Source organism: Dreissena polymorpha, chromosome 3 (genome assembly GCF_020536995.1).
Source record: "Dreissena polymorpha isolate Duluth1 chromosome 3, UMN_Dpol_1.0, whole genome shotgun sequence".
In the NCBI taxonomy this organism is placed as follows: Eukaryota; Metazoa; Mollusca; class Bivalvia; order Myida; family Dreissenidae; genus Dreissena; species Dreissena polymorpha.
In genome coordinates this window covers 7,957,621-8,245,978 of record NC_068357.1, presented here as the reverse complement: position 1 = coordinate 8,245,978, position 288,358 = coordinate 7,957,621, and the positions used below count along the sequence as shown (strand labels likewise).

Sequence of the window (288,358 nt, the reverse complement as noted above, 5' to 3'; positions counted from 1 at the left end):
CCATGGCAACATCGGGTCGATTTATTTGAAGACCACTCGTGGATGAACGTGGACTGCTGGGCGTTATCTTGCTGGTGTCGTTGAACTCCTTTCTCTTGTTAGTGTATGTTGCGAGCTCATTTTTGTACGAGTCTGACGTAATTTCTCGTCCTCCTGGCTTTGGTTTGTGCGTCCGTGGTTTTGTATAGTTGCACGAAGGGCATTTCATTTCGCGGTGGCAAATGCTGCATTTCTTTGATGACGCTATGTCGTTTTCTGTTTTTTAATTAAGAAATGCGAGCACCGCATCTTTTCCGCCCTTCAGTGCCGCTACTTTGCGAACATGACTTGTTTCGCGGAATCCCTCACAAGTTATCAGCTTTTCTGCAGATATTGCGTTGCTTGACAGGGGATGTATTCCGGTTTTCCTGAATGCCGACTGGATATTGAGCGGCGTCATGGACTTCAGGTATGCCTTACATGCAAACTTTGCCGTGTCAAAGCGAGTTATTTTCTGCCCCATGTGAGCATTCATGAAAGACGCGCATTCATTGTAGTAGTATAATTTAAAAGGCCCAAAACATACCAACATCCAAGGGTTGAAGCACATGAGATGTGTGGGGTGGTAGCACAAACAAAACAACCTGATTTTTGCTTGCCCAATCAATCAACTCTTGGTTGACGTGAGATGCGTGGCCGTCGTAGATGACAAGAACTGACTGTTGCGGTCCACGGGCAGGGACGTGTTCAGGGAAGTGCGTCTTCAGGTACTCCAGAAATACGTCACCGTTAGACCATCCGAAGTCTGACATGACCACCTGGCCCCCGGAGACGTACCTTGCGTTAACTCCGGATTAAACATTTTGCCTTTGAAAATAAAATAGGGTGGGAGTGAGTTTACTGAGGCATTAGCGCACGCGATAACGGTTGTTGTTGTGGATTTGGGAGATGTTATTGCCTGTTGTTTGCTGCCGATGTGAGCGTTAACATTTGACGGTCTGTTTTCAGGCTGAATTCCGGTTTCGACAATCTTAAATATAAGATGTGGCTTGTCAAGGAGTGTGTGCTTCTGAAGGGAAATTTCTAAATTATTGAAATACTGGTCTAACGCTTCTGGAGTTGTTGACTTTGCGCGGTTGGTGTCTAATGCTCTCGACTTTAATGATACTATTCTGTCGTCCAACCTTCTTCTAAATCCGTATAGCCAGGTGTTGCTAATTGGTGTGTTATCCGGTTTTCTTCCAAGTTCGTGAAGCAATTCGCCGGCCAGCTGTTTAAGTTTGGCATTCGTCATACCATACCCTTACTGGGACAACGTTGTGATTCGCTCAATTAGGGTTTCTTCTTCTTCTTGGGTCATAGCTCCCCATCGTTCATTCGGATTCTCTGTGTTTACAAGACCCTTAACGCGATCGCTCAATGTCTGAGTCGGAACTCCGAAATTGCGCGCAAATTGTAGACCCTTTTCTTTAACTGCCTTGTAAGCAAGAAGCAGGCTTTCTGGATTGTATTTTCGTTTTCCAGCATTGTACTTTTTGGGGACGGGCTGAAGGCAAGATTAATGCTACCTTAATTCTTAAATGTGTTTCATGTGAAGCTCGTATGGTGCATGCTGAACTTACGTTCAATAGCTTCAATGTTCGATCCACTATAAATGAGATTAAAATATATGCTCATAAACTGAACAATCTGGTTCGCTGAATGGCACGGACTCAACATTATTTTGTCTAGCACACAATTCAGTTGAAATAATGTGAAACTATTTTACTTAAATTGCCATTCGTGGCTCAGACATAAAACATTTTTTTCCATAGATCTACATTATGTGCCGGTATTACCCGGAAATAATTTGACAACACATCATGAAGGAAACGGATTTCAGGGATATTGCAGTGCAACCAATATTTAATAAAATGTTTAAATGTTTAAATTGGATTTTAATTGATTTTTATGCACATAAGTGAACATCGTTAAGCGTTGCCTTCTTGACATTACCTATAATTTTAAGCGCCTACAAATACTGACCTGCTTTGTGAGTTACTTCCCTTCTGTGTAAACAAACGACAACATAATTCTAATAGGATTTTTCAGTAAAGTTGGGTCAAATGGTATTGATTTACATATTGTTTGTTATAATTTAGCATAAATATTATTATTTTCAGCAATATAACTGCTTATGACGCATCTTTTCTTCTGTATTTTCTTAGAAATACGAGGTCCAACACTAATAGCGTAGTTTGCGGACAATGAAAATTTCGCACGCGCTGTTATTCTTGTAATATATATGACGTAACGGTATCGAGAGAATAACGGTATCGAGAGAATAAGGGATATAATGTATATTTTCTGTCCGTCACTTTAAATAATGACCATAAAGTAATACTTGACGTTCAAACTTCTGAAGTTGTTATATAGTATACGTATGTCAATTTGATTTAAAGGTTCAAATTCTTGATCATTCACATCTCAGTTGCTTCTGCAAATCAAACTTGAGAATATATAAATAATTATCCGAAAGTCGTCCCCATTTTCGCCATCCAACTCGAGGGTGTAAGCATCCACTTCACACCCTGGACATGGTTGCCAGGCAATAGTTACACTGTTGTTTTCTGCACTGCACTCCTCAGGTAGGATTGCAGGCTGACCCGGAGCTGAAGGTCACAATAAGTTGGTCAAGAAACATTTTAAAACTTAGTTTAATAGTATCCAAAAGAAAAGAAAACATCAAAAAGTGTTAGCATAAACTATTTTCAATTAAATTTTAAGTAAATTTAATAAAATAAAAAAAATATATTTAGCAAAATATCATGCTTATAAAAGGTTTAAGTTCCTAAGCAAGACATATACATTAGAAGAATCTTACAAGTGTCTTACATGAAAATAATTGGAAGACAAATGGGCAACAGGTACTACACATATCCTGTTACTAAATATCTATAAGACATGTTCTTCTTATCAATATCTAAATAAAATACCACAGCCAGTCACAATAAATCACTTCCAGTGATGAAATACGTATGCCATTCACATATGTTGTATATCTGAATTTAACAAGATGCCCTCCTCAGCAATTTATGTTCTGGTATTGGGAACCAATTCATGCAGATTGTCCAGGTATTAAAACCTAAAGCAGCTCTAAAAGTCATTTTACCACTTACTTTAAAGCCATTATTCTGCCATGTTTGAAACAGTGTGGGATGCCTATACTAGACAGAAAATGTGAGTGAAGTGTAGCCAAAACGATTTTTAATAAATAAATTCCCAATTAGAGATTACAGAAAAAGCTAGGTATGTTCATATCTCCGTGTCTTTTTCTGCGACAAAACCATGTAAATCAAATCAAAGTTGACAAACAAACTTAAAGTACATTCTGACCTTGGATTTGTATACTGGTGTTTATAATAAAAAATCTTTCAACCATTTTATTCCCCAATAACTAAATACTTACTACCTAACGCAAAAACAAGCAATAAATAAGTGGACATGTCATGTAGCTATTGGCAAACAAGAACTTTGCATCACATTTCAACTTTCATCTGCCATGCACCAAAAAGTTATAATCACTTTTAAACATTCATCTTCCATGCACATACCTAAACAATATGTGAATAAACAGACCACAAACAGAAAACTGTTACAATCCAATAAAAGAGCACCAAACTTTCCGTTAAACAAAGAAGGTGGCCATAGGGTTACTTACTAATAACACCATCTGTATATGTGAAGCGTAGAAAGAAGGAAGTATTGAAGTAAGACAATATTGTGGTTAAGCTTAATTACAGAATGGAATCATAGGCAATGCAACTTCATCGCAAATGAAGACAACTTAGTCTCTTTAAAATAATGTTTCACAAATGCTGGATTACTGGGGTTTAACTTTAAGTAAATATAGTGTAAAGTCAATGTTCATATAATACAGGTATCAGTTCTTAAAAGCATTCTAAATGTATCCTTGTGTAAAATACTGATATTGCAAAGTTAAATGACATAATTGTAAATCAATGCCTGTATCTACAACAAGAAACATTCTACTGGCAATCGTTACAAAATTAAATATGAATTGAACAAATATTGGTGTAAACATATAAATTTATTTTGCTTTGAATGTGCGTAAATTATGCGTGAGCAGAGGAACACTTTCATTATATTGTGTTTAAGGTTTCAAAGAGGAAATTTTAACATAAATTCATGTTGTTGTTGTTTTTTCTTGACAAAACTAAGAAACAACTGACATTGATCGCCCGAACTTCACCCTACAAGAATAGATTGAAAAGTCATATAAAAGTAATCAAACACGTCAGATTAAATTTCTCTACAACCATTAGGGTCAGTTATGTGTTAAACAAAATTCATTTTCACGGAAAGCAAATAAAAATTCCACAGCATTTTGTGAATGATAACATCGAGAAGTAAAGTATTTCCTTATGGTTTCATAAATTGGTAAGATATTCGACCCCCTAGTAATCAAACATCCTGTATTTGAACCTGAATCCTGTTGCATTGACAATTTGATGACATGTGGTATATTAAAATATACAATGGAGAAAGACCTATTTCAAAACAAAGCCTCCTTAATAAATTTAATTAAAAGTATCACTTGCAGCCCTACTCCCCATGGTGATTTCCCCGGGTTTGGTTACCTTTCATTTGAAAGAAGTTCATGGCCTGTATGGCATGCAGGACAGAGGAGTTGTCAAGGGTGAGTTCAAACTCTGGGGACACCCGTGGTATCAGGCCATTTTCCTTGAAGAAGTGCTGATCCACCAATGATACCCGATTCAACAGCGAACTTGAAATCTAAAATACAATTAAGGTTTATTATTGTAATATACGTGTTCGCATTGTCATGTAATCGCAGTTTATTTTTTGATTGGATACTCCACGCTATAGGAACTTGTGCCATCAATGCACTGATCCCTTGGGCTGCAAATACAAGTTGACGTATTGTTATTATAGATTTAAGTGCTTGTTCATTCAAACAGTATTCGCAAAATGAATACATTGATGGCTCCAAACTTACAATATTTTTTCTTATTAATTCATTACAAACAAGAGGTCACAAACTTTTATTTGTGCAGCAGCATAAGTATACATTCTTATTTAATGTTTGGTTGCCATTCTGAAGATGATAACTTGTGGTAAAAATGGTTAAACAATTTAACAAGTAAGTTGCTCAATTGTTATTATGTTATGAACGTAATATAATAATAATAATAATAACAACACCAAAAAGAAAACTGAAATGCAGATATTGCTTTAGAATATTTACATATGTCTTACTTAACCTACCTTATGGTACTTTTACCAATAAACTTTTGGCATTATATCACAAACCGATCAACTACAAAGGAAAATCAAATATTTATAATAGCATTATAACTAATATTATTATCTTCTTATCATCAAGATAAATTTTCTTTTACACATATCTATAAAATTACTGGACATTTAGGTCCATTCATCCATGTGTTTGATATCCACATATCCATCACTCCTCTTTTCAATTACTGCCATTAAAAGCTGCTACGTTTTATTTGTTTCCCATCAAGTTCTGTTACTGAGCATTGAAAAGTCCTTTTCACAAACAATAAAAAGCAAGTTGATAGTCTTTACTTTAATCTTTACTTTAATCTACTTGAACCAACACAGTTTTGATATAAATGATTAATTTACAAAAGTTAGGTTCCTTTCAATATTAATGACATTGCATGCTTATACAAAATGGGTTTGAAAACAGATTCTTAAATGGCTATCTAACTGCCATCAGGAATGGAAAACATATCAGAAAAGAAATAGAACATACATACCTTTTAATGTATGAATCATCTTTAACAAACAAAAATCCATAGATATTAAAACAAGAAAACATTACCCTAGCGAAAGTTTCAAGGACTTTTTAATAACTTTTCATGAACATAATGAACTGTTTATGAACTCACGACCGTCAGGATGTCTCGTTCAAAAACTGTTCATAAACTTGAGTTCGTGAATTCAAGTGCATGAAACCTTAGTTCCTGGCCTGAAATTCATGAATGAGTTCATGAACTTGATTTCAAGAACTATGAAGTTAACGAACAAAACTAAACATTCAGAACCATCAGAGTAAAAATAATAGGTCGCCTTAAAACATGAAACTGAAAGAATATTGCAATTTATTATTTACTATTATAATTCATTTAATAAAAAGAGAAAACATTGTGACAAAAGATTTTTATTGGATCTATAAGAAAATAAAATTGCAAATAACAGATTGCTTTTTATTCACCGGTAGCTTTAAGTGCTATAATTTACCTGCACATTAAGTTTTTTTAACTCTTCACCAAATGAACAATTTTGATTGTCACGAATTGAAAGAGGATGCAGCTGCCGTTGAAAATGTATACACATATTAAGAACTTGATGTGATTTTGTACAAAACATTGTGGGGTTAAGGAGAAATTGTTCATTTTGCGCAAGTTTTACTTTTCTATAATATCATCTGTGACACAATTGTAAAATCTTGCAAAATTCCCATTTTGTAAACAAAATCTGCTGCTTGGCCACCAAATATATCTTGCATCCGTCGAAGTGTCAACTTAATGTATTATTTCAGGATCAAAATAATGAAACTTCAGAGGGACGTTTCCAGTTTGAAAGACATGGTTAGAAGCATGAAGAAAAAGATGGCTGCCACAGTAGATCCTAGTAACTCCAATAGTTACTGAACAGTGCACATAAACGATGGAAAATACTTCTCAGAGTCCAATAAGTGTTGATGTCACCCATGGTGAATTGAAGATTTTCATATACTTGACCTAACAAATATTAAATGTTGAGGAACTTATAACATGCTCCAGGACAGGGAAGAGAACAACCGAAACAATTGGCAAGACTGTTCGCCTTTCACTGGAAGAAAACAACCAAAACAATTGGCAAGACTGTTCGCCTTTCACTGGAAAGTTCGAAGATATTGCATCTGTATTGTCTTGAACAAGAACACCTCCCCACGAGTTACGACACGGAAAAGGCCAACAACAAAATTGCAAAACCTCCAAAAGGTGCTTTTGAGACAATAACATAATCACATACCTTAAACTCACACGTTTTATTTCTGATGAACAGGACTGAACTAATATTATTTTAGCTCACCATGGTGAGCTTTTTTTATCCTATTGTTTTCGTTTGTTTGAAAAAACAATAGAAACAATAGCTGTGTTTGTGAACACAATGCCCCCTAATGCGCCGCTTTGAAGCCATATATTTGACCTTTGACCTTGATGGATGACCTTGACCTTTCACCACTCAAAAAGTGCATCTCCATGAGATACACTTGCATGCTTAATATCAAGTTGCTATCTTCAATATTACAAAAGTGATTACCAAGTTTAAAATTTTGTGACAGACACACAGACAGACACATACACGGACAGACAGACAGACAGACAGGCCAAAAACAATATACCCCCGATGATTCGATCCGGGGGAATAAAAAATACTTGGTCTCGAGGTGGAATTAAAGAAAAAACGTGTTAACATTCAAAAATATGTTCATGAAAACATTCAGGAATTACATTTTGTCGTTCAAGACTGAACTCAATAACTGTTCATGACCTATATCCAAGAACTGGTCAAGAACAACATATAAGACTTCATTAACACTGCAATTCTTGAACTAGGTCTTGAAAAAGTATTGAACTAGTTCTTGAACTAATTCATGAACAGTCCTTGAACTAATTCGTGAAAAACTTTCAACAAATTCAAGAACTGCAATACGTTCATGAAGTCAAATTTGTTGTTCAATAGCAGTTCTTGAACATAGTTCTTCAAGTCCTTCGCAGGGGTAACATTATGTTTGATAATTTTGAAATCACAAAAATGTAAACTTTGAAACACAATAGTTGACAATATGTTTAAAAGACACGTTTCATGTTGCTTGCAATATCAATTAAGGCTGTTTAATCCTCAAAGCAGTGTGTATGGATATTAACGTGCAAGGTATGTTAACACGAACATAAAACCTTCTGAGGAATTGCATGCTGTAGGAGATTATTGAACATTTTGCTGCGACTTGTGGAATACTATGAATAATTCAAATTTTCGTCAGAGTCAGACAGTAATTAAAGTGGAAAATGAAAAATCCTCACAACATGGCTTTATTTTAGCAGTCTGCTTATCCAGAACCATATTTTTAAGTAAATGTAATATGTAAGTTTTCCCTTAAAATATTTTCTTTCATTATACCATTTAGCTATTATATGAATTAAGGCCACCACACCTGAGCAGTAAATGTATTTAGACAACAGACCATTTATTTAATGATGCACTGCAACATATTACATTTTATCTGTCTTCTAAATATTTATAATATAAAATGATGCATCTATTTATGCGCAACTTCTGTCAATTTCTGACAATGATTCCTTCTCATCTTGATTATTGACAAAATGTCAATGGCAATAAAACAATCTCATTATTGTTCTATTTCTTAGTTATCATTAGAGTAAAACAAATCAAGGAAAACTCTAAGATACTTGTTAATCAAAGGCCAAAAAAGCATGTGCCATGTTTATGAGTCTTTGTTTACCAGTCATATTAAACATAAATTGTCCTAGCCCCACCCTCTGTTTTCCCAAGGGCCCCATTATTCTAATTAAACCCCATTATCACTTAATGGTCAAATGATTTTCTGGACAAATCAGCTAATCGGATGGGGGAAAATGGTACATTCCCCTGTGTCAACTGAACCAAACATGTTAAATACACAATCTTTGCCATTGGAACAAAAATTCAAACGGGATTACTTAGATCAAAAGAATATAACACCTACTTAGATCAAAAGAATATAACACCAGCTGATTACATTTTGCTTTATTTTCACTGTTAGTGGCTTTCAGTGAAATGCGAACAAGCTCTGGTTGTTCTGCTAGAAAAACAATAATCTGCACCCAAATGACTGGCAATCTAATGCTTCTTTGTAAAAATAGAATTTCTTCTTGATTTCCGAATGGTTAATTGAAACCAGTATATATAAATTTATCGTGCAATATTTCAAGTAGACATTGCTAATTAAAATAAGCACAAACTGCACCAAAACTGAAATTCTATCACAATATAACGATATAATTAATTGCAGTAAGAAAAACAAAACGTAATGAAAGACATAATGGCAAGTTATAGTAGCTCAATAAAATGCAATATTCACAAAAAGATCATGAATGTTCTTAAAATAGTAAAGATAACAAGAGAGCCTGAAAGGGTCATGGGCACCTCACCTGAAACTCAAATATACTGTACAGCTTTATTATGTTTAAAAAAAAAGCAGCCAATATATAATTTACAAACAACAGTTATCTGATGTGATCTTATAATACATGAAGTGACAATTCAGAAGCCGACATTCAAAAATGCAGAACTATAATGGCCAATATTATTTAAAATATCTTTATTCCTGATATTTTGGTTGTACATAATTTTCTAGAGTGATCTTTTCGTTAACTTTACATGCCACAAGTGTGGAGGAGCATAATATTCAAAAGATGTAGCAATATGATGTCAATGAAAGTGGTTACAATTACAAAAATCAATCAAAATATAATGGCTACAATCTGATATGAGGAATCATGGATATGGGTGGCATTAATGATGTTATCAGGGCACGCTACAATCATTGGGGAATAAAAAGAGGCTCGGATTTCAGACTGAGTCCCTGATAACTTAACTTCCTGTCAATCAATGATTTTGGATAAAACATGTGTAGTTTGTGTATTTTGAAGTATATTATATCCTTCCTGGCTGCATTAAGTTTGCACCCAGAGTGTGTCCAAGAACTCTAACCTTATTAACGTACTAGACTCATGGAAAGCCCGAGGACACTGAAGAACCCCCACCTGTCCGGTACCCAAACAAACTCACATGCTTCCAGGAACGTGAGTACCAACCACTATGTTATCCGGACAGCTTGAAAAATATGGCTTGTTGGTCATAATAAATAAGGTAAGTATGTGATGTCTCATTTCAAATAGTTGAAAATTCCACAATTTTAAAACTTGTATCTTACATTGTTTAAACCATAAAGAGAATAACAAGCTGGTGCAGGGTGCATATTTAAATTAAATGCACATGTCCAATTTTATAATTGAATAAACTTTCACATTTTCATGATATTTTGAAACCTGAGCCACAGAAGATGTCATTTGATATTGAGAAATGCATTCTCAACAGCCCTCAGGAATGGCATCATCAATAGCAGGAGCCTACTTGTCATGTGGACTTAAACTTATATCTGTCCTATCTAATTAAATGTCATACTGATAAGAAACAGAGAGGTTTAAACCCTCTTTGGTAATGTGTGTGTGTGACTGATATATATATATATATATATATATATATATATATATATATATATATATATATAATTATGTCTAAAACCTGCTAACAATTATCAGCCTTAACACAATTATTGACGGATGTTTTTCTGTATTTCTGTGAAATCGAATTTAATCACCTCGTTTTTTTAAACAAGAGGGCCAAGATGGCCCTATTTCTTTTATCTGAGAGGAGTCGGTTCATTCAATCTTTACCTAATGTCAAACTTGACCTAGATATTGTCTAGACAAACATCCTGGTCAAGTTTCATCATTATTTCATCTGCGAGTCATGATCCATGTACCTATGATGTTTCATGATCCTAGGCGTAAGTATTCTTGAGTTATCATCCGGAAACCATTTTTCTAAGTTGAGTCACCGTGACCTTGACAGCTATTGTGTGAATGCGTTTTTCGGAACTGTGACCTTGACCTTTGACTAAGTTAACTGATAAGCAATAGGGGTCATCTGCGAGTCATGATCAATATACCTATGAAGTTTCATGAACCTAGGCATAAGCGTTCTTGAGTTATCATCCAGAAACCATTTTACTATTTCAGGTCACCGTGACCTTGACCTTTGACCTAGTGACCTGAAAATCAATAGGGGTCATCTGCGAGTCATGATCGTTGTACCTATGAAGTTTCATGCTCCTATGCATAAGCGTTCTTGAGTTATCATCCAGACACCATTTTACTATTTCAGGTCACCGTGATCTTGACCTGTGACCTAGTGACCTGAGAATCAATAGGGGTCATCTTCGAGTCATGATCAATGTACCTATGAAGTTTCATGGTCCTAGGCATAAGCGTTCTTGAGTTAGCATCTGAAACCATTTTACTATTTCGGGTCAACGTGACCTTGACCCTTGACCTAGTTACCTGAAAATGAATAGGGGTCATCTGCGAGTCATGATCAATGTATTTATGAAGTTTCATGATCCTAGGCATAAGCGTTCTTGAGTTATCATCCGGAAACCATTTTACTGCTTTGGGTCATCGTGACCTTGACCTTTGACCTAGTGACCTGAAAATCAATAGAGGTCATCTGCGAGTCATGAACAATGTACCTATAGAGTTTCATGATCCTTGGCATAAGCGCTCTTGAGTTATCCTCCGGAAACCATCTGGTGGCCGGACGGACCGACATGAGCAAAACAATATACCCCCACTTCTTCAAAAGGGGGGGGGGGCGGGCATAATGAGAAAACTGCCCCCCTCCCAGTAGCCATGTTATTCAACTGACGGAACCATTTTTGAACTCAACTCTCGTATCAAGGAAACAAATGTTCTGAGCAAATTTCATGAAAATTGGGCCAAAATGTTCACATGTTTTCACTATATATATATACAGAAAAATGCCCCGCCCAATGGATCCCGACCATTTTCAAACTCCTCCGAGATATCAATAAAACCAATGTTTTGACCAACTTTCATGATGATTGGGCAAAATTGTGACTTCTAGAGTGTTTACAATGTTTCTCTATAGCCAAATAGGGAAAATTGCCAATATATACATATCAAGAAAAATGCCTGCCCACTGGCGGCAATGTTTTTTCACCGATCTCGACCATTTTAGAACTCGTCCGAGACATCAATTAACCAATGTTTTGGTCAATTTTCATGATGATTGGGCAAATATTGTGACTTCTAGAGTGTTAACAAGGTTTCTCTATAGCCAAATAAGGAAAACTGCCCCGCCCACTAGCGGCCATTTTTTTCAACGGATCGGAACCACTTGTTCAACTCAACCAAGATATCATTAAGACAAACATTTTGACAAAGTTACATGAAGATTGGGCATGAAGTGTGACTTCTACAGTGTTTACAAGTTTTTTCTTTTTTTTGACCTACTGACCTTATTTTTGACCCGGCACAACCCAGTTTCGAACTCGGCCGAGATTTTTTGGGACAAAGCTTCTGACCAAGTTTCATGAAGATGGGACAAGAAATGTGGCCTCTAGAGTGTTTACGAGCAAATGTTAACGGACGGACGGACATACGACGGACAAAGACCAGTCACAAAAGCTCACCTGAGCAATCAGGTGAGCTAAAAAAGTCTTAATATGTTTTCTTAAAAAAAATAATCATGAAAGCAATAACTATCGTGCTAAATTATTTCAATGACAAAAAACGCCTGTACATGCCAACAGATAGCAGATAGGTAGTTCAAAATAAACAACACACATATATTTTAAATCCATTATTCATCACCATTTATTGTGCTATCTTACGCAAAACTATGTAATGTCAAATTGAATTGTCAGAAAGTCAGAAAAAAGTGCGCTGTAAGCATTTAATAATGTGTCACAATGGCTTCCATAATTGTTGACTGTAAAATGCATGACACATGTAATTTGATATATATAACATATAGTGTTAAACACTGATTCAACTAATTCAACAAATTGCAACATCAAATGACACAAACAGCTCGAGAATCAAAGTGCACATAGCAGATGACAATATATGTAATACCTGTCCCCACAAATAAATTCTGAGACTGGCCTGCAATTGGTCCGTCATTTAATCAGCTGTCATTGCCCTGAAAAGAACTCAATAGTGAATGGAGATATAAACATTATTATGTAAGTCCAGACAATATCCGAAGGGGGATGCCTTTACACCATTGAACAAATGATTGATAGAATGTATGTCATGATTGCAGAGCATATTTACCCTATCTATATGGTAAACTACAGACACAACCAGTCTATAGATTTCTCCAGAGAGAGCTGTAACAAGGCTTACTTTTCTTAAATTCATACAAGGCAGAAAAAAGTGTCGATACCAAATGAAAATGCTTTTGTTTGGTATGAACCTTTTATAAGTTCAGTGTAACTGAGAGGCAAAAAGTATGTATCAGAAAAAAAACATTCATTTATTCGTTTTAGCCCAGTTTAATAGCAACAAAGTGACAAAACTGTGGTATTGCCGTGTTATCTTTGAACTTTGATTCAATCAAATGTTAATGGAATAATGTTATTGTATTTTAAGAGATAACAATCTGCCTTGATGCAGGACTTTTTAATGACATATCATCCTTTTTACTTACCAGATTAATTGCAACTATAAATTATTTGTTACTTTACTCTTACTTGTTTCCTGTATACAGTCTTGTATTCCTGGCTTTCAATACAGGAAATTTGAAAACTTTGCAAAGGAAATGTAACTAGTTATGCTTCAAATAAGTCAACTAATAATGCTCAATTTCAATATTATCAGAAAGATATGGTGTCATAAACAGATAGCTAATGAACATTAGTTATCAATAAATGTACACATTTGCAGTTATAATAAGATGTCGCCAACAAAGTGAACACATATTAGGAAACATAATAATATGTTGAATATAAAATATGTTTCATTATATTTCACCATAGGAAACTAATTATTTATTTTAAAAAAGAACAATGAAGTATATACAAGAGAAACACAATAATCATGCATGATTGTAATGAAATATGTGTTTTAGAAATTTTTTTATCTCAGTGTAATTATTGTTATTTAACATCTAAAGCTAACGCTGTATTTACATATTGTGTACGTATATAACATGCTTTCGTAAAATTCATACAATTACTTTACTATGATGTATTTAGCTGCCTCTGTCTGCATGTATGGGTATAGATGTTCTCCGCAGTATACCAGCTTTTATTGTCAAACCAAATACTGTTACGTTGGTGCAACCATAATCAACAAAATTTAACTTTTTAAATTACGAAAGTAGTCTATGGTATCTATTCACAAATAAACAATTTCATTATACATGCATATTTATCATACGGTTACCCTTTCTGAGCCAACATTTAAACTAAACTGCTATAGAGCACATTTAGTAAGAATCAGCAAACAGGGCACTCTATTCTGATGCATGTTTAGAATTGCATTATATGATATTGCAACAATGTCCCGTTGTACTTGCGCTAAAATGTTTAATGTATTATTTCACGAAACATTTTCCATTTAAATATATAAAATAAACAAATAACGAGTCATGAAAACAAACAAAGTATTCTGCATAGAGCATTAGATATAACAAATATGCTACATTTGAGGAAACATTCCAATCAACTGATTCAAAAATTCTAAAATCAATGAGCCATACAATTTACTGAGCACAGCTGAGAGAAAACTCCTTTTATATAAATATGCTAATGCAAAATTGTTGTCAAGTTATCACCTCCACAAATTGGCGTCACATCTAATTACCTGGATCCTGCTCGGCTAATCGCCACGCTTACTTCCTGGCACGTTTCTTGTGTTCCCATAATAGTTAAAATGTACATCAGTGCTTAACTTAACACTATTCCCCACCCATTATCCTATAATAGCCAAAACTGGTGAATCTGACTTTGATTTAATGATTTTTATTAATATGATGGCGTTGGTCATGTCAGGAAAATATGCTTGTGTTTGTTCTTTGAATGTCTTGAGACAAATCACATTTGCTTACAAGCTTGGCAAGATCTAAATATTTTATTATGTATAGGTCATCAGTCATTTTTGGGTGTTGCTATTAAGGAAACTTCATGCTGGAGTATTAACTGATAAATTATCAAATCATATGCATAAGCAGCGCACTTTTAAACAAAATTATGTGTTACCCATAAGAATACGTGTATGTGCAGTAAATATTTCAAAACCATACCAAACTCCATATTCCAAAATTCTTCAAACAAACACAATATTTAAATGAAAACAATATAGTTGTAAACGTTTATGCTAAACCAGTCAAAACTTTGATAAAGCATATGGATTTGGCAGCATCAACTTGCTTCACAAATCTTGAGAGGTAGCATGTTCAGGTCACACACATTCAGCTATTGAAATCTCTGCTAAGATAGCTGGCGTCAGATTTAAAAAAACATATATCACTACCATCATATGCAAATTGTTCACTAATCAGGCAACAAAAGCCCCTATGTAGACCTAAAATATGCAAAACCATGAACCTCGGTGACCCTGCATAGATGAAATCCCCACATGCAAATTAGGAAACACTTCTACCTTCATACAATGTCTTCTCAATTTTCTGCTTAAAGAGACAGCTTTATGCCCCGAAATATTATGGGTTTTGGGAATAAATCTGCTATTGTTGTGAGCATAAAACGGTATCTTCATCAGATACCAGGCTGAAAGCAGTACACCACAAAAAAAATGGTCACACCATTGTTAAATATCATTTTTGCCACAGAAATAAAGATTAACGTTATGATTAAAGCTTTTAATATTTATATATTGGTACACATTTAATAAGATGTGGCACATTGTTCGGTAATAATCGTCATAAGAAGAACACATTTGAAAGTGTATATCAATAAACACAAGAGTATTCTTTTACAGACAATAATTGACTGTCCAAGAAGCCATATAATTAAATTTTATCACGAGTGAAATGGATCACTTAAACACAGTATATTTTCTTATTTTAAAAAGCCAATGCGCAAATGAGTATAATAAGTTGTTAAAAGAATCAATTACAGATCAAAAAATTATAATACGTGTTTTAATCGTACCTGTCAATATTCAAATAGCAGCAACATATTAACAATGAACAAATGGAACTGGTTCGTTTACATTTGATATCTGATAAAATTCAATTGTTAACAATCAGTTATCTGTGCTACAAACAAATGTATCAGTTCACTCTGTCAAGAAATGCCCAGAAAAAGGATTAATCATATTCTTGCGTGAATTTCTTATTGATGCATTGAAATGAATTGCAGCATTTAAATTAAGTCCTCAACAATAAACAAAGAAAGTTATAAAATGAGAGATGCTAAAATTTGAAAAAAAAATCCGAGGGAGGCTCCGGACCCCCACCAACGGGAGGGGCTACCCTCTCGCATACCCAGCCCCTCCGCCGCCCCAATGTCAATTTGCTTCCGACGCCCCTGTCATAAAATAATAAACGTTTTACGACTACAATGAACAATGAACCGGAACACCCCATTCCTTGACCACTAATTTTCAGATATGCCCCACCCTCACAGACTTGTTGGCACCATGTGAGACACATCTCATTTCCAAGGGGCAGATTAATTAACTCAACGTCTACATACCCACTGCTAGCACAGATAATGTATTGATATCCTAAGGGTACCTCATCACTTTCCTAGACCGCATTGTACAGGTAAATGTTTTAACTATGATCAATCGTTCATCGTTTTAAAGCATTTTTGCATCCACACATATAATAATTAATAAATGAAATAGGATTATAGTGTTTAAGCATGTATCAAAGCTCAGACCACAACGCTTCTGGTAGTCTTTGACAGCGCTGTTATCGGTAAAGCATGAGAGCATGACACCAATGTATCTTACTAACAAGCATATAAACATTATTCATCGCAGATGGATGGGGCGATACCCACCTTTGCTATGCGAATGAGTAGATCCAACCGTTATTTATAAACCAATGGGAACCTGATCCACAGGCCATCAGTTCAACCCAGCAAAAGAGGTCTCAATAGCAAGGGGCTCTCTCTAATACATGGGGTGTATGAATTCTCTGCAACCATGTTTGCTATTTTCTATTATGTTTTTATATCGAATGTTTTCATAAAAATGAAATATATACAACTTTATTTTTTATTTTGTCACAAATATAAAAGATATATATATATATATATATATATATATATATATATATATATATATATATATATATATATATATATATAAATTAATATAAACATAACAACTGTCTTTGATATTAGAGCCTAGTTTATTGTGACCGATTTCCAGAGAGTTGAAGTTGTAAGCCTGATCCACAATTATCAAGGCCATTTAAGAAGGCATCATTAAATGCTAGTGTGCGGCAACAATAAAAACACAGGTATACATGAATTTGATAGAGAGTAGGGTAAGTTAATTAAAAGTCATTTCAAATTTATATGAACCATTAATTGTTGTTTCATTCGTTTTACCAATATATGAATTTCTGCAAAAATATACAGTTTAATCTGAAATAATTGTGATATTTTAAAAATCATTAAAGGTCATCCTTTGTCAAGACTTACCAGATATTGGTTTATATGATCTTAAGAATTTCCTAAATATTATGCAAACAATGGGATACAAGCTCCTGTGTCCTTGGCCTTGGACCTTTTCAATAGGTGTCGTGCTTTCACCCAAGTGACCACTATACCAAATTTGAATCTAGGTTAAATCTATCTAACTTTAGCATGTGTTAACTAATATCCTCACAAAAGCTTTTGTGTCAGTTACCCTTACTTCGAAACCTATTTATGACATTATTTACTCCCAAGTAACAAGCTTAACATTTCCCATGAAGGAAGGTTTAAGCATTCTCTAGATATCATGAAGAAACCAATTACTTGACACAAACCATCATCCCAATCCGCACGATTGTATGTCATAGCTTTCTCTACAGATTGCGTGGAAACGAAAGTTCCACAGTTCGACAGACCAACCAACAGACATACAAATTGACAAATGCAAAGCAGTATATACATGCGCATCCCACTTTTGTTAAGGTATGCATCATTATATAACTTATATGTGAAATCAGGGATGCATGTTAACTATGGTATTAAAACACATTACACTGGTGCATTGTGTAACTTATTGTAATTGCTCAATATGTTAAGATGATCCCTTTCAAAACCTCTGCCAACTTACAGAGAAACAATGCATTCGCGATAACATAAAACCCCATTCTTGACGAAGCATTGAAATCAGTTTATAATGCTGCATTAATTGCAAATCTATCATATTTCCAGGCAAACATGCAGATTTATCTCTATTTAACCATTATGTCACCCTGTGTCAGTTTTGTTTACAGAATGTCAATATTGTTAATGTATCATGATTAACCCTATCAGAGATCTACACATTTCAATTAAAGTGTATCAGTTGATAATCCAGGCGCCATTTGTTTACTTGCAAGAGATTGATCAATAGCAATTAAACAATTACCACACATCCCGTGGTTTTTGTTAATGCACTCATTACACTACAAAGTGTTCAGTTCAGACAATCATCAAGTGAAAAGCAATAATTGCACAGTCAAACAGTTTACAGCATATTTACTATTTTCTTCCACGCATCTTCAGCATATTGGGTCCACATTATATTATTACCCTGATACGAAATTCTGAACGTAATCTGGGTTTCAATGTGGTTGATTGTATATGTATAATTTTGGCAATGGCACTTTTAGTGATTGGAAATTAAAGCTTCACTTATAAATGTCCTCTTCAATAAAGTAGTTTTTGGTAAATACTTTCTAAAATGCATTGTTTAAGCATTCGCACAATTTGCGCTTTAACCTTAGAACTGACTAAGCGAATTGGATACCGCATCAATTTTTTTAAAGATTTGAATTGTCATTTCTTTCATGAAGCTTTGTGAGTTTCCATCTGATACAAAAAAAATTAAAACTAATCGATGCGGCTTTTATCTGATTCAACAGTTATAACTTACTTCAGAAAAATTTTTATAACTTAAAATGATCTTTCACAGTGTCGAAAGAGTTTTTTCCCAAATGCTTATCGACTGAATATTATTGTTATGTAACTTTATGTCAATGTCTAATTCCAAATTCAAGAGAAAGTACAAGGGCATATTTTAAGGGTTGTGCGAAAAAGAGGTTGGAGTTGAGTTTTATTTATATAGTGTAGAAAAATGACAATACCTTTTTACTAACATAATGCGGGTGATTCTCACCTTTTTTAAAGTAAAATGTGTGTTTGCCGATGATTAATAATCTAAAGCGACGAAGTAAACAGATGCGACTTCCAAAAGAAACAATCCAGATAGGCTATAAAGATGCAATACATTCTTTGAAGAAAAGATGAAAAAATGTTAAATGAATTGACACGTCAGCTGCATGTATATAAATAAGATTATCATATAGTTAGCAACATTAACATCCTATCTGCACGACTACATTACAAAAAAAGAAGTATAATAAAAAACAAAACGCCATTTAACTGCATTTTTAATCTCTGTATTTAAAGTAGTCATGTCAATTTTTAATATATTTTTTTCAGATTTACAGACACAAACATTTATACAGACAAGAAGCAAACATGAAAGCATCGATATTGCTATTAAAGAAACAAACCCCGCTATATTATAGCCAAAAGATCAATCAATGACCGGCACATCTGATAAGAACTGCATCAGTGTATATGCCATGCACAATAAGATCATATCAATTCCCAGTGCAGTTGAAGAACATACTTGATAAGTCCCACATAGTCTCCCACAGCTTACATGTAAATAAACAGGACAGTATAATGTGCTTCGCGGAATCCCATTCATTGAACTTGCATTTTTAAGACATATGATAAAATTTCTTTCCAAGCTGAGATTTGGGTTTCTTTACCAATATTTTTTTCACAGCAACTATAGGTTTTACAATGTGTTCTAGTCCTAAAGTATGCATGGGCAAATGTATCAGATAACATGGGTGGTCTTGCCAAGATCAGTTATCTTTTAATCAAATGTTTTCAAATGTGAAGGCTTTATTTTAAAATCACCAGCATTTAATGCATTTTACGCGTAAAATGATGTTAATTTTAGGTCTGAAGAGATATGGAAATGACAGATAAAAGTAAATAATTAAAGTAGGATGTTACACAGTAAAGGCAAATCAAGATGATTCATTGAATGGATTATATACAATAGGCTTTAATGATTTTGATTTTTGTTCAAAAATTTAGATTTAAGTGTCATTGTTTCGTCTTCAAAAATGAACTTTGCACTGTTTATCATGTCGTAAGTCATGTTATTAAAGTATAATAATGGCAGGAACTGTCTCAAAAGAGCAAAATATTGAATAAATACACTTGAAATAATTTTAATCAGGCGAATTGTTAATAAAGTTCATGCTTAATTGTTACGATATAACAATTTAATATTATTGATATTGGTTTGTTTTTATTGATTTGAAGCCCATTTTCGTAAAATTAAATATTTCAAAAATACACTACCATTAAAGAATTGTTGTCGATAAGTGGGAAAAGTATATGTGATCTACTTCAATAGTTAATGGATAATACTTCAAAATCTCTTAACTCTGTATAAGTGCTCGTTTACCTGATTTGACCCGCTGAACCCTGATCTGATAATGACATTTTTTAGCTGCTTTAAGCTATACCTAACCAGATATTAATCCAATTAGCAGGCACTTCCTGTGTGGGGCATTGGGAAGATGAACAAGATGAACACAAGAGATTTACAGGTGTTCATGATAATCTGGTGTTGTCAATGGTAACTGGTACCAAACACAATCAAGTGATTTGCAAGATTAGAGCTAACAACAGTTGAAATACCAAATGCAGAGTTATTTAATATGCCATTTGTATAAATAGTAACAATGAATGCATACAAGTTCAACAATAAGCCAACGGACACTATTTGTGCCCACACGCATACATTTGGGCCAACATAAACATTTTTTAATAAACCAACTTATACAATTTTAGCCTGAAGGTACAGTTTTAGCCTGCCTGCATGCATTAATACCTTTTATATTCATTATGAAAACCGAATACATTATGTTTAAATAAGAGATAATGTGTGTCATTGTAATAGTTTTATTTAATGAAAAAATAAAAATGCATTTCAACTACAAATACTGACAAAATACACCAATTGAAATCCAATTCATTAATTATTCTACTGTTGCACTTATATTTAACGACCGATTGTTCTATCCAACAGGATCAATCGTTAAATGCTATCGCAAAGCCTGGTCCCTATTGTTTACTGATTGGCTTCCATACATTCTCCCTGCTATACATTTACGGTAGACAAAATGTCTTTAACAGTCTTAAATATCGTATTAATTATCAGACATTTCACTCAGCTTTCCTTTCTTTATTGTGCTCAGTTTTCTAACTTTGAAGAACATTTAATTTACTAGCTAACATTTTTTGATTTCATACAGAAATAATTCGATCATTTTGCACTACATCGAAAACAGACTGCCCTGTTAGTTTTTTCAAACCTCTTTAATCCCATGTCCTGTTATCTTGTTATCTTGTTATCCTGTTTTATGCGCCTGAAGGTAAAGTGTCAAGGCGGTTTAGCACAGCGTTTTTTTTTCTTGCTTTTGTCGTATTGCATTGTTCAAAACCATTTCAACTGTGTTAAAAAAATAAACAGAAACTTTCGTTTGTTGCAGTAGTGCGTAATTAAAGTTATAACTACAATTAAATGAAGTCAAATGTATTTTTTGATTTTTGATTACCCATGCCCAAGTAAAAAATTTCCACTATATTTTCTCAACGGCAATTATAACATAACAGCATGACAATTTGATATTTTCACGACCAATTGATTATTGTATATATAGTATATACGAAATACTTTATGTACCTGCTATGAAGTGTTCTTAGTTTGTGCGCATCACATCATAATTAGTGCCTCTGACTAGGAAATCTGACATTTCTAATTGTGTTGATCAGGACTACTAATCAATCATCGCTGTCAGTGAGTGCAATAAATAACAGTGAAAGTGTCCAGTACGTTGCCAGTGATCCAGATATCTTCCACCCTGCTACCAAGCGATTCAAGCAGCGTGCCTTTGGGTACGACCGTAGTTGGAACCAAAATTGTTCATGGGTTATATGAGTTGAAGGAGGTAAAAATGTTTGTGATGACACTGCACATGATGTATGACATGATTACCACATTTATCTGAACTATCAAAAGGCCATGCAGGTATTCTAATTCAATCTTAAGTAAATTTCATGGTGTCAGTGTGTTTATTTTGCTTCAGTGACATATTATGCATAAGCCTGTGTTTATGTTTAGTTGTGTGTGTTTCAAACAAAAGATGCAATCTACAGTTGCGCAAATCCTCTGGTCCGTGAAACTATGGCAGAGCTTCAGTGCTTCTTAAATACACTTTCAGGCAGCTCCCGATAGTGTCCCGTCTCCATGCCGATGGTGTTGGTATTGCTGTGCCCACTGCAAAAGAAATTCCAGCAGTTCACGGGCAAGATGTGTTTATGCTAGCCTAAGAATTAATGAAGCTGCATTAATCTTACTAAATACAGAATAAGAAATAACACAAAGAAGAATATTTAATTATATATTTCTTTGAAACAAAATGGATCAAACTCATCAATGTGTAAAAAATCAAAGACTTGCTATCACTAGGAATACATATAACCATATCTCAATAATTATCCAACTCATTTCCATTGTACTGGCCTTTTGTGCAGCTATAGATGTAAGGTACTTGACTAGGCTGTCAAGAACTGTCAAGAACAAGAATAATAGACGAACTATGCTTTGTTAGCAAAACAATCGGATATTTTAGTAGATAACTGACTGAATGACCCAATAAATACATTACCAACTATAATTCATGTAATAACTAAATTGTCAATGCTTAAAGTTAACAATATAATATTTATTTTATATTATAAACCTCCTTGGTTAAGGCCTTTTAATAGCTTTAGAATTATTTATAAAATATTACAGAACACCATAACGTTTTTATCATCACAAAGTTAATTGCAATTAATTGTACAAAACAAAATAATAATAAAGCATTTCTAGCACAATAACACATCGATTCTCGTTTAGAACCTGAAGCTTCTTCAACTGAATAACATTAGGTATCATTTTCAATATGTCACGCTTTAACATACAGAAAGCTATTTAAGTACATAAAACATGCAAAGCACATAAACAAACCCACATCAATGTCTATAATACTAAGAAGTTTGCATTTATATCATTGAATCAATGATATAAATGCAACTATCTTAGAATTATATTTGCGTGTAGATTCCCTTCCTTATAAATTAATTAATAATATTTTTTCATACATTTTGTATTTTGATTAAGTTTGTCTGTATTTAAATAAAATACTAGGAATGGGGCCGAATATCCGAATATTCAAAAATCGGCCCAATATTCGAATCCAAAATTCATATTCGAATATTCTGTTTTTATGCAAAGATACTTCCAAAAAAGTTATAAGTACAAAGTCGCAATTTTGGTTTCCATTATATTTGATAACAGCTTACATCAATGAACGACATGATAGTTGGCAGACGGGATGGTATAAGGAGAGGGACCAAGCGTCGATTTACTATCAATTCATAGTTATGCAATATGTACAGACTTTTTTCCGAAAATCAGTCAAAAATGAATGTAAATTTATTGATACACATTAAAAAGTTTGTTTTGACAGGGTTTTTAACCTCAGCGGTCAATTGTATAAACAGTGGTTAATATTAACGTAAGTAACTTGATTAACGCAGTTATTTACATGGTTATGTTACCGCAAGATAATTGTTTTTGTATAAACGATGGTTACTTCGTTGTAACCTAACCATTGAAATTTGTTAACTTGTCATAGTAAAATTACAAACAATGCAATCATGAAAATGACGTCGTTTTCGCGCAATTTGTCAGACGAACATTGTCGAATATGGTCTCTGACTTTGTCACAAAGGAAATAAGCGAAAAACGGGCTAAACCCTTTAGTGACCGAGAGGTGGACGTTTTTAAGAAAACAAATCTTCATAAACTCAAAGCAAACCAAAGCGGCCACTCGCTACCTAATAGGTAATGGACACCATGCTCGTTGTAGTCAGAAACTTAGTACAAGACATTATTTAAAGCCCCATTAACACTCAAAATCAACGAATATTTCGTAATATATTTCATAAAATTAAAATAACCTTTACAAAATCATTGTTCCTTAAATCAATAGTCATAATGTGAACGCAAGGTGTGGTCTGGTAACATAGATTTAACAAGATACATTGTTACCAGACCACATCTACCGTTGAAATTATGGCTACTATATATGGAACACTGATTGTGTATGGGTTAACTTTATTTTACGAAATAATTAACGAAATATTCATTGATTTTGAGTGTTAATGTGGCTTTAAAAGGATCTGTCTGGTTATGATGTGTACGCATTGATCGGGATGATATAACTATTGTGGTTGATCTACATTAGCGACGCGGTAATTCACATGGACCGAAGTAGGGTGCAACGAAGCAGTTCAACGAAACGAACACATAATTTTATAAATATGTTGTCACAATATTTATAAGCGAATCCCGGGTGAATACAGTTTCATGCTTTTGTACATAATTTCACGAAATTTATGATCGAATCCCGATTGTATAAAGTTTGAAGCAAAAAAAGTGTGCGTTTTGCAACACTGCGTTTTGCAAGATAGAATCTATATTTGAAATATGAATTGAGTAAAAGAGACGTAAAATAATTCTTTGGAACGAAATCACTTGCATTGAGTATCAAATTAATTGAGGTTTGTATTTAAATAGCTAAAATGAATTTAATTTTCATGCCATTAAGCATTAAATACTTGGGACTTAAAATGATAACTTCATTCGTTTCAAGTTACTGAATTAATATACGTGTAACATCACTAAAATTATGTTTCAATTAAGCTTTATTTAATTTAATTCTTACATAGTTGATAAGTCTACTTATTGCTTTGTTCACTTAGCTTACTTTACCATATATATATATATATTGTAGAGTACAGAAAACAGAATAATTTTTAAGCTTTGAAAAAGCTGATTTTCTTCTCGCGATTGGTTAACCTTAAATCTTAAATGAAGTCTAACAAAGCTGTCTGCGTCTAACATACCGGTAATATTGCACTCGAGAAGTAGAAGTTGGTTGTCAATAGGGGACAATAAAGGAATTAGTAATGGTAACTTTTAGCCAGACAGAGCTTGAATAGCGAATTTTATTGTGAATTTATAGAACGTATTAACGAATATCTGAAAATATTGTCTCATATCGGAACGCCGGAACAATCATCAAAGTGGAGGGACTGTCCCGTCGAGATCTGGCATGTATGTTTTAATTCCGTTATCCATATATCAAATCAATGATTATCTAATCAGAATTTAGTTTCTCAAATCTTAACCAATTAAATCGTTCTTAAATGGTTCTTTATTCCAGAAAAAAGCGAAACCAAAGCATAAATATTATCGATGGAAATTAATCCAGATCAATTATAAGTATTGAAATAAATAGAATTACGGTAATGTGTTTTCCTACAATATCTTACATCTAATGAAACTAATCAGTATTTATTTAAAAAAGAGCATAATAATCAATGATCTTTGAAAAAATATTACTCTATCCTGCTTTTCAAAGCCGCACATAAGATACGATTTATAGTGGCATTTGTGGCAATCAGGAATAGTAATTTGCTCCGGACGATCATAAATTCGGACATTTTATTATAAGGTTTAAAAATCGAATATTCGAATATATTCAAATAATAACAATCGAATATTCGAATATCGTTTCCAGTATTCGTTCCTATCCCTATAAAATACAAATAAGCGAGATGTTCTTGTAACTGTTCAGTTCCAAAAAGATTTTCTGGATACATCAGACTGCCTACAAATAACCCAGCACCTTTCTACAAGCTTTCATCTCGCCCGAAGCACTAATGCAAAAGAACCAGCAAGAATATTAACACAGTCCAAGCCTTAAACTTTGTTATCAACGATATAATTAATATGAAAATGCCTGATATTCCATCTCATAATGTTTGGAAGGATCTAAGAATTAGTTTATGCCTGCATTTTGATAAGTGCTAATCAAAATACTTTCCTTGAAAATAAAATTGACAAGCAATACCACTTTATTGTTATCGATTAGAGTATTGTGACCCATCCAGAATTTCTTGAATGGCAAAAACAGCTGTCAGTCAATGAAATACTTAGGAAAATATATAGAAAAAAGCTATGTGTAATTATGTAATATTTATGTCATAACAAAATGAAGTGCAATTCATTCTAGATATGAAAATATGAAGTTCGACATAAAGCACCAACGAGGTCACAAAAATTCCAAGCAAATAAACAGTTCTAATGTAATCATATTCAGAGAATTTTTATATATCACCTTCATGATTTATAATTACCAGCGGATAAGACTTCAACTGCAATACACAATATATATATATGTGTGTGTGTGTGTGTGTGTAGAATTCGGATGCATTTCGCTCACCAATGTGACATCAACAATACCTTGTTATGACGGTATACCCCCTCATCAGATGGAACTAGTGCTTCATGTCTTGGATCTTGACATCATGTTATGGGGGGAGTATAAGCAAATAAAAGGGACAATAACAACCAAGCTACTTTTTTGTTAATAAGGTGTGTTTTCTTTTAAGTATTTTTTATTTTAAGCCCCCGCATGTACTTATAGGCCTTTTATTGTTTAGACTTAGTAGTCTACATGTGGGCCTAAGTTATGTTAATGTCAAGTTTTCATTCAAAATAATCCTGACCAAAAAACATCAATGCAAAATGCGCTTTCAGAAGAATTTTTTTAAGTGACATGCATACAAAAGTCGATTCTAAAGAGAGATAGAAACTATGGTGATACCGGTGCTGGTAAAAGTGGTACAAGTGTGTTATCGTGGACATCTAATGAGAATGATAGTATGACCGGATTGCTGACAGAACCTCAAGTGGGGATGTTTACAGCGTTGTCTGGTAGCTATTAAGTACCTTATTAGAAAATCTGGAATATTGTATTTGCTAGCTTAATATTAGGGCAATAAAATATTAATGATATCTAAGATTATGATTATAATCTTTATCAAAGAAAATTACTACATGATTGGTACTTGATGTTATTGCATGGAAGTACTTTGCTCAGCTTACTAATTATATGGCATGCGTCATGCAAAAATGGGTCGTATACACTATCCGATCAGGGCAGCTCTATAACAGCCTGCCCGTATGCTTTTGATATTGTGTATGTTCACATCATATTTTCGACGTTTAAACTGTAGAGCTTGATAACTACACTCAAAGTTCTACAAATAAGGTGAAAAACAAAAACTGTTCTTTTTTATTTCTTCACAGACTCACAATAGGCTAATTTTCCATAATTTGTAAAGGTGTTTGATAATCCGAACGTTTATCCGTAGCTTTATAACGAGCAATAGAAGATGAACTATTCAGTAATATTGGTCACTTATAACTTATACCATGGTTTTTATAGCACCAATTAGAAACAGTTATTTTAATAATAAAGAACAAAGATGAAGAATCAATTGCAAATATGTGGTTGGGTGAGTGCAAAACATTTCATACAATAGAGAACTTATTATCTCAAACATTGGAGAGAAGGGCCTGGTATAATTATAATAACCACGATGTTAGGGGCTTGACCCTCTTAAATATTGAATTTAACGTCTGTGATTTTGCTAATTTTAGCTGTTTGAGCATACTTATATACTAAACCCACAGGTAATACAAGTTGAACTAATGTGAGTGAAAAACAGACCAGTGTGTCAAAAAGCAGGTAATGTACCTCCAACTAAAGCTTGACTGTGTAATCTGCCATTTTAATCATGATCAATCATTGTGTGTGTGATATGGTTTAAGGGATACTGACACTTCAACACATTCCAGTTCAGATAAAATTGGTCTAAGGAAGTCTTAACTGTGTTACCAAATTTGGATATCACAATGTAATATTCAAAATATTTGAGCTATTAATACAACTTCGGTTCATGAGATTCCTGTGTTAAAAAATTAAAAAATCAAACATGAATTGTGCTTTAATATTGTTACATTTTAGCAATATATAAACCACATGACTTTGTTTTTCTCTATTTCCCTATATTGGCTTTTCCTCTTATGACAAATTCCACGTTGTTTCGAGAAATAGATATTAACATGTTAACAAGTAAACAATTTAAGCACAAAATAACGGTCAGGAAATGCAAGCCTTATGACATTTGTTTAAACAATAGTAAAACATAAGGGAGCACAAGGGAAACCTCGATATGCACTGACAGAAACCATAACAAAATTTGTTGTTTACTACTCGCAAATCAGTGCAGGAAACATTCATGCAGTGCTAGAAATCTCATACGATCATCAATATTGCATAATTGACAGTCGCTATCATAATTGTTTCCAACACTAATTGCCCGTTGAGTTTGAAGACTATCGAAGCAGAGTAGACACTAATGAAAGCAAAACATCTTGCTGTGATTCACGTGTCATTAAAGCTTCTGTGCGACAATGATTACAACCATTTCACCGAGAGGAATTAAATCTAGCATTCAAATTGTTGATTTGAGGTCAGAAAGGTAATAGTTATTAAATATATGCTAATTGTTAAATTCAAAACATAGTTCAAATATAGAATAAAATACGAAATTGCTTCTATTCTGGCATATAACTATAATGGATGTGTTTTATTTGTTTATCAATTTGCTTGTTAAATACATTAACGGCTCACATTACTCTAAGCGGTACAAATGCATTGTAAGTTAAATTGCACAGCAGCTGCTAAATTTTGTCATTGCTAAACAGCAAAATCCTTCACAACTAAAACATGTCCGACAATCATTTTGTTGTGCACGTCAGAGACATGTTTTTTTTTATCTAGAAATAAGTTGTTTTGTGCATGTTAACAAAGGCCTATAAACTGCAAATGAGGTTTCTAAGATTATATTTCCAATTCCATAAACTGTTAATTTGCATACAAATTAATTTTCTAGGACAAAAATTGCAGATTCTGATGTTGTTTTCATGATCGGATCTTAACAAGATATCCCATAGAAACATCAAACCTCTAGCTATAAGATTTCTGTATGTTAAACTGTACAAAAAATCCCCGCTCTCTGTCTAATCGTTCTCTTTTGTCACTATGATGCACACTATTATGAATTACAAGTAATGACACTTAGATAAGATGCTAAGCAAAAGGAGCCTCTAAGAGCATTTCTGCAGACATCAGGCTCCAATTTTGAAAACTAAATGAGTTTCCAAAGCATCTAAAAGTCATAGCAAAAATAATTCACTGTATGTGTTTTAACACATATACTCATAAACAAGGTTGTGCGGGAATCTAATTCAATAAACAATTCAGCCCTCAGATCATTCTTTTTTCTGATGTTACGCTCTGATATGGGGAAGACGGGCATTTTTCCATTAGATGGAGGCATTTTGAAATTGCAAATATGCAACGTATGTGTTGTTTTATTAACAGAGGAGGGAAAATGTAAATTTCTCATATTTTAAAGAATGATTTTTATTCCTTTTGACCATATGTCCTCATTGCAACAATTATATTTGATAGGAGATAATTATTTGTTATAGCATTTTGATAATGCATGAAAATAATAAAAATCTCGGACAACATATTAAGGTTAAATTCTTTTTTGTAAGTCTTGCAGCACAAGATGAACATATTACTAGTACAAAATGTCAGTTACTATAAATATAACATTTATCAGCGCATTATTACTTTTATTGTTTTCATTTTCGTGTTTTTTTGGCTTAGAAAAGTGTCGATAGAAAATTATTTCTGGAAAGTTTCATCTTTGGAAATTATTCAGGGATACAGGGACGAGCAAGTTAATTTCATAAGTTCTCGTGTTCAACCGAGTGTGTAACCAAAGCAAGCAATAAGTGCATAAGTCATTTGTCATATTTTCAGCTTCTTTATCTCATGCCTGCTTCTCTTGTTAAAAAGAAGATGAGCTCCAGTGTTATCCCTCTTTCCCCCAAGATTCTCTTATCTATACTTGTTGTGTGACCAAATAACATATTCAGACACTGGCAATCGTCTGGAACCTAATCCGCGACCACTTCACCAATCGATATAGATAAATAGAAGCAGAAAAAAAGTCGGCTGGAAAATTGTATTATTTAGAGGCCTTTTGCATACTGGACAAAATACTGTCACCTATAAAAGATGAGTTTTTAAGCCGATCTAAGGTGTTCAGAAAGACACCCCCTTGTGCTTTAACAATACAAGTTTTAAAAGTATATATGATATATATGCGATTAATAAGACAATAACAAATGGCAGAGCTGAGGCGGACGGCTATAATCGACACGCTGCCGACATAACGCAATGGACAGGGCCGATTATAGTCATCCGGGCCAGCTCGGTCTTGTGTTATCGTTTATGTTTAATATCATACTATTTTGTTCCTTCACTAAAATGTATTACCAAACCAGTTTCCGTACTTTTATTTTCATTAAATTTATTACGCAATTAATTACATGGCGTAATTTGTGTGACGAAACAAACTAGTTTTAGCCAGACTCTCTTGATTTTAGGGATAACACTTCTGATGTTGAGGGGATTTATTTAACAGTTAAGAAAATTAAGCATCGAACGAATCTTAAACGTATTTCGGAGTGTGTGTTTGTCATGCATAATTGGAACTTTGAAAGCTTCAATAGGAATACAAGTATTGTAATCGCTCCTGCATGTCATTTGATTTGTAAATTTTGTTTTTGGTAACAGCGTAGATACAATCGTTTAAAAAAAGTGTGATTACAGATCTATGGCTACATTGTTCTATGTACCTTGTGAAAGTAAGTGGGGAAATTGTGTCTGCAAGCTCACTATTTATACTGCAATAATATTATATCAATGATTGTATATGTATTCCTCAATACACACCAAGTTCTGGTTCTAGTTCCTGGAAATGTATTAGAGAGCGTTTCAAATAAGCCTTAGGCTTTCGATGCAGCCGAGATAAAATAAATATATTTAAACTAACTAGCAATAACAGATGCACTAGTGATCGAGATTTGAAACGTACATATATATTTCGTTTATCATGGAAAGTTTAATTCTATTTAGCAATCTATACAAAAGTGTAGACAATTATATTAGTTCATCAGAACAAAATAATCTAGTGCAAAAAATACACCGAAGAACATAATTATTTCTATAGCACAGCATAAACCTTAACATTCATCTTATATTCGCATGCAGTAACATAAAAACACGCGTTATTCACGACTCACATGTCCGTGTCGAAAACATGCACACATGGCTGGATATCTCATTTGGTCATTTATATATCTTCATTGAGATGGTATCAGCAAGCATAATTGATTCCAACAATAATTGTTTTTAAGTTTTGAGGAGTTAATTCGTCGTTACGCCAATACGTAAAACAGCGGACCAAAACAATCATGAAAGCAAAACGTCGTCTTGTGATACTCGTTTCACCGATGGGTGAGGATGACAAAAATTGCACACATATCATTCCGGGGAATAAAATCTGTTATGGAAATTAATTATTTAAGGTTATTAAAGTAAAGTTTATGAAAAAATAGAATTTTCTACATTTTCGGCACTATCGAACATGTCAAATAATCATGTATTAAGCTTCGCAAAATCAACATGTGGTCAAAAATTGGTACTGTATATATCGTTTAAATCAAAATTAAATAGTTATTCCAAACCCTTTATAATGATCGGTTTTTTGTTCAGTTACTTGTAAGGTATTTTGAATAATTATTGAACAAAGTTATTGAGAATGGATGAACAGTGCTTTTTCCTAGTATGTTAAATTGCAAATACATACATCTCCTTGTGTTTTTGACGCATATTTATAATGTTAAAAACAGACAGGAAAAGTTTCTGGCCTTTGGTTCTGGATCCGCAACGATCTGCGTTCCGAATCGGATTTGAAATTAGGCGCTATATACCAAAACAATACTCGGCTAGTACTCTGCGTTTGTATAATATATCGTGCTTCAGAAAGGTACACCTCTGGTTCTCTGGTTTGAGCCAACAATTGAGTAGCCAAATCATAATTCAATCCAAATGTTTTGTCTTTTATTACTATATAATGTGATTATTTACAGTAAAAAGTGTGTTAATACAGCTAGACCAATTCTGCGATTTGAAGCTCCTAAAAACCAATTAACAACCCCACTCCCAAAAGATTTCAATTGATCACCCCAAGGCGTTGGCGCCAGTTGTAGTCGTTGGTGCGTTTGTAATGTATTTGTTAGAACTTTTGTGTGTTTAACAAATTGGCGATTGGTCCCGAGCCAAATATCATGACCGCATATTAAATCAGCTTTCTCTCCTGGATACTCAAAATGAAATTAAAAATTTGATGAACATTCAACAATTATTTAACTGCATTTCTTAGCTCGATATTTGAAGACACAAATTAAATTATCATACATACATTTTAGATGGAAAACGCATTAAGTTTTCAGGTTTCAGTGGTTACGTAAACGTATCCCAAGGAAAAGACCCAATCCGCGCGCTGCAATATATAATTTGACTCGGGAGAGTGTTCAATTATTTATTATACGACTTAGAAAAAAATCCCATTAGTTTCTCGGCTCTTCTATATCCAGACTAAACAACTAATTCTACCTCATAAATAAAAAACACACAAACACATTTGATGCAATTGCTCGATTTTGTTTAAATAATAAATTTGAAGTCAACGGTTGATTCGTGGAAAATTGGTGATAGTTGTTCAAGCATGCTTCCAGACAATCTCCAGAGGGGCAATACATCTTCCGGAATATGGCAATATAATGCAATTGAAACAAAAACAAGAACAAACACAAAATAGGGCACTAAAGTGTTCTCAACAAATGTGATATGGAATTTGCATGAAATTATGACTCATTAGTCGCAACGATTAGTTGAATTCCTTGGTCGACATCTTGTGTCATCTTTTTCATTAAATCCGTCCGAGCTTAAAATCAACAATCAGCCAAGTGAGTGGTCTTCTTGGAGATTTATTTCCACGAGAAAGACTAAGCAACATTACGTGATTATAAGGTAAAAAACTCATCCTGTTATTGCATATCCGCAAGAAAAACTCTTCCGATTTATATCTAATTCACATGCAGTGTTAGTTGATTATTGCACACACACACAAACAAAATAATAACCAAAATTCTAAAAAAAAATATATCTTATTCCATAAAAATAATACAATAAATTACTTGTTATCCAAACAGTAGATATTAAATGTATTAAATAAATAGGTGTAATACTATATTTACTTGATAACGGTTTAGCATTACACCACTTGAAACACTCTCTGTACGCAAGACCTCAAGAGTCTGTTGTATGTATTAAGCTACAGTATTTTGTCTCTTTTTTATTATAAATTTGAAGTCTCCTAAAATTACCACAGACGATCCCTCAATACATCCTCTTCTAACGCCATCTTAATTGAAGACCTTAACAAAATATCACGGATGTCGTCCATAGTAAGCCTTTCAAACACGATGGTGACGCAAATTTTGGTAACTACGCTTACTCGCTACCGAGGGTTCATCTACGATCGACAAAACCGGGAAAACGGAAGATTTAGATATTAAAGAGTCCTAAAGGCGATTCAGAAGAACCTACGCTTACGTCCTGGCTCGCTACAGGGGGTTCATCTACTATGGACAAAACCGGGGAAATGGAAGACTTAGATCTTAAAGAGTCCTAAAGACGATTCATAAGGATCTGAATAACCGTGGTATAGCCATGACGATCCCTTGAAGTTACCTCAAGCACAAGACTGCACTGAGAGGATTTTCTCCCATTTTCTGAATGAGAGATTTTCTCATTTCCATCTTTTCAATGCTGGTCTGAGAATCAAATAGCTCACCTTAAAATCGTATGGGAACATGCCAAGTGCGATGACTTTCTATGTTTATCTATTTAATCATGAAGAATGCATGCGAGACTTTTGACAAGCGCATACTATACGATAAGTCCTTTATATAGTCTTAGATTATGGAGCTTTATAAATTATTCTTTTTTTGTTTTTCGATAAAATTAGAGATGTTATAAGAATTATCTGGACTGAGAATTTGATACAAAAAAAATAATGGTTGGATTTTTTCAGTCATGATCTTTGATGGTTTAGTTATTACTATTGAGATAATCAAATAAATGTAGATAATTACAAATACATCTTTGGATATATCATTTGGTTTGGATTGTAAAGGAAATAAGTGTTCAACAGTAGACTTTTGGGCATACATATTTATTCCTGAAAATAAAGTATTTGTAGAACTGTTTGTTCATATTTGATTACAGATTTTTTTCTGTATAATCATGCAATATAATAAAGTGGTCTTGTTTGTTATTCATGCCAATGCATTTTCAAAGGCAATTAGTGCATTAAAGAGGTTGTCTATGGAAATGCGTTTACAAAGTCGCCTAGGAAAGCACTGATAGTATAAAACCAAGCAACAAAACTAATGTAATGTATGAAGTATCAAAACGCTCATTTAAGCATGAAAACAGTGTCACCAACATTTACTAATTATCAAATCACTCATTCACACAAGGTTGTATTTTTGTCAAGTCCTATTGATATTTTATAAGTTTTATAATGTAATGTGATATCGTGAAAACAAATAAAAATACTATACATTATCTCCATAGTTTCCAACATTCTAATAAATGCTTTAAATAGAGAGGCCGGAAAAGAAGCAAGACATCTGTTTCGTGATTTTGTTTTTATTTTTTATCATCAAAATTCTTTACCGCTTACAAATACATTAAATGTTACAAAATGAATAAATGGGGCATGTGTAATGTATATGAACATATCTATTTGATACAGTGCAAGTGGACTGATATTCTATAAATCTCAATATACTGCTAAACAACCAACATGCATTAGAATATTAAATGAGGAATTATTTAACTAAATATACAAAAGTATATGAAAACGTAACTTTGTAAATTTCAATGTTCAAGTTGCGTACCAAGTGTTTATAGAATGCATTAAAATGAAAATTCATTAATGCTAGAGAATTAATAATGCTAAATTGAATATTAGATTATATTAAAATATATATATGAAATAATGTAAAAGCTTTAATTATACTAAAAAAATGTTATTATTATTATTATTATTATTATTATTATTATTATCATTATTATTATTATTATTATTATTATTATTATTATTATTATTATTATACTTTCGCTTTGGTACTAAGATTTATCACTTTAAAAGTGTAAAGATGATACAAGCAGCCCTAGCTGACACATTCTATTTACATGGATACACAACATACTCAAAAAGTTATTGATAAGAATAAACATTATACATTGATGTGCACCTGAAAAGAAGAGAACATAGCATCCAAAATAAATTGTGCTCTGAGAAATTATTAAATCATCATAATGTAGAAAACAATGAAAATATATTTAGATTTTTTTCAATTCATTCAAGTAAAGCATATACATTTTTGGTATTTTTTGTAGCAGAACAAATGCAGGACTATAAACTAACATTGACTAAAACAATATAATCTGTTATCAACATCAATTCATTACTGTACCTGCTTCAAAAGATTTAATAAATATAAAATATGTCTTAACATTATAGTTATTGTAAACTTAATTAATATCTATTATAAAAATTTGTTGCACATAAAACAAAAATTAAAACAAAAAGTGTCGAGTTTTTATAATGAATCAAGTGCATACAAATTTATTAAATGAAAATAATCCAATCTTTTATACACAGCTTAAAACAACATATCCATTCTTATTTACAATGCAAGAATACATATATACTCTAAAACACTATCATGTTATCATAAAGTATATCACATTTATCAAAATATACATATCGATGAAATATATGAATATGAAACCAGCACATTTTATGAAAATGAATGTGTTAAAACATGTCTCAAAAAGATAATTTGATTGCTTTGCAAAAATGAAATAACAACAATAAATGTGCAATAAATGTGCAAAATAATTGTGTTTTACAAATCGTAAGAATTGTGCATAATGTTTTAATTCATTCTGACCCTTAGAGTAAAAAATTGTTGAAAAGAACTGAATGAAACATGATGAACTTATATAACTGAACAATCGCTATCGTGATTATTGGCTGCTACTACTAGTACAGCTTTTCTTATCAAATACATTCTTGATCAAATTTATACACTGACACTAGCTTAATCTGTCAGACGATCATTGACAAGATTATAAGTTTATATAAGAATATTTTTAATAATGGTTACCGGCATTTCAAGTTTCAGTATGTAACATCTTTATTGATGATTATATTCAATCTATTGTTTATGACACTTTCACTAAAGTGAACTCAGTAATTCATACTTAAAACGTTTAGCACTTTTAACTTTCCTAGCATTAAATTTAGCGTATGTGCATAAGAAATGACAAGATTAATAATGTTATACATTGACTTGAAACTAAATCTTACAAGCAACATGTTTTTAAACTCAATATAAAATTTTAAACTGCTGATTCATCGCTATCAGATGTTTCGATGGGTGGTGTAAGTCCAGTGTGTAGTGTGACCTGAATGTTCCGGTTAATACTGACTGCTGGGAAATAAACACCACACAGATTTGAAAACGCAATCGGCCCTTGTGATTCCCCATTCACGAAATAGCTAAGCGTTCTGTGATGTAGATCAAGCAACACACCGATGACACTTGACACCTGAATCCCACCGTCTGTGCGGTCGGTGTGCTTGTCATTGTGCAAAAACCAACTCCGCTTGTAGTCGATATACATGGACCAACCTTTGTCATCTTTGCCTAACAAATAGACAAAATGAAACATGGTATCATGCATGTTATCTAAAATGGGTACATTCAAATCTCAACACATTCACAGAAAGGATATTAAAAAACATTGTGAACAAGAGATGTGTTTGTCAGAAACACAATGCCCCTTACTGCCCCACTTTAAAGCCATATGTTTTACCTTTACCTTGAAGGATGCGATTGACTTTTCACCACTCAAAATATGCAGCTTGATTAGATACACATGCATGCCAAATATCAAGTTGCTATAAAAGTTATGGGCAATGTTCAAGTTTTCGTATGGATGGACAGACTGACTTACAGACAGAGGGATGGATTGACGGACAGTTCAACTGCTATATGCCACCCTAACGGGAGCATAAAAACTGTGTCTAAGCACTAAAGCTGTCAAGTGACAATTACTACAAAACTGGATGTTAAATTGGATTTGTTTTTTAATCTTCAAACTAAAAATGTGTCCATAAATGCATGAAAACCGATTTCAAATGCAGTTAAAATTGCTTATTTATAATGTTAAAATAATAGACAGAATATTACAAAAATACGTTCAGAACATGAAGTGAAAAGCTTTCTTTTAGAAAATTACCCAAATCATGTCCATTACACGTTTGATGTCCAATTCCAAATTCACATTATAAAGTGAATACTTATTTATTGCAAAGCATGTGGAAAAAACAAACCATGAAGTGCAGTCCTTTGTAAAAGATATGTTTTAATTAATTTATATATATCTTCATTGTCCCACATATTATACATCTAGGCCTCTTAAACTTTTCCACCATATAATGTCCAAACTGAAATGCGACCTTGTTGACGTTATTTTTGTCTTGAAAGTCAACAAACTCAACAGATAACAATAATATTTACATAGCTGAAACACTATATTGCTATTTAGTATTTACAGCGTTGAAAACTTGAGGACAAGGTCAATCAATGTCTTTTGAAACCATGCAAGAATCTGAAACACACAATCTTATTTCTGATGCTGAATCTGTCTCCCTAGTGTTGATTTTAACTGACAGCCGACACAGAGGTATGCATGACCTTACAAACAAGCAACATGCGTTTACCACGTAATATTTATGTTATTAATTAAATGTTGTTGCCCAGTCGTATTCACTTGATAAAGAAGATCAGCAAGTTTATGCCACTCAGGCATGACAACATGTTTGTCCTTATTTAACCCATGTAAGCCTAGTGGACTCTCCCATCATTCTAAATTGGATGAATTTATTTCCAAAATTAGGGATGTCTAGTATATTTATTTCTATATTTAGAATATTTCTTACAGAAATTCCCTTAAGCAAACAGCGCAGACCCAGATGAGACGCCGCATCAAGGCCTTTTTTCTAGACACTAAGCATAAATGGGTTAATGCATTAAGAAGTGGAAAAAACTAAATTAAGATACAATATATTGATTTGGAAATGACCACATTTACAAACCACATATTAATATAAATATCTACTTTGACAAACATTGCCTCTAGCTTGCCTGATACAGAAGGCTAGGTGAAGATAGATGAACAACTAGAGAAAAAACATGTTTGTCAATATTTATACTTCAATACAGCTCTTTATTCCATTGTGATGTTAGTTTATATATGAAAGAAGATATGACAGGTTTGTGATGGCAGACATGAAGGTACAAGTCCAATGCCCTTAAATGTTTCTGTGTTTTGAAAACCATACACACTAATATCACACATCTGACATAAGATCAATTAATAACCATTATGTGGTCTATTAAGATTAAATGGATACATCTCAGAAGTATGCGGAAAACTGCTCATGTAAATATATCATACATATTAACATTTTTCGTAAAAGCAGACAAAGTCTTTCAACGCATTATATTAAAAAGCACAAATTATACAAAAATCTGTCTCCTGAGAAATCGTCTAGTTGGCATTGTTAAGGCAATTTTTTAGATGGTCGCTTAGCGACCGTCTATGGTGGTTAGTCTAAAATTCAGGTCGATACGCGTTAGCTACTCGGAGCCAAATACCCGCTGACTACGCGTATCCGCGCGAGAAAGAGTTGTATAATTTATGCAAGAGGTTTGAGTTCTCCAATTATATTCATTCACAAATGGAAACATGATATTAATATCGTGTAAAATGCAATAGTTTCGAACGGTGCTTTTATACATAAGAATCAATAAATAATGATCGTATTGTACGTGTCGCGGATTGTTTATGAGTGAATAAAATAGTCCACTTTCTGCAGCGTCTTCATGACGTAGTATTTTTGCTCAGTCCATTCATAATATGAGGCTATTTCTAGATGCGCCTGTCGATAAACAAAGGAAAGTCCACGGGCGATAAGAACGCAAAAGTTTACGCTCTCATATACACCTCAATGACGTAGTACAGGTCATTCGTAAATTGAGGCTATTAATAGATTCGAGAAAAAATTAACGCTTATTTATATTCTCAATTTATAAAACGTTGAACATAATTTCAACAATAAATTCAGCGATACGATAGACAAAAACAAACAAATCTTTCATAATCGCTAAACCCGAATGTAAAAAACAAGTTATAATTATAATACAAATGAACTGTTTCGTAACCTCGTTCATGCTACTACAGCGGGTATTTCTGGAAAACGTTCTTTGGTTCTCAACAGATAGCGGCGATCTTTTGTATTTACGGGTGCTAGCAATGCAATAGTAGAAGGTTAGTAGAAGGTTTAGCTTGTTTATATTCACAGTTCTCAATGCATAGACAGTTGGATATGAGTTCATCAATTACTACAGGCATACTATGGGCAACCTCGAAAATGCTTTATAATCGCTAAAACCGAAAACAACTAAATATATTATATTAAATATATATATATTATATTAAATATATTTATTACAATAAATATCTTTTTAAAATGTAGTCGGCGTATACGCTGACTTTGAAATAAAGTTTGCAATTTACTTTTCTAAAAAATAAATACAATTAAACAAAAGTTAAACTTTTGTGTTGTGTTTTTCACTTGTAATTTGCATATTTACCGCATGAAATGTGTGTTAGCATTGTCAAACCACACATTAGTGTGAGTAGATAAAAAATATCCTACGGGAGAGCACTTCATATGTGTCCTCATATGCCTTGTTATGACTATCTTTCTTCACTATCGAAATATATCGTATGTTGATATTTGATTTAAACGCAGTTTTCTTTCGACACATTTAAATAACACGTCAATAGCGCCGTCATGCGAAAATGGGTCTTATGCGTTTCGGCAAGCGTTTGTTAAACCCAAGATGTTCTTTTGCGCAGTCAGGCCATAGGCGATGCTGTTCGCTATAAAATCACTCAATATGTTATGTTTCTCCTTACCATAAGGAGAGATAGCTGAGTGGGCTATTTATATGATGGGCGCATATGGAATAAGACCCATTTTCGCATGACGAGGGTCATTACAAATCTCATTGCGAATTGAAAATGCCACATTTAAGAACAATGCTTTTGGATACAAAATTGAATTCAAAATAGCAAACTTGTTAATAATAGCAGCCTATCCACACATTAAGGAATGATTTCCAGACGTGCTGACCAAGTACGGCAAACATTGTGGTATGATAATTATACGATTTTCTCTTATCGTGACACTATACTATTTCGCTAATGATTGTTTTCTCATCTTGGAGGCGAAAGCGAAATTCTGCGAGATGGATTGTAACGCGTAATTGTAACAGGGCCACAATTTGTGTCGTTTGAGCATACAGAGAGTAGTCCGGAATTCATTACACTGAACACTACTTCATCCTTTGAATTGAGCACATACGCAGTGATGAAGCAAAAATTCATAGGTTGTATCCCGAATCAGCTTATTAAATATTCGAAAATATTCATGCTTGTCTGTTGGCGTTATGTGAAAGTCACTAAGATGAAAACTGAGTAAAACAGCTACGACTAAAAGCGCATTAGTGCTCTATACCTATGTTTATGTCAGCGTTGTTGACACCGTGTGAACTGCTCGGGTAACAAGTAAAGCATAAACAGCAATGTTTATATACTTTTATTCCTCCATATACAAGATACGAAGATTATTGTATGTTTTGAATTTGTATATGGTATCAAAAGTCAAAAAGTTTGTACACGGAACTTTCATTATGAATTTATATTCTTGGTGAGATAGTTATTTGATATTAGAAAAAATAGTCCTTTAATATGATGGTTACTGCAAAAAAAAATTATATTAAGTTCTCATTACCATTTTCATTATAATTTCTATGCTTTCAGAACGTCCAAAAAGCATGCTGTTTTTATTTTGTCTAAGTTATTTCTATGAAATAATACGGATTATAAAAAGTGCACACAAAACTCGACCCGTGCGCTATGACACATACTTAATAAAGTTGAATGGCGTGAGTTCATTTCAAACTTGCGATTGATTTTGAAAAATGAATTGCGTGTTAAATTATGCACAAGCGAACATCTTCAGTGCCTTCAGCGCTGTGATATAATATAGTATTTACATTTCATTTAACAACTCTAATTATAAAACAATGAGGAAATTTTCTAAGAATTTAGAAATCGAGTTTTTCTTGGTATCCACATGTAGAAGACATTGTCAGATAATAAGAAAAATAAAGTGTGCTTCTCTCATGTATACCTAGCATGGTGTCCTTGGTCACATCAAAGCGTGCAATGCCAATTACTATATCTGCGTTGTTCTCATATCTGCTGACGGTCACTTCCCAGTAGTGGACCCCGCGTGAGAGTCCTGTGCTGCCAAGTATAACGCGATGTTCAAAGCTGTTACATGTTGCCGTAAGATTGTCGTTGGAGGTGATGATGTCGGGGTGAGCAGTGGCTGAATCAAGGCTAAACCACGCAACTGAAACAGAGATGGGAAACCTTGCTTAGTGTATTTATTTTACCATCTGGTAATATTAACATAACATAATTTAATTTAGCATTGTCTAACTGTAGCCTGTATTGTTTTATAGATTCCAGTATTTCAAATGCCAACTAGCATATTTGAATTAGTTGTATAATAAATGTAAATGAAGTAAATTAATATAAATTGTTATTTCACTTCTGTGGTATAAGATACTAAATATGGTAGTTTTCAATCATTAGAGTTGTTGTTCAGAGTATAAATAGTTAATTATTCAACCATAAGATAAAGTATATGACTTTTATTTATTGACCTCAAAATAACATGTTTTAAAATGAAACATTTCTGGCTTATCTTAATAAGACATTTTAATGATCAAATTGTTACGAACTTATCTTAGAAGCCTTACTACACAAATTGACTGATTTGCAATGCCTTTTAATATGCTTATTTATCATTTTATTATATATTTTATTTAAATTGTATTAAATTATTTAAATATTATTTAGTCAACTTTGTTGTTTTTTTTCAATTTAACCCTTAAATATGAACACCTGAATATTTAAAAATGAACTAAGGAACCAAATAATACAAGAGGTAGAGGACAAAATTAGCACTTCGACATAAGCAATTGATAAAAATACATAAATTCTAAGGATGGGACCAAAGTAATGTTGGAAATAGCAATAATTCTACATAGCTTCACAGAAAAATTTAATATTGTAAATGGTAAATAGACAACAGGTATTACAATCCTCTTTTTTAGTAAAATACAAATACTGGAAGGCCTCAAGATGTGAAATTAAAACAACAACAATATTAATACCAAAAGACATAAAAACACCAACCATCTTGAACTAACCAGATTTAAAGACCTGATAATAGCTACTAGAAATTGCACAACAAGATAAACAAGAGCGTGTGTCATGATTTGAACATCTGCAACTTGATTGTCATTTGAAATGGTGAAAGGTTATCTATGTTGACGTTCAGTGAATTGTACTACACATGTTAACTATTTAAAATAGATTAAGTCATGATAATGGAAAAAAAATGAATAGTTAATGTAAAACAATTGTAAAGGCAGAATAATACAGTAACTGGTCTTTAGTCCCTTAAAGGTGTCCTAATTATTAAAATGAAAATCGTTTTGCCAGCAGCTGCAGTAGAAGTCACCAATATCCATTTCGAAAATTCTCCTTATACATTAGATAATAACAATAGATCAAACAAGTTTCCTGTTTCAAGGGTTGAAAGGCGATGTTCTGATGTAACAATTGCACGTTTCAGATGAATTATCATAAAATACAATAAGAGAAGTCGTGTGACATGATTATGCCATACGAATTTAATCAACAGATGGCTCTTTGATTACTAATTCAAGATGCATGCAATACGTATCCATGGTAGCAAACATATCTGCTAAACTTAAAATCCATGGCACAAGCTAGCACATGCTTGTCTTTTAATATTTATGCAATAAACAAAGCCAAAGCTCACTAAGTTCATTTATAATAATGTAAAAATAATAAAAAAATATTATTAATTTTCAATATGCAATAATTGAGTGTTAAAATATCAATAAATAACAAAAGAATTTTTACAAAGATATCATTAAAAAATAGTCAACTGTAAATTTTAATACAAAAATTCATAATCATGAAGCGTGAGAAGCAGAAATCATGGTAAACTAAATCAAGCAACTATTCAACATGTAGGCAATCTGATGATAACATTATTTTGTGTTTACATTTTTTACAATCAAATTTTATGTGTTGAACAAAGAACCACTACTAACTTTCCATACTATAACATTACTTTAAAGCTTGTCATTTTTTTATCTTTTTTATGATCACCTTCACTTCCATATTGTAAACAAAAACTTTAAGAATAAAGTTCCCTCAGGCAAAACTTCGAAAAATTAACAGTGCTAAGCAACATAAATAAAGAAGGATCATATAATAATGAACTAGTGCTTTTCATGACAATGAAAAGAGGTGCCAGAATGATCACAACACAAATATGGGAGCACTAAAAGTCAAGTGTTCAAAGCTTATAATTAATTATTACAGGTACAGGACTAAAAGATAGACAAAATGCATCATATGACCCTTGCAGTAAATGACACTTCATGAGATAAGGCTAGTCTAAAATGTAAATCTTCCCTAATGAATATTTTTATCGTATTATCAATACAAATAACTTTTTAAAGAGAGCCATGCTCTTGGTGCTAAAACTGGGCGCAATGCATGTTCCTAAAGTGTAATCCCGAAAAATGCCAGAGCAGTCACTCACAGTCAGCCAGGGCTAGTAAGAAATGATACTTTCAGCCTACACTGGATATTTCGTGTAAAACTTCCTTTAAACGTTAAATTCCATACAAGTGGAAAGCATCGATCATGAATAGCCAATGGAGCCTGCAGATGCTATGTAGGACGACACTTAACGCAAATGCATTGCGGCCCATCTTACCTGAGGGTGGCTCATAGATTTTACATACATTCACTTGTTATAACATACCCATTCAATTCACAAATTTCTTAAGTTTATTTTAGTGTGTTATATGATGTTCCCCAATAATCACCAAAGTATAACTTTGTATTCCTTAGATTCTTAACAACTTTGTATTCCTAAGGTTCTAAGCAACTTTGTATTCCTAAGATTCTAAACATGAAAGCATGTCAATAATGCATAGACATGTAACTTGTAAGTTTTTGTTTACCACATGGTCATTTGACACCACATTCGATGTCATAATATGTCAATCTTTTAAGATGCAGTTGTTCTTAACAGATAACCTTGAAGAGAAACCATTTTTTCATGAAATACTTGTACTCTCTCAAATGAAATAGTTCCCGTCTTAAACCATATGTTGCAACAAAAAGTGCAAAAAATAAATCAGATGCAAAGCAAAACTATATTAGTGGGGGATGACATAAGTTGTTTACCTGGATAGTAATGTTAATTTCTTCAGATGTCTGTGGATATATAAATGGCCATTATCATAAACATACATACATGCTCATAAATCTTGATTACTTAAAGAATTAAATAGAATGTGCGTGCGTTATTAATCGATTAGGCATAATTTTCCACACATTTCATACACTTACAAGTTGCAGAGAAATGATATTCAATTCTAATATTTATAAAGGATGCAAGTGCCACTATTTAAAACTGCCAGGGCCACAACAGAATTTAATTTGCTGGAGCAAGAATCTTGATTCATGTTTGGTTTCATCTTCATCTAATTCACAACATTAATGTTTGTGCATATATACTATAACGTCATTTCCCTACTGACAAATGATAAGCAACATTGTTCACAATAGGCAATACAATGACATCATTTATTGATATTGATGAAAAAGTAAAACTATCATAAATAGTTATGGGTCAAATGGAACACGTAGTGGAATCGTTGAGAAATGAAACACATGTTAAGTGAGTTTATTTTTCAATCAAAATGCAGCGTTCATTTGAAAATGTTGTAGTTATTTTATGGTACATAATTTCAATATTAATGTTACATTTTATTTAAATATAATTTCGCAACCATGAAAACATTTGTTTGATTATTTCATGGATATGTATATTTATAGTTTTTATTAATTTATTAACATCAACCACTTGTAACAAAAATATATTTTATTGAATAATAACATGCATAGCAGTTATTAAATTACATATGAACATATGTGGTCAGTATTTGTAAAAACATATCTCAAAATAAGTAACAGAACTTGTTTTCTGAATAATATTCCTGAAGTTTACCATATTGCAAAATTTACAACAATTACACTAGTCTACACTGATTCCATACGTTGTACTAAGCGCAATCAATCGTTAGGGCAAGGAACAAATTTAATCAAGATTTTGATAAAAATCTGAAATAAATAACAAAAACAACATTTACCTTCTCTTTTTTGATTAGGAACTCATATCAATCAATGGATTAGCACAGAGGTTTTGGATTCACAAAAATGCTGACAAAGCTATAGAGATACCAATAGAGCCAAAAATAGAAACCGTAAATATTTAATGACCATTTTACTGGTAGATATGGGTTTATTTTGCATAGAGACTGTAATTCACTTTGTTGGATATATACTTAATGAGTAAATAAAATTACCGATGCCATAATTCTTCAATATAATGATACTAAAATGGCCAAAATGCATTTGCTATGTCGCGGTGCCTATATCACGTGACTTTCTAAGATCTGTGTTGGAAAAATAAAGCTTGACCTAGTGCAACCACGCGTTTGTAATATGAAGTCCCCGCACAGATCCGACATTTTTCTAACCGTTCAAATGCGCGGTTGCACTTTACTGAAAAAAAATACTTATTTGTTTAAAAAGATCATGATACCTATAGAAAACTCTTACGAATTGGCGGGCTCTCCACTTTATCCCATTAAAATGGTAAAATATTTTAAAGACATCTTTAAAAATGTTAACTGTGTCGCGCTTTATTCTCCAAACACAGATCCGAAAAAGTCACGTGGTATAGGCACTGTGTATGTGAAACCCTGATTTCATATTGTCCATTATAAAATAATTGTGATATAAATATAATTTCGAAGGTTTTCATTTTTATGATGGGTTAATACATGTGAAATGTTCAAATACAAAAAGCATTGAACATGTTTGCACTTAAGCCTTAACTATATGATATAAATCAATGTATTTGCATTATCTTAATCAATTACCAAAATGAGTTACATCATAAACAACTTAACAAAACTACTCATGCAAAACATCATGCTCAAATACTGAAGCCATTAATATATAAATAATTGCACAAATGAAAAACCTTAGCTTGGACATTTTTTTGTTTCATGCAACTGTAGGAAATATATATTAATTTAGTTGTTATAATCTCAAATGATTCTTCACAGATCCGACAGTGCACCCTGACACTGCCAATGTTCATTACCTAACACTCAATTACATGTATCAAATTAGCCAATGCTTTTAAAGGTTAAGTAAAAATTGATTTCTATGAATTTCTATAAAATTGTTCCAAAGATGTTAGAATAATCATTCACAAGTAGTGAAGACCATATACTTGAATAATGTTTTTCCAATATATTGCATTAAAATTAAAATAAAGCATCCAAAACATGCATAAAACAAGAGCTGTCACCATCGGATGACATATGCCTCCTATAAACGCTTTGATAGAAGTTATAGCATTTTTCGAAACCTAAATGCAAATTTCCAAAGCTAAACGCGGACCCTAAGTTCAAGGTCAAGGTCACAGGGGTCAAAATTGTTGTGCGCATGGAAAGGCCTTGTCCTAATAAACATGCACACCAAATATGAAGATTATATCTCAAGGGATTAATAGAAGTTATGAGCATTTTTCGAAACCTAAACGAAGATTTTGAAACCTAAACGCAGACCCTAAGTTCAAGGTCAAGGTGAAGGGGTTCAAAATGTGTGTGCGTATGGAAAGGCCTTGTCCATATACGCATGCAAACCAAATATGAAGGCTTAACCTCAAGGGACATAGAAGTTATGAGCATTTTTCGAAACCTAAACGCAGATTTCAAAACCTTAACGCGGACCCTAAGTTTAAGGTCAAGGTCACAGTGGTAAAAAAATATGTGCGTATGGAAAGGCCTTGTCCATATACACATGCATACAAAATATGAAGGTTATATCTCAAGGGAAATAGAAGTTATGAGCATTTTTCGAAACATAAATGCAAAGTGTGACGGAAAAACGGACAGACAGACGGACAGTCCGATCACTATATGACCCCTTTTCTTCAAAAGAGGGCATAAAAAGCATACACAAGTATGTTCATGAAACTAGTCCTATCAACAAATATTTGCACACTAGTTAAGCATCATACATTTTAACCAAAATGATAAGTCCATTTACCATTATGATTTGCATGCCATGTTATGTAAACAATGAAGAAGAGAGGTGACAATCACACAAAACCACAAACGATTAACTTAGCTATGCCAATGACAACAACAACAACATCAGAAAACAGTGGTAGCATGTCTAGGCAACAAAAGGGTACAACAGGTTTACATGCACTTTTTGGACTGAACATTTTCGTCACACATACCGTAAATGTTCTAAATGTTCTAATAGCCTTCGAGTGTCGGACAGAAGATGGTTTTCCAGCATACACTGTGAAAACAAACCCGCTGCAACACAAAACTAGTGTTTTAAGAAAATTATTTTCTTCTCTGTCCAGTTTTATTAATCCTTCTCAGAACATAAAAGAATATATAACTAATACACTGAAAATGAATATTCTTGCATGCTTTATAAGTGAATTACAATACACTCGTATCCACAATGAAACAGGTACCATAAAAAAAGACAACAATTTAACTGGTGCTAATTAATTAGGTTGATAAACCCATAAAAGGATAAACATTCATCCATATCAAGCACTGAATAATAATAATCACCAATCCGGCGTCAACATGTCTTTAAAACTCATTCATAAAATAAATGTTAAAATATTCCTTTCAAAAGGTTTGGCCGATAAGGCTTTATACTACAATACTTAGACAGGTGCATACATCAATACATTAATGGCCAACGGTTAAAGAACAGGGTCAATAAAAGTGTTAATACAACAAATATTTTAAAACATAAGTTAATATATTATTATTTGTTGACATAATTGATTTCATTTAAAAGTGGACTTATGACAATCAATAAGATAAATAAATAAATATGGTTGTGTGGACATTCAAACAGAGACCCGACTGTTATCTGAAGATTAACTAATTCTAATATTTCTCAAACAAAATGGTCAGCTATTTGTGACATCAGCTATCAAGAATATTGTTTATTCAGATTATTTTTGTATATCCAGGCATTAATACAGATCAGCAACCCAACAGTGTATTTCAATAACCATTTCTACTCCGTCCTGGTCCGATCAATTCAATCAATCACAAATTGTGATTAAGCTATTGATTATCAAACTAAATTGCAGACCATATCCACATACGTTCTGCTAAACCCTCTATAAATTACAGTTAAACATTATATTTCACAATGTTTACTGTTTATCTTAATGTTTGGGAACAGACAATTTAGGAATACAATTGCATTTGTAAGTAATACTTATACAGACACATTTTAAATTCATTTTTGTTAGCATGCAAAATAAGCCACAGCAAACAAGCTTTACTAATTTCAATGAAGGCCTTTTCCAATTATTAAGGTCCACATACTTTTTAAAAATTCTGAATTTCTCCAAGGTCAATAGCCAACAGAATTCTGGTAATACATAAATACAATAAAGGAGCATCATTAAAGACAATAGCTCTCCAAGATACTCCAGAACAATACAGCAAGGTGCCAGTTGGGTTACAATACAAAAGATGGTGGCAATAAAAGTCAAGTGTTCGAAGCTAAATATGATTTATCACAGGTACCAGAATATGTTCAAAGACAGGCAAAGTGTGCCTTACCACCTGTGTAGAATGGGTCAGATGAAACATGTGCTAAGATAATCACGGAACTCTTTGATAAAAGTGAAAACAGGCTCATATGGGAATTGGAGGCAGGTATTTCAATATAACATAAGATCTACAAAAATATCATCATATATGGTGATCATTGAATACTTTTTAATGACTTTTATGGGAAAAAATCATCAGATATGGTGATCATTGAATACGTTTTAATGACTTTTAGGGGAAAAAATGCAGAAAATTATTGCTTACAACGCATATCAAGATCAGATGGAAATAGCAATGAAGTTTATTGAAGATAAATGAGAGTAATTAAAAAATCATCTAGAGCTTAGATTTTTTACAGTTACACAAAAATTGTTGATAGACTTTCAATATTCAATTGCATTGATTTCAAATTAAATATTTAAATCTTATAACATGTGCATGCTACACCTTAAATTCCATTTTCATTGGCAGAATATGAATACAACAAAATGGTTTATTCTAATAATCTACACCTTGTTTGATACAAAAATGAAGGCTCACAACAAAACTGTTAAATTGTAAAAATGATCAAACACTGTTTAAAATCATTGCAGAAAAAGTTCCTACTGTAAGGAACAACACAGAGTTTCCACATTTTTGTGAAATTTGCCAGCTTTAAATTCTACTACATAAGTTGCAAGATAATTGACACGTTCATATACTGAAAGTTAAAAACAAACAATGCCAAGACTGTGTTCATTGTGAGTAGAGAAAAACTCATATTACTGCAATATACCTGCTAATAAACGCAGATGCTGCTACAAATGAAATTAAAATTAATAAGTGGACAAAACAAACAATATTTTATTATTCATGTCCATTTTTGGAATATTTATAATAATTATGGACTTTATTTCTTATATACTATTTATCAAGACGTCCTTAAGTTTTGTTAATTTATAAAGGATGAGCTAGTGCATTCTGCCTTTATCAACAATAAAATGAACTTAACGTGTCTGACTTAATAATTGCCACTCAAGCCTGATTCAATCAAGTATACTTAAGCAATAAACTTGATACATCAAGACTGAATATAAATGATGGCATAGTTAGACTACAGATTAATTAAATCACAACAAAAGAAGTTTGTAGAGGAATAAATAATGAAACGTAATATTTACTAGTACTAGCAAACAGTACTTGACTATGCTATGCTAATGAATGAAACTTCTAAATTCACTATTAATGAACAGCAGCACATCACTGTTTTTCCTTTTTTAAAGTCAGATCATTTAGTATCATGGAAGAATATTAATGTTCAATTGTTGTAATTTTCTTTTTGGTCATTTAGTTACTTTTAATTTGTTTTCCTCCAAGGACAAGTGCAAATACATGAATGGAACTCTCCAGGTCAAAGGTCACAGGAACAATCAGTTTCTTGTATGTCACTACAGATCAGTGATTTCTTATCTCAGATAGTTACAATGGAAAGTCACATTGTAACAGTATATATTTAATGCATATTTCAGCATAAATGCATATAAAAACAGCTACAAATATGGAATGAGTGATGTATTGGACGTCATCATTGATGACGTTCAATCGAACGAATGATAAAGGGGGCTAAAATTCGTTAAGCTCCAGCGTATAGCAGCGATTTGGGAGTCTTGAAAACTGGCCCAACACTTGTGCTGAAATTTGACATGTATATGGACCAGAACTCGATCTACACGATGGCGTATTCGTCATATCTGGGAAAAGTCCAGTTTTTGATAAATTTACGAAAAAGTGGTGTTTTTTATTGCGCAATCGCTATAAAATGAGTTCTCGCCGGAAGCGTTAATAGCGTTAATAGCAACCCAAACACAATTCAACCCAAGGAGGCAATTCACGCGATAGACACTTCAAATTTGATTTTAATTAATACATATTGCGATTTTATTCCCAAATTAATAAATAAGTTCATATTGTGTTTAACATACATAGCTGAACCCGTTTAGAAAATATTAACAAAACAAACAAAAACAAACAACTGTTAAATTTCATTGATGTAAATATGGTAACCTGATTACATATCCACTAGCGTACACATGAAAAATAGTTCGCAAGTAAACAACAAACAATCAAATTTAAACGCAAATAAGCGAACAAAATATATAAAATAAATCCGAGAAATCGATACTTAAAACTACAATTTCTGCACTTAAAACATTTTTGAGAGTCATTAAAACACATAATTTCGGAAGTATACAACCAACATTCAAAATGGCTGCCAATGCGTTCGAAAAGAACGCGAGAAAGTATTTACAAAATAACATCATCAAAATAATTAAAGTGAACGCTACTTCGCCGTTTTTTAGATAAGTATACGATCTATTGAAAAACACTAGCATTTGACATAAACACACCCGTGGATATGGAAATAGACATCACGCGGCTTCCGCATTTTGCGCTGTGTACGGTTGTTCAGAAAACTTGGTAAGTGTCATTGTGTTCTTGAATTTGTCCGATGAGTTGAATTTTATATACCATTACCATACAAGAAAGTTTTCAAACACATTTATTTCTTACGAAACTTAACTTGAAAAATAAACAACACAAATATAAGTGGCACGAACTGATAGTGGAACGAAACGGCAATCAACCGTTAAAGTTCAAGGGCATAATTTGAATGGAAATACATGTGTTGAATATTGGATAAATTAATTGTTTTGCCGTTAAAAGGGTAAGTTTTTTTGGTTTTCTTTGCTTATTTTTTTTATCAAAACACAAGTTTTATAGTTTGATTTCTGTACAACAGTTCAGTTAACGTTACATCTTGAATTTATAAATATCGAAATAGATGTCGGAGTTTGCACATTTCGGACGTTGCTATGCAAGTTAGTTCTCGATAGAATATACTGTTTTACCTTTTCGCATACAGTTGTGCAGCTGTTTTCCATGTAATGATGCAATGTTTTACGTCTGGAATGCCCCCCTCGATGATTATAAATCATTAACTTCTCAAATTATAAGCATCGTCAACTTGACAAGGTGTCCCGTAATCGTTCATAGTTCATAGACGACACATAGTTACTAACAATGTTCATTACTCTAAAATTACCGGTATGTAGCCTATCATTCGATATCTCGTCATGCGCGAATTGCCAAGATGACGAGATTTGCATTAACTACCATTTTCTCGTGTCACGCATGGGACAAGTCGGCCCCTCTCTATTATATCGGTTTCTCTGCATAATATAGGATAAAATATTCAACAACACCATGTATCAGTTTCTAGTCCAATTTAATGTCTAACATACTTAATATTTTCGGTTATACAAATACAGTCTGATAGCTACATGATCATATCTTTCTCGATCCGTACACCTCCAAGTCTAAACGCTAACTCAACCGCAGAGTGCCGCTCTCCTTCCAAACATCCCCATTTTGTCCCCAAATTAATTTGCATATTTTTCTTTTAAACTTTTGATTGGTCCTCAGCTAGTATGGTTATTATTCATTGGTTGATTCGTCAGAATATTCTAGAAGGAACACTTTTTCATGTATTCACTTGCTTGGCGGATATACTAAAATTTAATCAATATATATTGGTACTAATCAATTTTTATTGATATAGAGTAATTCTGTTACTTTCGTCAGTACTATAACTTTTGTACCCCAGACAATAGGTGACCTTTTCATCTGTGCTGTTTATTGACCATGAGTGTTACTTATAATCTCGTATCTATATGCCAACTCTGGACTCAATGTGTTCTTATTTGGATTTAATCAGGTCTGACTTTCCATGTTATTGATTCAAATTATACCCCACCCTGAGTGTGTTTGCTTTCTTACTTTAAATAAATCTTAACCAGGTCTTAGTTTTGTAAATACCTCCCATTATTAATTGTTCAGACTTTATCTTAACATTGCATATATACATTATTTGAATATACATATTATCCTTTTTAATTTCTATCGTAAGAATAAAGTCATAAGAATAAACGATAAACGATATGTTTGCATACTCGCTACTGATATACTTGTCAATATTTCGTACATAAAGAAAACCCAAATATTTCACCCAATTTCTCATCATTATTTGACACAACTTATCCTCTCAATTTGATTTTTATGTATTTTATGATACAGAAAAATCTGTAAGAATGTAAGTATGGAAGTAAACGAAAACATATTAATACATACGATGTAGAAAATCAAACACGCAAACATGAAAACATCAGTGACTAAAACATATATATGATGAAAATCTGCAAATTATTAATGAAATTTTTATCGAATGTTTCTGCTGAAATAATAAAACGTCGGAATATTTAAATAGTCAATGTCAATCACAATGAAGTGGAATGTGTCACTGGTTTGGAAAATCCAATACGAATAGTGTCCATTTTTGACATCTTCGCTGGAGGCGATGTGGCGTCTAGGTGAAGAGATGAGACATCTGGTTGTAGATGGTAACATGCAGTCGATTGAAGACGTCGGCTTCCGAATGAAGACGATGATGGTCGGTCGGAGAAGCTGTTGGTCCTCGGCTGTTGCACGATTTAGAATACTTCAAACGTTTATTATATATAGTTCTGGAGAATGTCTGCATTCATGACTGTAGTATTATAATTAGTGTTTATGTACATGAAATAAAGGTAACACACATATATATATTAGTTCATAGACGATAAAATGTTCACCTAATATATGTACAAAGTACGCGCGATTTTTCATCATCAAGTCCATTCATATCATCGTATCTTTAAAAATCATTTTCGACGACGCGTGAAATGTCCATTAACAGTCCACTCGTTGTATGGTACTGATGCTGGTTCACAATTTGGATCCATGTCGACAATGTTGGATCCTAATTGAAGTCGTCTGTTACGTCATCTGATTCTCGACGGATACGTCGTCGTCGAAGATATCTGCATGTCGATGACATATTCGTCTTCTGTGTCGGGGTGTTAAGATCTGATCACGATCTCAAATGCGTTATGAACGCATGTTGCTGCAGGCAAACCACGCCAACGATGTCAGGAGCGCTGCTTTTCTCCTTAACTTGTATCGCATTGGCAAATCTTATAGGGTCAATTACATGAAATGATAAACGGGCCTTTTATTTACATATTAATGGAATTTGCTATATAAGCACTCAGATTACTATTCACACCTATTATAAGATATACCCAAATAAAATTAATGTGCTAAAGGAACGCGATTCTCATGACGCAAATTTATTATGTTTTATTTAAACTATACGCGTTTGTCTATTCGATGAAATGTATTGTGCTTTATTATGTTTTATTTACTTTGAGAACAAAAATTTACAAACAAAATCCCTTGTCTTAATGTACTTATTCTTATAAAGAAAGGAAAAAACTATATATACGATCAGTATCAAAAATTTAATGAATCATAGCAATATAGTTGTATCTTTTGTATTATACTAATAAAAGGTTTAGTGCGTTTTGTAAGGATATTTATAAACTGTATTAAAATGTTATCTATGCTTAAAATGGTGTTTACTTGAGCGCTGTAGGGCATAAGCAAACGTTGGTTAATGTCGTTGTCAAGTGCGTTATCATAAGCTGGTCTGATACGATACTAAAGCGTCATTCAATATGATTAGGTCGATATACGAGTTGGGTATTTACCGTCCGTTGCGACAGGTGTGGTCTTTTTGTCATGTTTGTACCCGATTGAGATATATACACAATTATCACTTTGGGAACAGGAAACCTCGTTTCATTCGTGTTCATACTTGAAATAAATCGCAAATCGGGTGTTAGTTTATGTAAATATCTCCCAAAAGTTTTATTACGTTTCAGAGCTGGTTGCTATTGCGCACGGATAAGTGGTATTTCACCCGTATACTAAAGTATGACATTTTCATTTCATTCTAAACCCGTATATCCATGCTAATGACGATACATTATCAAAATCGGACGATACCGTCCTCTATAATCCTGTTTTTACATATATACTACATATACATTCAAAACATATTTCTCTATATACAAAATTTTGGGGGTCTTTAAGTCTCGACATCTATCTCGCTTTATTTTGTAGTCCATCCATTTACATGTGTTCAGCCATTGTCTGAAGGCACGTGAAAATTGCCTTCTTCATTGCGTTATTTGAACGTGAAGTCTTTTTTGTCAATTTTCGTTTTTTGTGTTTTAACGCTACCGCGTCAATTTGCATCTGATCATCTGAAGAATCATTTTCAAACCTACGTACAGGTGAGTTTTGTGTATTACCGTTATTGTAATGCATCGTATCTGATTCACTGGAGCTTGACTGTATATCCGCGAATTGTTTGTTTCTCAAATGTTTTTGCAATTCAGCGAGCGGTATGTTTTCCTCGTCATCCGTGTTATCTCTAATCTGTCGGGTCTGTTGCGTAATTACAGGTAACCCATGTACTGACGTATTTGAATCGCTATCAGAAGATAATGTGTCGTCCGCAAAGGCTAAATTTGCTTTTCTAATCGGGCGCGCTAGTGGTTTATCTATCATTGGCCATTCATCGATATTTGCGTGCCTTATTTGATCAGCGTGAACTTTAATAGTTGAGTTGTCTAACTGATTCTTTATTACGTATGTTAACGGCGACTTTTGTTCAATTATACGATAATATGGCCTCCATTTACTGTCTAATTTATTCGTACGTTGAAAGTTTTTGTAGTAAACGGGGTCATTGATTTCGAACTTAATATCTTTCGTATTTTTATTCGCATAACCAGCTTGTCTACGTTTCGATTTTTGAATTTGGGCACATACCTTTTTAAATGATTTGTGTTGTTCTTCTAATATTATTTTATGATAATCTTCACCGTGATATTTACGTCTAGGCTTTAACAAGTTGTCTATTGGAAGAATAGGGTCTCTATTAAAAAGTAAGAAGAACGGTGTGTGCTTCGAAGTCTCGGATGTACAAAATCTCATTGCCGCTAAAGACATGTTTAAATGTACGTCCCATTGTTGTACATTTTCTTGAACCCGTTTTGATAGTATATTGTTCATAGTCCCATGTGAACGCTCGTTCATGCCATTAGACGCGGGATGATATATTGTCGTCTTTACGTGGTCAATGTTCATTGATTTTAATGTTTCCGTGAAAGCTGTGCTTGTGAATTCTTTTCCGTTATCAGTTATAATTCTTATAGGACAACTATGACGGCAATAAATCTCGTTCATTAACAGGTGTATTACGCTATCAGACGACTTATCAGGCGAAGCGAAAGCTTCTATGTATCCTGAGAATTGATCTACGAAACATATTATATATCTATTTCCGGAAAGCGTTTTCGGATATGGACCGCATATATCTATGGAAACAACTGAAAACGGAAAGGGCGGTATTGAGGTATCCGACGATATGGGAGCTTTGATTGCTTTTAAGTTTCTACTTTGACATATAATGCACTTAGATACATAATCATTCAATTCTTTGAACATTTTAGGCCAGTAATATTTCTCTTTTAGCGTCTGGAAAAGCCTTTGAGACCCAGGATGTCCGTTTTCATCATGGTATTGCTTGACAACTGAATCAGTCAGGTGTTTAGGTACAAAAAGCCTGAGAGTAGGTTCCTCATCTACGTTTGATATGTAGTACAGTATGTCATCAACCGTTAAATATCTATCATCTTCACTCTTGTTCTGTTTCCCTAATCTTAATCTCGCTTTAATCTCAGATATATGAGGGTCTTTTTCTTGTTCTATTTGCATATTAAGCCCTGATATATTATTGTTCGGCGCTGTGTCGTCGACTGGGATTGGCTGCGGGGTAATAATATTATCAATTATTTGCTTGTGGTCAATGTTTGTAGAGTCGATTACGTTAATTTCGCTTGTTTGGTCTTGTTTATTTATTTGCGAATTGATCGTAAAATGTTTATCGTTAATATCTAATTCTAGTTCTGTTTGATCGCATTGATTATTCTTTATTTTGGTTTTTGGAGGTCGGCTTAGAAAGTCAGCAATAATATTCTTTTTTCCCGGTATATATTCAATTTTGCAGTTGTAACCCGCTATACTTAAGGCCCATAATTGTATTTTCTTGTTCTGCATCGGACTTTCCAATAAATACTTAAGCGGCTTGTGATCACTCTTTATAACAAATTCAGCATTGTGTAAATAATGGTGCAATTTACTTAGACTGTAAAATATGCTGTAACATTCTTTTTCAATGGTACTATATTTGCATTGTGTGGGGCTTAATCTGTGCGATATGAAAAATATCGGCTTTTCGCCCACATAATCCCCAGTCTCGTTACTGTCGCATTTTTGAGTCAAACAGGCTCCGACGCATTTATCAGATGCATCCGTATACAGAATATAACCTTTTTTTGGATCAGGGTATGAAAGATAAGGGATTTGCGTAAACGAGTCTTTTAATTGTAGGAAACTATCTTCGCATTGTTTTGACCATTTAAATGGGACATTCTTTCTCGTGAGATTAATAAGTGGCTCGACTACTTCTGAATACGACGGACAGAATCTCCTATAAAATCCTGCAGCACCTAAGATGGATCGTACATCGCGCACGCACTTTGGCCTGGGGAATTGTCGGATCGCTTCTACTTTTAACGGATCCGGCCTTATACCATTTTGATCTATGATGAAGCCTAGGTATCTAGTCTCTCTTTGTAAGAATTGACATTTTGATAGTTTTAGCTTTAGGTTATGTTTACTGAGACTCTGTAGTACTGTATCTACGTGTGATAAATGAGATTGCAAGTCAGGTGAAAATATTAAAATATCGTCTAGATACGCCACAGCGAAGCTCTCACAACCTTTGAGTACTTTATTAGCCAATTCTTGAAATATAGCACCGGCGGAGGAGGCACCGAAGGGCATAACATTAAATTGAAATAAACCCCTGAATCCCGAAGCGAAAGCCGTTTTTTCTCTGTCTTCTTCCTTTATAGGTATTTGCCAATATCCCGATATCAAATCTAAACTGGTGAAATATTTACTTTTACCTAATAACGCCAATATATCATCTATTAATGGTAATGGATAGGCAATTGGTTTTGTAATTTTGTTTAATTGTCTAAAATCAACACAAAACCTTTTCTCGTCTTTATTATCTTTGTTTGAGTCATGGTTATTTTTCTTTTTATCTACTAAAACAATAGGGAAGCTCCACGGACTTCTTGACGGACTTATTATGTTTGCGTCTAGCATTTCGTCGATGGCTTTATCTATGAATACCTTATTGTTTAATGGTGTTCGATACGGCCTTAATTTAATGGGTGGATGATCCCCTGTGTCTATGGTAAATTCTATTGCTGAAGTTTGTGTTAATTCTAAATTATTTCTTGCGAAGAGAGTTCTGTGTTTTAAGAGTATCGGTAGAATATTTTCTTTTTGATTTTCATCTACACGTAAATCTGATAAGATTTCATCTTTAGATAAACCTGATTTCGGCTGATTATTTTTAATAACTTCTTGTACTGAGCATATTTCATTATCATTTACCGATTTTATTCGCCCTATGGCACAGTGTCGTCTAAGCCTTATTGTTTTGTGCGTATTGTTTATAATTAAAATGGGAAATTGTCTATCACGCGTTGTCTTGACGACTGAATTAACAATTGTTAAACCGGGTTCATTATCAAAGAAAGAATTGCTTATTCCATTGAATTCATAATTCGTATTTGAACGTATGCAGTTTCTTTTAGCTTGAGCAAAGAGTCTATATGCAGTTTGTGGTTTTAACACAGTATGTCTAGTTAATCTCGCTATCGTTGAAAGATGTACATCTTCTTCTAGAGGTACATAACAGTTATCAATCCTCAAACATCCTAAATCAAAGTATAAACGGACACCATTATCTTGTAAAAAGTCTCTTCCTAAAATAACATTTCTATTAACGTTACTTACTACAAAAAACATGTGCTCTTTATATATGCTCCCTATTTTGAATCTCAATTTTACACTTCCGTGGACATGTAATGAATTTCCATTTACCGACTTTAGATTTACTTTTTGAAATATCAGTGCGGGTTTTTGTTTTAACATATCATAAGTACGTTTACTCACGATGCTGACTTGAGCGCCCGAGTCTATCAAGCTCCTAAATTGATAACCACCTGTTGAAATAACACAAGAATTTGGACTACCACACAAAGCGATATTATATGTCTCGACTTTTTCATTCTTACCATAGACCCCTTTTTGGTAAGAATTTCCTAGTTTTTTCGATTAATGTACGTTTTTCTTTGAGTACATTCTCTACTAAAGTGTCCTAATTTACCACAATTCCAACAATCAATTTTATCTTTCCAATTTTTGTCATATTCGTTCTTGCGCCTGTTATCGTTTTGATTTATCGTATGACCGTTCCGCCCTACCGTATATGCACTTATCTCTCGTTGCCTACGGCGACAGATTTCAATAGAATGACCGTGTTTCTTGCAATATGTGCAAACAATAGATGACCTAATATAATCGATATCTGTCTGAATATTATCGGTCGTAATGTTATCAAGTCCATTTATTTGTGATCGTAACTCAAACCTAGCTCTGACACTTTGCTCATGTATAGCGCTTTTTAAAGCATTTGATAACGTTGCATGATTTTCGCGCATTAATTTAAGTCTCAAATAATCGTTTGATAATCCGTCGATAAAAATTTCTACTAACTGTTTTTCTTTATAGTCTAAATTTCCTTCAATATTTTCGTATGCGTCAGTCGCAAGAGATAAAAGTCGCTCAGCGTATATTTGAACATTTTCGTCGGTCTTTTGTTTAGTCGTCTTTAATAATGAGAAAGCGTATTGTGGGTCTTGAATTTCTGCAAATCTTAATTTAAGCTGTTCCTTTAAATCTGTCCACGTCCCTGTCGGATCATCAGTCAAAAAACGATGTATGTAATCACTAACAAGCCCTTTACTAGATTGGTAAGCAACAAATTTTAATTTATTCTCATCTAAATCGGTAAGTGTTCCATATTTTTCTACATTTTTAATCCAATTTTTAAATTCTTTTGAATTTCCATCAAATGATTGTACAACCTGTGAAATAGTCTGAGTGCTTATGGCCGTTTTAACATCTTTAATTTGTTCATTTAAATTTTGAAATAATTCAGGGATTATTTGATTTGCCATTTTGATACAAGCGTTAGGAAATAAAACAGTCACTCACCGGAAGTTGCAGAATGTGTGCGGTCTGATGTCGTTGTTCCCGGCTCACGGTTGTTGTTACTGGTTACAGAAGTTGCCGAAACGGAGTTTCTTCGCGTTGTTTTCCATGGCTTCGTAATTGTAAGTGGTAGTATTTCTTTGTTCGAATCCTGGTCACGGCACCATTTAACGTCCTGTGTCCCGTAATCGTTCATAGTTCATAGACGACACATAGTTACTAACAATGTTCATTACTCTAAAATTACCGGTATGTAGCCTATCATTCGATATCTCGTCATGCGCGAATTGCCAAGATGACGAGATTTGCATTAACTACCATTTTCTCGTGTCACGCATGGGACAAGTCGGCCCCTCTCTATTATATCGGTTTCTCTGCATAATATAGGATAAAATATTCAACAACACCATGTATCAGTTTCTAGTCCAATTTAATGTCTAACATACTTAATATTTTCGGTTATACAAATACAGTCTGATAGCTACATGATCATATCTTTCTCGATCCGTACACCTCCAAGTCTAAACGCTAACTCAACCGCAGAGTGCCGCTCTCCTTCCAAACATCCCCATTTTGTCCCCAAATTAATTTGCATATTTTTCTTTTAAACTTTTGATTGGTCCTCAGCTAGTATGGTTATTATTCATTGGTTGATTCGTCAGAATATTCTAGAAGGAACACTTTTTCATGTATTCACTTGCTTGGCGGATATACTAAAATTTAATCAATATATATTGGTACTAATCAATTTTTATTGATATAGAGTAATTCTGTTACTTTCGTCAGTACTATAACTTTTGTACCCCAGACAATAGGTGACCTTTTCATCTGTGCTGTTTATTGACCATGAGTGTTACTTATAATCTCGTATCTATATGCCAACTCTGGACTCAATGTGTTCTTATTTGGATTTAATCAGGTCTGACTTTCCATGTTATTGATTCAAATTATACCCCACCCTGAGTGTGTTTGCTTTCTTACTTTAAATAAATCTTAACCAGGTCTTAGTTTTGTAAATACCTCCCATTATTAATTGTTCAGACTTTATCTTAACATTGCATATATACATTATTTGAATATACATATTATCCTTTTTAATTTCTATCGTAAGAATAAAGTCATAAGAATAAACGATAAACGATATGTTTGCATACTCGCTACTGATATACTTGTCAATATTTCGTACATAAAGAAAACCCAAATATTTCACCCAATTTCTCATCATTATTTGACACAGGTTCTGTCAAGATTTAATTTTTTTATTTAATTAATAATTAGTAGAATATGTAAAGCTGAGTAACATTAATTCAGACTGATTTCTGATTAGGGCAGTGGTTCACCTGATTCTCTCATAGGTTGACCACACCACAATATATAGCAGTACAAAAACAAATAGCTTGTAATTATAATTGATAAATGTGAATGTTTAATTTATTTGTTTGCAACAATTTGGAACCTTTTGGTTTGAGCATTGTAAGCCTAGTGTATAATTGCCCCTTTGTTCAGCACACATGAATTGATATGAAATACAGCTATATCTCGTGTGGCGTATTTTCATTTAAACTCTGGATTTTAATGACTACAAGTCAGTCGTGCAGTTAAATATGTTTTAAAGCATAGAAAGAATCCAAAATTATTTTGGATTTTGTGTTTGCCATGCATAATTTAAATTTTCATAGGAATAAAATAACTTACAGCGACAGGATTACGGCTTTGTTATGTTAAGCATCGTATACAAATGTAATTAAGAATTAGTGTGGTTGTAAATAAATTTTGAGAAATGGAACGCAAAAAAATCACAGAAAATGGAAGTGCGTGCATGTTACTGTATCTTGCAACTTTATTGTTTTTAGAATTGGATTAAAGTTTAAATTTAGGTAAGCGTGTTGCTTATACTAAATTTAGTTCTTTATGTCTCCTTTGCTCTAATATGGTATGAAATGCGTATCTTGTGTAACATAATTTCATTAAAACTCTGGATTTTAATGACGACAAATCAGACGTGTTATTTTATTTAACAGTAAAATATTTTTTAAAGCATCAAAAGATTGTAAAATATTTCCGATTGTATTTTTGTCATGCATAGTTTAATCTTCCATAAGAATAAATAACTCGCTGCGTAAAGATTTCGGTTTCCTTAATCATGTTTTAGGTAAGAATGGTTAGCATTTGATACACAAATTTAAAAAAAAATAGTGTGGTTTTTAATAAATTTTGAGAAAGAGAAGGATGACCAAAATTGGAGGTTCATATCTTTGTAACTTTATTGTTTTGAGCAAAGGATTAAAGTTAAAATTGATGTACATGTAAGCGTGTTGTTAATACACTACGAGACCCGTGATTGTTGCCTAATTTGCGGAGTCAAGGCGGACAGTTTGCTTTTTGAGTTGAAAATCACCGCGATTTCATGTGATTCGTCACATTTATATCGGTAAATATGTCTGAGAATTTCATTAACAGAACCATATGACTACGCCATTTTTCAGAAGTGTAAAGAGTACAGTGCATAATGCGGGACGAGCGTATTTAAAAAGCTTATATCATATTTCTCGTAAATTACCAAATTATTAGTTTTGTCTAAATCAAATACCATGTATAGAGAAACAAGGTATTTATAACCGACCAATGACGAAACACTATGCAACTTTCAATTTAGACAGTGCTACATGTATATGGCAACAATATGGAATTTGAAAAGTGGTAGTGTATTTGGGCCTGGAATATATTTAAATAATGTTTACATGTTATGTTCAATAATTATTGCATGATCATTCTGCGCTGTTATATTAATTTCAGGGGTTTTTCTGCCTATTTTGGGAAAAGGAGTCTGACCAAATTGGGAATTTTTTATCGACAAAATTGGCCATTTTGGGAATTTTGGCTTCGATGAAACGGCTCATTTGGGAAAAAATTGTGAATTTATCATGCTTAAATAGTTCAGCGGTTTAACAAATAAATGTGTTTTTATTTGTTATTTTGTCTTCTTTATATACACAGATGCAATATTGGGCATGTTCAACTTTTATTCAAGTACTGCCGTTTTGTTTTTCAGTTACAGTTACTCTCTGAGATAAGAACTGTACAGTCAAAACCTTATAGCAGATATTTTTGACCAAAACAAACACTGGTTAGTCACACATGTTATAAGACCCTTCATTTTTTATTTTATTTTGGGAAATTGGGATTTTTTTTATAATTTTGGTTTGGGATCGGGCCCGTTTGCTTTGGGAGTGCCTCCGTTTTCCGGAGGCGCAGACAGTGCTGAAAAACCCCTGAATTTGGAGCCGTTAAAGCTTCCGACATTACTTCATCAAATTCATGTCGGAACGGGAGTATTTTAGCTAATACGCCCATTGTATACAACAACAACAAAAGCTTTATTATTGCAATGTATAATGTAAGTGTGTACATAATATATGTTACATGTACATGCGGTGATGCGAGAATCGCGGAAAAAATAACGGGTCGCGTAGTGTAGTATGAAATACATATCTCGTGTAACATAATTTCATGTAAACTCTGGACTTTAATGACGACAAGTTGGATGTACGGTTTCCTATATTGTGTTTAAGGTCAGAATGGTTAGCATTTTATACTTTTATAATTAAAAAATAGTGTGGTTTTAAATAAAATTTGAGAAAGGGAAGGAAGAACAGAAAATGGAAGTTCATATCATTGTAACTTTATTGTTTAAAGCATTGGGTTTAAGTTAAAATTGAGGTAATTGGTTGTTAATAATAAATTAAGTTTTTTTATGACTCCTTCGCTCTTAATTGTTAAGTATGAAATACGTATCTCGTGTATCGTAAATTCTTTTAAACTCTGGATTTTGTGATCGCCTTTTGTGTGTCGTCTGTTGTTAGTCGTAACATTTACCTTGTTAACACTTAAGAATGTAATGTATTGCAGATTCAGAGATGTCTGTTCTGTTTTGAAGGTCATGTGAAAAATAAACTTATGGGATGTTTGCATATTTTAATAACATATAAATATTGTTCAAATCTATTTGTTGATAGATTTAAAATAGCTAACTTTCCTCTTACATGCCCTTGTATTTCAAGATAGAATACTTTCCTTCACAGAGGAAAGAGGTCTGAGTTTGAATCTCAGTGGGGGCTTCAGAGGATGATTTATTTGTAGAAAAATGATTATATATGCTAAACTTTGTAAATGACTTAAAGCCACACACCTAAAAATTAACTGCATGGCATAGTAAATTTATGTATAAATAATAAACATATTTTTATCTTTGCCATTTAGAATATATCTGGTGATTACAAGGTAGAAATCAGTCTTTTTTGCGCTTTAAAACTTAAAAATAATTGCATTTGTCGAAATAGACATATATGTCTACAAATCCTACTTTCGGTTTAAAAGCGGTACGATTTAAACAATAATATATTATTTTCTAACTAGGCTATAGATTTAATTTTATCTATGCCAATTAGAATATACACATGTAAGGCTATAGATTTAATGACAATTTTGCACACTTTCAAATTGCATCTTTATGTATTGATTAACATGTATTTCATTTCAAAGTGTGTGGCTTTAGTCTAAGCTATGCTTAGCGCGCATGTCAGGTTTTAGTCTGGTCAATACAGCCTAAACTTACAACGGCCTCGATAAATGACAACCGGCCTGTTTCACGCATGGACATTGATAGCCAAGATAATAACGGTTTGAATGACAATGATCATTATTATACATTACTATTGCTATTAAAACCACACAAATTGATTAAATTGTAATAATCAGATTTATGATTATCTTGTCAAGCGACTAGGCCGTCATGGATTTGGACCGTCCTGACCCGCATTTTAAGATGCACATAAATAGACCAATCAGGTGCCCTCGGAAAATTCCGTCAGCACAAAGAGCGTTGGTACGGAAAAGCACGTGTATAAAGACGCTATTGCTATTTTTGCACCTCAGAAAACATTCAGAGCCATAAACAAACCTATACAAACCTATGAATTTGTTTTTGTTTTTTTTACCGGACAATCAGTCCTGTAAATTTGACAGACAGGCCGTCGGTCCGGCCATGTTTGGCCAAGACTGTATACTGTCTAACTCCCCTTTCGGGTATTATTGACAGGTAATAGATATGACAGATTACTCTGTAAGTATAATTGTGCACTCGAATTTTTTATGACAAGTTGAATTATTAGTATTGTATATACCATTTCCATGCGATAAATTTTAGAAACCCATTTATTTCTCACAAACTGGGGTTGAAAAGTAAACAACAACGGGGTTTGATTTTACATTCATGAGTTTTTTGGGGTGTTTAATACATGTATAGTCATTCAAATTACTAATGTTTGATAAGGTTTTATTAATTCTGGGTATAGTTAAAAATGTTCTGTCGGTTTAAAACCATGGCCGTTGAGGGCATAGCAGTTTTCTTTATATGGGCCAGTGGCTATAGTAAAATCTTGTTACCACTCTAGAAATCACATTTACTGTGCATCCTTCAAGAAACTTGGTCAGGTCATTTGTTCTAATGATGTCTTGGCTGAATTTGAAAAACTGTTTCGCTTTCTTAAATTTATGCGCAAATCTTAATGAAGTTTGGTCAGAAGATTTGTATAAATTAAATCTCAGCCAAGTTTGACACTGGGTCATTTGAGCTAACAAAATTGGTTAATATATTAAACAAACAAAAAGCATGTTTATACCACAGAAGTCACACTGTTAGTCTAATCTTCATCAACATCGGTATGCATATTTAACTTCAAAACAAATATTGGACCAGCGATTTCAATAGAAGCAGAATCCTGCGATTTGACGCGAGCAAATTAAAAATGACTCATTTTTGACGCAACCCTTTTTTCTGCCGTGCGTCATTTTGACGCATCAAAAATTTAACCCGAGGGTCAGTCAGTTAACATCTCCAGTTCCATGGTAATATATCCGCCAGTGCTCCTTATCAAAATTAATGTTTCAGTATTTGAAACTCGGTCTATAATCGAGGGAATAGAGGTCTACCCCGGGCGTTGTTTTTTATACTCTCAAGTCATAATACTACACATAAACATTAAGAAAACACATTTTCTCAATTAGATATAAATTATCCGAGTAGAATTAAATTGCTACGTCTTGACCTTTGACATTGTAATTGGCGGACGTATTGTAAATTAACATTAAACCCGCGTTCAATTAAAAAATGGCGATTCAAACAACAACAACAATTCAAATTACAAGTAATGGTGATTCAATGATGGAGATAGCATTAATTGGATTTAACGAACATTAAATAAGGTTTCTTAAACCAGATAACAACAAGGAAATTTTGGATTATTAAAGTTAAACTACTACTGGTAAGGCATTCTTAAGTGTATATATTTCCGACATGTATAGTATTCGGATAAACAGCAATAGATATACATGCATTTAGATTGTGTTTTTGTACAAAAGCTATCATAGGGATGATGATAATATAACAAGGATAAATATGTGATGAAAAGGTGCTACAGGTACATATCTTAAATTACTTAAATGTGTTATGATGAAGTAGATTTTAATGAGCATTTATTGTTTTAACAAATAAACATAGTATAGTGATAGAAATAATAAAAGTTGTAAAATGAACATGGTTTGTTTTTGAAAAACTTAAAGTCGATATTGTTCGCACAAATTATTGATATTTTGTCCTTATCTTTGCGTACCAATTCATTAAAATATGCTGTGTTATGTATCATGGTATTTTTATTTAATAACGCAGTATAACTTTTTTAGATACATTTGTATTGTGTAACTCTTGGAGCATGTTTTTATCTAAAAAAATTGAATAATACAGACAAAAACACAATTAACGCACTTCAAAATTGACCCCAGAATTTTTCAATTTGACTCCTCAAAATTTCAGTCCAGGGGTCATTGACTCCTGGTTTTTATGGAATGAGTGCTATATTGACGTCATCATTTGATTTTAAATAGAAACAAATTCGTACCCATATTTCGTAACCATATTTTTTTCGTACCTATTTTTTTTTACCCATTTTTTCGTCCTTAATTTTTTTTCGTACCCACATTTTTTTTTCGTACCCATTTTGTTCGTACCCAAATGTTTTTTGTACCCTAATTTGTTCGTACACAATTCTTTTTTTGTCCCCTTTTTTTTCGAACCCAAATGTTTTTCGTACCCATTTTTTTTTCATACCCAATTTTTTTTTTTTACCCAAATTTTTTTGGTACCCAATTTTTTTTCGTACCCATTTTTTTTATACCCAAATGTTTTTCGTACCCAAATTTGTTCGTACCCAAAGTTTTTTTCGTACCCATTTTTTTCGTACCCAAATTTTTTTCGTACCCATTTTTTCGTACCAAATGTGTCCGTTCCCAATTTTTGTCTTACTCAATTTTTTTTTCGTACCCATTTTTTTGGTTCCCAAATGGTTTTCGTACCCACATTTGTTCGTACCCAAAAAATTGTTCGTACCCATCTTTTTCGTACCCAAATGTTTTTTGTACCCAAATTTTTTCGTACCCAAATTTTGTTTCGTACTCATTTTTTTCGTAGCCAAATTTGTTTCGTACCAAAACTTTTATTCGTACCCATTTCTTTTGTACCCAAATAGTTTTTTCGTACCCTAATTTTTTTCGTTCCCTATATTTTTCGTATTCTAATTTGTTTTCGTAACCAAATAGTTTTTTTTTCCTACCCACATTTTTTTCATACCCATTTTTTTTTCGTATGGAATGAGTGATGTATTGGACGTCATCATTGATGACGTTCATTCGAACGAATGATAAAGGGGGCTAAGTTTCATTAAGTTGAGGCATATAGTCGCGATTTGAGCGCCTTGAAAACTGGTCGGTAACTTTTGCTGAAATTTGACATGAATATGGACAAGAATGCGATCTACCTGTTGGCGTAGGCGTTATACCTGGGAAAAATCTAGTTTTTTTATTAAATCACGAAAAAGTTTCGCAAGTTTGACAAAACCGGAATTACAAAATGCGCTATGTGGATATACCGAATTCCTACCGAAATCCCCGAAATCAAACTTTGATATAAAACAATATTTCATTAGTGATTTCAGTGTATTTCGCAACAATCTATATTAAAATACGCAGTTTTTCGATAAATAAACAATATTAATGGGGATTTCGTGGGATCTCGGGGATTCCTGGGGATTTTGGTAATTGCGGGAATGTCGGTATTTTTTCACACCCGTCAAAATGGCCGACTTCTACAGAAAGAACGCTTTAAAAGTATTTACAAAATAACATTATCACAAACGATGTAAAGTGAACGCTACTTATCCGTTTTGTAGATAAGTATACGATCCATTGGAAAACACTAACATTTGACATAAAAAAACGCCAGTGGATATGGAAATCTTCAGCTTTCGAAATAGCAGACGGCGTCGACCAATGGCTGCGAAAAGAACGCGAGAAAGTATTAACACAATAACATAATTCAAAATGATGTAAAGTGAACGCTAATTCGCTGTTTTGTAGATAAATATACGATCTATTGAAAAACCATAACATTTGACATAAAAACACCCGTGGATATGGAAATCTTCTGCGTAACGAAATAGCAGACATCACACGGCGTCTCATCTGACTGAGTCTACGCTGTTTGCCAAGGCCGATAGTATAATGAATGGAAATGCACAAACTCCAGAGTTTTCCCTAAGAACCCGCCGCCGGCCAAATTGACCGGTTCAATCGATTTTCTGGCCGGTTCAAATGCTGGTAACAAAAAAAAATAATGAGAGGTTTTGCAACTTTGATCGATGTAATTGTTAAAGTTAAGAAAAGACGAAATTAAACAAGCGAAAACATCGATTTAACATCGTTTTGTTTATGTTCTTTATACTTCCGTGTGTACGTTTTACCGAACAAGTATAATTTATAACGGCGCTTCTCATTGGCTGATTATTTTGAGTACGCAAATAACTACAAAACGGCGCTTCTCATTGGCTGATTATTTTGAGTACGCAAATAACTACAAAAATCGTAACCACATGGTTTTCTCAAAATGAAACGAACCCTGAGAGATTTTTTCAGTGTGACAGCGCCTTCAAAACGTCAGAAAGGTTTGTATTGATGAAAATCTCGATGAAAATGCATGAAAGAAATTACAGATGTTTTTCAATGATATGGTTCTTTATCAACAGTTCATTCCACCAAGCTTTGTCAAAGAACTCATGAACTGGCTTTGGCATAACCAGTAGCTTAGTTATTGACTTGTTTCAAAATTCATCGCACACTATGCACAGTATAATTATTTGGCACTCCCCTCACAAATTTTTTAAAAAATTAGAAAAATTCCATAAGTGATACACAAAAAAACAAGTAATTTTCATCTCTAAAATTTCTGTCCAAACCCCCCCCAAAATGCACCATTTTGCGTCTAGATTTTCAAAATTTTTTGGGGGGGCATGCCCCCGGACCCCCCTAGCAGGAGTGCCTTGCTTGGCCGGTTCAAATTTTTATTTGGCCTGTTCAAATAAAAGGAAGGGAAAACCCTGAACTCAGTAACTGGCAAGCATATACATGTATGCATAAGTAGGTTGTTTCGTGATTATTTACAAACGACTACATAATTCTTTTGGTTCAGCCAGTGCAACTTAACAGAAATAAGTATAAAAAGTTTCTACACCTGACAACAATATGCCAACTTAATACAAGGTAAGTTGTTTACATTATTTAAAATATTGCAAGCTTACAGTATAGAACAATAAACAGCTGGTACAATGTAATGTCATCGTTTTAATTTTAATAAGCCCGTGGTTAATTACCCTTTTTAATCTTATGGATCAATGCATCTCTTAACACCTTCAATTGACTTGCTTATGAAAAATATACACCCTCAGTGCATGTTATCCCATACACCATCACTCACTTACTAAGGCTCGATTGGTACTAAGGCTCGATTGGTCATTCTCGGCTCAGGTACTTCTTACAGGTACATGTACCCCGGGTACTCTTAACTTTACTTACATGTACCCCGGGTACGGTAAATAAACTTAAACATACCCGCAAATATTAGATTGTATCCGAGTTGTATATCCGCCAAAAATCCGATGTTAAACATGCTACAGATTAACGTAAAACAATATTGTTTACCTTAAACAACCTTTTTTTTTTAAATCTGCATCAACATGCTTTTTAGTATGAGTGTTGAGAGGACGCCGTAGGAATAAGCAAGTAATCAAGAATACGTCTCTGTTTCTGCTTTTATTTCCTTCATGTATAATGATGATAAGGATTGACGACTAACATTGACGACAATGATCACAAACATTTACGACTAACACTGACAACAAGCATTGGCGACTAGATGTAACATTGACGATTCTCTACAATAAATGAAATTAACAATAAAAAATGAATAATAAGATTATAGTACAACAGATATGCTTTTCAAAGTATAATATAATAGCATACACTCATTAGAATAAGAGGTTTCATAAATAACAATTTGGAACATTTTCAATCAATATCGAAATATCTTATACAATATTTATTACACAGCATGAATTAATTGTTAAAACATAATATAACTACCGAATATGGTGTTCCCCATTTAACGGACCTCGCAAACCAAATAATGTTTCTTTAAAAAAATCTATGGCGTTAAAAAGTGAACGTGCAACGTCGCGGAAAATATTATACTTGACGACGTCATACAATGATGCGACTTTAAACAATTTAAGATTTAAAATTAAATCACATTAATGATTTTAACAATTAGTTTTGATAATATAAATGCCATTTAACAGAAAATTGACATAAATGTGAACATAATTAATTTTTACAACATAGCCGACAACAACCGATTTAGTGTTAAAATTCCCCGGTATGTTTTAGTAAATTTACCGTACCCAGGGTTTGGGCCTTACTAACTGTATTATTATTATATCTCACCGACTACCTTTACCTTGTTGTGTTTATGAACCTGAAATTTATGTAAATTCCGGCTTTCTTTACTTTTATTTTTCATTCATTTGATTACACAATTGTTGACGTATCTCGTGGAAAATTATTTGAATCTTTGGATTTTAATGACGACAAGCTGGAAGTGTCAATTTATTTTAAAAACGAATCTAAGATGTATGTACATGTAAGTATTGTGTGTTTGTCATGCATAATTAAGTGTTTTCCAGAAAAAATTGAGTAGCCAGTTATATGGCCGGCAACTATGCAGTAAAACGAAAGCATTTGTGACATTTACTTGATATATTTGGGAAAAGTAGCCGGCATCAAGAGTAAATGTAACCGGCAAAATCACTGGCTGCCGGTATTTAAGTTAAGAGAACACTGATAATAGTAAACTAAATCTCTACGACAGGATTACAGCTTTGTAAAATTGTTTTTTGGGTGATAATGGTTAGCAATTCATACAAATGTTATTAAAAAATATTGTGGTTTAAAATTCATTTTGAGAATGGGATGGAAGAACAGAAAATGAAAGGGTATACAGGGATGAAAATTAGTGGTTTCCCGTGAGCCCGGGGCAAGTAGTTTTGGCCTGGACAACTCAATTTCCAAAGTTGATAGTCCGGCCGGGCAACTTTTTTTTTTTTTAAAGCTTAAAACAATTCAGTGCAATAAAAATTGAATAACAATTGACCACCATGGATCAATACTAGTTAAATAACATTCATTATTAAGGAATAGAAAATGATTAAATTCAGACTCATAATAAAACATCATTCATTGAGAAGTGCAATGTCAGCAAATTTATTTAATTATCTATTATTTTATTAAAAGAAAGTATAATATACACATGTACATAATTCTGGGCTGGTTATTCCTTATCTGGGCAACCAACATACTAAAGATGGTTGTCAGTGCGGGCAACCAATAGTAATAAGTTAGTTTTAATCAATGAAATATCTTTGTAACTTTATTGTTATAAGCATTGCATTAAAGTTGTGATTTAGGTAAGCTTGTTGTTTATAGTAAATTTACTTTTAAGCTCGACTATTATATATGAAATATATATAGAGGAACTATCCTACTCAACCCGGCATCGGCATAAGCGTGCAAATGTTATAGTTTGCGTACCATCACAAATATTTCCTATGTCCCTTGACATATTGCTTCCATATTTTGCATACGTGTTAACCAACATGACCCCAACCTAAAAACAAGAGCAGACAACTGTATCACTTGCATTTTGTAAGAATTATGACCCTTTTTCCACGTAGAATATGCATATTATTTATAAATCTACAGTGTTCGAAATTTGCACTAGCCCGGGGCTAGTTGATCTCGTTTTGGGCTACTGAATTTCCATGGGTACTAGCCCGATTGGGCTATTGATTTTTCAAACTTTTGAAATAAAAAATGCTCAAAAATATTATTTTCATCCATCGCTTGAACCATATCTTGCGTTTATTTAGCGTCGTATCGCGTTTCCTCACCCTTCCGATTATGTTGACATGACGAGAGTTTGAATGACAAATTTTTTTTTGATACTGTGCGAATAAAATGCGGATCTACCCAGGTTGTTCAATTTGCTGTACTTTCAGCAAACCATACAAGTCTACAAATGTTTTTAATGTCCCCCATCTTGGATTTGTAATGATCTATTGACAAATCAACGCATTGAACTATCATATTTTAATAGAATATGTCAACCAAATTATATATTGATTGCGTAGTTGCTTGGTTACTTTTTACTGGTTTTCAGTTTAGGCAGTTTAACGATATGCATATTTTATTTCACGTGCAAAGACTTATATTGATATGTTTTTGGACAGTTGTTTCCGGATACGGTATTATCTGTCGATTTTAATTTATTTTCGACTTTCTTGATAAAAAAATATCTAGAATGATGAATACACATGCGATTTTACGGATGGTCTGGTTGATATTTTTTTACATTGTACTCACCAGAATTGGACCTAGAAAGACTATAAAAAAGAACAATAAGCTAGGGGGAGGAGACACTGCCCTCTATTCGCTTTATCATACGGCCTCAGACTTTAGGCTTAATGTTTCGGATTTCTAATTTAGGACAATTGACATCTAAAATTATTTACAGATTGGATAACAAAACCTTTGCTTCTTGACTGCATGTTAGGTATTGATTGATGAATATCGTCATACATAAATATTATAATCGTATTGTGTCATTGAAATATTATAATAACATTTCCTGCTAATTGGGATCAACTGTTAGTTGCAATCCTCATCATTACACCCTACCTGCAATAAAAACTATCCAGAACCGTCAAAAATATAAACTTATTTTAAAAACTTGTGATAAACAGTTCGGGCTAGTAAACTTTGGTTCGGGATAGTGAAAAAATCCATCTGGTAGCCCGAACGGGCTAGTGGTTTAAAAAGTGAAGTTCGCACACTGACTTTATGTTAAATTGTGCGTAACACCCCAAATATTTCCTATATCCCTTGATATATTGCTTTCATATCTTGAATAATGTTAACGTGCATATTTTTATTAACGTCTTGTTATTGTAGTGTACATATTTTTCGGATTTCGGACAGTTCATTCATCGAGTATTATTGTTGTGGTTTTGTGAGTACTCTTCATGTAAAATACTGCTGTTTAGATGTTCAGTTTTAGTCGTATATCAGGATTCAATACCTATACCTTAGTGAAAATGGCATCGGAAGAACATTTGTTCATTGCATTAGATAGAATTAAACATTATTATTATCTATCTATCTTATTGTTTATTGCAGTTTCAGTAATATTCTGTCTATAAATGATTTCAACATGATATAATTATAAATCATGGCAGGCTAGGAAATGTGTATATATGAAGCAAAAATTAAAAATAGACAGTTCATTTTTTTCCCATTTACATGTATGTATATTTATCTATGTAGACATCTTTTGTGGTAAACAGTTATGCAACATGTCGGAAAACGCCCAGGACAAATATATCGACATAATGATTTTTTCACTTATGTGGGTGTATGTTGGCTCCACTTCACACGATACAGTCATTGTAGTTTAATTGAAAAATGCATCTTACAATGTGAGATGAGTTCTGGGTTCAAGCCCCAGCAGTGGCCTATCAAGTGTGAAATACGGAGCCATTATCATTAAATATACACAGTTCTTTCTTTAAACAATACAATTAAATATAAGGAATAATGTTAAAGGGGCATTGCTGCTTAGCTATTTTTGACATTGAATAACAGGGTTTATATACACCTCAAGGATAAATGCTTCTAAATTTGTAAAAAAACAAACCAGTCGAAGAGTGCAGAATATCAAACATTTGCAACTTTCTGATGTCTAAAATGTCTTAAATGCCACTTTAAGTTTGTTTTTTTTTGTACAAAATGACCCATTTTGTGCTGTCCATTATCGGTTAATGTTTTACGCTGTCAGGTCCAGAAGCGCTCATTCTGTAGCTTGTTTGGACCATAATCTATAATGCGACCAAGTTTCAGCAGATTCGGCCCAGTGGTTCTGATTTTATACCCTGTGCCTATTGAGTATAAGTACTATTACTCACTGATTTATGCATTATGAGCTCGGCTGTTTTCGGAAAAAACCTCAGGTTTTGTCATAGCCAGCTCATTGTGTCATGTCGTGTCTTTTCGCCATCCGGCGTCTGCCATGCTAAAACCTTAACATTGTACCCACAATTTTTTTTCGTACCCATTTGTTTGTACCCAAATATTTTTCGTACCCAAATGTTTTTCGTACCCAAATGTTTTTTGTACCCATTTTTTTCGTACCCAATTTTCTTTTTTCGTACCCCAATTTTTTTTCGTACCCAATTTTTATTTATCGTACCCAAATTGTTTTCGTACCCACATGTTTTCGTACCCAATTTTTTTTTTGTACCCACTTTTTTCGTAACCACTTTTTTTGTACCCAAATTTTTTTGTACCCAATTTTTTTCCGTACCCAAAATTTTTTCGTACCCATTTTTTTTCTACCCAATTTTTTTTCGTACCCAAATTTTTTCGTACCCAATCTTTTTATTGCCATTTTTCTTCGTACCCATTTATTTTTTTCGTACCAAATTTTTTTTGTCGAAATAATCGGCTTTCAATTTGATTTGATCTCCCCACTCATTCCATCCCGCGAAACCCTTAATTGAACGAATGATAAAGGGGGCTAAGTTTCGTTAAGATGAGGCATATAGTCGCGATTTGGGTCTCTTGAAAACTGGTCGGTAACTTTTGCTGAAATTTGACATGTATATGGAGAAGAATGCGATCTATCTGTTGGCGTAGGCGTTATACCTGGGAAAAATCTATTTTGTTGATTAAATCACGAAAAAGTTTCGCAAGTTTGACAAAACCGGAATTACAAAATGCGGTATGTGGATATACCGAAATCCCTACCGAAATCTCCGAAATCAAACTTTGATTAAAACAATGTTTCATTAGTGAAATCAGTGTATTTCGCAACAATCTATATTAAAATACGCAGTTTTTCGATAAATAATCAATATTAATTGGGGATTTCGTGGGATCTCGGGGATTCCTGGGGATTTTGGTAATTACGGGAATTTCGGTATTTCTTCTCACCCGTCAAAATGGTTGATTTCGCCAGAATGAACGCTAAGAAAAGTATTTACAAAATAACATCATCACAAACGATGTAAAGTGAACGCTACTTATCTGTTTTGTATATAAGTATACGATCCATTGGAAAACACTTAACATTTGACATAAAAAACGCCAGTGGATATGGAAATCTTCAGCATTCGAAATAGCAGACGGCGTCGACCAATGGCTGTCAATACAGCTTCGAAAAGAACGCGAGAAAGTATTAACAAAATAACATAGATGATGTAAAGTGAACGCTAATTCGCTGTTTTGTAGATAAGTATACGATCTATTGAAAAGCCATAACATTTGACACAAAAACACCCGTGGATATGGAAATCTTCAGCGTAACGAAATAGCAGACATCACACGGCGTCTCATCTGGGTCTACGCTGTTTGCCAAGGCCGATAATATAATGAATGGAAATGCACAAACTCAGTAACTGGCAAGCGTATATGCATTAGTAGGTTGTTTCGTGATTATTCAGAAACGACTACATAATTCTTTTGGTTCAGCCAGTGCAACTTAACAGAAATAAGTAAACAAAGTTTCTACACCTGACAACAATGTGCCAACTTAATACAAGGTAAGTTGTTTACATTATTTAAAATATTGCAAGCTTACAGTACTCAACAATAAACAGCTGGTACAATGTAATATCATCGTTTTAATTTTAATAAGCCCTTGGTTAATTACCCTTTTTAATGTTATGGATCAATGCATCTCTAACACCTTCAATTGACTTGTTCGTGAAAAATATACACCCTCAGTGCATGTTATCCCATACACCATCAATCACTTACTAAGGCTCGATTGGTCATTCTCGGCTCGGGTACTACTTACCGGTACATGTACCCCGGGTACTCTTAACTTTACTTACATGTTCCCCGGGTACGGTAAATAAACTTAAACATACTCGCAAATATTAGATTGTATCCGAGTTGTATATCCGCCAAAAATCCGATGTCGTTAAACATGCTACCGTTAACGTAAAACAATATTGTTAACCTTAAACAACCTTCTCTTTTAAAAAATCTGCATCAACATGCTTTTTAGTTTGAGTGTTGAGAGGACGCCGTAGGAATAAGCAAGTAATCAAGAATACGTCTCTGTTTCTGCTTTTATTTCCTTCATGTATAATGACGATAAGGATTGACGACTAACATTGACGACAATGATCACAAGCATTTACGACTAACACTGACGACAAGCATTGTTAAATTAACGATTTAATTTGAATAATAAGATTATAGTACAACAGATATGCTTTTCAAAGTATAATATAATAGCATACACTCATTAGAATAAGAGGTTTCATAAATAACAATTTGAAACATTTTCAATCAATATCGAAATATCTTATTCAATATTTATTACACAGCATGAATTAATTGTTAAAACATAATATAAATACCGAATATGGTGTTCCCCATTTAACGGACCTTGCAAACCAAATTATGTTTCTTTAAAAAAATCTATGACGGTAAAAAGTGAGCGTGCGATGTCGCGGAAAATATTATACTTGACGACGTCATACAATGACGTGACTTTAAACAATTTAAGATTTAAAATTAAATCACATCATTGATTTTAACAATGAGTTTTGATAATATAAATGCCATTGAACAGAAAATTGACATAAATGTAAACATAATTAATTTTTACAAAATACCCGACAACAACCGATTTAGTGTTAAAATTCCCGGGTACGTTTTAGTATATTTACCGTACCCAGGGTACGAGCCTTACTAACTGTATTATTATTATATCTCACCGACTACAAGGTACCTTTACCTTGTTGTGTTTATCAACCTGGAATTTATGTAAAATCCGGCTTTCTTTACTTTTATTTTTCATTCATTTGATTACGCAATTGTTGACGTACCTCGTGGAAAATTATTTGAATCTTTGGATTTTAATGGCGACAAGCTGGAAGTGTCAATTTATTTTAAAAACGAATCTAAGATTTTAAGTATTGTGTGTTTTTCATGCATAATTCAGTGTTTTCCAGAAAATTGAGTACCAGTTACATGGCCGGCAACTATGCAGTAAAACAAAAGCATTTATGACATTTACTTGATATATTTGGGAAAAGAAGCCGTCATGTAAATGTAAGAGTAAATGTAACCGGCAGAATCGCTGGCTGCCGGTATTTAAAGAGAACACTGATAATAGTAAACTAAATCTCTACGACACGATTACAGCGTTGTAAAATTGTGTTTTGGGTGATAATGGTTAGTAATTCATACAAATGTTATTAAAAAATATTGTGCTTTAAAATTAATTTTGAGAATGGGATGGAAGAACAGAAAATGAAGAGCATACAGGGATGGAAATAAGTGGTTTCCCATGAGCCCGGGACAAGTAGATTTTGGCCTGGGCAACTCAATTTCAAAAGTTGGTAAACTTGTTTTTTTTTTAAATCTTAAAACAATTCAGTGTAATAAAAATTGAAAAACAATTGATCACCATGGATCAATACTAGTTAAATAACATTCATTATATAGGAATAGGACATGATTCAATTCAGGCTCATAATAATACATCATGCATTGAACATGTGTATTGTCAGCAAATGTATATAATTATCTATTATTTTATTAAAAAAATGTATAATAATATTCACATGTTCATATTTCTGGGCTCGTTATTCTTTATCTGGGCAACCAAAATACTAAAGATGGTTGCCCACAATAGTAAAAAGTTAGTTTCAATCCCTGGCATATCATTGTAACTTTATTGTTTAACTGCTTTGCATTAAAATTGTGATTGAGATAAGCTTGTTGTTTATAGTATATTTACTTTTTAGCTCGACTATTATATATGAAATATATATAGTGTAGCTATCCTACTCACCCCGGCGTAGGTGCGCGCATTGGAATGTTTGCGTACCACCTCGAATATATTTCCTATGTCCATTGACATATTGCTTTCATGTATTTTGCTTCTTAACCAACATGACCCCAATGTATAAACAAAAGCAGATAACTGTATCAAGCATTTTGTAACAATTATGGCCTTTTTTCACTAAGAATAAGCATATAATTGATAAATCTATTTTAAAGTTTGCGTACCACCTTTAAATTGCCACAACTTTTTTATTATGCTCTCCCCAAATTTTTTAAGGGGGGAGCATATAGTCGCCGCTTCGTCTGTCCGTCCGTGCACAATTTTTGTCCGGGCTATTTCTCAGCAACTAATGACTGGAATTCAATTTAACTTAATGGGAAGCTTCACTACCAAGAGGAGACATGCATATTATCAGCCGGTTCTGGTCAGATGATTTTTCACAGAGTTACAATGTATGGCCCTATGAAATTTTCCATTAACTGTACATATAACGCGATCTACCTGTTGGCGTATTCGTTATTACTGGGAAAAATCTAGTTTTTGATTAAATCACGAAAAAGTAGTGTTTTTTATTGCGCAATCGCTATAAACACGTGGCTTGGCCTGAAGTACATGTAGCCTTAATAGCAACCCCAAGACAATTCACCCCCAGGAGACAATTCACGGGCTAGACAATTCAAATTAGATTTTTCATACCCCAATTTTTCGATTTTCGTAATCATTTTTGTCGTACCCAAATGTTTTTCGTACCCAAATTTGTTCGTACCTAAAAAAAATTCGTACCCATTATTTTCATACCCAAATGTTTTTCGTACCCAAATTTTTCGTACCCAATTTTTTTCGTACCCCTTTTTTTTCGTGCCCAATTTTTTTCGTACCCATTTTTGTTCGTACGAAATTTTTGTTCGTACGAAATTTTTTCGTAACAATTTTTTTTTTCGTACCCATTTTTTTCGTACCCAAATGTTTTTTGTTCCCAATTGTTTTCGTACCCAATTTTTTTTTCGTACCCACTTTTTTCGTACCCAAATTTGTTCGTACCCATTTTTTTTTTCGTACCAATCTTTTTCGTACCCAAATTTGTTCGTACCCAATTTTTTTTCATACCCATTTTTTTCGTACCCAAATAAAAAAATTGTACCCATTTTTTTAGTACCCAAATATGTTTCGTACCCAAATTTTTATTTGTACACATTTTTTTCGTACCCAAATAGTTTTCGTACCCTAATTTTTTTTGTTTCCTTTATTTTTTCGTACTCTAATTTGTTTTCGTAACCAAATTAGTTTTTTTTCCTGCCCATATTATGTTCGTACCCATTATTTCTTCGTACACAAATTTTTTCGTACCCAAATTTTTTCGTACCCATATGTCGTACTCAATTTTTTTTCGTACACAAATTTGTTCGTACCTAATTTTTTATTCGTACCCATTTTTTTCGTACCCAAACAGTTTTTCGTACCTTTATTTTGTTCGTACCCTTTTTTTTTTCGTACTCAAATTTGTTTTCGTACCCAAATTATTATTTTTTTCGTACCCACTGCCCACATATTTTTTCGTACCAATTTTTTATTTTGAAATAATCGATTTTCCATTTGATTTGAACTCTCCACTCATTCCATCCCGCGAAACCCTTAAGGTGTCGCAACTCTAGTTATGTCCATGGTCTATACATTTGCTGATGACATGAACATGCTCCCATCTCATTCTATCATAACATTTTAGATTTCCAGAAATGTAACGACAACCACACATAAGACACATATTCAACTTGAATTATACAAATGTTGGTCCATAAAGCAATTTTCCCTCAGTCAACATAAAATGTCACAAGGGATATAATTATGTAATTCTAAAGATAGAAAGTTGTTTTGCACAAAAAACATTTCTGTTTGCAAATTAATTTAAAAAGAACAATACAAATATAGATTGATGCCCTATTTTGAGGTTGTATGAAACTCTCAGAAATACATAAATATAATGGGAGATCATAAAATGGAGGTCATACCCACATTTCTATATTTTATTTCCAAATTTGTATAATTGCGTGTATAAATATTAGCAATCTTTAAGTGGTAAACATATCATTTGTTTATGTTTGTAGTGGTAAATAAAAGCACATGGCTACATAATCCTATTAATTCTCACCTTTTTAGGATTAAATCTAACAGGCTTAGAGGGACAGATCTGCCTACTGTTTAAGTACTATATACTAAAGCTAGAAAGGCAGCACAGAGCGCCAAAGAAATGTCATACACAGTATTGAACAAGATGATAATTATTTACATTTACCTTCCGCTGTTGGCAGACTGACTAGATTACTGTAATCGCTCTCTTCCGCGTGATTCTGACACTTGACTCATGCATTGTAGATGCTGTTAAAATGTAGGACATCCACTGTGCACATCATTTCTGGACAAATATATACCACCTGAAAAACATAAATCAAGGATATCATGAATTGCTTACACTTATGAACAACTAACACAGCAAATCCTATTTCATAACAAACATTAGACAAAATTACATATCAGATGCTATATTTATTGCTATATATATTTATAAGCAACATACCCAAAAGTATGAGAAATGTGAATAGTACATTTAATTTAATAATGAACTTTTATACATTTAATTCAACAAATATAACCACTGCAAATTTTCTTTTGGACTCAGATAATAAAGATGTCCTGGCATATCAAAGGTGTCCTGGCAGAAGAAGTGTAGGTCATCATCATATGCCTCATATAATTTCCTAATGGATTTATATCATCTAGTTTGACACATATTGAATACTTAATTGTATCTAATATTCCATCTTTACATAGCTTATTTGATGAATATTACCACTGTCAATTTTCTTAAGACTCATATCTCTGTCCTGGCATATTCAAGATGTCCATGTACAATCTACTCACATATGTTCAACACATATAGTTCCAGTCATGATTATGTGATGGTATGGCATTGTTTAATTTAAGTAAGTAAATAATTAATAAGAGTATGTGTATTTTTAAAAAGGTTTCTAGTTTCTGGCAAAATATTTTTCCATCCTATATATTATTACCGCAGAAACACTAACATCTATAAAGCAATACAATGCAGGTTAAAGCTTTAAACTAAGAAAATAAGAATTTTTAAAGATCTAAAAATTCAATAACTTTGCATAATAGAATTTTACTTGTTGAAGCAATTGTGTAAGATATATTCAGATACTGTTTCATAACAATTCATTTAATGGTATGGCACCCATAGAGCAATTGTTTGCCATACACCATTGGGAACAAAACATTAAATCTTCAAAATCAAAGACAATGGGTCGCCAAGGACCATAAAACTTCCATGAAAAGGTAATGAAGGCCATGTGGGTTAATATTCCTCATTTTCTTACAAGGAGTTTAGTTGCATTCGAAAATCTTCCTAATATTCCCACTGGGCACTTCAACAAAACAAGGCTGGTTCCTGGTAACCAGTGTTCCGATATACAGTCTAGGCATTCAACAAAAGATTCATGTTTTATTGGATACTATTCACTTTCATTCAGCAATTGTATACTCAATCCACACTATGGACATAAAAAGACCTTATTAATTTGTAACTCAAATCAGATTTGAACGGATGCATCTAGATTGGGCATAATATTTATTAAGATTTGTGGAAACATTTACATGGACATCAAAGACCGCCCCAAATGACTATGACACCAATATTGTCATAATTTGTTGGCCACTATTATTGTGGACCAGCTCAACCAAGAATTCAAATGTTCAGTAAACAATTACCAAGTATTTTAAGACATAGTTAAAAAATCCACACATTTACCATTCAATGAAATATCATGTAAACAAAATAAAATGAATCAACAGTAGCATTTACATAATCAATAACAATAGCGGTTGTTCTTTGAACTTTTGCTGCAATGGTAAGTCCAGATTCTGAGAATTTCTTAAATCCTGTGAAAATTCCATGAAGGAATACAGAAGTTCTAATACAGAAGCAGGGAGTGGATATTAACCACTGGTTGATTCCTTCAGATGCTGTCAATATCTGTCAAAGCCCCTATCCTTAGGGATCTCAGGGCTGACTCATACCCTATTACTGGGGACAAGCATCCCTTTATAAATGCAAATCCAATATTAATTGAAACCCAAACATGGTTACTGATTGTCTGTGACGTGAAATCCGTAATGAACTTCTTCTAGTCAAAAACAAAACAATGTATCTGGAGGAATTTGAATTCACAGTTACACAAGTGTGCCTTTCAAGCTAATATAATGGAAATATATTGTAACATAATAAGGATATTAGTTCCATACTGCATTATCTGAAGACACGTTCTGAACCAAACAATGGTCTTTTCTGACAAAAAATGGGCAAAAATGATCGCACATCAGTGTCAGTTCACATAACGCCTTGACTAATATCATTAATTTGCTAAAATTGACCTAGCTTTGTCATTTGACAAATTATATTTTGTGGTGCAACAATCCAAGACGGGGTGACTAACACGCAATAAGAGAAAAAAAATCTAGCAATGAAGATGGTGACAAATTTGTAACTGTCCAAGAAGAAAATTAGACCTTTATATGACACTTGCTGAAAGTTACGATAATTTTCGGATGAGCAATTGTTTAACAGAAACAAAGCATGCTTCAAATGAGAGGAAAACAATGTATTAACTGACTGGCTTATATTTAAATATTATTTAAACAAAGCTGACAGTCAAGATAAAATATGTGTATATTACTATTTTTTAACAAATTAATACACAGCATTAAAACAAGAGTGATCCAGTTTGGCTGCCTTTTACATCAATTTAAAATTCCAATGCTTTCCATTGACTGTTGCCTATAACATGACTATTATAATCCCGTTTAATGTTTCGTGTTTCATGTGCGTAATGTGCAAATAAAATGCATCAATTGCCTCAAAAAAGTATCTGCAGACGTTCAAAGAAAAAATCGCTCAATTTTTATTAACTATAGTATATGTTTTATCAACAAAATTTTGTTACTTATTCTTTCCAATTAAAGTTTGTAACAAAAGCTGTTTAAAAAGTAAAGCGTTTTACTATTTTTCAGCTTTGATAGTATAAAGTATATTTTAAGTCCGTCACTTAAAATAATGACCATAAAGAAATACTTGACGCTCAAATTTCTGACATAGTTATATACCGGTAGTATAGGTAAAAGTACAGGATGGAAATTAATAAATGAATACAAGAAATGTGACCATTCCAAGAAATTAGATCAACACATCTGATTGAATTAACTTTGCAAGCAAAGGCATATAATCTACCTACCCAGAACATTACAGCACAATACCTCCTTCCAGAGTTGGGTTATTGAACGGCAATCCCGCCTTAAGCTACTTAGACACAGTGTTTTGGAATTTTAATAAACTTAAACAAAAGCTTTAATCGGCAATGACAACGCTCAATTTTGGGTGATTAGTCGAGATTTCTTAGAGCTAACAAAATTGCGTAAGATTAATGTCCATCATTCCCAACAAAAGTATTGAAAACTATCACTTTGATTTTAAGGTTTATGTGCTCGATCATTCACATCTCAGTTTCTTCTACAAATTGAACATGAGAATACATAAATAATTACCCGAAAGTCGCTCTCATTCCCGTCATCTAACTCAAGGGTGTACGCATCCACTACGCTTCCTGGATATGGTTGCCAGGCAAAAGTTACACTGTTGTTCTCTGCACTGTACTCCTCAGGTAGGATTGCAGGTTGACCTGGAGCTAAAGGTCACAATAAGTTGGTCAAGGTCAGTGGAAAGTTTAAATAATAGAAGATATTTTAAATATTATGAGAAAAGACAACATGATTGATAAGGGAATTTTTACAAACCTAAAAATACAAAAGCTTTAAAAGCCAGAAACATTAGCAACTTAGTTTAATAGTATCCAAAAGAAAATAATACATAAAAAATGGTTAGCATAAACATTTTTGAAATTCAAAATAAAGTAAATTTAATTAAATATAACAAATTGTTGAGAAATATTTAATATGCATAAAAAATTAAGTTCCTTAGCAAGACATATACATTAGAATCTTACAATCAAGTGGCATACATGAACATAAGTGGAAGACAAATGGGCAAAAGGTACAACACATATCCTGTTACTATATATCTATAAGAAATGTTCTTCTTATCAATATCTAAAAAATACCACAGCCAGTCAAAATAAATCACTTGCAGGAATAACATCTGTATGCCATTCACATGTGTTGTATATCTAAATTTAACAAGATGCCCTCCTCAGCAACTCATTTTCTGGTATTGGGAACCAATAAATGCAGATTTTCCAGGTATTAAAACCTAAAGAAGCTATAAAGGTAATTTTACCACATACTTTACACCATTATTCTGCCATGTTTGAAACAGTGTAAGGTGCCTTAAATAGACAGAACATGTGAGTGGAGTGTAGCCAACACAATTCTTAATAAATAAATACCCAATCAGAGATTTTAGAAAAAGCTAGGTATGTTAATATCTGCGTGTCTTTTTCTGCAATAAAAACCCTGTCAACTACTGTAAACAAAAATCGAAATAAACACACAAACCTAAAGTATATTCTGACCTCGGATTTGTATACTGATTTTTATAATATAAAATCTTTCCACCATTTTAATTCCCAATAACTAAAATCTTACTACTTAAACCAAAAACAAGCAATAAATAAGTGGACATGTACATCTATGTAACATTAATTGACATCAGTAAACAAACCTAGAAAATGAAGGACCTTTAAAGCACATAATTGGTCATGTAGTTTATGTGTAAGCTTTTTCATATCTGAGAAATCAACATGCATCATACGACACTATGGATAATTTGAAGCAAGTTGATGTAATCCTCACATCTACCTATAGAAATGTGCTAATGATCGTTGCATGTCATGTAGCTATAGGCAAACAAGAAGTTTTCATCGCATTCTAACTTCTAACGTTCATCTTCCATGCACCAAAAAATTATTATCACCTTTTAACTTTCATTTTTCCATGCACATACTTAAACATTATGTGCATAAAAAGAAAACAAACAGAAATTGCTAATTGTTAAGCTGACAATCCAATAAAAAGAGCAACATAATTTCTTTTAAACATAGAAAGCAGATTTACCATAGGGTGACTTACCAATAACACCATCTGTATACGTGCAGCATAGAAAGAAGGAAATATTGAAGTAAGAAAATATTGTGGTTAAGCTAAATCACAGAATGGAATCATAGGCAATGCAACTTAATCGTCAATGGAGAAACACCGAATCTCTTTATAATAATGTTTCACAAATGCTGGTGTATTACTTATAGTAAGACTACAATACAATTTCAAATTTCATAAAATACAGGTCTCAGTTCTTAAAAGCATTTTCAGTGTATCCTTTTGTAAAATACTGATATTACAAAATGAAATGACATAATTGTAAATCAAGGCCTGTATCTACAATTCAAAAATTTACAGACAATCTTTTAAAAAAAAACAATCAAATTCGTTAAATTGATATCCCCCGCCAATATGCTTCTGGGCACAAAAGTGTTATATTTGACACTCAAAAAAGCATTTTTTCAAGTTACAAAGGGCCATAACTCCGTTGTAAACAGATGGTAGACAGTGCAATTGGGCGTGCATCATCCTCTTGTCCATATATATATATATATACTCATACCAAGTTTCAATGAAAATCGCCAAAGCACTTCCAAGGTATGGCTCCGGACTTAGGACAACGCCAAAATAATATCCCTCCGCCGATGTCGGGTGATAATACATATGCAATTGACCCAATATTGGTGTTCATTTATTTCTTTGTTTTGCTTTGAATATGCATCAATTATGCATAGGCAGATGAACACTTTTTATATAATGTATTTTAAGTCTCAAAGAGGAAATTTTAGCATAAATTCCTGCTGTTGTTTTTTCATGAAAAAACTAAGAAACAACAAGCATTTATTACCTGAACTTAACCTTGTTACAAAAGATTGAAAAGTCATAGAAAGTACAAATGCCACTCAACAAAATTTATCAAACAAGTCTGATTAAATTTCCCTAGAACCAATAGGGTAATGTGTGGTGATGTGTGGACCAATATTCATTTTCACAGAACGCAAATAAACATTCCATAGCATTTTGTGATTTATAACATGGGTAAGTAAAGTATTTCCTTGTGGTTTCAGTAATAATTCCCTGGTACATTTATGACATGAACCAAACATCAACTAACAATACATGGCCTGCTTGCTTGATAAATAAATATCAAGTTATGATTACCAGATCATTGTTAGTGGTACTTGACCTCCCTTGTCAAACCGGTTACTCTTTTCTTATACAAAAAAATATTCAAACAAGTGGGATCGTAATCCAACACATGGCCCAACATGTTTAATTGTTATTATTCAAGCCTTTTGCATAAACATATAAATTGCCATCCACTAGGGCTGACCATTGGAACACTGCTGTTTTATGGGTACGGAACTAGATGGATTGTAAGTGATTGTAAATAATGAGATTTCTTCCTAAGAATTGGTATGACTGCAGAATGACTCTCTTCCATATTCAGGAAGTCACACTGAGACCAGAAAACAATAGATCAAATTGATCAACATTTTAGGTAAAACAACAGAAATTGTGAATGACTTCAGGATGACAATATATTTTAGGCCATTTGGAATTTGATCTAGTAATTGCGTGTTTGTAAGACGTGTCCTCTAAACAAATTTAGTTAACTGACAATTGTTGCAAGGTAGTCTTGGAAATAAATCCCATAGGAGGATTAAGTGATGGGCACATAAGAAGAAATCTATCCTCATCAATCTAAAATGTTTTAATTTTTTCAATAACTTGAAGACAAAAAAGATTAGGTTAAAAAACACACATGAAATGACAAAACAAAAATGTCTGTGCTTAGGTAAAACTCTCTTGCTTTTTAGAAAAAAAGAAGGAAATTATAAGATTTTGTTGTGTGACTTACACAAAACAAAGTAATCTGTTTATCATACAAACGTACACATTAATAAACTGTGTGTCTGTGCCAATAATATCATTACTAATACACATATCCCGCAGTTTGGTGTGTTTTTTAAAAGTTTTTTATGGAAGATATTCTACCCTCTAGTAATCAAACATTCTGTATTTGAACCTGACTCATGTTGTATAATATTATGCCAAATTTAAGACAGATGTTATATTTCAATATACCACTGTGAAAGCCGTATTTCAAAACAAAGCCTCATCAATACACAAATTAAAAATATCCCTTGCAGCCCAACTGTCCATGGTAATTTCCCCAGGTTTGGTTTCCTTACATTTAAAAGAAGTTCATGGTCTGTATGACATGAAGGACAGAGGAGTTGTCAAGGGTGAGTTCGAACTCTGGGGACACTCGTGGTATCAGGCCTATTTCCTTGAAGAAGTGCACCAATGATACCCGATTCAACAGCGAACTTGAGATCTGAAATACAATTAAGGATGCTTATTTTTATATCATCATACCTGTTTGTATTTTCAGGTAAATGCAGTGAATACGTTTGATTGGATACTCCACCGAATGGGGACTTGTGCCCTCAATTCACTGATCCCTTTGGCTGCAAATGCAAGTTGACTTATTGTTATTATTGATTTAAGTACTTGTTCATTCAATAAGTATTCGAAAAATGAATTCATTGATGGCTTCACACTTATACAATATTTTCCTTTATTCATTCATTAAATAACAAGAGGTCACAAACTTTCATTTGTGAAGCTGCATACTTAAATATTCTAATTGAATGTTTAGTTGCCATTCTAAACATGATGACATGGGGTAGAAATGGTTAAAGCAATTTTACATGAAAGTCTTATCAATGAGCTACTTTAAAATTGTTATTTATGTTATTAACACAATAATACAACAACACCAAAGACAAAATGCGATGCAGATAATGCTATAAAAGATTTACATATGTCTTACTTAACCTGCTTATGGTACTTTTACCAATAAACTTTTCGCATTGTATCACAAAACCATAAACAACAAAGGGAAGTCAAATATTTATTATAATATCATTATAACTATGAAGATCATTAACTCGTTATCATCAAGTATTTTTTTTTCTTTTAAATGGATCTTTCAAATTACTGGACATTTAGGTCCATTCATCCATGTGTTAGATATCCACATATCCATCACTCTCTTTTCAATTACTGCCAATGAATACTGCTCCTTTTCAGTGTTTCCTATCAACTTCTGTTACTGAGCATTAATAATTCCATTTCACAAACAATAAAGAAAAAATTATTAGCTAGTCTTTATTTGCATCTACTTGAACCAACACATGATGTCGGTAATTCATGTATTAACAAGTTAGGAACTTCGACTATTAATGACAATCTAGTTTTATATAACAACGCTAAATGCAAGGGTTTGAAAATAGATAAACAAATGTCCATGTAAGCCAACTGACATCAAGAATTAAAATATATAAAAAAGGACATAGAACATGCATACCAAATTTCTTTAACAAAAGAAATCCATTGATATTAAAGCCAGAAAACATGAACATAAGTTTAGACAAATATTATTTATAATCACAAAAAATGTCAATATCGCAATCTTTGACAAAGTTAAACAAGAGATGTGTTTATAAAAAATACAATGCCCCCTTCCTTTTGCGCCGCTTTGAAGCCATATATTTGACCTTTGACCTTGAAGGATGACCTTGGGCTTGACATTTCACAACGCCAAATGTGCAGCTCCATGAGATACACATGCATACCAAATATCAAGTAGCTATCTTCAATATTATTATTATTATTATTATTATTATTATTTAAAGTTATGACCAAGGTTAAAATTTAGTCACAGACACACAGACACACATAATGACAGACAGACAGGCCAAAAACAATATACCCTCGACCAGTCGATCCGGGGACATAAAAAGACATGTTGCATGTTACTTGCAATATCAATTAAGGTTGTTTAATCCTCAAAGCAGTGCGTTTGGATATAAACATGCAAGGTGTGTTAACACGAACATAAAACCTTCAGAGAAATTGCATGTTGCAGGAGAATATTGAACATTTTGCTGAAACAATCAATACTTCAATTTTCTTCAGAGTCATACAGTAATTAAAGTGAAAAATGAAAAATCCTCACAACAGGGCTTAATTTTTGCAATCTGCTTTTCATGAACCATATTCACCGTCTATCATAACCACCGGAAATAGATGACCAGCGGAGCGAGAATAAACAAAACAACAATGGAAACAGTGAGTATTTACCTAAAATATCTAATAATTACTCGCTCCTGGATAACCAGTGCGTGTTAGGCTTCTTACAGACGAATTAATATGTTTAAAAAATGTGTATATATATTGCAATTCGTATTGATGAAGCGTTATTTACACAAATTTATGACTGCTTGGTGCTGGTTTGAAATTGGTACTTCTCGAAGAAACAGCTTTTCTTTTATGATAACATGGTTTGTCATCGGGTATGGAGTTGATTTCCTACTCTTATACGCAATATATACCATCTGAATTCTATTTCTGGTCTTGGTTTAATTATTGTTCGTGGAAATATATTTAAATAAGATACATGTTGTGTACGGCGAATAGTTGTTTATGGCAAAAGTCGTGTACGGCGAATAGTTAAAGTCGTGTGCGTCGAATAGTTGCAGCAAATTGGCATTTTAACAATAGTCTGATAACTGATTATAATCAAATAAATAGTAATTCCATTGAATATTAATTCATTTGAATGTTTAACCCATTTTACCACGCCTATGCAGTAAACTGCTATTTTATTAGTTGTTGCAAATACCATTTTCTGACACGTATTTATCATCTTCGTGACAGTTTATTAGATGCAGTATCATATTCTTGAATCATGACTGTTTCTCGGGTTAGTAATAGCACATGTATGTGGACATCTTTTGCCTGTAATAAATGTAATAATGTTTCTATAAACACAGACAGACCGACCGACCGACAGACCGACCTTCATCCAGCAAAACAATATCCCTCCTCTTCTTCGCAGGGGGGCATTATTAGGAGAATTAGGAGTATATTATTTAACGTTAACGTTTGGCAATTTAAACGTTGAAACTGACGTAACGTCAATTTTGAAAACAACTCCCATCCCCAAGTTTAGAGTTCTCGCCAATGTCCAACCAGGGTACGTACTTAGTAACCAATAGGCCTTTAAACTCGTCATTACTTAATCACATTTCTATCATTCGAATTTTTTATTTTTTAACATAAAACTGTAAACTGTCCATTTTTGTTTTGACCTTTTCTTTGTTTATATATCAATTGAAAAATCAATTGCTCCAAAGCTCAAGTAAAAAACGTTTTTTACGCAGGGGTTACGTTAAAGTCGACTTGCGTGCAATTCATTGGGGAGCACGTGCATTAGCGAGCAACAAAGACACATTGATACTATTGCAACGTCCAAGCAGTCTTTTCTCAAATAAAGATTTAAGAATGAATAAAGATGTCATTATTATCCCAAGAATGATGGAAATAAACGTTGTTTTTTTTAGTTAAATTTATTTATGTATTACATTAAATTGCTATGACAAACTTGCTGCTATCAATCGATGATTTAAGAATGAATGAAACGTCGTTTTTTTCTCCAAAAGTGCGTGGAAATTAAACGGTTTTCGAATGAAGCTTTTTTGTTAACGTCAGTATGTTTGTATACACATGTGTCTTGCATATATGTGCACATGGCAGTCAAACGGAACCCCATACACATGATCATTTTAATGTTTTTCATTTGTTAATGAATTCCCAATTGTTCCAAAATAGACGAATTGCACCCAATTAGAATACATAAATATCTCAAATAGGGGAAAATGTCACCGATCAATATAATCCCGTGTAGGGGTCCCCTTCTTCTGCATTGTGGGTTACCAAACTCAAAACTATTCGCCGTACACAATTTAATTTCATTTTGCTATAAGACGTACACATCAGGTGCCATTCGCCGTACACAACGAAGTTTTTATTTAAGCCAAAAATTTGCATACTTACTAGATTTTTCGGCTGAAGCTTTCAAACACCGATAGTTTATATACTTCTATTTGTACACAATTGAAAAATTTGCAAAATTAGTATACTTTCCTCGGACAAAAGGAAAAAAAACATGTCCCAATGAACTTAACTTTCGGTACCAGGTAGCCATTTATTTATCTATTTCAACATTTAAATGTATTTATAAAGAACCCCAACTACTTACGATAGAAGTTGTATATGTCCACTATTCATTTGTCACACAGTTTTTGGAAAACGTTCGCGATAAAAATGGAATAACTTACTTTTTTCACGAGCACTACCTCGGTTGTTTTGTTTATTATCGCTTCGCTGGTCATGTATTTCCGGTGGTGATGATAGACGGTGATATTTTTCAGTACAAGTAATGTGTAAGTTTTTTCCTAAATTATTGTATTTCATAACATCATTCAGCTATTATTTTAAATTTAGGCCAGCTCAACATAGCATTCAATGGATTTAGACAATATACCATTTATTTAATGATGCACTGCAACAAATTACTTGTATTTGTCTTCTCACTATCAACAATACAAAATGATGCCATCTATTTACGCATGACTTCTGTCGACTTTTAACAACTAATCATTCTCATAATGATTATCGACAAAATGTCATGGCAATAAAAGCACCTCATTATTTTTTTATTATTTAATTATAATTAGAGTAAACAAAATTAAAGAAAACTCTCAGAAACTTGTGAATCAAAGGCCATAAAAACATGATTTAATACTCAGTAATTTCACCTCTTTGAGCAAAACCGTAATTATATCCTAGTGCCATCTTAGTCAGTCTTTGTTTATCAGTCATATTAAACATAAATTGCGCTAGCCCCACCCTCTGATTTCTCAAGGTCCCCATTATTCTAATTATACCCCATTATCCCTTAATGGTTACCTGATTTTCTGGACATATCAGTTAATCAGATGGGGATCAATGGAACATCAACCTGTGTCAACTGGACCAAAGCATGTTAAATACAGAATCTTTACCATTGGAACAAAAAAAAATCAAAAGGGATTACTGAGACCAAAAGAATATAACACCAGCTGATTACATTTTGCTTTATTTTTTTATCTACAGTCTTGCGAACCAGCTTCGGTTTTTTTGCTAGAAAACAATCTTATGCACCTAAATGACTAGGAATCTAATGCTTCTTTGTAAGAATAGCATTTCTTCTTGATACCCGCATGGTTAATTGAAACCAGTCTATACAATAAAGTATGCAATAATTCAATTAGAGATTGCTAATTAAAATAAGCAGAAGCTGCATTGAAATTGAAATTCTATCACACCAGACATCATTAATTGCAGTAAGAAAAATAAAATGTAATGAAAGACATAACACAAGTTATGGCAGCTTAAGAAAACACAGCATCCACAGGCATAAAGCTGAATGTTCTTAAAGTAGTTAAAATAACAAGAGGTCCTGAAAGGGCTGAGGTCATGGGTACCTCATCTGAATGTCAAACATAATACTGCACAGATTTTGTATGTTTCTGTAACCATTTTTTAATAATCCAGCCAAGATTAATTTCAGAAAAGTGTGCTCTAATGTGAGATTGTAAAGCCATGAAGTGACAATTCAGAAGCGACATCAAAAAAATAATTCAGAGCTATAATGGTCAGTATTATGTCTTAGCTGTACATGCCACAAGTGTGGAGGAGCATAATTGTATGAGGATGTAGCAATGTGATGTAAATGGAAGTGTTCACAATTACAAAAATCAATCATAATATTCTGGCTATAATTTGATATGGGGAGTCATGTATTATGGGTGGCATTAATGATGTTATAAGGGCCCTCTAAAACATTGGGGAATTAAAAGAGGCTCAGCTTTCAGACTGAGTCCCTGATAACTTAACTTCCAGTCAATCAGACTGGTTTTGGAAAAAAACATGTGTGTAGTGTGTGTTTTTGAAGTGTTTGATATCCTTCCAGGCTGCATTATGTTTGCAACCAGAGTGTGTACCAAAACTCTAACCTTATTAACGTACTAGACTCAGGGAAAGCCCGAAGAGACTGAAGAAACCCCACCTGTATGGTATCCAAACAAACTGATACATGCTCATGAGTACCAACCACTGTGTCATCCGGGCAGCTTGAAAAATATGGCTTGTTGGTCATAATAAACAAGGTAATAATAGTATTGATGTCCCATTTCAAATAGTTAAAAATGCCACAATTTTAAAACTTGTATCTTACATGGTTTAAGCCCTAAAGAGAATCACAAGCTGATAGAGTGCAATTTAAATTGCATGTACATGCCCAATGTTATAATCGAATAAACTTTCACATTTTCGTGGTACTTGTAAACCTGAGTCACAGAAGATGTCATTTGATACTGAGAAATACATTCTCAACAGCCCTCAGAAATGGCAACATCATTCATAAATACCATGTTTGCCATGTGGACTTAAACTTATAAATGTCCTATCTAATTAAATGTCATACTGACAGGTAACAAAGAGGTTTAAAACCTCTCTGATAATGCGTGTGTGATTGATGTTAATAATTATGTCTAAAACCTGCTAAAAACTATCAACCTAAAGAAAATTATTAAAGGAAGCATTTCTGTGAAATAAGATTTAATCAACTCATTGCTTTAAAGTCTTAATATGTTATATTACAAAAAATTATCATTAATTTCTATTTGATCGCAACAACTATTGTGCCATATTTCCATGACCAAAAAAATGTAAATTATATAGAATGTATAACGTGTTCTTTGCCTCTTTTAGCTGTGTTACAAAACACCTGTGCATGCCAAACGTTGGCAGACAGGTAGTTCATCGTAAACAACATAAATATATTTTAAATTCATAATCCATTATTCAACACCCTTTACTGTGTTATCTTACGCAAAACTATGTAATGAAAAATTGAATTGTCAGACAGTCAGAGAAAATATGTACTGTAAGCACTAAATAATGTGACACTATAATGGCTGCCATAATTGTTAACTGTAGGATGCATGATACATGTTATTTGATAGAGTTTATTTCAACACACATTAGGCTTTAATTAAGCCCTTGAGTACACACATATTACAAAAATGTATAAGCACAGATGGTCAATGATGCACAGAATTTTTAACAGAATTTTTAACAGAACCTAGAGGAAAGTCTTAATAGAAAAAAGGTGCATACAACCTGAACCTAGATGAAAGTCTTATTAAAACAAAATTATATACAACCTGATCCTAGATGAAAGTCTTTAATACATGTGTGTTCACTTTATCGTCTTTTGTATTTTTATATTAAATAGATAAGTAAAGGTAAGTTCATGGAGAGGAACTATTGATAATATAAGTCATCTCTCAATTTAAAAGCTTTAAAAACAAAAATACTAGTAGATAGATTGCGTACACTTCTGTAAGAGGTCAATAAACTTGATCATGTTTGTGTTCTTCCAGTAATATTTATTTATTGATATAAATAACCTCATAAATACAACTCATCCAACTAATCCAACAAATTGCAACATCAAATGACGCAAACAGCTATAGAATCAAAGTGCACAAAGCAGATGACAATATCTGTGACACTAGTCCCCACAAATGAATTCTGAGACTGGCCTGGAATTGGTCTGCCATTTAATCAGCGTGCATTGCCTTGAAAAAACTCCATAGTAAATAGAGATATAAAACTAATGATGTAAGTTTAGACAATATCGGAAGGGGGATGCATTTACACAATTGGACAAATGATGGATAGAAAATATGTCAGGATTGCAGAGCACATTTACCCTGTCTATATTGTAAGCTACATACACAACCAGTCTTTTAATTTCTCCAGAGAGAGCTGTAACTAGGTTGTTTAATATTCTGGAATTCATACTAGCCAGAAAAAAGAATGTTGATACCAAATTAAAACGCTTTTGTTCGCATAATGAACTTTTTACAACTACAGTGTAAATGAGGGGAAACAAGTATGTATCACAAGAAAAACATTAATTCATTCTAAAGCAGTTTAATAGCAACAAAGTGAAAAAACTATGGTATTGCCGTGTTATCTTTGAAATTAGATTTTTGTCGAAGATAACAATCTGCCATGATGTGGGACTTTTTCGTGACATTGCATCCTTTTACGTACCAGATTAATTCCAATTATTTATTATGTGTTACTTTGCTCTACATAATGTTCCCTGTAGACAGTCTTTCCATTTTTGGCTTTCAATACAGGTGATTTGACAACTTTGTAAAGGAAATGTTACTAGTTATGCTTAGAATAAGTCAAACTAATAATGCTCAATTTCACTCTTATCAGACATATATGGTGTTATGTACATTTAGCTGAGGAGCATAAGTTATCTATACATGCACACATTAGCACTAAACGAAATCAGTAATAATTAGTTGTCGCCAACAAAGTGAACACATAGATGGGAACACTAATTTGACTGCAAAAAAGATATATAATATGTTGAATATAAATATGTTTCATAACATTTCTCCATAGGAAACTATTATTTATTTATTTTTAAACAACAATGAAGTATTCACAAGAGAAACACAATAATCATACATGATTGTAATTAAATGTGTGTTTTAAAATTTGTTTTCTCAGTGCAATTATTGTTATTTAACACCTACAGCTATAGAGAATAACAGGTAACTGTCCCATCGTTTTGTAATATATCAGGCAAGGCTTAGAATAATATAACGGCGAGGCTTTCCGAGCCATTATTTTATTCGTGCCGAGCCTGATATATTACGAAACGATGGGACAGTAACCTGTTTTTCTGTTTAACCTACCACACTTTCCTAAAAATCTGCAAAACAATCCTTTTTTGTATTTAAAATTTACGCTGATTTTTCTGATCTTCTACACGTTGACATACATGTAGCAACGGCGTTCGAAAATATGACACGAATAATCGCTTATTTTAAACATCGTGTAGAGAATAAAAATTGTTTGCACTACGAATGAGAAGAGTACATCCGCCTTAATAATATAAACGTATTGAATTCGAGATCCGGCAATTATGGAATGCAGCGACAAATTTAATCGAAGAACACTTTTCACCGAATAGTTTGGAGACGCCATTTTGGAGATGTGTATTGAAATTGACATTTTGATGATGGTGTCAATATTGACATAAGCGTGTTAAATCGTTTGTTTAAATAGTTGAGGATTAGCATACAGTTATCATTTGTCTTGACTTTCTGTGCAACACTTGCGAGTACAATGACTATATCGATAAGATTTACTGTCCCATTGATTAGGTAATTTAACTTCTGTAGTGCGGGACGTGGTTATTTAAAAAAAATACATGTTTTTGTGATTTATGACTTTAAACTAGAATAAAATATGTCCGTTCTTGGTATCAAATTGTTTGCTGTGTTGAACCTGATAAATGTTGATAGAAATAGTTGACTTTATTGCAAATCCCACGTAACTCCCAACATTGACTGATATAAAAACTTCCTGTTGACCATGATATAAAAAAATATATCAGGCAACGTTATATCAGGCAGATATCAAATTATCAATGCGGTGGTATGATAAAATGCTGTATTTAAATATTTTGTACTAATGAAATATTGGGTTTCATTCAATTACTTTACCTTGAAGTATAAAGCTGCCTCTGTCTGCATTTATGGGTATATGTGTACTCCGCAGTATACTAGCCTGTATTGTTTAACCAAATACTGTTACATTGGAGCAAACATAATCTATCAACAACGTTTGACTTTTAATCATAATGCAAGAATGCTTTGTTATCTAATCATAAATAAACAATTCCATAATACGCGCATATTTACCCATTCTGAGCCAACATTTGCAATAAAATGCTTAATAACACAATTGTGAAGAATACACAAACACGCCAGCCTATTATGTTATGCATGCTAAGACAAAGTGCATTATATGATATTACAACCATGGCACTTTGAACAAATTTTTACTGTTATAATGCTCGAAACATTGTCCATTTGAATATAAATAAACAAGCCATAAACAGACAAAAATACATAGTAATCTGCAAAGAGCATAAGATATAACACATATATTACATTTGAAAAGTTCCAATGAACTAATTCAAAAATTACAAAAACAATGAGTCATAAAATTGACTCGGCATAGCTGAGAGAAAACTCCTTGTAAATCAATTTGCTACTGATAAGATTGTTGTCAAATTATCACCTCCACAAATTGGCGCCACATCTAATTACCTGGATACTGATTTGCTAATCGCCACGCTTACATCCTGACACGTTTCTTGTCAGCCCATGAAAGTTTAAATGTACATCAGTGCTTAACTTAACACCATTCCCCGCCTATTATCCTATAATAGCCATAACTGGTAAATCTGACTTTGATTTAATGATTTTTATTAATATGATGGTTGATGGTCATGTCAGAAAAACATGCTTGTGTTTGTCTTGGAATGTCTTGAGACAAATCACATTTGCTTACAAGCTTGGCAAGATCTAAATATTGTATTATGTATAGGTCATCAGTCATTTTTGGGTGTTGCTATTAAGGAAACGTCATGCTTGAATATTAACTGATAAACGATCACATCATATGCATAAGCAGCGCACTTTTAAACTTATAAACAAAATAATGTGTTACCCGTAAGAATACGTGTATGTGAAGTAAATATTTCAAAACCATACCACACTCCATATTCCAAACATCTTCAAACAAACACAATATTTAATGCAAAGATTATAGTTGTAAACGTATATGCTTAACCAGTCAAAACTTTGATAAAGTAAATGGATGTGGTATCATCAAATGTTGCTTTACAAATCTTGAGAGGTAACATGTGCAGGTCACACAAAATCAGCTATTGAAATCTCTGCTAAGATAGCTGGCTTAAGATAAATGTAAAAAAACATATTCCACTACCATCATAATTATGCTAATTGTTCACTAATTAGACTACACAAGCCCCCATGTAGACCTAAATATGCAAAACCATGAACCTCTGTGACCCTGCATAGATGGAATCCCCAGATGCAAATTAGGAAACACTAATACCTTCCATACAATGTCTTCTCAATTTGCTGCTTAAACAGACAGCTTTATGCCCCAAAATATTATGGGTTTTGGGAATAAATCTGCTATTGTTGTGAGCAAAAAATGGTGTCTTCATCAGATACCAGGCTGAAAGCAGTACGCCACAAGACGAAATGGTCACACCATTGTTAAAAAACATTTTTGCCACAGAAATAAAGATTAACGTTATGATTAATGCTTTTTATATTTATATATTGGTACACATTTTATAAGATGTGGCACATTGTTCGGTAATAATCTTCAGATATAAGAAGAACACATTTGAAAGTGTACATAAATAAAAACAAGAGTATTCTTTCACAGACAATAATTGACTGTTCAAGAAGCCATATAATTAAATTTTATCACGAGTCAAACGGATCACTTAAACACAGTATATTTTCTTATTTTAAATCAAAGTACTGACAGTACTGGTGTGACGATGCTTTTGAAGAGGATTGATATAAAAGCATCTATATAAGTTTATCTACATCACCACAATTGTGTATATGGGTACGACAATTTTGGGTAGGAAAAAATGGGTACGAAAATTTCGGGTACAACAATTATGCCAAAAATTTGGGTACGAAAAAAAGTGGGTACGAAAAATAATTCGGTTACGAGCAAACATTTGGTACGAAAAACAAATAGGATACGAAAACAATTTGGTACGAAAAATGTAGGGTACGAAAAAAAATGGGGGTACGGGGAAGTAGTACCCGTGGGGAACTTGATCATTACAGCGAAACTGGAAGGCGGGTTACATTCTCGATCAAATATAACAAGAAATATCTTTAAAAAGGTATTCGACGTGTATTTTCTGTACCAGTTATCTTAAAAAACTGTCTGTTACAGTAAAACGTTTGTGGGTTATAACATTACGTTTCAGCATATAAATTCAACACTTGACATGCTCTTTCATTACACCATGCTCTTTAAGTTCACATGTTTATCATACCAAACTTTATATTTCGTTGTTTCCTTTCCTAAGTTAATGATGCTATGTGTACGGACGTGATTTCACAATCCCATGTGCATGAACATATACTTTTTCTCTTTTAATTATTGTTCTTTTTCTCTTTTTCAATTAGCTTAGGCATGTTTGTTCGTTAAGTACGGCAATAATTTCATGATGATTCCCGATCGAAAGAGGGTATGAGCACATAGTCGTAAGAGCACTTGAATACGTGAGTTCGCCCATGAACACATGGTAAGGTTAACTAAATCTCCGCGATATGACCTAACATGTGTTTAAAACAGCAAACATTATCCAACAAACGAATGAATTGTCTAACATAGTATGTGCACTGATGTGGCTCTGTAATTTATGTTTGAAAAGTTTATAAAGTATGCAAAATGGGATAGCACGCAGAAGAGCGAGTATCACAAATATGTTATGGCTATTATGCTGTTTATATACCATAGTCGCTACAACGTTTACAAATGGCAGGTTCGAAATAAGTCGTTTTCTTTATTACTCATGATCGCGTTGAAAGTTAATTACACACGTTTCAATTCGCAATTTATTTACTGAATCACGACAAATGCCAAATACAATACAAAAAATGCATAGTTGTTTCATTGATCTATAAACATATAATGGATTGAATATAACTGATTTAAAATTAACGTTTTCAAAATATTATTAAATCTTTTCCCAGAATATACTGTCCTATTTATAGCTAAGCTTCCTATACTTTTATCAATGATAATCAGCGAGGTATGCCGATTAGAAAAATCGAGCTATCTCAATCGGACTGACTCGGTCTTTTACATAGGTTGCCATTGTGAAGAATTTTTTATGATATGATAACTTAGACGACGCAGCATCGTCAAAAAGCACAATTTAATGCGCTAATGAGTATATTAAGTTGTAAAAAGAATCAATGACAGATCAAAGAATTATTATACATGTTTTAATAGTATCTGCCAATATTCAAATATCAGCAAAATATTAACAATAAACAAATGGAACTGGTTCGTTTACATTTGATATCTGATAAAATTCAAATGTTAACAATCAGTTCTCTTTTCTACAAACAAATGTATCAGTTCACTCTGTCCAGAAATGCCCAAGAAAAGGATTAATCTTATTCTTCCGTGAATTACTAATTGATACATTGAAATAAAGTGCAGCATTAAAATTAAGTCATCAACAATAAACAAAAATCGTTATAAAATGATATGATCGAGCAGTTATAGAGAAAAATAGGTTGGTGACATGGGTTTTTTGTAAAAAATAAATATTGAAAACAAGTATATTTTATTAATAGAAAATAGTACAGGCATGCGCATGCGTGGAGAGCCACTGACGGATATTCGAGATCACGTGGTCATCTAGCCTAATATCTTTTGGAATATCAGCTTACCTGGTTATCGGGCTGAATTAAAGGCATGTGACAGGATAAATATAGTTATGACGTGATTAAGTGTTACATGAACTTCTTTTTAATGTATGTCTGATATATTTGTCATAGAATGTTCATCCATTATTATATCCAGTACAAATTTTTGCACTTTTTTTGCTGAGTCGTGTACATTAGACTAGTAAGTGTGTCTATAGGTTAGCCCAATCCGTCTCTTTTATGTTCACACCTAATTAATTTATGTTTAGTGTTTGGTCACAAGTATGTAAGATTTAAAAAGATTATCTTTGCAAAGCCATAAAAAATCACCTAAAACCATCTTTTGTCAAGAAAATACGGCCCATAAATGTATCACCCAAATGATATAGGTGACAGGGTTTTACACACAACTTTTCAGCTTTAATCAATAAAAGCATGTATTATTTGCGAGGCTTTCACAATTAGTAAATTCAACTTATAAGATCTAGCTTTCAACATGAGAGACCGCTACTTATAATTACCAAGAATTTATTTCTAATAATTTAGTATGCATACCATTCAACATAATTATTGTCTTGTAGAGAAGCATCATATGTTTTAACCTACTTAGCTCAGCTTTTAAAACATGCTAATTCAGCTTTACGAGAAATACATTTCAAAAATATAAATCACTGAGTTTTCCATTTTAGAGCAGGAAAAATTAGAGTGCATTGCAAAATAAACAATGCACAAAACGTTTTATTACCATAGGCTTAAATATGCGGAATGCCAAAGCATAAGATAGAAAAAGTTAATGCTAACATTAATGGAGAGTCAAATATTATTTTCAACTACTAAGTAAATGATATTTAATTGTATCAATAATTAACAATTAGAGCATAAATTGTTCCAAAACACATCTCCCAAAACAAATCAGTAATTGGAGCAGAACATCGGTTTCAGCAATCAACTATACAAAAAAGCAAAGAATTCTCCCTCAAATTAGAAACAAAACAAATGGCTTCTTTTATTACAATGGCACTACCCGTTACACTACGGACAATGTGTGAATACATTCAGACATGTCATACCCCTGGGGCAAAGGGCTGCATATGACCCCTTGCAGGATTCTTAATCACTTATGCAGATAGATTCCTGCACAATGGAGCACAACAAATACACTAACCACATCAGCGTATCCATTGGGTCCACTAGGTATTGATCGGCTAGGGTTTCTGCTATGGTAAGCCCCTTGTTGATAGTCCCTCTCCCATGGGACCGGGGGTGTTTTGCACCAGGTAGTTCCAATTTAATGACTTGCAGACATGACCCAGAGAAACAACAGTAATCAATCATCAGTGTTTATAACACCCTATTCAGCATATGACAAGATGCATTTCTCCATAAAACTAAACATAATTGTTCTAAGCATTTTTAGATAAAAGTAACACTCGTATATTTCATTTCTGTTCAAGAACTTCTGGTAATTAAACCTTTAATGGTATTTTGTTTTCTTACTCAATTTTTGCGCTTGATTTTGGGATTTCTTAACAATCTCTTCCAGAACACAGCCTTTACACAATGATTTGTGTTTTAATTTGAAAACAAAACTATTGCAATATCATGTAATTGTTATAGATTCATACAGAGGCGTCGGAGCTGGGGCGGCAGGGGCGGCGGCCGCCGCCTCAATATTTTCGGCACAAAGGAAATTTCGGAAAAGACATTTTTTATTATTTTTCCATTTCAATACACGGATATATGAAAATATCTGTACCGCGAAGCAAGGTAATCACGCTTTCGCGGTTATGACACGTGTATTGTTGTTTGCCATCACCCGCCCGCGGTAGTCTACGTGTCAATTATGTTGTTTATTAATCGATCTCTTTTATAACGATTATCCCTTTATTCTAGAGTAATTAAACCTAGGAATCTTTAATTTTGGTATGATCTAAGCCTTTGCTTCATTTTATTAATATAAAGGAAAGTACGACATGAAACAAATGTGCCGACATCCAATAGTCCTTAATTATCACAAAATTAAAGATACCTCAAGATACCTGAATTAATTGAAATAACTCAAAGTAAATCGATAATTCTCAAAATCTTATTTAATATTTTTACCATCTTTTGTGTCATATCAATATGTCTACTCCAAACCAACGAATTTCAAATTTTCAAAACGGAATTGCGGGAAACAAATTCCGAAGAACGTTATTTTAACCCACATGATCCCTATCGTTGTGTCGCCTGCTACAAAGTACAAACTGCGACACATAGAGATCACTTCTCCATCGATTGTCTGTCTGTCACAACTTTTGTCATTCAGAATATGCCTGCTATAGACGTGTATAAGGTACATAAGGTAATGTATATCAGGCATAAAAACGCACCAGAATGCGCCTTGTGATGCTAAAATGTGAAAAAAAACATCCGGGGGAGGCTCCGTACCCCCACCAACGGGAACGGGATACCCCTTCCCATTCCCAGCCCCTCCGCCGCCCCAATGTCAATTTGCTTCCGACGCCCCTATCATATAATAATAAACGTTTTACGACTACAATGAACAATTAACCTGAACACCCCATTCCTTGACCACTAATTTTCAGATATGCCCAACCCTCACAGACTTGTTGGCACCATGTAAGACACATCTCATTTCCAAGGGGCAGATTAATTAACCCAACGTCTACATACCCACTGCTAGCACAGATAATGTATTGATATCCTAAGGATACTACATCACTTCCCAGACCGCATTATACAGGTAAATGTTTTAACAATGATCAATCGTTCATCGTTTTAAAGCATTTTTAAACCCACACATAAAATAATTAATAAATAAAATAGGATTATAGTGTTTAAGCATGTATCAAAGCTCAGACCACAACGCTTCTGGTAGTCTTAGACAGAGCTGTTATCGGTAAAGCATGAGGGCATGACACCAATGTATATTACTAACAAGCATGTAAACATTATTCATCGCAGATTGATGGAGCGATACCCACCTTTGCTATGCGAATGAGTAGATCCAACCGTTATCTATAAACCAATGGGAACCTGATCCACAGACCATCAGTTCAACCCAGCACAAGGGGTCTCAAGAGCAAGGGGCTCTCTCTAATACATGGGGTGTATAAATTCTCTGCAACCATGTTTGCTATTTTCTATAATGTTTTTATATGGAATGTTTTCATAAAAATGAAATATATACAACTTGTTTTTATTTTGTCACAAATTTAAAAGAAATATATATATATTTATTTATTTATTTATGGTTATTATATAACTTAAATGTGAAATCAGGGTTGCATGTTAACAACTGTATTAAAACACATTACACTGGTGCATTGTGAAACTTATTGTAAATGCTCAGTATGTTAAGATGATCCCTTTCAAAACATCTGCCAACTTACAGAGAAACAATGCATTGGTGCTAACATAAAACCCCATTTTTGACGAAGCATTGAAATCAGTTTATCATGCTGCATTGATTGCAAATCTATCATATTTCCAAGCAAACATGCAGATATATCTCTTTTTAACCCTTATGTCACCCTATGTCAGTTTTGTTTACAGAATGTCAATATTGGTAATGTATCCTGATTAACCCAATCAGAGATCTACACCTTTCAATTAAAGTGTACCAGTCGATAATCCAGGCGCCATTTGTTTACTTGCAAAGAGATTGATCAATAGCAATTTAACAATTACCACACATCCCGTGGTATTTGTTAATGCACTTATCACACTACAAAGTGTTCAGTTCAGACAATCATCAAGTGAAAAGCAATAATTTCACAGTCAAACAATTTACAGCATTTTTACTATTTTCTTCCACGCGTCTTCAGCGTATTGGGTCCACATTTTATTATTACCCTGATACGAAATTCTGAACGTAATCTGGGTTTCAATGTGGTTGATTGTACATGTATAAATTTGGCAATGGCACTTTTAGTGATTGGAAATTCAAGCTTCACTTATAAATGTCCTCCTCAATAAAGTAGTTTTGGTAAATACTTTCTAAAATACATTTTTAAGCATTCGCACAATTTGCGCATTAACCTTAGAACTGACTGAGCGAATTGGATACCCAATCAATTTTTTTTTAATTTGAATTGTCATTTCTTACCTGAAGCTTTGTGAGTTTCCATCTGATACAAAATTCTTTAAAACTAATCGATTTGGCTGTTTTCTGAATAAACAGTTATAACTTACTTCAGAAAAACTTAAAATGATCTGTCACAGTGTCGAGAGAGTTTTTTCCCAAATGCTCAACGACTGAATATAATTGTTATGTAACTTTGTGTCAATGTCTAATTCCAAATTCAAGAGAAAGTACCAAGAGAAAGTACACGGGCATATTTTAAGGGTTGTGCGAAAAAGAGGTTGGAGTTGAGTTGTAATTATATGGTGCAGAAAAATGACAATACCTTTTTACTAACATAATGCGGGTGTTTCTAACCTTTTTGTTAAAGTAAAATGTGTGTTTGCCTAATGATTAATAATCTAAAACGAATTAAACAGATGCGACTTCCAAAAGAAACAATCCAGATAGGCTATAAAGATGCAATACATTCTTTGAAGAAAAGAAGAAAAAAATGTTAAATAAGTTAACACGTCAGCTTCATGTATATAAATAAGATTATCATATAGTTGGCAACATTAACATCCTATCTGCAAGACTACATTACAAAATAGAAGTATAATAAAAAACAAAACGACATTAACTGAATTTTTAATCTAATTTAAAGTAGTCATGTCAATTTTTAATATAGTTTTTTTCAGATTTACAGACACAAACATTTATACAGAAAAAAGCAAACATGAACGCATCGATATTGCTATTAAAGAAACAAACACCGCTATGTAAAAGCCAAAAGATAAATCAATGACCGGCACATCTGATAAGAACTGCATCAGTGTATATGTCAAGCACAATAAGATCATATCAATTCCCAGTGCAGTTGAAAAAAATGCTTGATAAGTGCCACATAGTCGCCCACAGCTCACATGTAAATAAACAGGACAGTGTAATGTGCATCGCGGAATCCCATTCATTGAACTTGCATTGTTAAGACATGTGATAAAGTTTCTTTCCAATCTGAGATTTGGGTTTCTTTACCAATATTTGTTTCACAATAACTATAGGTTTAACAATGTGTTCTAGTCCTAAAGTATGCATGGGCAAATGTATCACATATAACATGGGTGGTCTTGCCAAGATCAGTTATCTTTTAATCAAATGTTTTCAAATGTGAAGGTTTTATGTTAAAATCACCAGCATTTAATGCATGTTTCGCGTTAAATGATGTTTATTTTAGGTCTGAAGAGATATGGACATGACAGATAAAAGTAAATAATTTAAGTAGGATGTTACACAGTAAAGACAAATCAAGATGATTCATTGAACGGGTTAGATACAATAGCCTTTAATGATTTTGATTTTTGTTCAAAAATTAGATTTAAGTGTCATTGTTTCGTCTTGAAAAATGAACTTTGCACTGTTTATCATGTCGTTAGTCCTGTTATTAAAGTATAATAATGGCAACTTAAATAACTCACTTTAATAAAGAATGTATAGGAGTCAAGGATTAAGTTTTATCAGACTGAGCAGGATGAAATATCGGTACTCACTCTGTCATTGCTTTCAACTTCTGTATAAACTGTTCTGTCCTGGCCTTTTCGGAGAGGTCTAGAAGCGTCTGAGACAGGAACTGTCTCAAAAGAGCAAAATATTGAATAAATACACTTGAAATAATTTTTATCAGGCGAATTGTTAATAAAGTTCATTCTTAATTGTTACGATATAACCAATTTATATTATTGATATTGGTTTGTTTTTATTGATTTAAAGCCCAATTTTGTAAAATAAAATATTTCAGAATACACTACCATTAAAGAGTTGTTGTCAATAAGTGGGAAAAGTAAATGTGATCCACTTCAATAGTTATTGATAATACTTCAAAACCTCCATACTCTGTATAAGTGCTTGTTTACCTGATTTGACTCGCTGAACCCTGATCTGATGATGACATTTTTAGCTGCTTTAAGCTATACTTAACCAGCTATTAATCCAATTAGCAGGCACTTCCTGTGTGGGGCCTTGGGAAGATGAACAAGATGAACACAAGAGGTTTACAGGTGCTCATGATAATCTGGTGTTGTCAATGGTAACTGGTGCCAAACACAATCAAGTGATTTGCAAGATTAGAGCTAACAACAGTTAAAATACCAAATGCAGAGTTATTTAATATTCCATTTGTATAAATAGTAACAATGAATGCATACAAGTTCAACAATAAGCCAACGGACACTTTTTGTGCCCACACGCATACATTTGGACCAACATAAACACTTTTTAATAAACCTACTTATACAATTTTAGCCTGAAGGTACAATTTAAGCCTGCCTGCATGCATTAATACCTTATATATTCATTATGAATACCGAATACATTATGTTTAAATAAGAGATAATGTGTGTCATTGTAATAGTTTTAATTAATGAAAAAATAAAAATGCATTTCAACTACAAATACTGACAAAATACACCAATTGAAATCCAATTCATTAATTTTTCTACTGTTGTACTTATATTTAACGACCGATTGTTCTATCCAACAGGATCAAACTTTCAATGCTATCGCAAAGCCTAGTCTCTATTGTTTACTGATTGGCTTCCAAACATTCTCCCTGCTATACATTTACGGTAGCAAAACGTCTTCAATAGTCTTAAATATAGTATAAATTATCAGGCATTTCATTCACCTTTCCTATCTTTATTGTGCTTAGTTATCTAACTTTGAAGAACATTTAATTTACTAGCTAACATTTTTTGATTTCATACAGAAATCATTCGATCATTTTGTACTACATCGAAAACAGACTGCCCTGTTAGTTTTTTCCAACCTCATTAATCCCATGGCCTGTTATCTTGTTTTATGCGCCTGAGAGTAAAGTGTCAGGCTTTCCTCAAGGCGGTTTAGCACAGCGGCCCCGCGAAGCCTGTACTACAAACTCAATTTCGCCGCGGCGCTTGTTGTTCCCACAATGTCGCCGCGACGCTTGACAATTTTACAAGCGCTTTCAAGTTCTGATCAAAATGTTGTCTGCAATCGACCAACGACCAATCAAACACGCGTTTATAAGCTGTGTTTGCATAAGACGTGTAAACTATTAACGGGTCGTATATTGGGTCCCCGAATAAAGATTGATGAAGATCGCTTATTACCGGACATGTGACGTAATATCAAATAAAGGTTTGCTCAATTTGTGTTTTTTTCTTGCTTTTGTCGTATTGCATTGTTCAAAACCATTTCAACTGTGTTTAAAAAATAAACAGAAACTTTCGTTTGTTGCGGTTGTGCGTAATTAAAGTTATAACTACAATTAAATGAAGTCAAATGTATCTTTTGATTACCCCTGCCCATGTAAAATTTATCCACTATATTTTCTCAACGGCAATTATAACTTAACAGCAGGACAGTTTGATATTTTCACGACCAATTGACTGTTGTATATATAGTATATACGGAATACGTTATGTACCTGCTTTGAAATGTTCTTAGTTTGTGCACATCACATCATAATTAGTGCCTCAGACTAGGAAATCTGACATTACTAATTGTGTTGGTCAGGAATACTAATGAATCATCGCTGTCAGAGAGTGCAATAAATAACAGTGAAAGTGTCCAGTACGTTGCCAGTGATCCAGATATCTTCCACCCTGCAACCAAGCGATTCAAGCAGCGTGCCTTCGGGTACGACCGTAGTTGGAACCAAAATTGTTCATGGGTTATATGAGTTGAAGGAGGTAAAAATGTTTGTGATGACACTGCACATAATGTATGACATGATTACCACATTTATCTGAACTATCAAAAGGCCATGTAGGTATTTTCATTCAATCTTTAGTAAATTGCATGGTGTCATTGTGTTTATTTTGCTTCAGTGACATATAATGCATAAGCTTGTGTTTAAGTTTAGTTGTGTGTGTTTCAAACAAAAGATGCAATCTACAGTTGCGCGAATCCTCTGGTCCGTGAAACTCTGGCAGAGCTTCAGTGCCTCTTAAATACACTTTCAGGCAGCTCCCGATAGTGTCCCGTCTCCATGCCGATGGTGTTGGTATTATTGTGCCCACTGCAAAGAAAGTCCAGCAGTTCACGGACAAGATGTGTTTATGCTAGCCTAAAATTAATGAAGCTGCATCAATCTAACTAAATACAGAATAAGAAATAACACATAGAAGAATATTTAATTATAAATTTCTTTGAAACAAAATGGATCTAACTCATCAATGTGTAAAAAAACAAAGACTAGCTATCACTAAGAATACATATAACCATATCTCAATAATTCTGTATCCAACTCATTTCCATTGTACTGGCTTTTTGTGCAGCTATAGATGTAAGGTACTTGACTAGGCTGTCAAGAACTGCCAAGAACAAGAATAATAGACGAACTATGCTTTGTTAGCAAAAAAAAATCGGATATTTTAGTAGATAACTGACTGAATGACCCAATAAATACATTACCAACTATAATTCATGTTTCGCCAATATGTAATAACTAAATTATCAATGCTAAAAGTTAACAATATAATATATATTCTATATTATAAACCTCCTTGGTTTAGGCCTTTTAATAGCTTTAGAATTATTTATAAACTATTACAGAACACCATAACGTTTTTATCATCACAAAGTTAATTGCAATTTATTTTACAAAACAAAATAATAATAAAGCATTTCTAGCACAATAACACATAGATTCTCGTTTAGAACCTGAAGCTTCTTCAAAACTCTGAAAAACGTTAGGTATCATTTTCAATATATCACGCTTTAACATACAGAAAGCTATTAAAGTACATAAAACATGCAAAGAACATAAATACACCCACATCAATGTCTATAATACTAAGAAGTTTGCATTTATATCATTGAATCTATGATATAAATGCAAACTTCTTAAGATAATATTTGCGTGTAGCTTCCCTTCTTATAAAATAATTAATAATATTTTTTCGTACATTTTGTATTTTGATAAAGTGTGCCTGTATTTAAATAAAATACAAATATGCGAGATGTTCTTGAAACTGTTCAGTTCCAAAACGTTTTCCTGGATACATCAGACTGCCTACAAATAACCCAGCACCTTTCTACAAGCTTTCATCTCTCCCCAAGCACTAATGCAACACAATCAGCAAGAATATTAACACAGCCCAAGCCGCAAACTTTGTTATCAACGATATAATTAATATGAAAATGCCTGATATTGCACCTCATAATGCTTGGAAGGATCTAAGAATTAGTTTATGCCTGCAAGTGCTAATCAAAACACTTTCCTTGAAAAGAAAATTGACAATCAATACCACTCTGTTGTTATCGCTTAGAGTATTGTGACCCATTAGTTAACCAGCCAAAATTTCTTGAATGGCAAAAATAGCTGTCAGTCAATGAAATACTTAGGAAAATGTATAAAAAAAAACATGTGTAATTATGTAATATTTATGTCATAACATGCAATTCTTTCTAGAAATGAAAATATGAAGTTCGACAAAAAGCACCAACGAGGTCACAAAAATTCCAAGCAAATAAAAAGTTCTAATGTAATCATATTCAGAGAAACTTAATATATCACCTGCATGATGTATAATTACCAGCGGATAAGTCTTCAACTGCAACACACACTATATATATATGTGTGTAGAATTCGGATGCATTTCGCTCACCAATGAGACATCAACACTACCTTGTTATGACGGTATACCCCCTCATCAGATGGAAATAGTGCTTCGTGTCTTGGATCTTGATATCATGTTATGGGGGAGTATAAGCAAATAAAAAGGGACAATAACAAACAATACTTTTTTGCTAATAAGATGTGTTTTAATTTTTTATTTTTTTTATTTTAAGCCCCCGCATGTAATTAAAGGCCTTTTATTGTTTAGACTTCGTATTATACATGTGGGCCTAAGTTATGTTAATGTCAAGTTTTCATTAAAATAATCCTGACTAAAATTTACCAAAAAGCATTAATGCAAAATGCGCTTTCATCAAAATTTGCGAATGATTTTTTAAAGTGACATGCATACAAAAGTAGATTCTAAAGAGATATAGAAAATATTGTGATACCGGTGCTGGTAAAAGTGGTACAAGTGTGTTATCATGGACATCTAATGAAAATGATAGTAGAACCTGATTGCTGACAGAACCTCAAGTGGGGATGTTTACAGCGTTGTCTGGTAGCTATGAAGTACCTTATTAGAAAATCTGGGATATTGTATTTGCTAGCTTATTATTAGGACAATAAAATATTTATGATATCTAAGATTATGATTATATTCTTTATCAAAGAAAATTGCTACACGATTGGTACTTGATGTTTTTGCATGGAAGTACTTTGCTCAGCTAACTAATTATATGGCATGCGTCATTCAAAAATGAGTCGTATACACTATCCGATCAGGGCAGCTCTATACCAGCCTGTGCGTATGCTTTTTATAGTGTGTCTGTTCACATCATATTTTCGGCGTGTAAACTGTAGAGCTTGATAACTACACTCAAAGTTCTACAAATAAGGTGAAAAACACAAACTGATTTTTTTTATTTCTTCACAGACACACAGATAGGCTCATTTTCCATAATTTGTAATTTTTTGTAACAAAGATGAAGAATCATTTGCAAATATGTGGTTGGGAGAGTGCAAAACATTTCCAACAATAGAGAACTTATCATCTCAAACATTGGAGAGAAGCGCCTGGTATAATTATAATTAACATGATGTTGGGGGCTTGACCCTCTTAAATATTGAATTTAACGTTTGTGATTTTGATGATTTTAGCTTTTGGAGCATACTTATATACTAAACCCACAGGTAATACAAGTTGAACTAATGTGTGTGACCAGTTTGTCAAAAAGCATGTAATGTGCCTCCAACTATAGCTTGACTGTGTAATCTGCGATTTTAATCATGATCAATCATTGTGTGCGTTTATGGTTTTAGGGATACCGAAACTTCAAAACATTCCAGTTCAGATAAAATTGGTCTAAGGAAGTCTTAACTGTGTTACCAAATTTTGATATCACAATGTAATAATCAAAATATTTGAGCTATTAATACACCTTCGGTTCATGAGATCCCTGAGTTAAAAAATTGCTGACTATTAGATTTTGATTTACACCATAACACAAGAATTCTGCTTTATATTGTTAAATTTTAACAATATATAAACCACATGACTCATTTTTTTCCATTTCCCTATATTGGTTTTTCCTCTTATGACAAATTCCACGTTGTTTCAAGAAATAGATAGAAACATGCCATCAAGTAAATTATTTTAGCATAAAATAACGGTGAGGAAATGCAAATCTTATGATATTTGTTTAAACAATAGTAAAAAATAAGGGAGCTCAAGGGAAACCTCGATATGCACTGGCAGAAACCATATCAACATTTTTTGTTTACTACTCGCAAATCAGTGTAGGAAACATTCATGCAGGGCTAAAAAACTCATACGGTCATTAATATTGCATAATTGACAGTCGCTATCATAATTGTTTCCAACACTAATTGTCCATTGAGTTTGAAGACTATCGAAGCAGAGTAGACACTGATGAAAGCAAAACATCTTGATGTGATTCACGTGTCATTGATGCTTCAGTGCGACAATGAGGAATTAAATCTAGCATTCAAATTGTTGATTTGAGGTCAGAAAAGTAAAAGTTATTGAATATTTGCTAATTGTTAAATTCAAAACATAGTTCAAATCTGGAATAAAATACGAAATTGCATCTCTTTTGTCATATTACTATAATCGATGTGTTTTATTTGTTTAACATTTTGCTTGTTAAATACATTAACGGGACACATTACTCTAAGCGGTACACATCATTGTAAGTTAAATTGCACATCAGCTGCTAATTTTTGTTCATGCTGAACAGCAAAGTCCGTCACAACTAAAACTTGTCAGACAATCATTTTGTTGTGCAAGTCATAGGTATGTTTTATCTAGAAATAAGTTGTTTTGTGCATGTTAACAAAGGCCTATAAACTGCAAATGAGGTTTCTAAAATTATGTTTCCAATTCCTGTAAACTGTTTTTTGCATACAAAATAATTGTCTAGGACAAAAATTGCAGGTTGTTTTCATGATCGGATCTTAACAAGATATCCCATAGAAACATAAAACCTCTAGCAAAAAGATTTTTGTTTATGTTAAACTGTACAAAAACTCTCCGATCTCTGTCTAATCGTTCTCTTTTGTCACTATGATGCACACTATTATGAAGTTCAAGTAATGACAATTAGATAAGATGCTAAGCAATAGGAGCCTCTAAGAGCATTTCTGCAGACATCAGGCTCCATTTTTGAAAAATAAATGAGTTTCCAAAGCATCTGAAAGTCATAGCAATTAATTCACTGTATGTGTTTTAGCAGATATACTCATAAACAAGGTTGTGTGGAATCTAATTCATTAAACAATTCAGCCCTCAGATCATTCTATTTTCTGATGATACGCTCTGATATGGGGATGACGGGCATTTTTTCATAAGTTGGAGCCATTTTGAAATTGCAAATATGCAACGTAGGTGTTGTTTTATTAAATCCGCAATATGATGGCAACATTTATGTAACAGAGGGGGGGGGGAATGTAAATTTCTCATATTTTAAAGAATGATTTTTATTCCTTTTGACCATATGTCCTCATTGCAACAATTATATTTGATAGAAGATAATTATTTGTTATAGAATTTTGATAATGCATGAAAATAATAAAAATCTTGGACAACATAATAAGGTTAAATTCTTTTTTGTACGTCTTGCAGCACAAAAGGAACATATTACTAGAATAAAATGTCAGTTACTATAAATATAACTTTTATCAGAGCATTATTACTTGTATTGTTTTCATTTTCGTGGTTTTTTGGCTAAAGACCCGTCGAAAGAAAATTATTTCTGGAAAGTTTCATCTTTGGAAATTATTCAGGGATACAGGGATGAGCAAGTTATTTTTATAAGTTCTCGTGTTCAACCGAATGTGTACACCAAAGCAAGCAATAAGTGCATAAGTCATTGTCATATTTTCAGCTTCTTTATCTCATGCCTGCTTCTCTTGTTAAAAAGAAGATGAGCTCCAGTTTTGGTGTTTTCCCTGTTTCCCTCAAGATTCTCTTAAATATACTTGTTGTGTGACCAAATAAAATATTCAGACGTTGGCAATTGTCTGGAACCTAATCCGCGAACCACTACACAAATCGATATAGATAAATAGAAGCAGATAAAAAGTCGACTGGTAAATTATATTATTTAGAGGCCTTTTGCATATTGGACAAAATGCTGTCACCTATAAAAGATGAGTTTTTAAGCCGATCTAAGGTGTTCGGAAAGACACTCCTTGTGCTTTCACAATCAAAGTTTTAAAAGTATATATGACATATATATATATATATATATATATATATATATATATATATATATATATATATATATATATATATATATATATATATATGCGATTATTATGACAATAACAAATGGCAGAGCTTAGGCGGACGGCTATAATCGACACGCTGCCGACTTAACGCGATGGCCGAGCCGATTATAGCCATCCGGGCCAGCTCGGCCTCGTGTCATCGTTTATAATACATATCATACTATTTTGTTCCTTCACTTAAATGTATTACAAAACCAGATTTCAGTACTTAATATTTTCATTCAATTTATTACGCAATTGATGAATTCTGAGACGAAACTCGTTTAGGGATAACACTTCGGATGTGGAGGAGTTTTATTTAACAGTCACAACAAATTAAGCATCGAGCGAATCTTAAACGTATTTCGGCTTGTGTGCTTGTCATGCATTATTGGAACTTGAAAGCTTCGATTGGAAAACAATAATTGTAATCGCGTCTACTAGTCATTTGATTTTGTAAATTGTGTTTTTGGTGACAGCGTTAGATTTCGATACAATCGTTTAAAAAAATGTGATTACAAATCTATTAAGAATAACGGATGGAATGACATAAAACAAAATGGCACATCGTGGTCATTTTATTTATAAAAACATCTAATAAAAGTTGTGATGATCGATGTGTGTATTTTCTATAAATTTTGCTGTTTGAATAGTCATGTTAAAGCTCAAATGGGGGCATCAATCTAATGTACAGGCGATTTCAGTTTCTATCGATATTTGTATCATCCAAAATTGTGCGCTTAGTGTTATTATAAATATGTTCGATTCTCTCGTTGAGTCTTGGCTTAATTGCATTGATCACCGTTGGCTGAGACTGAATGCGGACGCCATTTTGTTCAGTTGAAGCCGTGTGATACGATTCTTTTCAGTATTAAAAAATCGGCAGGCTAAGTGGTACAATGTAAATTATATTGATCCGCTAGATGCGAAAAACGCCCGATTGCGACGTAACTGTGTTACTATTTATAGTAACGATATGTAATATAAATACAAGTAGGGTAAATAAGATATAAGTATTTATTTACTCAACATGCCTTATCTTTCCTTTTTCATTAAGTGTCTATTCTATGAATATAAAATATTGTATAGAATTATGGTGTTGCTTTCTCATTTTATTGAACAAACATGCTATTATGTCACCCAAATATTGACAGTTGAACTGTGTCATTCTTTAGGAAAATATTATAAGGACCCAGTGCATTTACAAAGTTTTGTCTCTCAGACCTTTCAATAGTATGAACCATATTTTTAATGTTTTGTAGAAATGTTGTTTGAAGCTCAGTTAAATAACGGGATACTCATCCCAAACCCACCACTCGTTTAAATCAGCATCCATTAAAATATCCTAGAGGAAACCCTGGACTAACATATATAAGTGCAATAAGGTCATTATATGTTTATGGACATATCATCAAATCATAAATTGGATATTATATTAAATATATATTAATTAAAAGAGAAAATTGTAGGTAGGCCACAGCAAATTACAGCCTAGAGAACGTAACATCCCATGGGATGCGCATATAGCTTGTACAGTTTGAGTCAGCAAATTTTATACCGTCTTTCAAACCCCAAAAACCTTATCAGTGTTGTCGCACATGGTGCAGATATAGATATAGAACTACGAGCAAACGGAACAGTTCAGTAGATTGCTATCTCGCAAAACATAAATATTTTAATGCAGGCTGGTGAATACAGAAATGGGATACCCTTGAACTTTAATATAGAAAACAAATATAAACATATCAAACAATGACATCAATATTAACCGTCTTGTTACAAGTGCTGAAAACTATAATTCCCTGAAACTCATTAATGTAACTCGCAGAGAAATAAACGACCTACGCACTCAAACATACAAAAACATAAACATTAAACCCATTATATCAAGATAAATCATCATGTTATAAGTACTGAAAATCATCATTCCCTGAAACTCATCCATGTTACTCGCAAACCAATAAAAGCCTGCAAGGTATTTATATTATACGATGCGCAGCCGCCAAAATCAGTTTCGTTGTTATAACATTTCTATTTTAATTTTAAAACATATGTATTGCCAAAATGAATAAGCATTACAGAAAATTATTAACACATTTGCTTTGAGTAAAATAATGTTCACAAGTGTTAATGCTGTTGATTATGCTAATAGTTGATGATATTGTTGGTAGAAGAAGTGGGCAGCAAAACTGCGGTGGTTAACAGCTGCTATAAATCATTGTAATAGCAAAATGTGTAGCATTTGCAATATTTTAATTACTTGGAGGCTCATTTTATCTGTGAAATGTTTCGATAACAAGTTCACTAAAGTACATTTTCCATTCATGCACGGGTAACTCCACAATACCATGTAACATATTTATACAGCAAATCTGTTAATCCTCATAAAAGTGCTCCACCAATGCTCCATCTGCACGTTTCATGGGCAATCAAATGTATGTTCATGAATCGATAGTGTATCCCCGGCGTAACACCATCCATTGAACTGTCTAGGCAATAGCATTAGCAGACTTCTGCATTCCTCAGAGTCACTGCAGAGACATTTGGGTACACATCGGTATTACACTGAACTATCCTCAGAGTCACTGCAGAGACATTTGGGTACACATCGGTATTACACTGAACTACAATAAATGTCGTTTCTATTATACAATAACAACATGTATTTTATAATGTTAAATAATCCTAAATATCCAACAATATTTATTGTGTTCTTGCTGCAAATAACAAAGATAGGTTTACTGTTCACCACCAACAAGTGTTCTGGATACATTAGACTGCCTGCAAATTACCCATTATCATAAAAGCAGCTTTAATCTCTCTACAAAGCGTTAAATTAAACACACAAGCAAGAAGATTTAAAACACAACAATAAGTTGCATTTGGACTGATATAACAAACATGAGAATGCCTGATATACTTCGACAGAATGTTTCGAAGGATCTTAAAAATAGTTTTCAACGTGTATTTTGATAGGTGCCATTCAAACCCTTTGTTAAAAGAACACTATGCTTAGAACCTTGACAATATATCTACTTTGTTGACATCCTTAGTGTGGACTGAATTATCTCTAAACAAGTGAGGATTTCTTAAATGTAAATAACGGTATCCACTAAATGTTATAATTCAAGTGATAAAAATTAGAAAAAATCGTCATATTTCTTTGAGTAATTATGACACTTTATTTTACATTTATCTCATACAAATGTAAATGCTGCGTATGTTACATGTAACTCTGTGCAAGATAAACATGCATTCATTACGCACCGAAGCGATCACGGACACCATGAGGAAATGACAACTGCCACAGCATGTATGACCATGTTTAGAACATGGTCAGTAACTCAATTGAAGCGATTTAGCATCATAGATATTAAAATCGTTAACATGACATGATGGTAATAGTTATCTTACCAAGTCAATATCAGTCATATGCATAGTCAAACAAGTGTATTTTAAGAACATGCTTAGTTCAAAGTCGAAACAATGTCACTCACACGCAAATAGTCATGCATGCTGTACATAACAATATTGCGGCTGGCTACAGTGTTCTCTGTACCTTGTGCAAGTAATTGGGGGAAATTGTGTCTTCAAACTCAAACTATTTATACTGCAATAATATAATATAAATAATTGTATTAAATTCCCCAGTACACACCAAGTTCTGGTTCTAGTCCCCGGAAACGTACTAGAGAGCATTTCAAATAAGCCTTAGGCTTTCGATTCAGCCGAGATAAAAGAAATATGTTTAAACTAACTAGCAATAACAGATACACTAGTGATCGAGATTTGAAATGTACATTATATCTCGTTTATCATGGAAAGTTTAATTCTATTTAGCAATCTATACAAAAGTGTAGACAATTACATTATTTCATCAGAACAAAATAATAAAGTGCAAAAAATAAACCGAAGAACATAATTATTTCTATAGCACAACATAAACCTTAACATTCATCTTAATATTCGCATGCAGTAGCATAAAAACACGTGCTATTCACGACTCACATGTTCGTGTCGAAAACAAGCACACATGGCTGGATATCTCATTTGGTCATTTATATATCTTCATTGAGATGGTATCCGCAAGCATAATTGATTCCAACAATAACTGTTTTTGTTTTTTTAGTTTTAAGGAGTTTATTCGTCGTTACGCCAATACGTAAAACAGCGGACCAAAACAATCGTGAATGCGAAACGTCTTCCTGTGATACTCGTTTTACCGATGCGTTAGGATGACAAAAATTGCACACCTATCATTATAAATATAAAGTAGTGAAACTCCAGCTGCTGGAGCAGTATTGATTTATTATCATAAACAATCAGTTGGTCCTTTATTTAAGGCAAACGACCAATTGCCCAAACAGTACAAAACAGCACAATACAAAACAACATAAACACAAATAAGAATAAAGCTGGGGTCACAGCCTTGGAACGGTCAATGCAAAGCATTGGGGGTTTAAACCGGTTTTAGAGCGCTCAACCTCACACTTGGCCCAGCAATATTCATGTTACATTTAATTGAAAATAAAAATTAACCTGCCGGGGAATAAAATCTCTTATTAAAATGAATTATTTAACGTTATTTAAGTAAAGTTTCTGAAATTATAGAAAATTTTACTTTTTCGACAATATCGAACATGTAAAAAAATGTTTTAAGCCTCGCAAAATTAACATGCGGTCGAAAATCGGTACTGCATATATCGTGAACATCAAACTTAAATAGTTATTCCAAACCCTTTGTAATGATCGGTTTTTTTGTTCAGTAACTTGTAAAGTATTTCGGATATGTATTGCACAAAGGTATTGAGAATGGATGAACAGTTTTTTCCTAGTATGTTAAATTGCAAATACATAAATCTCCGTGTGTGTGATGTTTATTTATTATGTTAAAAAGGGGAAGGAAAAGTTGCCGGGCTTTGGTTCTGGATCCACAACGATCGGATGTAAAATTAGGCGCTTTACAAACAAAACTACTCGGCTAGTACTCGGCGTTTATAGAATACATCGTGCTTCAGAAAGAAACACTTCTGGTTCTCTGGTTTGAGCCAACAATTAAGTAGCCAAATAATAATTCAATCCAAACGTATTGTATTTTAATACTATTTAATGTGTTTATTTACAATACAATAGTTTGTTAATACAGCTAGACCAATTCTGCGATTTGGAACTCCTAAACACCAATTAACACCCCACCCCCCTCTAAAAAGATTTGCATTGATCATTCCAAGGCGCTGGTGCCAGTTGTAGTCGTTGGTGCGTTTGTAATGTATATATGTCTCTGCTAGTTCATTTGTGTGTTTCACCATTTGGCGATTGGTCCCGAGCCAAATATTAAGGACCGCATATTAAATAAGCTTTCTCTCCTGGAGACACAAATGAAATTAAAAATGTAATGCACATTAAGCAACTATTTAACTGCATTTCTGAGCTCAATATTTGAAGACACAAATTAAATTATCAGACATACATTTTAGATGGAAAACGCATTTAGTTTTCAGGTTTCAATGGTTACGTAAACGTATCTGAAGGAAAATATCCAATCCGCGCGCTGCAATATATATAATTTGACTCTGGAGAGTGTTCAATTATTGATTATACGACTTAGAAAAAAATCCCATTAGTGTTTCGGCTAACCCATAAATTAACACACATAAACACATTTGATGCAATTGCTCGATTTTGTTTAAATAATAAATTTGAAGTAAACGGTTGATTCGTGGAAAATTGGTGATAGTTGTTCAAGCATGCTTCCAGACAATCTCCAGAGGGGCCATACATCTTCCGGAATATGACAATATAATGCAATTGAAACAAAAACAAGAAAAAAAAACAAAAGAGGGCACTAAAGTGTGCTTAACAAATGGATTGTGATATGGACTAACATGAAATCATGACTCATTAGTCGCAACGATTAGTTGAATTCCTTGGTCGACATCTTGTGTGATCTTTTTCATTAAATCCGTCCGAGCTTAAAATCAACAATCAGCCAAGTGAGTGTTTTTTTTTGGAAATTAATTTCCACGAGAAAGACTAAGCAACATTAGGTGATAAGGTAAAAAAGCTCATCCTGTTATTGCATATCCGCAAGTAATACTCTTCCGATTTATATCTAATTCACATGCAGTGTTAGTTGATTATTGCACACAAAAAACAACAATATAATAACCAAAATTTAAAAAAATATATCTTATTCCATAACAATAATACAATAAATTACTTGTTATCCAAAAAGTAGATATTAAATGTATTAAATAGGTATCATATTCTATTTACTTGATAACGGTTTAGCATTACACCACTTGAAACACTCTCTTTACGCAAGACCTCAATAGTCTGTTGTATGTATTAAGCTTCAGTATTTTGTCTTTTGGGTATAAATTTGAAGTCTCCCAAAAATACTACACACGATCCCTCAATTAATCCTCTTCTAACGCCTTCTTAATTGAAGACCATAACACAATACCATGGATGTCGTCCATGGTAAGCCTTCCAAACACGATGGTGACGCAAATTTTGGTAACTACGCTCACGTCCTGACTCGCTATCGAGGGTTCATCTACGATGGACAAAACCGGGGAAACGAAAGACTTGGATCTTAAAGACGATACAGAAGGACCTGAATACCCGTGGTCTAGCCATGGAGATACCTTGAAGTAACCTCAAGCACCAGACTGCACTGAGAGGATTGAATGAGAGATCGTCTCATTATTATCTTTTCAATGCTGGTCTGAGTATCAAATAGCTCACCTAAAAGATCGTATGAGAACATGCCAAGTGTGATGGCTTGCTATGTGTTTATCTATTTAATCATGAAGAATGCATGCGGGACTTTTGACATGCGCATGCTATACGCTAAGTAATTTATACAGTCTTGGATTATGGAGTTTTATAAAATATTGTTTTATTTTTTGATAAAATTAGAGATCTTATAAGAATTATCTGGACTGAGAATTTGATACAAAAAAAAACACGGTCGGAGTTGTTCAGTCATTATCTTTGATCGTTTAGTTATTACTATTGAGATCATCAAATAAATGTAGATAATTACAACTACATCTTTGGATATTATATTTGGTTTGGATTGTAAAGGTTAGCAAGTTTTCAACAGTAGACATTGTGGGCATACAAATTTATTGAAAATAAGGAATTTGTAGAACTGTTTTGATCATATTTAATTGAAGATTTTTTTATTTGTATAACCATGCAATATAATAAATTGGTCTTGTTTGTTATTCATGTTGGCATTTTCAAAGGCAAGTGGTGCAATATAGGGGTTGTCTCTGGAAATGTGTTGCTAAGTTTACAAAGTCGCCCAGGAAAGGAATGATATTATAATACCAAGCGACAAACATAATGTAATGTATGAATTGTCAGAACGCTCATTTAAGCATGAAAACAGTGTCACAAATATTCACAAATTATCAATATTTCAATCGATCCATTTACACAATGTTGTGTTTTTTCCTTTTGTCGTTCAGTTAATAAACATGTATTGGCATAAAATGATGCATATTTTGTAAGTTTTATAATGTAATGTGATATCGTGCAAACAAATAAAAATACTTTATTTTATGCTCTCCGGTGACTTATAAAGAAATATCAGTGAAATAAAACTGATATTTCACTGTTTCAAACTGTGAAAAATATCAATATTTTTCACTGTTGTATTTTTTCGACAAAATGACGTCATTATTCCAGCGAAATTCTCCAGTTAAACTGTTTTTACAATGTTAATAAACGGTGGAAAAAGCATAATATAAAAAGAATATTTGTTGGATACGGTGGAATACCGATTTTAATTCACTCGTGATCATAAAAAAAAATTTCACTCATGGCTGCGCCGCTCGTTAATTATTTTTTTTTATCACTCGTGAAATAAAATCGATATTCGACCGAATCCAACAAATATCCTCTATATTCATTATCTCCATAGTTTCCAACATTCTAATAAATGCTTAAAATAGAGAGGCAGGAAAAGAAGCAAGACACATGTTTCGTGATTTTGTTTTTATTCTTTATCATCAAAATTCTGGTAATACTTTACTGCTTACACATACATTAAATGTTACAAAATGCATAAATGGGGCATGTGTAATGTATATGAACATATCTATTTGATACACTAGTGCAAGTAGACTGATATTCTATAAAACTCAATATACTGCTAAACAACCAACATGCATCAGGATATTAAATGAGGAATTATTTAACTAAATATCTATGAAAAAAATAGTATGAAAACTCTGTAAATTTCAGTCACAAACATTTATATTTACCAATGTTGACGTTGCTCTTTAAGTTTTCATAGAATGCATTAAACTGAATATTTAATGATGCAAGAGAATTAATAATGCAAAAGTATAAACTAATGAAAATTATATTAAAAATATTTAATAATGTAATAGCTTTAATAATATTTGTTTTAAGCTGCTGTTATTACTATTATTATACTTTTGCTTTTGTATTCGTCTAAGATTAAACACTTTAAATGTGTCAAGAAGACACAAGCAGCCCTAGCTGGAACATTCTTTTTACATGGATACACCACAAACTCAAACAGTTGTTGATTGAAATATACATTATACATAGATATAAACCTGAAAAGAAGAGAACATACATGTAGAATCCAAAATAAATTTTGCTCTGAGAAATTATGAAATCATCATAATGTAGAAAACAATGAAACAATACTTTGATATTCTTTAATTTATGAAAGTACAGCATATACATTTTTTTTTTTTTTTTTAAGCAGAACAAATGCAGGAATTAAAAAAAAATGCTTAATACAATACAATCTGCTATCAACAACATTTCATTACTGTAATTGTTTAAAAAATTTAATCCATATTAAATATGTGTAAACATTATAGCTAGTGCAAGCAAGACCTATAAAATACAATATTGTTATTCTATAGGTCTTTGTTGTAAGCTTTCTTAACAGTTATTATTAAAATTTAATGTAAAAAAAAAAAAAAAATAAAACAAAAACTGTCGAGTTTTTATAATGAATCAAGTGCAAAACAATGCATAAAATGAAAATAATCAAATCTTTATAGACAGCTTAAAACAACAAATCCATTCTTATTTACAATGCATGAATACATATATACTCTAAAACACTACCATCTTATAATAAAATATATCACATTTATCAAAATATACATATCGATGAAATATATGAAGATGAAACCAGCACATTTTATGTAAATGTATGAGTTAAAACATCGCTCAACAAGATAATTTGATTGCTTTGCAAAATTAAAAATAACAACAGTAAATGTGCAAAATAATTGTGTTTTACAAATCTTAAGAATTGTGCATAATGTTTTAATTCATTCTGACCCATAGAGTTAAAACCTGTTGAAACAAGAAACCGTCGGCAATGGGTGATGCTCCCCAAAGGTTTTTTTGTCACAATATTGCACTATATATTCAGATAAAAGGAAACGTCTTGAGGGCACAGTAGGTGGAGGGACAAGAATTTTTTATAAAAAATTTCAAAGGGCCATAACTCTGTGAAAAATCATCCGACCAGAACCCCCTGATAATATGCACATCTCCTCTTGGTAGTAAAGCTTCCCATAAAGTTTCATTGAATTCCAGTCATTTGTTGCTGAGAAATAGCCCGGACAAAAATTGTGCACGGACAGACACACGGACGGACAGACGAAGCGGCAACTATATGCTCTCCCCAAAATGAATTTGCTTGAGCATAAAAAACTGAATGAAACATGACAACCTTATATAACTGAACAATCTCTATCGTGATTATTGGCTGCTCCAACTAGTACAGCTTTTCTTATCAATTGCATTATTGATCAAATCAAGTAAACAATTTAGACACTGAAGCAAGCCTAGTCTGTCAAACAATCATTGACAAGATTATAAGTTTTATATAAGTATAATTTTAATAATGATTATCTCAAGTTTCAGTATTTTACATTTGTATTGATTATTATAGTCAATCTATGGTGTATGACACTTTTACTTAAGTTTACCAAGTAATTCATACTTAAAACGTTTAGCACTATTTTCTTTCCTGGCAATAAGTTTAGCATATGTGCATAAGAAATGACAAGATTTAAAATGTAATAAATTGACTTGGAACTAAATCTTACAAGCAACATGTTTTAAAACTCAATACAAAATTTTAAACTGCTGAGTCATCGCTATCAGATGTTTCGATGGGTGGGGTAAGTCCAGTGTGTAGTGTGACCTGAATGTTCCGGTTAATACTGACTGCTGGGAAATAAACACCACACAGATTTGAAAACGCAATCGGCCCTTGAGACTCCCCATTCACAAAATAGTTAAGCGTATTGTGATGTAAATCAAGCAACACACCAATGACACTCGACACCTGAATCCCACCGTCAGTGCGGTTCGTGTGCTTGTCATTGTGCAGAAACCAACTCCGCTTGTAGTCGATATACATGGACCAACCTTTGTTATCTTTGCCTAAAAAATAGAAGAAATGAAACATGGTATCATGCATGTTATCTAAAATGGGTACATTAAAATCTCAGCAAATGTACAGAAAGGATATTTTAAAAAAATAGTGAAAAAACTGTGTCTCAGCACTGAAGCTGTCAATATCAACTGACAATTACTACTAAACTGGATGTGAAATTGGATTTGTTTTTAAATCTTTAAACTGAAAATGTGTCCATGAATGCATGCAAAAAAAAAGAAGTTAAAGTTGCTAATTATATCAAAATGATAGACAGAATAATACAAAAATACGTTCATAACATGAAATAAAAAGCTTCATTTGAGAAAATCACCCAAATGATGTCCATTCCATGTTTGATGTCTTAATCCAAATTCACATTATAAATTGAAAAATTATTTATTGAAAAGCATGTTGAAACAAGAGATGTGTTTGTCAGAAACACAATGCTCCCTACTGCGCCGCTTTGAATTATAAAAAAATAATTTATTATTATATCATTTAAAAAATATTACCTCCATTGTGAAAATGATCTGTACCTGCCAAATGATATAAAATAGAAAGTATCTCCCTTTAAAGCTTGTTACTTCCCTTGCATTTTGTTTTTTGACATTACACCTAGAAGGATGACCTTGACCTTTCACTACTCAAAATGTGCAGCTCCATGAGATACACATGCATGCCAAATATCAAGTTGCTATCTTCAATATTGCAAAAGCTATGGCAAATGTTAAAGTTTTCATACGGAATCACAGAGTGACGGACTGATGGACAGTTTAACTGCTATATGCCACCCTACCGGGGGCATAAAAACAAATCATAAAGTGCAGTCCTTTGTAAAGGAAATGTAAAACAAACATCATTCATAGAGATATTACTTCATTCTCTCACATATTATACATCTTAGCCTTTTGAACTATTCCACCATATTTGTCCCAACTGATATGCAAACTTGTTGACATTGTCTTTTCTTGACAGTCAACTAACTCAAGTGATAACCAGAATATTTACCTAGCTGAAACACTATATTGCTATTTACAGTGTTGAAAACTTGAGGACAAGGTCAATCAATGTCTTTTTAAACCCTGCAAGAATCTGATACAATGTTAGTTCTGATGCTGAATGTGTCTTCCCAGTGTTGATTTTAACTGACAGCTGACAGACATATGCATGACCTTACAAACACACAACATGCGTTTACGAGATGAAAGTTATTTTATTAATTAGATGTTTTGCCCTATTTACTTGATAAAGAAGATCAGCAAGTTTATGCCACTCAGACATGACAACATTATTGCCCTTATTGAATGCATTAAGAAGTGGAAAAAAACAACATTAACATACAATATATTTATTTGGAAATAGCCTCTACCTTCCCTGATACAGAAGGCTAAGTGAAGATAGATGAACAATTGGAGAACAAGCATGTTTGTCAATATTTATGCTTTAATACAGCTCTTTATTCCATTATGGTGTTTGCTTTCATATGAAAATTGAAGATATGACATGTTTGTGATGGCAGACATGGAGGTACAAGTTCAATGCCCTTAAATGTTTCTGTGTTTTGAAAATCCTACCCGCTGATATCACACATCTGACCTAAGATAAATTAATAATCGTGGTCTATAAAGATTAAATAAATGCATCTCAAAAGTATGCAGGAAACTGCACATGTAAAATATATCAAACATATTTGTACGGTTACTTTCTGCGCATTCTACAGAGTTACTGACACACAAACGCAAACATATTAACAGACAAAGGCTTTAAACGCAATTTGTTAAGAGTCAAAAGAAAGCATTGTAAAGAAAATATACAACAGACTGTCACCCGAGAAATCTTCTAGTTAGCATTGCTAATGTAATTTTCATAATATAGTATTTACATTACATTTAAGAACTCTTATTATAAAACAAAATTCAGGAAATTTTCTTAGAATTTAGAATTAACAATAAAGTGTGCTTCTCTTATGTATACCTAGCATGGTGTCCTTGGTCACATCAAAGCGTGCAATGCCAATTACTATATCTGCGTTGTTCTCATATCTGTTGATGGTCACTTCCCAGTAGTGGACCCCGCGTGAGAGTCCTGTGCTGCCAAGTATTACGCGATGTTCAAAGCTGTTACATGTTGCCGTAAGATTGTCGTTGGAGGTGATGATGTCGGGGTGAGCAGTGACTGAATCAAGGCTAAACCACGCCACTGAAACAGAGATGGGAAACCTTGCTCAGTCTATTTTACCATCTGGTAATATTAACATAACATTGTTGGCATCGTCTTACTGTAGCCTGTATTGTTTGATAGATTCCAGTATATCAAATGCCAACTAGCATATTAAAATTAATTGTATAACAAGACTATTGCCAAGCAATATATGTCCCCTACGGGCTCCACCATTGTCAGATTTTTTATTTATTTATTTTTTATTTGTTGCCATAGCAACCAGACGTAGGAATAAAATGAAATGATCGAAGTGCATAATGTCCATACTGCCATCTATTCATGTTTCAAGTTTCATGAAAAATATGAAGAACTTTTAAAGTTATCGCAGGATCCAGAAAAATGTGACAGAAAGACTAAAAGTCAAACAGACTCACAGACAGACGCACAGAGCGCAAACCATAAGTCACTCTGGTGAAACCGGTAAGGAAAAATAAATGTAAATGAAGTAAATTATATAAATTGTTATTTCACTTCTGTGGAATAAGATACTTAATATGGTAGTTTTTAATCATAGAGTTGTTGTTCAGAGTATAAATATGTTAATATTCAACCATAAGAAAAAGTATGACTTTTATTTAATGTATTTTATATTAATAAATTTAGTACTGTGCAAACAAATAAGCATATTTGTGTTAACTTCTGTATTTCACATTAGTCATTTGAATGTCTGAATTACCACCAAACAGATATTGCTCTATTAAGGAAAGTGGTTTGTGAAATATAATGCAATAAAACCTAAACATGTTTTAAAATGAAACATTTCTGGCTTATCTTAAAAAGACATAATATATAATGATCAAATTGTTTTGAACTTATCTTAGTAGCCTTACTACACAAATTGTCTGGAATTGCAATGTTAATCATTGCAATGCCTTTTAATATGCTTATATCATTTTACTAATACATTTTTTTTTAATTGTATTAATTATTTAAATATGATTTAGTCAACTTTGTTTTCTTCAATTTAACCCCCCAAAAAACACTTGATTATTTTGAAAATGAACTAAGCAACCATTTAATACAAGAGGTATATACAAAAAAAACAATTGTGAATATTAGCACTTCGAAATTAGCAATTGATAAAAATATACAAATTCTAGAGATGGGACCAAAGTAATGTGTTCAGAGTAGCAATAATTCTACATAGCTTTGCAGAAAAAGTAAATATTGTAAATAGTGAATAGACAACAGGTCCTACAATACTTTTTTTTAGTAAAATACAAATACTAGAGGGCCTCAAGATGTGGAATTAAAACAACAACAATATGCATACCAAAATATATAGAAACACCAACCATCTTTAACTAACAAGATTTAAAGACCTGATAATAGTTACTATAAATTGCACAACAAGCTAAACAAGAGCATGAAAATGTGTCATTGTTTCAACATCTCCATCTTGATTATCATTTAATATGGTAAAATGTTATGTTATGTTGACATTCAATATTAACTATTAAAATTCTTTTTTTAAGCCAGGATAATAGGAAAAGAAATCAAGAATGGTTCATGAAAAACAATTGTAAAGGCAAAATAATACTGGTCTTAAGTTTCTGTAAGGGGTCATAATTATTAAAATTAAAATCGTCTTGCCAGCAGCTGCAGCAGAAGCCACCAATATCCATTCCGAAAATTCTCCGTATACATTAGATGATGACAATAGATCAAACAAGTATCATGTTTCAAGGGTTGAAAGGCGATGTTCTGATGTAACAAATGCACGTGTCTGATGAATTATCATAAAATACAATAAGAGCAGTCGTGTGACATGAGATTATGCCACAAGAATTCAATCAACTGATGGCTCTTTGGTTACTTCAGTAATTCAAGATGCATGCAATATGTATCCATGGCAGCAAACATATCTCCTAAACTTAAAATGGGTGGCGCAAGCTAAAACATGCTTGTCTTTTAATATTAATGCAATAAACAGAACCAAAGCTCACTAATTTCATTTATAATTATACAAAAATAGCAAACAATAGTGATAATGTTCAATATGCAAGTATTGAGTGTTTAGAATATAAATAAATAACAAAAGAGTTTATACAAAGATATCATTGAAATATAGTCAACTGTGAATTTTAATACAATAATTCGTTATCATGAGGCGTGAGAAGCAGAAAATCATGGTAAACTAAATCAAGCAACTATTGAACATGTAGGCAATCTGATGCTAATAATGTTTAAATTGTTTACAATCAAATTGTCTTTGTTGAACAAAGAACCACTACTTATTTCCCATATTTTTTTTAAAAACATATCTTTAAAGCTCGTCAATAGTTTACCTTTTTGATGATCACCTTCACTTCCATATTGTAAACAAAAACTTAAAAAACAAGCAAATTCGTAGAATTGATATCCCCCGCAACATATGCTTTGTTTGAGGATGGGTGCAAATCAGACAGATGAACATACTGACAGATGGACGGACGGAGGACAATAACTCAAAACTAAGACAGAGGAAGGTTCTTGAGCCTTCAAAATTTATTTAGTTGAATTAATAAGTCGTGCGTTTTCCACAAAATCATTTAATGTTTATATACACTCAATTTTCAGAGTGTTGCAGAGTGAACACAACATCTGTTATGTTAAAAAAAGATATGGCTCCGGACACAAAAGTGCCTATAGTAAAAAGCATTTTTTCAAGATACAAAGGGCCATAACTCTGGTTTTAACAGATGGTGTACAATGTCATTTGGCTTGAATCATCCTCTTATGCTTATATATACTCATACGTAGTTTCAATGAAATACGCCAAAGCACTTCCAAGATATGGCTCCGGACACAAAAGTGACGGACGGACAGCCGGACGGACAGCCGGACAACGCCAAAACAATATCCCTCCGCCTCTTGCAGGGGATATATACTCATACCAAGTTTCAATGAAATCTGCCAAAGCACTTCCAAGATATGGCTCCGGACACAAAAGTGCCTATGGTAAAAAGCATTTTTTCAAGATACAAAGGGCCATAACTCTGTTTTTAACAGATGGTGTACAATGCCACTTGGCATGCATCATCCTCTTATGCATATATATACTCATACCAAGTTTCAATGAAATCCGCCAAAGCACTTCCAAGATATGGCTCCGGACACAAAAGTGCCTTTAGTAAAAAGCATTTTTTCAAGATACAAAGGGCCATAACTCTGTTTTTAACAGATGGTGTACAATGCCATTTGGCGTGCATCATCCTCTTATGCATTATATACTCATACCAAGTTTCAATGAAATCCGCCAAAGCACTTCCAAGATATGGCTCCAGACACAAAAGTGCCGGACGGACGGACGGACGGATAGACGGACGGACAGCCGGACGGACGGACGGACAACGCCAAAACAATATCCCTCCACCTCTGGCGGGGGATAATAAAGTTCCCTCAGGCAAAACTTCAAAAAATTAACACAGTACTAAGCAACATAAGTAAAAAAGGATCATATAATAATGTACTCGTGCTTTCCATGACAATACAAAGAGGTGCCAGAATGATCACAACACAAATATGGGAGCACAAAAAGTAAAGTGTTCAAAGCTAATAATTAATTATTACAGGTACAGGACAAAAAGATAGACACTTCATGAGATAAGGCTAGTCAAAAATGTAAATCATCCCTAATGAATATTTTTATCGTATTATCAATACAAATAACTTTTTGAAGAGAGCCATGCTCTTGGTGGTAAAACTGGGCGCAATGCATGTTCCTAAAGTGTAATCCCAAACAATGCCAGAGCAGTCACTCACAGTCAGCCAAGGCTAGTAAGAAATGATACTTTCAGCCTACACTAGGTATTTCGTGTAAAACTTACTTTAAACGTTAACCCATTTATGCCTAGTGGACTCTCCCATCCTTCTAAATTGGATCACTTTATTTCCAAAATTAGGGATGTCTAGTATATTTATTTCTATATTTAGAATATTTCTTACAGAAATTCCTTTAAGCAAACAGCGCAGACCCTGATGAGATGCTGCATCATGCGGCATCTCATCTGGGTCTACGCTGTTTGCCAAGGCCTTTTTTCTAGTGCTAGGCAATTTGGGTTAAATTCCATAAAAGTGGAAAGCATTGTCGATGAAAAGCCAATGGGGACTGCAGATGCTATGTGGGACGACAATTAACGCACATGCATTGAGGCCCATCTTACCTGAGGGTGGCTCATAGATTTTACATACATTCACTTTTTTTAACATACCCATTTCAATTTACAAATTTCTTAAGATAGTTTATTTTAGTGTTTTCTATGATGTTCCCCAATAATCACCACAGTATAACTTTGTATTCCTTAGATTCTTAACAACTTTGTATTCCTAAGATTCTAAACATGAAAGCATGTCAATAATGCATAGACATGTAACTTGTAAGTTTCTGTTTACCCCATGGCCATTTGACACCACCTTGATGTCATAATATGTCAATCTTTTAAGATGCAATTGTTCTTAACAAATAACCTTGAAGAGCAACCATTTTTTTCATGAAATACTTGTACTCTCTCAAATGAAATATCTCCCCTCTTAACCCATTTATGCCTAGCGTCCTGAAAAAAGGACATTGCAAACAGCGTAGACCCAGATGAGATGCCGCATAATGCAGCGTCTCATCTGGGTCTGCGCTGTTTGCTTAAATGAATTTCTTTATGGAATATTCTAAATATAGACATAAATATACTTGACACCCTAATTTTGGAAATAAATTGATCCAATTTAGAAGGATGGGAGAGTCCACTGGGCATAAATGGGTTAAACCATAATATGTTGCAACAAAAAGTGCAAAAAATAAATCAGAGGCAAAGCAAAACTATATTAGTGGGGGATGACATAAGTAGTTTACCTATAGAAATGTTCATTTCTTCAGATGTCTGTGGATATATAAATGGCCATTATGATAAACATACATACATGCTCATAAATCAGGATTAATTTAAGAATTAAATAGAATTTGCGTGCGTTATTAATCGATTAGGCATAATTTTCCACACATTTCATACACTAACAAGTTGCAGAGAAATGATATTCAATTCTTATATTTATAAAGGATGCAAGTGCCACTATTTAAAACTATCAGGGCCACAACAGACTTTAATTTGCTGGAGTAAGAATCTTGATTCATGTTTGGTTTCATCTTCATCTAATTCACAACATTAAAGTTTGTGCATATATACTATAACGGCATGTCCCTACTGACAAATGATAAGCAACATTGTTCACAATAGGCAAAACAATGACATCATTTATTGATGAAAAAGTAAAACGATCATAAATAGTTATGGGTCAATTTGAAAACGTAGTGAAATGAAACACATGTTAAGTGTATTTATTTTTCAATCAAAATGCAGCGTTCATTTAAAAATGTTGTAGTTATTTTATGGTAAATAATTTCAATATCAATGTTACATTTTATTTACATATAATTTCGCAACCATGAAAACATTTGTTGGATTATTTCATGGATCTGTATATTTATAGTTTTTATTAATCTATTAACATCAACCACTTCTTATTATAATATATTTTATTGAATAATAACATGCATAGCAGTTATTAAATTACATATGAACATATGTGGTCAGTATTTGTAAAACATATATCAAAATAAGTACCGTAAATCTACGAATATAATACGCACTTTTTTACATGCCGATTTTTTCTTCAAGTACGGGGTGCGTATAATATACGAGTTAAGAGCAGAACAAAATTTTTCCTGTGCAAATTTTCAACTTAATCGCTGTTATTCGCTTCGCGGCAGCCATTTTGAACTACACCATTACATCAAAGGGGTGCAACAGGGCTCGCGCTGTCGTTCGCCATTTGCGAAAATATTGAGAATTTGGCTCTATAAAAATTTGTGAAAATGCGAAAATCTAGTAAAATTTCATTGAAAACATCCGCCATTTATATCAGACTGGTTTTCTATATTTGTCTCTTTGTTTTAATGAAAGTGTTTGCAATTCGAACAGTAAACGAAACCCGGTCTGTACCCGATAATGAGACATCGCTTGACCTTATTGTTATTGAAGTGCGCATGGTAGCTGGCCAATCAACATTGAGCTCGCTTACACATAAAATGATGTTGTGGAATGAAAAGTTAGAATGGGAGGAGCTATCGGATAATATTGGGTCATCCATGCGCAGACACTGTATACTTTGGATACACAGTTAATATCGTCGTCTGCCTACAAAAAAGTGACTGAACGCTAAGTCGTATAAAGAGATTAGCAAATGAAAAAAAAACAACTGACAATACCCGTATATAATTATTTCTTAGCTGACCACTATTTATCTTTCTACCCGTATTTACCATATCTGAAGTAAAGAGTGTTAATTAAATAATTAGTTTTATGATGCTAATAGAGTCTATTACACCTGTCTGCCGATTGCCGAATTAAATTGAAAGGTGATAATTAATTAATTTGTTTTTTACTTCCAAACTAGCCTTAATGACAGCAGCGTATTTAAATTAACTAGATCATGAAAAACAAGAGCGGTTTAATTGTATTTTAAGTTATATTAAAGTATCGAGTTTGTAACTCAAAAAAAGAAAAAGTAATTCATCTAGACAACTATAAAAACGGAAGTAACCATTTTGTCTTCTTATTACTTTATTATTATTATAATTATTATCGTCCCGAATATTGTCAAATTGAATAAAATGTGAAAACAAAAAACAGCGTCTCTGCTTCTTTCTTTTGTAATTATGACTGCTTGACCCGGATGTCAGCAAGGGGCCCATGTGTTATCGGTAACAATCAATGGTAATATAAACAATAGACAGAGATATTTATTATGCAACTGTCATAACAACAGCACTATAACACATCCCGATCAATATACCGGGGTAACAGATAGTTGACAACACCAAATTTATTTGCTATTTTCACAGCACAAAAATATATTGACACATTTTTTCGAAAATGGCCGATTTCGGACACTGATTTTTTTTAGTGCGTATTTTTCTCGGATTTTCAATTTTTACCGATAAATTTTGACCAAACTCGGGGGTGCGTATTATGCACGAGGGCGTATTATATTCATGGGTTTATAGTAACAGAACTTGTTTTCTAAATAATATTCCTGAAGTTTACCAAATTGCAAAATTTACAACAATTATACAAGTCTACACTAATTCCATACGTTGTACTAAGTGCAATCAATCGTTAAGGCAAGGGACAAATTTAATCAAGATTTCGATAAAAAGCTGATATATATAACAAAAACAACATTTACCATCTCATTTTGATTAGGAACTTGTATCAATCCATTGATTAGCACAGAGGTTTTGGATTCACAAAAATGCTGACAAAGCTAGAGATACCAATAGAGCCAAAAATAGAAACCGTAAATATTCAATGACCAATTTACTGGTAGATGTGGGTTTATTTTGCGTAGAGACTGTAATGCACTTGGAATATATTACTTTGTTGGATATATACTTAATGAGTTAAAAAGAGCACCGCATAACGGGTGCCACGCTCGGCTGCGTAAGCTTGTCAGAATTTTTTTTTTTTTTTTAGAGGTCACAGTGACCTTGACCTTTGACCTAGTGACCCAAAATGGGTGTGGCGTGTAGAACTCTTCAAGGTGCATCTACATATGAAATTTCAAAGTTGTAAGTGGAAGCACTTTGATTTTAGAGCGAATGTAGAGGTTTATGTTAAAATTTTATATTAGAGGTCACAGTGACCTTGACCTTTGACCTAGTGACCCAAAAATGGGTGTTGCGTGAAGAAATCATCAAGGTGCATCTACATATGAAGTTTCAAAGTTGAAGGTGGAAGCACTTTGATTTTAGAGCCTATGTTAAAGTTTTATATTAGAGGTCACAGTGACCTTGACCTCTGACCTAGTGACCAAAAATGGGTGTGGCGTGTTAAGGTTTTAGCACGACGCCTACGGCGGACGACGAGCTGGCTATGAAAATACCGCAGTTATAGAAATCATTTCCCTTTAAAGCTTATTACTACCCTTGAATTTTGTCCAATCCAACCGGGGGGGCGGGGGGGGGGGGGGGGGGGGGGGGGGGGGAAGGAGGGTCTCACAGTCAATATGACCATGTCAGACAACACTGACAACCAAGGCCTGTGGTTTAAAAGAGATCATAGCCAGAGTTGATCATGTATCTATTGACATAAGTTCACAGGTATGTAATGAACATCAAAGACATTATAATTTAAAACAAGAGATCTGTTTGTCAGAAACACAATGCCCCCTAATGCGCCGCTTTTTTTGTTGACCTTTGACCTTGAAGGATGACCTTGACCTTTCACCACTCAAAATGTGCAGCTCCATGAGATACACATGCATGCCAAATATGAAGTTGCTATGTTCAATATTTCAAAAGTTATTGCAAAACGTTACTGTTATATTAAAGTTTTGGGTTGTTTTTTTTTACCTTTGACCTTGAAGGATGACCTTGACTTTTTACCACTCAAAATGTGCAGCTCCATGAGATACACATGCATGCCAAATATGAAGTTGCTATGTTAAATATTTCAAAAGTTATTGCAAAACTTTACTGTAATATTAAAGTTTTGGGACAGAATGACAGACAGGCAAAAAACAATATACCCCCGATCTATCGATCCGGGGGCATAAAAAAACTTTGACAAATCAATCATTTGAGTTATAAATAATCAAAATAATAAATCTGTACAGTAACTGTGAAAAGAACTTCAATTCTTGGTAAGGAAATATATAATAATTATGAGATTAATATTTATATAAATTACTTCCCTTGAAAATAATTGTCTCTAACAAATCTCTATTTTTAAAAGCAAATAAATAAAAGCCACTACCGTGACTGGATTGACCACTCGAAATGTGCAGCTCCATGAGATACACATGCATGCCAAATATATAAAGTGGCTATGTTCAATATTGAATAATTTTCTCCCTTTTTAAAGCTTCTTTCTTCCCTTAAATTTGTATTTTTTTTAACCTAGACCGTAAAGGATGACCTTGACCTTTTACCACAATGTGTTTGTCAGAAACACAATGCCCCCTACTGCGCCGCTTTGATTTATTTAACAAAAAAATATACGTGGACAGGTCAGATAACTATGTCCATTTAATGCTTATTAATTCCCTTGACTTTGTTTTTTCGACCCTAGACCTTGAAGGATGATGTTCACCTTGAAATTTTACCACTCAAAATGTGCAGCTCCATGAGATACACATGCATGCCAAATATCAAGGTGCTATCTTCAATATTTAAAAAGTTATGGCCAATGTTAAGGTTTTAGCATGACGCCTACGGCGAACGCGGACTTCGGACGACAAGCTGGCTATGACAATAGCTTGGGTTTTCTCCGAAAACAGCCTCGCTAATAAAATTACCGATGCCATAATTCTTCAATATACTGAATCTAAAATGGCCAAAATGCATTTGCTATGCAGTTTTCTCCAGAATAATTTCAGAAGTCAGTTATATTTTCAAAGTAGCCTAAGGTGACTAAGCAATAAAATGGTGTATTTGCACCATTTTAAATGATATTTTGGGGAAAGTAGCCAGCATCTAGATATAATGTAACCGGTGAAATCGCTGGCTGTTGGTGCTTCCGGAGAACACTTGCCATGTGAAACCCTGATTTCATATTGTCCATTATCAAATAATTGTGATATAAATATACTTTTATGGTGGGTAAATACATGTGAAATGTTCAAATACAAAAGCATTGAAAATGTTTATACTGAAGCCTAAACTATATGATATAAATCAATGTATTTGCATCATCTTAATCACTCACCAAAATGAGTTACATCATAAACAACTTAACAAAACTACTCATGCAAAACATCATGCTCAAAAACTGCAGCCATCAATACATAAATGATTGCACAAATGAACAAGAGATGGTTTGTCAAAAAGACAATGCCCCCTATTGAACCACTTTAAAGCCATAAATTAGACCTTTGACCTTGACGGATGACATTGACCTTGACCTTTCACCACATGCTCCATGAGATACACATGCATGCTAAATATAAAGTTGCCATCTTCAATATTGCAAAAGATATGACCAAGGTTAAAGTTTTGACGCCGCTTTGAAGTCATATATTTGACCTTTGACCTTTAAGGATGATCTTGACCTTTCACCACTCAAAATGTGCAGCTCCATGAGATACACATGCATGTCAAATATCAAGTTGCTATCTTCAATATTGCAAAAGTTATTCAATATTGAAAAACTTAAACCAAGGTTACAGTTTTCCACAGAAAGACAGACAGACAGACAGGCCAAAAACAATATACCCCCGATCATTTGATCCGGGGGCATAAAAGTTATGATACAATTTTAACGAAGGTTAAAGTTATAGGAAAGAAAAATACAATAATTGACCTTTCACCTTGAAGGTTGACCTTGACCATTCATCACTAAAAATGAGTAGCTGCACTAAAAGTAAGTAAGAGATTGAATGGAGAAATGATTTTTTTTTTAATTGTAACCTTTGACCTTGAAGGCTAACCTTGACCTTTCACCACTCAAAATGTGCAGCTCCACGAAATACACATGCATGCCAAATATGAAGTTGATGTGTTCAATATTAAAAAAGTTAAGAATTTTTTATTTTTTTATTTTTTGACCTTTGACCTTAAAGGTTGACCTTGACCTTGAACCTTCACCACTCAAAATGTGCAGCTCCATAAGATACACATGCATGCCAAATATGAAGTTACAGTGTTCAATATAAAAAAAGTTATGATAAAACTTTATCGTAGATTGAAGTTATAGGAAAAAAATACAATAATATTTGACCTTTGCCCTTGAAGGTTGACCTTGACCTTTCACCACTAAAAATGTAAAGCTGCACGAGAAGCAAGTAAGAGATTGAATGGAGAAATCAAAATTATTATTTTTTAATTTTGACCTTTTACCCTGAAGGTTGACCTTGACCTTGAACTTTCACCACTCAAAATGTGCAGCTCCATGAGATACACGTGCATGCCAAATATGAAGTTACTGTTTTCAATATTTAAAAAGTTATGAAAAACTTTAACGAAAAATACAATGATATTTGACCTTTGACCTTGAAGGTTGACCTTGACCTTTCACTAAAAATGTGCAGCTGCACGAGAAGTAAGAGATTGAATGGAAAAATCAATTTTATTTTATTTTTTAATTTTGACCTTTGATCTATAAGGATGACCTTGACCTTTTACCACTCAAAATGTGTGCAGTTCCACAAGATACACATGCAATCCAAATATGAAGTTGCTGTGTTCAAAATTCAAAAAGTTATGATAAAACTTTAACAATGGTTCAAGTTTTAGGAAATAAAAAAAACAATGATATTTGACCTTTGACCTTGACTTTTCACCACTCAAAATGAGCAGCTACATGAGATACACATGCATGGTAAATATCAAGTTGGTACGTTCAATATTGCAAAAGTTATCAAACTTTTACCAAGGTTAAAGTTTTGGGACAGAATGACAGACAGACAGACAGGACAAAAACAATATACCCCCGATCTATCGATCCGGGGCATAAAAACCTTAGCTTTGGACATTTTTTGTTTCGTGCAACTATAGAAAATAAAATTAATTGAGTTGTTGTATTCTCAAAATGCATCTTCACAGATTCGAGAGTGCATCCTGACACTGCCAATGTTCATTACATAACAAAGCATTTAATGTATCAAAAGCCAATGCTTTCAAAGTCTAACTAATAAAATGATTTTCTAGGAATTTCTATAAAAATGTTCCAAAGCTGTTAGAACAATCATTCACAAGTAATGAAGACCATACACTGGAACAATTTTTTCAAATATATTTCATTAAAATTAAAATAAAGCATCCAAAACATGCATAAAAAAGCATACAGAAGTATGTTCATGAAACTAGTCCTTTCAACAAATATTGGCACACTAGTTAACCATCATACATTTTAACAAAAATGATATGTCCATTTACCATTATGATTTGCATGCCATGTTATGTAAACAATCAAGAAGATGGGTGACAATCACACAAAACCACAATTTAGCTATGCCAATGACAACAACAACAACATCAGAAAACAGTGGTAGCATGTCTAGGCAACAAAAGGGTACAACAGGTTTACATGCACTTTTTGGACAGAACATTTTCGTCACACATACCGTAAATGTTCTAATAGCCTTCGAGTGTCGGACAGAAGATGGTTTTCCAGCATACACTGTGAATACAAACCCGCTGCAACACAAAAATAGTGTTTTAAGAAAATTATTTTGTTCTCTGTCCAGTTATATTAATCCTTCTCAGAACATAAAAGAAAATATAACTAATACACTGAAAATGAATATTCTTGCATGCTTTATAAGTGAATTACAATACACTTGTATCCACAATGAAACAGGTACCATAAAAAAAGACAACAATTTAACTGGTGCTGATAAATTTAAGGTTGATAAACCCATAAAAGGATAAACATTCATCCACATCAAGCATTAAATAATAATAATCACCAATCCGCCGTCAACATGTCTTTAAAACTCATTCATAAAATAAATGTTTAAATATTTATTTTAAAAGGTTTGGCCGATGAGGCTTTATACTACAATACTTGGACAGGTGCATACATCAATACATTAATGGCTAACGGTTAAAGAACAGAGTCGAGAAACATGTTAATACAACAAATATTTTAAAACACAAGTTAATTTATTAATTTTTTTTACAAAATTGATTTTATTAAAAAGTGGACTTATGGCAATCAATAAGATAAATAAATAAATATGGTTCTGTGGACATTCAAACAGAGACCCGACTGTTATCTGAAGATAAACTAATTCTAATATTTCTCAAACAAAATGGTCAGCTATTTGTGACATCAGCTACCAAGAATATTGTTTATTCAGATTGTTTTTGTATATCCAGGCATTAATACAGATCAGCAACCCAACAGTGTATTTCCATTAACATTTCTACTCCGTCCTGGTCCGATCAATTCAATAAATCACAAACTGTGATTAAGCTATTGATTATCAAATTAAATTGCAGACCATATCCACATACGTTCTGCTAAACCCTCTATTAACCCTTTGCATGCTGGGAAATTTGTCGTCTGCAAAAATGTCATCAGCTGAATTTCTAAAATTAGCATTTTCTTCGATTTTTTTTCAAAGAATACTATCAGAATAGCAAACAGTTTGGATCCTGATGAGACGCCACGTTCTGTGAAAACTTTGAAAACTTTTCTGCGCTTTACTTATTTGAATGAAGGCCTTTTCCAATTATTAAAGAGAGATTATACGATTTTTATATGTGTTGAATCGTATTATTTGATACAAATATGTTATAATAACACACAATATGCAAGAAAAATTATACATTTAAGACGAATTTCATAAAATGCAACAAGCACAAATTAGCGCCCCGAGCCGATTGTGACGAAGATCATTCGTTCATATTTTCCTACAATAACCGATGCATTCGTCTTTTTAGTAAGTGTTTGTGTGCTGTAGTAATCGATATCGCTGCAGGAATTTTAAATGAACCGTTAAACTAAATTTAGATTCACATCGTACATGCATGATATACATGCTGACGAATTCGGCTGTACAGCCTTTTTCGATTTCAGAATTAAATATCTGACTTATTTAGCACTTTTCGACACATGTTCTTCTTAACTTTTATTTTAGTTTATATTGAAATATATGTATAATATTTTTTTACACATTTTATAGTAATTAATAAATATTTGAAAAGATTGTATAAACCCGCTTTAAGGTCCACATAATTTTTAAAATCTCTGAATTTCTCCAAGGTCAATAACCAACAGAATTCTGGTAGTACAATAATACAATAAAGGAGCATCATTAAAGACTAGAGCTCTCCAAGATACTCCAGAACAATACAGCAAGGTGCCAGTTGGGTTACAATACAAAAGATGGTGGCAATAAAAGTCAAGTGTTCCCGGCTAAATATGATTTATAACAGGTACCAGAATATGTTCAAAGACAGGCAAAGTGTGCCGTTCAACCTGTGTAGAATGGGTCAGAGGAAACATGTGCCAAGATAAGCATGGAACTCTTTGATAAAAGTGAAAACAGGCTCATATGGGAATCGGAGGCAGGTATTTCAATATAACATGAGATCTACACAAACATATCATCAGATATGGTGATCATTGAATACTTTTTAATGACTTTAAGGGAAAAAATCATCAGATTTGGTGATCATTGAATACTTTTTAATGACTTTTAGGGGAAAAAATGCAGAAAATTAATGCTTACAACGCATATCAAGATCAGATGAAAATAACAATGTAGTTTATTGAAGATAAATGAGAGTAATTAAAAAATCATCTAGAGCTTAGATTTTTTACAGTTACACAAATATTGTTGATAGACTTTCAATATTCAATTGCATTGATTTTTAATTAAATATTTAAATATTTAAATCGTATAACATGTGATTATGCTACACCTTTAAATCTATTCTAATTGGCAGATTATGAATGCAACGACATGGTTTATTCTAATAATCTACACCTTATTTGATTTAAAAATGAAGACTCACAACAAAACTTAAATTGTAAAAATTATCAAAAACAGTTTATACCCAATGCAGAAAAAGTTTCTACTGTAAGGAACAACACAGATTTTCCACATTTTTTGTTAAATTAGCCAGCTTTAAATTCTACTACATAAGCAGCAAGATAATTGACACGTTCACATATAGTGAAAGTTAAAAAAACAATGCCAAGAATGGGTTCATTGTGAATTTTAGAGAAAATCTCATATTACTGCAATATACCTGCTAATAAACGCAGATGCAGCTACAAAATGAAATGAAAATTAATAAGTGGACAAAACAAACACTATTTTATTAGTCATGTCCACTTTTGGAATATTTATGATAATTATGGACTTTACATATTATATACTATTTATGAAGACGTCATTATGTTTTGTTAATTTAACAAGGGCTGTTTGTAAAACATGCATGCCCCTCATATGGGCTGTCCGTTGTAGTGGCAGCCATTGTGTGAATACGATTTTTGTCACTGTGACCTTGACCTTTGACCTAGTGACCTGAAAATCAATAAGGGTCATCTGCGGGTCACGATCAATGTACCTATGAAGTGTCATGATCCTAGGCAAAAGCGTTCTTGAGTTATCATCCGAAAATCATTTTACTATTTCGGGTCACCGTGACCTTGACCTTTGACCTTGTGACCTCAAAATCAATAGGGTTCATCTGCAAGTCATGATCAATCTACCTATGAAGTTTCATGATCCTAGGCGTATGCATTCTTGAGTTATCATCCGAAAACCATTTTACTATTTCAGGTCACCGTGACCTTGACCTAGTGACCTCAAAATCAATAGGGGTCATCTGCGAGTCATGATCAATCTACCCATGAAGTTTCATGATCCTAGGCTTATGCGTTCTTGAGTTATCATCCGGAAACCATTTTACTATTTCAGGTCACCGTGACCTTGACCTTTGACCTAGAGACCTCAAAATCAATAGGGGTCATCTGCAAGTCATGATCAATCTACCCATGAAGTTTCATGATCCTAGGCGTATGTGTCTTGAGTTATCATTCAAAAAACATTTTACTATTTCAGGTCACCGTGACCTTGACCTTTGACCTAGTGACCTCAAAATTAATAGGGGACATCTGCGAGTCATGATCAATGTACCTATGAAGTTTCATGATCCTAGGCCCGAGCGTTCTTGAGTTATCGTCTGACAACCACCTGGTGGACGGACCGAAAGACCGACCGACCGACATGAGCAAAGCAATATACCCCCTCTTCTTCGAAGGGGGGCATAAAAAGAATGAGCTATATTAATGCATTCTGCCTTTATCAACAATATATTGAACTTTCTGTGTCTATACTTAAGCAATAAACTTGATTTATCCTGACCAATTATAAATAATTGCATAGTTAGAATGCAAATGAATTAAATCACCACATGTGCAAAGAGAAGTTTGTAGAGGAATAAATCCTGAAACGTAATATTTATTAGTACTAGCAAACAGTACTTGACTATGCTATGCTAATGAATGAAACTTCTAAATTCATTATTAATGAGCAGCAGCACATCGCTGTTTTTCCTTTTTTAGTCAGATCATTTAGTATCATGGCAGAATATTAATGTTCAATGGTTGTAATTTTCTTTTTGGTCATTTGGTTACTTCTGATTTGTTTTTCTTCAAGGACAAGTGCAAATACATGGATGGAACTCTCCAGGTCAAAGGTCACAGGAACAATCAATTTCTTGTCTGTCAATACAGATCAGTGATTTCTTATCTCAGATAGTTACAATGGAAAGTCACATTGTAACAGTCATCATTTATTGCATATTTCAGCATAAATGCATATAAAAACAGCTACAAATTATGTCCATGGTCTATAAATTTGCTGATGGCATGAACATGCTCCAATGTCATTGTATCAAAGCATTTTAAATTTCCAGAAATGTAACGAAATCCACACATAAGACACATATTCAATATTGAATTATACAAATGTTGGTCCATAGAGCATGCCCTCAGTCAATCAAAAATGTCACAAGGGATATATGTAGTTCTAAAGATAGTAACTTGTTTTGCACACAAAGCATTTAATAAAGCTCTGTTTGCAAATGAATAAAAAAAGCACAATACAAATATAGATTGATGCCCTATTTTGAGGTTGTAGGAAATTCTCAGAAATACATAAATATAATGGGAGATCATAAAATGGATGGCATAGCCAAATTTCTACATTTTATTTCCAGATTTGTATAATTGCATGTATAAATATTAGCAAACTTTAAGTGGTAAACATGTCATTTGTTTATGTTTGCAGTGGTAAATAAAAGCACACCGCTGCATAATCCTATTAATTCTCACCTTTTTAGGATTAAATCTAACAGGCTAAGAGGGACAGATCTGCCTACTGTTTAAGTACTATACACTAAAGCTAGAAAGGCAGCACAGAACACCAAAGAAATGTCATACACAGTATTTTACAATATGATAATTATTTACATTTACCTTCTGCTGTTTGCAGACTGACTAGATCACTGTAATCGCTCTCTCCCGCATGATTCTGACACTTGACTCGTGCATTGTAGATGCTGTTAAAATGTAGGCCATCCACTGTGCACATCATTTCTGGACCAATATATACCACCTGAAAAACATAAAACAAGAATATTATTAATTGCATGCAAACATTGGACAAAATAAGATATCAGATGATGTTGTTTTTGCTATATATATTTATAAGCAACATACCCCAATGTATTAGAAATGTGAATAGTACATTTAATTTAATATTATATCTTTATATATTTAATTCAACAAATATTTCCACTGCAAATTTTCTTTTGGACTCAGATAATAAAGATGTCCTGGCATATTAAAGGTGTCCTGGCAGAAGAATTGTAAGTCATCATCACATGCCTCATATAATTTCCTATGGGATTTATCACATCTAGTTTGACACATATTTAATACTTAATTTAATCTAATATTCCATCTTTACATAGCTTATTTGATGAATATTACCACTGTCAACTTTCTTAAGACTCAGATCTTAAAGATGTCCTGGCATATTAAAGATGTCCATGTACAATCTACTCACATATGCTCAACACATATAGTTTAAGACATGATTATGTGATGGTATGGTTTTGTTTAATTTAAGTAAGTAAATCATTAATAAGTGTATGTATATTTTTAAAAAGGTTTCTAGTTTCTGGCAAAATATTTTCCATTGTATATACTATTACCGCAGAAACACTAACATCTATAAAGCAATACAATGCAGGTTAAAGCTTTAAACTAAGAAAATAAGAATTTTCAAAGATCTAAAAATTCAATAACTTTGCATAATAGAATTTTACTTGTCAAAGCAATTGTGTAAAATATATTCAGATACTGCTTTATAACAATTCATTTAATGGTATGGCACCCATAGAGCAATTGTTTGCCATACACCATTGGGAACAAAACATTTAATCTTCAAAATCAAAGACAATGGGTCGCCAAGGACAATAAAACTTCCATGAAAAGGTAATGAAGGCCATGTGGGTTAATATTCCTCATTTTCTCACAAGGAGTTTAGTTGCATTCGAAAATCTTCCTTATTCCCACTGGGCATTTCAACAAAACAAGGCGGGTTACTGGTAACCAGTGTTCTGATATACATTCTAGGCATTCAACAAAAGATTCATGTTTTAATGGATAATATTCACTTTCATTCAGCAATTGTATACTGTCTCCAGACTATGGACATAAAAAGACCTTATTAATTTGTAACTAAATCAGATTTGAACAGATGCATCTAGATTGGGCATAATCTCTATTAAGATTTGTGGAAACATTTACATGGACATCTAAGACCGCCCAAAATGACTATGACACCAATATTGTCATAATTTGTTGGCCACTATTATTGTGGACCAGCTCAACCAAGAATTCAAATGTTCAGTAAACAATTACCATGTCTTTTAAGACATAGTAAAAAAATCCACACATTTACCATTCAATTAAATATCATGTAAACAAAATAAAATGAATCAACAGTAGCATTTACATAATTAATAACAATAGCGGTTGTTCTGTGAAACTTTTGCTGCAATGGTAAGTCCAGATTCTGAGAATTTCTTAAATCCTGTGAAAACTCCATGAAGGAATACAGAAGTTCTTACACAGAAACAGGGAGTGGATATTAACCACTGGTTGATTCCTTCAGATGCTGTCAATATCTGTCACAGCCCCTATCCTGAGGGATCTCAGGGCTGACTCACACCCTATTACTGGGGACAAACATCCCTTTATAAATGCAAATCCAATGTTAATCGAAACCCAAACATGGTTATTGATTGTCTGTGATGTGAAATCCCTAATGAACTTCTTCTAGTCAAAAACAAAGCAATGTATCTGGAGGAATTTTAAGTCACAGTTACACAATTGTGCCTTTCAAGCTAATATAATGGAAAGATATTGTGACATATTAAGGATATTAGTCCCATACTGAATTATCTGAAGACACATTCTGAATCAAACAATGGTCTTTTCTGACAAAAAATGGGCAAAATGGTCGCACGGCAGTGTCAGTTCACATAACGCCTTGACTAATATGTTATCATTAATTTGCTAGAATTGACCTAGCTTTGTCATTTGACAAATTGTATTCTGTGGTGCAACAATCCAAGACTGGGTGACTAACACGCAATAAGAGAACAAAATCTAGCAATGAAGATGGTGACATATTTGTAACTGTCCAAGAAGTAAATTAGACCTTCATATGACACTTGCTGAAAGTTGAGAGAATTTTTGGATGAGCAATTGTTTTACAGAAATAAAGCATGCTTCAAATGGGAGGAAAACAATGTATTAACTGACTGGCTTATATTTAAATATAATTTAAACAAAGCTGATAGTCAAGACACAATTATTCATAACTATTTGACAGGATTTTGTTTTTGATAAAAAGTGTGTATATTATTATTTTGTTACAAATTAATACACAGCATTAAAACAAGAGTGATCCAGTTTGGCTCCCTTTTACATCAATTTAAAATTCCAATGCTTTCCATTGACTGTTGCCAATAACATGACTATTATAATCCCGTTTAATGTTTTGTGTTTCATGTGCATAATGTGCAGATAAAATTCATCAATTGCCTCAAAAAAAGTATCTGCAGACGTTTAAAGAAAAAATTGCTAAATTTTTATTAACTATAGTATATGTTATATCAACAAAATTTTGTTACTAATTCTTTCCAATTAAAGTTTGTAACAAAAGCTGTTTAAAAGTGGAGCGTTTTACTATTTTTCAGCTTTGATAGTAAAAAGTATATTTTCAGTCCGTCACTTAATAAAAATAATGACCATAAAGAAATACTTGACGCTCAAAATTCTGACATTGTTATATACCGGTAGTATAGGTAAAGTACAGGATGGACATTAATAAATAAATACAAGAAATGTGACCATTCCAAGAAATTAGATCGTCACATCTGATTGAATTAACTGTGCAAGCAAAGGCATTATCTACCTATCCAGAACATTACAGCACAATACCTCCTTCCAGAGTTGGGTTATTGAACAGCAATTGCACCTAAGGCCTGCATGTACCAGCTACATTATATAGACACAGTGTTTTGGAATTGTAATAAACTTAAACAAAAGCTTTAATCGGCAATGATAACGCTCAATTTTTGGTGAGTAGTAGAGATTTCTTAGAGCTAACAAAATTGTGTAAGATTAATGTTCATCATTCACAACAAAAATATTGAAAACTATCACTTTGATTTAAAGGTTCATGTGCTTGATCATTCACATCTCAGTTTCTTCTACAAATTGAACTTGAGAATACATAAATAATTACCCGAAAGTCGCCCCCATTCCCGTCATCCAACTCAAGGGTGTAAGCATCCACTACGCTCCCTGGATATGGTTGCCAGGCAATAGTTACACTGTTGTTCTCTGCACTGCACTCCTCAGGTAGGATTGCGGGCTGACCCGGAGCTGAAGGTCACAGTAAGTTGGTCATGGTCAGTGGAAAGTTTCAATAATAGAAGATATTTTAAAAACGATCAATGACAAAAGACAACATGATTGATAAGGGAAATTTTACAAACCTAAAAAATACAAAAAGCTTTAAAAGCCAGAAACATTAACAACTTAGTTTAATAGTATCCAAAAGAAAATAATACATAAAAAATGGTTAGCATAAACATTTTTGAAATTCAAAATAAAGTAAATTTAATTGAATATAACAAATTGTTGAGAAATATATAATATGCATAGAAAGTTTTAGGTTCCTTAGCAAGACATATACATTAGAATCTTACAATCAAACGGCATACATGAAAATAAGTGGAAGACAAATGGGCAAAAGGTACAACACATATCCTGTTACTATATATCTATAAGAAATTTTATTCTTATCAATATCTAAATCAAATACCACAGCCAGTCAAAATAAATCACTTGCAGGAATAACATCTGTATGCCATTCACATGTGTTGTATATCTAAATTTAACAAGATGCCCTCCTCAGCAATTCATTTTCTGGTATTGGGAACCAATAAATGCAGATTTTCAAGGTATTAAAACCTAAAGCAGCTCTAAAAGTCATTTTACCACTTACTTTACACCATTATTCTGCAATGTTTGAAACAGTGTGAGGTGCCTTTAATAGACAGAAAATGTGAGTGATGTGTAGCCAAAACAATTCTTAATAAATAAATTCCCAATCAGAGATTTTAGAAAAAGCTTGGTATGCGTGCCTTTTTCTGCAATAGAAACTCTGTCAACTACTGTAAAAAAATCAACATAAATACACAAACTTAAAGTATATTTTGACCTTGGATTTGTAAAATGATTTTTATAATATAAAATCTTTCCACCATTTTACTTCCCAATAACTAAAATCTAACATGTACTTAAACCAAAAACAAGCAATAACTAAGTGGACATGTACATCTATGTAACATTAATTGACATCAGTAAACAAACCAAGAAAATGTAGGATTTAAAGCACACAATTGGTCATGTAGTTTATGTGTAAGCTTTTTCATATCTGAGAAATGAACATGCGTCATACGACACTATGGATAATTTGAAGCAAGTTGATGTTAGCCTCACATCTACCAACAGAAATGTGCTAATGATCTTTACATGTCATGTAGCTATAGGCAAACAAGAAGTTTTTATCACATTTTAACGTTCATCTTCCATGCACCAAAAAGTTATTATCACCTTTTAACTTTCATTTTTCCATGCACATACTTAAACATTCTGTGTATAAAAAGAAAACAAACAGAAATTGCTAATTGTGAATCTGACAATCCAATAAAAGAGCAACATAATTTCTTTTAAACATAGAAAGCAGATTTACCATAGGGTGACTTACCAATAACACCATCTGTATATGTGCAGCATAAGAAGAAGGAAATATTGAAGTAAGAAAATATTGTGGTTAAGCTAAATCACAGAATGGAATCATTGGCAATGCAACTTAATCACCAATGGAGAAAAACATAATCTCTTTAAAATAATGTTTCACAAATGCTGGTGTATTACTTTTAAGTGAGAATACAATATAATTTCAATGTTCATAAAATACAGGTCTCAGTTCTTAAAAGCATTTTCAATGTATCCTTTCGTTAAATACTGATAATTACAAAATTAAATAACATAATTGTTAATCAATGCCTGTATCTACAATTAAAAAAATTACAGGCAATCTTCAAAAAATTAAATATGCAATTGACCACATATTGGTGTTCATTTATTAATTTATTTTGCTTTGAATGTGCATCAAATATGCATAGGCAGAGGAACACTTTTTATATAATGTATTTTAGGTCTCAAAGAGGAAATTTAAACATGAATTCCTGTTGTTGTTTTTTCATGACAAAACAAAGAAACAACTGACATTTATTACTAGAGTTGCGACACCTTAAGGGTTTCGCGGGATGGAATGAGTGGAGAGATCAAATCAAACAGAAAATCGGTTATTTCTATAAAAAAATTTGTACGAAAACATAAATAATTGTAGGTACGAAAAAAAAAAAAAATTTGGGTACGAAAACAAATTTGAGTATGAAAAAAAAGGGTACGAACAAAATAGGGGTACGAAAAACTATTTTGGTACGAAAAAAATGGGTACAAATAAAAAATTAGGTACGAAAAAATTTGGGTACAAAAAAAGTTGAGTACAAACAAATAGGTACGAAAAAATTTGGGTGCAAACAAATTTGCGTATGAAAAAAATGTGGGTACAAACAAAAAATTGGTTACGAAAACAAAATAGAGTACGAAAAAATATAGGGAACGAAAAAAATTATGGTACGAAAAACTATTTGGGTACAAAAAAAAGGGTACGAATAAAAATTTGGGTACGAAAAAATTTGGGTAAGAAACAAATTTTGGTACGAAAAAAAATGGGTACGAAAAAAAAATTGGGAACGAAAAAACTGGGAACGAAAAACATTTGGGTACAAAACAAAAATTTGGGTACGAAAAAAAATGGGTACGAAAAAAAATTGGGTTAGAAAAAAATGGGTATGAAAAAAATTGGTAAAAAAAAATGGGTACGAAAAAATTTGGGTACCAAAAACATTTTGGTACGCAAAAAAATGGGTACGAATTTTTTTTTTTGTACAAACACATATGGGTACGAAAAACCTGTGTACGAAAAAAAAATTTGGGTACGAAAAAATTTGGGTACGAAAAAAAAATTTGGGTACGAACACATTTGAGTACGAAAAACATTTGGGTACGAAAAAAATCGTTACAAAAAAAATTGGGGTACGAACAAATTTTGGTACGAAAATATTTTTGGTACGAAAAAATATTGGGTACGAAAAAAATACGGGTACGAAATATTTTGGGTACGAAAAAAATATTTAAAATCAAATTTGAATTATCTAGCGCGTGAATTGTCTCCTTGGGGTGAATTGTCTTGGGGTTGCTATTAAAAATACATGTACTTCCGTACAAGCCACATGTTTATAGCGTTTGCGCAATAAAAAACACCACTTTTTTGTCATTTTATCAAAAACTATATTTTTCCCAGAAATGACTAATATGCAATCATGTAAATCTCGTTCTGGTCCATAAACATGTCAATTTTCAGCAAAAGTTATCGGCCAGTTTCCAAAAGAGTCAAATCGCGGCTATAACCAGGAGCTTAACGAATTTTAGTCGCCATTATCATTCGTTCAATTGAACGTCATCAAATGATGACGTCAATATAGCAATTATTCCATACCTGAACTTAACCTTGTTACAAAAGATTGAAAAGCCATAGAAAGTACAAATGCCACTCAACAAAATTTATCAAACAAGTCTGATTAAATTTCCCTAGAACCAATAGGGTCATGTGTGGTGATGTGTGGACCAATATTCATTTTCACAGAAAGTAAATAAAAATTCCATAGCATTTTGTGAATGATTACATGGGTAAGTAAAGATTTCCTTATGGTTTCAGTAATAATATCCTGGTACATTTCTGACATGAACCAAACATCAACTAACGATACATGGCCTGCTTGCTTGATAAATAAATATCAAGTTATGATTACCAGATCATTGTTAGTGGTACTTGACCTCCCTTGTCAAACCGGTTACTCTTTTCTTATACAAAAATTATTCAAACAAGTGGGATGGTAATCCAACACATGGCCATACATGTTTTATTGTTATTATTCAAGCTTTTTGCATAAACATATAAAATGCCATCCACTAGGGCTGACCATTGGAACACTGCTGTTTTATGGATACTGAACTAGATGGATTGTAAGTGATTGTAAATAATGAGGATTCTTCCAAAGAATTGTTATGACTGCAGAATTTCTCCATTCCAAAGGCAGGAATTCACACCAGCAAAAAAATGGATCAAAGGTATCAACATTTTAGGTTAAACAACAGGAATTGTGAATGACTTCAGGATGACGATATATTTTAAGCCATTTAGAATTTGATCTAGTAATTGCGTGTTTGTAAGACGTGTCCTCTAAACAAATTTAGTTAACTGACAATTGTTGCAAGGTAGTCTTGGAAATAAATACCATAGGAGGATTAAGTGATGGGCACATCAGGACAAAGCATTCCTCATTAATCTAAAATGTTTTAATTTTTTCAATAACTTGAAGGCAATATAGATAATGTTAAACAAGAAATATCTTTAAAAAAGATATACGGCGTTGATTGTGGTCGATGTTTTTGAACGATCAAAAGTTATCTCTATGAGATAAAAAGTAGCGGATGCCTTTTTTCTGCGCAGTTGTTAGCTACATCATAAGCAAATCAATTACGGGGTGTTGCGCCAGATTTCGTGGCTTATTTTGCTTTATGTGATATTATTACTCAGATATCTATATTTACAGAATAGAAAAACACAAGAAACATCAAAATAAACGAGTGCATATAGGTCAGCCGGCAATACTCGAATCTTATTTAATTGCATAATTATAGTATAGCGAATTATTGTGGACATGCTTAATAAACTGGTCTAAATGGATAAATATTTCTAATTAATTTTATCAAAATTGGTCCTTATCATGCAAATTTTGAAACCATATTAAAAATCGATGATTGACATACCACAATAATATCGCAGAATATCTTTATTTAGTATCTTTCTGATCAAAACAGACTTCAAGTGCACAAAGTTTACGAGACGGCGTTTATATAAAGATTTCTGCAACTGACCGCAAACTGACCTTGATACCTTGCGGATTGGAATGCAATGCATTACAGTCACTACGTTATTGTCAGTAAGACACAATGATCGCAACCCCTTTTGCGAACTCCGGTGATGAACTGTATATAAACTCTGACTTTCACAAAATGACCGCGTATTGACCCGAAACCTCGCGTGTTGAAATGCAATGCAAGTAAGTACTAAATATGACAACATAGCCTTTAGTTAAACGCTTTTGCGCTGGTAATTCTCTGAAAATAAAAGGTGAACGCACAAACTGTATTTATGTCGAAAATTGATTGTAAAACTGTTCTATCTATTGGGCCTTTTCATTAGAGATAAAATTGTTTCATGCAGTAAAACAGTGTTACAAAGACGCGGATATGTTTCCAATGTTCTGGTGTTATACTCAAATCAGCCAATGGAATAAATGAAGTGTATTCATTCGTACCTAGCCGCGGGAAATTTTATTTGAGTATTATTGGACACTTACAAAGGTCAAGTCAGGGTGAAAAGCTGGCTTATTCAGCTTACGCCGAAAAACACTTACACATGAAATGACAAAACAACAATGTCTGCACTTAGGTAAAAATATCTTGCTTTTTAGAAAACAAAGCAGGAAATTATCAGATTTTGTTGTGTGACCAACACAAAACAAAGTAAACTGTTTATCATACAAACGTACACATTAATAAACTGTGTGTCTGTGCCAATAAAATCATTACTAATACACATGTCTTGAAGTTTGGTGTGTTTTTTTAAAGTTTTTTATGTAAGATATTCTACCCTCTAGTAATCAAACATCCTGTATTTGAACCTGACTCCTATTGTGTAATATTATGCCAATTTTAAGACAGATGTTATATTTCAATACACCTCGAGAAAGCCGTATTTCAAAACAAAGCCTCATCAATACACAAATTAAAAATATCCCTTGCAGCCCAACTGCCCATGGTAATTTCCCCAGGTTTGGTTACCTTTCATTTGAAAGAAGTTCATTGTCTGTATGGCATGAAGGACAGATGAGTTGTCAAGGGTGAGCTCGAACTCTGGGGATACCCGTGGTATCAGGCCTATTTCCTTGAAGAAGTGCTGATCCACCAATGATACCCGATTCAACAGCGAACTTGAGATCTGAAATAGAATTAAGGATGCTTATTTTTATATCATCATAACTGTTTGTATTTTCAGGTAAATGCAGTGAATCTTTTTAATTGGATACTGCACCAAATGGGGACTTTTGCCATCAATTCACTGATCCCTTGGGCTGCAAATGCAAGTTGACTTATTGTTATTAATGATTTAATGACTTGTTCATTCAATAAGTATTCGCAAAATGAATTCATTGATGGCTCCAAACTTAAACCATTTTTTGTATTCATTCATTAAAAAACAATAGGTCACAAACTTTCAATTGTGCAGCTGCATACTTAAACATTCTAATTCAGGGTTTTTTCAGCACTGTCTGCGCCTTCGGAAAACAGAGGCATTCCCAAAGGAAACGGACCCGATCCCAAACCGAATTTTAAAAAAAATCCCAATTTCCAAAAAAAAATTATTTTTTTTTTTTAGAAAGAAGTGTCTTATGACTTATGATTATTAGATTATTATTATTAACCTAATGTGCTCCCCATTACCACACAAACCAAACTTACTCATCTGATGCTTACTGACTTTGTACCTGCATTGAAGGTCTAGACCTGAATGAAAAAACATTGGAGGAGCTGTGTGATGCTTTCAAAAACAGAAAGAGAAAAATTATGCTGTATCTAGTGTGACTAACCGGTGTTTGTTTTGGTAAAAAATATACACTATAAGTTTTTGACTGTACAGTTCAAATATCTCAGAGTGTAACTGAAACTGAAAGACTAAATTGCAGTACTTGAATAAATGTTGAACATGCCCAATATTGCATGTGTTTATTTTAAAAAGACAAAATAACTACTAAAAACAAATGTATTTGTTAAACCACTGACTTATTTAAGCATGATAAATTCTCAATGGTTTCCCAAAATGAGCCGTTTCATGGGAGCAAATATTCCCAAAATGGACAATTTTGTCGATAAAAAATTCCCAATTTGGTCAGACTCCTTTTCCCAAAATAGGCAGTAAAACCCCTGTAATTGAATTTTTGGTTGCCATTCTGAAGATGATGACATGTGCTAGAAATGGTTAAACATTTTACAAGTAAGTCTGCTCAATGAGCTACTTTAAAATTGTTATATTATGTTATTAACGCAATAATACAGCAACACCAAAGAGAAAACTGCAATTCAGATAATGCTTTTTACATATTATGTCTTACTTAACCTGACAAATGGTACTTTTACCAATAAACTTTTGGCATTGTATCACAAACCTGATTGACAACAACTGAAAATCAAATATTTATAATAGCATTATAACTAACATTATTAACTTGTAATCATCAAGTTAACTTTTTCTTTCAAATTACTGGACATTTAGATCCATTCATTCATGTGTTTGATATCCACATATCCATCACTCCTCTTTTCAATTACTGCCACTGAAAACTGCTCCCTTTTCAGCATTAATTGCTATCAATTTCTGTTACTGAGCATGAAAAGTCCATTTTACAAACAATAAAAAACTAATGGCTAGTCTTTATTTGCATCTACTTGAACCAACACATTAATAAATGATAAATTTATAAACAAGTTAGGTTACTTTTAATATTAATGACAATGCATGTTTATAAAAAATTTGAAAACAGATTATTAAATGGCCTAAAAACAACTGGCATCAGGAATGGAAAATATATCAAAAAGGGCATCGAACATGTATACCATTTAAATTATAAATCATCTTAAACAAACACAAATCTAAAGATATTAAAACAAGAAAACATTAACACAATGTTGGATAATGTTGTAATCACAAAAATGTCAACTTTGAAACACAATCTTTGACAGCATGTTTAAAAGACATGTTTCATGTTACTTGCAATATCAATTAAGGTTTTTTTAATCCTCAAAGCAGTGTGTTTGGATATTAACATGCAAGGTGTGTTAACAAAACAAAAAACCTTCTGAGAAATTGCATGCTGTAGGAGAATATTGAACATTTGAATGAGACTTGTGGAATACAATGAATAATTCAAGTTTTCGCCAGAGTCAGACAGCAGTTAAAGTGGAAAAAGAAAAATCCTCACAACAGGGCTTTATTTTAGAAGTCTGCTTTTTTTTTAACCATATTTTTCTTAAAATGTAATATGTAAGTTTTCCCTTAAAATATTTTATTTCATTACACCATTCAGCTATTATTTACAATTGCGACAACCACAAACAGAGCAGTCAATAGATATAGAAAACACCATTTATTCAATGATGCACTGCAACAAATTACTTTTAATCTGTCTTCTAATTATTAATAATATAAAATGATGCCATATATTTATGCCCAACTTCTGTCCATTTCTGACAATGATTATTTCTCCTCTTGATTATTGACAAAATGTCATGGCAATAAAAGCATCTCATTATTGTTTTATTTCTTAATTATCATTAGAGTAAACAAAATTAAGGAAAACTCTCAGATATGTGTGAATCAAAGGCAATAAAAACATGATTTAATACTCAGTAATTTCACCTCTTTGAGCAAAACTGTAATTATATCCTAATGCCATCTTAATGAGTCTTTGTGTATCAGTCATATTGAACACAAATCGCCCTAGCCCCACCCTCTGTTTTCCCAAGGTCCCCATTATTCTAATTATATCCCATTATCCCTTAATGGTCACTTGATTTTTCTGGACAGATCAGCTAATCAGATGGGGATCAATGCAGGCCCGTACCCAGGCCATGGGCCCGGGCCCCCCCAGCTGGCTGTCGAACTATGATTTTTTTTTTATAATCGGCCCACTGCAATTTTTTCTCCCGTGCAAGGGCCCACAGTACACTTTCCCTCAAAACAAAAGAGCAGCTTTGTTTTATTGTCCCTGATAAACAAGGGGATTAACGCTCGCCAATCGAGATAAGCCTCTAGGCAATGTTTTCTTATCGCCTTGTACACACATCCCCGATCAGTCCCCCATTGTGATCATGAATGCTTCATCTCTCGCTGATTGATGTAACATGTATTTTTATAAGTGCAGCGAATTGAAGCAACTGCTACAGGAGGTCGTAGACTATGGTCTGATAATTGCCGATTCAAGTTTTTTTCCATCTTTGAGAAGGCCCTTGACGTATTTTTCCCTTCTAAAAGTTTAATTGTTTTTTTAAACATTTTATTGGGAATTTTTAAGTCCCAATATATACTTTTTGCATTGAGAATAGGGCCCTGAATTTGAACCGGAACAAAAATACTGACAAAGGTATTAAAACTGAGTATTTATCATTTTTGAAAGGATATCACTGAAAAGGACTACGATGAGATAGTTAACATGTTTGTTTAAAAGAAAAACAGATACATAAATTTGCCGAGCAACAGATAAGAATTAGGCAGAATTCAGTATTTAAAATAATTGAGTACCGAGAATTGAGTAATATCAACCTATTAATGGCTCATTGGTAAAAAAATGAAAATTGAAACAACAAATCGATTTCATTATATAAGTTAACCTGATCCAGTGTAGAAAAATATTGTATAATAAAATTATCTCTTTCCTTGAATTTGTTTGAAAACAGTAAAATATGTTAAATTGATTATTTAAGACTTTTATTATTTCCCCCAAAAATTAGGCATTTCGCGCATTTTTTTCCTCAAAAATGGCAAGGTCTTTCACAAAAAATCAAATTAAAAAAAACTGTGACGTTATTGATTTGTGAAAAAAACTGGTGGAAGCAATACGAGAGTTGATGTGGATAATCGTCAGTTTAAACATGTAAGTTTCGGAAATCTAAAGCTTTTAATATTGTTGTGATTTCACACCAATGTTTAAAGCTTAAGACTTCCGAAATGTGCTGATTTACTTGTTATATTCCATTAATTCATATCACAAAATACGTTTTTTATAAGCATTAAAATTCACCTTGCAAAGTGCCAAATTAAAAAAAGTATATATATATATGGAGGGGGGACCCCTCCCAAACCCTCCCCGGTTGGGCCCCCCCAGTAAAAAAATTCTGGGTACGGCCCTGCAATGGTACATCCAGTCCTGTGTCAACTGGACCAAAACATGTTAAATAGACAATCTTTGCCATTGGAACAAAAAATTCAAAAATGTATTACTGAGATCAAAAGAATATAACACCAGCTGATAACATTTTGCTTTATCTTCACTGTTAGTGGCGTTCAGTGAAATGCAAACCAGCTCTGGTTGTTCTGCTAGAAAAACAATCATATGCACCCATATGACTGGGAATCTAATGCTTCTTTGTAAAAATAGCGCAATAATTCAATTAGACTTTGCTAATTAAAATAAGCACAAACTGCATTAAAATTGGAATTCTATCAGACCAGACATCATTAATTGCAGTAAGAAAAATAAAATGTAATGAAAGACTTAAGACAATTTATGGTACCTTAATAAAACACAAAATTCACTGGCATAAAGCTGAATGTTCTTTACATAGTTAAAATAACAAGAGAGCCTGAGGTCAGACTGGCACCTCACCTGAAACTCAAATATACTGCACAGCTGTTTTATGTTGATGTAACCATTTAAAAAACTCAGCCAAGACATAATTAACATACAAATGTGATCTAAGGTGAGCTTATAAAGACATGAAGTGACAATTCAGAAGCGACATCAAATAATGCAGAGCTATGGTGGCCAGTATTATTTAAAATATATTTTTTGTTTACATGCCACAAGTGTGGAGGAGCATAATTTTCTGTAGATGCAGCAATATGATGTCAATGAAAGTGTTCATGATTGCAAATATCAAAATATTATGGCAACAATCTGAAATGGGGAGTCATGTATATGGGTGCCATTTAGGATGTTATCAGGGCCCCCTAACAGCATTGGAGAATTAAAAGAGGCTCGGATTTCAGACCGAGTGGCTGATAACTTAACTTCCTGTCAATCAGACTGGTTTTGGAAAATACATGTGTGTAATTTTAAGTATATGATATCCTTTCAGGCTGCATTATTTTTGCACCCAGAGTGCGTTCCAGAACCCTAACCTAATTAACGTACTAGACTAAGGGAAAGCCTAAGGACACTGAAGAAACCCCACCTGTCTGGTATACCAAAAAAACTCATATGCTTCTGCAGGGATGTGATTGAGGTGAAGTCCACGGGGAAGAAAATTATGTCCACTCATTTTGACTACGCGAATCGCATGCAGAACGCAATTATAAACCTTAAAACAGACATTTAAATAAGCACTTTCTTAAACTTCACAAGATTTATTTATGGAAACCTTTTTAACTTCACATTTAACATATAAGATAAACAAAGTAAACATTATTAATTGTGATCAAAAACAATATGTGCTCTAATCCCTGTGAATAATGACTGAAAGCTTTCGGTTTAGCTGAATTGTCTTTACCTAGGAAATTGTGGTCAACACTGTTACAGTCTTCAACTAACAACACTTTACCACGGACCACTAGCTGCATAGTTCAATTTTTTTTACATGGAATACACTGCCTTACCAGGACAGTCTATCATCCGTACCCATTCGCAAGTTGGTATAGCTTTTTGCTTTATATCCACTGTTGTTTCTATTCCCATTAGAAGTTGTTATTCAATTATTTGTCAACCTCCGAGATTTGTTCGTTCAATAATCTTCATTTTCGCTTCATTATGTTGCCATTTGCACACGAATCAGCAAGGAATTACCAAACAAATTTTAAAAGACCGAGTTTTATTGGAAGATTGGGAAATGACAGCTTATGATATTGCTCGCTTCAAAAATGCTTAGGTAGAATATACCATTGTAATATGCGGAGAAATTTTGCGGGCCGTGGATATTTAGGACCATTTATGACATACGCCCAGGGAATCGGTCATAACCCCTCCCCAATTATTTTTTTTAACGACCCCCAGACAACCTGATCTGCGGAAATCCATGGATCCGCGGAAAAATCACACCTGTGCTTCTGGACACGTGGGTACCAACCACAGCATTAACTGGACAGCCATGTTAGGAAAATATGGCTTGTTGGTCATAATAAATAAGGTTATTATAGTCTGTCTCAGTTCAAATAGTTAAAAATTCCACCATTCTAAAACTTGTGTCTTACAAGCCATAAAAGAATCACAAGCTGATGACGAGTGCAATATAAATTGCATGCACATGTCCAATGTTATAACTGAATAAACTTTCACATTTTCATGATACTTTGACACCTGAGGCACAGAAGATGTCATTTGATACTGAGAAATACCTTCTCAACAGCCCTCAGGAATACACATCATCAATACCAGGAGCCTAGTGTGCGATGTGGACTTTAACCCTTTGCATGCTGGGAAATTTGTCGGCTGCAAAAATGTTGTCTGCTGAATTTCTAAAATTAGCATTTTCATCGATTTTTTTCAAAGAATACTATCAGAATAGCAACCAAACTGTTTGCAAAGGCCTTCAAAATTCGGTTCCCGCACTGAAAGGGTTAACTTATAACTGTCCTATCTAATTAAATGTCATACTGGCAGGTAACAAAGAGGTTTAAAATGTGCCTGTGATTGATGCTAATACTTGCTAACAATTATCAACCTAAAGAAAATTATTGAAGGAAGTAATTCTGTATTTCTGTGAAATCAGATATAATCACCTCATTGCTTTGTCTAAAATATGTTTTATTACAAAAAATTGTCATTAGTTTCCATGTGATAGCAAATTAACTATAATTGTGTCATATTTCCATGACAAAAAAAAAGTTACATTATTATTGAATCATTATAATGAATGTAGCACATTTTCTTCGCCTCTTTTAGCTGTGTTGCAAAGGGAGACTACAAAACACCTGTACATGCCGCCAAAAGTTGGCAGATAGGTAGTTCAACATAAACAACACAAATATATTTTAAATACATAATCCATTATTCAACACCATTTACTGCGTATTCTTACGCAACACTATGAAATGACAAATTGAATTGTCAGAAAGTCAGAAAAAATATGTACTGTTAGCACTTAATGTGACACTATGGCTGCCATAATTGTTAATTTAATATAAATAACCTATGGTGTTTAAAACTGATTCAACTTATCCAACAAATTGCAACATCAAATGATGCAAACAGCTAAAGAATCAAAGTGCGCAAAGCAGATGACAATATCTGTGACACCAGTCCGCACAAATGAATTCAGAGACTGGCCTGGAATTGGTCTGCCATTTAATCGGCTTTCATTGCCTTGGAAAGAACTCCATAGTGAATGGAGATATAAAATTATGATGTCAGTCCAGACAATATCCGAAGGGGGATGCCTTGACAAAATTGGACAAATGATGGATAGAAAATATGCTAGGCCTGTCTAAATGTTAAACAACAGACACAACTAGCCTATTGATTTCTCCAGAGAAAACAGTTGTAACTACCCGTAGGTTTACTATTATGGAATTCATTCTAGCCAGAAAAAGGTAAATTCCAAATCAAAACATTTTTGTTTCCTACGAATCTTTTACAAGTTCAGTGTAAATGAGAGGAAACAAGAAATATCTTTAAAAAAGATATACGGCGTTGATTGTGGTTGGAGTTTGTGAAATGTAAAGAGTTCAATGAATGAGATCAAGGATAGCGAATGTCTTTTTCTGTGCAGTTCTCAGCTGCATCACATGCAGTACGGGATGTTACGCGGAGTTTTCGCGGCTTATTTTACATTATTACATATTGCTGGTCATAAACCTATAGATACAAAACAGAAAACCAAAAGAAGAATGGAAGTGAAATTAAAACATGAGTCAACCGGCCACACATGATTTTTTATTCGATTATTAACAGTATCAAGAATCATCGCGCTCATGCTTAATACAATAGTCAATATGGTGGAATAATTCTTGTTAAATTAATCAAAAATAATATTGATCATGGTATTGTTGAAAACACATTAAGATTCTATTATTGACATACCATAATTATATCGCTGAATATCTTCATTTAACATATTTCTGGTCTAAAGAAAATTCCAGTTCACCTAGTTCACGCGTCTATATTATATTACGATTATTTTACCGGCAGCAAACTTAGGTCAGCACGTAAGGTAGTTGTGAAGACGCAGCGATGACCTGTAAATAAACTCTGACATTCACACGCACTGGCCGCGAACTGACCCTGATACCTCGCGGATTGAAATGCAATGCATTAAAGTGAGGCCATGCTTCCACTGCTCTTTATACTTTTACATGTTAACATGTTGACAGGAATATGGAAGTCAGTAATAAATATGAGAACATAGCCTTTATGTACAAACAATCTTGCGCTGACAATCCTCTGAAAATAAAAGGTGCACGCACAAACTGTATTGATGTCGAGAGTTGAGTGTAAAACTGTTCTATCTATTAAGCCTTTTCATTAGAGATACAATTGTTTCATGCAGTTAAACAGTGTTACAAAGACGCAGACATGTTTCCAATGCTCTGGTGGTATACTCAAATCAGCCAATGGAATAAATGAAGTGTATTCATTTGTGTCTAGCCGCGAGAAATTGTATTTGAATTTTATTGGATACTTACACAGGTCAGGTAAGGACAAAAGTGACGTTAAATAGCTACGCCGAAAAAGTATCTATCACAAAAAGAAACATTCATTTATTATTTTTTGCGCAGTCTTAAAGCAACAAAATTAAAAAAATATTGTATTGCCCCAAGGGTTTTGCTGTCGATCGCCAATGTCGCAAATGGCGCTAAATATATTAAAGTGGCGTTAATTTTTTTTAAGTGGCGATTATAAAAAAAATCAGTAAAATCCTATCCGAGAATGTACTGCGAGTCGTCTGTCAGTTGTTAATATTGATTTACGACTACGCAAGCGACCTACAGGACAGAGTGCATTGAAATCACTGAAGAGTGTAAGTGTTACAGACATTGTTTTTACTGCTATTGTCAAGTTTATGGGGGATTTTATCGAGTAACGACTCCTTTTTATGACCTTGAAGAATCTGGGATAAACTGACACGAAGATCAATAATTATAACGATTATTAGGGACGCTATTTTTTTAATCAATACCATGACAAAAACACATATTAACTTGTTTCAACAGGCATTTGTGAGCATTTATGTTTAACAGTTTCATAATTAAAATGTTAGGGGAACGATATATTTTAATTAAGATACCAACTATTTCTGAAATCAAAAGTAGGTCTTTCACTCTACTATATTTCGGATATGTTAAAATTCGGAAAAATAAGATAGTGATATTTATGTGTTGATTGGTTGTTGATAGTTTGTAAAAGTATGTTTTGTGTTATTTCAGACAACAAGAATGGATGGTGGCAATTATCCTGGGCCTTTCTGTCAAGAAATAGATGTGAAAAATATTCATTTAAATGAACCTGGAAATCAACCACCACAGCTTATATCTAATCATAAATAAACAATTTCATAATACATGCATATTTACTCATTCTGAGCCAACATTTACAATAAAATTCTATAGAACACATTTGTGAAGAATCCACAAGCACGCCACCCTATCTTGATGCTGGTTAAGACAAAGTACATTATGTGATATTACAACAATGCCACTTTGTACTTAGACGCAAATGTTTACTGTTATAATACTCTAAACATGGTCCCTTTTGATATAAATAAACAAGTCATAAACAGACAAAAATAAATAGTATTCTGCAACGAGCATTAGATATAACAAAGATTTTACATTTGAGGAAAAGTTCCAATGAACTAATTCAAAACTTACAAAAACAATGAGCCATAAAATTGTCTCAGCACAGCTGAGAGAAAACTCCTTGTAAATCAATTTGCTACTGATAAGATTGTTGTCAAGTTATCACCTCCACAAATTGGCGCCACATCCAATTACCTGATCCTGATTGGCTAATCGCCATGCTTACATCCTGGCACGTTTCTTGTCAGCCCAGATTAGTTTAAATGAACATCAGCACTTAACTTAACACCATTCCCCACCCATTATCTTAAAATAACCACAACTGGGGAATCTGACTTTGATTTAATGGTTTTAATTAATATGATGGTTGATGGTCATGTCAGGAAAACTTGCTTGTGTCAATAGATAGGACATGCTGGCAATGACAAGTTGATCCTTTAAGCACCAAACTGGCTGTCTTCGAATATCTTGATACACATCATTCCTTAGGCTAGTTTTCCATCTGTCCATATCCGCATATCCGCAAAAAATAGAACAAGTTGAAATGCACTGCGCTTACTCCATTCATCCGCATCCGCATATCCGCACGCGAAATAGGCGTCCGCAAAAGAACGCTCAAGTGAGCATTCTAATGTGGATGCGGACAAGATACGGACGGCATTTAGCACAATGAGGGGACTGTCATCTTAAAAATCAACTGAAAAACTAATCGATTTTGTGAAAATTTACCCGGAATTATACAACCAACGCAGTTCCGCATATCGGGACTCTGTTTCACTTCAAATGTTTGGAAAAGCATAGCTAGGCACTAGAATATGATGTTTCAGGTAATACCACTTGTATTCTTTTACAGACAGAATGATGATTTGTACCTTATATCTACCTAAATTTATGCTTGTCCTTCATAATAATCATCTCAATTATAATTTTCAGTTTTATCTTTTATATAATAAAAGAAAGATACGCTTGACGTATGCGGATAAATGAAATATAGCGTCCGTATTATGATTTTGCGGATACGGACGTGGATACGGATGCGGATAGATGGAATACTAGCCTTACGAGTTTGGTTTGATGTAAAACCCTGTATTTAATTATACAAAAGGTAGCAGCCATTTTGTTGTTGCTTTTGAAGAGCTCTATGCAGAAATAATAACTGATAAAAAATATTAAATGCTCACATCATATGTACATGAAGCACACTTTAAAACTAATAAACAAAATATTGTTACCCATAAGAATACTTGTATGTGCATTAAATATTTTCAACAACAAACACATCTCCACATTCCACAAATCATTAAAGAAAGGAAACTTCTTAATTCAAAATTTCTTTTGTTTACTTTGATGCTTAACAAATTACTAATGCTGAAGAAGCATTGAATTATGCAGGCTCACAGTTCTTCACAAATATGGAGAGGATACATTTATAGGTACAGACAAATACAGTTCTTAACATCTCTGCTAAGACTGTTGGCTTCTGACAAAATAAAAAATGTGTCCCACGTCTAACATCTGGTAATTGCTGTCCAATCAAGCTACACAAGTTTTATGTAGACCAGATATGCAAAATCATGACCGTTGTGACACCACATAGATGGAATTCCTAGATGGAATATTAGGAAAGCACTCCAATATCCATACAATTTCTTCTCCATTTTCTGCTGAGGTGGCCCAATTGATAGGCCCGCAATCTGATGGATTTTCTTTAGGAATAAATCTGCTATTATTACATAATCAAATGTTGTCTCCATCAGATACTAGGCTGAGGTTCTAAAAAAAGACAATTTATTGAGCAGAAAGAGGAAAATAGGCCACAAGACAAAATGGTCAAACCATTGCTAAATGCCATTTATGTCGGATGCGTAGCAATCAACAGTATTATTTATGCTTATAATATTAATATATTGGTGGAAATATTATTAGCTTTGGCCCATTTCTCTGCAATCATCAGATATAAGCATAACACATTTGAAATTGGGTTTACATTAAAAAAATAGAGTACCGTAAATTCGCGAATATAATACGCACTTTTTTACCTGCCAAATTTTTCTTCAAGTAGGGGGTGCGTATAATATACGAATTTATATCAGAACAAAAATTTTCCTGTGAAAATGTTCAACTTAATCGTTGTAATTCGCTGCGCGTAAGCCATTTTGAATTACACAATTACATCAAAGGGGGGCAACTGTGCTTACGGTAATTGTCACGGCTACACCGTATAGTACCGTACATGCTAAATAGACCAACCATCGATATTATATATATAATAATAATAATAATACTTATTATTTTATAATTATAATTATCATCTTTCTGAATATTGTCAAATGGAATTAAATGTTATAAAAAAACAGCGTCTCTGTTTCTTTCTTTTGCTGACTGCTTGACCCGGGTGTCAGCAGGTGGCCCATGTGTTATCGGTAAAGGTGCTGAGAAGGGCCTTTGTCAGCGGGACCCGTGTATTCGAGGTGTTGACAAAAAGGGTCCCGATCTAGACAGATAGACAGATATTTATTATGCAACTGTCATGACAACGGCCCGATAACACATCGCGATCAATATACCGGGGTAGCACTGTGAAACAGATGTGTGATAACGCCAAATTGGTTTGCTATTTTCACAACACAAAAATATATTTTCCCCATTTTGTTGCTTACCCGACGCTTACGCTAGCAAATCTATTTCTCATGTATTTTCCTGTCAAGTCTTTGTCTAAAAGCGCGCGAAAATTAGAGCGGGTGTAAACACTGTCGAACGTAATGTGTACTGGGAATGCAATAGCTTGCCGATATGGTCAATAATTACCGGTATTGCTCTAAATGTCGTTATTGTTTAAAATAATACGTTCAAATAAACTTAATGGAGAAAATATATAAAGACATTTAACATGTGGGAGAACAAATGACAGCGATCACTTTAAACAGGAATCTTCAATCTGAAATTTTATTTTAACAAGTGTGAATACATTTTTTTCGGAAATGACAGTGTCATGGCCGATTTCGGACACTGAATTTTTTAGTGCGTATTTTACTCGGATTTTGAATTTTTACCAAAAAATTTGGACCAAAGTTGGGGGTGCGTATTAAACACGAGGGCGTATTATATTCGCGAATTTACGGTATACTTTGACATAAACAATATCAACTGTTCAAGAAAATGCATTATAATTCAAATCTTCAACATGTTAAATGGACCACCCACTTAAAAACATTAGTAATTTAAATCATCAATGACTGAGCAAAAAATTAAAAAACATGTTTAAATTGTATCTGTCAATATTAAAATATCAGCAAAAATGACCATGAACAAATGGCACTGGTTCATTTACAGCTGATGAATCGATTTGATGGATCAATATCCGATTTTAAAAACATGCCTGCATTTTTTTTCAATGATTAGTAGATCTACCCTTTGTTACAAACAAATGTTACTATACATGTATCAGTTCATTTTGTCATAAACAATATGCTTAGGAAAAGGAAAAACCTTAATAATCTATGAACCACCAATTGATACCTTGAAATGTGGTGTATGTTTCATAAAAATCTTTATCCATTTTAATTTCCAATACAAAATCTTTTAGATTTTTGCTAATTCATGTACATAAGAGTAGTAAGTTACTGTCTGCATTTTAGCCAAATTCCATCATTTTATTTATTTATATCAAGTTTTTTAAATGCTTCATTTTACCCTAATTTTTTTTCGCCAGTCTGCAAGTTTCCAGAAGATTATCTTTGCAAAGCTACTAAAAAGCACCTAAAACCATCTTTTGCCAAAAAATATGGTCCATAAATGTCTCACCCTAATGATATAGGTGACAAGATTTTACACAAAACTTGGCAGTTTTAATCAATCAAAGTATGCTGCATTATTTGCGAGGCTTCCAAAATAAATTAAGTCAACTTATGAGATCTAGCTTTCAACATCGGAATCTGCCATTTATCATTACCAAGAATGTTTTCTAATAATGTGATATGCACGTCATTCAAGGAAAATAAACTGTATCAAATTAGACATAAGGAAACTATTTTATGATTCTGTTCGAGAATTTTCATGCATTCTTAACCTACTTAGCTCTGCTTTTAAAGAGATACCCAAAATTAAAAGCTAATTGAATTATCAATCAATAAAATATGCGGAATGTTATTGCGAAAGACAAAAAAGTTCATGTTACAATTAAGGGACAGACAAAGATTATTTTACACTAAACACCAGTTAACCCTTTCCCACTAAGAAGCTTAGTGAAAATGGCTATGAGCAAACAGCATAAAACCAGAACAGCCTGCGAGTAACTCGCAGTCTGTTCAGGTTTTATGCTGTTTGCTGCTCATCAGTATCTAAAGGTTGGAAATAAGCCTTTAAAACTTTAAGAAAGGTCTTTAATTAAATTTAACTTTAAGGGACAACAAATGTGTCAAAATATGTTTCTAAGTGGTAAAGGGTTGATTACATCAACAATCCTTCATGAGAGTATCAATAATCCCAAAACATGTAAGTGATAGAAGAAATAGTTTGTGCAATTAACTATGTCTATTAACATGTTAGTGATAGAAGAAATAGTTTGTGCAATTAACTATGTCTGGTACAAAATAGATATAACAAATGACTTTTCTTATTAACCCTGACACTACCCTCAACTTGGGAACATGTGTCAATACAAACAGACATGGCCAACCCCTGGGGCAAAGGGCTGCATGTGACCCCTAACAGGTCCCTTAATTACTTATGCAGATTGATTCCTGCTTCATTCAGCACAGCACATGCAGCAACCACATCTTACAATTGGTCCCGCAAGGGGTGAGGCAGCTAGGGTGTTGCTATCATATGCCACATGGGACTTTTGGGTGTGATGCAGCAAGCATTTCCAACTTGATGACTCTTGCAGACATGGCCCAGAGCAACAACAGTAATCAATCACTGATCAGTTTTTTTAAATCCTATTTGGCAGCTTAAGGGTCAAGTCACATTTCCCAATACTACTAAAACATCATCATTTTCTTCTTCTTTTTTAATTCATGTTCAATCCTTTAATTTCATTTCTGTTCCAAGAACTTCTGATAATTAAACATTCAACCAAATTGTGTTAACTAACTTGATTTCTACCCTGGATTAGGCATTGTGTTAACTAACTTGATTTCTACCCTGGATTAGGCATTGTGTTAACTAACTTGATATCTACCCTGGATTAGGCCTAACTTGATTTCTACCCTGGATTAGGCCTAACTTGATTTCTACCCTGGATTAGGCATTTTTTAAATCATCTCAAGAACACTGCCATTACACAACCAGGGCTTTTTTTCGTTCTGAGAGAATGGCCGTTTTTCACAAATTTGGGGAAATTTGTGACTCAAATGTTCACAATTTCAAGAGGTTCGTGACTCAAATTTTCAAAATTTTAGAAAGTTTGGACTATTTTTATTTACAATTTTTAACAGTTTGCACCTCATTATTTTTTCACAATTTTGAACAGTTTGGGGGGGGGCAGGCCGCCGCTTAGCAAAAACAGGAAAAAAAGCCCTGACAATTACGATAATTCTGTTTCATTTGAAAAAAAAATATTGCAATATCATGTAATATCATTAAATATTCTTAAAAGAATGCAATTTTTGCCACTGCAATGAACACAATTTAATAACCTGAATGTTCCATTCCCTTACCCCTGGGTATCATGTATACCCCACCCTCCCAGACTTCTTGGCACCATGTGAGACAGCCCTCATTTCCCAGGGGCAGGACCAATGTCTAACTACCCACTGTCAGCATAGATAATGTATTCCATTACTTTCCTAGGCCTCATTATACAGGTTAATGTACTAACTATGAACAAAGGGTCAATCTGTTCAAACCTTTTTGTGTCTACAAATGAAACAGGTAGAGCAATAGGACTGTATTGTTTGAGCATGTTTCAAAGCTCATGCAGCATTGCTTCTCATAGTCTTTGACAGAGCTGTTGTCAGTAAAGCATGAAGAGCATGACACCAATGTATCTCACCAACAAGCATGTAAACATTCTTCAGTACAGTTAGCTAGTTGAATGAGTGAATACAGCAAAGATAACTGTATATCAATTGAAATCTGATCCACAGGCCCACATTTCCATCCAGAAAAAGGGAAATGCATAGCAAAGGACTCTTTCTCAAACAATTGTTGTTTGTGGCAAATTTTATGGCTGAGGTCCTACTGTCTCTATAAGTAATATTATATATTGTTGCATACATAATGCAACAAACTAGGTACTGGATGCAATTATACGAACACAATAAAAATGTAGCTGACCACAATTATACCCTTTGAATGCTCATGATAGAACATAAGTGGTGAAACAATTTGGTACTTGAAATCACATCCAACTTAATAATTTTCAACTTATGTTATAAAACCGTTCATCATAATGTCCCAATTATCTTAATATCATCCACACATTCCATGTTATTAAAGCTGAAAAAAAGTGAGTTATCAAACATATAAAATATCAGGGACCGCTTCTTCTACCGATAATAACTAATAGAATTTCATTTTAAAAGATGCATTACACTTTACCATTAATCCATTATATTGTGGTTATCAGAGAAACATTTCCAAATGTTAATCAGGTGTAAAAATCTTAACACCTTTTTAAGAATAATATTCATTTTGGCAATAAACTAACTGTGACACACTTTAGATGAATTTTTGATAACTTTGATAATTTTAATGCATACTCCCTTAATTGAGATGTTATTTCCAGTAATTTTAAAAGTGCTCTCCAAAAACTGATAAGAATATCAACAAGTAGCGTCGCTGTTCCAAATTAAGTATATTAAAGCCCAGCCCCTGCGAATCATTTAAGAACTGTTCTATACAATTTCTAGATTTGTACTAGAACAAATGACTAGAAGTGTTCTGGAATCATCCTTAAAATGGTCTAGAATGATCTAGAACAGTTGTTGAACGTTAAATGAGAATAATTTGTAGAACAAATAGTTCTAAAACAGTTCTGAAGGTTTGTTCTAGAACAATTATTGAACCATTGTTCTAAAACTATTCCAGAATTGTTCTTGTATACATTTCCAGAACTGTTTTAGAATAATTGTTCTATAAATTATTCTCATTTCACATTCAACAACTGTTCCTTAACACTTCTAGAACATTTTTGGTATGGTTACAGAACAGTTCTAGTCAGTGTCCTAGAACTGTTCAAGGACATTTTCAGAACTGTTCTAGAATGTTTGTTCCAGACTTATCTGAAGCAAACCTTCAGAACTGTTCTACACATAGTTCCAAGTGAACTATTAATCAGGATTAACCTGATTGCCTTAATATTATTAAATAAAGTTTATATAAGAAAATAGATCAACTTTATTTAGCTACAACAATATACTTCAAATAGTTACAGAATTAAAAAAAAGCATAATATTGTTGACATCAATATTATGTATAAACAATAAGTATAATTAATATATGAAAGAACATTTTAAAGGGAGGAAATTCCCCTAACTAGAGGGAGGTAATATGTAGAACTATTGTAGACCTTCAGGTTCTAGACCTGTTCTATATGTGTTCTTATTCCCCATAAGAACTTTTGTAGAACTTACTGGTTCTTAAAGAGTTCTAAACTTGTTCTAGAACTACATTTTAGAATATTTTCAGAAATTTTTTGAACTTATTTTGTCCTTGAAAAGTTCTAAAAATGTTGTTCACTATTATTGGAACAGTTTCAGAACTAAGCCATGTTCCACAAATGTTCTGGAATTATTCTAGAAAACTGTTCTGGAACAATTCTAGAACATATGTTCTAGAACACAAATATGGAGCGTTCCAGAACTGTTCTTGATGTTCTAGAACAGTTCCAGAACAGGTCCGATTTCTAGAACAAATTTTTTCAGGGGTAGCTGAGAATGTGATAAAAAAAGTCCTTCAATTTATATTTTATTTTTTTTAAATAATGTATTACATAATTATATATTAATTTAATGTGATTGTATGATCTTGTTTATCTGTATTATAAAATCATGATTAATAATATTAATTAATTTGATTTTTTCTGTAAAAGTGATTGCGATTTACAATCAAAACATGAATGTGATTTTCTTGTAAATATGATTATGATATTCCTGTGTTTGCGAATTACCTGAAAAAAATTATTGTGATTTCCCTGTAAAAGTGACTGTGGTTTACCTGTAAAAATGATGCAGGATCCGACTCTTTCAGCACCTCAATGCAGAAGTACAGCAGACTGGTGGTTTTCTGAAGGTGACTGGTGCACGCATGGGCCTGATCCTTCAGGATTTTCACCTTCATGTCGCGCTCAGCGCTCACGAAGTCTAGTAACTCTTGCTTGCGTTGTTGGATGGCGTCAATGAGGGAATCACACTGCGCTACGACTAGGGCTTCAAAATCCACACAGTTGGGCTGAAAATCCAGCATACCAGGTAATAAATTATTAAAAAGCTCAATTAGCTGAAAGACATAAAATCAGAGAGAAAAAAACAAAGTTAAGTCAAACTGTACACCTTTTTTGTACATTTACGGAAAAACAATAGATGTTTGTAAAACATGTATACCTCCGATAACTGAGGAAGTCATACCTGTGACTTCAAACTTAGATTTCCATATGAAAATCACTAGGGTTCATCCTTTGCCAAGACTAACCAGATACTTATTTATAACATCTTTTGAATTCTCTAGATATTGTGCAAAAATAAAGATACAAGCAGTGTTTTTTTTCACTTATAGGGGAATGGTGGCGGGGCCCGTCGAAAGGGGAAAAAATGTGTTGTTTTTAGGAAAAGGGGAAAATTAAAAATGCACTTGTTTATATGTTATGATATTTATTATATTAATACACATGTTTGTATGAATATAATATTCACAGCTGAATGTCCTTTTTCTTAAAATTAAAATATATATCAATGATTTTTTCAACATTTAAGTTTCAGACAGTTCAGCCTTCATGCACTGTCTCAATTTTCTTTGCCATTTTGAGTTTTATTTGGATCTTTCAAATCGATAAAATGGAAAATTTGAGCATTTTTTATCAATAAAATGGACCAAATTGGAATGATTTTATCAACAAATATTGACACAATATAGATACATCAGGCCTTTTCTTTGCCATTTTGGGAAAAAAATGCAATTAATGTGAAAAGTCCACTGATTTGGGAAAAACTATTTAATACAACTCTTTATAATAATTCAAAATAATATAAATTATAGCTATATACTTTGTTAGTTGTTTATGAAATAAATTTGAGATATATTTATCATGATTATGAGACAGTTCTTTCTAAAAAAAAAAAAAAAAAAAAAAATATTTTTTTTTCACTTCTGGATGGGATTTTTTTTACAAAATGGGGGAAAAATATATACTCTTTTTTGAGGGGAATGGGGCCGAATATCGGCCCCGAAACTGCCATAAAAAAACACTGACAAGCCACTGTTACCTTGACCTTTGACCTCAATTTATATAGGGACTTCCACACAAGTCACAAGTAGCCACAAGTTAATTTTGTATAATTGTAGGCCAAAGGTATTATATGACAACGAATATCCTCTAACAAGCCCTTGTGACCTTGACTTTTCAATTCTAAATCAATATGCATTATTACTTCCTACCCAGCAACAAACATATGACTTCCAATGATCGGAGTTAAATAATTATCTCGATATCATGAAGAAACAAATTTCTTGATTTAAATTACCAATTTGCTTTGGTTTAGGTCATAGCTCTCTCTTTATATCGCGTGGAAATAAAAAACGAAAGGATCACGGTCCTACGGACCTACCAGGTAATGGACCGAAGCAATATTAACATATTCATCCCCACTTCTTCTAAGGGAAACATACTTATCTAACTGAAACTTTGACATCTAGGATGCATGCTACATATGATAACAAAGAAACGTTAAACAATTAATTAATTAATGTGTCCCAAATGCACAATATTTGTTAGATACTTCCTTTAAAAACATCTGCTAATTTAGATCCTTAAAATGTATTGGTAATATCACTAGGCTTGAATGTTGTGGATTTTTTCTTCCAGCAATTATGCTTGCATTAAGACCACCCATCATTTTTAAGGCATCTAAGAATCAGTTAATCATGGGTATCAATTGAACATTTATCATATTTCCAGGCAAACATGCATATTGCCTTCTATTTAACCCTTGGGCAACCCTGTGGCAGATTTGTTTACAGAGTGTCAATGTTTTTATTGTATCTTGATTACTCAATCCAGAGATCGACAGCTTCTAATTACAGTATACCAGTCAATAATCCTGGCGCCATTTGTTTACATGCAAAACATTTAATCAATGGTAATTAAACTATTAACACACTCACCCAGTGGTATTTTTGAATGCACTGGCTACACTACAAAGTGTTCAGTCCAGACATTATAATCATAAAGTAACAAGCAATACAATGAGTTCATTTGTCAGCGCAGTTGAACAGTTTACAGCATGTTTACTGTTTTCCTACAGTCCTCTTTCACATATTGAGGTAAATAGGGACACATTTAATGATAACCCAGATTTGAAATTCTGGATGCAATCTATGGTTACAATCTTGTTACTTATGATAGTATCAATTTGTGGTTTGGCAATTTCAATGATTGGAAACTAAATCTGCACTTATCCATTTCATCCTGTATAAAGTGCTTTTTGGTTAATGCCTTCTAAAATAGTTTATTTTATCCAGCATTTGCATAATTTGGGCTATCCCATTACAACTGACAGTGTGAATAAGATACACTATGTAATCTTTTTAAATTGTCATTCCTTGAAACAAAAGCATTCATACAGGAAAGAAGCAAACATTCCTGAAAGCATCCATATTGCTATTTAAGATATAAATACAACTATATTACTGTCAATAGAAGGATACATGGCCATCACACCGGATAAGATCTGCACCAGTGTGTATATACAGCACATTTAGATTGTATCAACTGCCACTGCAGTCAAAGACTATAACTGATAAGCCCCTGATTGGCCCCACCAAGTTGATCATAGCTCACCATAAACAGATGAAGATACAAGAGACAATAATGTGCTGTTCAGGAGCCAATTATTGTCACTTTCATCAAACATATGAGTCGTGCTCTGTAAAAAGGAGGTTTAATGCTTGTGCGTAAAGAGTCATCCTCATAAGCTGATAAGCCTATGCAGTCTGCACAGGCTAATCAGGGACACACTTTCCGCACAAATTGGATTTTTGCTTAAAAGATACTTTCTTTTAACAGAAAATATCATAAATGTGGAAAGTGCCGTTCCGGATTAGCCTGTGCGGACTGCACAGGCTAATCTTGGACGACACTTTACACACATGTAATTAAACCCCCTTTTCACAGAACACAGCTCATATATATGATAAATCATTCTCTTTAGTCAGCTGATATTGGGGTCCAATTACCCATCATTTTTTCACATTCCATGTTTCCTAGCCCTTCAATATGCATGATCAAATATTTCAACAATAGCTGTCAGAGGACAGCGCGCTCGACTATACGAGTGCTTCACAGTATAACGTAAGCCATCATGGAGAGGTAGGTATAATGTGGGTGTCATTTAATAGATGATAAATTATTTCAAAAAAAATAAAAAAATATTTTTTTTGGGGGGGGGGGGGGATTCTGGGGTGGGGCGTGGGGGATGGTTTGGGTGGAGTCCATTGTGGTATGTGAGGTAAGTGTTGTTTTGTCAAAGTATGAATCAAATGCGATCATAAATAAAGAAGTTATGGCAATTTAAGCAAAATTTATTAATTTGACCTTGAGAGTCAAGGTCATTCAAAGGTCAAGGTCAAATTCAACTTGCCAGGTACAGTAACATCATGATACACTGCAACTCCAATATATCACGGTCCGTTATATCGCGTTGTCCAATATATCGCGAATCGTCTATGGCTCCCAAAAATCTGACGAGCATAATCCTTAAATAAAATGTTTTTATCTGAGAATTTGATGCATTAAAATCTAGGGCTGTCACGATACGCCGTGAGCGTACCGCGGTATATCGTGGTACGGCAACACTGTATCGCGGTACGTACCGCGATATTTTACAGAATATGTATCTGTGAAGAAAACAGCAGAATAACAAGTTTTACAAACTTTATGGAACTCAATAATCAGAAAACACTGGTATCATAGAATGACTAGAAACTGTAGCAGAAACTGTAATTAACTTGATAGAAGTAGTCATTGTTATTGTTATTGTTATTCGCGTCTTTTTCTAAAATGTCCGCCATGTTGTTTACAATAGCTGTGACTACAATCTGTGTAAATCGAACGCTTCAAGGGCATGTTTAAAATGCGGAGTCAGCAGGCCCAGTATTGAAAATCCTTAGCGTTCTGACTCTTCCTCGACTTATTCATAATCTTTAGATAACATGATTAGGAAGTGCCATGCTTTGAACGATCGATATACTAAAGAAAGAAAATAAGAAATAGAGTAAACATCTTTTGGATAATTATGAACTGATTTGCAAAGGAAATCTGTCCCAAATGCCAAAAAAGGTACGGACCCATACATCGCCGTATTTTAAACGTGAAAATTAAACATCTACCAGTGGAAGCGCTTGCTTGACCTGGATATTAACGGATTATTTATTTAGCCCTTTTGAATCACTTCTACAGTTTTCAAAACGATATCTATATCAAAATAATTATGTAATGTATTTATATCTGTGCTAATATAATACTATTTAAAAAACCGGTGCGGCAACGCCGTACCGCGGTGCGATTTTTTTCACGACATGCACCGCGATATACCGGTATACCGGTGAATCGTGACAGCCCTATTAAAATCCGTTTCAAGCAAGTATGTTTCCCTTTTTTTCACCAACTTTAATCCAACAGTCAAAATCCAGTTTTGACCAGATTGTTTGCTTACATTGTACATCACATTAACACCTGTGTACTGCGATAAACAAAAGACCCATTTGTCAAACATGACAGGTCATTTCGGGTGTTAGAATTCTCTATTGAATTTGCTTTGAACTGCCGAAACGCACCAGTGCACACATGAAGGTGTACACAATTATAACAGTAAATGTCACAAGTCAATACTGACCTATCTCAACAATCTGTGTGCGTTAGATACAGTATACAATATAGATCAGTTAGTCACAATGCTCTACTATTAAACCCCATGCTGGGCATGCTTTTCATGAGAAATGAATGACGTCATTTTGTACATGGGTCTAATTTGTGCATGCTTTCTTTAACAATAAAACGCGGCAATGTTTTTCGGATTAAAAATTTAATTAAACGCATTTGAAAATACTCACATGGAATAATGTTTTGTGTTATACCAATTAATGACATATGGATATAACACAAACTTGAATAAGGTTGGTAAATAGCGTGTTTTGAGATTGCATAATGATGCTAATGTATACATATACATGCATACATAAACTGACAATTTATATCGCGCGCCGGATATATCACGGTCGCGATCTTTGGACCCCTTCAACCGCGATATATTGGAGTTGCAGTGTAGTAAGAAAGTATTTGAAGTTTGAAAGCAATAGCATTGATTCTTTAGAAGTAAAGTGGATCTAAACACAAAATTTAACAAAATATTCAAAGTTACAAAGACAAAAAAGGGCCATAATTCTGTTAAAAAGCCAACCAGAGTTATGCAACTTGCCCTGTACAGTCCCCTTACGATAGTTAGCGAGTTTTCCAAGTCTTAAAAGCAATAGCTATGATACTTTAGGAGTAAAATGGACCAAAACACAAAATTTAACCAAATGTTCAATTATCTAAGTATAAAAGGGGCCATAATTCTGTCAAAATGCTCGATACAGTTGTCTGCTCTTGCTTATAGATTGGGGTCATGTTGGTAAAGAAGTATGCAAAATATGAAAGGAAAGCAATATGTCAAGGGACTTAGGAAATATTTGGGGTGGTACGCAAACTTTAACATTTGCACGCTAACGCTAATGCCGGGGTGAGTAGGATTGCTCCACTATATATATTTCATATATAATAGTCGAGCTAAAAATTGCATAGGTGGATTTTTCCAAATATGTCTACTTTTAAACAAGTGTCTTCAGATAAAAGGGCTCGATTTTAGTATCAACTGCATTTAATGCATTTTGCCCATTAAATGAGGTTAATTTAAGGTCTAAACAGATATTGAAATGATAGGTTGAAGTAAATTATCATTCAGTAGGATGACAGCATACATGGCAAATTAAGATAACTCAATTAAGAAGTTAGACACAATAACCTTGCTTGAAAAGAAACTATGATTTAAGTTCAATTTAAGTTTTTTTGTTTTACATATTGATTCCTTATAAACACTTTGATGCATGTTTTACGTCTTCAAATAATGAGCTTTGTGTTGTTGATTATGCTATTGGTCATGATATTAAAGAATTAATAACCCAAAACTCTCATGACATTTAATAATAAAGAATGATTTGCTATTCAAGGGTCCAGGTCTATAAAATATTGCAGGTTGCCATACCGGTATTCGTTCTGTCATGGCCTTCAACTTCTGTATAAACTCTGTCTCTGTCTTGGCCTTTTCAGAGAGGGATTGTAGCGTCTGAGACAGTTCCGTCTGCAAAAATAAGGATAATGATCTAATAAATAAATATGAAATAAATAGTATCAGGTGTGTTGTATTTGTTCAAAAAGGTTTCATCCTTAATAGTTACAATATAACCATAATATGTATTATTTAAATTGTTTAGTTCACCCATTGATGTGAACTCCATTTTCTGCAAATATTAGATTTCAATTTTCAGATACACTATCGTTCGCAAATTGTTATCACTTAATCAATATCAATTAGCAAATTGTAACATCACATGATGTGATCAAACTCAAACTCAAAGAGATCTAACACTATATGAAAACCTTATCATCAATGCTAAGTACTATTGATTCAGTACCTTAAATGTCACTTATACTTAACAATCCTGCAATTTATCTGTGACCCTCTTCAATAGTTCTTAACACCACTTCAAAATCAATACTGTACTCAGTATTAGTGCTTGTTCACCTGATTTGACCCACTGAATCCCCTGATCTGATGATGACATATTTAGCTTCTTTGAGTTATACCTAACCAGCTATTAATCCAATCAGCAGGCACTTCCTGTGTGGGACATTGGGAAGATGAACAAGATGCACACAAGAGGTTTACAAGTGCTCCTGATAATCTGGTGTTGTCAATGGTAACTGGTGCCAAACACAATCAAGTGGTATCAAGATTAGAGCTTAAACCAGTTGAGATACCAAATGCAGAGTTATTTAATATTCAATTTGGTTCAATAGTAAATATGAAAAAGTACAAGTTAAAAAATAAGCCAACAGGCACTCAGGTTTTGCCCACAGGCATACATTTAGGCCAACAGCAACACTTGCAAATAAACCTACATGTAAAATTTGAGCGGAAAGGTACAATTTAAGCCTATCTGCAAGCATTTATAACTATGAAAACATTATGTTTAAATGGGTTATTATTTGTTACATTTTCATACTTTCAATAAATTAAACTATAAAATTTACATGTAGAAAATAGAGCCATGAACTTAAACCAATACAGAAATTAATTCAAATACTAACAAAATACACCATTTGAACTCCAATTCAGCATTTTTTTTGCATTATGTACTTGTCTTTAACAACCCATTGTTCTCTCTATCCAACAGGTTCAAACTTTAAATGCTATCACAAAGCCTATAGCCTCAATTGTAGACTGATTGGCTTCCTTGCATTCTTCCTGTTATCTGTGGAAGGTAGACAAAAAGTCTGCAACAGTCTTCAATATCTCATTAATTATCAGGCATTTCATTCACCTTTCCTATCTTTATTGTGCTCACTTATCTAGCTTTTGAAGAACATTTAATAGGCTAGCTGACATTTGTTGATTTCATACAGAAATCATTCTGTCATTGTTCACTCCAGTGAGAACAGACTGCCAAGCTTGTTTTTCAATCTCTTTAATCCCATTACCAGTATCTTTATTTTATGTGTTATGGGGGTACAGTATAATGCAAGCAAGACAGTGGAAACTTTGAGAGATGAAATTGTCATTAAATATGTATAAAAAAAAAATAATCGTCTAGATTACCAAATACATAAATTATTATGAACAATGGTAATGTCAACAAATCAACTCTTTGCTTTACCATATATAAGTAATGTTTGACCAATTATAACTCAATGGTCAATAATTTTAGTTAACAAATTAAGACAATGTATACAGTTTCTTTGTCAACAGCTGAAGATGATTTTCAGAGCTTAAACATTATGTATCATGCACACAAATTGCACAATAATTATCCATCTACCAGTTTTCATCTCTCCTCAAAGCAGTATTAAAAAAAACAGCAAAATGATTAACTAATCTCAAAATTTAACTTTAGCAGGGATATAATTAATATAAGAATGCCTGGTATTCTCCCTCAGAATGCTTGGAAGGATGTAATCATTAGTTCTATGCTTGTATTTTGATAGTTGCTTATCAAAACACTTTCCATAATGAGAACACTATGCTTTGAACATAAGACAAGCAAGACCCCTTTGCTGTCATCAATTAGCATAGTGTGACCCATCAGTCAAGCAGCCAGAATTTCATGAATGGCAAAAACAGCAATGTCAGTCAATGAAATAATGGATAGGCAAAAAATAGAAACAAGACTGTGTGGAATTATGTAATATTTATGTTATAACAAATATAAATGCTGTACATTCCAAATATGAAGTTAAACAATAAGCTCCAAAGAGATCACAGAAATTCCAAGCAAAGAAACTGTCATACACCTTCATAAAATTCAGAGAAACCCAATACATCAGAAATATGATATATAATTGACCACTGATATTAGGCTTCAACTGCCAATTATACCTGCTGAATTTGGGTTATTATCAATAAATCATCAAGAAGTCGCTAACAATATCTTATGATGATAAATATAATCCCTCCTCAGACAAAACAATTGGTACATGTCCTAGTTCTTTGCAAGAGGGCAAGTTGGGTGGGTATTTTAAGCAAATGACAAGGTACATCTAAAATCAAGCTACTTTTGTGGATAATTACTCTTTTTAGGTGCAAGTTAATGTTAAGTCTTTCCTTTTAAATTTAGTATGTAAACTGGTGGGCTTTAAATATTTTTATGTCAATTAATTAGTCAAATTTTTAAAATGTGTACATGCAAAATCTGCTTTCAACAAAACTAGCATGGAAAACAACACAAGAGCTGTCAGAGGACAGCGCGCTCGAATATTCGAGTGCTTGACAGTATAACTTAAGCCATCATGGGAAAATGGTTCATATTCAATAATTTATTAGAGAATCTTTCAAAAAAAAATAATAAAATTTTTTTTTTTTTTTTTTGGGGGGGGGGGTGGTTGAGAGGGGGGTATAATGTGGCGTGTGGTCATTTATTAGAATGATCTTTCAAAAATAAAAAAAGGAAAAAAAAAATTTGGGGGGGGAGGTGGGGGGGGGATTCTGGGTTGGGGCGTGGTGTATTGTTTGGGTGGAATCCATTGTGGTATTCAGGTAAGTGTTGTTTTGTCAAAGTATTAATAAAATCTGATCATAAATAAAGAAGTTATGGCAATTTAAGCAAAATGTTCAATTATGTAAGTGTAAAAGTGGCCATAATTGTGTCAAAATGCTTGATAGTTGTCTGCTCTTGTTTATAGGTTGGGGTCATATTGGTAAACAAGTATGCAAAATATAAAAGCAATATGTCAAAGGACATAGGAAATATTTGGGGTAGTATGCAAACTTTAACATAGGGCCATTCTTAAAAATTCTTTTGTTTGGCATAACCCGACCGACCCACTAAAATCGGCCCGACTGAATTTTGTTTGTTACCGTAAAAAGTTGTGTATAAGGCGCACTTTTTTACCCCAAAATTTCATTTTAAAAACTTGATGCGCGTTATGCACAACTACAGCCATGCCAAGACATTTTTTCCCTGTCATTTACCCAATTGCGGTAATTTGCATCATTCTGTTCCCCGGTGTTTTAACTGTAACTATGTTAATAATAGTGTTATATTTACGATCTGAATAAGATGGACAAACATTATAAAGTTAACATAAATATTTTCTATCTTTTCAGGTACGTACAGAGCATTAATTCAAATAAATTTGAAGAAGAGAATGAAAAACAAGGAAGCCATTTTTATTTAAATGTTATTGTTTTCCCACAATATTATACCCTACTGTACTAGGGTTACAAAATTAAGTTGGGGGCACTTGTCGATTTACAATAGTATGTCGGCAAGGTCTTTCCCGATATATTTATGATTATTTTTCTTGCTTTTCAAATGTGTTAATAAAATTGATGTTGCGTTTGTTTACACGTTTTCATACGTCTTGTCAAGATTGAGAATGTGATTATCGAGCAATTTGCGTCACCTGTCAAGTTTTGTGTAGCTGGGCTATTATCAAAACATGCGAACCGGCAAACGGCTTCACACCTCCATTATTTGTTTATCGCCGGTAATGTCGTAATAGCGTTGAGAAGTTTGAGTCGTTAAAGTCTCCTGTCAAGTATAGACACTCGAAAAGAACGCATGATATCGGCAATGTAAATAAAACGCGTGGTTGTGAATTAGTCATGCATGAATAACCACGTGACAATACCAATCGATAATGTCAGTTTCTTAGTTATAACTAATCCATCCGTCATGTGTACTCCTCCACGATAAAATAGTAGACAGTTACTCCGGAGACATATGATGAAAACCTTGATGGTATCCTCGTGGAAAGTGTGCATTTCATGCATAATTCATTTAAATCCAAACATTTATTTTTACGCATAGTATGATTTAAAAAAAAACACACAAACTAGTTGTATAGTTATCGTCTTTAAAATAATTAATAGTTGAAGCAATAAAACACGTAATATAACGATTTTCAGTAAGCCTGTGGTACGGAATTTTTCCCACGATTTTTTTTGCTTCAAAAACTTTTTTCCCCGATTTTTAGCTTTAAAAAGTAGATGCGCGTTATACATAAATGCGCGCTATACACAACGTTTTACAGTACTTTCCAAAAAAAATATTTTTTGGCTAGCCGAAACTTCTTTCCGCAAAATTATTCCTTTCCGCTTTTTATCCTTTCTGGTTATTTGCATTATTTAATTGAATGCTCTTTCAAGGATATCTAGAATAGCAATGAACAAAACGCGTACCGGTATTTATTTGGGTCGCCTATTTATTTGACATATGCATATGCGATTAATTAGACTTTAAATACAATTAAACCGCTCCTGTTTTTCTCGTATCCCTTTAATTAAAATACGCTGCTGTTGTTCAGGATAGTTTGGGAGTAAAAAACAAATTAATTAATTATGACCGTTCAATTCAATTCGCCAATCGGCAGAGATGTGTAATATTATCGCCATATAACTGATTATTTCATTATCACTCTTTAATTCAGATCAGTAAATATTCGGTAGAAAGATAAAAAGTGGTCAGCTTAGAAATATTTATTGATGGGTATTGTCACGTTTGTGTTTCATTTACTTATCTCTGTATACGACTTTTCGACCGGTCGCTATTTTGGAGGCAGACGGTGATATTAAATGTGTATTCAAATTATAGAACATCTGCGCATGAATGACCCAATATTATCCGATAGCTCCACCCGTTCTCACATTTCATTCGACAACGTCATGTCAAGTGTAAGCAAGCTCAATGCTGATTGGCCAGCTACCATGTGCACTTCATTAACAATAAGTTCAAGCAATGTCTAATCGGGTACAGACCGGGTTTCGTTAACTGTTCGAATTGCGAACACTTTCATTGAAACAAAGAGACAAATCGAGGGCTGAACGGAAAACTGCAGTATTTCCTTCTTTATTTAGTATGAGTTACAACAGTCTTCTGTTCAGCCCTCGAAATATAGAAAAACAGTCTGGATTAAAATGGCGGATGTTTTCAACGAAATTTTACTAGATTTTCGCATTTTCGCAATTTAGATTTTTCTTGAGCCAAATTCTCAATAGTTTCGCAAATGACCCAAATGGCGAACGACAGCGCGAGCATTGCAAACGTGTTATAATTGGAATAAATGCTCACTATTACAGGGCTCGCGCTGTCGTTCGTTATTTGCGAAAGTATAGCAATTTGGCTCAAGAAAAATATCATTTTCGAATATGCTTAAATCTCGTTAAATTTCATTGAAAACATCCGCCATTTTAATCCGGAGTGATTTTTTTATGACTATTTTTCTCTTTGTTTCCATGAACAATTTGAAGCGCATATATTAGCTGGCCAATCAACATTGAGTTCGCTATCGGGTAATATTGGGTAATTCATGCGCAGATAATGAAATACACAGTTGATATTGTCGTCTGCCTACAATATAACGGCCGATGGCAAAAGTCGTATAAAAAATAAGCAAATGAAAAGAAGCGTAACACTCAATAAATTATTTCTAAGCTGATCACTTTACAAATTTCTACCAACTATCGATCTGAATTAAAGGATGATAATTAAATAATTAGTTACATGTCGAAGATGTTGCACCTTTCTGTTCTTGATTGAAATTAAAATGTTATAATTACTTTGTTGTTTTTTACTCACAAACTATGCTATTGTAAAGTAATATGTCAACCAAATAGTATATTAATTACGTATTTGCTAGCTTACTTGTTTTCCTTTTCTGTAGTCAAACAATATGCACATTTTATTTAATGTGCAAAATGCGTACAATTTTTCGGACTGTCGTTTTCTGATAAAGTATTTTTCGTCGATTATATTATATTTTTGAAGTTCTTTATAGAAAAATAGACTTACAAATACATGTGCGGTGATGCGGACGGTGCAGAAATTTTTTTACCAATTTCCTTTCATGAGGCAGAAGACTTGGAGCTTTATTTGATAATAACTTTCAGTTTGGTATATGTCGGAGTTCAATGTCAGAAAAAAAAATTACTAAAAAAAAATTAAAAATCCCTACCTACCTACCCACCCATATTTACCTGGGTCGGGTTAAGCCAAACAAACAATTTTTTAAGGACGACCTAGATTTATCAATAATATGCATATTCTAAGTATAAAAGGGGCAATAATTCTGTCAAAATGCTTGATAGAGTTGTCTGCTCTTGTTTATAGGTTGGGTCATGTTGGTAAAGAAGTATGCAAAATATGAAAGCAATATGTCAAAGGACATTGAAAATATTTGGGGTAGTACGCAAACTTTAACAATTACTGAATATTCTAAGTGGAAAAGGGGCCATAATTATTACAAAATGCTTGATAGAGTTGTCTGCTCTTGTTTATAGGTTGGGGTCATGTTGGTAAACAAGTATGCAAAATATGAAAGCAAAATGTCAAAGGCATTTGAAAATATTTGGGGTAGTACGCAAACTTTAACATTATCACGCTCACGAAACGCAAATGCCAACGCCGGGGTGAGTAGGATAGCTCCACTATATATATTTCATATATAATAGTCGAGCTAAAAAAGCAATTAATGTGACATTCCAACAAAAGTAGCTTTTGAAGAGAGAAAATGTGGTAAAACTGGTGCTGGTAAAAGTGGTACAAATGCTGTATGGGTAATTATCAACATCTTATGAGAGTGATAGCTCATGGATCTGATTGCTGGCAGAGCCTCAAGTGGGAATGACAACAGTGTTGTCTGTTAGCCATCAAGAAACGTGTAAGATGATCTTGGATATGTTATCACCTAGCTAATTATTAGCGCAATAAAATATTAATGAGATGGAAGATAATGATTACATTTTTTATTCTTATAATTTGCTACAATATTGGTACTTGATGATTGGACAGGGAAATACTTCGCCCACATAAATATAAATTCATATGCCTTTTATATAGGAACCACTTAATGTGAAAATAGATCTTTTGCCATATAATGTAGCTCCTGAGAAGCAAGCACATCTGCACATTCTTGTCAGGAGCTATTCTGTCAGCAAATAAAACAGAGATATCTTACATGGCTTTGTAGTGGATAGGGTAGCTCCTGACTGATCTGCAGCTAGACTAGCGCATATGGCATAAGACATAATTTCACATGATGCAGCTAATAACCCTATCATATTTTGTCTTTTTATTGTTTATTGTCTCCATTTAATCTGTAGACCTTGATAAACTCACTTAAAATTCTACAAAATTTAATAAGATACACAAAAAAAATATATTATTCAAAGACACACAGCTATCTTTATTTGCAATTCTGTTTAATTATGTTTCATAACTCATCCTAATGTGTAACTTTGTAACTATCAATAGGAGATGAACTATTCAATGACACAGTTAAATAATTTCTTTTTTAGCATGTACAGCATATCATATGCAAACAAAAAACGGAAGTTCTGCAAAAGCTGATAATTTGTACCACAATGGCTGGCATGCCCTGTCAGCGATGAAACAACAAATCATTATGTTGTTCTCAGATATCACCTTTGACTTCCATTATTTGTTCTCATTATTCACACAGCCTCCTACTTGCTTTTCGAATTGTTTGTGTTTGTGATGTTGATTGTAATAACATCAATAGAAAACAGTTCTTTCACCATAGAGGACATAGCTGAAGACTCGTATGCAAATATACGCAAATATACGCTGGGGAGAGTGTAAAACCATTGAGCTTTCAACATTAGAAATGATGATCTCTGAAATCTGAACAAAGCACCTGGTATAACTATAATGAATATGATGTAAAGGGCTCGATGCTGTTAAATAATGCATTGAAAGTGTGTGATTTCACTGATTTTAGTGGTTAGAGCATACATAGCAAACCACATGAAAAACAAGTTGAACTACAATACCTGAAATAAAAAGAAAGTGTAAACCACAGGTAATGCAAGTTGAAATAAGGTGACTGAAAGAAAGAGCAGCATGAACCACAACAGGTAATGTGGCTACACCAGTGGCATGACTTTGTGGTCTGCCATTTTAATCATGATCAATCATTGTGTGGGCTGTGGTTTTAGGATACCCTCTCTTCAATACATTCCAGTGGAGATAGAATGGCCCTAATGAAGTCTTACCTATGTTACCAAAGTTGCAGAGCAAAATTTAATACTCAAAATAGTTTATATTTATAAAGTTTTGCAAGTAATTTATGTGTAAAAAATGCTGACACATAGATTTTGTTTTACCCCTTTACAAAGAAACTGTGATTTAATATTGTTAAATTTGTACAATTTATCATTTACAAACCATGTGACTCATTCTTATCAATTTCCTTATATTGGTTTTTCCTATTATGACAAATTTAATGTTATCAGGAAATGAATACAAACATGTCATCAAGTCAAATATTTCATCAGCACAAAATAACCCTGAGCAAATGCATACCTTATGAAATTTGAAAAAAAGTAAATATTTAGAGAGCACAAAATAAACCTTAATATGCATAGGCAGAAACCGTGTAAATATTTGTTATTCACAACTCACAAATCAGTGCAGGAAACATGCACACAGGGCAGGAAATCTCATATGGTCATTAATATTGCATCATCGAAATGATATCCGCTATCATAATTGATTCCAACAATGATGGTTTATTCAGTTTTATGGAGTCAATTTCTCCTAATGGCAATACATGACAAAGCAAACTATAGAAAGTGATGAATGCAAAACGTCTTGCTGTGATTTTGAGTGTCGTCCATGCTTGAGTACCACAATGATAACATCCATTGCATGCAGAGGAATTACATCTGTTATTAAAATGGATTATTTGAGGTCAGAAAAGCGAAGTTAAGTTTTTTATTATTTGCTATATAATACTGAGCACAAAAGCAAAAATCTGGAATACAATACAAGATTGTGCCTATTTAGGCATAGGGCTATAATCAAATTTAATTCTTTGGAAATGGTTTTGCTTGTTAAATACCCTGAATATGATGGGCACGTCTTGGAAGGTAAATTGCAAAGCAGCAGCTGACTTTTGTTCATGTTGAACATTAGAATACGACCAAAATGAAAACATGTCAGAAAAAACTTTTATTATGCAAGCCAGAAGTACGATTTTTTTATCCATAAATCAGTTGTTTTGTGCATGTTAACAAAGGCCTATTAACTGCAAAAAAGCTCTCTGAGATAAGGCTTCCAAAAGTCTTACACTGTTGTTGTTTTGCATACAAAATAATTGTCTAGGACAAGAAATGCAGATTCAGAGATTCCTTTCATTGCCAGATCTTAACCAGATAAGCCACAGAAAAATACTTCTTTCAGCAACAAGAATTCTGTATGTTTAACTTTTCAAATCTCCGCCCGCTGTCTAATCTCTTCTCCTGTTACACTATGATGCACTCCATTATGAAACAAGAAATGACAATAAGATAAGATAGAAAGCAAAAGGAGCCAGTCAAAGCATTTCTAGAGACACTAGACTCCAGTTTTTAGCATAGGTGCGTTTACGCACCTATGCTTATGGTATATACCACATTTCGAAAATCCACATCCATCGGTTGCCCTTTATGAAGCCTTACCTGATCAAAAATCAGACGAAATATCTATTTGATTTAGTATATGGTCATTCTTACAATTTTTTTTTGGAAACGTTTTTCTAACGTTTTCTTCCAAGAATATTGCTGACACCGTTTTTAGTGAATTTTTCTAAGACCGTTTTATGTCAAAAAATCTTCTTATAACCTAAAACAAATTTCGTTCGTAAAACAATTCTATCTGCACTATAAAACTCAATCTCCTACGCAGTGGCCTCCCTTATACTAGAAGTTACTGACCGGGCGAAGCAAGGGAAGTAACTGCTGTGAGGAGTTTCTATAAAAATCTGCATTCAGAAATCTGTATTCAGAACTCAATCTGTTGTGCACGTCTGCACCTAAAGCTTACCACAAGTTTTACGACAAATTCTTGACGCAGACGAATAGGGTAGCGTCTATTTTCATTTGTGAAAAGAATAGAGAAAAGAATCGATACAGATCTGTCCGTGCTTAAATTTTGAAAGGCTTGGGTAATTATTTTTCATAAGCGTTTCAAACACTGATGTAAATGGAAAGATTATCTATTTAAATAGTCGGTAATTGTTTGAAATTATTGATTTGAGAAATTCGCGGATGGCGATATCGAACTACATTATACCACGTGACGCCATTCTTCCCTGTATCTTGCACCTATGCTTTTAACGCCATCGGCGCTCTCGTTAAGACTTATCAGCATCAAAGATTTTCCAAAGAATCTGAAAGTCACAGCAACTAATCCACTATATGTGTTTTCAGAGACAAACTCATAAAAATAACAGCAGGGAATCTAATTTCTTAAAAAATTGTCTCCCTAGAGTAACATTCAATGTTTCTGAAGTTGTGCTCTGATAAAGCCATGACAGGCATTTTTTCATGGGCTGGAGAGCTTGGTTTATTGCAAATATGAGAGGTATGTGGTGTTTCATTAACCTAAAAGGTAACATAAAAGTTATAAAGTTGGGAATTCCCTTTTAAAGAATCCTTTTTACTAAATGTCATAATTACAACAATTAGATTTAATGGGAAGTAAGTGTTTATTATAGCATGTTGATACTTCATGAACTAAGAACTAAAAGCTCCAACAACATAACATGCAATAATACTTGCTTTTCAAAGAATTGAAGCATCTGCAATATTTTTTAATATTATATTCCTATTATAGAAAATATATAGTCAGTTACAATTTATATAAAATGTATCAAAGCATTATTATTTTACCCATTTCAATTTTCTTTATTTGCTTGTTAAGGTGTCCATAAAAATTATTTCTGCATTTTCATTTTTGGAAAATATTCTAGGACACTTGCCTTTTTTTCTAATGAATTTTTCTTACCTAAGTGTGTAAACCAAAGCAAGTCATTAGTGGTTTGGTCATTTTGCACACTTCAGCTTATTTATCTCATGTCCGCTTCGCTTGTTGAAAAGAAGAACTGTGCCTGTCTTGGTACTATCCCTCTTTCTCTCAAGATTCTCACATCTCTTTAGTCTTTGCGTGACCAAGTTAGGCAATAGAAAATAAATTCCTAGATTCTCATCCCGCCCGCACATCGAAAAGCGTCCCGCCCGAAGTTTTTTATTTTGAAAAACAAAATCCGTAAAAAAATCGAGCCGCAAAATACTGAGGACGAAACGGCTGAATGAGTACGAAAATTGCGAAGTGCAAATCGGCAACTCAATGTCTCCGAGACGATTATTGATTTTTAACGGCGCACGAGCGTCGTCTGAAATTTAAGTGAGCGAGCGAAAAAAATAAATAAATATTTTGAGGTGTAGAAACGGCGTTACAACCGATAAAGATAGGTACGGGTTGTCAAAATTTGCAGAAACTTTAACTCTCGCGGACCTGTAAGATGAGTTCATTTGTGGTTCGTATGATCAAGCCTTATCGTTGAAAGTTGACCACCCGAAAATCGTCTGTGCCCTACACGGTGCCTTTACCATGTGACTTTTTCGGATCTGTGTTGGGAGAATAAAGCGCGACCCAGTTTACATTTTTAAGGATCTCTTTTTAAATATTTCACAATTTTTAATGGGATAAAGTGGAGAGCCCGCTCTTGTTTATTTTAAACAAATAAGTATTTTTTCAGTAAAGTGCAACTGCGCGTTTGAACGGTTAGAAAAGCGTCAGATCAGTGTGGGGACTTCATATTACAAACGCCCGGTTGCACTTTACTGAAAAAATACTTATTTGTTTAAAAAGATCATGATACCTATAGAAAACTCTCACGAATGAGCGGGCTCTCCACTTTATCCCATTAAAAATGATGAACTATTTAAAAAGACATCATTGAAAATGTTAACTTGGTCGCGCCTTATTCTCCCAACACAGATCTTAAAAAGTCACGTGGTATAGGCACCGTGCCCTAGTCGGCCGAAATAAATTAGAATTGACACAGGTGTAACCCGATGTTACAGTTAGTCAAGCTGTCGGCTGTCTAGGAAATTTTATTTACTTTAGTATTGGAGCCACACCCCTGAAACTTCCCATAAATCTCCATGCATACCATGTTTTAATCAATTATATCTAGTCATACTGAAAAAATAATGTAAAGGGTTCTGTTACAGATTTGTATTTTCTTTAAAACTTTGTGTAGTCAATGTTTTATTGAATGTCAGAATATGTTTAACATGATATTAAAAGGGTAAAATAAAACACAATAGTCAATTTTTTGATAATGTTTTTTAGTGCTCCAGCTAGGATTTAAAAAGGGCAGGGGGGGCTTTTTTGTCAAAAGGGCACTTTCGACGCACAGTATTTTTTCAAAAAGGGCACTTTCAAGCACGCGGGCGTTTCTGGAATGCTTCCTGTTGTATATTAATTTATATGTTATTAATAATTGTTACAATATATTATTCCCATCATTATTAGACCATTCAAATATAATGTCTACAATGAGGAATACATAAATAACAATGTAATAAGAGTTTTATTACTTATCATATATATGTAAAAAAAAAAAAAAAAAAAAAAAATATTTTTTTAAGGGCAGGGTGGGCACTAGGAAGGGCAGGGCGGAGATTCGGGAGGGCAGGGTGGGGTGCCCTTCAATTTAGGCCTAGCTGGAGCACTGTATTTCTTTTATTCTATATAATTTTACATACATACATACATATAGGCATTATGCATATAAACTAACAAATTTGTGAACATTTCATTACTTAATATATAGGTCCGACATATAAAATAAAAAGTAAAAAATAAAACCCACCCACCCGCCCCAATTTTCCCCAAAATTTGTATGAGAATCTAGTTATTTATTTTCTATGGCCTAACATAAAATTATACAGACACTTCAATTGTCTGGAACCTTAGATCCACATGTCCACTACAGAAATCAATAAAGATAAGTAGAAATCGCTACAAAAAAAGTCAGCCTGTAAATTAGATTATTATGAGGCCTCTCGCATACTGGAAACAAGAATATCAGTGAAACTGATGTTCCCCGATGATGCTCTTTGTCAATGTATGTGTTAATAAACACCTAAAAATATCTATTATTAGCCTCTGTGACCTTGACCCAGTGACCTAAAACCTCATCAAAAGGTAGAGGTCCATGCAAGGTACCTACATGCCAAATATGAAAGCAATTGGTTAAAGGGATCTTTTCACGGTTTGTTAAATTGACAAAATTAAAAAAAATTGTTTCAGATTCGCAAATTTTCGGTTTAGTTATGATATATGTGAGTAAACAGTATTACTGAACATTTGCCATGGTCTAATATAGCCATTATATGCATCTTTTTACAATTTAAAAACCTGAAAATTATAAAGCCTTGCAACGCGAAACGATTGAATAATTTGCAGAGTTCTGTTGTTGTCGTTTAAATTTGTGAAACTTGGAAGATTGCTTATATGAGGTATAAAATACGCATCTCATGTATGCTTGGCAGGATAGCTCAGTTGGCTAATGTGTTTTTACTTCAGGATTCCGGGGGTCACTGGTTCGAGCCCTGCCGCAGGCTACTTTTTTTCCTTTTTAAAATTTTATTTTTTGATTTTTTACTGGAACTTTTAACATTTATTGTTTACTTTTATCAAAATAAAGCATTTAATGACAAACTTCAAAACATGCAAAAATCTGTGAAAAGGCCCCTTTAAGTATTGAAGGCGCTATGAGAAACGGTAGCAAAAGAGTGAAGGAAAAATCTATTATTAGCCTCAGTGACCTTGACCTTGACCCCAGTGACCTCAAACCTCATCAAAAGGTAGAGGTCCATGCAAGGTACCTACATGCCAAATATGAAAGAGATCGGTTAAGTATTGAAGGTGCTATGAGAAACTGTAACAAAAGAGTAACGGAAATATCTATTATCAGCCTCAGTGACCTTGACCCCAGTGACCTCAAACCTCATCAAAAGGTAGTGGTCCACGCAAGGTACCTACATGCCAAATATGAAAGAGATCGGTTAAGTATTGAAGGGGCTATGAGAAACTGTAACAAAAGAGTGACGGAAAAATCTATTATTAGCCTCAGTGACCTTGACCTCGACCGTAGTGACCTCAAACCTCATCAAAAGGTAGAGGTCCATGCAAGGTACCTACATGCCAAATATGAAAGAGATCGGTTAAGTATTGAAGGTGCTATGAGAAACTGTAAAAAAAATGTGACAGAAGAATCTATTATTAGCCTCAGTGACCTTGACCACAGTGACCTCAAACCTCATCAAAAGGTAGAGGTCCATGCAAGGTACTTACATGCCAAATATGAAAGAGATCAGTTAAGTATTGAAGGTGCTATGAGAAATTGTAACAAAAGTGTGACGGAAGTAAGGAAGTAAGGCAGGACAATGGTAACTATATGCTCCGCCGAAATTTTATTTCGGGGAGCATAAAAATATTACCCTTGGGTAAGATTCAATGACTTTTTAGTTCATGAACTCACAACCTTGGGATGCCATGTTCAAGAAATAATTCAAAAACTAAAATCAAGAAAAATCAGTGTTTTAGTGACTTATCTTGTATGATTACCAACTGAATCCTCTGTTTAAGTAGGTACATTGTACCATCTCTGTCAAGTTAGCACTGCTTTAAATAAATAAAAGAACTAATTCAATTACAAGGAAAGATATTCACTGGATACTGGAATGTCTTCGATTGTGCTGGAATGCTTCTTGCCATTGTTACAGACACTTCTTGGGCAATAATGTGTCCAATTAAGTCCCACTGATAGCAGGAATATTGCAAACCAATGCCCTGGTCTACAATGGATTGCCTAGCAAAAAGCAGACAAGCTTTACATTTATTTCACATTATTTCCCAGCCAAAAAATATATAAATATTGTTCCTGTATAATGTCACTTGATTTATGATATTAAAATGCAATCCACTTTGATATAGATTTGGCTAACTAGTTCGAAAAATTATAACCATAACATTATTGATCGTAGTCTAAACAAATTAGACTATTTGTTTAGGCATAGAATTTATTTACAGCAGAGAAAATAGTGATAGTGCCAAGCATAGCCCTGTATAAATCCATTAAAAGAATTTTTTTGACATAGTTATCAAAACAAAACCTGATGGGAAAAGCCAAGTGATGGGTTATAAGGGGAAGATTCCAAGAACAACAAATCCTGACCAGGAGCAGTGTGGGTGTTGTGCTGTCATACACAACAACAGAAAGTCTCATTAGCCAGTCACTAATCTGCCTTGTAAAGGTGGATAACTGGATGATAATTAGGTAATAATGTAAGTAATTAGCAAGTAGTTGTTGGTGGTGATGTTGGCATTGATTGCAGACTCAGGCTTATCATTGCCTACTTTGTGAGACCATGGTTGACAATGTAATACCATGACAAAACATTGAACCCAGTGAAAATGAATTTATTCTGTAATTGTTACAAACAGGAAATGATGGCAATATCAATACTAAAATTTGAAAACTAACTTCTTTATGATTTAAAGGGATCTTTCTACGCTTTGGTAAATTGACAAAATTGAAAAAAGTTGTTTCAGATTCGCAAATTTTCGTTTTAGTTATGATATTTGTGAGGAAACAGTAATACTGAACATTTACCATGGTCTAATATAGCCATTATATGCATCTTTTGACGATTTTAAAACCTAAAAATTATAAAGCGTTGCAACGCGAAACGATTGAATAATTTGGAGAGTTCTGTTTTTGTCGTTAAATTCTGTGAAACTACGAAGATTGCTTATATAAGGTTTAAAATACGTGTAGTAAGTGTACTCGGCGGAATAGCTCAGTAGGCTAAAGCATTTTTACTTCAGGACACTGGCAGGACTCCAGGGGTCACTGGTTCGAAATCTGGTCCGGGCAATGTTCTTTTCCTTTTTTTAATTTTATTCTTGATTTTTTACTGGAGCTTTTACGATCCAATGTTTGCATTTATCGATATAAAGCATTTAATGAATAAGTTAAACAAGAGCACCGCCTTGCGGGTGCAGACCGCTCATCTATTTTCTTTTTAAAGGTGAAGGGACTCTCATTTTCAATCACAAAGGAGGGAGGAGTGGAGTGAAGAGGGGTGTATAGTGTGGGGTTGTGGACATTTATTACATTATCTTCCAAAAAAGCGAAAAAAAAAAAAAAAATCGGGGGGTGGGGTGGGGGGGGGGGTGGGGGGGGGGTATAGTGTGAGGGTGTGGTGGTCATTTGTGAGATGATCTTAAAAAAAAAAAAAAAAAAAAAAAAAATAGGGGGGGGGAGGGGGAAGGGGGGGGAGGGGGGGGGAGGGCACGGGGGATGGTTTGGGTGGAGTCTATTGTGGTATGTCAGGTAAGAGTAGTTTCATCAAAGTATCAATCAAATCTAATCATAAATAAAGAAGTTATGGCAATTTTAGCAAAATTTAATAATTTGACCTTGAGAGTCAAGGTCATTCAAAGGTCAAAGTAAAATTCAAGTTGCCAGGTACAGTAACCTCATGATAGCATGTAAGTATTTGAAGTTTGAAAGCAATAGCCTTGATACTTAAGAAGTAAAGTGGATCGAAACACAAAATTTAACCATATATTAAAAGTTACTAAGTCAAAGAAGGGCCATAATTCCGTAACAATGACAACCAGAGTTATGCAACTTGTCCTTTTACTGTACCGTTATGATAGTTTGTGAGTGTTCCAAGTATGAAAGCAATATCTATGATACTTTAGGGGTAAAGTGGACCAAAACATAAATCTTAACCAAATTTTCAATTTTCTAAGTATAAAGGGCCCATAATTCCGTCCAAATGCCAGTCAGAGTTACATAACTTTGCCTGCACGGTCCCCTTATGATAGTTCATAAATCTTGCAAGTATGAAAGCAATAGCTTTGATACTGTAGGAATAAAGTGGACCTAAACACAAAACTTAATCAAATTTTCAATTTTCTAAGTATAAAAAGGGCACATAATTCTGTCAAAATGCCAGTCAGAGTTACATTACTTTGCCTGCACAGTCCCCTTATGATAGTTAGTAAGTGTTGCAAGTATGAAAGCAATAGCTTTGATGCTTAAGGAATAAAATGGACCTAAACACAAAACTTAACCAAAATTGTCAATTTTCTAAGTATAAAAAGGGCAAATAATTCTGTCAAAATGCATGCCAGAGTTATCTAACTTTGCCTGCCCAGTCCCCTCATGATAGTAAGTAAGTGTACCAAGTTTGAATGCAATAGCATTGATACTTACTGAGAAAAGTGGAACTAAACGCAAAACTTAACCAAAATTTTCAATTTTTTAAGTATAAAAAGGGCACATAATTCTGTCAAAATGCACGCCAGAGTTATCTAACTTTGCCTGCCCAGTCCCCTCATGAACGTAAGTAAGTGTACCAAGTTTGAATGCAATAGCATTGATACTTTCTGAGAAAAGTGGACCTAAACGCAAAACTTAACCGGACGCCGACGCCAACGCCGACGCCGACGCCAAGGTGATGACAATAGCTCATATTTTTTTTTCAAAAAATAGATGAGCTAAAAATGCCAAAATCTTTGAAAAGGCAATTGGTGGTCTTAGGTAGTTCATGTACAATGATCATTATTTTTGCCTCGGTAGGGTTGACAATACAATTTGTAAGAATGCACATAGTTCAGGGATGATGTTAATAATATGAATCAGTTTCTGGGTTAAAAAATAAGTGGGGTGCGGTCAAGGTGGTATTAGATACCTTAAGGTGCTTTAAGATACTTTGAAACACACTATGGAAACTTATAGAACTCTTTTCTTCTGATGATTTGACATGAATATGGCTAAAACACATCTGGCACTCAAATAGCAAAACAAAACAACTCGTGAAGTTAGCTGAATGTACAGAATTTCTGGAGACGTCACTGATTGAGCTCATTTCCAAATGTCAATATTCTGGTGAGAGCAAATCCATACAAACCACATATGAAGCATCACAAAGACAGCACAAACAAGGACTCTTCATACAGTCAGCTTTATTTCCTGATTTTTATATGATTGAATTCATGTCAGAAAGGTGGTCTTACAGTCTTTTAAGTATTTATGAGGATTTTCCTAATACCATTGTTGCTCATGGGACTTACTATATTCATAGAGTTTCTATTGAATGCAATAATTGCTCTTTCTATGAAATCAACCATTAACAAAATCACATTCATAATAGCAAAGCCTTGTATGCTCCACGATCCAGAAAGTTAAACCAATTACTTTTTATATTAAAATAATTGCATTCAGAAAAAATTCATAATATTTGTTTTGAGTAGTATAATTCTTTGCTGTTATTGTCTTGTGTTTTCTGTTGTCCTACTATATAAAACTATTATTGAATTCTCAAGAAAATTATACTGTATGGTTTTGAATTGTTGTTTTTTATTCTTTTTGAAATAATCTTTTTAATTTCAATATGTTAAGCAATAAGTTTTATGTGCTTTTTAAGGCCACTGTCTTTTGCAGCCAGGGTTACAGAGTTGGATATGTTTTTAATTAATAATCAATTTACATATATAGCTTAGGTTTTCAAACTCTCTTTTAAGTTATTTACGTGGCTTATATCTTAAACACTAAGTTAGATAAACACTTTGTTTAATAAGTGGAGTCATAAATAATAAACAGATTTATAACACTGAATAACATCTGGTATTAGTAATATCCACTTTGAAGTTGAAATTTTATATTTGCTACCACTTTAAGCCCATACTGTATTCCATCACTCCTAATTGTCAAAATCTGTGAGTAATTATTACATATCTCACCTATCATAAGTACTTTAGAAAGTCATCCATCATAATATTAATGGAACAAAATGAGAAAAATCTCATTGCAACAACAAAACACCATATCAAGTTGTTAATCATCGTTCCCGATAGGACATCTTTGCATCAAATGATGTCATTAAAAATTCACACATTTCGGGTTACATACCCAATAAATTACGTCACAATTTGACATAACTTAGCCCCAAGGTCATTATAACAAGTGTCAGATGACCATCTCTTTACATAATCATGACAAGCAGAGTGTTCAAAACTTCCCAGACCAGTGATTTATACCTGCATGACATTCTGAAACTGTAAAGCAATTTCACTAATTAGTAGTAACTGCCAGTTCAAACGTTATTACTGTCTAATGCATGTATGATTAATAACCTTACATACATGTTTGTTTTCTGTTTTTGCAATATTATTCAATTACATTTCAGTCAAATAATTGTGCAGGTAAGTTAATCAATAAGCATTTTTGCTGAGTACTTATCCAAGTACCCCTGCAAAAATTTGTTCTAGAAATTGGAACGGTTCTGGAACTGTTCTAGAACATCAATAACAGTTCTAGAACGTTCCATATTCGTGTTCTAGAATGTATGTTCTGGAATTGTTCCAGAACAGTTTTCTAGAATAATTCAAGAACATTTGTGGAACATGGCTTAGTTCTGAAACTGTTCCAATAATAGTCAAGAACATTTTTAGAACATTTCAAAAACAAAATAAGTTCAAGAAATTTCTAAAAATGTTCTAAAATGTAGTTCTAGAACACATTTAGAACTCTTTAAGAACCAGTAAGTTTTACAAAAGTGCTTATGGGGAATAAGAACACATATAGAACAGGTATAGAACATGAAGGTCTAGAATTGTTCTACAATTGTTCTACAAATTATCTCCCTCTAGTTAATGAATTTCCTCCCTTTAAAATGTTCTTTCATATATTTATTATACTTATTGTTTATACATAATATTGATGTCAACAATATTATGCTTTTTTTTTAATTCTGTAACTATTTGAAGTATATTGTTGTAGCTAAATAAAGTATATATATTCTCTTAAACAAACTTTATTTAATAATGTTAAGGCAATCAGGTTAATCCTGATGAATAGTTCACTTGGAACTATGTTTAGAACAGTTCCTAAGGTTTGCTTCAGATTAGTCTGGAACAAACATTTTAGAACAGTTCTGAAAATGTCCTTGAACAGTTCTAGGACACCGACTGGAACTGTTCTGTAACCATACTGAAAATGTTCTAAAATTATTAAGGAACAGTTGTTGAACGTTAAATGAGAATAATTTCTAGAACAATTATTCAAAAACAGTTCTTGCAATTTATACAAGAACAATTCTAGAATAGTTCTAGAACAATGGTTCAAGATTTGTTCTAAAACATACCTTTAGAACTGTTTTAAAACTATTTGTTCTAAAAATTATTATCATTTAACGTTCAACAACTGTTCTAGATCATTCTAGACCATTTTAAGGATGATTCCAGAACACTTCTAGTCATTTGTTCCAGTACAAATCTATAAATATTATAGAACAGTTCTAAAATGTTTGGCAGGGGTTTAAAGGGGCAACTGCCCGACTTGTACCTTTAAAAAGGTGGGAAGATTGTCCGTTCCACAATAATTTCATAACAGAACCCCACACAAGTTTACTGATTCAATGGGCTACCCAGAAATGGAACAGTGATCCTCAAAGTTGTAGTCCAGTGCTTTAAAGTGAGCTAGCAAGTGTCAGTGTGCCCCTTACTGGACCATGGAATACATGTATCTCTCTTTAATATGCACATCATTAAAAAAATTATGATACCTCAAATTCAGATGTGTGATGCTTACGACCTGTGCTCTGTGAAAAGGGGGCTTAATGCATGTGCATAAAGTGTCGTCCTATATTAGCATGTGCAGTCCGCACAGGCTTATCAGGGATAACACTTTCTGCTTTTATGAGATTTTTCATTTGCAGAAAGTCTCCTCTTAACAAAAATCCAGTTTGGCGGAAAGTGTTGTCCCTGATAAGCATGTGCATTCTGCACAGGCTTATCTGGGACGACACTTTACACACTTGCATTAAACCCTCTTTTCACAGAGCACGGCTCATATTATAGTTTTCAGTTTGATTCATACTTTGTTTTTTAATCTATTTAATAGCAAATACAAACTCTTACCTTCAATTAATGTATTGGCTTCATGACAAATGTTGAATTATTGATCAAATGACTACTGAAAAATTCCATTAATTGCTGGACCCTTTTATGGCCTGACTAAACTACTAATAGTACCTCATAAATTAACACACATCAACAAATGAAGTGCATTTGCTCGATTTTGTTTAAATAATTAATAGGGAGTCAACAGTTGACTCATTGATAATTGGTGAATATTGTTTTTCAGCATGCTCAAAGGAGCGATATATCTTCTCAAACATGACAATGTAATGTAATTGGCCGGAAAAAGGAACCCACAAAAGGGGGCCACAAAGTGTGTTCAACAGTTGGTTAGACAACATACACAACCATGCACATGAGTCATTGATCACAATCATTACTCAAACCACTTGACCAACAGCTTTGAGTGTCATCTATTTAATGCAAACTGGTCGACCTTTAAATTGACCATTTGTCAACTTATTGATTGTAATAATGCCTGCCATATGTTTCTATGAGAAAGAATAGTATCATGGCAGAAATATCTATTGAATTTTAATAATATAGAATTATTACTGTTCTTTATTACAAATTAGTTTGGTAAAAATATCATTGAAAATGAAAACCTAAACTTAAATCTCAAGAACTTCAAACTGTCTTTTATCAAGTTCAGAAATTGGAACAACTAAACTATAAGCTAATCTTTCAAATTGCTAAATCAATCATGAAGTATTTTTCGCAAAAATCAAACTTCATTACAAGAATTTCTGTTTGTCGTTTGTTGGGGTCACCCACTCAAAGCAAACTTTGTTTAACATTCTTAACAGAAAATGCAATGTAACTGACATTAAATACCCTGGCAGTCTGCTATCTGACACAGTGTATCTGACATAGAAATCAGTAAAACCAGTCTTCAGTCATAACTTAAGTGCTAACACTTGACACCAAATCAAGTCACACAAATTTGTTTCATTATATTCTATTCAATTCATGCGACCTAATTGACAGAAAACTAAGCCTACCCGCGGCTTTCATAAGGGCAATATGACATGACAATGCTATGAGGGTGTCTCATTACTTTTACTTGTTCAACCTGCTCTTTACATAAAGTGTCAAATACGACACACTAGTCTGAAAAGCATTTAGTGACAAACAATGTCTTACAAGACCCCCTGCCAAATCATTTAGGTATCAGATTGAAATGTACCCACATTACAGATTTAATGCCTCTTCTAATGGTGAACTGAATCATACCATAGAACACTCCATTGGTAATTCCAATGTGTGCACTTTGCAGACAACTGTAATTGTTTTAGTTAAAGAGTAAAAATAATATATCTAATAATTCATTATATTTAAATCAATTATTTCAATACGTTCATTTCTTATAATTAGGGATGGCAAAATTATTCGAATATTCGAATATTCGATTGAATGGTCAGCATTCGAATAATAAAAATGATATTCGCAAATTCGCATTTTTATTCAAACGTAATTTCACCAATATTTAATGACCTGCGAACCGCTTACTAAAAAGCAACCGCAACCACCTGGGAGTAACATGTTTGACGTGACGTTCTTCGTGTCAGACTGATAACGCGGCCCGTATCAGTGTTGATTGCGCAATGCAATATACACGCTCTAAGAAAGGCCCCGACTGTTGTTTGCCAATGGGGTGCCAGTTAACGGTTTCAATTGACTGGCGAATATTAATTAAGTTTTGTGATCAAAGTATGTACAGCCATTTAAAGGGGCCTTTTCACAGATTTTGGCATTTTTTAACTTATTCATTAAATGCTTTATATTGATAATTGTAAACATTGGATCGTAAAAGCTCCAGTAAAAAATCAAGAAAAAAAATAAAAAAAGGAAAAGAACATAGCCCGGAGCAGGTTTCGAACAAGTGACCCCTGGAGTCCTGCCAGAGTCCTGAAGTAAAAACGCTTTAGCCTACTGAGCTATTCCGCCGAGTACACATACGTGACGTATTTTATACCTTATATAAGCAATCTTCGTAGTTTCACAAAATTTAACGACAAAAACAGAACTCTCCAAATTATTCAATCGTTTCGCGTTTATAACGCTTTATAATTTTTAGGTTTTAAAATCGTCAAAAGATGCATATAATGGCTATATTAGACCATGGTAAATGTTCAGTATTACTGTTTCCTCACAAATATCATAACTAAAACGAAAATTTGCGAATCTGAAACAACTTTTTTCAATTTTGTCAATTTACCAAAGCGTGAAAAGATTCCTTTAAATGTGTGAATTACTCAAATCGCGCAATGCAATATACTTACTATAAGAAAGGGCCTGAACTGTTGTTTGTCAATTAGGTACCAATTAAGCGCTTCAAATTACTTGCGAATAATAATTTAGTTTTTGTTATCACAGTTTGAACAGACATTTAAATAATGTGAATTACTCAAAAGTAACAGATGATATAAACTAAACAATCATCAATGAATCATAATTCAAATCTGAAAATGCCACCAGCCCCTTCTGCAGTATGGAATACTTTACACGGTCTGTGGATAAGAAGACCGCAACGTGTTATGTGTGTAAACTTAGTTTTACATATGCGCGGTCTGCTACAAATCTGTGGAATCATTAAAAATTAAAATTCTATGACACGATGTTTTACATTCTATTTGTGCCCGATCACAGTATCGGTCATAGTATTAGTTGACAGCAATACAATTTTTCGATAGCAACGTTAATAAACAGCCTCGTATTTAGCAAACGGATATAACTTACAAACCAATGGAAATTAACACATAACAAGGTAAAATCAATCCAGCCGTTTTATGCGAATATTCGAATATTGGATTGAATGAATTTGCGAACATTCGAATACCGATATTGGCATTCGATGCCATCCCTACTTATAATCTTGTGCAAAAATCTGTCATTGAACATATAGCGAACTGTGCACTGTGCAAGTAATGTGTAGGTCCATATATGCCTCTGCATCGGTATTCTCTAAAGAAGAGTCATTACGGCCACGTCCACGTATGAGACCTTGAAACCTTGCATTATTTCTATAGCAGACAGGGTACTGCTCCAGACCAGACAGTGCTAATGCATATGCTTAAGTCTTAAGCTCTGCTGTCCGCCTATGGCAATATACACATTTTCGCATGAGGCACCAGATATAAAGTTGCATGCCATACATTATAAAGTCATTTAGCGAGGGTTCCACAAGTACATAATTACTATACCCAATCATTAAACCCATTTCAATTAATCAAACAATTGAAGTGACTTAATAATTAATATCAACTTCCATTTTTGAAAACAATGTTTAATGCAAGAGGCATTGTTTTCTTAAAATGAGCAATATGCTCATAATGTTCTAAATGCTTACTCACTCCCAGATTTGTTACAAGCTCATATTACAGCAAAAAATTCATGTATAAATGAAAGCTTTCATGTTTATAATATCTCCTATATTTAAATACACCAAATTGCCCCAAAACAATGGCCAAATACAAAAATCAATGATTATCAGTATCAAATCAGCAGCCCAATTCATTGCATCACAACTGAAACACAAAACTACAAAAAGCAATAATGTTTATATGTAATGAATCTGCAGGCAGATTTAATTAATTTCACAGGACTTCCTGTACAAAATTACATTTGCATCGGGTTGCCAAATTCATCAACAAAACCACCAGTTGTTCAGTAAGTGATGCATAAGGTGTATTTGTTACATGAAATTGACTTTGAAATGAACAAACTGGCCTGCAAAATTAAGAAATCCCACTACACATCCAGCAGAAATAATTAATAATTTACTGTTTAAGCAATTATCAATGCCTTTCAATACATCCGCCAACAGTCCAATACATTATACAGACATAAAGGGTTCTTCAAAGGGACCTGGGTACTGCAAAAATTTAGAGGCCAAAAGACCAATCAGCTGGAAAGACATCAGAAGCCTTCACAAGGTTGGATAACTTTTGATCAAATACCATCCGAATGATGTCTGAAGTTAATTGAGTTTTAATAGTCATTCAGGTATTCATTCTTAATAGTAGTGAAGTTACATCTTGTACATTATACAAGCTGCACATGGGTGTTGAAGATTGTGAACAGATTGTTATATTTTTGAAAAATGTCATTAAATAACAAACTTTAAATTAAGTAATTTAATTTATTTTAAATAATGATAAAAGAAAACAAAAAACAAAAATCAATTAAAAATGCAGATGAGTTAAAATACAACAACAGCAATTAAAGATTCTTGACCTTTCATTCCCAACACAATACTACTACACATGTATTATTTCTGTGCTAACAGACAATACTCCCTCAGCACTGTCAATAAAATCATTAAGGTAGCGCACCCCTAATGATTTTCCGCAATTTATTTTACGATCATTGCCGATCTTCAATATCAGTTATTTCTGAGAAATGCATTTTTTTTTCAAACTTCGAATTTTGATACATGTTTACATAATTCCTTTAGAATACATTATTTTCACAATAAATATTGACTTTGATCCAAAAATCATCTCAAAAAATACGATTTCGCGATTTCTTCAAAGATCGACGAGCCTTTTTACCTGCTTTTGGAATCTTCCCGCACAGGTTCGAATCCTGCAAACGTCGCATACTTTTTGCGACGCGTTTGATTTCTTTTGTAACCTAATTTGATTCAATATAGCATATAAGCTATGTTTATTGTCAAATACCATATTTTACCATGCATAGCGCGCAGTTTTTTACCTTCAAATTTTAAAATAAAAATTCAGTGCGCGTAATACATTGACACAACGCTTTCCTGGTTGCTAAATTGCAAAAAATCCATTTCGTAATCGTAAATCTTCACAATTGCCGCCATTTTTTTTATTGCAGAAAACTACACCCTATAATGTTATAGACTGAAAGGGCCATTGTCGAAACAACAAAAAGCGGGAAAGGGTAGGAATGAACGGGGTAGTAACAGTTTTGACAAAAATTAAAAGATGAAAAAATGTCTTTGTTGGTGTTTTCACACTTCTTTATTGATTGTTCATTAAAAAAAATCGAGGTATATCAATCCCCGCGTCGTCGCGTTATTGTTTGTTTAAGTTTTTGTTGTCATGAAAACTCGTTGATTTACAACGCAAAACGTCTTATTTGAACTGACGCTAATTATTTCAATCATATTTCTCAACTTCGCTTTTGCTTTATTTTGATAATTTAATCCAAATTTTAATGTTAGCAATTCCGAAAATGTGCACTCTATGTGAATTGACAGTTTGACGTCATCAAAGGAAAGCCGCTTCCTGTCTGAAGCAATAAAGCGACAAGTTTCTCGCCGACAAAATTGGCTTCCTTTGTCTAGCAATCAACATGCCGAACCAATCGTGTGTTTGTTCCTCAATGGCAATCGTCCAATTAAATAATAGCACGTGCAAAGCTCCGCCTTCGAACCTTTTTGCAGAGAACGGAGGTGGAGTTAAACGGTTAATTGAGCAAGTGTTATACGTTAGTTGAGTTCTGATTTGCCGAAATTTCTCGGCCCTAAGCATTGAAACGACGAATACATTTATCAATGATTTTCCGATCTCTGGATTAATATGCTACCGTGCGAGTATACTACGTAGGTTACAAACCAACAATAGAGATATAGACTCATTTTAGTTTCTTTCAATAGAGACAAACAAATGATATTTGTCTAATGGCTTTACGCCGATAACACCAACTGTGGAATTATGCGTTCGGGTGTATTGTTTGACTCACTATAAATACCGATCAACTAGACGCAGTGACGGCGCGAAATACCGGGTCAAACTGGATTAAATCGGGAGCATCTCTTAATGGGGAAATATTTAAGTCGATGAAAAATAAAATGGGATCCACGGACGATTTGCGTAAAATTGGACATTGCGATGTTGCGGGTCTGCAGAAGACTATATCATACGATGTTGTGAGCGGCAGGTAATGAAAATGTTACACTGTTCAAATGTGAGGAATAGGTAATAGTGGTTCGAATTTAACGCGCAGGGGTCTTGAAAAAACACGCGCAGTGCGCGACAATAAGGACATATAGTGCTGAGAGAATAATCTTAAAAATTGTCGAAAATATAGTGCTTTGCAACCCATGCTCCTGATCGTATAAACGCTCCCTACTTTAAAACAAAACATTAAGCACCCGAAAAACTCAGATTAAATGATTGCGCAATATAAGAATGGCGGCCATTTTCGGCCCAATTTTCAGGTTTTTGATCTTGAATTCTTTTTTTTCTCCATTTTTGCTTTAAAAAATCGCATGCGCGTTATACATGGGAGCGCGCTATACATGGTAAAATACGGTATGTTGAAATTTTTTTGCACATCCTTCAATTTTTTTAATTAAAACAACGTTATGGCTAAATTGGGTGTTTTACTGATGAAAATACGAATGATGCTGCATTTTTATTTCAAAAAGTAAACGGTAAATCTGTCTATTTCTTGGTATTTTTGCTGTATATAGTGTTTCTATAAAAAACTACATTTAAAATATAACTTATATGATACTATTTTGAATTTTATGACACTTTGTTTTTAACCGACCCAATTTTTACTTGGCTGAAATCACTTACATTTCATGGCACTCTTCCAAAGATAAAAATTTGTAAAAAATTAATGTCTGTAAAAGAATACTTATTTCATCTTGTTTAAACTGTAAACACCTTTGCTGCATCTGTACACACCAACTGCATGCCCATATTTGGAAATTTGAATGAATTATGGAACTTTTATATACCCCAGGGGTGAAAATAAACTGGACAAAGCCGGGCGTGGGGGTGGTTTTGAAAAAATCAGTATATTTTTTTTAAAAGCATGGAAAGCCTACCTACAAATTTGCATGTAGTTCAATGAAATGATGCTGATTAAGAAAATAATTTATTAGATTATATTTGGATATGTGCCCATTAGGGGTGGGCTACCTTAATTATTTTGTACTTGCACAAAATGACTTGGGACTTAAACAAATGCATTACTCCATGATGTGGATGAACATCTGCTATTTGAGAAATTCCTTATGTCCCAAATGGCCTGTGTAGCAAACGCTATACTTCGGAGTTTAACGCATTAAAGTTTAAAGCTTTTGTTTGTTTGTTTATTATGTACAATACATGTATTACTCGCAGTAATTACTCAGTAAATTAACAATCTTGAATAAATAAAACTTTAAGTTATGATGGCAAATAAAACATTACATGCAGTTGTTTAAATGCGCAACGGAAGTGCAATTGAATTCCTAAAAACTCCATGCACTTCGAAGTGAGAGAAATATGCCCCAGTAATAGTAAATAAATCCCACAAAAACAAAGCAAATATTTGAATTAGGCTCCGCAAGTACAATTGCTATTGAATGATATGACACTTTGGCGCCACGCTGAACAAGCCACTCATTTTAATGAGACAATCAGTTTAAAACAAACCTGTTTGATTTCAACTGAGTATTGACTCTTGAAGAAGTCCGGAAGTGCAGATTCTCGAAACAATCGTAAATACTTTCAACTAAGCCTGGATTTTATTGAAACTGCATTATATTTAAATACAAGCATAGCATAAATCAAGGACTGGAATGGCAATAAGAGGGCCCATACTCTAAGTGTTGGGAATCACACATCATTCATGCCACATAAGTAATTGCATACTTCAAACATTCAAAGATTGCGATACCATTATTAAGGCCTAAATAGAGAGATTTAATTTGCATGAAAGTTTAACACTTTCGCACTCAGATGCATAGTGAAAATGGCTGTGTGCAAAGAGCATTAAACCAGAACAGCCTGCGAGTAACTCACAGTCTGTTCAGGTTTTATGCGATAAATTGCTGCTCATCTTTTCCTATAAGGGTCGGAAATAAAGCCTTTAAAACTTGAATTCGGTAAGAAAGGTGTTTAATAAAATTTAACTTTATAAGGGTCTACAAATGCATCAAAATAGCATCAAGTGGTCACCATTACTTGTAATTGATCACTCTTACTTTACACTTTTTCCTCCAAACACAAACCACTTTGATTTTGAAGCATAATATTTGACACAAAAGAAAACATCTTTCAGGAATAACCAAACCCATTCATTAAAGAATGAAATATTTTTTGCCGACAGGAACCATTGCATACATGTTTGGCACAAAAATTTCATTATACAAAGTGTAACAACCTTTCACAATCTCTTCTAGATAAACAATTTAATGATGTACCATTGTGGCTTTTAACACTGAAAGCTGAAACAAAAATATTGCCGCTGACAAAATAACACAGGGTCCAGATGGGGCAATTAGAGCATACTTCCTAGATGAGGTCACATCTAAAAGAATACTACTGTCTGATAAAACTGTTCCTTGGTGCTCACATTACGGACATTCAACTCTCTGGTGAAGGTCTACCCCATCATGTTAACACAATCTCCTTGTTCAAAATCACTTTCAAAATGACACTCTTAAGACAGTCATAATTGTTCATAATGTCCCAAACTCTCAACAGAGCATGGAAGGCTACACCCCACCAGCCCATTAAGTTTTGGGGACTTGACTTTGTCTTGAAGTCTTGATGCTGCTGGTGACTCAATTGTAAATCAATTAACAGATTCTAGGGAGTCTTTTTCAGCTGTGAGTCATCTTTAATTGGCCCCCTTTTCTTCCTTGTGAACATGGGGATTTGGAGCATTTTCTTACATTTTGGAGACATTTTGGATGAGTTAAAAATGGTATTGAGAACGGTTTTGCACAATAAATGTAAAATTACTGTTATATTAAGATAATTTGATTTCTCTGAAATTACTCAAAAGTGCCTGACAGTTGCCATTTAAAACACTGTTTGGTTGAGTCAACTATAATATATTTTCTGTAAGATTATCTCACTGTTAAGACTATTACAGTTTTGAAAGGTTTGAAGAAAGTTGAATTTTGCAAAAATCTGAACTTTAAAACTTCCGCAAATTGTACCTTAATAATATATCCAGGCTGCAAAGTGCATGCAAATTACATAACACTTTTCTGATTGGTCCATTTCAAATCCTAGCACAGGAGGGAAAATTTAAGTTAACATCTATAGTATGTGTTTTCGATAATGTGTATAAAGCTTATACAAATTATCAATTAGTGAAAAATGCTTGGGGGTTTTATGATAAGATTTGGTATGAATTATGGTATAGGGTTAATATCAAGAAACATTTCAAAAAACTTTTAAGAGATAAAATTAAGGACATTGAAGCATATCAATATTTGGGGCAAACTTTAAGTTGGTGCATTTAAGATATTAAAGACTGTAAAATTCTTGTCCTCATGTCTCAAACAATGCTGGAAGTTAAAATTGACATTAAATAATAACAAATATTTTTTTTGTAAGTTTGAATATCAGCATTGAACAGCAATGAACACTGATATTATCATTCAGTTGAATATATGGTTTAACATTGAATTAATTATTAATAATTCTATTCACAGCTTTCCTTGATGGCCATTTACAGTCTGTCATACATGTATTTGAACAGCATAAAATAATTGATTCCAACACCAATGGTATCCATCATATACGGACCATATCTGTAAAACCGGATGGTGGATCTCCATACAGGTTACACATCACTAAACAATGACAGAGGTTACACTAATTGTACATCCACGCTCCAACCCCTGTATAAACAAGACTACCCAAGAACAAATAAGACCTAAATCATTATAATGTTGCTAATGCATTTGCCACAGGCACTAACAAAATTATCAGGGAAATTTTTGCAGGAAAGACATGCTATTTAGTGAGGAAACACTGACCTGTAAGTAAATGGAATCCAAGAAAGAGACTATTTTTTCAGCGATAAACTGGTAATGATGAATGCTTAGTTTTGTTCAGTCAATCTTGCTCACGCGCTTCCCATGTTTTGATTTCCAAGTCAGAAATAGCAGGAATACTCGTTTCCGAGGTTCATTATTTTGTAACTATAGATTTTAATGAGGTGAAAATGAAGGTTGTTAACGATTCCTGCAGTACAATGAAAGGCAGCATTACAGCAGGAATTAGGTGACATGAATAAAGTCTCAGTTGCAGCTGTTGTAACATAGAAATCATAACATCTTTAACAACCTGCAGTTTTCTCCCAACAATGTCATAGAACGCCATTATGAAACCCCAGTGAATAATCAATGGGTATCATATTTCAGCACTCAAACATATCTAAACTTAAATAGTATTACTTAACTTAATATATTTTCTCTTATTTATGATATTTATTCCCATTTAATAATCTTTTAAATTACAATTTTTTAAACTATTTTTATTAATTTTACGATGAACAAGAATTTGCAAATTATATACTTCACAAACACTTAAACTGAGAATTGAACCCGACATTTTTTTCTGAATTATAAAGAACTATGAATCTATCTGCATGATCTAGAATCATAAAAGTAAAATAATAAAATGCCAGGACACGCCAATCTCAAGTATTTAATATAGATATGAGTTTTATACAGGCCATTGACTAGATATGAGTTTTATACAGGCCATTGACTTCAAACGAAGCATCACCAGCAAAGAAATATGGCAGCATCCACAGTATCATTCTGGAGGAATGTAGATATCATTTTTGAGAGAGATTATTAGACAAGCTCAAATTAGGCCTCCCCTGAAGAAACATATTCAATGGTATTGGGGAAAGTAGAGAGATCAGCATTTTAGCTGTGTAAGAATAACAGATATATTAGTCTAGAAACTCTTTACTCCATATGCGTCTTAAAAAGTGGTAAATTGAAAAGCTGTAATGATTGCAACAATATCATAGCACAGTGAATTGATTGGTGTTTGTGATACTGTGTGGAAATGTCAATAGCCATAATGCTGACCATGTCTGGACCATGGTCAACAATAAAATGGAGATGTTTGACCACCATAGAAATCAGTGGCTGTGCAATGACCATCTAATGATACAGTGTATTGACCATGTCCAAATCAGCAATTATCTTAGTCAAGCATGTGGGTTGTCTACATCATGGTAATTTTACAGTCAAAGCAATTTCTAAGAAAAATAATCCTGTCCTAACATTGTTTTGATTATGTCCATATTATTGAATAATGAATATCACAGCCAGTTCTATCTTTTAACTGTCCCAGGAACAAGGTCACTTCATGATCATAACAATTACTCACAAAAAAACTTGTTCTTATAGTTTTTTATCATGTGATTCATTTAAATAGCTTAGAATAGCTGTAAATGTTTTTAACTAGCAACAACAGGGAATCCCTAAAAAGACAGAAACTAGCACATTATTGTGTTGTAGGCACTATGCTAGTATAATGTAGTCATGAAGAACCCACTGGAGACAACCTTGATGTAACACAACAAAGGGTCAATCCAGGGAACTATTGGCGCTGCATCAAATTTGGTTTAATAGCCTGCAGTTAAGCAAGTTACTGCTCATCTTACCTACTTATAAAGCAATAAAGGATGGTACCTTCAGCAATATGTAATTAAATTGATGTTTACGAAAGGATAATTTCATAATATGATTTCTAAGCGTGTTAGATTCCGTGACTGTGAGAAAACGGGCTGAAAATAGTTACACTTATTTTATTGTTTTTTTGTAATTCCCTAAAGCTCAGTTTGCCAATAAGTCTGGCCACCAATTAAGCAAGCTGTAATGGCATATACAAGGTAATATTGCAAGCACAGACAATGCCCTGTAATATAAACATATTATAGTTCTCTGATGAACAACAATTCATGTCGGCTTCTGGCTAATGTCTCCATTTTAAGTCACCTTGTATTAGCTGCAAACACTACTTTGTTGCCCACAAATGTTCAATAACTGCTTTTCTATATATTTTGCACTTACAGTGCCACCACAATCACCCATGTGAACATCATTCTTTCTGCACCATGCTGATCAGGACTGGATTATTGGTTGTCTGCAAAACAGTTCTGGATCAAAAGCATCTGAATTTAAATGACAACAAATGTTAGCAGGAATATGTAGCAGGAATTGTTTTTTACTTTGTGAGGAAGATTGTATGATGAGCAAGGGTTACAATAATGGATATATTCAATGAACTTAGTCCACAAAGCAAATTATTCATCTTCTGATTTTTTCTTACCAATTGCTGAAAACATCATATTGCTTATTACATGTACTAAATCAAAAGCCCATTACAGTTTATTTTTGACCAATTGATACTCCGCTAGACCTTTAAAGGGATCTTTTCACGCTTTGGTAAATTGACAAAATTGAAAAAAGTTGTTTCAGATTCGCAAATTTTCGATTTGGTTATGTTATTTGTGAGGAAACAGTAATACTGAACATTTACCATGCTCTAATATAGCCATTATATGCATCTTTTGACGATTTTAAAACCTAAAAATTATAAAGCGTTGCAACGCGAAACGATTGAATAATTTGGAGAGTTCTGTTTTTGTCGTTAAATTTTGTGAAACTACGAAGATTGCTTATATAACGTATAAAATACGTTGGGCATGTGTACCCGGCGGAATAGCTCAGTAGGTTAAAGCGTTTTTACTTCAGGACTCTGGCAGGACTCCAGGGGTCACTGGTTCGAAACCTGCTCCGGGCAATGTTCTTTTCCTTTTTTTAATTTTATTCTTGATTTTTTACTGGAGCTTTTACGATCCAATGTTTACATTCATCAATATAAAGCATTTAATGAATAAGTTAAAAAAATGCCAAAATCTGTGAAAAGGCCCCTTTAATGATTATATTAATGTCTTACTTTGAACTGTTTTGGACCAAACAACTGGACATACTTACCAACACAATTAAACCTCATATTTTATCTTAATGATCAGGTCATTGGTCAGGTATGTCAGTGCATTGATTCTCACATAAAGACACTTGGGATTTATTGCTATGTACAATGTGAAATGACTTCACTTCAACCCATACCACATCAATTGGTGTTATTTCCCTATAGACCAGTCATTCCAAGTTCAATAACCCTTATAATTGCTTTAAGAAAACCCTACAGCAAAATTATATGAAAATTATAATAATGTAGACAACTTCATGTGTTGCAGAAGTGATAAATACAAAATATGTTTTCTGACAATATTAAAACATGTTTATTTAAAATAAAAACACGCTTTTGCTTAAAATTAGTTCTAATATTGCACCTCTTATAAATAAACCTAGAAGAAAATTCTAAATTATTGATATTCAAAACAATTTAAAGTACCATGTAGGGAAAAGTTTTGTGTCAAAACAGTGAAATTATACAGTGAATAATTCTGAAAAAACATCATTGCTGTACAAATTTGTTACTGCTTACTTGCATTTGTTTGTGAGAGATTTATTAAGACAAGAAAAACACATTTTTGTATTCCTTTAGTCATTTAGAGAAATTTGTTTTTGTCAAAGCTGAGAAATACATTGATACATAGAAACTTTTTTGGACTAGTCAATTCCAATTACAAACTGTCTGGAACATAACTGACCACCCATGCGGAATAAAGTGCCATCATTATAGAAACATATCATGGAGACCCACAAATGGAGCATATTTATGTTGCCCAGGGTTGAAAATAAAATGTCAAGAAATGATGCTAATATCATACCATGTAGCTGATTCAAATTCCATATAAAGAATCATTTCCAGACAGACCTAGGGGAATTATCTCCCCTGCTGATGCTAGACTCACAAGTTAATTCATTGGAATTGGCTATTAGAAACCCAGCATCCAACAAGGGTTGATGACCTGGATTCCCAGATTCAACTAAAGGTCTGAGTTTTGATTGGCTCAAATTTATTACGAAAATTCTGTACACCCAGACAATCTGCAAGCATTAAATATAATCATATAATTATTTTGTCACTGGTCAAGTTGGAGATAATAAAAGAAAGATACAATATAATTTCTTAATCAAAAGTACCATAAACATAAATATTATTATGATTTCTGAACAACTTCACAGTCTGATTACACGTTTTAAAGAAGCTTTTTAATTTCACAATTTGTGCAAATTTTAAGATGTGGAGAAAAAATGAGTTAATATTATATCATTTCAAGAGCTCAAAGTTAATAACCAGTAAATTCAATATACTTCTAAATTTGCACTCAGCAGATTGCCTGCCCTGGCACTGAATAACTGACATGCTACATGTAACTAAGTTGCTGACAGTTGCTTGTGGAAGACAATTTTAGACCACCCCATAGTGTCAAGGAGTGACATCCCCCACCACAAGCTAAATCTTGAGAGACCTGAGTGAAGCATGCGGGTAATTAACACCCACCCCACACAATTCTAATAAGATTAATTGTTTTTAAGGCTAAACTATTGCAAACTAATCTGGAATACCAACGTTTTTCCTAATACTTCTTCCCCTGTTTTAAGTTTTCACATACACACACTGTGGACTAAAGCCCCAATTTCTTCAAACTATAATTATATGCCCAAACCTATTGCTTCATGACATTTTTTATCTTTACATTTACATTACTGTAAAACAGACTTAAATAATAAATTAACACTGGCAAGACCTGCCATTATTGAAATAACTTCAATTTACAATTACATTCTTTGTAACTTAATTAAAACTCACTTTAAAACATCACAACATGCATTTTGCATTTGTACACTTTTCTGTCTGAAAAGGAATAATGTACCAATTCATTCACAAAGTGAAAACGGGCATTAACAGTTGCCTAACTTGATAACATTGGTCTGGAATAATACATGTACATCTCTTAAATCATTGGTAGGCCGAATTTCGCCTAAAAATCCATTTACAGCAGCGGAAGACTGGTCGAGATAAATGAAGCAATTAGATTGTCCTCGCCTGAGGCCATTTACGTATCGGCATGGTTAAAATTTTCCCTAACAAATGTCCGTCAGGGCAATCATATAAATGGACCAAATCAGATCACTGACCACCGGTATTTATTCGACAGAAATGTAAGTAGCTAAGTAAGATAGGCAATCAATCAATCACCATTTCATTGCAAGGATGAGAAATCGAATTTTCATTATTCTCAAAAAGGACTCGTTTATACCTAATACTCTTATATTGTTATGATTCCCCAAAACTAGCAGAATGATATCTTGTTAAGGAGGAGAAAGTGCTTGCACGCACAAATTCTGCGGCGTAATCTGGTTGAAGACCAAAACAAATTGCTTGCACAAACAATTTTCTGGATTGTCAATGTTTGATGGAAACCCAAAACTACAAACTCTGAACTTTCCACGGCTAAGAGCAAAATCAGATGAGGCTACGGCAAATTACATTTTTATATCTAAGTAATATATGTCTATTATTGTGCTATAAAGCTGATAACATGAACACATTTAGTGACTAACAGCATTAGAAACTGCATCCATTTGCACAAAGGAGAAGATAAATTGACAGATAAAGCATGATTTAATGTAGATTCTACCAGGCAAAATCCATTTCACATGCAAATATCCTCCAATCATTATCAATGAATTAATAGCAAAATCCATGGTATACAGTTGTAAACAAGAGTGAAATTCAATGTTTTTTCTATTGAACAGAAGCATTTAATGTTGTATACATAAAAACAAGAGACACAAAGGTGTTGTTTAAAAAGACATTTTCAAATACTGTATGTAGATATGTCATATTTTTATCATTTGATCAATTCTGCATGGTTCTTATAAGGAAAAGTACCCCAGTCTGAGCATCTGAATAAATAATAGGATTTATATGCAATTGCGTTAAATTAAAAAAAGGGTTTAACTATAAATTGTTACATGTGCAGACACCCTTAGTATCCGAGGGTATTCATTTTCCCATTCATATACTGAGTTGGTTGTTCATGTAAACATGTTACTTGTCTTTCAATTAAGTAATTGACACCTAGAGGAGAACCTGAACATGCAGATCAAACATTAATTAGCAACAAACTAAATAACAAGCATTTAATAATAAACAAACACCTTCTGTGTCTATTCTGTATGTACTGGTAATCATCATGAATTCTGAATCTGCCACAGGCAAACAAACACCATCAACTTTATTCAATTGAAGCCCTTTGATGTTCTATTGGTGGCCCTTTCTTGTATCCCTTTCACACCATTGTGGGTGGGGTATTCAATCATTTTTCAGTGCCTTGTCAGTGTTGCTGTGCACATCAAAGTGAGAATATCTGGTGTTCACATGTTAATAAACTGCTGCTCTAAATTGTGCCCAGCCCACTTTTGAATTTCTTGGAATTATTACTTCCACAACTGAAGACTTCATATACTCTGGTAAGATTTTAATGACTAACAATGAAGATAATAAATTTGGGAGACTATTTGCGCTTCAAGAAGTGATAATTCACAAGATAAGGAATCTCTTTTTATGAAGAAACAGTCAATAAAATTGTAATCAATCTGGTGATAAACACCAAATAAATCTCTGCCTTCATAAAACATATTTCTTTGTACATTAAAGGTGACCACATCCTTTCAAACATCAATCACTGGTGACTGCGTCTTCAAATTAACCCTTTCAGTGCGGGAACCAAATTTTGAAGGCCTTAGCAAACAGTTTGGATCCAGATGAGACACCACAGAATGTGGCGTCTCATCAGGATCCAAACTGTTTGCTATTCTGATAGTATTCTTTGAAAAAAAATCAAAGAAAATGCTAATTTTTTTAATTTAGCAGACAACATTTTAGCAGACGACAAATTTTCCAGCATGCAAAGGGTTAATAACAATGTTGGTTGTAAAGAAAATTCCCAACTGGCTCACAGGCTGTTCAAGAGCAATCGTCAGTGTACAATTCCCTACATCAGTTCTGTTCAATTCCTATTCATTCTTCAATTTTTTCCTTCTCATCATCCAATGTAAATAATCAAACCTGATTGATTTTCAAGCCTGTCTTTCATACCCATACACCAATAATTATTTTTCCCTTAACAACCAAAAACAATATTAAAGGCAAGGTGCCTGTAAGATGTAAGACTGGGGCAGCTTAGTATTTAGACTAGGATGTGGTTACATATTGAGCACACATTATTTTGATAAATATTCACCAGTATTAATGTATCCAATTAACCTTTAATTAAATCATGGCAGGAAGAAATCCTATTTTATTCCCTGGAAAGCAAAGCTGTCAACATTCATCATTCCTCCTGTAATTAGTTCCATGCCAAAACAGCACAAACTTGTAATTTACCTACCATTTTTTGAAATACAAATGTTATACATCTTGAAATCAAAGAAATTGCCTGGGATATTTACAACCTGTACTAAGTTTGTGAAGGACAAAACAGGCACATTGAACCATCAGAATAATTCAAGGCAATTTTCTTAGAAATTATTTGAGATTTTCAGAGAGGAATAGAAGTTTGTAACAAAAATCAAACAAATGTTTATTTGAAAGGTAATCAATTTCATAATGAACTCTAAACAGAAGACGACAAAACAGCAGAAGTAGTAGTCGTAGTAGCAGCAGCAGGAAGAGCAGCATTATATGTAGTAGCAGCTTTAAAGATGTGATAGTAAAAAAAAACATGAAAAGCAGCTCAACATATAAGCAGCTTCAACTGTATTTATATAGGTGTATTCATCTATCGATTAGAACAAATATATTAATGAGTCCGCAAAAGTGAATTCCATTTATAATGTGTCAGTAACACTATCAGGGTTCTTCCTTCCTTAAATCAATAAACAGTGTACCATGTTTATTATTTGACAACCTCAGATTACAGAAATAAATCATGATTAACATTTAAAAAATGTCCAAACATTTCCTCATGAGGACACTTTTTAGCTCAACTATTATATATGAAATATATATAGTGGAGCTATCCTACTCACCCCGGCGTCTGCGTTAGCCTGCAAATGTTAAAGTTTTCGTAATATACCAAATATTTTCTTTGTCCCTTGACATATTGCTTTCATATTTTGCATACTTGTTCACTAACCTGACCCCAACCTATAAACAAGAGCAGACAACTCTATCAAGCATTTTGTCCTAATTATTGCCCCTTTTATACTAAGAATATGCATATTATTGATATATCTATGTTAAAGTTTGCGTACTACCCCAAATATTTCCTATATCCTTTGACATATTGCTTTTATATTTTGCATACTTGTTTACCAACATGACCCCCAACCTATAAACAAGAGCAGACCACTGTATCAAGCATTTTTACATAATTATGGCCCCTTTTACCCTTAGATAATTGAACATTTTGCTTAAATTACCATAACTTCTTTATTTATGATCACATTTTATTATTACTTTGACAAAACAACACTTACACGGTACCTGAATACCACAATGGATGCCACCCAAACAATACCCCACGCCCCTACCCAGAACCCCTTCCCCCCACCCCCCCCCCCATTTTTTTTTTTAAACATTATCTAATAAATTACCCCACCACCACAGTATACCCCCCCTCTCACCCCCAACCCCGCCCCCCTACCATCCTACCCCTACCCCCCCCCCCCCCCCCCCAATTTTTTTTTTTTTTAAACATCATCTTATAAATTACCCCACCAAACGTTATACCCCCCCTCTCACCCGCCACCCCCCCCCCCCCCCCCCCCCCCCCCGACCCAATTTTTTTTAAACATCATCTTATAAATTAATAAATTACCACACCCAGTATTATACCCCCCTCTCACCCCCCCCCCCCTAATTTTTTTTTCCTTTTTTAATTTTTGAAAGATCGTCTAATAAATAACCACACCCCACATTAAACCCCCTCTCAACGGCCCCCCCCCCCCCCCCCCCCCCCCCCAAACAAAATTCCATTTTTCATTTTTAAATCGTCTAATAAATTATTAAATATGAACAATTTCCCCATGATTGCTTACGTTATAATGTCAAGCACTCGAATAGTCGAGCGCGCTGTCCTCTTACAGCTTTTGTTTAATTTATATCATTCGTTACCACAAAGTAAATTATACAACATTTTGCGCTGACTGCATTTACATGTAGACTTGCATGTTCATCATTCCTGATTTTACATTTTTAAACCATGTTTGTGTTTCCAAGCGGTCTCTTAAACAGAAATTATCTTAAAGGATAAACATAAGAAATATAAAACCTTTGAAAAATTGCAAACTTGCACAACTTTGGTACTATAAGGTGCAGTTTTTATCATAATACCATAGAAGCTAGGTAAAACACTACACCCTACAGAGAACACAGGCAGCACCCTACCACTAAAGGCAAACATTTTATCTTTTTGTAATGCAATAAACTTTCAAATTGGATTAGAGGCCAGACGCCTGTCTTTGTGAATTATCGTGCTATGTAAATAGTCAGAAACTGTGTGACAAATCTTGTGAAGTAAGATCATTATTGTGTACCTTACTTAAATACTTTCTCTATCTGTAAGGACATAAAAGGAAACCTGAAAAGAATAAAAAGAGACGTTATTATTAGGGATTATTTTCAAGTAATGCATTTAAAGCTTTTATCTGCATTATAAGACTTTTCAATATGGCAATAGTTTTTAATAAAATTAATTAAATTAAATTATTTTAAAAGGTGAACATGTATCTGATTTGTTTTTGCAAACCTCAGGTCAAGTGAAATGCAAAACACGACCAAAAGAAGAAGTTATAGCCCTTTTTTTTAAACCTATTTATTTAAGCTCCATTGCATAACAAGCCTAAGCTTATATGACACGCTCTCGAGTCCGTTTTCCTTGGTGTCTATGGGGGAGATCTAAAGAACGCTCCCACAGTCAGGGATCGAACCCGTAACCTCCCTATCGCTAGGCAGACAGAATAGCAGAATAGCGTTACCGGGCTTTTAACCCTTATATATCAGAGGCTGAAATTCAGCTACTTCTAAATTATTGAAAGTAAGGTCATTTTTCCCCAAAATTGAAAGATGAATTTCCCAAATTGTAAAAAAAAAAAAAAAAAATGTTGTTGTTTTTTTACTTAGACATATTGGGCATCTCCCAAATTGAAAGCAATGAGCTCTAATATGATAAAGAATGCACCACAATGTGTCTTTTAATACTTTTTCACAATGAAAAAGACCCTGTTTCAAAAACTTTTAAAAACACAGTCTTCCCAAGAAGAGCAGTTATCGCGCATGAAATTGCCCATTTGAAAGGCTATGGCCAGCTCTTCCCAGTTTCCTGATAAAAAGCCCTGCATTAAATACTTGTTTTGGGATAGATGTATCTGCCCACAGACTTGAAGTTTAAGCAAGGACATTGCACAAGCCTGAAAAGATACTGTTTCAAACCAGAAAATGCAAACACTGTAACGGTCTTGAGGACGAATTTCATTTTTTACTTGAATGCCCAATGTTTTTTTTATTTACGTAAGAAGTATATGAGTAAATAATACTGGAAAAACACAAACATGATCAAGTTTATTGACCTCTTACAGACTGACAATGAAAACAAGGGACAAAATTGTCACAAAACCAGGTTTTCATTGTGAAAAAAAAATCTGATAAAGGGAGAAAACTCAAACTGAACTTTTGAAATGACCAAAAAAAATTAACCCCCTTTGTAAGTTTTTTTTTTTTTTTAATCTATTTTTAGTCGTGGAGACCTTGACATTGGAGATATTGACGTGATTCTTTCGTGGGACACACCGTCCCATGATGGTGAACAAATGTGCCAAATGATTTTAAAATCTCACAATGAATGACATAGTTATGGCCAGGACAAGCTCATTTATGGCCATTTTTGACCTTTGAACTCAAAGTGTGACCTTGACCTTGGAGATATCGACGTAATTATTTCGCGCGACACACCGTCCAATGATGGTGAACAAATGTGCCAAATGATTTTAAAATCTGACAATGAACGACATAGTTATGGCCCGGACAAGCTTATTCCGCCAACCCGCCAGCCAGCCCGCCAGCCAGCCAGCCCGCCCGCATTCGCCAATCTAATAACTAGTTTTTTCCTTCGGAAAACCTGGTTAAAAATGTATGAAATCTATTTTTGTTTTTAAAACTTTTGAATTGAGAGCTGACTTATATTATCAATAGTGTCTCTCCATGTATTTACATTTATTTATCTATTTAATATAAAAATACAAATACGATTAAGTGTATAAAAAAAAATTGTATTAAGACTTTCATCAAGGTTGAACAGGTTGTATACAAATTTTTGTATTAAGACTTTCATCTAGATAATCTGTTAGAAATTCTGTACATCATTGACCATCAGTGTATATATTTTGTTATATGTGTGTACTGATGGACTTAATGCAATATATCAAAATAATATTTTGTTCATAATTTATAATACTTGTACTCCTGTTATGATTATCTCTAATTTTACCTTTAATTCTATTGAAAATGACATAAAAAAAAAATTCATCTCTTATCTCTTATTCGTATCTAAAATTTATGTTAGACCAATAACTAATAAGCAAAGCTCAGAGCTCTGACAATCTGTTCTGGGTGTTAGTGCATTTGCACATAATTCAGACACATGAAATCTCAGACATTATCAAATGAGCCTTGTTCTGAGAAAACTGGGCTTAATGCATGTGCGTAAAGTGTCATCACTGATTAGCCTGTGCAGTCCGCACAGGCGTATCAGGGATGACACTTTCCGCCTAAACTTGATTTTCGCTTATTTATGCTTAAGCTTGGACCATCTTTGACAGCATTTTCTGGGTCTCGCCCCTGCGAAATGTTGTTCTGCAGTTCACGAATAATTCGTGAACTGTTCATGAACTGAGTTCATGAATTGTTCACGAATATTCAGTGAACAGAAAATGAACCAAGTCTGTGAAATGTTCTTGAAATTTTAGTTCGTGAACTGTTCATGAACACTAATGGCATTAAGTGTTCATGAAATATTATTGAAACCTAATGGCATGAAGTGTTCATGAACTATACTTGAACCCTTATGGCATGAAGTGTTCATTAACTATTCTTGAACCATTATGGCATCAAATGTTCATGAACTATTCATGAACACCAATGGCATGAAGTGTTCTTGAACAGTTCATGAACAACACAATTCTTGAAAAATTCAGGATTTTGCTGTTCATGAACAGTTCATGAACATTTTTCTTCTATTTTTCAATGGCTCATTTTCTGTTCACGGACTGTCAGTGAATAGTTCATGAACCATAGTTCTTCAAGAGTTCATGAACTGAGGTGGCATGAAGTGTTATTGAACTATTCATGAACAAGAATTTGTCAATTTATGCAAAGGTTATCATAAGTGTTACCTAAGCTCAACAAACAGGTCAGGGTAAGAAGAAACAAGTCTTGTATTAGCACTTAACATATTGATAGCAACATATAACAATAATTTAAATATAACACTAATAACTGAGATACAAGTGGTTTGATAATACTCTTTAAATTTCATAATACAACTTTGCACTATATGTTCATGAATAATTCATGTATTGAAAAGACTATGAATAGTCTCATTTTCAGTTCAAGAATCATTTACTAATCAATGGTTTCCCTGAAATGGTTACACTTACAGTGCCAAAGAACTTGAAATGGAACCAATGGCTGATCAGTTCAGCCGGTAATTTATTAAAGACTTACATTTTCAAATATAACATAAACCATGTGCCTTCCGTTTCAACTTCCTGTGCACACAATATTCTTCCTTTGTAAAAACAGCAATGCAATGTACATGTTTGAGTTCTTGATATCATCTTAAACTGTTCTTGAAATAATATGTCCTTAAAACGTTCTTAAACTTGTCTTTTAAGTCTTCCAAGAACAATGACAGATCCTTTTAAGAACATATTGGATTCTTAAAAAGTCCATCATATGTTCAAAAACATTGTGTAGACCTGTTTAAGAACATCAGAAGGAAACATGCTGTTCAAAAAAGTTCTTAAAGTGTTCAAGAATAGTTTAAGAATAATTCAAGAACAGGAAAGGTCCTTAAAAAGTTATTGAACTGTTTCTGAAGGCAGTTCTTGAACAGTTCTTGTACAAATGTTCTTAAAATTCTCTAGAACAGGTCAAGAACTCTTACTTACAGTGGTGAAAATACTATGCATATTCATACTAACTTCACAGGTTTCACAAATCTACAAGATTTGTATGCTAGACATTTCAAATTATTTCTTTCAAAAATATTTATGAAACATCTAGCACAAAGGAATTCATGAATTATTCATGATGGATCCTCAAAGTGTCTCAGAAAAGTCATCAGAAATAATTGTTCATGAAATGTTTATTACTAAGTATTTATGGTTAGATGAAGAACTGTTCATGCACTTTGAAGTGTTCAACAAAAATTCATAAACTGTTCATGAACGTATCTTAAGAACAGTTCATGTCCAAAAGTTCATGAACCAAGATCAGGAACTTTTTGAGAACGGTTCATGAACAATTCCTGATTGGCTTGAAGTGTTCATGAAATCATGAACAACATTTCGCCAAGGCAGTCCTCCAAACTTTAGCAAAACAGTCTCAATACAACAATAAATAATTAGGGCCTCTTGTTGATTTCCGCTGATTAATAAAATTCAATTTAATTTCTGAGGAGAGCAAACATGACAACAGACATGCGTTCCCATTTAATCAAACCAAACCCTTCTTCTGCCTCTTCCACAATCAGTCATACATCATGTTGCAGACTATTCAATCAGTTGTCAGTTTTTTCATTTCCTTCAATTTTGAAAATTCATGCAATTTCATCCAACAATCAAAACATTAGTTCAGCTCAGATTCTTGTGGGGTGTTGTTAGATTAAATTTGACACTTGGAGCTTCAAAGATGAGCAATTTTTATTTGCCATCTGTTCAGAATTCTGGTGGAATCATAAATCCTAATTGGGCATTCATTCAGATTCATTGATTTTCTTCCCTGTTCAGACATCTTCATCTTATCCTGACAGTGCATCTTGTTACAATCTCCTCAGAGGGCATTACAAGATGATATCTTTGAAAAAATGGTCGGAAATTTGCTGGGTGGACATCTGTCAGAGATGTATACATGACACCATCATCAATGTTTGATGGCCAAATCGAAGAGTAAGGGGTTTTAATTACCGCTTAAAAGTTTTAGCACATAATTATGCAAATAATGACATAGCTTTAAAATAAAAGCTTGCATTTCACCTTTTGTTGGTGGTGGCTGTGTTGACCCCTGCTCTCTTTTCCACTTAACCCTTTCCCACTCAGAAGCAAAGTGACAATGATTATGTGAAAACAGCCTAAAACCAGAACAGCCTGCGAGAAACTGACACAGTCTGTTCAGGTTTTATGCTGTTTGCTGCTCATCAATATGTAAGGGTTGGAAATATAGCCTTTAAAACTTGAAGCTAGTAAGGAAGGTCTTTAATTGACTTAAACATTTTCAAGGACTACAAATGCATCAAAATACATTATCTGAGTGGTAAAGGGATAAGTACTTTCTGTGGTGATTGTTGTGAAGGTGGATTTGTTTTTGCAGTGGTGGTGGCATTGTCAGGTGTTCCTTATGTTCAAGAGAGCTGAAGTTGAGGTGATGGAAGTGTACCTGTTGATGATCATAGAGGTGGTCGTAATAGTTGCATGGCTGTACTGTGGCTAAGCTTTTGGAATGATGATGATAGTGGTTGTGGAGGTGGTGGTAGGAATGGTGTTATTGGTGGTGGTGGAGGTAGTGATAGCATTAATGGTTATGATGATGATTTTGTGGTGGTGGTGGTGATGATGACAACTGAGATTCCTATTATGGTGATGAAACTGTTGGCTTGTGTGGAAATGTGCTGTATGATGTAATGAATGAAACATTATCCATTTATTAATATCCAACACCTTGAGTATGACCAGCCAGTCTCAAGTACCAATAGCAATAACAAAATAACCAATGAACCCCCGAGAGCATCAATTGGGATTAAAGGAGCTTAAGGGTCAGTTAATCCCCCAGAGGCCATAAACCACCCACTTGGGTCACTGAAGTGGTCAATGATCTTGTGATAGTCACATGAAATCCAGGGGACAATGAGGGTGATAAGGACAAGTGTTGCCAAGGTTATTGCTTAATACATTGATATATATGGATTACAAGGTCTAGAAGTCTGTTCTATCCCTTACATATATGTATGTTCGCACATTCCTTTTGAATAAATTAAGCATTATTTAATCAAGTGTTTTAAGTGCTCATTTGATGTACATAAAACACAGTGGTCAGTTTGTACAATAACAAGTGCACAAAGAAATATGTATTGTACAAAATTCTGCATTTTCTTTAAACCAAAAATAGGCTGTATTTACTCTCTAGCAATTATACTAAATATACACATTATCATAAACTAAATTGAATTTATTTGCTGACAACGCTTTTAATAAAAAAAATTTTTTAATGCACTTCAGTGCGCACATGCAGAAAACATTTATGTTTATTAAATGTGAATTAAATGCAGAAATTATCAGAGCATATGATTGTGCAGTGGATAAATGAGCAATAAACATGCATAAAATAATTTTATGAGACTGATTGCAACATCAGATTGTATACCGTAATTACAAAACATGCTCATACATTATTTATTAGACATGGAGTGTATATATTATTGATATTTAACTGCTGTTGATTTTGATACTTATGATGACCTCATGATGTTCTCAAAAGTTTCTTTAATATCAAGGAGTGTATATAGATAATTCCTTAATATATCATAAATTATAATAATGTTTATTAATGATGAGCATTATTTGTTCACATCATCATAATTATTTCATAGAATTTCCTTAATAGTATTCTTCAATAGTCTGTAATTTGTTTAATGAATGAATTAATTTCAAAGACTAATTCATGTCAAAATAGTCATGAAAAATAATGGTTTATCAATTTTATGACAAAACTGGTCTTTATTGAAAAGTTACTATTTAAACAGTTACTGAATGTATTTTATCTCCCAACCTCATATGATCATACATTTAATAAATAGAGCTGACTGCAAGATAATTCAACTTTATATTTCTGCTGACATTAACTTATTAACATTGGAATGGAGAAAAATCCTCACACATTTCAAACACCTAGTCAGGTTAGAAAGACATAACCCAGAGATGTTCTGACTGCAGGTAGCAAATTGGAAATGATCAGCACCATGAATTTCACACATGTAATACAACTGATGCCACCATGCCACATGCATTAACAGTAATGATTGAAATCCACCATAAAGTCTGCTGCTAGGCATAGTGCAATTAAAAGGGCTACAGTGGTATTGGAGAGTAGCTGAATAGTTAGTTATAATATTGATTATCGACATCTGAGGCATTTTTGCAGACTATAATTTTTCAGCATTTCTTTCTGTAAATGCCAATGCCAAATACAGTACTGCATATCAGTAGAGAAATTTGTATGAAATAAATACACCAAAAGAAATAACATGTACATTATATCTGAAATATTTTGATGGACCATTGGTCAAAAGTTAATTTAAGAGTTTTCAAATATATGTGGTATAAACAAATGCCAAAGTATTTTTCAAAGAATGAGCAGGCCATTGCTTATTGTAAATTAGGTTAAATCCTAAAGCATTCCAAATTATAAAAATACAAGATCATGAAAAGCATAAAATGATTTAAAAAACACACGAATCACATTAAAATAGTCAACATCTCAAATTTCTTGTTTTGCACTCTGACAATCAAACCCATCTGCCTTTATAGTACCAAGAGCTCAGGAACACAATATCGGTATTATCTTCCCTCTGACTTCTCTTCATAAATGCTTGACTCATGACAATAATTACTATTTTTGATGTGTGCCATTATCAATAATGAGTTTTCCTTATCTATATTATCTTTGACAGACATGTTTCACCTGTGGTGAGGATGCAGAATACACATGGATGCCCCACCCCCTGGGGGATATTGCACAGAATTTTCAATTTCCAACTATTCATAGCCAAAATGGCAGATGAGTGCATACCTGATAGTATTTCTTAAAATTAATATTTTTTATAGGCATGACATTTTTTTTATTCATCAACAATACTAAGTTTGATTAAAAGCAGCATATGTTTTTAACGCAAACACACAAGCACTTACTTATATTTAAAATACCATTAAACTTCAAAAATCATAAAACAAAGTTATTGTTAACAAAAAATACAATATGAAAAAAACTGCTCTTAAAAGATCAAGAATGTTTTGCTGCTTGTTTTAGTTGTCAATTTAACTCACCACTTATGATGCAGTCAGACTTGATTCTAAATTCTGATATTAACCCTTTCAGTGCGGGAACCGGATTTTGAAGGCCTTTGCAAACAGTTTGGATCCAGATGAGACGCCACAGAACGTGGCGTCTCATCAGGATCCAAACTGTTTGCTATTCTGATAGTATTCTTTGAAAAAAAATGAAGAAAATGCTTATTTTACAAATTCAGCAGACAACATTTTAGCAGACGACAAATTTCCCAGCATGCAAAGGGTTAAAACATTTTCTTTCATTGTAAAGGAATATTGCATGGAACAAGTTCAGCATGCTCTTGTATGAATACAGTTGACTCATCATACATTATAGGTAAATGCAAATTAGCTCAGAAGATGAGACTCCCTACAAACTCTTCAGCTCTAATTACAAATGCTCATTAACAACTGCAAAAATGTGGGCTCCTGTTAATGTTTTTACAGACCAAAGACCAGAACGTGATAACAGGACCAGGTTTAACAGACTAGGTGGCGGCAGGTTTAATAAAGCTGTACAAATATAACACCCCTGACACATGTTTGATGGGTACTTGTGGGAGTACATAGTATCTACTCACTCGGGGCTCTGTAAAATAATTCATTTGGGCCGTGCTCTGTGCAAATGGGGTTTAGTGCATGTGCGTAAAGTGCCATCCCAAATTAGCCTGTGCAGTTCGCACAGGCTAGACAGGGACGACACTTTCTGCCTAAATTGGATTTTTGCAAAGAAGAGACTTTCCGTAAACAAAAAATACCATAAAAGAGGAAAGTTTTTCCCTGATCAGCCTGTGTGGACTGCACAGGCTTATCTGGGACAACACTTTACCCACATGCATTAAACCCTTTTTTCTACAGAGCACGCGGCCCATTTGTAATATGTGCAACAAGTCTTGTATATATTTAATATTTGCTTCTTGACTATTGTCAAATTATAGAGGAATTATTGTAGAAATACAAAATGTTTTCTTAAGAATAAATGTCTGACTAAGAGTTTGTCGTTGCAGTAATAATCAACAGTTTTAATTGCCAATGCATGTATTATGAATTGAACCACAGCTGATAGAGCAAGTGATTTGATAACAAGCATTGGACTATACACCTAAGGAAAGACAAACTGAGTGGTTACTGACATTATAAAGTAATAAAATACGTTGATTCTGCATGAAATTTATACAAATTGTCTGTGTTAAATTCAAACTATAAAATCTTAACAAAGCATTTTTTCAACAATGTCTTAGTAAAATACACCTGAAATTAACTAAAAAGCTATATTTCTCTGAAGAGTCTAATATAAAGAGCTGAAGAGCTTTTCAATCCTTTGAAACTGTCACTTGCACATGTATACATTTACTGGAATATGATAATTGATCTATTTCTAACAACAAATAATATTAAAGTAAAGATATTGTCTGTCAAAAATTTACAATATAGTATAGTTTGATGCGTTATGTAATATATTACTGTTACACTTATCACAGGCTAAATAATGCTCAATGCAAAGCAAAGGCATTATTTCAATATCATTACTTCCCCAGAAATGTTATTAAAATTATGAGAGGCTCACACGTGAACATAAAACTTTACTGAATTTAATATAGAACAACAGTTTTTAAAACGGAAATTAAAAAAGTAACACCATAAAAAATTCATGGTAGATTGTTGTTTTATTTTTTGAATGTATTCTTAATGCAAGCACCGCTATGAGGTTCACAAAAAAACACTTGAGTATGTAACGCTTGCACGCCCCTATTTAAGGTGACCACTGAACGGAGTAAAAATGGCTCCAAATGTCTGCCTAAATACCCTCTTCAACTGTACTTAATGGATGACCGAGCCAAGCAGACGAATGAAAATGTTTTTCAAGTGTTCCCTTTCAGTACAAACATCAATACATTATGTCATAATTATATACTTTTTGAGCTCATTGTAACACAATGACATAGTAAATCAGAATACTAAGTGGATTCAGTTTCTACAATTGGTAGTGTCAATGTAAGTGTTAAAACCTGATACTTAAAACCAAACATTCGACCTATCAAGTTTTCACTAATGAACAAAATGTACTTGGTCACTATTTCAAACTACATGCATTGCAAATACATTCAAGTTAAGCTAGTATGATCCTGAAATATCAGGTTGTCTTGTACATTGCTTACAAGACACTAAATATGTTTCAAAACATGTATAAAATTTAGAAAAACATTCCATGTGTTTTTTTTTCAAAAAACAAATCTTCAACCTTTTAAACACACAACTGCACTAAAGAAGACAAATACCACTTTATGAATACATTATAAGCACTCCAACAAACTATTTCGAAAATGCAGAGGAACGTTTTATCAAACTGTCAAAAAGTATTAGCCATAAAAGCAACATTCTATCAAAGTGACTTCACAGACATGTCAGATATTCAATATTTCCATACATTCAGCAAACAGACTCACTTGTGTCAAAAAAGTGGTGACTTTTACCACATCATATTATATATCTTTAAAGAAATTCCACTTAAAAATTCTGACCTTCAGATTTTATGCCTAAAAATGGACATAAATGGACTGAACAGCACTAAAAATGAGAAACACTAAGTGGGCTTTAAAATATGTAGTACTACAGTGCCTCTTTCACATGAGAAAACATGAGAAAATAATGTGAAGTACACATTATTCAGTGTAAAGTTACAAGCATGAACATGAGTTGCACTAAAAATAAATTATTACTGCAATGAAACTGTTTAAAAAGATAAAATAACAAGTTAACAACCCCCACACGATGCATAAAGTAAATATCCTAACAATATTGCAATGTAAGACAATAGATTTCATGTGAAGTCAAAACCTTCCTGAATTAATATAAGTCAGATAAGTGTAGGTGTATTAAATAATAGCATGTATGAATTAATAACATTCACAGTGTTGGTCAAATTTTGGGCTGAACTTTCGGCCCATTCTCTATCTTGAAAAGTATATATACATTGTATAATACAAATGACTTCTTAAAATTCCCAATGGAAGGTCTCAAAAAAAACCTTCTGTTCATTACCGATTCCAGCTCTTTGAGTGAACCTCACAAATATAATATTACGTAAACATTTGTTCTCTGAATTTAAAAGCATTTGTTTGATTTTTTTTGGATTTTTTTCCAAAGAAGAGGCAATATTTCACAATCTAAATGGCCTTTGGCCCATTCCTTAAATGGCAGAGCTCTAGATAAGGTTTTGTGAAATTCTTAACGTTACTACCAGATTTTCAAAAAGAATTCTGAACTCTGAAATTTTATTCTTAACGTTACTACTTAGTTTTTGAAAAAAATTCTTAACTTTTCTAAATGAACAAAAAATAAATAAGAATGGTTATTTTCATGCAAATAATCAAAATAAACTTCCTAGCAACTTTAATTATTTATACGAGTTCAACAGTGTCTATTCACTATTATTCAATGTTATTTTTCAAATACCTTCATATGCCCCAACTGTGCTTATATTGCATGCCTTCAATGAATTTTTACATATTTCACAATTAAAACGGGTCTCCCCTTCAATCTTTCAAGGATTAGCCACGGGCATTGTCCCTTCCACTCGTTCAATGTTTTATTTTGTATAAGTTTGGACCCGTCGTGTCACATTTTGTTTTAGCTTTTCCAACTCAGTGTTGGCAACTGAACATACAACATCGTATTAGATCTTTTCTGTAATGTTTTTCTTAACATTCAACTTCGGTTCACTTTGCGTTAAATATGTTAAAAGCGTCATTTTGCACGCTTTGCAGTTTTCTTACGACGCTCTCTGGGCGCCGCCATTGTTTTTTTGGCAGATAGACTGTACACGCCGCTTTAATTTTTTTTAAATGCGCTTTGTTAAATAAACCCGATAACCATTCTATATAAGCACCGAAAAGATATTTAATACGCGAAAAGAACTCAATAAAAATCGATACGAACCAATGTAAAAATAATATTCGTAACTTGATTTTGTAATTCTTAATGGTACGACAAGATTTTAAAATAAATACGTAACGGACTTGAAAATAATTCGTAATTACGAAAATATGACCCTTATCTTGAGCTCTGAATGGTGATAAAAACACAAGTACATCAATGTACATGTAGGTTCAGCAGCAAAACAGCAAAGAAATTAAATTCGGTTACATTACATATCAAATAGGGACTTTGAATTCTTATTGTTTTTTTATGTTTGAATTAATTAACAATGAATATGCATTTCAACTTTAATATTCATAAAAATAAAATAAAATAAAAGAATACAAACAAGTTAACTGTGTCTAATACAAAGCCATGATTTTACTTAAAGGCGAAGCATTTTATCAAAGATTATTAGAAAAACTCTGTAAACATTGTAATTGTAAACGTGTCAGGCCAAGTTCAAGCTTCTACACAACATAAATATTTACATTTAAAACAAATCTGAGTTCTATTATAAATGTTGTTCTATTTATCTTGAATACTGCCATAGAATTAAAGCAATTTATTGCCCAGTCCAGCAATGCTAGATAAAGGTTCAGCAATGCGACTGCTGTATAACTCTTAATAATTTACTTAAGGCTTACTTCTGGATCTGTTTGACACCTTTTAAGTAAGACTTTAGTTAGCATTATGAAATCTGTCAACTTAATGAGACAAGTAAATAATTCATGCCATTTCCCAGCACATTTTGATTACATAACTGGAACATTGAAAGGCACAATCTTATTTACCCATCTTCCAATGTGCCAGCTGTAGCCGAAAAACCATTCATGTATGATTTTATCTTCATTTAATGTTAAGTGTGCTTAAATAAAGCAATTAAATGGGAATCATGATCAGAATCAGATAAATGCAACTGCATGAACACACTTTTCTGTGAATTGAATTTGAGAACAAATTGTATCCCAACAATAATTATATCTTTTAATTCCACATGAGGGAATATTGAACAGCATATCTTTTAAAGTGAACATTACCAAAATAAGTTGTATTAATGTTTTCTTCATGCGTACATAGAAAAGTTTGTTTTCTGGAAGATTGGCTATAAAACAATCTTGAAACAAAAATGACAGATGACTTCTTGGTTCAATGTCACTGTTTTATGCAACAATATATTTTGGAAATTTACGAAAAAATAAACTTATTAACTTCTGTTTTAACAGTCTGGAACTTCCAACCTTCATTTTAATAGAATGGCCTATAACTATAATTATATGCGATTTTAACCACACACACAGTTTCAAGCAGGTACCTAAAAACAATAAATTAATGGAGAATATAATTGCTGAAAGCAATGGTATTAATTAATTGGAACACTATTCTGTTAAACAGAATTCCAATGATCAAAAATCAATAAGCATTAGAATGCTCTTGGAGAAAATTGACTATCACATCATTGTAAGTATCTAAATATTGGATCAACAGAGTACCGGTATTGGAAAATGAGTTTTCATGGAAAATGGTCATCACGATTATCAATAATTGAAGAGTGTTATATGCCCTGTCAGCTGGGGGTATAGTGGGGATGTTGGTGCTATTGACCTTGGACAAAAATGTTACCTTTATCTAAACAAACTTGTTTCGAACCATACCTCCAGGCCAGTCCAAATGAATGTCAAAATAGACATTCAAAAGTATACAAACATTGTTCTTAAATAAATGCAGAGCTCTTTGTAATCCCAATGAAGTTGACTGATTTTAATATCTTTAAATTTGATGGATACAGGAAATAGACGGATTTAAATCCACTAAGATTAAGACTCAGCATAATTGGTATCATTAAATACAATCATTCAGGTATCTTTAAAGCCACACACCTTGAAATGAAATACATGGCATAGTAAATTTAAGAATAAATAAAACACATTTTTTATCTATGCCAATTAGAATATATCTGGTGGTTACAAGTTAGAAATCCGCCTCTTTTGCGCTTTAAAACTTTAAAATAATCGCGTTTGTCCAAATGGACGTATACGTCTAGAAATCCTACTTTCAGTTTTAAAATCGGTACCGTTTGAAAAATAATAAATTACTTGCTAACGAAGATATACATTTAATTTTAACTATCTCAATTAGAATATATCTGGTGGTTACAACATAGAAATCCGTCTTTTTGCGCTTTAAAACTTACAAATAATCTAGTTTGTCGAAATGTACGTATACGTATAGAAATCCTACTATCGGTTTTAAAATAAAAACAAAAAAATTAATTTCTTGCTAACTAGGCTATAGATTTAATGACAATTTTGCACACTTTCAAATTGTATTGATTAACATGTACTTAATTGCAAGGTGTGTGGCTTTAATATCTGGATCTGGAAAACCAGTATTATGAGAATCATAATAAAAAATAAAAAGAAGAAATATTATGATTTAGTTCCAAAACACTTCAAAATTATTATAACTTGCTCTAATTCACTCAAGGAGGACACAAACCTTGTGAGTTTTACACATAGCACCAATAGCCTGAGAGTCGTGATTGATATGGGGTCCGTCTTGCTGGCACATTATACATATTGGGATCTTACACGTCAAACAGTACAAGCTTAAAACTTCCTCAGTGTGTTCATAGCATTTCTGATCTTTGTTTTTTAATTTAGCTCGCAATAAAGTGCGCCCTTTTTCTGGGTCGATCAAATTGTGCTTTGCAAGGGGTCCTCTGCTAGGATGGCAACGTTCTCTGCATGATTCACAGTAATGCACTTCGCACTGTTCACAAACCACCGTGGCATCTCTTGGCTTATCAGTATCACAAAGTTCACACTTAAGAATAACATTTTCAATTTTATCACTTGAGTCTGAAAATTTCTCGACGATTATATCCAAGACACGATTCCGTGGAAGTGACTGAAATCCAGTTTCACCCAAATAGGTAACTTTTTTACACACTGGGCATTTTATTCCATAAACGCACCCATTTGCAAGATGGGTTGAAGACAAAAATAAATTGTGGATACTTGGTGTGCTGATGTAACTGCTTGGTCTGCTATTGCAGACGACACCACTGTCCGTTTCGCTGACAATACTCAATTTGTCAACGTCCGGATAATCACCATGGTCCGAATTATTTTCGTCATTTTGAGGTAAAAATTTATCCGCTAAATCTTGCAAACTGTGAGCACATCCAGAACATAAATTATGAGAACATGAGAGTAACACTGGTTTCACATAATATTTGGAGCAAACAGGACATTTAAGTTCCCCCTCCATTTTCACACCTCTCCCAATCAACGCTTCTTTTGAACTGCCGCGGTCTACTCACATCAATGAATACACAAGTATCGCATGTAAACACTGCGCGAGCCTCATCGAAGCGAGTCGATAGTGTACTACGTCATCGAAAGATGTCTGCTAGTGTTGGAAATAGACGCGTTTGGAATTTTGTACTAAAACATAGAGCATTTAAGACCTGTGCTAATACTTTCGGTTGTCAGAGATTGTATTCAAGGTCAGTAATGTGCAGAAGTGTGTATTTTGTTACGTTAAAAACCGATCTGGTATTAAATGTATGAATATAGCAGTTAATTGATGAATATCGTAAGACGCTTGAATTTTGTCTAAAATTTCAATAAGCGCCTGTATAATTATGATTTAAACATAGTTTATATCAGTAGTCTAAGTGTCCTAAAACTTGACCTTTATATCACAATGCCAACTAATTTGACTTATGCCTCACAGATAGAATGAACAGCAGTTTTGTAACATATGCATTTTTATTCGGTCTGTAATATGATATTTTAATAAGGGGCTTTACATCATCATTTAATGTTCAAGGTTCTAACTTAAAGGACTAGGGGTTAAAATTTAGGAGTTTTCAGGGCTTAACACCACAGGCACTCGGCATTAGCTACTACCCCCCATGACAAGTGTGTACGTTTGTAATGTATTTTCGTGGTAATCAGATTGATTCTAGGAAATGTTGTTGCAAGTTTGTTTTTTGATGACCGCCTTACGGTAGACTTATGCAAACGCGCATCGATATATTCATTAAGTATGAAGTCTTCTGAGTTGTTGGATACCAGAATTGCAAATCAGTTGAAAATTGATGGAGTAGTGAGCTTCGGAAATTGGCTGGTATGCGAAAATCAGCAATTCAATTGTCTAAGTCACATACCAATTGTTATATATAGATATATGTAACGCTCTTTGGATTTCTCTGGACAGGTGTAATGTAACACAAGAATAATAAACACTTCTAACCTGTTTTAGCTGTATTATCCCAAAGACACAATAACAACATAATTCACAGTATATCCAATAAATCACAAGTAACAGACCTTAATTAACATCCAACACAACTGATCTTAAACACCTCAAAGCAACTCAACTTACACTAACAATCAAGTCCCTTTATAGCCCTAAATGATCCATTTAATCCCATGTACTAACAATCCTTAAAATACACATTGTCCTATAAATCAACATAAAACAGCTAAGTCCAGATTATCCATAACATCCATGATACTCCTATATAGTTCATAAATTCGTTACATATATAAGTAAAAAAAATAAAATTTCGACAAACTTTTTTTGTCATGGGGGTTAGTAGCTGATGCCCAGTGCCTGTGCTTAACACTAAGGCACGTCCGAACGACATTCACTGCCTGTACCTAGGTCCGGGCTAGCCAATGTCCCAGGAACATGCCCGACTGGTCGTGTGTATTTTGGGTGGGATTATGTGTTCTATATCAATAAACTGCATTTAAATAAGCTTTTCAAAGATGCAAAAATCTTAATACAGTATGATCAGATGACAATTAAATCCCAGAGTGAAGTCGGAGACAACAAACGGATCGTAACTCGAAATAGATTTGGAACCCCCTGATTGCAATAAAAAAGAGGCCGACAATTCAGAAAATCCCCGGCGGTTTTCCTGGTAAAACACGTCAGTACCTATTTTTAAATGGAATTCCGCTAGATACGGTTTTTGATTGGTTTCCTCAAAGTGACATGTTTTCTCGATAAAAATATGTTTTAAACTAAAAGCCGGGATCGCCCAGGATTGTCAGGGATCGATGAAGGTATAAAACTCGACATTAACACAAAGTTACTATAAAATTATTAGTTATTTATCAATTTTAAATAATTTTAATTTGTTTGATCGATTAGAAGTGTTGTGACAATCTTTTTTATGCAATTTAATTAGCAAAACTAATATTAATGGTCGATCCCGGCTTTGAGTAGAGAGTTAACCCTGTACAATTGTTACAACTACCGTAACCCGTTATTTTGCGACACCTAAGATTCACTTACCATTTGTTGTCAGACAGCAACCGTGGCAATATATGTAAAAAAGGTTTTGACGTTTCATCTCGTTGTTTAAGTTTGGCTTTACGGGTGGGGGTGGGGGTTCCTCGGATAAGAAAAGAAAAGGGAAGGAGGAAAGTAAGAGAAAGTATGAGGGAAAAAAAAACAAGGAAATTTCTCCCGAAATGGCGTGAAGATTACAAATAGATGTCTTAAGTAGATGAATATTGAATTGATTAGCATTAGTAAGGCAAGCTAATATGAATTATTGAATCATAATTGGGCATCTCCACGCACAAGAAAATACAAGTTGCAGAGGCGTATCCAGAAAATTTTCAGAGGGGGGGCTCAACAGGGGAGGATGCGGGAGGGGTGTCCCCTTCCGTCGACGAATTTATTTTTTAAATGGCACCTTGAAATGATGCGATTTCCTGCTATCTAATCAGCATTTTGCATGATAAAAGTGCATGTAAAACAAATAAGAACTTGAGTTCAAACATTAAGTGTGACAGACACACGGACAGACAGACACACAGGGGTAAATCAAATGTCTCTCAAACCACAAAAGTGGTGGGAGACATTATCTTTATCCATAACTTTTTTAACAGAGTAAAATGGGTGGACCTCCTATTTAACCTTGTTGGATATCCTACTAGGTCAACTTAGGTACAACATTAAAATGTTTATGTCCATGTCCCTATGAATGGAAAGCAGGCACACAGCGGACAACCTGTCCTGACCCATTGATGATCTTAGTTTTGTCTTAACAAGTCCTTGGGCACTGATACTCTTTTCACACTCGCATGATGTAACAGAGAACACACATGATATGGACAAAACAGTGTTAATGATGGGGTACAGCTGGGAATCACAATGTGCAACAGAGCCCTGAAGGGTAGTAGGTGGGTTGGGTACACCTTTCCACCTAGCCTGCCATATAAAGTGCAACTCAGCAGGGAGGGACTGAGGGGAAGAGAGATCATCAACGAACCATTCAAGGTCACTAGCACTGACAGGAGAGGCGCACATTTGTTCAGGTATAAACTTCAATCCTATGGCTGCCTTAGTCTGCAAATCACTGAATCGGGTGTCCATTTCGTTCACAAAAGTGTTAACAAAGGGAGTCGTTAGGTTTCTGTGTAGTTTAATTCGGGTGTTGCTGCCTCGATGTTGTCACGCTTTAAGAAAATGATTAAGTTTCATATAGCAAAGTAATTCTTCATTTTTTAGTCTTTTTTTAATTTTAAAAAGTATGGATGAACATCAAAGCAGTTAGCCCGATTTGTAAAAAAAAAAAAAAAATAAAAAAAAAAATTGCCATTCATTAAGTGTGCAGTTGAATTTCACTGGCAATAACTTGTTACTCAAAAGGATTATCACTCTAAAGAGCTAATACCAGTTCGTCTAAACTCTTTAATTGCTACAAATTGAAATATTGTTTTTCACAAGTCTCATGCGGCAGCCATTTGTAAACATTAATCTATAGCTAAATGTATGGATGAATTTCATTAGTTGAATGTATCTTCTTCAGCCAATCAAATAGCGCAGTTTATTACTTACAGTCAATGAAGCGTGCACTTTAGCTGACGAAGGTTAGATCGTCTGTACACATGCTTGGGGGCTAAATACACAAATCGACAGCTGTTTATGGCTTAATTAGGGACATATGACAGGAAATACACAAGTGGATTGAAACTGTAAGGGGCTCATTTTTATTGAAAATCGTGTCTAGCCAGCCAGCTGGGGGGGCTTTATCCCCCTAGCCCCCCACCTAAATACACCTCTGAGTTGAATGATAAATATAAAGGTTTTGATAATACTTGGGTCAGGGAACATGAAAGATTGGTCAGGGCTAGTAGGTTCTGCATTTACTAGCCCGAATGGGCTAGTTGAAAAAAAAGTTAGTGTTAAGCCCTGGTTTTCTACATAAACATTGACTCTCATCACTGATTGTGTCTCCATTGGTTTAAACAATTTGTATTTTATGTATAAATAAGTTAGAACTGATTGTGTCCATAACAAATGGGATGTTTTGAAATCAGAAAATGTGTCCTGTAAATCCTGCATGTGCTTTATGAAATTGAGGCCAGACCTTAGTATCACTCAGCACAGTATAATATGAACAGATAGCAGTCTCCTGTGTTTGGACTAGATGTCTTGGTCAATTACTGCTGCATTTGCATCTCTGTTTCCTCTGTTGTAGCACAGAGGATGACAAAAGTAAGGAGTATGACATTGTTATTGTTGGGGGAGGTATTGTGGGAATGGCAACAGCTAGAGAGCTTATTCTTCGACACCCTGGTCTGAAGTTTGCTGTTGTTGAAAAGGAACATAAGCTTGGTATGAAATTATGAATTCAAATGACTTACTGGTAATAGAATTCATTGGTAACCCTCAATTATTTTATATTACAGAACATCAAGTGTAATGCAAACAAGTCATTCATTTTGTGCTTTATGATACTTTTTATTACTGGAAGCATGTACTTATAATATTTTATACACATATATTATTATATTTTTTAAACGTTCTAGGTTTTAGTACAAATTTTTTTATCAAAGGGAAGTAAATATTGTGGTAAATATTGAATGAGAAGGAGAATTAACTCCCTTGCTTAATGGAAAGATAATTTAAAAAAAGGTTAAGGAAATATACTTATTGTAGCATCATAGTTGATGGTTGGATTATTGATTTGCTCTGGTTGTTTGGTTTGCCCATGATTGATAGTTCACACCATTTTTCAGACAGTCACTTTTTCAAACTTATTTTCACTTAGTTTTTGAAGATTATTTTGTATTGTCCAATATTAATTGTGAGTGAAATCACGAAAAGGCACTTCAATTGTGCCCTTTTAATGTAATAATATCTGTATTGAATCATATGCATATACAATGAACTGAGAGTACCAACCACTGCATTAGAGGTACTGGACGTTCAACTGTCTAGCATAATATGTGTAAGATGAATATATCAACCAAGAATGGATATCAAAAATAAAACATGGACATTAGTATGTGGTTTAATTTATTGTAATTTGTGCTTTCTCTTTTATTGTTTAGCTGCTCATCAAAGTGGTCACAACAGTGGGGTGATACATGCAGGTATCTATTACAAACCCGGATCTCTGAAGGCAAAGCTTTGTGTGGAAGGGCTGAAACTTATGTATGAGTATTGTGATAAAAACAACATACCCTACAAGAAATGTGGAAAGGTATGGTGTGATTCACAGTGTTTTGACTACCAATATTAATAACGGCGCAAAAGAAGCCTGTCTGACACTTGTAGACATAATTTTTTGCAGACTGAATTTGATTGAAGAATTTCATTATGGGGTCCTGCGCGAGTGTTGCAGGCACATTCAAAAGACCCTTACAGTTCATGTGATCCTTCAAAAACTTTCAAAGCAGGCCATTATATTTTGGTTTCAATCACATTGAGAGTGCATTATGATTTGGTATATAAATGACTCTGTGCGCTGTTTGAAGATTGTAGAATAAGGATATGTTGTAGTTGAAGCAAATTCTGAGATAACTGGTAATAACACCGGTACTTGTGCAAAGTGTCATCCCAGATAAGCATATGAACCATTCTTCTAAGCCTTCTCCAGGATGGCACTTTCCTTCAACAAGAGGGCCATGATGGCCCTGAATCGCTCACCTGACTAACCTTGCTACACCAACTTAAATTCTATCAGACCCATATACAATCCCAAGCCAGATTTAATTACATTCTGGCAAAATTTCATTAAGAGGTGATTATAACTGTGACCTCTTTCATCTACACAAGGTTTTACTAGCATTGGCCCGGTGACCTAATTTTTTACCCCAGATGACCCATATAGGATCCAAAATCAGATATTATCAAAATAAACATTCTGACAATATTTCATTAAGATCAGATGAAAACTATGACCTCTATCGTCTGCACAAGGTTTTTCTATGATTTGACCTAGTGACCTAGTTTTTGACCCCAGATGACCCAACTACATTCTCAACCCAGATTTTATCAAGATTAACATTCTTTCCAAATTTTATTAAGTTTGGATGAAAATTGTGACCTCTACTGTCTACAAAAGTTTTTTTTTTAATTTTGACCTAGTGACTTAGTTTTTTACCCTACATGACCCAAATTCAATCCCAACCCAGATTTTAACAAGACAAACATTCTGACCACATTTCATTAAGATCTGATGAAAACTGTGCCTCTATTGTCTGCACAAGGTTTTTCTATCTAGTGACCTAGTTTCTGACCCCAGATGACCCAAATTCAGATTTTATCAAGATAAACATTCTGACCAAATTTCATAAAGATTGGATGAAAACTGTGACCTCGTTTGTCTGCATAAGGTTTTTCTATTATTTGACCTAGTGACCTAGTTTTTGACCCCAGATGACCCAAATACAATCCCAACCTAGATTTTATCAAGATAAACATTCTGACCAAATTTCATAAAGATTGGATGAAAACTGTGACCTCTATTGTCTACACAAGTTTTTTCTATTATTTGACCTAGTTTTTGACCCCAGATGACCCAAATACAATCCCAACCAAGATTTCATCAAGATAAACATTCTGACCAAATTTCATAAAGATTGGATGAAAACTGTGACCTCTACTGTCTACACAAACAAATTGTTGACGGACGCAAGCACACACGCATGCACAACGGACGCCGGATGTCACACGGTCACATAAGCCCACCATGTCACAGGTTAGCTAAAAATTGATTGTTATGGATATTAAGTTAGAGGAGACTTCCTTGAAACAAGTTCAAGTTGAAGCAAATATTCAATTATACGAGACTGGGACAAACACTTTATGCACATGCATTTACCAATAGTCTGTTTTAAGCTCACCTGAGCACAATATTTTCTTATGGTGAGCTTTTGTGATCACCTTTTGTCCGTGGTGCATTGTGCGGCATCAACATTTGCCATGAAAAAACTCTAGAGGCCACATTTATTGTCCGATCTTCATGAAATTTATTTCTTGGACGACTTTGAAAATGGTTCTTGTAGGTTGAAAAACATGGTGGGCATTTTTCCTTATATTGCAGCGCTATAGTAAAACCTTGCTAACACTCTAGATGCCACATTTATTCTCTGATCATCTGGCATGAAACCTGGTCATACAAATTTGTCCCCATGATATTTTGGACGAGTTCGAAAATGGTTCCGGTTGGTTTGAACCATTACCGCCAGTGGGCATGGCATTTTTGTCCCCTACCGGGATGGTTTGCGCTCTGTGTGTCCGTCAATCCGTGAGTCTGTCACACTTTTCTGGATCCTGCGATATCTTTAAAAAATCTTAATATTGTTCATGAAACTTGAAACATGGATAGATGGCAATATGGACATAATGCACGTCATTTTATTTTGTTCCTACGTCAAAAATTCTGGTTGCTATGGCAACAAGTATATATATTTTTTATTCTGACAATGGTGGAGCCGGTAGGGGACATATATTGCTTGGCAATAGTCTTTTTCCTTATATGGCTATATTTTAAACTTGTTAACCCTCTGAAAGTCACATTTATTGTCTGATCACCATAAATCTTGGTCAGATGATTTTTCCCAATAATATCTTGGACGAGTGTAAAAATGGTTCCAGTTGCTTGAAAAACATGGCCGCCAGGGGGCGGGGCATTTTTCTGTATATGGCTATAGTGAAAACTTGTTAACTCTTTAAAAGTCCCATTTATTGTCCAATCTTCATGAAACTTGGCCTGAACATTTGTTTTAATATCTTGTGTACATTTTACAGTTGCCATATATGTATATGCCTTTCTATTCTGTCTGTGCAGCTGATAGTTGCAACAGAGAAGGACGAGATTCCTAGACTGGACGCACTGTTTGAGAGGGGACAGGAGAATGGGGTTCGCGACCTCAGGGTCATAGGGCCCCATGAGATCAGGGATATTGAGCCCAACTGTGTGGTAGGTCAATGCAGGTTGTCCAGAAGGAAAATTGTTTTTTTAATCGAGATTCTGTGTTTCTTATTAGCACAGTCTGTAAATACTTTGTAAGATATGAAATTTACTGCTTCGAAAAAAAACTGTTATCTGCGAAACTGTCACATTTTGCAGAAGTGGCAATCAACGGGGAAACCCCTGCTACCAGTAAATAGTTGGAAATTTTGTAAAATTTTCAGTTCATAATCTGTTTCATTTGAAAAGGATTAAATGATTTGTAATTTTGTATACATGTCAAAATTATCAACAGATTGTAAATTGTATGAATATTCAAGTGGTTGTAAAATGATAGGGCCTGAAGGCAGTGCACTCACCCCACACTGGTATTATCGACTACGGCTGTGTCACTGAATCTTATGGCAAGTTCTTCCAAGAACATGGAGGCAGTGTGTTCACCAACTGGGCTGTCAGGAAGTTCAGTCTTACACCGGAGGGCAGGTCAGGGGACTTGGAGGGAAACAAGTTCCCAATCACTGTGATAGGAGATGAATCCAAGGTATTATGAATTGTCTCAATTTGTATTATTATACCATTATCATAACTAATTAGCTTTGTAAAATGTGGATTCAAATATGGGGCATGTAAGATTGGAATTTTGTCTTAATGTTTACAAAAAATCCTTGATTTCTTTACATTTTATCACCTGTTAATGAATTCAAACTATCGCCTTGAACATCTTTAAACTTGCATTAAAAGTCCTTTGAATTTTAATGTACGACTTAAGTATGAAACCTGTGATGTTTTGGTTGAGGTTGAAACATTTTGTGTGTATGTATCATACATGATGGTCTAGCTTCATATGATAGTTAGGGCCATTCAAATCAAGGTCACTGTTTCAGAAAATAAAAAAAGTTTTCACTCAATAACTTTAATGTGGTCATTTTTATTGGTATATCTTTTTTTTATTTTGTGTAGTCGGCATACCTAGCTGAGGATTTCATTTGGAAAATATTCCAAATGATGTTGAAAAATAGAGCTAAGTACACTAGAAGACAGCATAGCACGGCTTTCATGGATACACATGCATCCTCACCTGCATACATGTAGTGGTGGGGGGACATATGTGTCCTATAGACACATTTCACAGGCAGGTGGGGGGCATATGTGGCCTATAGACACATTCTACAGGCAGGTGGGGGACATATGTGTCCTATAGACACATTCTACAGGCAGGTGGGGGGCATATGTGGCCTATTGACACATTTCTAATTAAAGGTAGGATTCTCCCAGTTGATGTTCTAATATGCATGCATATGTATTCAGAATCAGATGTTACGGTGCAGGTATGTAGTCACATGTGCTGGACTCCAGTCTGACCGGATTGCTGAACTGTCTGGCTGCAGCAGGGAACCAAGAGTGGTGCCATTCAGGGGAGACTACTTGCTACTCAAACCAGAGAAGAGCAATATGGTCAATGGTAACATATATCCGGTATGTTTTCTTTTTCTTCAGACTGTTTGCACTTTAAAAGTTACTCATTCAAGAAATGTTATTTTTTTGTTTTTGAGTTCCAGATAACATCATGGCTCTTTGGGGGCTATTCAACAATACAATATACAGATTGAATCTATGGGTTTTTGTGATATTTTTAATATAATTTTTAGCGAGGCTGTTTTCAGAGAAACCCCGAGGTATTGTCATAGCCTGCTCGTCCTCCGCCATCCGGCGTCGTGCTAAAACCTTTACATTGGCTCTAAAATAAAAGTGCTTCCACGTACAACTTTGAAACTTCATATGTAGATGCACCTTGATGAGTTCTACACGCCACACCAATTTAGGGTCAAAGGTCAAGGTCACTGTGACCTCTTAAAAAAAAATAATCTGACATGCTTTCTCAGCCGAGCGTGGCACCCGTTATGCGGTGCTCTTGTATATAATTATACCTGATGACATTATTGCATATCATGTATATGACGAATATGTGTGTGTTAAATGGTCACAGTTAAAAGTCAAAGTTGAAAATACTATTTGTTTTTATGCCATACCTGGAAAAATTACATATATTAACAATTCATTAACTTTATTTTCCCATAACCAAATAATTTTGACAACTAGGTCTTGGCAATAAGATGTATTTTAACTTTAATCACAGGTACCAAATCCAGCCCTGCCGTTCTTGGGTGTCCACTTTACCCCACGTGTTGATGGTAGTGTCTGGTTAGGACCCACTGCAGTTCTGGCATTCAAGAGGGAGGGATACCATCTGCTGGACTTCAATTTGGCAGATACCTTTGATGCACTGAAATACAGGTAGTTTCCTCACTGTAATTTATTTGCTATAATGTATTCCCTTTCGTTCCAAAGTGTTCTAGCCCGGCATTATCACTATTCAGATTGTCCTGGACTACCAAAGTATAGGTCAGGACAAGTAAAACAAATATCTGCTGTCCCTAAGAAGCTTGTACAACAATTTATTATGAAACAAGTAATTTGGCTTTAAGTTGCATGCAAAGTATTCCCATATTTACACACTATGCAGTACTGTTAACAAAGGAAAGTTTAATCATAGATCAATTCACAAAACTTGCAGATATTTCCTTGATTTTTAATCCCCACTGAAATTTCCGAAGGGATAAAGTAATAGTCGCCGTCCATCTGTCTGTCTTTGTCCGAAACTTTGTCCAGAGCACAACTCCAAATCTATTCAATGGATTTACTTTACTAAAATCAATATGTAGATATATCTCATTGAGGGGTTATGACAGTTATGTGCACAAGAGCCATAACTATGGCTTCCACATTTTGAGATTTATTTCCCTTTATTAATTAATAACATTTTAACTTCATCTTGGGCATAAAAGGTATCTTTTGAAAATTTTGTTGGTAAAAAGATTGCAACAAAGGGAAGTGCAGTTTACAGTGTACAAGAACCATAAATAAGTGTTTTGATAATTGCAAATGTTTTGTCCTTAAGAATCGTCATGCTGAAAATTTACCCAGGCACCGGTCTTCTTATGGGAAGAGGACAAGACAACGAGCGATGCATGGTATTAGGGGAGATAAGCCTGGGTTATGGTTAGGTTAGGATTAGGATTAGGGGTCGGGTTAGGGTTAAGGTTAGGGTAAAGGCTAACCCTAACCCAAACCCGACCCCTAACCCTTACCCTCTAACCCCCCCATGCGCATTACAATACCATGCCTGGCTCGTTGTCGTTATCCTCTTCCCATATCTTATAAACATAAGGCATCAATATGAAACTTCATGGGTAAAAAGCTTGCATTGTTGGGAAACAAGTTCTTAAAACTGTACTGGCAAATGACCTCTGACAAAGCTGGGTGTAAGGGTGTTTCAGGCAGAACATTATTGTTTTAAAAAGCTTTTGTTGGCTATTTAGTTTTTACACCATTATTACTTTTCCATCAACAGAGGCACTAGAAAGATAGCTATGAAGCACTTGGGGTTTGGCATGTCGGAGATGTGGCGGGCGTTCTTCATGTCTGCCCAGGTTAGACAACTACAGAGGTTCGTACCAACGCTGAAGAGGGCTGATGTCATTAGGTGAGAAACTTTTAAGTACATTATGACAAATATTAAAGCTTAACTATTCAACATATTGCCATTTCCCTCATGCCCTACAATTGGGTTCATGTGTTTATGCCCCGAGTAGCATGGCATATAGCAGTTGCACTTTCTGTCCATCTGTCTGCCCTTTTTGTCCTTAACGCTTTCAGATAGTGACCAGACATTTGGATTTATTAGTGTACCTACATGACTTACAGTGACGTGTGAGTTTTGTTCTGGTCCTTTGAATTTTGGCTGCAAAGTTATGGGCATACATGCCATACGTCCCGGATTGTCCGGGACAGTCCCGGAAATGAAGAACTTGTCCCGCTGTCCCGGAAATCTGTCAAATGTCCCGGAATTTACAAAATCCTTATATACATGTACCTTATCTTAGGCTTAACTGCACCTCGAATCTGTGTATATCTGCAGCGTCTCCTTGACAATGCCTACCCGAATAGGCAGACTACGCTTCGTGTCAAAATCGATCAATTAACAGGGGTCCTGTTATCATATCGATTGTCTCACGTTCGCGGTCAAACCGAAAAGGCGGCATTGTTTAATGTGGTTGTAAATTGACTTTAATCTACTACGTCATTATTTCCCGCTGCGTAAGGGCAAAGGATAGTTGTTCACACATTTGAAGTCCAACATCGCTGATTAAAAAATTAAAAGCAGTTTATGTTCGCACGTTTAACCGACAAAGAAGTTGAGTAAAAAAGTAAGCATATAAAAACGTCATCCTGTCCGGATTTTAAGTTGACGATCTACCGGTACTGTTTTGTTGTATTTGTTTTAATGTGATAGGTTGTATGTATTGTGAATTGATTTGAGTTGACGATCTAACGGTACTGTATTGTTGTATTTTTTAATATATAAATGTTATAAATGAATAAAGGCGTATCAACAGCTACGCGTTACACACCGGTCTTAATAACAATAACGCAGTGACGTCACCATCTATGTTTAGAACGCTTACACTGAAAACACGTGGCTTGTATCTAGTAACGGAAGTAGTAATGTTTAATTTGACGTTAATAGATCAAGTGTATTTCGGATAGGCTTTCGAACTTTTGCAATTAACGATGCGAAACAAAAAAAAAACGTACCAAAAATGCATATGTCTATAAATATCGCTACATTTTATACATGTCCCGGAAAATCGGCAAAAGTCCCGGACAATTTAACTCAATGTCCCGGAATTGGTCTGAAAAATTATGGCATGTATGGTTATGGGCCTTGGACTAAGATTTTAATTCAATAAAAAAACGTTTTTCAGAGTTTTTAAGGAAACGCTTTCAGATATTAGGGTGATTTTTGTTATGCAATGGACCCGAACAAAACTCACACTTTATCTGTATGTCGTATAGGTATACTCATACCTATACGACATACAGATACCTATACGACATACAGATAAAGTGTGAGTTTTGTTCGGGTCCATTGATATTTTGCGAAGTAAGGGGCCTTGGATGATTTTTCTCTATAATAACCGTTTTCCTGAGGGGTTTTTACGAGATGCTTTCAGATATTTAGCTGTTTTTTTTTTAAGTGAGTCTGCATACATGACTTACAAATGATGTGTGAGTTTGGTTTTCGTCAATTGATTTTTGTCAAAGTTAGGGGCCTTGGACCTTTTTCGGAGTTTTTTTTTACAAAACGCTTTCAGATATTGAGCAGATTTTTGTTGTGAGTCTACCTTCATAATTTGCAGTTGAAGTGTGATTTTGGTTCAGCTCCATTGATTTTTGGCAAAGTTATTGGCCATGGACTTAATTTTCATTTAAGTAACACTTCCAGATGTTTTTCAAAAACGCTGATAGTGTCCAAGGACCGTTACTGCATCATGATGTTTTCAATTGGGATATAGCTGCTGTGTGGCTTCAAGTTGCAGTAGAGAGCATTGTGTTTTACAAACGCAGCTATTGTTCATTATAGTTTTGTTGTTGAATGATAAATTAGTTGTTTAACAAAAACTTAAAAGATGCATTTGCAAAACGCTGCAGTATACCATGTAACATTTTCTTTTAGAGAATTGTTTCAGTTTTCTTTTAGAGATGCTGTTTCAGTGTTTTCATACAGAGATACTGTTTCAGTGTTTTCATTGAGATATACTGTTTCAGTGTTTTCATTGAGAGATACTGTTTCAGTGTTTTCATTGAGAGATACTGTTTCAGTGTTTTCATGGAGAGATACTGTTTCAGTGTTTTCATTGAGAGATACTGTTTCAGTGTTTTATTCAGAGATGCTGTTTCAGTGTTTTCATTGAGAGATACTGTTTCAGTGTTTTCATTGAGAGATACTGTTTCAGTGTTTTCATTCAGAGATACTGTTTTAGTGTTTTCATTCAGAGATACTGTATTAGTATTTTCATACAGAGATACTGTTTCAGTGTTTTCATTTTAGATACTGTTTCAGTGTTTTCATTCAGAGATACTGTTTTAGTGCTTTCATTCAGAGATACTGTATTACTATTTTCATACAGAGATACTGTATTAGTGTTTTCATTCAGAGATACTGTATTAGAATTTTCATACAGAGATACTGTTTTAGTGTTTTCATTCAGAGATACTGTTTTAGTGTTTTCATTCAGATATACTGTATTAGTATTTTCATTCAGAGATAATGTTTCAGTGTTTTCATTCAGAGATACTGTATTAGTATTTTCATTCAGAGATAATTGTTCAGTATTTTCATTCAGAGATACTGTTTCATTGTTTTTATTCAGAGATAATGTTTCAGTGTTTTCATTCAGAGATACTGTGTCAGTGTTTTCATTCAGAGATACTGTGTCAGTGTTTTCATTCAGAGATACTGTGTCAGTGTTTTCATTCAGAGATACTGTTTCAGAGGCCCAGCAGGAGTTCGTGCCCAGGCGCTGAGTAATGATGGATCCCTGGTCGATGACTTTGTGTTCGACGTAGGAGAGGGAGATGTAGGGAAACGCGTTTTGCATGTACGCAACTCGCCCTCTCCAGCGGCAACTTCATCAATTGCTATTGCCAACATGGTTGTGGACAAAATAGATAAAACATTCCATCTTTAATGAAAATAGAGATACATCTGGACATTATAACTGGAAACCTTTTGCGAAGCAAATTCGGAAACGAACTAAATGCAAACTGAATGTTTATGTTCACACTGGTTTTAGTACTAAAATTTGATCTCGGCTGGAAAATCTTTTTGTACAGTTGGATTTTTTTACATATTTGTTAAAGCGGGTATATACGATTTTTTTTATATGTGTTTAATTGTAATATATTGATAAAATATGTTACAATCAGGGATCATATTTTCCCGCAACATCAATCGGTCTGGATTAAATGGGGAAAGTGTCCGAAAATTTATATCCGAAATCATGACAAATTACGTCAACATATATACCATTGATTTTGCCATTCATGACGGTGGTATAATAAATGTACAAGTTTAATTGCCTTTGGCATTTTTTTTAAACGGAACATACGAGTTTTCTCAATTGGTTTTATGATTTTTTTTTCTCTTTTATTGTTGTTTCGTGTGCTGTTGTATCTGACTTTTTTCATCGTTGTCAATATTAATTATCTGTGTAAGTCTATACCGATGTTTTAAATCGTTGTCGACTCGATAATAGCTTACATACATGCACTGAACCTAACAAATGTCTGTGCGTAGGTTGGATACTGGCAACAACAAAACCAAATAGTTGACACGGCCGATAGTTAAGATGCGTAGGGATTAAATCACGAGTGCGAAGCACGAGTGATTTGAAACCACGCATCTTAACTTCCGGTCGTGAGTTATTCAACAACAAACAATCAAGTACACTAATGATTTTGATTCTAACACGATTTTTACTTCAGATTTATACTAAGTATATTATTTTTCTTGTGTACTATTTTATGTGAAGTTCCGCCCATAAAATAACTTTCGGCTGTTCTGTCAATCAGATCCGCAACTTTCATTTAGTTATTGCCAGTCAGTTCGCTGGTGGAAAATGTATCGGCATGTTTTGTTTAGTTACAGCGCATGTTTTCAGTGTATTCGGTCCGCCCACAATAATATGAATTATTGCAGAATATCCGATTTTCTTCTTTGTTTGTATGAAGGTTTTCTGTATCATGCATGAAATGCACACTTTCCACGAGGATTATGAACATTGAAGTTTTCATCTCCGAAGTAACTGTCAACGATTTTATCGTCACGAGTACACATTAGGGACCGATTAGTGTACTAGGTATAAGCCAGTGAAATTATCGATTGATATTGACACGGGGTTATTCATGCATGACTAATACTCAACCGCGCGAATTTTCGCTGCTTGGGGTCATACTCTGATAGTAGTCGTCTGACACGCAATAAACTCGTCCTGACCGGTTTAGAGTCTGCAGTAAATGGTACAGATAACCGAAATACTAGTAATTAGGGTATGTTAGCATGTGCACTGTGTAATCGATTTCATGACATGGGCATTTTAGCACACAGAATCGGACCGACTGTTTGGGATTTTCAATCGGTCTTTCATGACTCCAATCGGTCTAGGACCGACAAAACCGAAAAAAATATGATCCCTGGTTACAATAACACAAAATTGGCAAGAAAATTATACATTAAAGCCGAATTTCATAAAATGCAGCAAAGACAAATTAGCGCCCCGAGCCGATAGTGACGTACATATTTTCCTACAATAACCGAAGCATTCGTCTTTGTATTATAAACCGTTAGACTACGAGGGGTGTTCCAGAAGTTCGTGGATTTCGCTATAACTTATTAGTTTGCTGGTAAAAGTCAATGAAATTTACATATTATACAAACCAATTATCACGAACTTTATATATATGCTAAAAATGCATGAATTCCATAAAGCGCGTTCGAAACACGTTGCCATAGAGACCTCAGTAACGACATGCGGCGCATGCGTGTATTTTATTATAAGTATTAGCGTTACGCGAATTTAAATTTGGTTTAAATGTCGTTGATAAACAGAATTTACGGCAAATTTCACGTTACAGCGCCTAAGTCCTCCTTACAGCCCGAATTTGGCCCCTATGGACTTCCGCGTCTTCCCGGAAGTAAAATCACAGTTGCGCGGTTTTCGCTTTGCAAGTAAACAGGAACTTACAGTTGCAGCAAAGCGAATCGTGTCGTCTTTTGACGCTGACTGGTATAGAGACACTTTTGACAAGTGGATTTCCCGACACATAAAGTGCATTCGCGTTGGAGGTGATTATGTGGAAAAGATTTGACAGTTGTTAACTTCATAACGTCATTGACGTTGAACAGAAACGTTACACGTGTGTCGGTGTGCGCATTGTGCACATGTTTAAATCTCTGATATATATTTATTGTTTTATGTATTTCCATGATATTTGGAGAGTAGATTTGGAAAGGACGAAATATTCTTAACATGCTATTTGTTTGTCCATTTATGTTACCAAATGAAAGTTATAGCGAAAATCCACGAACTTCTGGAACATCCCTCGTAAATTTAGATTCACATCGTACATGTATGGTATACATGCTGGCGAATTCGGCTGTACAGCCGTTTTCAATTTCAGAATTAAATATCTGGCTTATTTCGCATTTTTCGACACATGTTCTTCTTAACTTTTATTTTAATTTATATTGAAATATATATATAATAAGTTTTTTACACAGTTTATATAAAATAAATATTTGACAAAATCGTATATACCCGCTTTAAGAAATGCAATCATGTGGTACCAAAATAAATACAATAGATTTGTTATGCTGATTTTACAATGCTTTTCTTATGCATCAATATAGCTATGTTAATGACATGTTTAATATTTATATTAATGTTCATAAAGAAATTAAATTGTTGTTTGTTGGATCCACTTAGGAAATATATTTGTTATATGAGTCGTGTTCTGAGAAAGCTGGGCTTAATGCATGTGCGTTAAGTGTTGTCCCAGATTAGCCTGTGCAGTCCCCACAAGCTAATCAGGGACGACACTTTCCCCTATATGGTATTTTTAGTTTCAAGGAAGTCCCTCCTTACCGAAAATCAAGTTTCACGGGCTAATCTGGGATGACACTTTACGCAGATGCATAAAGCCCAGTTTTCTCAGAACAAGGCTCATATGAACCTTAAGTTAATTCCTTTGCTTAAGGATTGCACATAAATATTATATAACCACCTGGACTCTTGTTTTTTTCATTTAATCACCAGTATTTAATCTTTCTAACTGATCTTCGAGTATTTGCAGTGCTTCGTGCCTCGTCAACATTTGTCTGAATGATATCTGAGGAATGATTCTTCTTGTATCAGTAATACTTGATTGGTCATTGTCAGCTCGGGTACTACTTACATGTACCCTGGATGCTCTTAAGTATACTTACATGTACCCCAGGTACGGTAAATAAACTAAAACGTAACCGGAATTTTAAAGCTTGATCAGTCATTGTAGGCTTTATTTTTTTTTAAATCATGTTCATATTTATGTCAATTTTCTGTTAAATGGTCTCTATATTATCGAAACTCATACTCAAACAGCATGTTGATGCAGTTAATTTTTTAAGAGAAGTTTGTTTAATATAAACAATATCGTTTTATGGTAATCAGTAGCGCGTTTTACGACATCTGATTTTTGGCAAGAATATAAAATTGGGTACAGTCTAATATCGACCGGGTACGTTTAAGTATATTTACCGTACCCGGGTACATGTAAGTATACTTAAGAGTACCCAGGGTACAACTAAGTAGTACCCGAGCCGACAATGACCAATCGAGCATCAGTAATAGTATATTGTATCATAATTTCTATATTATTTGCATAATCCTATTACAGTAACTATGGTGAGCATCTGAAGGACTTGTGAGTTCTATAGCTTCTGATTGCCCTCTTAGTTATATTTTTCAATATTTGTTGCCATATATATATATATATATATATATATATATATATATATATATATATATATATATATATATATATATATATATATATATATATATATATACGATATATATATTGCGACAACAAGCTTAAAATGCACACATCTTTGGCTTATGTTAATTAATTCATTTTATGAATGAAATAAGCCAAAACAAATATATTCTCACAAATATCAGTTGATTTGGTGATTAATCTTGTGCTTGTTGTTTATGTATGTTGAATGCAAAGAAACGTTATCTAAATATACTCGCATGAAGCAGAAATACGTATAGCAGATATAATCAATCATCGATATCATGCATGCAGTTTGAGAAAAAGAGAAAATATGATTATAATTTAGTTATGCCTAATACATGTATTATTTTTGTTACAATAAAAATATTTAGTTTCTGCATTTGTCACACATTTTTTTATGTTGATATTGTGTGAAATCGGAAATAAAATTAAGTAACAACTGTTATTTCTCCTTTATTCATTTCTTTGTGATATTCATTACACATGTATGTATTGAGATACTACGATACAATGTTTGTAAAATGAACATGTGAAAATATAATGACAAAATTTCATACAATGACGAAATAAGGTTTCACAAACAAATACATTTCAAACAGAAAACTAAATAATATGCCTTCAAGATTGTTTAAACGTAACTAGAGCTGACAAATACCCCCACATGCCAAATTGACACAGAATATTTTGCATGTTGTCTTCACAAAAAAGAGCAGACACCATGCTCAATGTTTAAAACGCACTTAGTGACCCCGTGACCTAGTTTTTGACCTGGCATGGCCCATGTTGAAACTTGGCCTAAAGATCATCTAGATACAACTTCTGACCAGGTGTGGTGAAGATTGGATGAAAACTACTAGAATTAGAGAGCGGACACCATGCTGAATGTGTAAAACGTACTAAGTGACCCCGTGACCTAGTTTTAGATCTGGCATGGCAAACATTGGAACTTGGCCTTAAGATCATCTAGATAAAACTTCTAACCAAGTTTGGTGAAGATATTGGATGATAACTACTTCAATTAGAGAGCAGACACCATGCTCACTGTTTAAAATGCACTAAGTGACCAATTACCTAGTTTTTGACCCGGCATGACCCATATTCAAACTTGACCTAGACATCATCTAGATACAACTTCTGACCAAGTTTGGTGAAGATCGGATGAAAACTACTTGAATTAGAGAGCCGACACCATGCTCAATGTTTAAAACGCACTAAGTGACCCCCTGAACTAGTTTTTGACCTGCCATAACCCATGTTCGAACTTGACCTAGCCATCATCTAGATACAACTTCTGACCAAGTTTGGTGAAGCTCTGATGAAAACTACTAAAATTAGCAGACACCATGCGCAATGTTTAAAATGCACTAAGTGACCCATTTTTATACCCGGCATAACACATATTCGAACTTGACCTAGACATCATCTAGATACATCTAGATATAGTATCTGACCAAGTTTGGTGAAGATCGGATGAAAACAACTTGAATTAGAGAGCGGACACTTAATATGGACCGACAGACAGACCAACCGACTGATAGACAAGCTCACTCCTATATACCCCCCTAAACTTCGTTTGTGGGGGTACCTTTGTACTCAAAGTGTGACCTTGACCTTGGAGATATCAACGTAATTCTTTTGCGCGACACACTGTCCAATGATGGTGAACAAATGTGCCAAATGATTTTTAAATCTCACAATGAACGACAAAGTTATGGCCCAGACAAGCTCATTTATGGCCTTTTTTGACCTTTGTACTCAAAGTGTGACCTTGACCTTGGAGATATCAATGTAATTCTTTGCGCGACACACTGTCCAATGATGGTGAACAAATGTGCCAAATGATTTTTAAATCTCACAATGAACAACATAGTTATGGCCCAGAAAAGCTCATGTATGGCCATTTTTGACCTTTTAACTCAAAGCGTGACCTTGAACTTGGAGATATCGACATAATTCTTTCGCGCGACACACCGTCCAATTATGGTGAACAAATGTGCCAAATGATTTTAAAATCTCACAGTAAATGACAACGTTATGGCCCGGACAAGCTCATTTATGGCCATTTTTTACCTATGAACTCCAAGTGTGACCTTGACCTTTGAGATATCAACGTAATTCTTTCGCGCGACACACCGTCCAATGATGGTGAACAAATATGCCAAATTATTTTAAAATCGCACAATGAACTACATAGTTATGGCCCAGACAAGCTTTCGGGACAGACGGACAGACAGACCGACCGACAAAGTGACTCCTATATAGCCCCCATTACCAATGGTAATGGGGGTATAATAAACATTGTTTAACAATCAACATGTGCTAATATAAAAAGACATTTCATATACATGGCGTAAGTTATTTCATGGGCAACCTTATTCAACATTAATTTATTTGGTTTGTATGACTAGGATGTTGTCATCGTGTCCAACAATCAGCCTTCCAGTACGTACTCTTTAGTACACAATCCATGAACCGTTAAGACCATCCGTCTTGGAAGCCAGAGTCACCACTCTTCCCTCACCATCCACGTGGACTACGTTGTGTGCATGGTGCCCACATACCAGCAGCTGTCCTGTCTCTGACAAGTGCACACCTGCAGGACCAAGAAGTGCAGGATCTTTTAAGGATGACAAGACAGTCCCATCCATAGACAGGGTTAGAAGCCTGTGGTGACTGTAGCTGGTCATATACAGCAGTGATCCGTCAACACTCACTGCAACACTCACTGCACATGTGTACACTGAAAGTAATGAAATACAATAAAAATAAGTAGAACGCAACTCATGAATCATTCCAGGATATAATGCACGCTATATACGCGGTAACATGTTTTGAAATCTGTGGTAAGTCACTGCATTACCTATTTCAATTCAATTGATCGGAAATTTGATTACCAGTTATTAATTTTACACACAAATAACTGATTCTTTTTTTTCGGTTTTTATGCGCAAGTACACTTTCAACGTAATATAGTCAACGTATGCAAAGTTGAGGAGCATATAGCAATTTCATATAAAATGTCAATACTAAACTTAAAATGAAGTCCCAGCCCAATTAGTGCCTAGATACCTTCCAAATTCATTGTTTATCAGATGTGTTAATTTCAAAATTGAGAGTGGGCATTAACCCATTCATGCCTAGTTGACTCTCCCATCGTTCTGAATTGGATCAATTTATTTCCAAAATTAGGGATGTCTAGTATATTTATTTCTATATTTAGAATATTACTTACTGAAATTCCTTTAAGCAAACAGCGCAGACCCAGATGAGACGCCGCATCATGCGGCGTCTCATCTGGGTCTACGCTGTTTACAATGTCCTTTTTTCAGGACGCTAGGCATGAATGGGTTAAGGAACGAGGTTGAGCTGTTGATATACTTGATTATAATAAAATCACCATTGTCATTAAAATCAACATATAAAGCAGTTTTTCAAAAAATCAAACTTCATTGTTCTTTAATATCATATGCCAAAAATGTTTACCAGTATTTTTCATTTATAAAAATTTGTTTCTGGAAACAGTTTAGCGGTTGCAGAACAAAACAGTGGTAGTGGTTAAATCTTAATAAATGAAGAGTTTAGTTCGTTCACTAGTTTGTCTATCAGTTGAATATGCCAGCACTGTATGGGACCCTTACCAACAAAACAATATTCAGAAAATTGAAATGGTACAACGTCGGGCTGCAATATACGTAACAAACAAGCACGGAAACCGCTCTAGTGTTGGTGACATGATTTCTCACCTTCAATGGAAACTGCTGGAAACCAGGCGAAAAGAGGCACGACTTTATGCTATTCAAGATAGAACATGGACTTGTTACAACTGAAAACAATGGAAGACTAGTTAAGCAGTCAAACCCATATCATGTAAGATCTAGCAATGAAAACTACTACCGAATTATGTCATCTAGATGCACCTACAGAAAGGAATCATTTTTTACAAGGACAATCCGGGAACTGGAATGCATTGCCTCCAGATATCGTGTCAGCAGAGTCGCTTGAGTCCTTTAAGACTCAAGTGGCACAATTCTTTGCCTAGACTTAGATACCTGTTTTTAACTATCACTGTATATAAATTCACCTTCTAAATTTTCTCTCTCTTTCTCGTGCATACCCTAATATGGCAATATGATCAATTAGTTGATAGTTGCCATCATGTGGTAGAAATAGAAGTAGAAGAAGAGTATATGAAAAACCGCTATACATACCGTATGCACACTATTGAGAACGCAACACTGGTGCAGTACAATTCTCATTGACATAGACGATTTTGGTAGAACACTGTTGCATTCCTACACGAGGCGCATATCAACAACATAATTTGGCGGGAAGTCATTAAATTTCACCATGAAAGTATCAATTAAAACTTGTTTTTTTATTTACATGTACAGAGGGATATTTCGTGATACAAGCAACTTGTCATCAAGGGGACTCAACGTTCAAAGGCCAGGGTAAACAATGTATGGCAAACTCTGTGGCTGCCATAGTTCAAAGCCTCAGTCTTTCACCTCTGAAGTGGACTACTCAAACAATGAACCAAATATTAGAAGCTGGAGATAAACTATATACCAATACTTATTGCAGCCACAAATATTGGTGTTATGATGACATACCTGAATTCATTGATTCTATTGGTGTGAAGAAATGTCAGTCATTTCATGGTTACCTGAACTCAATCAAGTTGGAACATCCTTTTTATACTCTAGAAGAGGCCTTAAAAATCTCATTTGATCAATCGCATGTTATCTTTACTATGGGAAACACTGAACCATTTTACACTTGTGCTGCAATTAAAGACAGCAGTGGTCTATTTTTCTTTGACCCCCACAGCCGTTCAATTACTGGCATGCCAACATCAAATGGGGCAGCTGTATTGTCATTTCATCAGACTGTTGAAGATTTAAAGAAATGTATTAAACATTTGTCAGACTGTCTATATTCCAACAAGGGGGACATATATTTTGAGACAATGACATTATCACTCATAAAAGAACCAGAGTCTTCAAGTGAAACAAGTTCAGATTTTTCTGGATTCAGTGCGCAAAGTGAGGGCAGCATATCTTGTCGATTATTTCTAGCGGAAGAAAATATTGAAAGGGCTAAGAATGGTGATTTCTCTGACATTTCTGATATTGATGATGGTGATGCTGTTGATTTTGACCTACATGACGGCGAACATGAAGACTGTGATCAAGGTTCTCATGACAATAATGGCATTGCCCCTACTGCTAGTGACACAGATGATCATGACCTGAAAGATGTTTAAAAAAAAAAAAGATAGTGGAGAGTTATTAGAATTAATTGATGAAAGTGCATTCAATGAATTTACTGATACAGACGATGAGTAAATAAGTAATAGTACCATTATTGACACTAATGTGCATGGAATCAATAGTGTAAACACTAATGTTGATAACAGTCTCTTGAAGGATGTTGATGAGGATGATCTTCCTTTAAGTCATTTAATTAATAAACATAACAATGGCATTGCCCCTACTGCTAGTGACACAGATGCTCATGACCTGACAGATGTTTCAAAAAATATAAATAATAGTGGAGAGTTATTAGAATTAATTGATGAAAGTGCATTCAATGAATTTACTGATACAGAATCTGATGATGAGTAAAGTAGTAATAGTACCATTATTGACACTAATGTGAATGGAATCAATAGTGTAAACACTAATGTTGATAACAGTCTCTTGAAGGATGTTGATGAGGATGATCTTCCTTTAAGTCATTTAATTTCACCATGAAAGTATCAATTAAAACTTGGACAAACATAAAACATATCAAGGAAGTGTCTAACAATGAAGCACTTAATATAAGTACACCTGTGCTATCGGCCACACGTATAAGAGATAATTCAATAGGGGGTAAAAGAAATGCTCGAAAAAGATCAAAAGATACTAACAATTGGAAGAGAAATGTTCTGAAAAGGAGACGAAATCAGGGGCTTGAATACACTACTGAGAAGGGTAAACACATAAAGGCTAGGGAAATGAAACCAGGCTGTGGTGCTAGATACCAGTATAAATGCCATCAAAACTTTTCAGAGGCAGATAGACATAAACTATTTCATGGATTCTGGCTACTTTCAGATATCAATAAGCAGAGAAATTTTATTTCAAAATTTGCAACCCCAAAGTTAAACAATCAAAAAAAAGAAATCTATTTCATACAAGTTTCCACACAAACATGATAAAAATGATTTGTCTGTGGAAAAGAAAGTGTGCAAAACATTTTTTCTTGCCACTCTTTCAATTTCAGACCGGTACATAATTATTAACAACTTACAAGAAAATGAACATGGGTATTGTTGCTGAAGACAGCAGTGGAAAACCTCGCATCAGACCACACACAACAAGTCAATCACAACTTGTATTATTAAGAAAACATATTGAATCTTTCCCCAAAGTAGAATGTCATTATTGTCGTAAAGACTCTAAAAAAGAATCTCAGCCCTGAACTTAATGTTACAAAAATGTATTCCTTGTACAAACAAATTTGCATTGAAAACAATGTGACTCCTGTAACTTAACCAGTTTATAGGAAAATTTTTAACACCGAATGTAATATTGCGTTCAATAGCCCAATTAAAGACCAATGCGACATTTGCGTGGCATACAAAAATGTCCTCTAAAACAAAGGGAAAACATGGAGTTAAATTACAAAAATCATTTAGAAAACAAAAAACTATCACGTGATAATAAGCAAAAGATAAAAATGATGCAAAATCAAACCAATCACTTGTTTGTGCATGTTTTGACCTACAGCACATACTTTTAACTCCCCAAAAATTTGAAAGTTGCTTATACTACAAGCGCAGACTAAATAAATTTAACTTTTCAATGTATGATTTGGGCACCAGAGATGGTTTTTGTTATGTCTGGAATGAGACTGTTCAAAAAGGGGGGCATGTGAGGTAAGCTCGTGTGTGTATAATTTTATTAAAAGCAAAGTGGCTGAAGGGAAAAAGGATTTCGTATTTTACAGTGATAATTGCTGTGGCCAAAATGAAAATAAGTTTTATGCCTCAATGCTTTGGTTTTGCCTTCAAAAGTTTCAAATAAATTCCATTACTCACAAATACTTGGAGAAGGGACACACCCAGAATGAGACCGATGCTATCCATGCCACTATAGAATCAGTCTCCAAAAAGGTTCCCATATTTACAACCTCTCAATGGGCAGCAATTATAAGATCGGCAAGGCGTGACCAGCCCTTCAAGGTCAAGGAAATGTGTTTAAAAGATTTTAATGATTTCAAGTTGGTTTCGAAAAATCTTCAAAACTTTGAGCAAAACACAGAAGGTGAAAGTGTTCTGGAACCAAATTAAGATACTTAAATTGAATTTGGTCCAACCAAACGCTCTCACATATGCCACCCATTATGAGGGTCAAATGTTTCAGATGACTTACTAAAACAAGCGGCCCATGAGGGCCTGAATCGCTCTACTGCTATACACACTGTGCAAGTTTGCAAAGAATAAGATGGAAACTGTGTACTTAATCGCGCAAACAAGGAGAATTTTCTCAAATTCAAGGGGAGATTATTGTGTACTTATTTCTCCGATACTGCTCATATTCAATAGGGTTCAAGTCCCCATTGATATAAAGATACTGTGCAAATTTGGAAATAATTGGATGAAAACTGTGGAATAAATTGCGTAAACAAGCGGGATTTCAAAATTTTCTCATATTCACGGGGAAGTCATTCTGGACTTATTGCTTCGATATTGCTCTTTTTTTAAAAGAGTTTGAGTCCTCATTGATACAAAGACACTGTGCAAGATTGCTAAGAATTGGATGAAAATTGTGGACTTTATCACATAAAAAAACTGAATTTTCATTTTTTTTCCTCAAATTCAAGGGGAGATAATTCTGGACTTATAACTCCAATATTGCTCATTTTCAATAGGGTTTGACTCATCATTCAGATAAAGACACTGTGCAAGTTGGAAAATAATTGGATGAAAACTGTGAACTTTATTGCATAAACAAGCCTCATTTTACAATTTTCTCAAATTCAAGGGGAGATCATTCTGGACTTTTTACTCTGATGTAACCCATTTTCAATAGTGTTCGAGTTCTCATTAATATAAAGACACTGAACAAGTTTGAAAAGAATTGGATGAAAACGGTGGACTTTATCGCGTAAACAAGAAAAAGTCTAACACACGCACGGACGGACGACGGAAACCATGCCATGACATAAGCTCTTCCGGCCTTCTGCCAGTAGAGCTAAAAACGACGGACAAGCAGTCCTGATCCCTCATCAATTATACTTCCACAACTCCAGGAGGATGAAAATCCTGTTTCTAAAGAAAAGTATATGGACTTAATATTTTTGTGCAGAAAACAAATCATTCCATCCATTTACCACCCGTTTTACATTTTGCTACCACATGAAACTGAATGAATTTTTATGCAAATGATTGTAGAATTTTAATGGATAATAATTTTTAAAAATTATGTTTATTAAATTTTATTTCAAGTTTTATTTAAATTCAAGATGTTCAGAATTGGTATTTGCTTGATGTAAGGTGCATGAAGATAAATACCAATACTGGTATTTACATCAAACAACATTTTGTACAAAATAGTTGCATTTCAATGTTGTACAATGCACCATACAAGTTGTACAATGTACCATGTATATTCTCATATTATTTTTAAAATGTATATAACAATAATTATAGCTCTGTACACTTAAATAGTTTAAAGTGTAATATTACACACTAAAATGTCTTTTACAAATCTATAAGATTGGCCATGCATGTTTGTAAATTGTGTTCTTTTATGTATTATTATATTGTACATGTCATGGACTAGACAATAAACTTTGAAACTCTCTTAAATACCATGTTTAATTACATTTTGTTGCTGAGTGTGATTGTCATGTCAACAAAAATTATAACTGATATAGTGTTGTAAACATGTGACAAGATACCTTGAAATATAGATACAATAAAACAAGTTGGCTTTACAATACCATTAAATTTGTATAATTATCATAAATAATGTAATAATTTTAAGAAATACTGCCTTGTTATAAGGTATGTATTGTGTTTAAAGACATGAAATCAGTTAACTATAATAACAGGAGTTTTCTGCAGTTATTTTTGTTTTCTGTATTTTGTATGTTGTATCGTTTAAGTTAATAAACATAAAACATGTTTTCTATGAAGTGTTGATAACTTTTCTATAAACAAAGTCCTATTGTTTAGTTTTAGTTAAACAAATTTAATTGTAAAGCTGCAAACCTGTCACCTACAACAGTTTTCCATTAATATTCATACTGTAGTTTGAACAGATTACAGCGGAAAAGTGTTGTAAGTTGAATACAACAGTTTTCCATTAATTTTTATACTGAAGTTTTCACAGATTTCAGTGGAAAACTGTTGGAAGTTAACAACAATCAAATATAATATCTAATATTATATTGTAATTATTTGAAATAGATTTAATAGTAAAACAATACAAAGTTACCTATTACTGGGTAAACATTTCATTTAAAATAGAATTAATGTTAAAAAACAGTTTTTACACTCTACTGTAAAATTTTAAAAAAGTGAGTTACAACAGTTTTCCGTTCAGCCCTCGATGTGAGGAATGGACTGATATTGGGTGTTTTGGACACACATTCCAACTGTGTATCAGACCTGTTTTTGACATACCTCAGATATCCAAGACTGTATCCAGATGCTGGAAACTAGTTGGGCATTTTTAAGCACTCCACCACAGTCACCGCAGAGTTTCGACGAAGACAGCCACCCTTCAATGTACCGCAGCATGAACTTGTACAGGATGTAGGCACAAGTTGGAATGCAACGAAGGCAATGATGGAGATATTGTATGAGCAGCAGCCCGTTATTATGGACATTATGCTGGACAAAAACGCCACCAAAAAGGCTGATACCGGTATGCTGTTGAAAGATGAGGAATGGGACACTATCCGTGATTTGTCAGTGTTGCGTAAGAACTTTGCAGACACAATGACATACTTATGTCAAGAATGTGATGTGTCTTGCTCTGATACATATCAAATTATATGTTCTCTATTGAGCACATTCCTACCACGATCACGAAGGAGGAGTTTTTACGTGAGCAGCTCATTACGAGGCTTCAGCCATACTCTCAGAAAACTGCCACCTCACTGACAATTGTAGCGTCACTCCTCAACATCCGCCACAAAACACTTGGGTTCCTTTCAAGTGAAATGAAGCATGCAGCAATCAAGGCGCTAGAAAATTATTTGGACGAACTACTTCTCAAGACACACACATCGAATCGCCGGAAGCTGGCATTCATGATTGCCAACCCTGCCAAGAAACAGACGGATGAGCTACAGTCATACCTCCTTTAACCACAGGATGAAGAAGGCGACCCACTTGACTTTCATTTTTTTCTCAAATTCAAGGGGGGATAATTCTGGACTTATAACTCCGATAATGCTCATTTTCAAGAGGGTTTGACTCATCATTCAGATAAAGACACTGTGCAAGTTGGGAAATAATTGGATGAAAACTGTGGACTTTATTGCGTAAACAAGCCTTATTTTACAATTTTCTCAAATTCAAGGGGAGATAATTCTGGACTTTTTACTCTGATGTAACCCATTTTCAATAGTGTTCGAGTTCTCATTAATATAAAGACACTGAACAAATTTGAAAAGAATCGGATGAAAACTGTGGACTTTATCGCGTAAACTAGAAAAAGTCTAACGCACGCACGCACGGAAGACGGAAACCATGCCATGACATAAGCTCTTCCGGCCTTCGGCCAGTTGAGCTAAAAACTACGGACAAGCAGTCCGGATCCCTCATCAATTATACTTCCACAACTCCAGGAGGATGAAAATCCTGTTTCTAAAAAAAAAGTATATGGACTTAATATTTTTGTGCATAAAACAAATCATTCCATTCACCACCCGGTTTTCATTTTGCTACCACATGAAACTGAATGATTTTTTATGCAAATGATTGTAGAATTTTAATGGATTATAATTTTTAACAAGATGAGTTTGTGAAACACAATGTCCCCCTATATGACGTTTGACCTTAAAGGATGACCTTGACCTTGTGAAGGATGACCTTGACCTTTCACCACTCAAAATGTGCAGCTCCATGAGATACACATGCATGCCAAATATCAAGTTGCTATCTTCAATATTGCAAAAGTATTCATATAATAAGCGATTTGGCCAACATATATTTGACCTCTGACCGTGAAGGATGACCTTGACCTTGACCTTTCACCACTCAAAATGTGCAGCTCCATGAGATGCACATGTATGCCAAATATCAAGTTGCTATCTTCAATATTGCAAAAGTATTTATAAAATAAGTGATTTGGGCCACATATATTTGACCTCTGACCTTGAAGGATGACCTTGACCTTTCACCACTCAAAATGTGCAGCTCCATGAGATACACATGCATGCCAAATATCAAGTTGCTATCTTCAATATTGCAAAAGTATTCATAAAATGAGCGATTTTGGCCACATATATTTGACCTCTGACCTTGAAGGATGACCTTGACCTTTCACCACTCAAAATGTGAAGCTCCATGAGATACACATGCATGCCAAATATCAAGTTGCTATATTCAATATAGCAAAAGTAATTGCAAAATGTTAAAGTTGGCGCAAACAGACCAACCAACAGACCAACAGACCAACCAACCAACCAACAGACAGGGCAAAAACAATATGTCCCCCACTACTATAGTGGGGGACATAAAAATTATGTTTATTAAATTTTATTTCAAGTTTTATTTTAATTCAAGATGTTCAGAATTGGTATTTGCTTGATGTAAGGTGCATGAAGATAAATACCAATACTGGTATTTACATCAAACAACATTTTGTACAAAATAGTTGCATTTCAATGTTGTACAATGCACCATACAAGTTGTACAATGTACCATGTATATTCTCATATTATTTTTAAAATGTTTATAACAATAATTATAGCTCTGTACACTTAAATACCATGTTTAATTACATTTTGTTTCTGAATGTGACTGTCATGTCTAAAAAATTTATAACTGATATAGTGTTTTAATCATTTGACAAGATACCTTGAAATATAGATACAATAAAACAAGTTGGCTTAACAATACCATTTAAGTATAATTATCATAAATAATGTAATAATTTTAAGAAATACTGCCTTGTTATAAGGTATGTATTGTGATTAAAGACATGAAATCAGTTAACTATAATAACAGGAGTTTTCTGCAGTTTTTTTTGTTTTCTGTATTTTGTATGTTGTATCGTTGAAGTTAATAAACATAAAACATGTTTTCTATGAAGTGTTGATAACTTTTCTATAAACTAAGTCCTATTGTTTATTTTTAGTTAAACAAATTTAATTGTAAAGCTGCAAACCTTTCATCTACAACAGTTTTCCATTAATATCCATACTGTAGTTTGAACAGATTACAGCGGAAAAGTGTTGTAAGTTGACTTACAACAGTTTTCCATTAATTTTTATACTGAAGTTTTCACAGATTTCAGTGGAAAACTGTTGGAAGTTAACAACAATCAAATATAATATCTAATATTATATTGTAATTATTTGAAATAGATTTAATAGTAAAACAATACAAAGTTACCTATTACTGGGTAAACATTTCATTAAAAATAGAATTAATAATGTTAAAAAACAGTTTTTACACTCTACTGTAAAATTAAAAAAAAGTGAGTTACAACAGTTTTCCGTTCAGCCCTCGATGTGAGGAATGGACTGACATTGGGTGTTTTGGACACACATTCCAACTGTGTATCAGACCTGTTTTTGACATACCTCAGATATCCAAGACTGTATCCAGATGCTGGAATCTAGTTGGGCATTTAAAGCACTCCACCACAGTCACCGCAGAGTTTCGACAAAGACAGCCACCCTTCAATGTACCGCAGCATGAACTTGTACAGGATGTAGGCACAAGTTGGAATGCAACGAAGGCAATGATGGAGATATTGTATGAGCAGCAGCCCGTTATTATGGACATTATGCTGGACAAAAACGCCACCAAAAAGGCTGATACCGGTATGCTGTTGAAAGATGAGGAATGGGACACTATCCGTGATTTGTCAGTGTTGCGTAAGAACTTTGCAGACACAATGACATACTTATGTCAAGAATGTGATGTGTCTTGCTCTGATACATATCAAATTATATGTTCTCTATTGAGCACTGTCCTGCCACCAACTGCAGAAGAGAGCACCACGATCACGAAGGAGGAGTTTTTACGTGAGCAGCTCATTATGAGGCTTCAGTCATACTCTCAGAAAACTGCCACCTCACTGACAATTGTAGCGTCACTCCTCGACATCCGCCACAAAACACTTGGGTTCCTTTCAAGTGAAATGAAGCATGCAGCAATCGAGGCGCTAGAAAACTATTTGGACGAACTACTTCTCAAGACACACACAGAAAACAGTGCCGAATGTAAACCCACCCCATCGAATCGCCGGAAGCTGGCATTCATGATTGCCAACCCTGCCAAGAAACAGACGGATGAGCTACAGTCATACCTCCTTTAACCACAGGATGAAGAAGGTGACCCACTTGACTGGTGGAAAGCGAATCAAAATCGGTTCCCAAGAATAGCCCTAATCGTAAAGATTCTTGCTGTTACCGCCACATCCGTCACATCTGGGCGTATCTTCTTGTCACGTAATTACAATTACGTATCGTTCGTGGAGAACACACAGTAACCAACAAAGTTCATTTATAATTTCTTTGCGTTTTATTTCTGCTTATTAACACAACACAACGTTTCCAAAATGTTTGTCAAATACAAGATACATGCGAAGCCCGCAATGGGCCCATCCCGCGAAAGCCAGCAATAATGCGACTTGTATGTTCGGCCGTTTTAGTAAGACTAAACTATAGATATAAACAACGAAAGCTTTGATAAGTGTTATGTGTACAATTCAGATTGGCTGTGTAACGTCACGTGACTTCATGTACAATTCTGATTGGCCGTTTGTTAAGTCACGTGTCTGCAACCTAAATATACGTATGCATGGACACCTAACGAATACATACGGAAATGACCGAAGATTGACACATACGGTAAGCAAATATTCGTGTCCGGTAATTATAAACCGAGGCTAATGATTTGTTGATCCAGATGGCTGCCTATTTAAGATTGTATGAAAAGTGGTACAAATTTCGATCATTATATAAATCCAACAATGCCCCAAATGTGCGTTTTGTGTGCGTTATGTTACATTCTCAATGGCGTGCATACTGATCAACAAGCTACGAAACAGGCTAGTCGCAGACCTCGTGGACCTGATCATATTTTTGAACAAGAACATTGTGCCAGCATACAGTGACAAATGTGGGGACATGTGAGTTATTAAGGTGGTAAAGGATTCATGTTGAAAGTGTAATATGCCTGTTGTTGTTTTTTTTATCAAGAACGTTGTTTACAATACATGCATATTATTTTGGTGTATGCTTTCATATTCACTTTCATGCAATAAATTGTTATGATTAACATTCGAACATGTGAACTACGATTAATTATGCTGAATCAAATGAATGAAAAATAAAATATTTAACATGAACATTTTTGTTTGTTTGTTTGTTGTTGTTGTGTTCTTTTGCATTAGCACATGATATGTCACAATTTACACGTGCCGTGAAGTATGCCATTGTGTTGACTACCATTGCTTGATAAAATCAATTAAGCTGGACACTGTGGTTACACCCGATCACTGTTGTTTTAACAACTATTGCAAACGTAAACCCCCTAATAAAGACATTTAGAATAAACAGGCCTTAACAACAGAGGTTTGGAAACCAGTATACCCATAGCAAAATATATTCATGCTATTAAATCAGCAAACTGTTAATGCATGTTATTCTTAAAGGATAATGAGTGTTAATAAAACACAACATAATTCAAATTCTGCACTAACTTTTATTGATCAAGATGTAGAACAATAATTATATGTGTAAATGACATGAAGGTAATATTACAACAAAGAAATATCACAGTTCACTGACAAGTATGTAAAAAATGTCCAAAATTACATTCGGAAATGACTAAGTATTAGATTCAAAATGTATAATATTAGATTTAGAATTTGAATTCCCAATTTAAAGGACCAACAAAATTTGTAAAGAAACAGTATTTAATTGATAAAATGGTTAAAGTAATTAGGTTACTGGACAATCAACAAGACTATTGCCAAGCAATATATGTCCCCTACCGGCTCCACCATTGTCAGAAATATATCAAAAAAATTATAGATTTGTTGCCATAGCAACCAGTATTGTTGACATAGGAACAAAATGAAACTAGAGCTTTGTCACACACATGACGTCAATACCCACACATACCGCATTGACACAGAATATTTTTCATGTTGTCTTCACAAAAAACAGCGGACAACATGCTGAATGATTAAAATGCACTAAGTGACCCAGTGACCTAGTTTTTGATCCGGCATTAGAGAGCGGACACCATGCTCAATGTTTAAAACGCACTAAGTGACCCTGTGACCTAGTTTTTGACCTGGCATGACCCATATTCGAACTTGACCTAAACATCATCAAGATACAACATCTGACCAAGTTTGGTAAAGATCAGATGAAAACAACTTGAAAAAGAGAGCAGAAACTTACTACGGACCGACCGACCAACCGGCAGACAGACCGACAGACAAGCTCACTCCAATATACCCCCTTAAACTTTGTTTGTGGGGATATAATGACGTGCATAATGTCCTTATTGCCATCTATCCATCTTATTGCCATATAAACAAGAGATGTGTTTGTCAGAAACACAATGCCCCCTATTGCGCCGCTTTAAATCCGTAAATTTGACCTTGAAGGATGACCTTGACCTTTTACCACTCAAAATGTGCAGCTCCATGAGATACACATGCATGCCAAATATTAAGTTGCTATCTTCAATGTTGCAAAAGTTATTGCAAAACTTTAACCTTGGTTAAAGTTTTGGGACACACACAATGACACAATGACAGACAGACAGGCAAAAAGCAATATACCCCCGATCTTTCGATCCGGGGGCATAAAAATATTAAGAACTTTTAAAGTTATCGCAGGATCCAGAAAAGTGTGACAGACTCACAGACTGACGGACACACAGAGCGCAAACCATATGTCCCCTCTGGTGAAACCGGTAGGGGACAACAAGACAGAGTATATTTACAATACATATAATCGTTTATAAATGTGTTGTCCAAAGCCCCTCAAACTCTCTTATATAGTGGTATATAACCAACTTCAAAATTAGTGGTGTGTAACCTTAGTAATTCTGATGCATATGTTGTTCCACCATTTTTAAAAGGCGTGGTCCGCGCAAATCACTCAAAATACCAAATTATCAGTCTTTATAGCCTACACGGTGCAAGTTTGATATATTTTCTTGCTTTGTAATTTGTTAGATTTCATTTGCTTAAAGGTTTGATAAGCTACTATTAGTACAAACCCGTTTCGTTGGTTTTTCAAATTGATTTGTACTCAATAATTTTTGTACTCGTTTTTCTATTAAGCAACTTTTCTATAGTATAAAGCTATGTCAAGATCTAACTAATACTCCTCACAATTCTGTAAGCTTTGTTGATATCAATTAATGCAGTAGATAAAGTTGCATTTTGAATTTAATGTTTTTTGACTGATTTTGAGGCAATACAGTTAACAAAATTGTCTTTTCTTCTATTGTAGTATTTTACCGCATTTTGGTCACAGGACGAAACAATGAACAGTTCTAAATATACGTTGATTTTGCTTGTACCGTTGCTTGATTATGCTAGCATGAAGAAAACCCATCTTCATGCAAGCAACTTCAGAGCATGACAATAAACGTATACGAACTGTGTAAGGTTTAGGAATGTCATGATTCACACATGGACAGTTTCGCAGTGCTGTACAGTTAAACAGACAGGAGGATCTGGGATCCTGGCGGCAATCCATTAGAGGGTGAATTGGGGGTTTCCGAATCTGATACCAGAGCAGACACTGTGGAAATGGGGCCAACTCAGTGTGCAGAATATGAAACACAGAGCAAGGTCTGGGCTTCAGGTGGTAATGAAGAAGAACAAGAGCACCGCCTTGCGGGTGCAGACCGCTCATCTATTTTCTTTTTAAAGGTGAAGGGACTCTCATTTTCAATCACAAAGGAGGGAGGGGTGGAGTGAAGAGGGGTGTATAGTGTGGGGTTGTGGACATTTATTACATTATCTTCCAAAAAAGCGAAAAAAAAAAAAAAAAAAAAAATCGGGGGCGGGGGGGGGGGTTGGGGGGGTGGGGGGGGGGGCGATGGGGGGGGTATTTTTTGGGTGCGATGGTTTGACGGTATTTCAAACATAACCGTTTAAAAAAAAAATGGGGGGGGGTATAGTGTGAGGGTGTGGTGGTAATTTGTGAGATGATCTTAAAAAAAAAAAAAAAAAAAAAAAAATCAAAAAAAAAAATTGGGGGGGGTGGGGTGGGGGGGGTGGGGGTATAGTGTGAGGGTGTGGTGGTCATTTGTGAGATGATCTTAAAAAAAAAAAAAAAAAAAAAAAAAAAAAAAAAAAATTAGGGGGGGGGGGGAGGGGGGGAGGGGGGGGGGGGGGAGGGCACGGGGGATGGTTTGGGTGGAGTCTATTGTGGTATGTCAGGTAAGAGTAGTTTCGTCAAAGTATCAATCAAATCTAATCATAAATAAAGAAGTTATGGCAATTTTAGCAAAATTTAATAATTTGACCTTGAGAGTCAAGGTCATTCAAAGGTCAAGGTAAAATTCAACTTGCCAGGTACAGTAACCTCATGATAGCATGAAAGTATTTGAAGTTTGAAAGCAATAGCCTTGATACTTAAGAAGTAAAGTGGATCGAAACACAAAATTTAACCATATATTAAAAGTTACTAAGTAAAAAAAGGGCCATAATTCCGTAACAATGACAACCAGAGTTATGCAACTTGTCCTTTTACTGTACCCTTATGATAGTTTGTGAGTGTTCCAAGTATGAAAGCAATATCTATGATTCTTTAGGGGTAAAGTGGACCAAAACATAAATCTTAACCAAATTTTCAATTTTCTAAGTATAAAGGGCCCATAATTCCGTCCAAATGCCAGTCAGAGTTACATAACTTTGCCTGCACGGTCCCCTTAGGATAGTTCTTAAGTGTTGCAAGTATGAAAGCAATAGCTTTGATACTGTAGGAATAAAGTGGACCTACCACAAAACTTAATCAAATTTTCAATTTTCTAAGTATAAAAAGGGCACATAATTCTGTCAAAATGCCAGTCAGAGTTACATTACTTTGCCTGCACAGTCCCCTTATGATAGTTAGTAAGTTTTGCAAGTATGAAAGCAATAGCTTTGATGCTTAAGGAATAAAATGGACCTAAACACAAAACTTAACCAAAATTTTCAATTTTCTAAGTATAAAAAGGGCACATAATTCTGTCAAAATGCACGCCAGAGATATCTAACTTTTCCTGCCCAGTCCCCTCATGATAGTAAGTAAGTGTACCAAGTTTGAATGCAATAGCATTGATACTTACTGAGAAAAGTGGACCTAAACGCAAAACTTAACCAAAATTTTCAATTTTCTAAGTATTAAAAGGGCACATAATTCTGTCAAAATGCACGCAAGAGTTATCTAACTTTGCCTGCCCAGTCCCCTCATGATAGTAAGAAAGTGTACCAAGTTTGAATGCAATAGCATTGATACTTTTTGAGAAAAGTGGACCTAAACGCAAAACTTAACCGGACGCCGACGCCAACGCCAACGCCGACGCCGACGCCAAGGTGATGACAATAGCTCATAATTTTTTTTCAAAAAATAGATGAGCTAAAAATTGGGGTTTATCGATTCCAGCACTGATAATGGCTTTATATTGGGCTTTTATGTCCCATGAAGCCATTTTTCAGGCAGTTGTTTTCAGTGAGTGTAAATGGACCGGATAAAAATGTAGACACCATAACCATAAGTCTGGACATGAAGTGTGTTTGTTCCAGGAATGCGAATTTTGGATCAACATACATGTTGGGGGCTTTCCTTTGAAGAGTTACGCAGGGCTCAGAAAGAGGATGCTAATATGACGTTTATTTTAGACTGGTTGGAAAGCGATATTACTTCAAATAAAGGTGAATTATTTTTGGCTAGTCAAGAAGCAAAGTTTTTACGGATCAATAACGAAAGGTTAATAGAAGGGGTGCTTTTCCAGAAGAAAGTGGATGATACTGACCTTTTATAAGTGGTTCCAGCTAGTTTGAGATCCTCTGTGATGGAACTTCATCATGACATCTCTTCTGTGGGACACCAGGGCGTAGCTAGGAGCCAAGATAAAGGAAAAATTCTCCTGGTACAACTTAGGGGGAGACGTAGAGAGCTTTGTGTTGTCATGCGATGTATGCAACGGAAACAAGAAAAACAAGACTTATGGAAGAGTTCCTCTCACTGAATACCAAGCAGGCTACCCAATGGAAAGAGACCACATCCACTTCCTTGGTCCTTTACCGAGAACAAGTAGCGGTTCTGAATATTGCCTCATGATGGTGGACCAGTTTACAAAATGGGTAGAATGTGTTCCCTTACCATCACCAAAAGCTTAAATAAAGGCTCAGGCAGTAATGGACACATTCTATGCAATATTTGGGTATCTACTTTAGGTATTTTCGGATCAAGGGCGCAATTTAAAAGCTGTGTGTGAAGCATTAGGTATACACAAATCTAGGTCAATACCTTACAGACCATCAACATATGGACAAGTCAAACGTTTCAATCGTACACTTATGGATGCTGTTCGATGTTTTGTTGACAAGAATCAGAACACTTGGGACAAAAACATACAACAGATTCCAGATGTACTTCGGGCATCGATGAATAGAAGTGCCTGGTTTGCCGCTAACATGTTAATGTTGTGAAGAGAGGTGAATACACCAACACAGTGTCGGCTAGAAGTGAAGATCATGCAGTACATGTTTCAAAATTAATTGAAAATATACAACAAGCTCATGATATTGCCAGACGTACATTGAAAACTTCTATGAAGCGTATGAAGAGAAATTACGATTTAAGAGTACTTCAGAGACCTTATGCAGAAGGTGACATTGTGTATATTTTGGAAACAGTGTTCTAAAAGGGAAATGGAAAAAAGTTGTCCCCCATGGAAATGTCAGGCACTAATAGTATGCAAACTGTTTGCATATTTGTATCGGGTTCGATTGAAGAATTTGGTTTTTGTGGTAAACCATGACCTCATGACGCCCTGTCGTGATAGAAAGCTGCCTAAATGGATCACAGATAACAAGATGTCTAATACACCAGCGGACATAAGTGCGAACAGTGCAACGGACACTGACATATATTGTACTTGCCGCAGACCATGGGGCGGACGGTTCATGATACAGTGCAACTATTGCAACGAATGGTATCATGTGTCATGTGTCGACATGCAGTACGGGTTTCCTGCATGTACGAGACGACGGACGTAACTGGATGTATGTATAATAATTCTTCTTATATTCCAGGGATAGCGTTGTCTTATAAATTCATAGAGGAAGTCAGGCACCTGTTCTGGTACAAAGAATTGCCTAGAGATGTGGACAGTTTCACCCGAAATTTGGGGTTTCTGTCATCAACAAACTAAGACCTCATCTTGAAGTACCTTATGGAGATGGCTGACCTGGTGAAGAGGCTTATGAGAAAGACCTCCGCGCAAAATGAGAAGCAATGCTGCAGTACTTTGCTGGGAAAGTTTGCCAACTGCCTGGACACTTACCAGGTCATGGGCAGGGATTGGATTAGTGAGAATGTGTGGAAGTTGCCTCCCGTTAGACCCGTAGAGGAACAGGAAGTACTCACTTGCGGTGGAGATATCTGGTTGGCTTCTGGGGTTGAAAGCACTCATTTTATTGGGGACAGCAAACTCACCGATGAGGAATTGTTGAGGACTGAAGAAGAAGGGGATCCAATGGACATTGGGTCTGAACCTGACATTTTGATGCTAACACAGAATAGCATTCCTCAGGTCCAGAAGCCCGAGTCTGAGTGGATCAAACCAAGCCCCATGTCTTCTTCATTGAAGCTTACTAGTCCCAGCAAGTCGGTAGACCTTGGAAGTCTGCAGATAAGATCGCCGTCAAAATTATTGGGGCTTACTAGTCCCAGCAATACTGACCTGGTGAAGGTCTTTGTCAGCTCAAAATTGACCATAAGTAAGGAAATTCTCCAGATACCCATTTCGGGCTGTTATTCTATGCTCGGAATGGGGAAAGCAGCAGAAGGAGTGATGAGCAGTGCTGAGGCGTGTCATCCCAAGTCTACTGAAAGTGCGCTTCCGGCTACCACTGGTGCTTATAGTTCCAAGACTAGTCAGGAGGCATCCAAAAATGGCTACTAGGGATTAAAGTTCCAAGTTTAGTCGGAAATCAGGGGCAACCAATGAGAAGGACAGAAGTGGGACTTATAGTTCCAAATCCAGTTGGAAGTTATCTTTGAAGGTGACCATATTGTCTACAACCGGAGATGAAGCTGAGCAACCGCCTCACAAGATCAAGAAGGCGGTCAAGCATTTGCTGTCTCGCAGTCAGCGAAGGAAAGAAAAGGAATGTTTTGTACCGTATTGCATGGCTAGTCTAATGTACAAAAAGAAGCTTCCCTTCGCTGATCATCTTCCGAGCATCTTCTCTGAAACTAGAGCTGTAATGATTCGGTTTAATGCATCGAAAACCGTTTCAATGCCACCGATTCCATTTCGTTACCAATACGGCACATTTCGATTCGATTCACTGCGATTCAAATTAATCCACATTTTAAACCTTACTTTCCAAATCCTTCTTGTTATTTGTAATACGTCTTGAGATTGGTCCAATATGGCATCCAATGAATGAATGAATAATATGCTGAGCATTACATCAGCCGGTAAAATGGCTTCTTAAACAACGCTGAAAGATGCACCTTTAAAATTGAAATCAAAAGTATGGAAACATTTCGGGTTTCGCGAAGGTTCTAATGAAATAGCAACTTGCAAAACGTGTTTTGTTGACGCAAGTTACCCTAAATCTTGAAGCACTACAAAATTGAGGCAACACTCAGTTTATATTTCAGATGTGAAATCTTTATCTCCCACGAAAGCTCTTTTAACATGTTAGCAAAAAAAATCCGAGACCACGGGTCAAATGAAACTGACTGATTTCAAAACCAAACTGACAGGTCGAATTTGATTACTAAATATATTACTGGTTTCATGGCCCAAGACATGCGTCCCCACAGTACTGTTGAGAGTTGTGGCTTCAAGAACATGTTAAACGTACTGGAACCAAGATATAAAGTCCCTAGTCGACCACATATTAGTGAGAAAGTAATGCCAGCAATCTGGAAATCTGTCCAAGATCGGGTAATTAAGCAACTACAAAATGCAAACAGCATTACTATCACAACAGATTCTTGGACATCAAGAGCAACTGAGAATTATGTAGCTGTAACAGCCCACTTTATCAATAAGGACTGGCAGGTCGAAAACTATACCCTTGAAACCAAACAATTTGGTGGTTCACACACAGCTGAAAACTTGGCCATCCGACTACAAAGGACAGTGACACAGTGGCAGCTTAACCCTTCACGTATTTTGACGCATTTGTTGTCCCTAAGAAAGTAACATTTAATTAAATACATTTCTTACCTGATTCAAGTATGAAAGGCTTCATTTCCAACCCTTAGATTCTTATGAGCTGCAAAGAGCATGAAACCTGAACAGACTGTGAGTTACTCGAAGGCTGTTCTGGTTTTATGCTGTTTGCACATAGCCATTTTCTTTGCTTCTGAGTGGGAAAGGGTTAAGCATAATGGTAAGGGTTCTGCCATTACGACTAACAATGCAAGAAATATTGTTCGGGCTGTCAAGGAATCTGACCTTGGTCCGCATATTGGATGTTTTGCGCATACCATGAACTAATTACTTGGCAACACAACGGGGCTTGAAAGTCTCACAAGTAGATAGACTGTTGGGCAGGGTGTGACATGTAGTTACGTACTTCCACAAAAGTACATCAGCCGCAAGCTGTTTGGAGCTGATGCAGTCGCAATTAGGAAAACCTCAGCACAAACTGCTGATTGATGTGCCAACTAGGTGGAACTCCAGCTTTGACATGTGCAGCCGCTATCTTAAGCAGCAAGCACCTGTATATGCCGCCTTGGTATTGATGAAGAAAGTTAGTAATGTAGCAACCCTATCAGAGTGATGTGCAGAACATTGAAAACATTGTAGAATCCTGAGTCCCCTGAAGACGGTAACGACAATGATGTGTAGCCAGAAACATCCGACTGTATCACTCATACATCTGCTGAAAAAAATGCTTCTTGGACATCTCGAGATCTCACCGTCTGATAACTCATTGGTGTCAGATATCATGAAAGCAATCAGCTCTGACCTCAAACCAAGGTAAAGGTTTGCTTAGTTTGATTTAATAATCAGAAATAACATATACCATAAAGTAAATGCATTACTTCAAAATAATTCTTTATAATATCAAATAATCATATTCCTAACAGGAAACAGTAAATATTGCTAATAACAAATAAAAATCTTAATTTAATTGAACTCTTAAAAAAAATATTACATGTTGCATGTTATTGCATAGCTTGGAAAGCAAATAGGTTGCAATTACTGAAATGTATTGACATCCTCATACTTTAATACTTAAGGCACTCTGATGCAAATATCCTGGAGTTCCTTCTGCAGACTTCAGCCCTTAATCCTAGGTTTAAGAGCCTACCCTACCTTGACGATGATTCCAGGCAAGACGTGTATAGCAGTATTCCGAACATGGCAGGGATTGCTCCAATATGCCAGGCATGTAACTGGCTCATGCTGTATTAGTATTTCCAGATCTTAATAAACTAATTATTATTTTTCTTCGTGAAAAGCTAGCTTTTAAGTCCATTGTGAGTTTACCTTGCATATAAAAGATCTAATATAGTTTGGATACCTGTGGTGTATATTGTAATAACAGGATACCTTTAACGATTTTTAATTTCTTTTTATACAGAGTGAGGGACCTGATGAGACGTCTCCCAGTGAGAATCCGGTGGCTACTATACCCACGCTGGAGGAAGGAGAACCCCCTTCAAAACTACAGAAAGAAGTCACCAGTACATCATATGGTGGTGCACTAGCTGACTTGTTTGGTGACATATTTGTTGCTAGGGCAGAGCCCCCGAAAACATCCATTGATATGATGAGAGCTGAACTGGTGTCCTACAAGGAAGAAGATTGTCTCCCTTTGAACTCTGAAGACAGTTGTGAGGTCAGTGATCCTTTGCGTTGGTGGAAGGCAAGAGAGGACAAGTTTCCTTTGCTGTCCAAACATGCCAAGAGGCTACTTGGCATACCCAAAACAAATGTTGCAAGTGAACAGGTATTCTCAACTGCAGGTGATGTTGTGACGGAACAGCGGGCATGCCTATCGGGTGATCAAGTCGACATGCTTGTTTTCTTAAAGCAAACCATCATCATTCCGGATGACCTATTCTAAGCAACGATATAGATTGAACAAGTTGTGAGACTGACAGTGATAACAAATAATTTGTTTATGCTTACAACATACATGTATTTGTGTTTGTTAATTTTGGAGTTTTTTGTTCTGCAACATTTTCTCAGTTCATTTTCAAGTAGATTTTGAAAGCCAATGTTTCTTCTCGCAGTTTATATGCAGATATTGTGAAATGATAAGTAATGTGACTTATTACCTTAATACCTTTGCGGATGTTTCTCTTTATTTGAAGTCTTTGCCATGTCTCAGTATTTTTGTTTTGATCTTTTCATGCTTATATAGATGTTTGTTTAATTTCTTATATTCTAGTCAAAGTTGTTTGCTTGGACTAATAAGAGTTCTAGTCAGTTAGTGTGTAGTAAACAATTATGTGATTTGTATCACCTACATTTTGATAACAGAAAGTTACTGTCAGAGTGCCAGATAAGATGTGTATTTGCGTAAAATACGCATAAAAAAAGAAAATACGCATGACTTAAAATTTTGTTGAGTAAAAAAACTCCTGGCTTAATTCGAATTACCCATCCTGTGCAATTTCAATGCGTATTAGCCGTTTATATATGCATATAAATTCATGTAAACAGTATAGAATGTGGTCCCCGACCTAATTTACTCCTCAGGCAAAACGGTATCATTCCACTTTGGCCCATGATTAAGGCCGATGTTGACACAACGGGCTACCCGCTGCATTGTTGAGGATCGATATACGCTTACGGTGAAAACATTTGACATCACATTCAATAAAACCCGAATCGCCCAACTTCAAGCATATAATTTTTGCGATCAGTTCATCTCTTGTGTGGCACTATGGAAAAACCTTTTTCCTTCAAGCAGTTTTTAAATGGCAGCCGAAATACAAATATAATAAACACGTTTTGTGGGCCAAGCTTAGAAGATTTTGATCGTGGCTGTACAGTGTGTGCTAAACAGTGGTTTGCCTAATCAAGACGGAAAAAGAGATTAATGGCTGCTTATAAGCCAAGATCAAATAAAACAGTTAAATAAAAAGAATTGCTTTATTTTGTACAAGACTGCTTGTTAAAGCAAGTTAACACTACATGTACAATTTATTATTCATTCTGAACTCTAGAACATAAATACTCCTTAAAATTATCGGATTTTGATTTTTACTCATCAATAAAAAATTTCATGAGTGTAATACCCCTCGGCTAAAAAAATTATCTGGAGCTCTGGTTACTGTTACTAAATATACCCATGTGATGTTTTGATCTAATTTTTTTCCTCAATACATATGGTTTGTTTTCTAAACTGTGTGCATTCTGTTAAGAAGTCAACTGGAAGTTGTTTATATACTTACCTGTTTTTTTTGTGTTTTTTTTTTATTTTCTGTTAAACACATGTGAATTGATGTGATACATTGTGCTTTTTATGTTATTTAAGAATAACTCAACAGAAAGTTTTGTTCAATAAATTTGTTACTTATAATATAAAAACAAAATAAACAAAAAATTATTTAAAAAGTTAAACACATTAAATGTAAAGCATAATATGTTTATAACAAATACCAAACATATTTATTCATGCCCTGGACAAACCAAACATGAAATAGTTTGCAAAATAAGCAGCAAATAGTTTAATTTGAATTGAATCGAAAATAATCGAATGATGGGTGAATCGTTACAGCTCTAGGGGAAACGCTTCCCGCTGGTGTGGAAACATCATGAGAACGCAGATGAAGGCATTGGAACAAGTGACCTCATGGTTGATTGGGCAATTAGCCACATTGGAGGAACTTCTGCAGTTTTTAAGACTGCAGAAGCTTTTCGTCAATTCTGACAATAGCAAAATCTCTTCAGGACAGGTGGAGAACATGCGTCAGTTTTGCAGTTACTTAGGTGTGGCTGCTCCGGAACGGTTCACGTTGGCTCCTCCAAATTCAGTAGCAATACTTCTACACTGGAAGATACTGCTGGTGATTAGTGCCCGTCTACATAAGGACGAACATAACTTCTGGAGAAGCGCATATCCTTTACTAGAAGGATATGACGCTGAACCAGATGATGAAGAGATGGTATTCCCCAAGATTCCAGTGGCTGTAGATAGCCACTTGCATCCGGATAGGCTGGCATGCAAGGCAGCCTTATCTGCAGAGTGTACTCTTTATGAGGTACTCAACGCGGGACTGGTACGAGCTGAGCAGAGAGTTCAAGTCAAAGGTGGAGTGGCAGTATATTGCAACCCTGAAACTTACTCTACAGTGGATAAGATGGCAACGTTCCCGAAAATCATCCCTGTGGTGGTAGGGGTCCATCCTTGACATCTGCCAGGTCAACTCGGACTGGAGTGGCTGGAACACATGGAGAGACTGCTCAAGTCAAAACTGGTTGTTGCCGTTGGAAAAATGGGCTAGACCACAACAACCTTGAAATTGGCATCTGCAGATGAAGCTACTGCGACTCACTATTCCTTTGATTAAGGGTCACCATGTGCTTGTTTTGCACTGTAGAGGCATGACAGATGACTGCGGGACGGAAGCTTTCCTGTTGCTGTTGAATTTACTGAAGAGTTTGCCATGTACTCAAAGGATTCAACTGGATTGCTTTACCGGAAATATGTATGTCCTGTCACGCTTGCTGGAAAGGTTTCCAGAAACTTGGTTTGGATTCACCAATAAAGTTAGGACGTTCGATAAACACCAACAGGAAGCATTCACATCAGTACCAGAAAGTCGTCTTCTGCTGGGATTGGACGCTCTGTATTTTCCACTAAGAGGAAATAAGTGGTTGGCTCCAAATTAAATGAGGCACCAGCCAGAGTGGAAGAATGTCGTCAGGTGCCAGTGCAATCCATCCTGTCGCAGACGGGGGATAATGCCAAAAGCCTATACCGGTTGGGAGAGCAGGCAGTCATTGGGGCTTACTGGCACCAGCGAGTTACTTTTTGACTATAAAGGCTCAATTTAACATATAAACTGGGGCTTTTTCAGTCCCGATAATTCTTTTTGATTTGTAAAACTTGTAAATTTGTAAACAATTGCGCTTTTCTGTCCTCATAAGGTTAATTTATGTATAGAATTTTAACTTCAAGTACTGTGGCTTTTAAGTCCCATTAAGTTTAAAACGTTGTACTTGGGGCTTTCTGTCCTAAAGTGTTTTAATTCTGTACAGAATGCCTGAAGGTATGAAGATAATCGTCTGTTGTAGTATACCGACATCTTCTTGTTACCAGTCATCTTATCCTGTCCAGCGGCCTTCTTCAATAAAGTTGGGTGCACTTTGCTCCCAATGCGTACCAAGTTTAGATAATACGGGATGTAGACCAGACCAGTGGTGTAGGTTTAAGTGTGTACCGGTGTTGACGTCAGATGATGCGGGTTAAACTATTGGCATTCAAAGGACCGAGACAAAGCGGAAAACATCGCTGAATATTTCTTGTAAATAATGTAAATAAATCCGTATTTGAAACAAGATTGTCTTGGTCATATGTGGAAAAACATTATTGGCAACGAGGATGAGGTGAACACAGATCCAATCAGGAGAAGGCAGAAACGTTATTTGCTGAACAGTACATCAATAATAACTAGAGCTTTGTCACAGACATGACGAATACCCCCACATGCCGCATTGACACATAATATTTTGCATGTCGTCTTCACAAAAAACATCGGACACCATGCTGAATTTTTAAAACGCACTAAGTGACCCCTTGACCTAGTTTTTGACCTAGAAAGGCACATGTCCTAAACTTGGCCTTAAGATCATCTCCATAAAACTTCTGACAAAGTTTGGAGAAGATCGGATGTAAACTTCTTGAATTAGAGAGCAGACACCATGCTGAATGTTAAAAAACGCATGTTCAAACTTGTCCTAGAGATCATTTAGATAAAACTTGTGAATAAGTTTGGTGAGGATTGGTTGAAATCTACTTGAATTAGGGAGCGGACAACATTGTGATGTTTAAAACTCACTATGTGACCCTGTGACCTTGTTTTTGACCCGGCATGACCCATATTCAAACTTGCCCTAGACATTATCAAGATACAACTTCTGACCAATTTTGGTGAAGATAGTGACCCCGTGACCTAGTTTTTGACCCGGCATGGCCCAAGTTCGAACTTGACCTACACATCATCTAGTTACAACTTCTGACCAAGTGTGGTGAAGATCGGATTTAAACTACTTGAAATAGAGAGCGGACACCATGCTCAATGTGTAAAACGTACTAAGTGACCCTGTGACCTAGTTTTTGATCTGGCATGGCCCATGTTTGAACTTGAAAACTACTTGAATGAGAGAGCGGACATGCTGAATATTTAAAACGCACTAAGTGACCCCGTGACCTAGTTTTTAACCCAGCAAGGCCCATGTTTGAACTTGGCCTAGACATCATCTAGATACAACTTCTGACCAAGTTTGGTGAAGATCTAATGAAAACTACTTGAATTAGAGAGCGGAAACTTAATACTGACCGACAGACAGACCGACCTACCGACCGACCGACAGACAGACAAGTTCACTCCTATATACCCCCTAAACTTAGTTTGTTTGGGGGTATAATAAGTTGTCTGGACTTTTTCCCTAAGAGCTTGCAGATATTGAACAGATTTTTGGTGTTTGCCAAGTATTTTACATGTATATAGCTGCTGTGTGGCTTCAAATTGCAGAAGGAGGCATTGTCCATTGTCACATATCCTTTCCTTAACCTTAATAAGTTAAGATATGCTTCATTTATCTTGTCCATTCTCAAATTTTTACAAATTTTCGAACATTTTACATTTTATTAATTTAGGAGTTATTGCTTTTTGTTATTTTTCATACTTAAATATTGTCAGGATCACAAAACACAAACTATAAGAGGTATCAACACCAAATATCATAGGCAGATAGATCTCCATGAGGAATAGTGCATTGTAAAAGAACAATAACTCCCATTTTTATAATTTAGTAGTTATTGCCCTTTTTTATATTTATACTTAAACTTTATCCTGAGCAAAACACAAAAACTTTTTTTTTTGTCACAATATTGACCTATATATTCAGATAAAAGGAAACGTCTTATGGGCACAGTAGTTGGGGGGACAAGAATTTTTTTATAGAAAATTTCAAAGGGCCATAACTCTTTGAACAATCATCCGACCAGAACCCGCTGATAATATGCGCATCTCCTCTTGGTAGTGAATCTTCCCATAAAGTTTCATTGAATGCCGGTCATTAGTTGCTGAGAAATAGCCCGGAAAAAAATTGTGCACGGATGGACAGAAACACACACGCACGGACAGACGAAGCGGCCACTATATGCTCCCCCCAAAATAAATTTTGGGGAGGATAAAAAATATAAAAGGTATGAACACCAAACTTCTTCATTACCTTTACATTGTACTGAACATAATTTTCTTTGGGGGCATATGTCATGTTCTGTGACTCATTTCTTGTTCACAGAGTTATGGCCCTTTGACATTTTCAATTAGTACACTTTTTGTCCTCGCTATTTCTCAGCAACTAATGACTGGAAATCAATGAAACTTTATAGGAAGGTTCACTACCAAGAGGAGATGCACATTTTATCAGCTGGTCTTGGTCAAATGATTTTTCAGAGAATGACCCTTTGATATTGTCCATTAGTTCAATTCTTTTCCGTGCTATTTCTCAGCAACTAAAAACTGGAAGTCAACGAAAGTATATGGGAAGCTTCACTACCAAGAGGTGATGTTCATACTACCAGACTGTTCTGGTCTGCATCCATCTCTGTGATTTCTTGTTAAACTTGTTATGTTCCATTTCAGGAAAACTACACCAACAAAAAGATCCACGTCACAGACCAGATCTGCCTCACCAATCTCTGCTACGTTTAAGTCTTTTACACAAACAAAGAGGTCCGCTTCACCGACAAGGTCTGCCACTAAGAAGTCTGCTACTCTAACAAAGCGGTCCGCTTCACATACCAGGTCTGCAACGAAGTTGGCTACATCAATAAAAGAGGTTTTCTTCACCAACCAGGTCTGTCTCCCCAGTCTCTGCCAAGAAGTATGCTACGCTGACAAAGAGGTGTGCTTGACGGACCAGGTCTGTCTCCCCAGTCTCAAGCCAAGAAGTATGCTATACCAACAAAGAGGTCTGCTTCACCGACCAGGCCCTCTGCTAAGAAGTCTGCTACACCCTCAAATAGGTCCGCTTCACCGACTAGGTCTGCAATAAATAAGTCTGCGACACCGACAAAGAGGTCGGCTTCACCGACCAGGTCTGCCTCAACAGTCTATGCCACGAAGATGTCTGCTTCACCCTCAAAGAGGTCAGTCATTTATCGTATAAATCCTTCCCTAATTGGATATGACTTTAAAGGTCTCTTCAAACAGAGAAGACCATGATAGGAGCTGCCTGGTCAACTCTTCTTTGCCTTTGGAAATATAAAATGTTTGAAAAGTACTTAGGCTATGCTATCAGCACAAAATTAACAAGAGGGCCATGATGGCCCTGAATCGCTCCACTGCTGAAAAAAAAGACTGAAACAAATATTCTTGGCATGTGCAAATACTTAAATATAGGCCCTATTTAAGCACATGTACACTTTTGTGACCCCTGGGCTGGGTCAAATTTAACCCCAGGGGCATAATTTGAGCAAACTTTGTAAAGGACTACTATATCTCACTACATACAAAATGTGGTAGCCCTAGGTCCTAGAGTTAAGGACAAGAATACTTTTGTGACCCCCTGGGCTGGGTCAAATTTAACCCCAGGGGCATAATTTGAGCAAACTTTGTAGAGGACTACTATATCTCACTACACACAAAATGTGGTAGCCCTAGGTCCTAGAGTTAAGGACAAGAATATTTTTAAAGTTTTCACAAAATAAGCAAGATATAAGCGTATATAATGTTCAATTTTGTGACCCGCGGGTCAGGGTCAAATTTGACCCAAAGGGCATAATTTGAACAAACTTGGTAGAGGACTATAAGATGTTACTGCATACCAAATTTGGTAGCCATAGTCTGAATTGTTTTTGACAAGAAGATTTTTTAAGATTTCACAATATAGGCGCTTTATAAGCGTTTATTCAATTTTGTGACCCCCCGGGGCAGGATCAAAGTTAGCGTTTATTCAATTTTGTGACCCCCCTGGGCAGGGTCAAAGTTGACCCCAGAGGCATTATTTGAACAAATTTGGTAGAGGTCTTTTAGTTGTCACTACATACCAAATTTGGTAGCCCTAGGCCCAATGGTTATGGACAAAAAGATTTTTAAAGTTTTCACAAAATAGGCCCCATATAAGTGTATGTTCAGTTTTGTGACCCCCGGGCAGGGTCAAATTTGACCCAAGGGGCATAATTTGAACAAACTTGGTAGAGAACTACTAGATGTCACTACATACCAAATTTGGTAGCCCTATGCCTTATGGTTAAGGACGAGCAGTTTTTTAAGTTTTCACAAAATAGGCACTATATAATTGATTTTGTGGCCCGCAAGGCAGGGTCAAATATGACCCCTGAGCATAATTTGAACAAACTTGGTAGAGAACTATAAGATGTCACTACATACCAAATTTGGTAGCACTAGGCCCTATGGTTATGGACAAGTAGATTTTTTTTAAAGTTTTCACAAAATAAGCCCTTTATAAGCATATATTCAATTTTGTGACCCCCGAGGCAGTTTCAAATTTGACCCCAAGGGCATAATTTGAACAAACTAAAAACAGAACTAATACATGTCACTACATACCAAATTTGGTAGGGTAAGCCCAATGCCATACAGTTATGGACAAAAAGATTTTTTAAGTTTTCACAAAATAGGCCTTATATAAGCATATGTTCAATTTTGTGACCCTCTGGGCAGGGTCAAACTAGACCCCAGGGGCTTAACTTGAGCAAACTTGGTAGAGGACTATAAGATGTCACTACATACCAAATTTGGTAGCCCTAGGCCCAATGGATATGGACAATTAGATTTTTAAAGTTTTCACAAAATAAGCACTTTATAAGCATATATTTAATTTTGTGACCCCCGGGGCAGTTTCAAATTTGACCTCAGGGGCATAATTTGAACAAACTAAGAAGAGGACTATAACATGTCACTCCATACCAAATTTGGTAGCCCTATGCCATACCGTTATGCACAAGCAGATTTTTAAAGTTTTCACAAAAAAGGCCTTATATAAGCATATGTTCAATTTTGTGACCCTCGGGGCAGGGTCAAACTTCACCCCAGCGGCATAATTTGAACAAACTTGGTAGAGGACTATAAGATGCCACTACATACCAAATTTGGTAGCCCTAAGCCCAATGGTTATGGACGATAAGATTTGTAAAGTTTTCACAAAATAGACCCTATATAAGCATATGTTCAATTTTATGAACCCTGGGGCAGGTTCAAATTTGACCCTAGGGGCATAATTTGAACAAATTTGGTAGAGGACTATTAGATGTCTCTACATACCAAATTTGGTAGCCCTAGGCCCAATGGTTATGGACGAAAGGATTTTGAAAGTTTTCACAAAATAGGCCTTATATAAGCAAATTTTCAATTTTGTGACCCCCGGGGCAGGGTCAAATTTAATCCCAGGGCATAGTTTTAACAAATTTGAAAGAGGTTGACCCCAGGAACATTCCTGAGAAATTTCATCAGAATTGGACCAGTAGTTTAGGAGAATAAGATGTTTAAAGGAAAAGTTAATGCACGCACGCACGACGGACACAGGACCATGACATAAGCCCAGCTCCCGCTGGCCTTTGGCCAGTGGAGACAAAAATGCTTTATTATCATAAGGCGCAATTGTAAGACCAGTGGCATTATTCTGAAAGCTAAATATTTGGAGTTATGTCCAAGTTTACTTACTATTTTGGTCAAAATTGCTTAACAAGTCTGATGTTCCAAAAAGTACAGAAGTTAAAACCTTTGATTATCATGACAAGTTGCTGTTGTTACCCTGAATGCAAATATTTTTGGAGTGATGCATATTTTTATTATTTTTTTGGTACTTTTTTTTAATATTGATGGAATATTTTGAAATATTTTGATACATAAAACAGACCAATGACCATCGTTAATTCTGCCCTTTTGGTTTTGTTGACAAAAGTAGGTCACACATTATGATGTAGGCAGATAAATTTTTGACCTGCCAAATAAGTGTTCAACAAAATGCCAAGTAGGTGGAACCTGGCACCATGTCTTACATAACCAGGTTCCCTATGCTTGGACTGAACCGTGGACTTCTGCTTAAGAAACACACGCTCTCTTATTGCTCAACCACTGAGCTATTGCAGCAGCTGTATATATAATTTTTCCTTCTCATCAAACAGATTCAAGGAGGTCTCCAGTGGGATTGATTATCAAAAAGAGGAAATATACAAACTGAAGAGACTAGTTAGAAGGCTTGAAGAGGGCAGAAGACTAGAGACGGATACTTCTTCAAATAAAAAGACTGAAATTTCCAAAATTGTGGAGTTTGAAAGCAATTCATCCAAAGCTGTGAAAACTCTTTTAACCAAGGTGTTCACAGTAAAATTAACTGTTAAGGAATTGTTGACACATTCCATCAGTGGGAAAGTTCCCAATTAAAAAATAAACGTCAAACCTAAATTCAACAGTATTAATTATAACCTGTTTGTTAGCATTATTAAGGAAAAGTTTACATCCCTTGAAACTAGAGACTAACCAAGGAAAATACAGGCTGTACAAAAAATGCTCAGAGAGAGCAGAGATAAAACATCAATTTTACTAAGCGTGTTTTGAAAATATAGTACATGTGTTCTTTTCTGCATTCAAAATATTATGCGATTTTATGATTTTTTGGGAGAAATTTATTTCTGCTAAAGAAATTTCTGCGAATCATTCCATCAAACATAAAGAATTGTGTGTGAGATGTCATTGATACAAATACCTGTACAGTAAGTAAATGGTATAGACAAGAATTGCAAAGTGATTATACAAAGCTGTTGACCATTTTTGTCTATTCAACTTCATTACATTTTGGTATTTTACCCGAGTAAAAAATAAATACAGATAAGTATGCAGTGCAAAATAAAATTCTGCGATATCAACTTAAATCTGCAAATTAGCAGTATGAATTTCTCCGCAGAAAAATCCATCTCTGGTTTCATTCTTTAAAAAAAAAATCGATATTAATTTTCCAAAATGTAAAAGGTGTTGTTTTTTATTTATATTTTGTTATTAATTTTTTTAACTTGTACTATCAAGAAACAATAATGAATTAATAAATAAATATAATACAAGAATATCAGTGAAACTGATGGATGCTCCCCAACGATGCGCTTTGTCAATCTATGTGTTTATTACCACATTAAAAGATCTATTATTAGCCTAGGTGACCTTGACCTTGACCCCAGTTACCTCAAACCTCATCAAAAGGTAGAGATCCATGCAAGGTACCTACATGCCAAATATGAAAGAGATCGGTAAAGAATTGAAGGTGCTATGAGAAACTGTAACAAAAGTGTGACGGAAAAATCTATTATTAGCCTTGGTGCCCTTGACCCCAGTGACCTCAAACCTCATCAAAAGTTAGAGGTCCATACAAGGTACCTACATGCCAAATATGAAAGAGATCGGTAAAGAATTGAATGTGCTATGAGAAACAGTAACAAAAGTCTGACGGAAAAAATCTATTGTTAGCCTCGTAGACCTTGACTTTCATCCCAGTGACCTCAAACCTCATCAAAAGGTAGAGGTCCGTGCAAGGTACCTACATTCCAAATATGAAAGAGATCGGTAAAGAATTGAAGGTGCTATGAGAAACTGTAACAAAAGTGTGACAGAAGGAATGAAGGAAGGAAGCAACGAAGTAAGGAACTACAAACTGGCAACTATATGCTCGACCAAAAATATTTTGGGGAACATAAAAACATACCACCGTGAATGTTTGGGCATCAGCCATTGGTCTGTTGTTGTCAGCATCCTATCCGAGATGTTGATTGGTCCAATCGACCAGCCATGCTGGTTTTCAAAATGGAGGAGAAGCGCTTTGCAATTGTCCATTAGGAATACAAATTTACAAGTATAATGAGGTTAGAATAACCGAGAAAGCCTGTTAAAAATATCGTGATGGAGATTATCTGGTTGCAATATTCCACAAAAGTGTTCAAAGCCAGGATTTCGCAAATCAGTGAAAAAAGTGCAATGGCCAATGCATCCTCTTGTCAGTGTGATTTGCAATCGATAAAAATCCCCCGAATGGCACTATATTTTAACACAAAAGCACCGCATAACGGGTGCCACACTCGGCTGCAAAAGCTTGTCAGAATTTATTTTATTTTATTTTTAGGTCACAGTGAACTTGACCTTTGACCTTGTGACCCAAAAATGGGTGTAGCGTGTACAACTCATCAAGGTGCATCTACGTATGAAAAGTTTCAAAGTTGTAGGTGGAAGCACTTTTATTGTAGAGCAAAATGTCAAGGTTTTAGCATGACGCCGGCGGATGACACGACACGACAACGACCAGCTGGCTATGACAATACCACGGGTTTTCTCCGAAAACAGCCGAGCTAATAATATGAAACTCAAATATATTTATATGATGTCTTGTTTTATGACCGAAATTTCTGGTAAAATTTGCTTCGGTCTGGTAAAATTTTTAGAAGTTCAGTTAAGACAATGTGTATACCAAACTGAATGTCCTCTCAAATTTCCAAATTTCACAGGACAGTTTTGGAAGTCTGCGAGTGATTATTGGATAACACACCTGCTTTACACTAGATTATTAACTAATTTCATGACTGTAGTACAATTATTTGTTTGCAGACAACAAGTCAGACCTGCTGGCTGAGAAGAATAAGAACGAAGAGTTCTCATTACAATTTACTTATGTGTCGGAAAATGGTGAACACTTTACACAACATACAAAAAGGTGGGTTTTGAAATTAAAACATGACAATGTTTTGAAGCAAATTTTCCAATTGAAAAAAAAAAAGTTTAATAAAATGGAAATGCCATGGCAAATTTGGGCATCAACTTTTCGGCTCATGTAAGGAAAAGTGGGGTTTACAGGGGTATACATTGTTTTTCTTACTTCGGCTCAATAACAGATTGTGGGTACTTCTTAAAACAGCCTCATTGAGGCAATTCCAACGAGTACCATAAATCTATATTTGGAACAACAGTAAGGAAAAAAGCATCAAATTAACGAATCCATTTTTTAGAGACATGAAATATTGCATTGAACATGTAGTATATCAGTAAGTTCACGTAATGTTTTTATGTCAAAGCTGAGATGTCTGGTAAACACATTTGTAATATGAAATTTATTTGAGTGACGAGCATATCTGATAAATACATAATGAAGATATGATAATATCAGATTTTGACCAGTAAGTATGAGCGCATGAATTTGGATATATTTTATTATCGCCGTAAAATAGTCAAATTTACAACAGCAATATAATTCTGAAATTTTATTTTTTTTTAAATCAAAATTGACATTATTTTCAGGCCCCGCCCCGGGTGTCACTTGTTTAACATAGGTTATATAGATTTTTTTTTTGAATCTTCTTCTCAATAACTGTAAGGCATAGAGCTTTGATATTTGGTATGAAGCTTCATGTAGTGGTTGACTGCCAACTTTGTTCAAATTATTTAAAAATCTTATTGTCCATAACCACAAGGTCTAGAGCTTTG

At 34.1% G+C, this 288,358-nt stretch overlaps 3 protein-coding genes across 8 annotated transcripts; 1 reads left to right on the top strand and 2 right to left on the bottom strand.

Annotated features, from left to right (window-relative positions):
* Nucleotides 1–35,870: 35,870 nt before the first annotated feature.
* Nucleotides 35,871–43,326, bottom strand: LOC127870750 (E3 ubiquitin-protein ligase TRIM9-like). The gene is made up of 3 exons (XM_052413199.1): nt 43,320–43,326; nt 41,294–41,542; nt 35,871–36,671 (listed from the first exon to the last, which is right to left on the bottom strand). The coding sequence occupies exons 1-3, from the start codon at nt 43,324–43,326 to the stop codon at nt 36,364–36,366; spliced, it is 564 nt and encodes a 187-aa protein (XP_052269159.1). The 3' UTR covers nt 35,871–36,363.
* A 78,973-nt stretch (nt 43,327–122,299) lies between these two features.
* Nucleotides 122,300–232,892, bottom strand: LOC127872865 (E3 ubiquitin-protein ligase TRIM9-like). Of its 5 annotated transcripts, none has more exons than XM_052416320.1 (8): nt 232,039–232,888; nt 177,281–177,376; nt 170,982–171,215; nt 153,101–153,257; nt 147,297–147,436; nt 143,951–144,089; nt 126,735–126,959; nt 122,300–124,765 (listed from the first exon to the last, which is right to left on the bottom strand). In XM_052416320.1, exons 1-8 carry the CDS (start codon nt 232,810–232,812, stop codon nt 124,458–124,460), a joined length of 2,073 nt encoding a protein of 690 aa, XP_052272280.1. In that variant the 5' UTR covers nt 232,813–232,888; the 3' UTR covers nt 122,300–124,457. The 5 variants fall into 5 exon arrangements, with proteins under 5 accessions (XP_052272280.1, XP_052272283.1, XP_052272285.1 ...); XM_052416323.1 differs by lacking the exon at nt 232,039–232,888 and adding an exon at nt 178,387–178,512; XM_052416322.1 differs by lacking the exon at nt 122,300–124,765 and adding an exon at nt 139,077–139,149 and having other exon boundaries at nt 126,799–126,959; nt 232,039–232,891.
* Nucleotides 232,887–247,597, top strand: LOC127872866 (L-2-hydroxyglutarate dehydrogenase, mitochondrial-like). Of its 2 annotated transcripts, XM_052416327.1 has the most exons (10): nt 232,919–233,050; nt 235,665–235,886; nt 237,053–237,189; nt 237,909–238,060; nt 240,653–240,784; nt 241,113–241,316; nt 242,084–242,251; nt 242,913–243,070; nt 244,188–244,319; nt 247,173–247,597. In XM_052416327.1, exons 2-10 carry the CDS (start codon nt 235,723–235,725, stop codon nt 247,366–247,368), a joined length of 1,443 nt encoding a protein of 480 aa, XP_052272287.1. In that variant the 5' UTR covers nt 232,919–233,050; nt 235,665–235,722; the 3' UTR covers nt 247,369–247,597. The 2 variants fall into 2 exon arrangements, with proteins under 2 accessions (XP_052272286.1, XP_052272287.1); XM_052416326.1 differs by lacking the exon at nt 235,665–235,886 and having other exon boundaries at nt 232,887–233,050.
* Nucleotides 247,598–288,358: the final 40,761 nt, after the last annotated feature.

Bases quoted from the DNA above. Each gene is read 5' to 3' on its own strand.
- LOC127870750 (XM_052413199.1), bottom strand. The intron at 36,672-41,293 runs GTATACATGAGA...TCTATTTGTTAG, and splicing joins GACCAAGGACACCATGCTAG to GCAAAGATGACAAAGGTTGG.
- LOC127872865 (XM_052416320.1), bottom strand. From the start codon at position 232,812: ATGGAGGGGGAACTTAAATGTCCTGTTTGCTCCAAATATTATGTGAAA. The intron at 171,216-177,280 runs GTATGGCAACCT...CTGGATTTTCAG, and splicing joins CCATGACAGAACGAATACCG to CCCAACTGTGTGGATTTTGA. The intron at 147,437-153,100 runs GTAACCAAACCT...TGTGACCTTCAG, and splicing joins GAACTTCTTTCAAATGAAAG to CTCCGGGTCAGCCCGCAATC.
- LOC127872866 (XM_052416327.1), top strand. From the start codon at position 235,723: ATGTGCAACAGAGCCCTGAAGGGTAGTAGGTGGGTTGGGTACACCTTT. The intron at 238,061-240,652 runs GTATGGTGTGAT...CTGTCTGTGCAG, and splicing joins CCTACAAGAAATGTGGAAAG to CTGATAGTTGCAACAGAGAA. The intron at 240,785-241,112 runs GTAGGTCAATGC...GTAAAATGATAG, and splicing joins ATATTGAGCCCAACTGTGTG to GGCCTGAAGGCAGTGCACTC.